Genomic DNA, 228,317 nt, shown 5'->3' with positions numbered 1-228,317 from the left:
AGGCAGACAAGGGTGGAGAAGGGAACAGCCAGCTGGAAGAGCTGAGAAAGTCCACTGCGTTGGGATCGGGAAGGTACAGGTGACACCCCTCCCCCCACCAAGGGGTGGAACCTTTCGCAGAACAGCCATGTAATAAATACTTGACTTGGATTGGTTTCTTTTTCCATTTCTTTCCTAAAAAGGAAACCGGCAGTGTTGTGGGTGGCAGTTTGGCAACATTTATTACCATCTTAACCGCTTAACACTCTGACTCAGCAATACCTATCCGTGTTGTGCATGAGGAAGTAGGAAGAACAATGTTCGATGTTTGCTGATTGTCACTGAAAGCCCCACCGATAGGGAAAGGGTCAAAGGTTCTACAGATTGATGTTGGAATGCTATGCAGGTGTGAAAAAGATTAAAGTGAATTTAAATGTAGGGGGTCCAGAAAGTTCTCCGGGACGTATTGCTGAGTAAGAAAAGTAAGTTCAATATATCAAGTGGTATCCTATTTCCTAAACACAAGACATCGTAGGAAATATTTTTCAGTTACTTTATCTATCTATCTATCTATCTATCTATCATCTGTCTATTTCTCATCTAAATCAGAGGTTGGCTGGGGCGCCTGGGTGGCTCAGTCAGTTAAGCGTCTGACTCTTGGCTTCGGCTCAGGTCATAACGTCATGGTTTTGTGAGTTCGAGCCTTGCATCGGGCTCTGCACTATGAGTGCAGAGATCGCTTGGGATTCTCTCTCTCTCTCTCTGCCTCTCCCCCACTCACGGGGTCTCTGTCTCTCACATAAATAAACTTTAAAATTGTTTAAAGATAAACAAATCAGAGGTTGACAAACTTTTTCTGTACAGTCTCAAATAGTAAATATTTACAGCTTTGAGCATCATACAATGTCTATCCTAAGTCCTCAGCTCCGCCCTGACAGTGTGAAAGCACCATCGATGATGCATAAACCAAGGAGCCAGGCTGTGTGCCAATAAAGCTTTATTTACAAACACAGGCAGTGGATCCCTGACGTCAATAAATAGTGCACGTTTTTAGAAAAGGACACACCACAAAACTGTGAGGGGTCCATCTGGAAGGGGAAGTGAGAAGGAAGGTGATGGTCAAGGGAAGTGTTACCCTCATGTTCGAATTTTTTCCACCTTGCATAATTAAAATCGTTTTAATCCGAAAAGAAAATAGTGTTTGAAAAATAGCTTTTGGTAGCCTTTTCTCCCTTCCTGGTTATAAGGTAATGATTATTGAAAATGTAAAAAAGTAACCAGGAAGCAAAAGTTGCCCATCATCTCACCAGCTCGAGCAGAATTTTTTTTTTTAAGTTTATTTATTTCTTTTTAGTAATCTCTACACCCAACGTGGGGCTTGAACTCAGGACTCTGAGATCAATAGTTGTGTGCTCTTCTGACAGAGCCAGCCAGGGGCCTCTCAAGCAGAGTTTCTTTTTAAATTTTTTTTTTTTCAACGTTTATTTATTTTTGGGACAGAGAGAGACAGAGCATGAATGGGGGAGGGGCAGAGAGAGAGGGAGACACAGAATCGGAAACAGGCTCCGGGCTCTGAGCCATCAGCCCAGAGCCCGACGCGGGGCTCGAACTCACGGACCGCGTGATCGTGACCTGGCTGAAGTCGGACGCTTAACCGACTGCGCCACCCAGGCGCCCCAAGCAGAGTTTCTTAAAGCGTTTATTTCAATCATGCAACAGATACTTCCAGAGCACTCACTGCGAGCAAGGGTTGGGAGATGGGGACAGAGCAGTAAACGAAGCAGAGTCCTCGCCCTCGAAAGGCTGATGTTGTGCAGTCAGAGACAGAGAATGAATAACAAACACAACAAATTAGTAAATGATATAATATGTTGGAAGGTCAAAAGTGCTGTGGGAAACAAAAACAGGAGAGCAGGTGAAGGAGATCGGGGTCACCCGGGGGCTGGTATGATATTAAACGGAATAGTCAGAGAAGCCCTCATTGCCAAGGTGACATTTAAGCAAATCCTTGAATGAATAGAGGGAGCAGACCATGGGGATTCTGGGAGGGAGGTAGCTCGTGCAAAGGTCCTGAGGTAGGAGCAGGCCAGGTGTGTTCAAGGAACAGCCAGAAGGTATGGATGGAGCACAGTGAGTGAGGGGTGGAGGGTGGAAGGTGAGGTCAAGGAGGGGACATATGCGGGGGCAGGGGGGAGCATACCCTGCTGGGACTTGTGGTCATGGTGAGAACTTCCTTTTTATTCAGAATGAAATGGGAACCACAGGAGGGCTCTGAGGAGAGAAGGGACATGAGCTGACATGGGGGAACAGGCTGACGGAGGCAAGGAGCTGAAGCAGGGAGACCAGAGAGGAGGTGACCCCAGTAGTCCAGACAGGAGACGATGGTGGGTTAATTAGACCAGAGTGGTGGCAGCAAGGGGTCGGATTCTGGAATCTTTTTAGAAGGTCAAGCTGGCAGTGTTTGCGGGTGGCCCGGATGTAGGAGGTAAGGAAAAAGAGGAATCAAGGATGAAGCCAAGTGCTGTGCTGTGTGATCTAGAACCACCTGCCTCGAGATCACCTGGGAACTTGTAAAAATGCAGATTCCCAGGCCCCACCCGGGTCCACTCAGCTGGGACCTCTGGGGTGGGGCCCGGGAACCCGCCTTCTGAGCGAGCTGCCCCGGTGAAGACTGGAGACCGTCGACCCCAAAGTAACCACGATGGGCTCCCCTGGGGGTGGGTCTACTCAGGAACAGAATAGGGGTAGGTGAGAGGCTCCCCGTTCCCCAGCTGCGTGGCCTGGAGGGACCCCTTAAATTCTCCTAGCCGTGATTTCTTCATCCGTGAAATGGGGCCATCGACGGAGTCTGCCTCGTAGGGCTGACTTGTGATCCGAATGAGCTCATGTGTATAAAATATTTACACCAGAGCCAGCGCATAAAAGCTCCCCATAAAGGACAGCTATAATTAGCAGCCTCTTCCAAAGAGGATAAATACTCGGTAAAGGACCAAACTGATCATAAATAAGCCGCGATTTCCAGCAGACGCGAGAACGCCTGGCCCCATGTCGGGGAGTACAGGGACAAGAGGCAAATCAGGACCCAGTCCTGGCCCTCCGGAGCCCCCAGCCTCGTGGGCGAGGCGGTGCCAGCCCCAGACAGGCATGACTCACGGGTGTCAGAGTACGAAAGAGGAGGGCAGAGCTAGGGGGGCCCCAGAGTGGGAGCCCGAGATCCTGGAAGGGGTGTCTCTGATTTGCCAGTGAATACATGAGTTCTAGGCAGATAAGGGGGGCCGCAGAAGGGTGCTGTGGACGTTCGGAAAGGTAGGAGGTGCCTAGAATATTCCCGCGAGTGCGATGAGCTTAAAAGGCATCGGAGCCGTGTGGTCAAGTGTGTGAACTTTTGAGTCAGACTGCCCGAGTTCAAATCCTAGCTCTGCCCCTTTCTAGCTGTGTTACCAGGGGCGACTTTCTTCACCTCTCTGTGCCGAACTGCCGACCCTGTACTGGTTCTCCATGGGTGCATAACAGGTCACCCCCAAACAGAGAACACTTGATGACTTAAAACCACACACATTTATGATCTCATAGTTTCTGGAAGTCAGGAAACACCAACAATTTTTTTTAAGTTTATTTCTTTATTTTGAGAGACAGAAAGAGAGCATGAGCAGGAGAGGGGCAGAGAGAGAGAGGGAGAGAGAGAATCCCAAGCAGGTTCTGCACTGACAGTGCAAGGGGCTTGATCTCACGAACTGTGAGATCATGACCGGGGCTTAAATCAAGAGAGGGACGCTCAACCGACTGAGCCACCCAGGCACCCCAAGCATCTGACTCTTGATCTCAGCTCAGGTCTTGATCTTGGGGTCGTGAGTTCACTCCCCACGTTGGGCTCCATGCTAGTCGTGCAGCCTACTTGAAAGGAAAGGAAAAAAAAGTGGCTTTACTTCGAAACGAAAATAATGTTTTAAAAATAGCTGTGGTGACCCTCTCCTTCAGGACTCCCGCAAAGCCATAATTGAAGTGTTCCTGGGAATGTGGTCTCATCTTGTGGCTCAGCTGGAAAGGGTCAGCGTCTGAGCTCACTCTCATGCTTGTCCACAGGATTCAGTTTCTTGCAGGCTGTTGGCTAGAGGCCGACTTCACTTCCTTTGCCACATGACCTTAAATGTGGCAGCTTGCTTTATCAAGACCACCACGAGAGTCAGCTAGTGAGACAGAAGTCCCCGTCTTTTTATAACCTCATCGTGAAAGTGATATCCCATCACTTTGGCTGTATTCTACTCATTAGAGAAGTTTCTCTCATTTGTAAGCAACAGAATCTGACTCTAGATGCTCGTTGGGAGTTAAATGATACAACATATACGTACAAGAGGGAACTTGGGATGCCTAGGATACAATGGGTATCGTAAGAAATATTAACAGTTATTATCTGGCCAGCCAGGAGGAGTCAGAGAAGTCTTCTCAGAGGAGGGAACTTCTGAGTTGGGTTTTGAAGTATGAGTAGGAGCTCACCAAGTGCTAAAAGTCATACATCCATTCATCTTCTTAGTCAACAACCTTCTGCTGAAGCATCCTGTGTTCCAGGTCCTGTGCTGGGGGATCCCAGGGACCCAATGAGTCTGACCCTGACCTTTGTGAAGCTACCGGTATCAGGGATGCTAGTCAGACCCAAGACTTGTCCTCTAAAGGAATCAGCTGACAGATTGTTCCAATCTAGTGCAATCAGAACATCAATATGAGGGTGAGGACATGGTGGCCGGACATAGGATGGGGGTGGAGGGAGACCAGGGAGCCTTTTAATACACCCAGCACAGATTGGAACTTGGGAAGTTGGCCTGGAGTTCTTGGGGTGGAGAGATGGAGAGAGGGTATAACAAACAGAAGGTACAGCACGTGCAAAGGTACGGGGGCACGAAAGACCATTTATCCATCCATTCATTTGTCCATCTGTCCATTCATTCATCTTTCGATCTGTTTATGCATTAATTGATTCTTCTGTCCATGTGCCCACTTATATATTTATTTAGTATATATACACTCCATTCATTCACTTATCCCTCCATTCAAACAGTCATCCATTTCCTCACCAGCCATTTATTTATCCACTCCTTCAATTATTTATTTATTCCATCAGTTCCACATCCATCCATTCATTAATTTACTCATAGTACTGTCTTATCATCCTCCTACTCCACATGTCCCCTCCTCAAGAGGATTCCCCTGATCCCTTTCTAAAATAACAAAGGGATTTTAGAACTCCCTGCCCTCTCTTCCGTCCTTTACTTTTTCTTTTTTTCATGAAATTTACAAATTTTTTTTAACATTTTTATTTATTTTTGAGAGACAGAGCATGAGCGGGAGAGGAGCAGAGAGAGGGAGAGACACAGAATCCGAAGCGGGCTCCAGGCTCCGAGCTGTCAGCACAGGGCCCGATGTGGGGCTCGAACCCACGAACCATGAGATCATGACCTGAGCTGAAGTCGGACACGTAACCAACTGAGCCACTTAGATGCCCCTCTTTTTCTTTTTTTTTAAAGATGCAATTCTTTTTTTTCTTAATTAATTAATTAATTTCGAGAGAGAGAGAGGTTGAGAGAGAGAGAGAGAGAGACAGCATGAGCAGGGGAAGGGCAGAGAGAGAGGAAAGAGAGAATCCAAAGCAGGCTCCACACTGTCAGCACAGCGCCTGATGCGAGGCTCGATCTCACAAACCATGAGATCATGACCTGAGCTGAAATCAAGTCCATTGCTTAACTGACTGAGCTGCCCAGGTTCCTCTCTGCTTTTTTCTTCACGGCACTTACCCCGATTTGTCAATGTGCTCTATAATTATGTGTTCACTTGTTCAGTCTATCACCAGGGCATATTCATTTCTTCAGCGAGAATTTGCTGAGTATCTACTGTGTGCCAGGCTCTTTTATAAGCACTGGGAACACAGCAGGGGATAAGACAGACAAAAATTCCCACCAGCACGGAGCTGCCATTCCAGTTGGGGGCATCAGACAATGATGAATGTAATAAGTAAATCACTGGCACGTTGGAGGATGCTGAGTGCTGTGGTTCAACAAAACAAAACAAAACAAAACAAAACAAAACAAAACAAAACAAAAACAAAAACAAAAGGTGAGCAGGTGAGGGGCAGCAGGAGTCCAGGAGACAAGGCGCTCAGAAAAGCCCTTATGGAAAAGGTGATATCTGAACACAGACTAGAAAAAGATGAGGCAGTCAAAGGGTTATCTAGGGGAAGAGCATTATAGTAGCGAGAATGGCATGTGCAAAGGTCCTGGGGCACGGCTGAGTCTGGTATATTTGAGAAGCGTCAAGGAGGCCAGCACAGCTAGAGCAGAGAAGTGGGGAGATGCCAGGAAATGAGGTCGGAGAGGGGACAAAGCGGGCCAGAGGGTGTAGGGGCCTGTGGGACCCCATGAAGACTTTGCTTTAACTGAGTGAGACTGGTGCCGGGGGTGGACTCTGAGCAGAGGAAGGATAGGATCTCACTTAGGTGTGAGCAGTTTCCCTCCACCTGCGTGTAGGAGTAGATGAATATCTCAGTTCTGTGAGGGCTGGGATTATGTCTCTGTAACCTCCACCCCTTCAGCTTCCAGAACAGGGGTCTGCAGACTATGGCCCACAGGTCAAACCCTCCCACCTCCTGTCTACGGAAACAAAGTTTTAGGGAAACACAGCCACACATATAATTTACATACAATCCATGGCTGTTTACCTGCTCCAAGGGCAAGCAGAGTTTGTACAGCAGAGGCCATGTGGCCCTGGGAGCTGAAAGTATTTACTGCCTGGCCCTGTCCAGAAAATGTTTGCTGACCCCTTGTTCAGAACAGGCCCGACACGTAGTAGGCACTCAATAAATATTTGTTGTCACAGAACTGAACCCTTCACTTATCTGGCTGCCAGCTTGCTCTTGTCTTGGAGCCAGTTCCAGCCCTGAGTCACATGCGAGAAAAGAACAGCCTGGCAACCAAAAATAAAATACTAGAATCATTCAGCTCTTTACCACAGAGAGACAACGCGCAGGAAGGATTACAGTCGGGACCCGCAGTGAAATTTAACATGCTCTTTGTCCCTGTCTTTGTCTCTGTTAAGACTCGGGATGCCTTCAGCCCCGCCAGGCGTGGGAGCTGCTCCCCTAACTTTTTTTTCTGGTTCAGTCAGTAGAGCATGTGACTCTTGATCTCAGGGTTGTGAGTTCGAGCCCCACGTTGGCTGTAGAGATTTAAACATAAAATCTAAAAAAAAAAAAAAAAAAAAAAAAAAAAAAAGAATCCTCCCAGAATCTCTTCCACAGAGCAGCCCCTGCCTGGTTCTCCTGTCTCCTCTCCTCTCAGCTCCAACATTTTATTTTTGTATACGAACTTGGCTCCCCGATGGCTTTGATCCCACACCTGTGCTGCCCGTGCCTCAGATTCTGCATAACAAGGTCATTAGGAGTTAAGAATAATGAGGTCTGTGCTAGCTCGAGGGAATCCCTCTCTGCCTCTGGGGGCTCAGAATGCTCCCCCATTCCCGTCTCCTTTCTCCCTGATACATCCATCCCGATAGTCCGTCCACCCCGATTTTCTGAGTTCCCTCTCTGTTACAGCTTATGCTGTACCCACAGAGGAGTCAGACCTGGCCCCTGACAGCTTTGGGCTCACAACTTAATGGGGACGATTCCCGTGCCTGGGGTGAAGAGATGGGTGGATGGTGGAGATGCCTTGACCGCCAAGAGAATGAGTTTGGGGCTTTATCCTGAGGACCTTCGGTAGCCGACTTGGGATAGAGGACCGATGGAGGGCTTTGAACTGGTTTCCCGGGTCTCAGTCACTCTCTGGTGGTTTCATGTAGTGATCCACATTCCCTGCTTTGGAGGCAGACTGCCTGGGTTCAAATCTGGGCTCTGATGCTTTCTAGCTGTGCAAACTTGGGCAGCTTTCTCTCAGTGTCCTCATCTGTAAAATGGGCAAGACTCATAAAGGGGATAGCACCGTGCCTGGAAAACAGTAAGTGCTAGATATCTTACCCCAACGATTAAAGTGCTTAGCACAGTCATCCGTCTCATAGAACACCCTCAGCAAAAGGAAGCTCAATATCACCCGTCATCGATATCATCAGTTACCCCATAGATTGGGCAGAAGTAATGACGTCTCCTGCTTCCCCCTGGGTGGGAATGATGACATCACCAGTTGCCAAGTAGATTTAACCCTAGCCGGCACTGATGACATCACCAGTTACCAGGTAGAGTGTGGCTAGAAGGGGGGCGTGCCAGAGCCTTCTTTCCTGTTTGAGTTTCTGTTGTGTCCTAGTTCACACGCTCTTCCCTGGTGCCCTCAAGGACATGGGATTTCATGGGCTTTAGCCTTAGTTTTCTATCAGTCCAATGAGGATAATAAAAGTATCCATTTTACAGAATTGTTGAGAGAATCCAATGAGTTAATACACACAAAGGGCGCAATGTCTGGCATACAGTTGGCACTCAATAAATAGCAGCTCGTGTTATATATATATTTTTAAGTTTATCCATTTATTTTGAGAGGGGGAGAACAAGCATGAGTGGGGGAGAGGCAGGGAGAGAGGAGAGAGTGAGATTCCCAAGCAGGCCCCACACTGCCAGTGCTGAGTCCCATCCGGGGCTTGAACTCACAAACTGTGAGATCACAACCTGAACTGAAGTCGGATGCTTGACCGCCTGAGCCGCCTGGGCACCCCCAGCTCCCGTTATCTTCACTGCAGGAGGCTTTCATGGAGAACACTTTGGTCGGAGTAACAGGGGTCTCAGCTCTGTCTTGGTTAGCCGCACAGACTCAGGGGTCTGATCTCCTGCAGTCTAAGCCCAGATCTGCCACCGGGAGCAGCCAGGGGACCCTAGGCATGTTGCTGGCCTGTGCAGTGGGGTAATGACAGTGCTAACCTCCCAGGACCTGGATGAGGATGCACTGAGATAACGGTGGGCACATTCCCAGCACGCAATCAGGCCTTAGACATGTGAGCTGTATTATCATTTCGGGGCCCTCGGAAAAGTCCTTCCCTCCCTGGAATTCAATTTCTCTGTCTGCAAAGAGTAGTCAGTGAACACAGCAATGTCAAAGCTTCTTGCCCACGAGGGCTCGCCTTGCTGGGCAAACGCAGTGGGAGACGGACGCTTGCACCTGTTTCTGCCCCCAACCCAACTCCATCTCTCTCCTCCTGTGTCTTTGTTCCCCATCTCTTACCTCTCAACCTTTCCCTTTCTCTGGCTTCTTTCCCTTGTGGTAGACTTTCTCTAGCTGCGTTGTTTCTCTCCTGCATGCTATCAGAAGGGTTTGTAGGGCAAAAGATCACAACTCTCATAATAATCATTGTTTATTCAGCCTTTCCCTGATGTCTGGTCCACAGTAAGCTCTTTGCACGCATTAACTCATTCATATAATACAAGGATTTGTTACTATTGACTCAACAGAAACTCACTGAGTGCCTACTGTGTGCCTGGCCCTGACGATCCAGCACTGAACAAAACAAAGATCCTTGCCCTCTCGGGACCTATATTCTAGTGACGAGACAAGATGATAAATAGATAAGCACATAAATACTTCCAGCGCTTCGAGGAAAAACAAAGCAAGGTCAGGGGAGAGAGTGATGAGGGGGATCAGTTTACACAGAATGGTCAGGACAGGCCTTCCAGAGCAGATGACATTGGAGGAGAGCTGGCAATAGGAGAGGCAGACAGCCATGCAGAATCTGGGGGAAAAGAGTTCCTGATGGAAGACACGGCAAATGCAAAGGCCCTGAGGCAGGACCACGCATAAGGAGTGTGTATAGAATTGAGGAACACCCAGGAGGCCAGTGCCACCGGAGAGGAGTGACAGGGAGAGGAAAGGGAGATGAGATCAGACAGAGCCCCAGGGAACACATCACCCAGTGAGCCACGGTGAGAACAGCTTTTACTTTGAGATGGAGCCACGAAGCACACGTTTCTGAGCAGAGGAGGGGTGCCGTCTGAATAGAGCTCGACAGGATCCCATTGGCAGTAGTTTGTGTGTGTGTGCGCGTGTGTGTGATTGGGGGGGGGTGGTGGGCAAGAGCAGAGGCAGGGAGACATCATCCCATTTTACAGATGCAGAAATCAGGAACTTCAAAAAAAAAAAAAAAAAAGCTGGCAACAGGGCCGAGCCCACACAGCTGTTGAACAGCGGAGCCAGGCTGACTGGTGCTTGGATCATAAGCAGGCCCCTGCTGCCACCCTAGCTGCTCACTCCTCCTGGAGTCTCAGTGCACCCCTGTGAAATGGGGACACTGCTCAAAAACCAATGGTCCAGGGCTCTCCCGCAACAGGCTGCCTTCAGTCGCGGGCTCCACCTTGTGGGTTCGCCGGGCCTTTGCTTTGTGACCTTGGGAACTCACCTGCCTCTCCCTGAGCCTCAGTTTTCCCATCTGTAAATTGGGAAGCATTAACCACCATTTGGCTGTAGCATGGTGATTAATTAAGAACACAAGTGCTGGGGACGTCTGGGTGGCTCCCTCTCTTGGTTTCCGCTCACCTCACGATCTCATTGTTCCTGAGTTCGAGCCTGGCATCCGGGTCTGCGCCGATAGCGGGAGCCTGCTTGGGATTCTCTCTCTCCCTCTCTCTTTGCCCCTCTCCCACTCGTTCTTTCTCTCTCACTCTCTGTCTCTCTCAAAATAAATACACATTCAAAAAAAAAAAAAAAAGAACACAAGTTCTGGAGTCAGATTTGGCGGGATCAGAGTCCTTGCTCTGCCACTTGCCAGCTGCACGACTTTCGGCAATTAACACCCTCTTTCTAAGCTTGGGTTTACCTCATCTGGAAGATGAAGATCTTAATTCCAAGCAGTAGTTGTAAGGATTAAATGAGATCATGCAGGTAAAGCGCTTAGCACAGCTCCTGGCATACATCGGACACTCAATAAATGATCGTTATTATTCCTGACGGTATCGCCCACACCTCCCTGGTGGGTGAGAGCCTGGGAGAGTGCCTGGTACGCGGTGGGGATTCGACAACAGTGAATTCTCTCTCCTGTCTCTCCTGCCCGCCGGCTCCCGGGGGACCCAGGCATTCCGGCCTCCAGCCGCCAACCCCCCCTACGCCAACTCTCACAAAGGCCCCCATTCATGCAGCGCGTACAAAGCGGCGCATTCACCCGTATCCCTTGGGCCTCCCGCCCCCAGCCGCCCCCCACAGATCGCCATTGGTCGCCTTCCCTGCCCGTCAGGCCTGGGGTCCTGCCCACGACCGCGCCGCCTGGCTCCGCACTCCGGCGCCCTTCTTTTCCCACGGCTGGCACACTCCGACAACTTCTGATTGGCCCGGTCAGCCAGCCGCTCCTCTTGATTGGCGGGAGCGTCCCCTACGGGCGGGGCCGTAGCTTGTCGCAGCGGGCGCCGATTGGCCCCAGCTGCGCTCGTGTGGGCGGGGCTTTCCTGGCGGGCCCGCCCCTCTTTCTCCCCAGGCCGAAGCCTCGGACGGCCCTGGAAGCCGGTGAGTGCCCGGGGCCCGCTGCCCGCCGGAGGCGGCGGAGCGGGGCTGGGCCCGGGGAGGCTGGAGCCTAGGGGCTTCGGATACGGGCCCCGAAGGCGGTGCGGGCGGCGGGGGAGAGGCGGTGACGCGGCCACTCACCTTGGGCGCGCAGCGGGACGGTGGCGGGGGGGGGGGGGGCGGGGGGGCGGGGCGGGGAGTCTACACTCCCCCCGCCCCCAACTCGAGTTCCTACTATGTGTAAGGCCGGGTCTGGGTCCTCGCTGGAGGCTCCAGGCCTATTCCGCAGGAGGGGAAACTGAGGCTCGCTTAGGGACCTTGGACGCTCTAATACCTGAGTCATCGCCTTCACTCCTCCGCCCCCAGATGACAGTGTCTCTGTTTTCACGTGTAAAATCTGCGGACCAGAGGCAGGGGTCATGACTGGCAGAGGCAGAGGGGTCGGGAAAGACATATTTGAGCACTTATGATGTACTTGGACGCTTTTATTTTTTACAACTAAAAAATTATAGTAACTCGAGATGGGTTATATTGTACCCATTTTACAGGGAGGGAAAACTGAAGCTGGACAGAGGCGGTGATTGCACGGAGAAGGTTTAAGAATAACACTTTGGAGGCCAGCTGTGTGCCGGGCCCCTTAACCTTTTTAATCTCATAGTAGTCCCCTAAGGAAGGCTGTGGTCCCTATGGCGTAGATGGGGAAGCAGGTTCAAGAGATTTCACCAACGAGGAGGAAGACATTGATCTCTGACAGTACCCACTACCCGTTCTCTCCAAATCCCTCTTGAGAAAGAAAGAAAACGGGTGAGCTTGAGTCCCAACTCTCCCTCTGTGTGACTGTGTGACCTTCCTCGCGTTACTTCCCTTCTCCGTGCCTCGATTTCCCCATTGGACAAATGAGGATCCTGAACGTCCCTATTGTATTTTTTTTTTAATTTTTAAAATGTTATTTATTTATTTTGAGAGAGACAGTGCAAGTGGGGGAGGGGCAGAGAGATAAGGAGGCACAGAATCCGAAGCAGGTTCCAGGCTCCAAGCTGTCAGCATAGAGCCCAACGCGGGGCTTGAACTCACAAACCGTGAGATCATGCATGACCGGAGCCAAAGTCAGACGCTTAACCGACTGAGCCACCCAGGCGCCCCGCTATCGTATTGGTTTTTGAGGTCATTCTATGAATTAAAACTCGGAGAGATGTTCTGAGAGCAGAAAAACACTGGCGCAGAGTAGATGCGCTTGCCACTATTGAGTCCTCCTTTCGCCGACGAGAAGAAAGGAGCTCCGGAGGCCGGAGTAACACCGTGGTCTTCTTCCATACACCTAGTCCTCTCTGTGGATTGTGTTGTCCGGGGTTGGGGAAACTGAGCCTCAGAAAGATTAAATGTTGTCGTGAGGCACTGCTTGATTAAACACTGGGCCGGGGGCATTTTCTCCCACATCATCTTATTTCATTGGCCACAATTCACAGAGAGGAAAGCGGAGGTCCAGGTAGCTTGAGCGGGATTCGAACCGCGGAGGCTTCTCCGCCCCACCGGCCCTTGACTTTTGCCGGCCAGGAGGAGGAGGGGCGCATGGTGCCGCCGCCGCGGCCGCCGCCGCCCACCTGGCAACAATCTCATCTCCGCCTCCTCTTCCCTCCCACCTCCCCCCGCCCATCGCCCCCCCCCCCCCCCGGGTGAAAGGCCCTGCAGCCCCAGGACCCGCCCCCTTCCCAGCCGGGCAGGTGCTGGGTGACATCAGAGCCGGGCTCCCTCCCGGTGACGCGACGTGGCCCCGCCCCGCGCTGGACCGCGGAGGTAGTTGCACCTGAGAGCTCAAGCGGCCTGGGGATTCCCGTGCCCCCTCCCCATCTTCCTGATTCCCGCACCGGCCCCGCACCGGCCGGCGGCCCCAGGTAGCCCAGAGGACCCGGGGGTTGAAGGGGCGGCCACAAGGGCGCTTGGGTCTCGGGGAAATGGGGGTTGGGCGCTCGGATTCCTGGATCAGAGGAGGGGAGTTGGGAGCCAGGAATCCCGGGTCTGAGTGAGGACAGCACTGGGAACTGGACTCCTAGATTCATGAGGGAGAAAGGCACTGGGGCCAGGAACACTGAGTCTGGGGACCTGGACTCCTAGTCTTAAGGAAGGAGGGGCCTGGGGGCTCGGATTCCTGGGTCTGAGGGGGGAGCTGCTGGGGCCCAGACTCCTGGGTCTGTGGGAGGAGGGGGCTGGGAGTCCGGACTCCTGGGTCTGGGGGAGGAAGGGGCTGGGGGCCCGGACCCCTGGGTCTGAGGGAGGAGGGGGCTGGGGGCCCGGACCCCTGGGTCTGAGGGAGGAGGGCTGGGGGCCCGGATTTCCGGGTCTGGCAATGAGGGTACTCCAAAACTATCACTAGGCTGAGGTCAGAGGGCTGGATGCCAAGGGCCCAGCCCCTGCCCCAGGGGCGGATACCTGGCTCCTTTTCCTTTTCCAGCCCAGCAGTCTTTGCCCCTCCCAGGGCAGGTGAAAGCACCTGCCTTGGTGACAGTAATGAGCCCTGGCAAAGGTGTTCCTGCCGGCTCACGAGGGCGGGGCTGCCGGAGGGGCTCGGCCATTCTGAGCCAAGGCCTGCCGGCATTCCTCACCGGGGCTGTTGTCGGGGCTCAGAATTTGGATGTCCCATCATCCTCACCTCTAGCCTGGCTGCAGTGAGGTGAGGGGCCCCCGGGCTCATGGGTCCCAGGGAGGAGGGACTGGGGGCCCAGACTCCTGGCTGTAGGGGGGGGAGGCCTAGGACTGGAGGATTACAAAAACTCCCAAACTTTTCCTGGTCAAAGGTCGCAGATGGGAGGGAGCAGTGGGTGGGTGGGGTAGGGTGAAGGTAGGGGCAAAGTCCCAGGGATGGGACTTGGCTCGGGTGGATCAGGGCCTCACTGGAGGCCTGGGATTAGCCTTGGCAATTGGGGGGTCTGTGGCGTGGAGTGTGGTAGAACCCTGCTGCTTGACTGTGGGGACCCTTGGTTTGAGGCCTGAGAGCATCAGGCCCGAGGAGTGTGTGGGGGGGTCTGGGTGATGGGGCGCCCAGGTGGCTCAGTTGGTGGAGCTTCCGACTCCTGATTTGGGCTCAGGTCATGATCCCAGGGTCGTGGGATTGAGTCCCGTGTTGAGCTCCATGCTGAGCATGGCTTTAAGATTCTCTCTCTCCCTCTGCCCCTCTTCCCCACTCTTGCAATCTTTCTCTCTCTCTCTAAAAAAAAAAAAAAAAAAAAAAAAAGGAATTGGGCATTTGGAGGGACTTCTCCAGGGGAATGTTGGAGGTGGGGGGCCTGATGGGCAGAGGCAGAAACACTGAGATGGGGAGACAAATGCTCGCGAATTCCGGTGACTGGAGTGGCGGGGCAGTGATGCGGGCGTTTGAGGTGGCGGCAGAGAAGAGGCAGACGTCTTCAGGGACAGGGAGGGTGTTTTTCCCGACTGGTGCTTAGACCGCCCTGGAATTGCTGTGGTCTATTCACCGCTGATCTGTGTGCCCTTTGAGGGCAGGGAGGGGTCTAGCACGTTCTGGCTCACCCAGTGTCTTCACCACGGCTCATCGGCTCATGGCTCACACTGGCTGCAGAAGCTCCTTAAGGCAGGGCCCCATGGGAAGCATCTCTGGGTCCCCAGACAGCCTCAGGGAATGTTGAGTGAATGGAGAAGTGAATGAATGGGGCCTCTCTCCCCATCCTAAAGAAAAGGAAGCCGGGTTGCCAGGAAGCAGGGCACGGATTACTAAAGCATGAGATTTGAGTCTGTTCTGCAGTTGTGGGGTAGACCATAGGTGGTTGGGGAACTTGCGTGACAGAAATCAGATTGACACTTTCCTAGGGCTTACACCTAAGAGGTTGATGTCCTCATCATGACCCGGTCTGGCCCTCTTGGTCCCCCTTGTTACCTCCCCTACTGCCTTCTCCCCCCTGTTTACTCAGCTCCAGCCACACTGGCTTCTTACAATGCCATAGACACACAGGCACACTCCTGCCTCAGGGCCTTTGCATTGGCTCTTCTCCCAGCCTGGAATGCTTTACCTCTTGACATTCCCATGGCTCATCCCTTCATCTCCCTCAGGTCTTTATTCAAATACCACATCAGAGAAGCCTTCCCTGGGCAATTAAAACTGCAGCACCCCTCAATCCTCACATCTCCTGTTTCCTGCTTTATTTTTCTCCTTGACACTTATCACATTTAACATACTATATAATTTACTTATTTATCTTTTTATCTGCCTCCTGGGATTAGAGCAGCCCTATCCCATAGAAATACAATACAGGCCAAATATATAATTTAGTATTTTCTAGTTGCCACATTAAAAATGAAAAAAAAAAAAAAAAAACCAAAAACACACCAACTGGGGGTCACCTGGGTGGCTCAGTCGATTGAGTGTCTGACTCTTGATTTCAGCTCAGGTCATCATCCCAGGGTTGTGGGATCGAGCCCCGCATCAGGCTCTGCGCTGGGCATGAAGCCTGCTTAAGATTCTCTCTCCCTTTCTCTCCCCTGCGCACTCTCTCTTTTTCTCTAAAAACAAAAAAGCCTTTTGAGTTTTTGAGGAAACCCTCAAAAGGAACAAATGACATTAATGATGTATTTATTTAACCGAGTGTATTCAAAATAATTGTCATTGCAGTATAGCAGTCATCAAATATAAGAAATACTAACGATTATTTTGTGGTGCCACATCTTGGAAATCCGCCGTGCGTCTTGTACTTAGGACCCTATCTCAGTTTGGATTCTCCATTTTAAGTGCCCAGGAGGCGAGCCCAGTGGCTCCCACACTGGACAGACAGCACAGGGCTGGAAGGTAGAGGTGTTATTAATGTGGGCAGAATCCTTTGCTAAGGCTTTGAATGGTGCCTGGCTCAGCCAGGCTTGTTAGATAATTATTAAATGAATGAATGGAATTAGTAAAGGAGATCTGTGGGCCCATTTTGCAGATGTGTAAAAAGAGGTCGGGCGAAGAAAGGCAGTGGGGACGGCCTGGGGGCGGGGGCAGCCCGGGCTGGGGATGGAGCCCCACCTGACTCCACTCTCTTCTCTCCCCTGCAGACCATGGCCGCGGTGACCTTGTCCGTGCCTGGGCGGAAGGCGGCCCCCAGGCCCAGCCCCGTGCCAGAGGCCGCCCAGCCGTACCTGTTCACGCCCCGTGGGCCGGGCGTGGGTGGCGGGCCCGGGGGCGCGGGCACCTCGCCGCAGGTGGAGTGGACGGCGCGGCGCCTGGTGTGGGTGCCTTCGGAGCTGCACGGGTTCGAGGCGGCGGCGCTGCGGGACGAGGGCGAGGAGGAGGCCGAGGTGGAGCTGGCGGAGAGCGGGCGGCGGCTGCGGCTGCCGCGGGACCAGATCCAGCGCATGAACCCGCCCAAGTTCAGCAAGGCGGAGGACATGGCCGAGCTCACGTGTCTCAACGAGGCCTCGGTGCTGCACAACCTCCGGGAGCGATACTACTCCGGCCTCATCTACGTGAGTGGCCTCCTGCGGGGAGGGCAGTGCTGGGGGGGGGGGGGGGGGCGGCGGAGGAGCTGGGTGTCAGCACCCGACTGGACTCGACTGACGCTGGGCGATTTCTAATGCGCATCCCGCGCGGTTGCCAAATTCCGGTTTACTGGGCCAGCGGAACTGCCTCCGACCCCATTGGGGGTGGCCTGGAATATTATACAGTACATGCCCCGCACTTTACTGTTTTCCTCAAGTGTAAAAAAAAATTCCGATTTCGCAAATATAACACGTCCAGAGGATTTTGAGAAAGGGATGTGGGTCTGTAATAATAATGGGTAACAACCCCCGCGTATGGAAATGGAAACCGGCAGGTCAGGCTCTGCGCTAACCGCCTTCCATGTGTTGATTCACTCCTTCTCACTTCGCACAGAGGAGAGGCTATTATTAAGCCCCTTTTATCTAAAAGGAAACTGAGGCCCCGGAGAGATTTAATAACAGTAAAAGCTGACATTTGTTAAGCATGTACTAGGCACTCTTCCGTGTATTGTCTCCATACACTTTCACAATTATAAAGCATGTTGTCTCCGTTTTACAGATGAAAAAACAAACACACACTGAGGCACAGAAAGGTCAAGTCCCTTGACCAAGGTCACCCAGTTAGACATGGCAGACCTGGGTAGTCTGGCTCCAGGCTCCATCCCTTTGCTCTGGTGCCTCTTAAGATAAAGATAATACGAGGGCGTCTGGGTGGCTCAGTCGGTTAAGCATCCGACTCAGTTTTAGCTCAGGTCATGATCTCACAGTTCATGAGTTCACGTCCCACATGGGGCTCTGTGCGAACAGCACAGAGCCTACTTGGGATTCTCTCTCTCTCTGCCCCTCCCCTGCTTGCGCTGTCTCTCTCTCTCTCTCTCTCTCTCTCTCTCTCTCTCTCTCTCTCTCAGGAATAAATAAATAAACTTGAGGAAAAAAGATACAAATGGTGTTGATGATAGTGAGGTTGACTATGGAGCATTTCCTACCTCCCATGATTTCGTCTTCACAGCAGATAGGAAGAGTAGGGCAGTGGTTCTCAAGCCTGTCTTTGCCTTAGAATCACGTGGGGAATTTTTTGAAAATATAGCACCTGAGCCCCGTCCCCCGTGTAAATCAGCCTTTCTGGGGCTGTGACAAGGCCGTTGGTCTCTTTAATAAGCTTCCAGGGTGGTTCTAATGGGCAGTCAGAGCGTTATTAGAGCAAACAGGATTAAAGAGATTGACAAAGAATGTCGACAATAATAACGAAAAATAATAATAATGGTGGCTAGCAAATATTTACTGAGCACTTACCATGTGCCAAGTGCTGTTCTAAGTGCTGACTGGGTTATCAGTGCACCCCTGGGTGGGGGACTGTTGCTATCACCTGATGTTCAGGAATGTCAAGTGACTTGGGTCCTGGGTCACCTAGATAGGAAGGAGTCAGGTCGGGATTTGAACCCAGGCAGCTGGCCCCAGAGTGGTATTCCAAACATCTGCTTACAGGACTGTGGTCTCACCGCCTTGGTGTGCACCCCCCCCAAGAAAAATCATTAAATTCCTAGCTAACACCTCGAAAGGAACAGTGCTGGTTTTATATTAAAAACAACAAAACTTTTTTTTATTTTTTTTTTTACATTTATTTATTTTTAAGGACAGAGACAAAGCGCCAGCAGGGGAGGGGCAGAGAGAGAGGGAGACCCAGAATCTGATGCAGGTTCTAGGTTCTGAGCTGTCAGCACAGAGCCCGACGTGGGGCTCAAACCCACGAACCGTGAGATCATGACCTGATCTGAAGTTGGACACTCAACCGACTGAGCCATCCAGATGCCCCCAAAAACAAAACTTTAAGGAGAGTGATAAAAGGACATTGATATCGGAGTGACATATATCAAAATATTATAAACATTAATATTCGTATATAAATACTATACTATAATATTATAATATATATTTAGTATAGATATTATATATTGTAAATAAATAAAGAGGCCCCAATATCCACCCTGTTAAAGGTCACAAAGCACAAGATCAGAGGTGTTTGGTTTTTTTTAATTTTTTTTAATGTTTATTTATTTTTGAGACGGAGGGAGACAGAGCATGAATGGGGGAGGGTCAGAGAGAGGGAGACACAGAATCCGAAACAGGCTCCAGGCTCTGAGCTGTCAGCACAGAGCCTGGCGCGGGGCTCGAACCCACGGACCGTGAGATCATGACCTGAGCTGAAGTTGGATGCTTAACCGACTGAGCCACCCAGGCGCTCCAAGATCAGAGTATTTTTATGAAGTCAGACTCCCGTTTAGGAAGGAGGGAACCGAGGCTGTGAGAGCCAGTGGCCGGCTCAGGCCCCTCCACTTGTGGTGACGGGCACGGGCTTTGAATCGAGGGCTGTCTGACCCTGGATGGCGTTGGCATCTTCTCCAGGCCGCACTGGCCCCTGCTGAGTCCTCCCTTGCTCTCGCAAGCCCTGGGAAAGAGACCTCTGCTCTGGATCTCACAAATGGAAGTGACATGGAAGATTCCAGAAGACTAGACAGGAAGCTAATTGGGCCTTAATAATAATCATTAGCACTTAGCGAATGCCTGCTTTCCCTGTTCTAAACTTTCTGATGTGATCTTGCTGACCCGCCCCCCGGCTCCCCTGCCCAGGGCTGCAAGGTAGGAATTAGCAACTATTCCCACATCTTGGAGAGGAGAGGCCATTGGCCCGGCAGTAGTTAGCAGCTAACATATTGCGCCCGCACAGGGCGCCCGGGCCCTTGCTGTGCCCCACTCGTGCAACATGAACCTGTGGATGGTTCCCAGCAGCCGTATGTGGATAGTGCTGTTCCTGTCCTCGTGTGATGAGAAAGTGAGACCCAGAAAGCTCCAGGCGCTTGCTCAGGGGGCCAGCCAGAAGATGCTAGAGGTGTCATCAGGCTGCACCCGTCCTGCCTTCGGCCCCCGCTTTGTAAATATTTGCTTAGCGGCTGACCGGTGATGGGGAAGGTGGTGTCGCCCGGTGGAGCGTGAGGTGTCTGGGGCGCCAGAAACCTGGTTTCGGCCACTAATAACGTTATTTGGCTTTGAGTCGCTGAGGGTCTCAGTCCCTTTGCTGGGATGCTTCGGGCGGGAAGGGAACCCACGTGTGGGGAGCACACGCTGTGCTCCCTGCTCCTTGAGGCACCGAGGCGGTTCACTCCGAATCTTTCTAGGTGGTGGGGGCGCCCCGGTGGCTCAGTCGGTTAAGCGTCTGACTCTTGGTTTCGGCTCAGGTCACGATCTCACGGTTCGTGAGTTCGAGCCCCGCATCAGAACCTGCTTGCGGTTCTCCCCGTGTCTGTCTGTCTGTCTCTCTTTCTCCCTGCCCCTCCCCCACTGGGGTGGTTCTCCCCGTGTCTGTCTGTCTGTCTCTCTTTCTCCCTGCCCCTCCCCCACTGGGGTGCGCGCTCTCTCTCTCTCTCTCTCAAAATAAATAAATAACCATTAGACAATAAAAACAAGAATCGTTCTAGGTGGTGAGGGTTAAAAGCCCCATTTCCCAGGCCTGGGAACTGAGGCTCACAGAGGGCAAATCTCTCCGATGTGCCAGCCACATGCAGCTGGAAACCCGGGATGACTCGGCTTCCGAAGTCTGAGCGAGCTCCCAGCTCCCAGGCGGGATGGGTAACATGAGAGTCTCGGACCTGCGTTGGGAGTGCCTTTTATGGGCCCCGCCTTGGGCCAGCTGGTTTTTATTCATTATCTCCCTTAATCCCCACAGCCTCTGTAATGAGGTGGGGAGGAGACCGAGACTGGGGAGAGAGACCGGGGGCGGGGGGGTGGGGTGGGGGGGGGTGGTAGTTGCTGGGCTGGTCCGCTTCAGAACCCCGAGGGCTGGGGCCGTGGGGCTCCAGACCCTTCTGCCGGGCGTCCCCAGCTCTGCATGCCCCAGCCTCTGCCCTTTGCTCCCTGGCCTTGGCAGACAACTTGGGTTGCCACGGGGTGGAGGGGTGTCGCCCGGGCAACGAGGTGTGGCTGGCAGGAGGGGGCTGCGGTGAGCCGATGGGTGGCGTGGGGAGGGGGTTCCTCTGCCAGCCGGGAGTGGGGGCCGGGGCGCCAGGAGCCATGAGATACCCTCCCAGGGAATGTGGTCCGGCCGCCCCGCCCTCTGCTGCGAACAGGGGAGCTCAAGGCAGGGAGGGCAGACACCCAGCAAACCGGTTGTTCTGCTCCCGGCCCGGCCACCCACCCTCCCACCATTAAAAGGTTGGCACCGGGGAGCTGGGCCAGCCTGTGGTGGCCACACCCTGAGAAGCTCGAGCTGTCTGAGCTTAAAGCAGTCCTTGTACCAGCCAGCTAAGTAGCTGGCTAGCTGGCTGAGTAGCCGAGCGGCTTAATAGTTAACTAGCCGGGGCCCCGAGCAGCTAACTGTCTGGCTAATTTTGTGGGCAACTCCGGCTAGCTTCGCCGGCTAGCTCTCTGGGTCGGTCTAGCTAGGTGGCCAGGCAGCTCTCTGGCCATCCTGTCGCCTCTCTGTGCCCTCAGTGCCTCCCGTCTACCAGATGCTCTGTGTGAGCTGGAAAAGCTCTTAACCCGTTAACGGGGCCCTGAACCCCAGGCCCCCACGGGTGTGACGACGAATTCGGGGCGTCCGTAAACTTGGACGCAAGAAAAATCGCAGCTTTATTTCCTTGCACCTTGAAACCTGACGCTTAGCATTTCCAAACCCCGATGGGAGTGTACCTCAAAGGCTGTCGCGTACGAGGCCCTGTGAGTCTGTTTTCAGTAGAAACCGCAGACTTGTCCCTGTCCTGTTTCAGCTGCAGAGACTGTGATGGCTTCTGAGGCTGTTTTATGCCCGTGCGCACAAAGACATCCAAATTATTCCTCTTTTGCCTCTTTCAGTGCAAACAGCACTCACCTTGTTTTCTTTATTCGATAATGTTTTGGAGAGAATTCTCCATCTGTACACCGAGAGCGTCCTAGGAGTCCATTGAAAGAACACGCATGCTGGGTCAGCTGGACGCACCTGCAGCTCTTGATCTCGGGATCATGGGTGTGAGCCCCAAGTCGGGGGTAGAGATGACTTAAATAAGTTAGTTAAAAAAAAAAAAAAAAAAGAACATGAAGGCAGGTCGTTTTCAGTCTCCCGCCATTATATAGGGTGGTGCAGGTGAGCTGGCACGTGGTCGCTTTCTGTGTGTGTGCGTCCAGGCGGTGATGGGCTGTGAGCCAAGTCTGGCTGGCTGTAAAGGCCACACTCTCTCTCACGGTGAATCGTCCATATAGCACTTTTGTGCCATTTGGAAAGATCCTCTTCTGCCATCGGCCTGAAAGTCTTTGTAACAAAAGTTCGAATCTACGTTCTCCTGGTGTGAATGGCAACCCCTCTGATGTATATCCTCGTGCAGTGCACAACGTGCCCAACCGCACATGGCAGTCCCATGCTGCCCTCTGGGCCTCAGGCAGGCAGCTGAAGCCCTCTCCTTTCTTGCCCATTGCAGACGTACTCTGGCCTTTTCTGTGTGGTCATCAATCCATACAAGCAACTTCCCATCTATACGGAGGCCATTGTGGAGATGTACCGGGGCAAGAAGCGCCATGAAGTACCACCCCACGTGTATGCGGTGACAGAGGGGGCCTACCGAAGCATGCTGCAGGGTGAGTGTGGGGCTGGGACTGCTGGACATGTCTTTCCAAGGGGGACTGGTCTGGGGGTCAGAATAAGATGACAGGTTAAGAATTTCAGACTCTGTGAGGCTTCTTTGTGGGGCAGGAGGAAACACAAATGGAGGGCTCAGCGGGCAAGTTCTGGTCCTACCAGACAGGCCCCCTTTTTATTTGTCTCTGTGTTCGCTCACCCAGGCCGCAACATTTCCTCTTGAGACAGTGGTTCTTGGTGTTCATTCATTCAACACTTATGTCATGGACATGATCTGCGTTGCCATGGAATTAATGCCAGTCCCATAGATGATGGGCAACATGGGGTTGCTGTGTACAGCTGGTCAGGTTGCACAAAGATGTCCAGGCAGGGGCACAGGGGTGACTCGGTTAAGCGTCTGACTTCGGCTCAGGTCATGATCTCATGGTTCACGAGTTCTGAGCCTGCTTCGGATCCTGTGTCTCCCCCTCTCTCTCTGTCCCTCCCCTGCTTATGCTCTGTCTCTCTCTTTTTCAAAAGTAAGTAAGACATTTACAAAATTTTTAAAAAGTTTTTAATGTTTTATTTATTTTTGAGAGAGCGAGAGAAAGCACGAGCAGGGGAGGGGCAGAGAGAGAGGAGGACACAGAATCTGAGGCAGGCTCCAGGTTCCGAGACATCAGCACAGAGCCCGATGCGGGACTCGAACTTATGAGCTGTGAGATTGTGACCTGAGCCGAAGTGGGATGCTTAATTGACTGAGCCACCCAGGCACCCCTAGAAAATATATATATTTAAAAAAAATTTTTTTTAATGTTTATTCATTTTTGAGACAGAGAGAGACAGAGCATGAATGGGGGAAGGTCAGAGAGAGAGAGGGAGACACAGAATCTGAAACAGGCTCCAGGCTCTGAGCTGTCAGCACAGAGCCCGACGCGGGGCTCGAACTCACATACCGCGAGATCGTGACCTGAGCCGAAATCGGACGCCCAACCGACTGAGCCACCCAGGCGCCCCTAGAAAATATTTTTGAAAATGAAAAAAAAAAGATGTTCAGGCAAAATTACATAATTCACGTGTCTTAAACGTAACGTAACCATTATGTATTTATTGTAAGTTTATTTGAATAACTATTTGGTTTATATAAAGCACATTCACTATTTTAAAATGTACGTCTTACTGACGTATAATAGTATGCAGCAGGATATTTATATGGTACCTATATACTTACATCATTTATATCCTTATATCGCTTGTGTATCTTATATCATTTATTACATGCCATTGTTCTATCGTGTGTTATAATACCGCATTTATATTATATAACGCAGTGGTTCTCGGAGTGTGGTGCCCTCACCACCAGCATCAGCATCACCTGGGCACTTGTCAGACCTGCCAACTTGGGCCCCACTCCAGACCTGCTAAGGCAGAGAAACTCTCGGGGTGAGGCTCAGCGGTCAGTGTTGGCACAAGATTCCTGGGCTCCTTCCGGGGATTCTGATGCTGGAGCCAAGACTGAGACCCACTGGTGTAATATCCGATATATCACACGCCTGCATTATGCGATAGAACGCATCCGTATGCGATGTTCTTGTATTCACATTATAAATTTCTATGTAATCATCGGGAGCGCTGATTGCCTTTCGTTATGTCACCTAATTTGTTCTACGTTTCTTTTTAAAATAATTTTTAGCCACTATTACATATTAGTTATTACGTCTCGGGAATAAATCAACGTACAATAAAGTAAGGCTGAGTGGCTACTCTGTGCTAGGCACCTTTCGTGAATCAACAGGTTTAAATCTCACAGCAACCCCATGACGTAGGTGTGCTCATTATCCCTGCTTTCCAGATGGGGAAACTGAGGCACAGCGGTGCGGTCATTGCCTACAGTCCAGTGGTGGGTGGGTGTCTGGGATGGGACTTGAACTGAGGGCCCCCAACCTCCGCCTCCCTGTAAGTCACGCTGTGTGTCGCATCCTCCTCCTGGGCTGGGTGCTGTGGGTGTTAACGTGTGACCCGCCTGGGTTCCGATGCCGCACCCCAGCTCAGCCCCTTGCTTGCTGTGTGACCCTGGCAGAGTGGCTCCCTGTCTCTGAATCTCAGTTTCCTCACCTGTAAAATGGAGACGATAAACCTCAGCTGAATAGAACGTGGTTCACTCAACAAACTACAATTCGTGCTGGGTGTGTGAGAGTCAAAGACGTGAGAGTGAGATCCTGGGCCCCAGGGCTCAGCCCTGGACACAAAACAGGCCGCAAAGCAGCACTCTATACCAGCTAGTATGTAGAAACTTTTTGGACGTTCTCTCTGAGTTCTGACTACAGCCCTGTGATGTCAGGGCAGATTTGAGCCCCGTCTTTGAGATGGGGAAACTGAGGCACAGAGCACCTCGGAGTTACTAGGCAGAGAGGAGGCTGGGCCTTGAACCCACGTCCGTATGGCTGCCAAACCAGGCTGAATGCAGCTCTCCCTCTGGCTTAAAACCACGTAGAAGCCTCCTGTCCTGCTTAAAAACCATCCAGATCTTTTTTTTTTTTTTTTAAGTTTATTTATCTATTTTGAGAAAGGGAGTGAGTGTGAGCAGGGGAAGGGCAGAGAGAGAGAGAGAAAGAAAGAGAGAATAAATCCCAAGCAGACCCCACACTGTCAGCGTGGAGTCTGACGTGGGGCTCAAACTCATGAACTGTGAGATTATGACCTGAGCTGAAACCCAAGAGTCGGATGCCTAACCGACTGAGCCACCCAGGCGCCACCCCCCATTCAGAGCCTATAACCATGGCCTCCAAACCCTTCTACACCTATCTCCAGCTGTGTCCTGTCCCCCAGCCTCACTGGCCTCCTTTCTGTCTCTCAGACATCTCCAGCTTGGTCCCACCACAGGGCCTTTGCACTGGCTGTGTCCTCTGCCTGGAATGCTCTTGCCCTACTTCCTCGTCCTGTAGGGCTGAGCTGAAACACCACCTCTTCGGGGAAGCCTTCCTGGCTCTCTACCCCTCAGTCACTTCTTCGCACCAGGGTTTCTTATTCCTCACCCTATTGGCATTTGGGGCTGGATGATTCCTTACATAGGGGCGTCTCATGCATTGTAGGGTGCTTGACAGGATTCCCGGTTGTGACAATCAAGGATGTCTGCGGGCATTACTAACCAGTCAGATCACCTTCGGTTTTACTTTATGTGCTTCTTGTCCCCACTCAAGCAGAAGCTCTGTGAGGGGGCAGGGACCTTGCCAGTTCCCACTGTCGTAGGCGGCTGGCACTCAGTAGGTAGTCAGTGCACGTTTCTTGAAGGGTTGTGTCAGACGCAGGGTGAGCGCTGGAGGAGTCGCTGCTGTGTTGTGGCCTGTTGGATATCAAAGGCACACACAGGGGCTCAAATTGAAGTTTGTTGAAGGAATGACATTCTTTCCGGTTGGAGTTCATTGGCTCCCTTTTATAGGTCAGGAAACTGAGGCTGAGGGAGGGATAGCTACTTTGCCAGCATCACATAGCAAGCAAGAGGCTGAGTTGGGCTGGGGTATTAGAATCCAGGAGTGTCACACACCAAAGCCCTTCTTGGGGGCGGGGTGCCTGGGTGGCTGAGTCGGTTGGGCATCCGGCTTCCGCTCAGGTCATGATTTTGCAGTCCCTGGGTTCGAGCCCCACGTCGGGCTCTGTGCTGACGGCTAAGAGCCCGGAGCCTGCTTCGGATTCTGTGTCTCCCTCTCTCCCTGCCCCTCCCCTGCTTGCTCTCTCTCTCTCTCTCTCTCTCTCTCAAAAATAAATAAACATTAAAAAAAAATTTTTTTAAACCCTTTTTGGGGGCAAAAGGCTTCCTTACCCCCTTTGAAAAGGGTTTGGTATAAGGGACCAAAGTCTCACCAGAGAGACCCTTCAGGTGACCTGTCCCCCTCTGTCTCTTCCAGATCGTGAAGATCAGTCCATTCTCTGCACGTGAGTAATCCTGGAGGACTTCCTGGAGGAGGCAGGGTCCTGGCTGGGTGTGGCTCTGCTTGGAATGGGCAGGTCTTACCTGGTACCACGGTCCACCCTTTTGCTTCCCCCTTGTGTTCTCCCCCATAGTGGGGAGTCCGGGGCTGGGAAGACAGAAAACACCAAGAAGGTCATCCAGTACCTCGCCCACGTGGCATCGTCCCCAAAGGGCAGGAAGGAGCCAGGCGTACCGGTGAGTTACCTGCCTTGGGACCCGCTCTGGACCCTGCCACCAGCAGTGCCCCCTCCATCCCAGGCTCTGCTTTCCCCATGATCTCCTGCCTCCCGTGTGGAGGGCCACGGCTGTGAGCCTTCAACCGGCTGCCCGTGCTGCCTGCGCGCCTGCTGTGTGCCTGGAAACGGAAATTCGAGGGCCGGTTCTTGACCCCCCTTAGCTCTTGGAATGGCACCCAGCACGTGGTAGGCGCTGACGGTCTTGAGCACCTACTGCGTGTCAGGCCTGATCTGAGCACCTGCAGTCCTCAGTGTACTTCAGCAGGGAGCGTCTACGTAGTGCCCGTCTCTCTTCTTAACGTTAACCCAACGCTCCAGTGAGTGGGTGTCGTTTTCCTGAGTGAAAGAGGAGGAACCGAGGGCGAGGCTGGGGTGCCTTGGTCGTCGGAGGTCACGCTCCCAGGAAGGGGCTGGAGAGGATTCGAACCCGGGCCACCCGACCCCACGTGCCCAGTTTCGCAGCCCCTCACATTTCTCCCCACCCTGCCCGCCACCCGGGACCTCCGGTTCACCTGTGTGTCTGTCCACGTTCCATGTGCCGCGTCCCGGTCTGTGTCCTGGTCCGTGTCTCGTGTCCCGTGGCTTCCTCAGGCTGCCATCACCGTGTCTTATGTGAGTAGCCGGGAGTCGCCTCAAGTCCTGCCCTCGTGCCCCGCCCCCCGGGTCAGCCCCACCCATGTCCTCCCGGCAGACAGGTCCAGGGCATCGCCGGCCACCGGGGAGCCGTGCTCCTGTTTCTGTGTGCCTGCCGGGCCGTGTGCCGTCACTTAATGCAGCCCCACTGTGTACATGCGGGGCTCCCCACTGCTGTTGTGGGGCACACACCGGGTTCCATGCTACTGTGTGGTATGGCCCTACCATGGCCCACGCAGCTTGTTGATGTCAAAATTCTTTCGAATGTTCAGAGTCAGACCTGAGTGGTAGAGGGGACCTACCGCCTCTTGAATGCCTACTATCTGCCAGACTTTGAAGCACGTCATATTGATAGTACAGATCTTTTTTTCTTTTTTAAAAAAATTCTTATTTATTTATTTATTTAAAAAAATTTTTTTTAACATTTATTTATTTTTGAGACAGAGAGAGACAGAGCATGAACGGGGGAGGGGCAGAGAGAGAGGGAGACACAGAATCGGAAACAGGCTCCAGGCTCTGAGCGGTCAGCACAGAGCCCGACGTGGGGCTCGAACTCACGGACTATGAGATCATGACCTGAGCCGAAGTCGGACGCTTAACCGGCGCCCCAAAAAATTCTTATTTATTTATTTTGAGAGAGAGTGAGTGCGGGATGGGCAGAGAGAGAGGAAGAGAGAGCCTCCCAAGCAGGCTCCTTGCTGTTAGCACACAGCCTGATGCGGGGCTCGAACTCATGAAAACCATAAGACCATGACCTGGGCTGAAACCGAGTCGGATGCTTATCCGACTGAACCAACCGGGTGCCCCTAGATTTTTTTTTTTTTAATTTTTAATGTTTGTTTATTTTTGAGAGACAGAGAGAGACAGAGCACGAGTAGGGGAGGGGCAGAGAGAGAGGGAGACAGAGAATCCGAAGCAGGCTCCAGGCTCCGAGCTGTCAGCACAGAGCCCGATGTGGGGCTCGAACTCCGGAACTTCGAGGTCATGACCTGAGCCAAAGTCAGACGCTTAACCGACTGAGCCCCTCAGGCGTCCCTCTCAAGGGATCACGTTGTGATCTGCAGCTGGCTTTTGTTATGTTTTGTGATGTTTCCACTTCTCCTTGTATCTTGGAGTTTCTCCCTGTTCCCTTAACAATCGGGAAAGCAGGCCCCACCCAGCCAGTTGCAGCACAGACCCCTCCCCCACAGCTGGGCCAGCCCCCCCCCCCCCAGGCGGTCCTCACTGACCTGCTGTCTCCCATGCCCGCAGGGTGAGCTGGAGCGCCAGCTTCTTCAGGCCAACCCCATCCTAGAGGCCTTCGGCAATGCCAAGACAGTGAAGAATGACAACTCTTCCCGATTTGTGAGTGCCTGGGGCGGGGGGTGGGGGGAAGGGAGGCCGCAAGTTGGCTGCACGGTCAGTGAGATGGGAGGTAGGAGTGTAGGGGGTGGTAAAGGGGAAAGGAAGATGGTGTAGACTGGCTGAGGGAGGAGGGTGCCGGGAACTAGACTCCTAGGTCTGAGGGAGGAGCCAGGGACTGGACTGCTGGGTCTGAGGGAGGAGGGGGCTGGGGCAGGACTCCTGGGTCTGAGGGAGGAGGGGCTGGGGGCCTGGACTCCAAGGTCTGAGGGAGGAGGGGCTGGGGGTCAGGACTCCAGGGTCTGAGGGAGGAGGGGCTGGGGGTCAGGACTCCAGGGTCTGAGGGAGGAGGGGGCTGGGGCAGGACTCCTGGGTCTGAGGGAAGAGGGGGCTGGGGGCAGGACTTCTGGGTCTGAGGGAGGAGGGGCTGAGGGCCTGGACCCCTGGGTCTGGGGGAGGGGCTCGGGCCAGGACTCCTGGGTCTGAGGGAGGAGGGCCTGGGGGTCAGGACTCCAGGGTCTGAGGAAGGAGGGGCTGGGGGTCAGGACTCCGGGGTCTGAGGGAGGAGGGGGCTGGGGGCCTGGATTCCTGGGTCTGAGGGAGGAGGGGGCTGGGGCCTGAGGAAAGCAGCCAAAGGGGCCTGGACCTTAGCTTCCCCAGGGACCCCCTGGTTGGGACCTCATGATTGGGATGGGGCTCAGGAGGAGAGAGAAAGAAAGTTGAGATGCCGCCCTAGTTCTGGGAGGGGTGAGTGTGGGTTAGGGGTGCTGTTCAGGTCCTCAGGGGGGGCAGGAGGACCCTCAGCTAACTCCCAACCCCTTCCTTCCCAGGGCAAATTCATCCGCATCAACTTTGATGTGGCCGGGTACATCGTGGGCGCCAACATCGAGACCTGTATCCTCTCGTAGCCCCCGAGGGGCACCTGGCGGCCGGGGAGGGTGGCCCTTGGGATCTCCCTTCTTGCAGGAAACAGGTGTTCACACACACTGGGAAGCCTGGCTCCTCGCTGCTCAGAAACGGTGCCTCAGTTTCCCCCTCTGTGAAAGAGAAAGGAACCTTGGGTAGGCGTAGGTGCAGCGCCTCCCCGTGGAGGGAGGAAGGCAGGGGCGGTGGGGTGGCCGCGGCTTTACCGCAGAGAGAGGACACAGGGCACAGCCAGCGAAGGGAGAAGGTGCTTGGGGCAAGTGTGGGGGGGACCAGGGCAGAGTCTCCTCCCCGTGGAGTCACACATGACGCACAAGATGCGACAACGCATGTGAGGTGTCGCTCAAACAGAGGAGCTCCAGGAGTGCAGCATTTAAGAGGAGGGGCAAAGAAATCACAACGACCTGGGTTCACATTCTGGCTCTGCCACTTTGAGCCGTGGGACCTACGGTATGTTTTTTGACCGCTCTGTGCCTCAGTTTCCCCCTGTGTGCACAGGGAAGGATCATAGACCCTGCCCTCGAAGGGTTGTAGGACGATGGGGGTCAAATTGGTAGCATGGCACCCACCACATGGTAAGCATTCCAGAACGAGCTGCCATCGTTCGGAGTTAATGATGGGAATAAATTAGCAATGTCCTTACGGGAGTTACTGGGAGCTTCCTGGGGCTTTTGGCCTCGGGTCCCCTGGAACTACCGGCACCTGCAGCCCACACTGCTCCTCAGCATCGAGGCTCCTGCTTACGCAGGTTCTTAGAGTGCCCGGCTCTTCCTGCCCCATCCATCCCGCCATCTCGTACCTCCTCTGACCCCGTGGCTCCTGGTGGGGGGTGGGGGGAGGAGAAGGACATTTGTCTTCTCTGCCCACCTCCAGATACGAACTTTCTTTGTCCGCACTCCCCTTCTAGTTCTAGCTGCCCCCTCTGGGCAGATCTCTAGTGCATGGCTGCCTCTGCCTCGGGGCCAATGACCACTGTGGGTTGATGTTCATGGGGGGTGAGGTGGGGGGGGGTGCCACCCCCAGGCCAATCAGCAATCAGGTGGGTCTCAGGCTCAACCTGACCCCTCAGCCCTAGCGTCACCATGACCAGAATTTTTTTTTTAAGTTTATTTACTTCTTTTGAGAGAGACAGAGACAGCGCAAGTCGGGGAGGGGCAGAGAGAGAGAGGGGGAGAGAGAGAGTCCCAAGCAGGCTCCACGCCGTCAGCACAGAGCCCAATGCGGGGCTCGAACCCGTGCAACCATGAGATCATGACCTGAGCCGAAACCCAAGAGTTGGACGCTTAACCGACCGAGCCACCCAGGCGCCCCGAGCATGACCAAAATTTCTGGAGGGTTGCTCCTCTGAGAGCTCACCCTATGAGATCCCAGCTCCTCTCTCTGTATCCATACCAGCCAGATATGGCTATCATCCCACTTAACACAAAAGGAAACCGAGGCTTGGGGTGCGTGCTCCCCCAAGCCTACCCTGCCTCGGGGCATCCCTTCCCCGGATCATCTCCTTCTTACCTGAGCAGGTTAGCGACCCCGGGCTTTTGGTCAATGGTTTGCAGCTGACCTTGGTCAGGGCTCCCCAGGGTAGGTCTTATGTGACTGCCGTCCCTCGAAATAGGTGCTTCGCGGCCCATGAGCGTGAGGCGCAGAGGGGCAAACACGTTATCAGGTGTTTGATTTTACTTTAGGGCGGCTTGCCAGTTTTTAGTGTGTGAACGTGCCATGTGACTTTCCTGGAAGGGAGGCGCCGATGGCCCCCCGTATCTGTACGGGGAAACTGAGGCTGGCAGGGAAACAACGGACAGAGAGGTTCTTGGTCGCGGTTAACTACATGCCAGGCACCGCTCTGGGTGTTGGACGCACGCGCACGACAACGCACCTGCCCTCGCAGCGGCTCATTCCTGCGTGTTGCGTCCCCCCTGTTGCACAGATGAGGAAACTAAGGCGCGGTGTTTGAGTGACGGCCCTGAGGCCACTCTTCCAGTTAGTGGCAAGGACGCTGGCCTGGGCTGTGAACAGCTCCACGGTTTCACAGGAGAGCGGTGGGGAGCGGCGTGGGTCGAGGGCACTGTGTGGGCTCGCCTCCCCGCCCGTCACCACCCTTTCCCTGTGGCACTTGACTCCCAGCCGCCCAGACCTACTGGAGAAGTCGAGGGCCATCCGCCAAGCCAAGGACGAGTGCAGCTTCCACATCTTCTACCAGCTGCTGGGAGGCGCAGGAGAGCAGCTCAAGGGTCAGTGCAGGGGCTCACGGGGCGTGAGAGGGAGCCCCGGGTGGGCGTCTGGCTTCCCTGGGCCCCCGGAGGAGGAAACGGGAGGTGCTAGAATTTGCCAGGCACCTGCTTGAGGTCAGGCTCCTGCTGGGCGGTGGATACGGGTCCCCTCTATGCCGCCTCCTGCCTGAGCTCCCCCCTGTCTCCTCTTTGCTCCTCCCACGCTCTGGCTGAAGAAAGTCCGGGGCTCCCATTTACAGTGGTCCCCACCGTCCCGAGGCTCCTTCTCAGGCTGGCTCCTTCGCCCGTAGCCTTGGCTGCCTCCTGCCCCCCCCCCCGCCCCCGGTCAGGCTCCAGGACCCACGTGCCTTCTGCTGCCAGCCCCACTGTCCCACGGCTTCCGCTAACTCAGGCCCCCGCGGCCTCATTGCTTCTGCAGCCCCTGCCTGCCCTGGGCAGTTACGGGACTGGACAGTCTCTCCGGAAGGAGGGAAGACGAAAGGGTCTGATGTGTGCTAAGCGTGCACTCCACCGTGAGGGAAGGGTCCTCACTCGTGGGACAGGAGGAGACTGAGGTCCCCGGTGGGGAAGCGACGCTTGCCCCGGGGGTGGCCATTGGGAGGTGAGTCTGACTCCACAGCTCGCCCCTGACCTTAGGCCTCCACTCATGATACCCTGCAGCTGACCTCCTCCTGGAGCCTTGCTCCCACTACCGCTTCCTGACCAACGGGTCGTCGTCCCCTCCCGGCCAGGAGCGGGAACTCTTCCACGAGACTCTGGAGTCGCTGAGGGTCCTGGGATTCACCCCGGAGGAAATCACCTGTGAGTGAGCCCCAAACCCCGGCTGCAGGTGGGGCTGGGGCGCCGCATGGGCAGGCGGGGAACCTGGACAGTCAGTCCCGGTTTGGGAAAAAGAACCAGGGGCGGGGGGGCGGAAGCTGGAGGAGGGAGGAAGTGTAGCTTTAAGGAGGGGATCGGGAAGGGGACATGGCGACGGTAGCCCCTGAGCAAAGGCCTGAAGAGCTGAGAGAGTGAGGACCGGTGTTCCCAGGGTGTTAACCCCAAAAATAAAACTGTTGGCTCAGTTGCTAACAAAATGGATTGATTTGGGAACAGCAGAGAACCGTAACTGAGGACAAGCAAGCTACGGCAAAACCACAGACCCGCCTGAGTTGCTGGGGCGGCCAATTTCTTTTTCTTTTCTTTTCTTTTCTTTTTTTTAATGTTTATTTGTTTGGGGAGAGAGAGAGAGAGAGAGACAGCGAATGAGCAGGGAAGGGGCAGAGAGAGAATCCCAAGCTTGAGAGCGCAGAGCCCGATGCGGGGCTCCATCTCATGCGCCATGAGATCATGACCTGAGGTGAAATCCAGAGTCAGAGGCTCGACCGCTCGACCGACTGAGCCACCCAGGCACCCCGAGGTACTGTATTTGTTTGCTAGGGCTGTTGTGACAAAGCACAACCCGAGCGCCTTAAACAGCGGAAGCCGCTGGTCTCCTGGTTCTGGAGGCCAGTAGTCCGAGATCGAGATGATGGCAGGGCCGCCTGGTCCTGGGAGGATCTGTTTGTTCACTGCCTCCCTCCCAGATTCTGGTGGTTTCCTGGCAGTCTTCGGTGTTCCTTGGCACATAGGAACATCACCCGATCTCTGCCTTCATCATCACGTGGCTTCTGCCCGTGTGCACATCTGTGTGTTCAGATTCCCCCGTTTATAAAGACACCTGTCGTGTTGGATCAGGGGCCACCCTGCCCCACTGCGATCTCATCTGGACTTTAATTATATCCGCTTGAGTCAGTACCCGTATAAGGTCACCTTCTGAGAGGTCCTGGGGGTTAGGACATCAGCATATCTGTTTGTAGGGGAACAGGCACGATTCAGCCCATAAGTGCATATAGGTGGACCTCAGTCCTTCTGCGACTGCCTGACTTTTCATTGTTCGTGTGAACTTTGAGGTCTAGGGTTGAGTGGAGGGGCCGCGTCCCTTTCTCCTCTGGCCTCCAGCGCTGCGGGAGGCCCAGGGAGCTATTGTTGGCTCCAGGGCCAGCTTGCCTGTCTACCCAGGCTGCAAACTGGCCGGCCTCCTGGGGCGTATTGACACAGGGTCTCAGGCCTTCCCTGCTGGATTTCCCAACCTTGGTTGTGTAACTTCCTCCGCCTGCCTGAGAGTCGCCCGGGCAGCTGGCAAACAAATTCAGACGGCAGCCACAGGGGGGCCTGGCCTCTGACACAGGTTGCCTCAAGTAACCCTGGGAGCAGCCGCCCTGCTGTGCCCTGGGTATGGGCAATTCTTTTCCTTTATTTTTTATTTATTTATTTATTTTTTAACTTTTAAAAAATGTATTTATTTATTTGGAGAGAGGGAGAGAGAGGAAGAGAGAGAGAATCCCAAGCAGCTTCCACACTATCAGTACAGAGGCTGACGTGGGGCTCGAACTCACGAACCGTGAGATCATGCCCAGAGCTGGAATCAAGAGTCAGACGCTTAACTGACTGTGCCACCGAGGTGCCCCCGATTTTTGCAATTCAGAAAAACAAAAAACTCTTGAAGTGCCGTAGGCACGTGGTGACATAATCTGAATGTGCCAAAGGTCGCGGTGAGGAAACCCACGTCTCCTGAGGTGCCCTGAACCCTAGATTCCCTCCCACTGTTCAGCTTCCTGCATCCCCTTCAAGAAATATTTTAGACATCTACGAAAAGACACATGTTACTTTTCTATAAAAGGAGGCATTTCCTAGCCCCCGGGCTGATGTTCAGCCGTACTAGGTACAAAAATGTTAAGATATTTCTCTACTGCATTTTTTAAAGTTTATATATTTATTTATTTAGAGAGAGTGGGCGGGAGGGGGCGCAGAGGGAGAAGGAGAGAGAAAATCCCAAGCAGGCTCCTGGCGGTCAGTGCGCAGAGCCCAATCTGGGGTTCGATCCCACGAACCGTGAGATCATGATCTGAGCCGAGTTGAAGAGTCAGGCGCTTAACGGGCTGAGCCCCCCAGCCAGTTTAAATGCCCCGCTGCTGCATTTAAAAGTTCCTCTGTAGTTGCTGCCGCAGGGGGACCACATCTCCTTGACCTTCTGCCCAGGACCATCCCAGATACAGCAACAAACAGGTGAAAGGCACCTGGCACACCGGGGGTGGTGGCATTGCGGTTAAGGACTCAACTCATCTCCCCTCTGCTAATGTGCTTTGTGCCCCACTTTTCCCAGCAGACAGTATATTTTAGCAATAATTCTGGTTTTGTATGTATAGGTAGACTTCGTTGTGAGTTGGGGGGTGCTGCATGAAGTTTCGTTGTTTAAATGGACTAGGATTCTTTAAAAAAACATTTTTTTTAACGTTTATTTATTTTTGAGACAGAGAGAGACAGAGCATGAACAGGGGAGGGGCAGAGAGAGAGGGAGACACAGAATTGGAAGCAGGCTCCAGGCTCTGAGCTGTCAGCCCAGAGCCCGACGCGGGGCTTGAACTCACGGACCGCGAGATTGTGACCTGAGTCGAAATCAGAGGCTTAACCGACTGAGCCACCCAGGCGCCCCCCGACATTTTTATCTTTTTATTATGGGCACCGCATCCGATAATCAACCATCCACTTGTGGTTTTTTGGGTTTCCCCTCGAACCCCCCCCTACTCCCCACCCCCACCTCCTCTCTGAGTGTTTTTTCTTTTTTCTTTTTTTTAAATTTATTTTTGAGACAGAGAGAGACAGCGCATGAGCAGGGGAGGGGCAGAGAGAGGGGGAGACACAGAATCCGAAGGAGGCTCCAGGTTCTACGCTGTCAGCCCAGAGCCCGACGCGGGGCTCGAACTCACGGACGGCGAGATCGTGACCTGAGTCGAAGTCGGCCGCTTAACCGACTGAGCCACCGAGGCGCCCCGAGTGTTTTTTCAATTGTGGAGAATCCACTTCATCGCCGCCCAGAAGGTGGCGCTAGTTTCCATCTCCACCCACGGTGTCCCCAGAGTGCTGTGTCCCTGGGTGCGTGCCAGCAACCGCTGTCGTAAGCTTTTGGGCTTTCGCTGGTGTGGCAGTCGGATGGGGTCTCGTCGTCGTTTTCTTTAGGGTTTTATTGACAAGGAGTGGAGTCAGCCAGTCACCTTTTCGTAGACTCCTTCTGACAGAAGAGGTGACCGAGGTCCAGGGAGGTGGGGTGCCTTCCCTGGGACTCATCCCAGTGGACGAGGAGGTGGTGGGACCTGGGTCGGACCCCACAGCCAGCCCGCGATCTGGTTTTAGGGAGGCGGGTGGGCGCCTCTGGGAAGCTTTCCGGACCATCTCTGGGAAGGTGGTCGCCAGTGGGAAGCCCGGGGCGGAGAGCACTGGGGACCAGTCCAGGCAGGCACCATGAATGACACTTCCAGTGGTTGAGCAGAGAACCTGGCACTTGGGTCCTGGCTCCTGTGAGCAGGACTGGGCGTCACCGGTCCCACGCCCCTGCCCCCGCTGGCCTGGGCTTCCTTGCCATCGGCTGGTCCGAGGTCACCAGCAAGAGCTAACTGCCAACTTCTCGGGTGTCAGATTCACCCGGGCGCTTGGCCCCGGTGCAAGTTCCTAAGTCAACTGTCAGAGGCCATTTTAAAGGCCACTTCGGGGGACTTAAGTCCGGGCTGGGTCCGGGCTGATGTTAAGGAATGAATGATCATTCAGTTTTTAGGTGATGATGCTATTGTGGGTCCATAAGGGAGATGTCCTGGTTTATTTCTCTTCTGGGAGGTGCGCCGCTGTCCCCAGGGGAGACTCCGAGAACTGCCAAGGCTCTGGGCTGTCCCCCGACTGCCCAGTGCCCCCGGACCCCAGGCAGGCAGAACCAGAGATCTCTGAACCCAGCTCCTCTCACTGCCCAGCTTGGGAAACTGAGGCCCACGAGGTCACCCAGCTTGTCCAAGGGCACACTGCAAACTCCCACATCCAGTAACGTATCCCCCACTAGTTAACTTTTTGCCATTTATTCATTAATAGAGTGAGTCATCCAGCCGCGAAGGGGTTTGTGGGACAGTCGTCTGTAGGCACTGGGCGAAACTCACAGTGGCCAAGACAGAACAAGCCCCTGACCCATGGAATGCTCAGACCTAGAAGCGTCCGTTTACACAAACGGATTAGAGTTGAGCCCGTGGAGGGGGGAAGGGTGACCAATAGAAGGTGCATGGAGCAGGGACCACACGTCACAGGGTTCCATCACGGTCGGGGGAGGGTCAGGGCAGCCTCTGGAGGAGACAGCCCTCGGCTGAGCACTGATGACCTGGCAGGAGTTAACCAGGCATAGATGGTAGCGTCTGAGGCAAAGCCCTGGCGGCAAGGAAGAGTGTTGGAGGAACCGAAAGGGGGCTGGGTGGCTGCTTGGAGTAAGTGAGGGGACCCTGGGGCCGGAGGAGCTGTGAGGGTCAGGGACAGGGTGCCAAAAACCCTGATAAGAGGTTAGATTGAATCCCAGACGTAGTGTGGACCACGGAAGGAATTCCTGGAAACAGGCAAGCTTAAGTTCATTCATGAAAGCATTTATAGAGCACTAACTATATGCAGACTGCACGCTCAAGAGATGAGGAAGGAACAGGTATTTTCCATAGGGATTATGATCTCAGTGGGGATGGAGAAAAATCAGTATTTGTTGCACACCCTGTTGTGCCCTGCAAACTATATCAAAACCTGTTTTTTTAACTTATTTTTATTCTTAATGGATGTTACATTAGTTTCAGATACACAGCGTATGGATTTGACAGTTCTTTCATTAGTCAGTGTTCACCACAAGTGTAGTCAACGTCTGCCTTTGGTTTTCTTTGAGAGAGAATTCATGTAACCGTGAAATTCATCATTGTGAAATGCACAATTCAGCAGTTTCTAGTGCACGTAGATTCCTGTGCCGCAAGGTGTTTAATTCCCGACACCAAATCCTTTTCTGAAATGTTTATTCATTTATTTTGAGAGAGAGAGAGAGAGAGAGAGAGAGAGAGAATCCCAAGCAGAGTCCACACTCTTCAGGCAGAGCCTGAAGTCAGGGCTCGAACTCACCAACCGTGAAATCATGACCTGAGCTGAAATCAAGAGCCCGAGGCTTAACCGACTGAACCACCCAGGTGCCCAACATACAGCTTTTATAGTAGTAACTCTCTGGAGGTGCCTAGTTGGCTCAGTCGGCTGGGCGTCCGACTTCAGCTCAGGTCATGATCTCACAGTCTCTGAGTTCGAGCCCCACGTCGTGCTCTGGGCTGACAGCTCAGAGCCTGGCGCCTGCTTCGGATTCTGTGTCTCCCTCTCTCTGCCCCTCCCCCGCTCACCCCCCCCAAAAGTAAATAGATGTTAACAACAAATTTTATAGTAGTAACTCTCTGTAGACTCTCCTGTCTTAAACAGCCAGGGCTCCGAGGAGATCAAAGCCTGCCATTTGGACACTCTCGGTTACAAAGGAGACGCCCTGGCTTGGCCACCCCTGAGCCCCTGACCTGGAACACTGAACAGCATGTTCTATATATTCTGCTTGATGGGCTTAGAGATGGCTCTCTATAGTCTCAAGACAGGGGCTAACCCGGGCGTGCAGGGTATACTTGTACTAACCAGCCTTCCAGCACGTGCCTTACAACGTGGTACCTCTGACCCCCTGTATTAGCTTCCCATGACCAGTCACCAATGACCACAAACAGTGGCTTAAATCAACACACCCTTATTCTCTTATAATGCCTGAGGCCGGAAGTCCAAAGCCAGTCTCATGGGACTAAAATCGAGCTCTGGGCAGGGCTGGTTCCTTCTGAAGGCTCACCAGGAACATCCGTTTTCTTGTCTTTCCCGGGTTCGAAACACATCACTCTAACCTTTGCTCATGTGGTCTTCTCCCTCTGCCTCCCTCTTTTTTTTTTTTTTTTAAGTTTATTTATTTTGAGGGGAGGATGGGCAGAGGAGAGAGGGAGACAGAATCCCAAGCAGGCTCCTCCCAGCTCAAAGCCCGATGTGGGGCTTGAACCCATGAACTCATGACCTGAGTCAAAATCAAGAGTCGGACACTTAACCAACTGAGCCACCCAGGCGCCTCTGTCTTACAAGGATCTACAGTGAGAGTCTACCTGGGAAATCCAGAATAAATCTCCTATCTTGACTTTTTTTTTTTTAAATTTAATTTATTTTGAGAAAGAGAGCGCGAGTGAACAAGGGAGGGCCAGAGAGAGAGGGAGAGAGAGAGAATCCCAAGCAGGCTTCACGATGTCAGCAAAGAGCCCGACGCAGGGCTTGAACTCACAAACTGAGAGGGGCGCCTGGGTGGCACAGTCGGTTGAGCGTCCGACTTCAGCCAGGTCACGATCTCGAGGTCCGTGAGTTCGAGCCCCGTGTCGGGCTCTGGGTTGATGGCTCAGAGCCTGGAGCCTGTTTCCGATTCTGTGTCTCCCTCTCTCTCTGCCCCTCCCCCGTTCATGCTCTGTCTCTCTCTGTCCCAAAAATAAACGTTGAACTCACAAACTGAGAGATCATGACCTGAGCCGAAATCAAAAGCAGGACACTTAACTGACTGAGCCACCCAGACGTGTCCCCGTTTTGACATTTTTAATTTAATCACACCAGTGAAGGCCATTGTGCTCTACAAGGTAACATTCACAGATGCCAGGAATTCGGATGTGGCTCCTGGGTGGCTCAGTCGGTTAAGCATCTGACTCTTGATTTTGGCTCAGATCATGATCTCACGGTTTGGGGCGTTCGAGCCCCTCTTTGAGCTCTGTGCTGACAGCATGGAGCCTGCTTGGGATTCTTTCTCCCCCTCTCTCTGCCTCTCCCTCTCTCTCTCTCTCTCTCTCTCTCTCTCTCTCTCTCAAAGTAAATACATAAACATTAAAAAAAAAAAAGTCGCACACTCCACCGACTGAGCCAGCCAGGCACCCCTCAAAAATTTTTTAGGTTACACACACACAGGTGCACGCACACGCACAGGCACGCCCATCCACACACATTTCCCCGGATCACATGTGTCTAGGACATTTCACTCTCCGTCCATCTGGAACTATTCCTTCTTTATCGTTGGTGACCTTGAGACTTTTGAAGATTACAGACCAGTTGTTTTGTCTCAACTCGGCGTGTTTCCTTGCGATTAGATTCAGGTTACGGGTTTTTGGCAGGAGTATCCCAGGAGGGTGCTCCTCCCTTCCCCCTCCACCACCCTCTTTTTCTAAATAATCAGCGTAGAAGCAGACAGAGAAACCAAAAAAAAAAAAAAAAAAAAAGTGCCCGGAGCCTAAGCATCCAGTCCGGGGGCTTTCTGCAAGCGAATGCGTGCATAACTGGCACCTGGAAGGTCCCTCGTGCCCCTCCCCGTCACCAGACCCCCCCCCCACCCCCCCCCCCATGTGATCATTATTCTGGCATCTAACAGCTTACTTGTTCCTGCATTTGGGTGCAAACAGACCCATACGGTGCGTGTGCTTTCGTGTCTGTCTTCTTCCGCTTAACCACGTGACAGTGAAGTTTGCCCATGTTCAGCGAGTGGCCAGGAAGGGGCTTCTGAGAGGCCAGCTCCACGGGCGCATCCCCTCCGTAAACGCTGGCCAGCTGGAAGGGGATGATTTGTGCGCTTTTCTGTATGCGGGCCACGTGTACGTGCTTCCATGCAAATTTTATGTTGGAAGAAGGCGGCAAAGAGGAAACGCAGCCGTTAGGGATGCGGACCCTGGTGTCAGACTGTCCCAAGTTTGCGTCTCCCCTCCGCTGCTGGTGAGCTCCAGTTGGTCGCCTGACTGTGCCTTGGTTTCCCCATGTGTGAAGGGGTTTTATTTTACTCACAGGTAAAATGTTATTGGAGGACCTGCCTCGCGGAGTTAAGAAGGTTAAGTGAGTTCATTTGGGAGTGTTTGGGACAGGACCTGGCATGGAGGGGGTGGAGAGAAATCGACGTCCATTTGAGCCCGGAAATCGCGAAAACCGTTCTGGAAGGCGTGGTTGATGGGGAAGCTGGGCGCTTGCGCGGATCTGTAGCGTCGCCATAAAAGCGGCGGGTACAGGTCCAAGTCAGTCCCGTGTTCATGGGTTTTCCGGTCCCACTCAAGGGCTGCGTGCAGCTTTGCTGTCGCAGATGAGAGGGCTCCCAAATCTTGATAAAATTCTGAACAAAACCCGACCACAGCGTCTCCTGGGATTTCATCGTGGCTCCGTTCCTGGAAAATCTACCGCGTGTCAAAACCAAACACGAAACACTTGTGTTTATGCATAAACCAGGTCGGGTTGCTCAGATCATTACAAACCATTCTGTCATGGGCAAAAATGTCCACGGGGACGCTTAGGAGTCACGCGGTCTGTGGGCAGTGCTTTGTGCCACAGAAGGGCGTCTTCACCCGGGTCCCCACCCGCCTGGGCCCTGTGGTATCCAGACGCACCCCGCAAGTGGCCCCGTGGCCTCGGTCTTTATGCCCGCCACCCCCTGGGAGTTCCTGCGATGTACTCTAGGGGGCAGCACTCACCACGAGCGAAATTTCTGGCAGCTCTGTGCTGACAAGGGGGTGGGGGACAGTGCATCCTCTTTTGCAGGTTTTGCATTTGCGACTTTGCCTACTCGCTAAATTTAACCATACCCCCCCCCCCCCCCGAACCAGTACTCCTGGTGCTTCTGGGAACGTTGCGTCTTTCACACAGGGGTGGAAAGTTGGAGTTGCCCACGCACACACGGGGCAGGGGTTCCGCGACGCAGTGCTCTGCCGCCTCGTCTCGGCTCCACCGTAAACCCGTGTCCTTTTCGCCGGCTACTGAGTGCCACGTGTTTCACCGTTTTGCGCTTTGCTGGTTGATGGTTTCACTGTCTAAAGTGCCCCCCACGCATCGGGCTTAATGCGGGCTGGCATCCCCACGTGCAAGACGGCTGTAGTGTTTCTCACAGAGAAAACACATACATTAGATGAGCCTTCTTCCGGCTCCCATTAGAGAGGTGTTGGCCGTGAGCTTGATGTGAACGAAGCAACATTATATAGGTAAGGTATCTTTCGGACAGAAACACGCATAAAATGAGGTGATGTAAGGGCTCCTGAGTGGCTCAGTTGGTTAAGCATCAGACTTTGGCTCAGCTCATGATCTCGCAGTCTGTGAGTTCGTGCTCGGCAACCGGCTCTGTGCTGACAGCTTGGAGCCTGGAGCCTGCCTCAGATTCTGTGTCTCCCTCTCTCTCTGCTCCTACCCCACTCGTGCTCTCTCAAAAATAAACAAACATTAAAAGAAAAAAAGAGGGGCGCCTGGGTGGCTCAGTCGGTTAAGCGTCCGACTTCAGCTCAGGTCACGATCTCGCGGTCCGTGAGTTCGAGCCCCGCGTGGCTCAGAGCCTAGAGCCTGGTTCTCATTCTGTGTCTCCCTCTCTCTCTGCCCCTTCCCCATTCATGCTCTGTCTCTCTCTGTCTCAAAAAATAAACGTTAAAAAAAAAAAAAAAGAATTCATTTATCCACTCATGTTTTAAGAGCTTCCCAGTGTCACCAGTGGATTTTAAGCTGAGGAATAGTGGTGTAATTTTGACATAGGGTTTTAAAGCTGGATTTCCTTTTTTTTTTTTTTTAATGTTTATTTATTTTAAGAGTGAGAGGGAATGCACATGCATGCGAGCAGGGGAAGGGCAGAGAGAGAGGGAGAGAGAAAATCCCAAGCACACTCCTTGCTCTCAGCGCAGAGCCCGACTCGGGACATGATCTCGTGAACCACGAGATCATGACCTGAGCCAAAATCAAGAGTCAGACGCTTAATGGACTGAGCCACCCAGGCGCCCCATTAAAACTGGATTTCTAAGGGGCTAGTTAAGAGCACGCATCAGAGTGCACGCACACGAATGCCCTCTCTGCCCCTTAGCCATGCTGCGGATGGTCTCGGCTGTTCTCCAGTTTGGCAACATCGTCCTGAAGAGAGAACGGAACAATGATCAAGCCTCCATGCCTGACAACACAGGTAACCCCACCTGACCCGCTGCCCACGCGGGGTCCTTGTGTCCCTCTGTTCCCCCGGACAGAGCAGCCCCCCCCCCCACTCCCTGCTCCCCAGCAGGGCATGCCTCCAAGCTGTGCTGATCCTTTACCAAGATATCATCGTCCACTCTGTTCCTCATTGTAAAAGGTGTGACCTCTGCCAAAGCTTTGAATAACACCAGTGTGCCTGAGATTCCCCGCCCCCCCCCCCCCCCCCCCCCCCGCCCGTCATCCTGGCCCCTCTGACAAAACTGCCCTTAGCATTGGGCTTATCTCCTCTTGGCCTCTGTGCTTTGCATATATACTTTAGTTTTTGCTTTTCAGAAGCAGAATTATAACTGATATTCCTTTTTTTTTTTTAATTTTTTTTCAACGTTTATTTATTTATTTTTGGGACAGAGAGAGACAGAGCATGAACGGGGGGCGGGGGGGCAGAGAGAGAGAGGGAGACACAGAGACACAGAATCGGAAGCAGGCTCCAGGCTCTGAGCCATCAGCCCAGAGCCTGACGCGGGGCTCGAACTCATGGACCGCGAGATCGTGACCTGGCTGAAGTCGGACGCTTAACCGACTGCGCCACCCAGGCGCCCCGATATTCCTTTTTTTTAATCAAAATGGAAATAGTTCTGCTTCTTTATTATCATGAAATAATACAAGCTGGATGGGGGGGGGATCAGGCAATACAGAAAAGTATAAAAGCAGGGGAATTACCACTGTCCTACTCCTGAGCGGTAATTCACTGCAACATTTTTGGGCATTCCTCTCTGGGCTTTGTCCTTTTTTTTTGTTTTTATTTATTTAAAATATTTTTTTAATGTTTATTTTTGAGAGAGAGAGAGAACAGGGGAGGGGCAGAGAGAGAAAGAGAGAGAGAGAGAGGAGACACAGAATCCGAAGCAGGCTCCAGGCTCTGAGCTGTCAGCACAGAGCCCAATGCGGGGCTTGAACTCAGGAACTGAGAGATCATGACCTGAACCAAAATCAAGCTTCGGCTGCTTAACCGACTGAGCTACCCAGGCGCCCCACGCCCGGGATTATTTATCCCATGTCGGGGTCCCAGAGAGAGAATCGTTGGGCCAGAGGAACATACACACTTTTAGGACGTGTGATACCTCTGGTGGGAGAGGCCGGGCCCCTTGTCTGTGCTCAGCGGCCGCTGCCGCTTCCTAAGGCTGATCAGACCCCCTGTCCCTCCCGCCCTCAGCCGCACAGAAGCTGTGCCGCCTCCTGGGACTAGGGGTGACGGATTTCTCCCGCGCCCTGCTCACCCCCCGCATCAAAGTCGGCCGAGACTATGTGCAGAAAGCGCAGACCAAGGAACAGGTGGGCGGGGCGCCGGGGGGCGGGGCGCCGGGGGGCGGGGCGCCAGGGTCCTGGAGCTTTCAGCCGCTTATGCTGGGTTTTTCTTGCACTCAAAACTTTTGCTGAGTGTTCGCTCTGTTACCGTCTCTACTTCTGGTGCTGGGAATAAAAGTAGTAATGGAAACAGACCATGCCTTTGTGGAGCTCAGGCTGAAGTAGGAAACATCATTAAAAAAAAATGCATAAACGGTGGGGCCTCCTATGAAGGAGGGGGTTTGGGGGGTCAGGGAAGTCCTCTATGAAGAGATGATGTTTGCGTTGAGACCGAGATGGTTCAAGGCAGAGGGAACAGCATGTGTAAAGGCCCTGGGGCTGGAACAGGCTTGGCGAATTGAGAACATGAAGGAGGTCAGTGAGGCTAGATAGCCAGGGCCAGGGAGGCAGAAGCTGCAGTCGGAGGGGTTGGAAGGGGACGGATCACACAGGGTGTTAGGGGCCACGGTAAGGAGGTGAGTTTTATTCAGAGCGCAGCGGGCCAGTGAGGGTTTAAGCCAGGGAGTGACTTGATTCGGTTCATCTTTTATGAAGACCCCCTTGTCTACTGCATGGAGAATTGGACCCAGGGGGCATGGGTGGGAGCAGGGGGACATGAGGAGGTTGCTGTCAGAGTTCAGGCGAGCGATGGGGGTGGGGGGATGGGAAGTGGGGCAAAGCGAGCCCATGTTAGAAGTTTCCAGAATCCAGCTTTTGGGCAGAGGCCTCTGCCTGTCCCCAGGCTGGGAACTCGAATGAAGTACAGTTGTGAAGACATAGAGAGGGACATGAGGGCCAGAGATCGGAGCTCCCGCCGACCCAGGTTCCATCTCAGCTGAGGTCCTGTCGTTAGTACCATTTTACAGATGAAGAAACTGAGGCACAGAGAGGTTTATTCACATGCTTGAGGCCACACAGCTTCTAAGGGGCAGAGCCAGGATTCAAACCCGGGTTGTCGGCCTCCAGAGTCCACCTTCTGAACTCTCACAATGCTGTCGAAATTGGTTCAGGGGTTGGGGGGGGCGGGTTGATGACCTCACGCGCCCCCAAGCGGTTCACAGTGCCTGGCGCAGCGTGGGGGTCTGTACCGGTCGGTGTCATCGATTAACGTCATCGTTCTCGATGAACCGCCAGGGGGCCCGTCCACGTCAGTGTCTCCTTGCTGGCCCTGGGCTTGTTCTGGGGCCGTGGAAGGGGGACCAGGCCCTCACATGCACCCCGCCCCACAGGCCGACTTCGCGCTGGAGGCCCTGGCCAAGGCCACCTATGAGCGCCTCTTCCGCTGGCTGGTCTTGCGCCTCAACCGTGCCCTGGACCGCAGTCCCCGCCAGGGCGCCTCCTTCCTCGGCATCCTGGACATCGCCGGCTTCGAGATCTTCCAGGTCTGCACCTGGGGCCAGGCTGGGGCCAGAGGGCTCCGTCACTCCGGCCCTGTCCCCCTCTCTTTGTGTCCCTGTCCCCCTCTCTCTGGGTGTCTTTCCACCAATCCTGGACCATCCCCCCCCCCGTCTCTTTCCTCCTCCCTGTCTCTGTCTCCTCCCTTTCTCTTTTCTCTGTGCCCCCCCGTCTTTGTCCTCCCCGTGTCTCTGTCCCCCTATCTCTGTTCCCTTACCCATCTCTGTCCCCCTCCTCATCTCTGTTCCCCAGTCTCTGTCCCCTCTGTCGGTATCCCCATTTCTGTCCCCCCATCTCTGTCCCACCCCCCGTCTCTGTCTCCCCCCATCTGTGTCCTCCCCCCCCAACTCTGTCCTCCTTGTCTTTGTACCCCCCATCTCTGTCCCCTCACCCCTGTCCCCCCATCCCTGTCCTCCCTGACTCTGTACCCCCGTCTCTGTCCCCCCATCCCTGTCCCCCATCTCTGTCTCCCATTCCTGTCCCCCCATCCCTGTCCCCCCATCCCTGTCCCCCCATCCTTGTCCTCCTTGTCTTTGTACCCCCGTCTCTGTCCCCCATCCTTATCCCCCATCCCTGTCCCCCATCTTTGTCCTCCCATCCCTGTCCCCATCCCTGTCCCCCCTTCCCTGTCCCCCATCCCTGTTCCCATCCCTGTCCCCCAGCCCTGCCCCCCCACCCTGTCCCCTCTCTCACTGGTCCCTTATCTTCCGCAGCTGAACTCCTTCGAGCAGCTGTGCATCAACTACACCAACGAGAAGCTGCAGCAGCTCTTTAACCACACGATGTTCGTGCTGGAGCAGGAGGAGTACCAGCGCGAGGGCATCCCCTGGACCTTCCTGGACTTCGGCCTCGACCTGCAGCCCTGCATCGACCTCATCGAGCGGCCGGTGAGCCTCAGGGCCCACCCGCCACCGCGTCCACCGCCGGGAGACACCACCCCCCCCTGCCCGCCCCCGTCCGGCTCCTGCCCCACTGGGCCTCAGGCCTCTCCCTCAGTTAAGGACTCGCAGGCGCGCGGCCGCCGCGGGCCCCGCTTCCGCCCAGGCTCTGATCGACAGCCGTTCTCGCGTTTGGCTTCTGTCCCCGTGCCCCTCACAAGAGCTACGAGTTAGCAGCAGCCTAAGTGTCCAGCATTCGGGGATCTGACGTCCTCTTCCCCTCCTGTGGACGGCTAGGCTAACCCCCCTGGACTCCTGGCCCTGCTGGACGAAGAGTGCTGGTTCCCGAAGGCCACGGACAAGTCCTTCGTCGAGAAGGTGGCACAGGAGCAAGGAGGCCACCCCAAGTTCCAGCGGCCGAGGAACTTGCGGGACCAGGCCGACTTCAGTGTCCTGCACTATGCGGGCAAGGTTGGAGGCGGGGCGAGCCGTGAGGCTCGTGGGCGGGAGCGGGGACCACCAGGCTGCAGACCCGGGAGAGGGCAGGGGGGAGAATGTGGGGGAAGGGGGGAGGGCAGGGGGGAGAGAGGGCAGGGGGGAGAGGGCAGGGGGGAGAGAGGGCAGGGGGGAGAGAGGGCAGCGGGGAGAGAGGGCAGGGGGGGAGCAGGAACTGCCTGATGTCCTGACAGGGGCCAGGAAAACCCCAGGAGGACTGAGGACTCTGATGTAGGCAGCAATAGCTTCCTCAGGGCGCCTGGGTGGCTCCGTCGGTTAAGCGTCCGACTTCGGCTCAGGTCATGATCTCGCGGTCCGTGAGTTCGAGCCCCGCGTCGGGCTCTGTGCTGACGGCTCAGAGCCTGGGGCCTGCTTCGGATTCTGTGTCTCCCTCTCTCTCTGCCCCTCCCCCTCTTGCACTCTGTCTCTGTCTCTGTCTCTCTCTCAAAAACAAACATAAGAAAAAAGAAAAGCTTCCTCAAGGAGGGGCTATTTACGATAGGTTTGGAGGGGTGGGTCCGAGTTCACTGAGAGGAGAATGACAGCATTTTATCCTCTCATCCGGCAAAGGTGTGCCTTCTGTGCTCAGCCCTGTGCCGAGCAAAGCTGGGGCCCCAGGGTGGACAGGGTCTCTGTCCTCACACAGCTCCTGCTCTGGGCGAGAGACAAGTACAGGCCGTTAGGGGGTAAGGCGGGGGTGGGGGGGTGTTTAGTGGGGGCCGCGTAGGGCGGTGTGAAAGCCCAGCCGAGGAACGCCGGGGGGCATTTCACAGAAGAGAGGCAGGCGTGATTGGAAATTGAAATCGAGGGTCCACAAACATTTTCTGTAAGTAGTTTTGGCTTTGTGGGCCAGTCTCGGCCACAGCCGCTCAGTTCTGCCATTGTAGTGTGAAAGACACAGCGGGTGATGCATAAATGGATGCATAAATGAAGGCTGTATTCCAACAAAACCTTATTTACAAAAACGCGGCAGCCTGGATTTGGCCTGCGGGCCGTAGTTTGCCAATCCCTGGCCGAAATGACGAGAAACGGGGGGTGCCTGGGTGGCTCAGTCAGTTGAGCGTCTGACTCTTGATTTTGGCTCTGGTTGTGATCCCAGGATCATGAGATCAAGGCCCATGTCTGGCTCCGTGCTGAGTGTGGAGCCTGCTTAAGATTCTCTCTCTCTCTCTCTCTCTCTCTCTCTCTCTCTCTCTCTCTCTTTCCCCCTCTCTCCCTTTCCCCCCCCCCCCTCTCCTTCTATCCCTCTCCTGCTCCAAGCTGTCAGCACAGAGCCGGTTGCCGAGCACGAACTCACAGACTGCGAGATCATGAGCTGAGCCAAAGTCTGATGCTTAACCAACTGAGCCACTCAGGAGCCCTTACATCACCTCATTTTATGCGTGTTTTTGTCTCTAAAGTAAAAGCAAAAAATTTAAGGGGAGCCTGGGTGGCTCAGTCGGTTAAGCGTCAGACTTTGGCTCAGGTCATGATCTCAGAGTTCGTGGGTTCGAACAGATGAGGGAAGTGAAGGGAGAGGGGCCATGCAGGTGGAGGGTGCAGTTCTGGGCACAGACACTAGGTGGCACTGACGCTCTCTCATCTGTGGAGAGCCCTGGAGCTGGAGGTCTCCAGGGTTTCTGGGAGGGTCCTTGGGAAACTGGGAGAGCTGGTGAACCTGCGGGCTCACCACCTTCCTCTGCGTGACTTCGTCCAGGTGGACTACAAGGCCAATGAGTGGCTGATGAAAAACATGGACCCTCTGAACGACAACGTCGCAGCCCTGCTTCACCAGAGCACAGACCGGCTAACGGCAGAGATCTGGAAAGATGGTGAGGACCGTCATTTCCCCAGGCCCTGTCCCCGGAGCTCGGTGCATCCCTCTTCCCAGCCCACAGGGTGCACACCTTTGTTCTAGAGGCTAAGTTCTGAACGTGACTTATCTGCTCAGACGGAGAAGTGAGGCAGGCAGGCCAGACGGTCTGACAGTAGCATTTCCAATCGGTGACTCGTTGATTGAATGATTGGCTGACTGCTACAAGCCAGCCTCATGCTCAGTGATAAAACACTCCTCCTTAACCAGAAACAGACGAGGATGCCCGTGGTCGCCACTGCTCTGAAACACGGTTTTGGCAATACTAGCCTATGCAATCAGACTGGAAAAAGAAATAACTGTATGAATATTGTAAAGGAAGAGAGAAAGTCATTCATTGTAGATGGCCTGTGATCCCTAAGGAAAAAAAAATCAGATTTGACTGAAAATTAATTCATCACAACAAGGAAACTCAGCAGGGTGGTGTTTTACAGATTAGTCACCTTTTAGGCTTTGCTTTCTGCACTCTAACAAAGTTCCCTTCAGGGCCCCAGGGAAGAACAATGGACTGAGATGTAGATTTTGCAAAGCTTTCCTGCTCCAACAAGGCCCCTGTAGATTTGGTCATCAGTCTTTTTGGAATGACCCTTCTGGGAGGCACGGGCAGAAAAAGTGTGAGACCCCATACCTTTAAGCCAAGCCTTGTTTGCCACTTCCCCTCCTTAGAGGAGACATGATTTTCACAACCGACAAAACCAGCATCCTGGTTTTTTCCCCCCGATTCAAGATGTCCAGGGTCTGTCCGTTTGCTGACGCCTTTTACTGAAATGAAAAGCAAAGTTGTAATTGCTAGCCCACGCAATTAGACAAGAGAACAAAATAAGCAAGATGAATGGTTCCCAAATGGACTCACAGAACTAGAAGAGTGTGAGGTGCCTTGATGTTATGAGGTGATTTTAGACAGAGGAATTTGAGGTTTGTGTCTTCTGTGGTTTGTACAAGAGGGATTGAAAAGTAGTGCTTGATGTTCACTAACAGAACCAGATTCTGCTATGAGAATCATCTCCTCAGAAAATCCCCACCACACACACACTTCTTTAATATCTGTGTCCCCTTTATGGACACATCATGCCCCACCCCCACCCCCACCGTGATCCCTCACATACCCCATCTCATATGAGCCTGGCTCTCCAGGGATTCCAAGAGAGAAGCGGAAGCTGTGTCCTTGTCTCCAACCCGGTACAGTGTTCCTTCCTCCACAACTCTCCTGAACAAAGCAGGTCAGAGCAGCCCAGATTCAAGGAGCTGCAAGTCACAGGAGGGACAGAGAACTGGGGCCCTTGTGCATCAATCTCTACTATGGCTGTCCTGAGCCCAGAGTTGGGTGCCCAGGATCCTGGGAGCCCAGGGGAAAAGCTCTCCTCAGAGAGACCAATGCAACAAGCTAGGAAGGAGCATTGAGTTAGTCCTTGAGCTTCCTGGCAGCCAGGGCAAAAAGGGATACCTAATAAAGCAGATACAGATTTAACCTCTAGGGAAAGAGATTTTTTATCTCCTTGGCATTGAATTCCCACAAAGGACGGTCATCCTTCCGGTCATCTTGATGCCCTCAACGGGTAGACACAAACGTGAACAGGACAGTCGCCCTAGCTTTAAAAGTTCATGGCCAACATTCAAGTTTTTCCTCCCGCTTTGCCCTGTGCTGTTGACTAATAATGCTCTTTTTCTCTTGCCACCTTCTCTCCCTCCTCCCTCCTGTTGCTGTTCCCATTGCATCTCCCACCCCTCATCACTCTGCCTCCCCCCTCCATCTGCCCTCACCCCCCAGAACACGGGGGCTTCCAGCAATTCCCTTTCCTTGGCTCCTTCCCACCGTCACCCCCAGGATCTTCAGGGAGGCGCAGCTCTGCCATTTCTCCGTCAGGGGGTGGGTGTTGCTGTGCACCGACGGGTGAGATTTGCCGGATGAAGAGGGTGGGCCTGTTGGACCGGGTACCTGACTTTGAACATCTGTCCCCTCTCCTCCGTGCGGGGGACTCTCGCTCTCCTTCCTTGTCGCCTCCCTCAGCAGTTTCCAGACTCTTTGTAGCCACGTGACGCCTTCTAATTAAACCGCATGTATAAAAGTACAAGCCTCTTGGTAACACCAGCTGGCATTTACTGAGCATGTACTACGTGCTGTGTGCTGTGCAGAGCCTGTTTACAGTTACTAACGCCTAGAACCCTCTGAACAGGGGCGCCTGGATGACTCAGTAGGTTAAGCGCCTACTCTTGATTTCGGTTCAGGTCATGGTCTCACGGTTTCGTGAATTCAAGCTCCATGCCGGGCTCCGTGCTGACAGTGTGGACCCTGCTTGGGATTCCCTCTCTGTCTCTCTCTCTCTGTCTCTGTCTCTGTCTCTCTCTCTCTCTCTCTCCCTCCTCCCCCACTCACACTGTCTGTCTCTCTGAAAGTTAATAAATAAACTTAAAAAAAAAAAAAGGATCCTCCGAACAAGCCAACGAGGCAGGTGTTAGTGCTATTATTCCCATCATACAGATGAGAAAGCACAGAGAGGTTAAGACACATGCCTGAGGTCACACAGACAGTAAAGGACAGAGCTGGGATTTGAACCCAAGACATCCCAGGGCCTCTGCTCTTATCTGTGCTGTAAGAACTTAATTACCATTTTGATAACAGTTGGGAGCATGGCGGTGAGAGGGAACGTTGAACCTGGGGAGGAAAAGGCCATAGGTGAGCCCCCACTTGTGCACCAAGCCCTGCCCTAAGCGAAGATTATCTGGTTGACCCCTGATGACCCTCATTACTGAGGACTGCAGGACATCAGAGTCTGCCCCCGCCGCAGGTCCCTGAGAAAGGAGGTGTGACTTCAAACAGAATTCGAGGGGCACATGGGTGACTCAGTCGGCTAAGCATCCGACTTTGGCTCAGGCCATGATCTCGCGGTCCCTGGGTTCAGGCCCCGCGTTGGGCTCTGTGCTGACAGCTCAGAGCCTGGCGCCTGCTTCGGATTCTGGGTCTCCCTCTCTCTCTGTCCATGCCCCACTCACTCTCTCTCTCTCTCTCTCAAAAATAAAAATAAAAATAAACATTAAAAAACCCCACAGAATTCAAGATGAAGGAGTGGGGATTTCTCACTAGCTGAAGTGACGCCACCAGATGACAAAAGAGAGAAGAGTCACCATGAAATCAGGCCTTTTTGGAAAAATGGTTCATGCGGAGGCAGTCCGTGTGCTTTTAAATATCGCACAGAAAAGCCGGGCTTTATTACGTCCTCAGTGGGACATCATGTTGAGTCCCTAAAACTGCGGCCATGCTGAGTGCGCTGTTTCCCTCTCTGTGCCTCGGTTTCCTCGCCTGTAAAATGGGAACGATTCTTACAGGCTTATAAATGAGAAGGCATATATAAAGCGCTTCGAGTGGGCCTGGCAGAGGACGTGCCAAGTAAGTATATGCCGTTGTCATGACCACTTTTTGATAAGGAACAGTGGAGATCGTTCCTCGAGAAGAAGAGCGGTCAGAGGCCAGGTTTCCAGTGGACTCTCGCTGCCTGGGTTCGAATCCTAGATCTGCACTTTTTCAGCTGTGTGACCTTAGGCACAGACTTCCACCTTTCTGAGTTTACGCATCAGTCCAATGGGACTGCAAATACCTACCTTACCGGTGTTTCATATGTAAAGTGCCAGGTCCTATAAATGACAAGACCCTTGAACTTTGACTTAAAACAGTGCACCTAAAACTGACCCCTGACCCGCTTCTTTCTCTACATCTGTTTCCTTTCCCCGTAGTGGAGGGCATCGTGGGGCTGGAGCAGGTGAGCAGCCTTGGGGATGGCCCACCCGGCGGCCGCCCCCGCCGGGGCATGTTCCGAACAGTGGGACAGCTCTACAAGGAGTCCCTGAGCCGCCTCATGGCCACACTCAGCAACACCAACCCCAGCTTCGTCCGCTGTATCATCCCCAACCATGAGAAGAGGGTGAGTGACCGGCCTGGGGACGGGGCGGGGGCAGCGCTGGCATTGGGTAAAGGCGAGGCCACTGAACCCGGTTGGAGCCATGTCTGGTCCCAGGCTCGCCTACGACTGGCTGTGTGACCTTGAGCAAATTCCTTTCTCTCCCAGGCTCAGTGCTCTGTTAGGAAAATTCATTCTTCAGTGGGACTTAAATTTTATTGAGCACCTACTAAGTGCAGGGTATTGGGGATACTGGAGAGAGAAAAGCGCAGCCAACCCCTATTCTCACAATCTAATGGGGAGCCCAGACACTCGACTGACCACTCACGATAAATGGCCAGTTGAATTTGTAGGGGAAGTAAGTATCACCTAAGGTGAAGTCAGGGAAGTCTCCCTGGAGGAGGTGGTGACTGAGATGGGATGAGCTTGTGCAAAAGCCCGGTGGGAGGTTGAGGCATGAAAGGTACAAGGGATGGAAAGCAGGCTGTTGGGGCTGGGGGCGTCACGGAGGTGTGGGGAGACCATGCCTGGCTTCGTAGGCCACCCAAAGGTTTTCTTGTTAGGAAAATCAGGGAAGGGGCCCTGCAGGGAAGGGTCAACATGAGTGGAAAACGAGAACACAAAATGAGGGGTGCCTGGGGGGCTCAGTTGGTAAAGCATCCAGCTTCGGCTCAGGTCAGGATCTCGTGGTTCGTGAGTTCAGGCCCCGCATCCGGCTCTACACTGACAGGGCAGAGGCTGCTTGGGATTCTCTCTCTCCCTCTCTCTCTACCCCTGTCCTGCTCTCACTCTCTCTCTCTCTATCAAAATAAATAAGTAAACTTAAAAAAAAAAAAAAAAAGAACACAAATGAGGTTCCGTCCTCAGAAACTAGGAACTGTAGTTACTGTGTGTGTGTGTGTGTGTGTGTGTGTGTGTGTGTATCTCCTGTCTGCAAATACTGTTATTTTATCGAATCTAAGACACATTTATTTCTCACACTTTAGCATCTCTGAAATTGGGCATGTGGTTTCCAATCAGTAGCCTGGCAGAGGTTAATTGATAGGAGTTTTTCTTTCTTGGTGGTGTAACAGCGTGTTTGGCGATTGAAGGTGGCTTATATTTGGTGAAATACATAGTACATAGAGTCACCCATTTCTCCGAGGGGACCTGGTTCTTTTTAGTGAATGGTGCTTAGAGTCTACGATGTGGGTGCTAGGTGGGGCTTCTGGGTGGCTCAGCTGGTTAACTGTCTGACTTCAGCTCAGATCATGATCTCTCCGTTTGTGAGTTCGAGCCCCATGTCAGGCTCTGCAGTGACATCTCAGAGCCTGGAGCCTACTTTGGATTCGGTCTCTCTCTCTCTCCTTCCCCCCACTTGTGCTCTCTCCATCAAAAGTAAATAAATACACATTAAATGAAAAAAAAAAACAAAAAGATGTGGGTGCTAGGTATACTCAGCCGTATCAGGGTGCTTCCAGAACCTCTCAGCAAATAGCTGTGTATATACACACAAATGCATATACATGCATACACACACGTAAACGCATGTACTCACATATATATATACACACATAAAAATTTTTTTAAGTGTTTATTTTCTGAGACAGAGCAGCAGAGGGGCAGAGAGAGAGGGAGACACAGAATCCAAAGCAGGCTCCAGGCTCTGAGCCGTCAGCACAGAACCCAACGCGGGGCTCGAACTACGGACTGAGAGATCAGGACCTGAGCTGAAGTTGGACGCTTAAGGGACTGAGCCACCCACGTGCCCCTTCATGTTTATTCTTGAGAGAGAGAGAGAGAAGGGAGACACAGAATCCAAGGCAGGCTCCAGGCTCTGAGCTGTCAGCACGCAAGTCGGACACAACCGACTGAGTCACCCAGGCGCCCCGATACACGCACATTTTTTTAAGTAAACTCTGCCCCCAACGTGGGGCTCGAACTCATGACGCCAAGATCAACAGTTGCACGTTCCGCCAACTGAGCCCACCAGGCACCCCTGGATATAAACATTTACATCTATATTTACTTATATAAGTATCCTTACATATGGAACTCTGAGTTCACACCAGTATGTCACGTTCTAGTTCAACATCACAGAGTTCAGGGTCACTTTTTCCTCATGCAAATTTGTACCTGTGTGTGTGTGTGTGTGTGTGTGTGTGTGTGTGTGTGTGAGACAGTGAGAAATTGGGTTCCTACAAAATACTGTATATTTACGTGTTTTCTCGGTCCCTTTTAATGTAATCCACCTCCCCCCCTCCAGCCTGCCAAATAGTTTGTCAAAGGAGGGGCTGGAGGGAGGCACGAAGAGAACAAAATATTAATGTGAGACCGTCCACTATATCATTTTCAACTCACCGGTCTTTCCAGCTATTTCCTTGGGGCTGTTTTGATGGTGAGACAGTCAACTGAGATGGCTTAAGCACACATGAGGGTGTATAAACTACCTAATTGAAATCCCAAGGTTGGGTTCAGTGACAGCTGGATCCAGGTGCTCCAACCGTGATGTCAGGGATTTTTCCCTTGCTTGGCTCTGCGTGGTCTTCACTCTGAAGCAATCTCATTCTCTTTCTTTCTTTCTCTTACTCCCCTCAGGACGGCAAGGCAGCCCCCAGTGGCTCCAAACTTTTGTTCTCCTAGTTCAGCAACCCTGGAGGAGAAAGAGAGTCTCTTGTCCCGTGGCCTCATGGGTCCAAGATGGGTCTTGCGCTCACTCCTGAGCCGCTCACTGTGATTGATCAGCCCTGGGTCACATGACCGTGCCCGGAGCCAGGGTGGGCTAGCCCTAGCCAGTCATGGACCGAGAGCAGCAGAGGAGACAAAGCTCTCTCCCACGGGAGTGCAGCCTATTGCCAAGGAATAGGGGACACGTAGTAATAAAGAGAAAACTGCCTTTTTCCAGAACGTAAGCAATCTGAGGGCAGAGGCTTTTACCTCCTTTTTCACTGTTGAGTCCCCAGTGCCTAGAGCAGTGCTTGGCGCACAGTGGATATTCAATAAATGTTTGACGGATGCACAAATATTAGATATATAGGCTGCTTAGATGGCCCTAGAAAAAGATCCAGAATGACGATTCTTTTTTTTTTTTTTTAATTTTTTTCCCAACGTTTTTTTATTTATTTTTGGGACAGAGAGAGACAGAGCATGAACGGGGGAGGGGCAGAGAGAGAGGGAGACACAGAATCGGAAACAGGCTCCAGGCTCCGAGCCATCAGCCCAGAGCCCGACGCGGGGCTCGAACTCACGGACCGTGAGATCGTGACCTGGCTGAAGTCGGACGCTTAACCGACTGCGCCACCCAGGCACCCCCAGAATGACGATTCTTATGGTTTAATTCTTAACCCCACCCCCACCCCCACCCCAGAGATCCAGATTCTACCCTGTGCTGTAGCCAGGATATTCGTTTTTTTTATTTTTTATTTTTTTGGCGATTTTTTTTTGTAAGCTTCCCAGAGAGTGCCAGCGTATAGCCAGAGTTGAGAACAGCTGATCTAGAAGGTTCTATAAAAAACTGGGGACTCTGTGGCTCGCTCTGGGGGCCTGGGCAAAGCAAGGCAAGAGTTCTCTTTTAGAATGTAGAGTTTGGGGGTTCCCCGGGTGGCTCAGTCGGTTGAGCGTCTGACTCTTGCTTTCAACAAGAATGATCCTGCGGTTGTGGGATCAAGCCCCACGTCGGGCTCCGTGCTGAGTGTGGAGCCCGCCTGGGATTCTCTCTCTGTCTCCCTCTGCCCCTCTCCCCTGCTCACTTGCGCTCTCTCTCAGAAACAAAGAAATAAAAAATAAAAATAGAATGTAGAGTTCGAATTTTCAAATGGTTTAGATTTTCCTAGAAGCGATTAAAAAAAAGGAAAGAAAAAGCAACAAAAGTTAGCTACCCCCAAATAATGATGTAAGGGTTTTTTTTTTAATGTTTATTTATTTTGAGGGGGAGGGGCATGGAGAGAGAGAGAGAGAGAGATTGATTGAGATTGGGAGAGAGAATCCCAGGCAGGGCCTGCCCTGTCGTCTCAGAGCCCAGGTGGGGTTGGATCCCAGGAACCATGAGACCATGAGTGGAAATCAAAGTGCGGGATGCTCAACCGACTGTGCCCCTGATGGATGGGTTTTATTCAACTCATCGCCTTCCGGGGAGGCCGTCCGACTATGCTCCGGGCAAATTCACCCTTCCCCGCCCGCCCTCCGGGCTGCTCTTTTCTCCTTAGCACTTAACGTTTTATTTTTCCCCCATGCTGAGTAGGGATTGATTTCTTGACCTCATTTATCTTCGGCCTCTCCCGCTGGTCGCTGGTCGAGACCCGCCCCCGCCCCCCCCCCCCCCCCCCCGCCCCCGCCCCGGGCAGGCATTTCTAAACCGGCACTCGTAGGTGCTCAGTACATTCTACGTTGAACCATATGAAATCGCCAACCGTTTCCGAGCCGGCGTCGTGGGGGGCGGCCCCCCCCCCCCCCCCCCCCCCCGTCCCCTGACGGCTGCGGGCCCGCGAGTGGCGCCCCCGTGTGGCCGCGCCGCCGACGCCGCGTGTCCGTGTCCGCTCTCCGCAGGCCGGGAAGCTGGAGCCTCGGCTGGTGCTGGACCAGCTGCGCTGCAATGGGGTCCTGGAGGGCATCCGCATCTGCCGCCAGGGCTTCCCCAACCGCATCCTCTTCCAGGAGTTCCGGCAGCGGTGAGTGCGATGGGGTGACGGTGGGGCTGGGTTCGGGTCTGGAGGCCACCGTGTCTGCACCCACATCCCCCCTACCGGCTACTTCTGAGCCTGGGGACTCTGGGCAAGTTCCTCTGGTTCCTGTTCTCAGTTTTCTCCTCCGTGGAATGGGAGAGCAGTACCCCCCCCCACCAGTGCCTTCCCTAAAAGCATAGAGCCTTATGTTAAGTTGCAATCTTTATGATACGTTTCCATGTTGCCATCGGCGTGCGGCAATCTGCATTTCTTTACAAATGCAATAGAATGGGACAGAACAGAAAATATTGGCGTGTAAGAAGCCAGTAATCCAGGTGCGCCTGGGTGGCCCAGTCCGTTATGCGTCAGATTCTTCTTGATTTCCCCTCAGGTCATGATCTCAGGACTGGTGACATCCAGCCCTGAGGGAGGCTCTGTGCTGACACGGCAGAGCCTGCCTCAGATTCTCTCTGCCTCCCTCCCTCCCCTGCCCCTTGTCTACCCCTCTCCCCAGCTCACGCCCTCTCTCTTTCTCTAAAAAAAAAATACAGTAAATATTGTAACATAAATTACACTTCACACAAGCTGTATACAGCAGCACCATTACAAAGAGCAGAATGTGAGGCTTCTCCACAATTTAAAATTATCCAGTAGCGATATTTCTAATAATAAAAAGAAACAGGTGGGGAGCCTGGGTGGCTCAGTCGGTTAAGCGTCCGACTTCAGCTCAGGTCACGATCTCGCGGTCCGTGAGTTTGAGTTCGAGCCCCGCGTCGGGCTCTGGGCTGATGGCTCAGAGCCTGGAGCCTGCTTCCGATTCTGTGTCTCCCTCTCTCTCTGCCCCTCCCCCGTTCATACTCTGTCTCTCTCTCTGTCTCAAAAATAAACGTTAAAAAAAATTAAAAAAAAAAAGAAACAGGTGAAATTAATGTTACCAAGATATTTTATTTAGTCCCGTTACATCTAAGGCACTAGATAATTTTAACATGAATCAATATAAAAACGTGGTAGTGAAATACTGTGCATTCTTTTTTTTTTCTACCAAATCTGCGAAATACGGAGTGTGCCTTAAGTTCGGATGCTCTGAAATGTAGTCCTAGCAAAACAGTGAAGTTGCATTTAACAGAAAAATATTTTACGCCGCTTTGGCTTTTTTTTTTTTTTTTAATTATAATTTGTTTTGAGAGAGAGAGTGCGTGCAAGCAGGCGAAGGCCAGAGAGAGGAAGAGCCAGAATCCCAAGCAGCTTCCGCAGCGTCAGCGCCCAGCCGGGTCTAGAGCTCAGGAACCATGAGATCGTGACCTGAGCCAAAACCAAGAGGTGGACAACCAACTGAGCCCCCCCCCCCCCCCCCCCCCCCCCCCGGGCGCTCCTACACTGCTTCAGTTTTCAAATTTAAATTCCACTTAAATACAGTGAAACCCCACCCCCCCCACCCCCCCACCCCCACCCCCGTTCCTCAGGGTGCCTGCGTGGCTCAGCGGGTTAAGCATCTGACCCTTGGTTTCGGTTCAGGTCATGACCTCACCGTCGTGAGATCGAGCTCCCCGTTGGGCTCCACGCAGCGTGGAGCCTGCTTGGGATTCTCTCTCTCCCTGTCTTTCTGCCCCTCCCCTGCTTTCTCTGTCTCAAAAAATAAACTTAAAAAAAAAAAAAAAAAATATATATATATATATATATATATATATATATATGACATTATGTCCATGATATTCGTTTATGTGTATACATATTGTATATATAATGTGTATTTTTTTTTTTTTATGAAATATTGAGATCCAGGGAAGGGCACAGCAGGGGAAAGGCTCTGAAGACAGACATGAATGTGTTTATGAAACGTATCCTGCTTTATTCTCAGTTGCTAAGTTCCCACTTAGAAGTTGGGAAGACCGTGCAGTAGGGCACTTAGCTCAGGGCCTGACAAACAATACATATTCCAAAGCACCAAGCTGTTTGTTATTCGCAGTCGCCCGGGGAGATCCGCTGGCCGGGCGGTGAAACCCTCCCGATCAGCACTTGGCGGATGTCCACCAGGTGGCGCTCTTACTGCCAGTGCTGTCGGTGGTAACGCCCTCCGCCCCGTGGGCGCTGCTCTGTAAATGTTGTAATGTTGGCTTTTCTTACTGTCCCTGTTGTTATCGCTGTCGGTCCCTCCGAGCCCAGCCCCGAGCCATGGCGGGAGTTCATTGACACCTGGCTGTACCCCCCCCCCCCCGCAGGTACGAGATCCTGACGCCCAATGCCATCCCCAAGGGCTTTATGGATGGGAAACAGGCCTGCGAGAAGATGGTGAGTGCGGGGTGTTGCCTGGGGGTGCAGGTGTGGATGTGTGCACGTGCGGGGTCCCAGGTGGTGGAAGAGGGGGTCCGGGACCTCCCCCCATCGCCCCTCCTCTTTGTCACCCCTCACAGATCCAGGCCCTAGAACTGGACCCCAACCTCTACCGTGTGGGACAGAGCAAGATCTTCTTCCGGGCAGGGGTCCTGGCCCAGCTGGAAGAGGAACGGGACCTGAAGGTCACAGACATCATCGTGTCCTTTCAGGCAGCTGCCCGGGGTTACCTAGCTCGCAGGTAGGGCACCACGCCATCTCCCGGGGCAGGGAGGGGTTGACCAGACGGCTCCAGGTGTCGGGGCCTCCAACAGGGCAGAAGGGCTGAGAAACAAAGAGGGATAGAGTCACCAGATGCCCGGGCTTTTCGGTTCTGCAGTCCCTGAGGGCCCCGACAGGCCAGGTCCAGTACAGAGCGGTGCTCGGGACACGGAGAAGATCTAGGCTTGGCCATAGGGTGACCGACCAGCCTCCTTTGCCCGAGACTGGAGGTTCCCCAGGATGCGTGATTTTCAGTGCAAAAACAAAGCAAGCCCCGGGTGAACCGGGTCACGGCGGTCACCCTACTGGCCAGTGCCTCGGGGGACCCCAGTCTGGAGTGGGGGAGACCTACCAGGGCACAGAGCGTCACAGTCTGGAGTGGGATGCGCTTCGACGGGGGTCATACAAGTGCCGTGTGCAGACTCAGCTGTACACCAGGATGCCTCCGGGTCACCCTGGATGACCAGGCAGGTGAATGAGGACGGGAAAGGTGCTCCAGGCAGGAGCGACAGCTTGTGCAGAGACCCAGTGACATGAGAGCGTGATGTGTTTCAGGAGCGCAAAAAGTTTGCAGGAGTCTCCTTCCCCCTTGAAACGGCCCAGAGGGAGGATCAGACAATAAGGGACTCCCCAGACACCAGGCTGTGGGGCGGGGGGCTTGCCCAGGGATGCTGGGGAGCCGTGGGAGGGCTAGGAAGAGAGAAGGGATGGGTAAGCTCTGGGTGTCGAAAGATCTCTCGGGAGGCATTTTGGGGATGGGCTGGAGGCGAGAGATTGGAGGCTGGGAGGTTGGGGGAAGGGTCCAGGTGGGGGAAGAGGAGGCCTGTCTGTGCAGACGGAGAGGCGGGGACAGAGGAGAGAGAGTCAAGGGCAGAAGGACCGACAAACTGTACACAGATCTGCCAATGAGAGAACGGTGCTTGCATACAGTAGGCACTTAATAATGGTTGACTAACGGGGACGCCAGGGTGGCTCAGTCGGTTACGCATCTGACTTTTGATTTCGGCTCAGGTTATGATCTCGCGGCTTCGTGAGTTCAAGCCCCTCACTAGGCTCTGCGTTGGCAGCGTGGAGCCTGCTCGGGATTCTCTCCCTCCCTCTGTCTGCCCCTCCCTCAAAATAAATTTTAAAACATTTATTTTTTTATGCTGTCTCTGTCTCAAAGTAAATTTAAAAAACTAATGAATAATGGTTGACTAATTGAAGGGAGCTTTGCTCTCTTGCTAAGGGGGCGGGCCTGGAGGGGCCGAGCTTTCACTCTCCCACTTGGCCATCTCCCCACCCAGAGCCTTCCAGAAGCGGCAGCAGCAGCAGAGTGCCCTGAGGGTCATGCAGCGGAACTGTGCGGCTTACCTCAAGCTGAGACACTGGCAGTGGTGGCGGCTCTTCATCAAGGTGAGGGCACCTGGGGAAGTGGCCTGAGCAGCAAGGAGACAGGACCGTGGGGCCAAGCCTGCTTGGGCAAGTGGCCTTCTATGTTTGGGCCTCGGCTTTCTGTATCTGTGAAATGGGATCCATCGGCCCAACCTTTGTTAGCCAGGATTCTTTGGGTGGCAGGTGACCAAAAACAAAAAAATCTGACTCACACCAGCAGAGAGAAAAGATTCAGGACAGCTTCAGGATCCAGGGCTGAGTTGGGGGGTCCCGAAGGCTCCCCGGCCCAGAATGAGTGATTCACTGGAAGGACTCACAGGACTTAGAGAAGCTATTTATTACACATATGGTTCCGGTTTATTACTGTGAAAGGAAAGAGATTAAAGTCAGCAAAGGGAAAAGGTGCACAGAACAGAGCTCAGGAGAGACCAGGCACAAGCTTCCAGTTGTCCTCTGTGGACAGTGCTTAATTCTTCCAGAAACAACGTGTGACACACATATGGGCTGTTGCCGACCAGGAAAGCTCTCCCGAGCCTCAGTGTCCGGGGTTGAGATTGGGGGGGGGGGGGGGGGGGCGGTGAGTCTCATAGGCATGGCTGACCCTCCGTGTGGTTGACCTTAGTTACCCAGTCTCCAGCCCCTCCAGAGGTCAAGTTTATACCATGTGGCCCAAGACCCCCAGGTAACAAAGTCACTCTTATCAGTCAGAATATTCCAAGAGCTTGGAGATTCTCTTCCAGGAGCCAGGCAGGGGCCAGTCCTTTCAAACTCTTGCGCAGGGTTTGGACAACCCAGGCCTGCTGAGCCAACCCTTTATTGCACAAGGGCCCGAATAAAGATGTCAGGTATGTGACATCCTGTGCCTCCCAGTTGGCTTTTCCTCCATGATGATCTCCTGCAGACTTTTCCACGTGGGGGCCACCAGCAGATTGAGACTTGTCCCCCAACCAGCTAGGCCACCGTGGTCCTTTCTTACCGCAGATCTCCAGAGTTTGACTCGCCCTTGGATGGCTGGAGTCATGTGACCACCCCAGAACTCACCACTACACATCAGCCTGATTGGGATTCTCTCTCTCTCTCTCTCTCTCTCTCTCTCTCTCTCTCTCTCTCCCCCTCTCTCTCCCTTCCTCTGTGCCCCTCCCCTGCTTGTGCTCTCTCTCTCTCTCTCTCAAAAATAAATAAATAGGGGTGCCTGGGTGGCTCGGTTGGTTAAACGTCTGACTTTGGCTCCAGGTCATGATCTCACAGCTCGTGGGTTCGAGCCCCATGTTGGGCTCTGTGCTGATGGCTCAGAGCCTGGAGCCCTCTTCGGATTCTGTGTCTCCCTCTCTCTCTCTCTGCCCCTCCCCTGCTCTCTCTTTGTCTCTCACTCTCTCTCAAAAAATGAATAAACATTTTAAAAATTTAAAAATGAATAAGCATTAAAAAAAAGAAAATGATTTTTAAAAATTATGAGTATAAAATTACAGCCGCGATAAATGCCATGGGTTAGGACAGAAAAGAATATGATACACTAAAGAACCAGGTAGAGTGGAGAAGAACCAGCTACAAAGCAGTGGGACAGAAATGATCAGAGTGGGGGCGCCTGGGTGGCTCTGCCCCTTAAGAGGCCGACTCTTGATCTTGGCTCAGGTCATGATCTCGCAGTTCGTGAGTTCGAGGCCAGCATTGGGCTAGGCACTGTCAGTGCGGAGCCTGCTTGGGACTCTCCCTCCCTCTCTGTCCCTCCTCCACTTGTGCTCTCTCTCTCTCAGAATAAATAAACTTCATAATAAAAAAAAGAAATGATCGGAGTGGCTCCCACTAACAAGGAGGAGGGCGGTTCTGTGAACCTGTCATTCAGTCGTTCATGTGTGGGTGGCACCTGTCCTGCCCCCCCCCGGATCACACAGTGTCAAGCGCATCTCTCACCCTGGACCTGGGACTCGGAACACACTTTGGGAAACGTTGCGCTACAGACCAGCAGCCCCCGATGTCTCTTGTACCCCAGGGTTGGTTCAGCAGAGAAGGGGACCCGTGTAGCGCTGCTTGCCTGGGGGGGAGGGGGGCCCTGACTGTTCTAGGCGCTTCACAAGCAATAGCTCATACACCCATTGCAAAGACCCTGTGAGGCAGGGGCTCTTATCATCCCCGATAGCAGAGGACACTGTTGTGCCTGCCTGAGGCCACACAGCTGGCGGGTGGCAGAGCCGCCCCTGGAACCCGGAAGCGGGCCCTGCTTGCTCGTTTGGGGGCTAGTGGAGCAGCCATTTGCCTCCCCTCCCCCCAGGTGAAGCCGCTGCTGCAGGTGACGCGGCAGGATGAGGTGCTGCAGGCACGGGCCCAGGAGCTCCAGAAGGTGCAGGAGCTGCAGCAGCAGAGCGCCCGCGAGGTGGGCGAGCTCCAGGGCCGCCTGGCACAGGTAAGGGGCGGGGCCGCGGGTGGAGCCAGGGCCTGGGGGCGGGGCCGCGGGTGGAGCCAGGGCCTGGGGGCGGGGCTCCCAGCTGAGCCGCGGAGGGCTGTGGGGTGAGGGTGGGGGCAGAGCTGAATGGAAACCGTCGGGGTGCTGTTGGGCTGTGATGTGCAGGAGGCAGGGCCCTGGGGTGCAGCCGGGGTATGGGGTGGGGGACTGGCTCTTGCGGAACCCGGATGCTCAGGGGGCCTGGCTCCAGCGTCGGGGCAGGGCAGGGGCCGGCCTTGGGGCAGGGCTAGGGTGTGCAGGCGGCCAACTTTTCATGGTTTCCAGCTTTTCTGGTGGCTTCTAAGTAATGGTGAAGTGAACCCCTTCTTGAGTGTTCTGCTGTTTGCTTTTGCTGAATTATTTCCTTTGGTTCAATTTCTAGGCGTAGGAGTGTTAAATGAAATGTGAGATGGTAGAAAGGCCTCTCTGGGCCTATTTGGAAGGTGGACTGGAGAGGGAGAGACTGGAGGCAGGGAGGCTGGGGAGGAGGCTGGGGAGAGAGTCCACTGGGAGAGGATAAGTAAGGCCTAAGCTTGTGGGGCCGCGGGGCCAGAGAGGAGGGGGCAGGGCAGAGAGAGTCCTGGGACAGTGGGTACAGGGCTGGGGACGGATGGGCTGTGAGGAGGTGAAGGAGAGGGCAGCCCCCGGGGGTCTGACCTGGTGACCCCGGGGGGGATGGAGGTCATCCCCAGATGGGGACCTGGAGGAAGGCCCTCCAGGCATCAAAGAGCAAAGCAGGGGTGCCTGGGTGGCTCAGTTGATTAAGCCTCTGATTCTTGGTTTCGGCTCAGGTCATGATCTCACGGTTCGTGAGTTCGAGCCCCACATTGGGCTCTGCGCTGTCAGCGCAGAGCTTGCTTGAGATCCTCTCTCTCCCTCTCACTCTGCCCCTCCCCTGCTCGTTCTCTCTCTCTCTCTCTGTCTCTCTCTCTCAAAATAAATAAACTTAAAAAAAAAAAAGAGCAAAGCGAATCAGGAGGCAGGAGGGACCCGGTGCTCCCCCGAGACTGTCCTGGGAGCAGTGCCTGCTGAGTGCTGACCTCCCACCCTGCCCGCAGCTGGAAGAGGAGCGCACCCGCCTAGCAGAGCAACTGCGGGCAGAGGCAGAGCTGTGTGCCGAGGCCGAGGAGACGCGCGGGCGGCTGGCAGCCCGCAAGCAGGAGCTGGAGCTGGTGGTGTCGGAGCTGGAGGCCCGCGTGGGTGAGGAGGAGGAGTGCAGCCGCCAGCTGCAAACCGAGAAGAAGAGACTGCAGCAGCATATACAGGTCGGCCTCTGCGTGCCCACGGGTCGCCCCTCCCCGTGCCCGTCTGTCTACCCTGGCAACCTTGGCTTGTGCAAACCCCTGTCTCTTTGGGCCATGAATTTGCAGAAAAGTCGACTCAAAGTGGCTTAAGCAAAAAAAAAAAAGAAAAAGAAAAAGAAAAATTCTCTCTTTTTTTTTTTGGTTCCAATAATGGGAGACTCCAGAATGCATAAGCTTCAGGCATGGCTGGATCCAGCTGCTATCCTTTGAACTCTTTCTCTGTCCCTCTCCTGGGTCATTTTGTCTCTAGGCTGCTGCATTCCCAGGCTGGCTGCCCTGTCATTGTTCCCCTTCAAAACCCAGTGTGTGTTTTACACTTATGGTACCTTTGGATTCGGATGCTAAGTTTTCACTGGCAGTGAAACTTCACCTGCGTTTATGTTTTATGACTTCTTCGTTTGAAAAGGTGGATTTAGGTACCCGAGTTATTCCGTACTTAAAATTTTTTCCCAGTGATTTCACCGAGTGTCTGCTTTTAAATTTAAACGAAATAACATTTAAATAAGCTGGTAAAGGTAGTTCCTCAGTCATACTGACCACATTTCAGGAGACTCGGGACAGATAAGACAGCGGTTTATTAAATACAGCCTGCGGGAGGCAGACACCGCACCCCCAGAGAGCCACACAGGAGTTGGACTCAGGCATAGAATGAATAGGCCACGGCCGTGGGAGGCAGGCTGTGTCGTAACGAGAGGTTGAGGTGACCTCTGGTTCCTGCAGGGGGATGTGATTGGCTTGTTTGAATAATTAGTCCACCAAGAGGGCACAAGCCAGCGCTGTGCCTGGGTCCCCGTGATACGGAGGGTTATGGGGCCAGGGGAGGGTGGGTGGGCGGAAGACGTGTGGTTAGACCATTATGGGTCCTTCCAAGACCAGATAGCGAGGCAGCCCATAATACTGAACCCTTTTATAAAAAGCGGAGGTTTCATGGACATACGGTGTAATATTAGCTTCAGGTGTAGGACATGGTGAGTCAGTATTCACGTATGTTGCAAAGCGATCACCATCTAGTTAATATCCGGGACCTTACATAGTAACAAAAATTTTTTTTCCAGTGTGAGAACTTTTTAAAAAAATTTTTATTTAGTTTTGAAGGAGAGAGGGATGGAGTGTGAGTGGGGGAGGGGCAGAGACACAGAACCTGAAGCAGGCCCCAGGGTCTGAGCTGTCAGCACGGAACCTAACACGGGGCTCGAACTCACGCGCTGTGAGATCGTGGCCTGAGTGGAAGTCAGATGCTTAACTGATTGAGCCACCCCTAGGTGCCCCTCTGTTGTGAAAACTTTTAAGACCTAGTATTTTAGGGGCACCTGGGCGGCTCAGTCAGTTAAGCATCCGACTTCCACTCAGGTCACGATCTCACGGTTTGTGAGTTCGAGCCCCACGTCGGGCTCTGGGCTGACAGCGCAGAGCCCCCTTCGGATCCTCTGTCCCCCTCTCTCTCTGGCGCTCATGCTGTCTGTCAAAAATAAGCAAACATTAAAAAAAAGATCTACTATCTTAGCAAGTCTCAAATACACAATACAGTACCATGAACCACAGTCACGCTGTATGTTACATCCCTAGAACTTATTTACTTTATAACTAGAAGTTCGTACCTTTTGACCCCCTTCATTGGCTCTTCCTCCCCCAGACTCCGCCCTCAGCAACCACCCACTTTTTCTGTGTATCCGTGAGCTCAGTTTTTGTTCCTGTTTTTTAGATCCACATATGAATGAGATCGTATGGTGGTCTCTCTCTCTCTGACTTACGTTACTTAGCGTAATGCCCTTGACATCCATCCATGCTGTCCCACAACCTTAATTTCCGGTCTCATACCTCACGTTGCCACATGTGCCTGGGCGGTGCCACGGGGGACAGGGCCTATCTCTAGGATATGTTCATTATGTTTCTGGTTTATAGTCTTCATGCACACACAAGAACGTGATTTCCAGGGGCACCTGGGTGGCTCAGTCAGTTAAGCGTCTGACTCTCGGTTTCCGCTCCACTCATGACCTTGCGGTTCGCGAGTTCGAGCCCCGCATCAGGCTCTGCCCTGGCAGCTCGAAGTCTGCTCGAGATTCTCTCTCTCTCTCTGCTCTTCCCCCACTCGTCTCTGTCTCTCTCAAAAATAAATAAAAAAGGAAGAAGAAGAATGTGATTTCCATAAGGACAAAGATTTCTCATCTACCCTCGGTGCCTAGAACGGTGCCTCGCTCACACCGGGTACTCCGTGAAGGCTCAGGGCTCACGGATGAAAACGGGAAGACCAGTAGAGGCTTGATCCTTCCCAGCCTCGCCCAGAGTGTGGACCTGTCTGAGTCACGAGCCCTAGGGGCTTGGGACCGTCCCCTCCACTCTAGCCGTCACATCACACCCTAACCCCTGGGTCCTGATCTCTCCTCCCCACGCCCCCTCCAGGAGCTGGAGAACCACCTTGAGGCAGAGGAAGGGGCGCGGCAGAAGCTGCAGCTGGAGAAAGTGACCACGGAGGCCAAGCTGAAGAAATTTGAGGAAGATCTGGTACTCTTAGAAGATCAGAATGCCAAGCTGAGCAAGGTCAGTGGCCTGTGAGCCCCCAAGGGCAGAAGGTGGTGGGTGCACTGGGGGTGCGTGGGTCTCTCTCTCTGTCTTCCCTACCTCTAGGGGCACTCCGGCTCGCAGTCTCAGCCGTGTCTCCCTTTGACCCTTTCTCTTCATACCTTCGCCCAAGCAGGTATTTATTGAGCAACTACTGTGTGTCATTATCTATCGCTGATAGATCGTAAGTCCCCCCACCCCCAGAGCCACGTGACTGAAGACAAGCACCATTTCATTACATCCCATCCTTCTGTGGGTCAGCCGTGGCTCTCTTAGGCAGTCACTGTGATGTGGCTGGGTGTGGACATCTGGTGTCTCGATGCTCCTTTGTGTGGCTTCTGTCCCCACAGGAGAGCCTGAATTTCTTAAAAAAAAAATTTTCTTTAACGTTTATTCATTTTTGAGAGACAGAGACAGAGCGTGAGGGAGGGAGGGGCAGAGAGAGGGAGACACGGAATCCGAAGCAGGCTGCAGGCTCCGAGCTGTCAGCACAGAGCCCGACGTGGGGCTCGAATGCACAAACTGAGATCTTGACCTGAGCCAAAGTCGGACGTTCAACTGACAGAGCCACTCAGGCGCCCCGAGCCCGGATTTCTTAACTGACAGCTCAGGGCTCTGAGGAGGGGAAGCAGAAGCCTCCAGGCCCTGTAGGAGGCTCTGGAACTGACAGAGCACCACTTACGCTGAATTCTATAGATCAGGGGTTGGCCTGGCAAATACTGTCCGTAAAAGGCCAGACAGCAACTATTTCACACTCTGGAGGCCTCTGTGTTTCTGTCACAAGCACTCACTTCTGCCGTTGTAGCGTGAAAGCAGCCACAGATCGTACGTAGTCCAACAAGCGTGACTGTGTCCCAATAAAACTTTATTTACAAAAACAGGTGGTGGGCCAGATTTGTTTGACCTGCACACTGTGGTTTGCAGACCGCTGAACTTAAAGCCCTCATAGGCTCAGCCCAGATTCACTGGGTTTAAATTAGACTCTGTCCCTGGGTGGGGACGTGGCGAAGAATCAGCAGCCACCTTTAACCCGTCACAGCGAGGACAAGGCTAGGCTAGGCACAGGGTATATGGCAATGGCATTGAACAAACTAGAAAACCATTCATGTCCTCACAGGGAGATGGGGGAAAGGGATGCTAGATGAGTCACCACAGGGAATAAATATAATCACATATTGTGCACAGTTATGAACTGTTAGGGACGCCTGCGGTTACTCTCAGTCCATTAAGCATCTGACTTCAGCTCAGGTCATGATCTCACAGTTGGTGAGTTCGAGCCCCACGTCGGGCTCTGTGCTGTCAGCGCAGAGCCCCTCTTCAGATCCTGTGTCCCCCCCCCCCTCTCTATTCCTACCCCGCTTGCTCTCTCTCTCTCTCTCTTAAAAATAAATAAACATTAAAAAAACTGTTAGAAAAGAAGACTATGAAGGTCCCTCCACTGTTCTAGGGGTAGTCAGGGAAGCCTTCCTCGACGCAATGAAGCCTGAGATGAGAGGTCAAAGACGCACAGGGGTTTTCTGGAACGTTCCTTTGGTGCAATGGCTATTCTATTCTCCTCTGTTCTATTTCTTTCTTTTAAGTTTTTTAATGTTTATTTAATTTTGAGAGAGAGAGAGAGAGAGTGCGAGCAGGGGAGGGACAGAGAGAGAGTGAGACACAGAATCTGAAGCAGGCTCCAGACTCCGAGCCGTCAGCCCAGAGCCCGATGCGGGGCTCGAACCCACGAACAGCGAGATCATGACCTGAGCCGAAGTCGGGCGCTCAACCAACTGAGCCAGCCAGGCGCCCCTCTATTTCTTTTTAAGGGTAGTGCGAACACAGTGCATTGGTTTCCAGAGCCACTCACGGTTTGAAAAGTGCTTCTCAAATGCTAACGTGTGCAGGAATCCCATGGAAAGCTTGTTAAAATGCAGATTCTGATCCCGTGGGTCTGGGGTACAGCCTGACATGCAGCATTTCCAAAAAGCTCCCGTTCGGTGCCGATGCCGCTGGCCCACAAACCATACTCTGAGCCGTATGGATCCAGGAGGCACTGGAGTGCGCCCGCCCTGCAAGGGTGTTCGCGCAGTGTTGTTTACAATCGCAAAAACGAATTGGAAGGAACCTCAGTGCCCACGAGTGGGGAGGCGGGTCAATGAACGCCTGGGGTGCATGGAACCATGGCGTCTACCTAGTGGTTACTGGGTGTGAATCGGTGGGCTGGTCTGCGGACCCAAGAGAGATGGGAGAGGAGGGAAGGGTTTGGGAGCAGAAGGCTCAGGGAAGGGTGGAGATGAGCGTGGAGGGGGGCTGTCCTGACCGCCCCCACACTCCCCACGTCCCTCAGGAGCGGAGGCTGCTGGAGGAGCGTCTGGCCGAGTTCTCGTCGCAGGCGGCAGAGGAGGAGGAGAAGATCAAGAGCCTCAATAAGCTTCGACTCAAATACGAGGCCACGATTGCGGACATGGAGGGTGAGCGCCACCCCCCGGGGAAGCCAGGGGAGCCTGCGGGGGGGGGGGGGGGCTGTGCGGCTCGCGGCCCGGGGTGGTGGTAGGGACGTTGGGGGAGCCTGCTGCGTTATGGGGGGCGGGGTGGATGTTGGGTGAGTCTCCTGCGCTATAGAGCCTCAGCGGTCCCATCTGTTAAATGGGGGTCAGGAAAGATGGCTCGAGACAGATTGGGTGCCTTCCCAGCTCTTAGGTTATTTCTGTCACTCTGGATGGCCATTCTCTTGCTCTCTCCCTGGCGTCTTGGGTCACCCTCTCTCTCTGACCGTCCCACCGTTTCAGACACACGGTGGGCTCTCCGCCCCTTGCTATGGACTCAGTCACAGAAGCAGAAGGGACAGGGTGCAGGAGGAGGCTGCGGAGGCAGAGAGGGGAGGACAGGGCAGAGACAGGCACTGAGCAGGAGCAGGGCAGTCACTTGGGGGTCACTTGAGGAGAGGACGGCACCTGGGGGTCCGGCCCAGGGTCCGGGAAGCTGGAAAGAGGGGGGCGCAGAGGGAGATGCCTTGCGGTGGCTTTCCCCCCACCCTGGCCAGTGCCGGGGGCGGGGCCGCGGGTCTCGGGGAGCCGCCGGGCGCTGGGGGCTGGCGCTCCGGTGCATGACCCCCCACTCCCGCCCCCAGACCGCCTGCGGAAGGAGGAGAAGGGCCGCCAGGAGTTGGAGAAGCTGAAGCGGCGGCTGGACGGGGAGAGCTCGGAGCTGCAGGAGCAGATGGCCGACCAGCAGCAGCGCGCGGAGGAGCTGCGGGCCCAGCTGGGCCGCAAGGAAGTGGAACTGCAGGCCGCCCTGGCCAGGTGCGGGGGGGCGGGACGCGCGCGGGGCTCCCCAGGGAGCCTCCACCCGCGCCCTCGGAGCCTCAGTGTCCCCTCCTGTAAACTGGACCTGGCGAGAGCCCCAAGGCCGCCTGGTTAAGGAGAGGGCGGACCGAGGCCCCGCCGGTCTAGTAACTTGCCCCGGTCCGGGCGCGAAACAGGATCAGCCGTGATCCGACAAGTGCCGTGGCCGCGAGAGGAATCGCATTATTAGAATCACGGGCATTCGCAATCAGGGAGCACCTACTGTGCGCCAGATTCCGTGCTCGGTATTTGCGAATGCCTTTTCCCCGCTGTGCTTCACGCCGTCGCAGAGCCCTTGGTTATCGGTGCAGCTCAGGGTCAGAGACGTTAAAACGTGGGGAAAAGCGTGTGTCTCACCATCAGCGATGCGAGAGGTTGTGTGCGTGGTTAAGAGCGCGCAGCGTTGTCTGGCCCCCGGGTTCACGCCCGGGCCCCGCCCACTTCTGCCCGCCTGACCTCGCTCCTGGGGCATCGCCTCCCTGGCCTCGGTTTCTTCGTCGGTAGAATGGGTGAGATTGCAGGAGGTGCCTGGGTGACTCAGTCGGTTGTGTCAGACTCTTGATTTCAGCTCAGGTCATGATCTTACATCTCGTGAGTTCAAGTCCTGTGTGGGGCTCTGCGCCGACAGCTCGGAGCCTGCTTGGGATTCTCTCTCTCTCCCTCTCTCTGTTCCTCCCCCACGCATGCTCTCTCTCGCTAAATTAAAACCAAAAAAAAAATTATTTTTAAATGGGAGTGATTTCTTCTAAGGTTAGTGTGGGGATTAAATAAGAAAGCGCTGATAAAACGCTGGGCGTCCCCTAAGCCCTCTGCTAACGCGGGTGTGTCTGTTACTGTTTCTCCTTATTTTTTTATTTTTTATTTTTTTCAACATTTATTTATTTTTGGGACAGAGAGAGACAGAGCATGAACGGGGGAGGGGCAGAGAGAGAGGGAGACACAGAATCAGAAACAAGCTCCAGGCTCTGAGCCATCAGCCCAGAGCCCGATGCGGGGCTCGAACTCACGGACCGCGAGATCGTGACCTGGCTGAAGTCGGACGCTTAACCGACTGCGCCACCCAGGAGCCCCTACTGTTTCTCCTTATTTTATTCACCCATTATCATTATGTTTTCTTTTTTTTTAATTGAGGGCAATTTTACGTAACCATTTTATTTTTTGTAAAGATTTTATTTAAAAACTTTTTAAAAATGTTTATTCATCTTTGAGAGAGAGAGAGAGAGAGACAGAGTGTGAGTAGGTAAAGGGCAGAGAAAGACGGAGACACAGAACCTGAAGCAGGCTCCAGGATCCGAGCTGTCAGCACAGAGCCCAATGCGGTGCGCAAACTCATGAACCGTGAGATCATGACCTGAGCCGAAGTCAGATGCTCAATGGACTGAGCCACCCAGACGCTCCTAAAAGATTTTATTTTTAGACAATCTCCACACCCGCTGTGGGGCTCTAACTCATGACCCCGAGATCAAGAGTCACATGCTCCTCAGACTGAGCCAGCCCGGTGCCCCCATAACAAGACCATTTTGAAGTGTACCATTCAGTGGCGTTTGTGGGTTCACACTGTGGTGCAGCCATCACCTCTGTATTGTTCCAGAACATGTTCATTCCCCCAGAAGGAAGCCCAGTACCCGTCAGGCAGTCCCGGCCCGTGACTCCCTCCTGCAGACCCCGCACCAGTCTGCTTCCTGTTCACATGGGACTTGCCTGTTCCTGATAGTTCACATAAGAGGAAACACACAACATGTAGCCTTTTGTGCTCTTATGATTATTTTTATTGCCATCCTCCCAGCAGCTCCGTGAAGTGGGGTGTCGTGTCCTCTTACGGACCAGGAGCCTGCAGCTCAGAGAGGTTGTCACTTAACCAGGGCAGGTGGCCGAGCAGGGGATACAAACCCTGGGCTGCATGACTCCATGTGTAATTTTTCTTTCTTTCCTTCTTTCTTTCTTTCTTTCTTTCTTTCTTTCTTTCTTTCTTTCTTTCTTTCTTTCTTTCTTTCTTTCTGAGAGGGAGAGAGAGAGGGCGCCAGTGAGCTAGAGAGAGAGAGAGAGAGAGAGAGAGAAAGAAAGAAAGAATCCCATGAGGGGCAGAGAGAGGAAGAGAGGGGGAGAGAAGTGGGGCTCAAGCTCACCCCATGTGGGACTCGAACTCACAAAACCATGACATCATGACCTGAGCCAAAGTCAGATGCTTCACGAGGGAGCCCCCCAGGTGCCCCATGAGCAATTTCACCCGCAGTCCATGCTGCCCCTCCATTCGGCTTCTCTTTTCAAAAGGCCGTGTCTCATGGGGGCCATGAGGCAGGCTGCTGGGGTCAGCTCTGCCACTCGCTGACCGTGTGACCTGGGCAAGTATTTTCCCACTCTGTACCTCAGTTTCCTCATTCGGTGTGGTCATTAAATGAGACGATAAAGCAAAGGGTCATATGTGGCAGGAGCTCGGTAAGCGTCCCTGTGGTTACTCGTGGTGTCATTCCCATTGTACAGCTGAGAAAACCGAGGCTCTGAGTACTGAGCATGTGCCCAAGGGCTGAGCTGGGATTTCACCCCGGGATGGGCCGCCCCCAAATCCACACCAAGCCTCCCCGCCCCCAGAAATCATCCCTGCCCTCTGCCTGTCCCCGTACCAACTCCGTGGCCCCTGTCCACCCCCAGGGCGGAGGAGGAAGGCGGGGCCCGGGCCCAGCTGCTCAAATCCCTGCGGGAGGCGCAAGCAGGGCTGGCCGAGGCCCAGGAGGACCTGGAGACCGAGCGGGCGGCCAGGGCCAAGGCAGAGAAGCAGCGCAGGGACCTGGGCGAGGAGCTGGAGGCGCTACGGAGCGAGCTGGAGGACACGCTGGATTCCACCAACGCGCAGCAGGAGCTCCGGTGAGGCCGGGCTGCCCTGCGGGTGGCACAGCCCGGGTCTCTGAGGGGCAGGGGCGGGGCGAGGGGCGGTGGGGAGAAGGACTTGGGGCGCGAACCCTCCATGGACGCAAAGGTTTAGCCATTCACCAGTTGATTATGGAACATCAGCTCTGCCGCTAGTCTGGGCCAAGCTGGGGGAAGGAGATGAGTCAGACACGGGAGTTTGCCAGGAACTGCCCGGCAGATTCTGGCAAAGGGACCCAATCCAGGACAAAATGTGCACTAAGGGAGCAGCACAGGGCATTGTGGGTGGAAAGAGAAAGCCCCTAAACCGTGTCTGTGGAGGAAGTCCAGGAAGACTTCCTTTGAGAAAGGGCCTTTTGGGTAGGGTTTTGAAGGATGCGCAGGAGTTCGCCCTCAAAGCCACACTCCTCCCACGGTTCCCGCCCAGACCCCTTAGGGAATGTAGAGTGAGGTCCTCCTCCTTGAAGGGAAACAATCAAAGGAGGCACACCCAGCTGTCAAGAGGACTCCTCCAAAGGCCCTGCCTCTCTTCTGAAATGCTGTTCCCTGTTCGCCTCCTTCAATGCAAGGTCCAAGAGGGAGCAGGAGGTGACGGAGTTGAAGAAGGCTCTGGAGGAGGAGACGCGTGTTCACGAAGTGGCGGTGCAGGAGCTGAGACAGCGCCACGGCCAGGCCCTGGGAGAGCTGGCCGAACAGCTGGAACAGGCCCGGAGGGTGGGTTGGGACAGGAAAGGAGGCTTCTGAGGGGCTGGGGGAGGGGAAGCCAGGAGCAGAGGAGGGGCTTCCTGGTTCTAGGCCGGCTCGTGTTTCCTGTGTCCATTTTGCTCTCGTTTCGTTTCATTCGGCAAACGTGGAGCAAATACCATGTTCTGGGGGTGGTCCTGGGGACCCCGTAGTGGATCAGACTGCTCTCTGTGGTGGAGCTCACATGTTAGCGGGAGAGGCAAAGACTGAACAATATCGACACATTCATGATATGTACTGGGGGAAACATACATCTGAGTGGAAAACCGAAGGAGGTGGGGGGTGAGCCATCCGGCGCCACAGGGAAGCATGTTCCAGGCCGCCGGAACAGCCAGTGCAAAGGCCCTGGGGCAGGAAGGTGTTTGGGGATTTAAGGACCAGTGAGGCGTTCCAGGCAGAGGGATCAGCTAGCGCCAAGACCCTGAAGCAGGAGTTTGCCCGGTGGAGGGAGGAAGCATAAATCTTTGCCGGTCTCTCTCCCTTGCCAGAGCAAAGGTACATGGGAGAAGACCCGGATGGCCCTGGAGGCCGAGGTGTCTGAGCTACGGGCAGAGCTGAGCAGCCTGCAGACCTCGCGTCAGGAGGGCGAGCAGCGGAGGCGCCGCCTGGAGTCCCAGCTGCAGGAGGTGCAGGGCCGGGCCGGCGACGGGGAGCGGGCGCGAGCAGAGGCTACAGAGAAGCTGCAGCGAGCCCAGGTGAGGAGCGGGGCAGCCGGGCCACCTCTCTGGGCTTCAGTTTGCTCCACGGCAGCCCTGTCGTCCCTTCCAACTCCTCCAACACAGTCACGCATGAGTAGGTAGTGTTTGGTGAGCAAATACTCTGTACCGAATATCCTGTGTATTTCACCAAATCTTCCCAACTTCTCCTTTGAAGGAAGTGCTAATGTGGTTCCCAGTTTACACACAAGGAAACCGAGGCCCAGGGAGGTGAAGCTGATTGTCCAAGACCCCCCCCCCCAGAGCCTAAAGTCAAACCCAGGCATGCCTGAGCCTGTACCTCTTAACCCTACCATGACTCCCACCCTCCTAGAAGCCGTAAACAATCCGTATTCTGGTTGGAAAAGCCCAGTGTGAACGCGTGGAACTGTGTGGGGACAATATCACGCTGTGACTGTTCAAAGAAATGCAGCCCTTTTAAAAAATGTTTACTTATTTTTGAGAGAGAGAGAGAGAGCACAAGCGGGGGAGGGAAAGAGAGAGAGGGAGACACAGAATCTGAAACAGGCTCCAGGCTCCAGGCTCCGAGCTGTCAGCAGAGAGCCCAATGGACGCGGGGCTTGAACCCATGAACTGCGAGATCACGACCTGAGCTGAAGTCGGACACTCAACCGGCGGAGCCACTCAGGCGCCCCAAGAAATGCGGACTTTTAAATTTTAATCTTACTATGCTTTTTAACTAAATGACCGATACTTTTGCGGTACTGAGAATATACAAAGAAGCAAAGAACGAAGGGAAGAGCGAATGGTAATTGTCCAACTCCTCCAGGGGAAAACATCATTACAGTTTTTAGTGTCCAAGTTAAAAGTAGTGCGTTGGGGTCAGGGTAAAAAATTAAGCTGCTATCACAAAGGCATCCCGGAATCCATCAGCTTAAATAAAAGGCATGTGTCTTTCCCTCTCGAGAAGGAGACTCAGGGCGGGCAGTGGAGGCCAGCAGGATACTATGCTCCACGAGGTCAGCCCAGATCCCGGTTCCTTAGTTTGTCGATTTGATGACCCCTGAGAGCATTGTCGTCTTCAGAGTCGGATCTGGGTTATGGGCACATCTGGGATCCTGCTTAGGAAGCAGGAAAGAGAGGAAGTGACAAAATGTGCAGCCATCACTCTGCTTGTATTCCATTGGCCATAACACAATCTGAGCCACCCAGGCACCCCGAATATTTTTTTTTTAATTTTTTTTGACGTTTTATTTATTTTTGAGACAGAGAGAGATAGAGCATGAACGGGGGAGGGGCAGAGGGAGAGGGAGACACAGAATCGGAAACAGGCTCCAGGCTCTGAGCCATCAGCCCGACGCAGGGCTCGAACTCACGGACCGCGAGATCGTGACCTGAGCCGAAGTCGGACGCTCAACCGACTGAGCCACCCAGGCGCCCCCCCGAATATTTTTTTAAGTAATCTCTACACCCAGTGTGGGACTTGAACTCACAACCCCAAGATCGAGTCGCGTGCTCCACCGACTGAGCTAGCCGGGTTTTTCATCACCCTCCAAAAGGAATACTATATTCTGCAGCTACCATCCCCCAGTTCCCCCCACCTCCCCCCCCCCCCCCCCCCCCCCCCCCCCCCCCCCCCCCCCCCCCCCCCCCCCCCCCCCCCCCCCCCCCCCGCCGCCAAACACAACCCTGTTCCCCTTTCTGTCTCTTTAAATTCCCTGCCCTGGGCGTTTCGTATCGGTGGAATCATACGATGTTTGTCCTTTGGGGTCTGGCGTCTTTCACCCAGCGTAATGTTCTCAAGGTTCACCCGTGCCGTAGCGCGTTATCAGCGCTTTGTTCCTTTGTACTTCGTTCCTTCCATCGTACGAAGACGCTCCATTTCGTTCCCCTGTGCTTCAGCCAGTGGACATTTGGGTTGTGTCCACGTTTCGGGCCACGGCGATTGGTGCCGCCCAGAACATTCCCTACGCGATTTGCAGAGAACTACATTTCCCGTTCTCGTGGGCACATGCCTAGGAGTGGAATTGTCGTGTAACCGTTTGAGGAGCCGCCAGGCTGTTTTCCACAGCAGCTGCCCCACTTGACGTCCCCGCCAGCCCAGGGTGGCAGGGATGTGAGGGCGAGGAGCGGCTGGGGCCACCGGCTGGAAGCCGCCACTGGAAGGTGCCCCTTCCCCGCAGGCTGAACTGGAGAACGTGTCTGGGGCCCTGAGTGAGGCCGAGTCCAGAGCCATCCGGCTGAGCAAGGAGCTGAGCAGCACGGAGGCCCAGCTTCACGATGCCCAGGTGAGCCAGCACCCCCCCCGCCGCCCCCACGCCCAGCCCCCGACGCCTCCCCACCGCCGCCCTCACCTGACCTCTGCTCTGCCCTCCGTGTGCAGGAGCTGCTGCAAGAGGAGACCAGGGCGAAGCTGGCCTTGGGGTCCCGGGTGCGAGGCCTGGAGGCCGAGGTGGCGGGGCTGCGGGAGCAGCTGGACGAGGAAGCCGTCGCCAGGGAGCGGGCGGGCCGGGAGCTGCAGACCGCCCAGGCCCAGGTGAGAGTCCCGGAGGGAGACCTGGGGGGGGCTGCCACACCCCCGGCGGCCCCCCTCCTCATCCCTGACCCTCCCGCAGCCCTCAAAGTGTCGGTGCAGAGCCCATCCGACTCCGTCTCACCCCTGCTCTGTGTCCGCACAGCCCTGGCCCTGCTCGGGCCTCGTCCTCTGACACCTGGATCCTCATCTGAGCCTCCCTGCAGGCCTCCCCGCCTCCAGTTTCTCCCCTTCCAGCACATCCTCCACGCGGTCTTTCTGCCACAGAGCTGCCCCCTGCTTCTGCCCTGATGACAGCACCCCTGGGATACAGCCCGCGCCCCTCAACCCCGCGTTTTCTGGGTTCACGTCTCACCTCCTTCCCCATCTCACACGACAAACCCTTTTCACTCTTCAGGGCTTAACGGCAGCCTCTCCTGTGGTGGGAAGTCCCTCACCGCCCCCACTCGGAGCTCCCGTGCCCTTTTTCCTCCTCGTCCCCATTCCAGTCACCTCCGGCTGCAACTTTCTCTGCCCATGGGTTCCGCGTGCTCCTTGAAAGGGGGACCCTGTGGGAATTCGATCTCGCTCTTCAGCATAGGCCAACATGTGGGAGCCTGACGTATGGGAGGCCTGGAGACAGGCCCTTGAATGAATGAGTGATGAATGCGTGCCTGTAACTATCCTTCAACTGGCATACTCCTCTGCATACTTCGGGACCCATCTCAGATGCCCCCGCCTCCAGGAAGTCTCTCTGGAATGTTCTAAGCAAATTCTAAATGCCTCCTGTGGACTCCCATGCCTGTTCTACCGTAGCCTCCACCACCCTGACCCTGACGCTCAGTCTCCCCCATCAGAGTGGGGGTTCCCCAGGGCAGAATCCAAGTCTGATTCATCTTCTGGGTCCCCGTGGGAGTAATTTTAATCCCCTAGAGAAGCTGAGGTTCACAGAACTCACCACCTCAACCCTCCTCCAAGGCAGAAGAGCCCAGGGCGGGGAGTCTTTTCCCTCTTCAGGCCTCAGTCTCCTCGTCCGGGGAATGGGGCACTACCTCGGTGGCAGTCATGACTGTCACCCACTCCTCCTCCCCCCCCCCCCCGCCCCCTCCCCGCAGCTCTCGGAGTGGCGGCGCCGCCAGGAGGAGGAAGCTGGGGCGCTGGAGGCCGGCGAGGAGGCGCGGCGGCGGGCCGCGCGGGAGGCCGAGGCCCTGACCCAGCGCCTGGCGGAAAAGACGGAGGCGGCGGAGCGGCTGGAGCGGGGCCGTCGCCGGCTGCAGCAGGAGCTGGACGACGCCACCGTGGACCTGGAACAACAGCGGCAGCTCGTGAGCACGCTGGAGAAGAAGCAGCGCAAGTTCGACCAGGTGGGGCACCGCAGGTTGCCCGGTGGGGAGTCGGGATGCTCTTTCACGCTTCCACGGTCATGGTCATTGCGTGGAACTGGGAATACGCGCTGTCACAGCTCAGCTGTGAACTCGGGGAGGGGGGGGTGCTCAGGCAGGATGCTTCTTTCTTCTTTTTTTTTTTTTAATTAAAAAAAAATGTTTATTTATTTTTGAGAGAGACTGCACGAGCAAGGCTGGGGGGGGGGGCAGAAATAGGGAGACAGAATCCGCAGCAAGCCCCAGGCTCCGAGCTGTCAGCACAGAACCCGACTTGGGGCTTGAACTCGTGAATTGCGAGATCATGACCTGAGGCGAGGTCCGAGGCTCAACCGACTGAGCCACCCAGGCGCCCCAGGATGCTTCTTTCTTCTAAATCTCTGGAAAATAGGACTCCCATCCATCCAGATTTATGTCTCTTGTCCCAAAATAATTGTTGGTAGTACCCACTTTTATTCGCCAGGATATCCTGAAGGTGCACCGGAGGGTACGTACGAGGAATAAATAAAATAACCCATCTTGCTTCTCCTCCTGACTCCCTGTGTACCCTCATTTTGGCCTCAGTTTGCCCATCTAGCTGGGGATCATATTAAGCATCTGACACTCTGAGAGGGAAATGAAAATCACAGAAGCCCGGGGCATTAAGGTCAGGCACCCCTGAGGTTCCCACCCCAGCTCAGCCCCTTCTGGCTGTGTAGCTTCTGCACATTGCCCCACCTCTCTGTGCTTCATCTAGAAAATGTGCTTCATTCTTTTACAAAACTTCGTTTTTTGCAAGATATTTATTTCACGGGCTCTTGAATTCGAGGTAAATGGTTTATTCTTTCAGCACTCTGAAGAGGTCATTCCATTATCTGTGGCTTCCATTGTTTCAGATGAAAAGTTAGCAAATTTTTTTTTTTTTTAAACCTGTGTCTTTGTAGGGAATATGATGTTTTTCTAGCTCGTTTAATTTTCTTCTCTTTATCTTTGATTCTTACTTTGGCTATGATATATCCGGCTGTGGGTTTTTGTATTTATTTAGCTTCGGCTGTGGGTTTGTGTTTTTGTGAAGTGTGGAATTTTCGGCCATTATTTCTTTAATATTTTTCTGCCCCGTTCTCTCTTTCCTCTTCTTCTCAGACTCCAAATGCATCTATTTTTGACTGCTTAATACTTTACCATTGAGGGGCGCCTGGGTGGCTCAGTCACTTAAGCGTCTGACTTTGGCTCAGGTCATGATCTCCCCGTTCGTGAGTTTGAGCCCTGCATCCGGCTCTGTGCTGACAGCTCAGAACCTGGAGCCTGCTTCAGATTCTGTGTGTGTGTCTCTCTGTCCCTCCCCTGCTCACACTCTGTCTCTCTCTCTTTCAAAAATAAATAAAATGTTAAAAAAAAAAATACTGTACCATTGATTATCCAGGGTCTATTTTCTTGTTTCTCCTAGAATTTTATATAAAATCTTTTCATATAAATCTTTTTTTTTTGATTGGCTTCTTTCACTCAGAATTATTTTGAGATTTATCCATGTTTTGGCATGGATTAATATTTCATTCCTCAGGGTACCTGGCTGGCTCAGTTGGTGGAGCATGTGACTCTTGATCTCCGGGTGGAGAGTTCAAGCCCCACGTTGGGCATAGAGATTATTAATTTAAAAACATTTTTTAAAGATTTTCTTAAATGTTTATTTATTTTTGAGAGAGAGACAGAGACAGAGAGAGAGAACAGGCAGGGGAAAGGCAGAGAGAAAGGGAGACAGAGAATCTCAAGCAGGCTCCGTGCTGCTAGCCCAGAGCCTGATGCGGCGCTCCAACTTACAGGTCATGAGATCATGATCTGAAATGAAACCAAGAGTCAAATGTTTAACTGACTGAGGCACCCAGGCACCCCACCCCCCAATTTTTTTTAATAATAATTTTTCCTTTTTTTTTTTTTACTGCTGAGTATTATTCCTGCATAAACCACATTTTGAAAACCATTAACCTATTGATGAACATTTAAGATGTTTCTAGCTTTTGACTATTACGAATAAAACCTTAGTCTTTCTTGGAGTGCCTGGGTGGCTCAGTCCGACTCTTGATTTCAGCTCGGGTCATGATCTTGGGGTCATGGGATTGAGCCCCACACTAGGCTCTGCACTGTGAAGCCTGCTTAAGATTTTCTTTCTCTCCCTCTGCCCCTCTGCCCCTCTCCACTGCTCACACCCTCTCTGAAAAATAAAAATAAAATAACAATAATAATATTAAAAAAAAAAAAACTTAATCTTTCTAATAGGATGTAATGGTGTGAATTCATGATTCCCTAATGAGCACCAACACTGGATATCTTTCATGTGCTTTTTTGGCATGCAAACTCTTTGGTGAAGTGTCTGTTCGAATCTTTTGCCCATTTTTTTTTGTTGGGTTGTTTCTTTTGTTTTGGGGGGGCATTGTTTCTTTTCTTATTGAATTGTGAAAGTTCTTATGTATGGTGAATCCAAGTTCTTTACCAGATATATTGTTTTGCAACTATTTTCATCCAATCTGTGGCTTATCTTTTTGCTTTCAAAGAGTTTTTCAAAGAGTAACCGTTTGGAATTTTGATGAAGTCCAATCTATTAACTTGTCATTTGTGGACCATGCTTTTTAATATTGTGTCTGAGGAAATATTGCATGACCCAAGGTCACAGAGGTTGCCTGTATTTTTTTCCAGAGGTTTTCTCCTTTTTGGTTTTATATGTAGGTCTCTGATCCAGATTGAGTTAATTTGTTTATATGGTGCTGTCATGGCTCCAGACTAATTTTTTATACATGGCTATCAAATTGTTCGAGCATTATTTGATGAAAAGGCTTTTTTAAAAAAACATTTTTTTTAAATGTCTATTTATTTTTGAGAGAGACAGAGACAGAATGTAAGTGGGTTAGGGGCAGAGAGAGAGGGAGACACAGAATCCGAAGCAGGCTCCAGGCTCTGAGCTGTCAGCACAGAGCCCGACGTGGGGCTCGAACTCACGAGCTGTGAGATCATGACCTGAGCCAAAGTCAGACGCTCAACTGACTGAGCCACCCAGGCGCCCCCTGAAAAGACTCTCTTTATGACTTGTTTTTATGTATATATTAAAAATCAGGTAGTGTCAGCTCTCTGGTTTTTAAAAAAATTTTGTTAATGTTTATTTATTTTGGAGAGAGACAGAGTCAGAGACAGAGCGTAATTGGGGGAGGGAGAGAGAGAGAGACACCCACCCAGAATCTGAAGCAGGCTCCAGGCTCTGAGCTGTCAGCATACAGCCTGACTTGGGGCTTGAACTCACGAACCGCAAGATCATGACCTGAGCCGAATCCGGACACTTAACTGACTGAGCCACCCAGGCGCCCTTCCAATCTTTTCTTCTTTTTCAAAGTTGTTTTATTTCTTCTAGGTCCTTCACATTTCCACATGTATTTTAGAATCTGTGTGTCAGTTTCTACACACAGAAGAAAAATCCTCCTGGTTTGGGAGTGTGTTCAATCTATAGATGGATCTGGGAAGAACTGACGTCCTAATAACGCTGAGTTTTCTGGCCCAGGAACGTGGTCCATGTGTCCATTTGTTTAGGTTTCCTTTCCTTCAGGAATGTTTTCTGTGTTCATCTTTTACATCTTTTGTCGGATTTATTTCCAAGCATTTTGTATTGTTGATGCTATCTTCAGTGGTTCCGTTTTTATTTCAGTTTCTGATTGCCAGTGCATAGAGATACAATAGATTTTGATATATTGATCTTGCAATCCTATAATTTATTCACTGAACTCACATATGAGGGAGAGTAGATTTTTTTTTTATAGGTTCCATTGGGTTTTCTACATTGGTGACTGTATTTTCTATGAATGAAGACAGTTTCACTTCTTCCTTTCCTTTTTTTTCCTCTTCCTGCGGGACTCAACAAACATACCAGTGCACTCGACTGCTTGACGCTCCCACACAGGTCATTAAAGCCCGGTTAATTTGTTTATGATCTTTTTTGCTTTTTCTTTTTTTCTCTATCAAGGTCATTTCTATTAACCTGGTTTTTTTTTTTTTTTTTTTTTTTTAATGCTTATTTATTTTTGAGAGTGAGAGAAAGAAAGAGCAGGGAAGGGGCGGGGGGCGGGGGGACAGATGATCTGAAGTGGGCTCTGTGCTGACAGCAGAGAGCCTGATTCGGGGCTCGAACTCACCGGCCATGAGATCGTGACCTGAGCCAAGGTCAGATGCTTAACCAGCTGAGCCACCCAGGTGCCCCTAGATCGACCTGTTTTCAAGTTTACTGGTTCTTCTGATGTGTCCAGTCTGCTCTTAGTTTCCTCCAATGACTTGCTGATTTCAGATATGATATTTTTCAGTCCTGGCCCTTCTAATTGGGTCTGTTTTACTTTCAAATCCCTCCTGAAAAAGCTGTGGGTCTGTACACACTGTGTCCATCCGGTCCTGACATTTACTAAATGTAGTTAAAGTCCTCGTGCGATGATCCCAGGGTGGAGGTCATCCGTTGGTCTGTTTCCACAGACTGATTTTTCCCTTGACTCTGAGCCCTGTTCTCTTCCCTTTTGGCAGATCTTGCGATTTTTCTTGTTGCTAATTTCTGTGTCTTAAAACAAAACAAAACAAAAAACAAAAAACAGCAAAGGCTGAAGTACATTGTAAAAAATGACGTACCTGCTCTCTGTTACGACCACCCCAGGAGGAAGAAACACCCTTTCGTCTGGTGGGTTTCTAGAGTGAGGGGCTCGTCAGTTTGATCCACTCAGGACCTGGGCACAGCTGCAACTTTAATCCCTCTACCTCCCTCTTGTGTCTCTGCCTCTGTCTGTCCGTCTGTCTCTCTTTCTCTCTGGCCCTGGCTGCTCCCTCCTCCCCGTCCGCTTGTACACTCCTTTCAGCTAATCTATTTCCTCCACCCCATCTCCCTCCACCCGGAAGCTCCTGGCAGAGGAGAAGGCGGCCGTACTGCGGGCGGTGGAGGAGCGTGAGCGGGTCGAGGCAGAGGGCCGGGAGCGCGAGGCTCGGACCCTGTCCCTGACCCGGGCCCTGGAGGAGGAGCAGGAGGCGCGGGAGGAGCTGGAGCGGCAGAACCGGGCCCTGCGGGCGGAGATGGAAGCCCTGCTGAGCAGCAAGGATGACGTTGGCAAGAACGTGAGTTGGGGGGGAGCCAGGGGGGGCCCGCTCCCCAAGACACACATGTGGGCGGCGCACGCACTCCTCACGTTGGGAGACGCACACACACGTGTGTGCTCTCACGCGTGGGACATGGGGAGAACCAGCCGTCAGAGTCACGTGTTCATGCCCAGCGCAGAGTGGGAGGAGAGCCGATCCCCAAACAGGCGCTCACGGAACACACGCTGAGGGCGCCCTGGTGGCTCAGTCGTTAGGCGTCCGCTTCGGCTCAGGGCCTGATCTCACACAGTTTGTGAGTTCGAGTCCCATATCGGGTGAGCTCCTGCCCCTCGCTCACTTGTGCTCTCTACCCCCCCCCCCCACACACCCCCGCAAAAAATACACAGAGTGTGAGGGGAATCTTCCACCAGACACCTGTGTTGGTACATACACGCAGGAAGTAAGGAAGCCACCCTGCCCCCCACTGAGCACATACAGGCTCCCCACCCTCCCCAGGCCTCTGTCTTCCTCCCTGGCTCACAGGCCAGTGAGGAGTCCCCTACGCCTGTCCCCCAGTCCCCGCTCACCCAGCCAGTGTCCCAGCCTTCCGAAAACTCCGCCACGCCCCTCACCCCATCCTTCCTTAAGTTTGCCCAGTAAATGTATTCACCGAAGGGCACCTGGGTGGCTCAGTCCGTTGAGTGTCTGACTTCGGCTCAGGGCGTGATCTCACGGATCGCGAGTTCAAGCCCCGCATCGGGCTGTCTGCCATCAGTGCAGAACGCGCTTCAGATCCCCTGCTCCCCGCCCCCCGCCCCTCTCCCACTCATGCTCTCTCCCTGAAAAAATAAACCAAGTAAATAAAACATTTTTTTTTAATTAAATACATAAATAAATATTTTTATGGAGTGGCCGCAAGGCCAGGTCCAGGGACACCAGCCACCATGACTGCTGATGGGAGGCACCGGACAGAATACGCACTTCAGTGAGGCTGGACCCAGGCGCTCCCGACGTCCTTCCTTATTGCCAAACAACGTCCTCTCGTGGGCACATCAGATAAAGGCTTTATCTTCTCCACACGCTCCAGGGATGATCTGGAGAGAACTGCCAGGCCTGGGGAGAACCCCTCATCCCGCGACCTACCCTTGGCCTGTAGCCCCGGGGAGACTAGAGCCAAAACTCCAGCTCCTACTGGAACTACTAAGGTCTCTACTTCCGGAAAACTGTCAAGTTATTTGTGGCGCCTCCAGATGCCTACTTTGTGGGAAATAGGGTGTTGACAGGAGAAAGTTTAATTCCTTCCAGCAAGCAAAGCTGATTGGCAGGTGCCTGGTAGGAGGGGAAACCAGCTGGCCTCTTCCAAGGAAGGAGACCCGGTCACTGATGAGAATTTCCAAGCGGGTCATTGGGCAGTGGGGACATGCAGATATTGTCCCTGTCCTGTGGAGTTCACAGTCCAGTGTGGGGGCGAGCATTGCACAAAAAGAGACATCAGCTCATGTTAAATGACCGTTGTAACTAAGGCTGAGTCGAGGAAGGGCTCGGGGCCAGGAGTGTGGATAACAGGCCCTGACAGGTCAAGGGACGCTTCTCTGAGGCGGTGACGGTTAAAAGAGAGGGATGGGGCGGGGGTGGGAGTGGGGGAGGATCTGAGAATTCATAAGCCCGGATCTGCCCTCACAGGGTGTTTGGGATTTGAATTTACAACTCGCCAGAAGCTCTGGGAACCTCACCACCCCCCCCACACACACACACCCCTCCCCCCCACCCCGCCCAAGCTGAGAAAAACATCTCAGTAGACGGGATGGTGGTCTCCTGGGAGTCTGGCATAAATGAACACTTCCCTCCGGAGCTACATGCCTTCAACCCATGACCGCACAGGATCCCCGAAGACGAACCCCGAGTGAAGTGAGCTCACGATGCAAAATCACAAAACCCGTGAGGAAATAACCCACTGTGAGTGAGAGCCGACCTAACACACACTTGAACTGGACTCTCACGGGCTTCAGATAACACAGCTTGCAATCAGGTTATTCGTGAAATGTTTTAGGACGATTCAGATTGAGGCACATCGTGAGCTAGGTGTCAGGGAGATGGTGAGTGAACGAGCAAACTGAGAAGTGCACGTGGACCCGCTGTCTCCCCCTTATCCGTCGAAGCTTCCCTCACTCCGCCCTGGGCTAGATCTAGCGTCCTGGCCTCCCCTTCCCTGGTGCCGCAGGTGCCCAGAGCTCACCCTCCCGTCCCCACCAGGTGCATGAGATGGAGCGAGCCCGCCGGGTGGCAGAACAGACCGTCAGCGACCTGCGAACGCAGGTGACGGAGCTGGAGGATGAACTGACGGCGGCCGAGGACGCCAAGCTGCGCCTGGAAGTGACCGTGCAGGCTCTCAAGGCCCAGCACGAACGTGACCTGCAGGGCCGTGACGAGGTTGGCGAGGAGAGGCGGCGGCAGCTGGCCAAGCAGGTACAATTGGTCAGGCTGGGGCTGGAGGCTGCCTGGTGCCCGCAGGCAAGAGGGGCCGAAAGTCACACTCAGCTACCTGTCGCTCGGTCATTCCTCCCGGGACCCTCCTGCTCCCCAGCGCATTCACCCACAATAACCCACCAACCCACACATATGTCCCAGTGACCGACGAACCCGATGGGACGTCAACCCCCAAACCATTCACCCAGCCACCTACCACCCCGTCTGCACAGGCCCCCCACCCACACACAGCCTCCCCACCAATCCACCTCCTCTCCACCATCTGCCAAACTGCTCCATTTCCGGCAAATTCCTCTCCCCAGCACCCCCTTCCCTGAGCCTGCCTATGTACTCACGGACCTGCTACACCCCTTCACCCACGACCTTCCTCCCTCATTCATTTACTCATCCCCTCTTCCTGTGGTCTGCGCCGTTCATTCAGGACTCAACCTGTCAAGGGATTTCCTGCGGTCTGTAGCCGGCTCATGCTGCGTGAAGAGCCAGGGGTGGGGGGTGGGAGTGGGGGAGGGGTCAGGGGTGGGGGGTTGCGTGGGAGGGGTGGGAGTTGCAGGTCAACTCTGAGGGTAGAAGGACCCTCTAGACGTGGGCCGGATGGGCTGGAGGGGAGAGATGGGAGCAGAGCTGGGGGGGCAAGGGGTGGGGGGCGGGGTTGCTGGGGGAGGGGATGAGCCCAGAGCTGGGGCCCTGGGGATGGAGAGGAGGGATCCGTCTGGGCTGTAGAGAGGCAGAGGGCAGGGGGAATGGCGCTGGAGGCCTGGGCAGCGGCCGGCAGGTGGACATCCGTGTCACCAGCACGGAGAGGGAGCCCGGGCCTCCTGTCCCCTGAGCCTGCCCCTTCCGGCCTCCCCGCAGCTGAGGGATGCCGAGGTGGAGCGGGACGAGGAGCGCAAGCAGCGCACCCAGGCCGTGGCCGCCCGGAAAAAGCTGGAGGTCGAGCTGGAGGACTTGAAAGCCCAGAACGCGGCCGCCGCGCAGGGCAAGGAGGACGCGGTGAAGCAGCTTCGCAAGATGCAGGTAGGGGTGGGGCTGAAGCCACCTGCGAGCCGGCCCGCTGTCGCTCCGCCCCCTGGGCCCCCACGAGCCGCATCTTTGTAAGCACCCGCGCCCCAAGGGCTCGCTTGCTGCTTTTCATATGTTTTATTTCCTTTACTTAAAATGCTTAGGGTTTAGGTCCAATTTCTTCAGTTTATTTAATTTTTGACATGGAAATGCCGTAGAGTTCCTCCCCTAATGTGAAAGTCATGGCTGGTTGGTTTGGGGGTTTTTTTGTTTGTTTTTTGTTTTTTTAATTCTTTTTTGGCGGACGCCTGGCTGGCTCGGTAGGTAAAACATGCGACTCTGGATTTTGGGGTCGTGAGTTCGAGCCCCACGTTGGGAGTAGAGATTACTTAACTTTTTTTCATTCTTTTTTTTTAATGACAACGGTGTGTCGGTGTACGTCCATCAGTTGTAACATCCCACTCAGACGAGGGAGGCTGATGACCGGATTCCGTGTGTGTGTGTGGGCCAGGGGCTGTGTGGGCAATCTCCGTACCTTCTGCCTAGTGTTGTCCTGAACCTAATACTGCTCTAAAAAAGGAAAGTCTAATGTTTAAAAACTCCCATTTTTTTAAGTGTCCGATAAAGTGGGTGCCGGCCCCATGCAGCTTGGGCATCTAAGATGTGGTAGGACTGAAATCCAAATTACATGCTATATATGTTATTGTGCACATATATATATGTTATGTCATATGTTATATGTTATGATATATATATATGTATATATATATATATGCACAATTTTTATAGTGATTATGAATGGAAATAATAGGGGCGCCTGGGTGGCTCATTTGGTTGAGCCTCCAACTTCGGCTCAGGTCATGATCTCACAGTTCAGGTCATGATATCACAGTTGGTGAGTTTGAGCCGGGCATCAGGCTCTCTGATGTCAACAAGGAGCCTGCTTTGGATCCTGTGTCCCCCTCTCTCTCTTCCTCCCTCTCTCTCTCTATCTCTCAAAATAAATAAATAAACAAACAAACAAACAAACAAACATTTAAAAAATAAAAAATAAATAAAAATAAATAAATAAATAATAAAATAAAATTGAATAAAAAATAATTGAAATAGTTGAAATAAATAATAAAATTAGTAATGTATTAAATTTTGTAAATTTAATAATAATTAATAAGGGACAAATAAATAATTGAAATAAATAGAATAAAAAATAAATTGAAAAAATAAATAAATTGAAGTAAATAATAATATTTTAGATATGTGAGGCTATGTAAAAATATAGTGTTCAACCTAATTTACCTACTTCTTTTTTGCCTTTTTAGTGTGACTATTAGACAAGGTAAAACGATGTATGTCTTCCCACTGGGCAGCCCTGGGCTAGAAAGATCCCTCCCCCAAAAGTAAACCTGCCCAACCGTGTCTTCCCTGAGAGAAAAAGCCTGCAGTGAAAAGCTGCTATTGTGAAACAAGTAATAATATTAATGACAGCGATGAGAATTGTCCTGCTAGTTCCAAGCCCAGTGCTGTCTTCACTGTCCTCTCTGCACAGTAGGTTATTATTTGTATTATTTTTTAATGGCGGTGGACGTTTAGTTTGTGTTTTTTTTTCTTTAAGCGCCATGGAAGAAAGAATTCTTATACTGGCATCTTTACTCACTCTGTGGTGTGGTAGGGTAGCAAAGTGGCTGGAAGTGTAAACCCTGGGGCCATATGGCCCGGGTTCAAGTCCCGACTCTGCCACTTACCACCCTTGGCACGTTGCTGAACCTCTCTGTGCCTCAGTTGCCCCATATGTACACTGGCCAGGAAACGAGTCCCCACCAGCTGGAGTTGTAGGATTAAGGGAGCCAGTGTGTACGTTTAACAGGGCCTGGCCCATGGTAAGCGATCAGGAAGTGTGTGCCACCCTTCTTATCACCGCAGAGTCCAAATACAACACCCATTTCGGGCTTACTTAAATTTTTAAGGTACTATTTTATTTTTGAGAGAGCGAGGGGCAGAGCGCGAGCGGAGGAGGGGCAGAGAGAGAGGGAGACACAGAATCTGAAACAGACGAAACGGACTCCAGGCGCCTAGCTGTCAGCATGGAGCCCAACGCGGGGCTCGAACTCAGAAACCGAGAGATCATGACTTGAGCCAGAGTGGAGGCTTAACCGACTGAGCCACCCAGGCGCCCCTAAGTTGTTACATTTTTAAACTGGAGGTTGCCGAAACCCCAGAGCAGGGGAGGGGACGGCCCCTGGTCACACAGCGAGCCAGGGACTGGCAACGGCCCTGGGCTGCAGGGTTTTATTCGGGGAACTTTAGAGCCCCCGCAGGGCCGAGGCGACGTTAGGGGCTCCCGCAAGAGCCACGACCAGGCGGCGCCCGCTCACTCGCTTCGTTCCGCCCAGGCCCAGATGAAGGAGCTGTGGCGGGAGGTGGAGGAGTCACGCACTTCGCGGGAAGAAATCTTTGCCCAGAACCGGGAGAGTGAGAAGCGCCTCAAGGCGCTGGAGGCGGAGGTGCTGCGGCTGCAGGAGGTGAAGCCGGGATGCGCGTGGCCCTGGGGTGGAGGCGGGGCGGTGAGGGTGGGCGGGGCCAACCGGCTAGGCCTCGTGGGGCTCGTGGGAGCCCTGAGAGGGTTCTGAGCAAAGCGGGCGGCCAGGTCTGCGCTGGTGCCATTAAGGAGATGGACTGCAGGGGGGACGTTGGAGGCAGGAAGTCTGGGGAGAGAGGACAAGGCCAGAGCTGGGACTGTGGAGAACGCGGGGAAGAGATAAAGCAGAGAGAATAGAGGGTCGACGTGGACAGGGCTGTGGGTGAGAAGGGGGCAGGGGAGGTAAGAAGGGACCTGGGGGTCAGGCCTGGTGCCTGGGGGCACCCGGAGGGGGAGCAGGTTGAGGCCGCGCTGAGGGGGAGGGGCCTGGGGACGGGAAGGGAGAGGTGGACAAGGGTCAGGGGCTCAGGAGACAGCTTTTAGGAGGCACCTGCCGGTGCATTGAAGTTCGGTCCAAGCTCGCCCAGGGATGGCATGTTCACGTGCAGCGAAAACAAGTCTGGGAGCCTTGAGGTGTGAGGAGCAGGGAGGCCGGTGCCCAGATAGCACCCCCCCCCCCCTGCTGACCTCCACCCCTCTCTGTCCTCCCAGGAACTGGCCGCCTCAGATCGTGCCCGGCGGCAGGTCCAGCAGGAGCGGGACGAGATGGCAGACGAGGTGGCCAACGGCAGCCTCAGCAAGTGAGTGGCCCACGGTACTGTGGGGCAGGACGCCCTCCTCCTGCCCTCCTGCCCTCTCACCTCCCCCCTCCCGCCCCGCTCCCGTTCTCCCCAGGGCAGCCATTCTGGAGGAGAAGCGGCAGCTGGAGGGGCGCCTGGGGCAAATGGAAGAGGAACTCGAGGAGGAGCAGAGCAACGCAGAGCTGCTGGGCGACCGCTACCGCAAGCTGCTCCTGCAGGTGACACAGCCCTGTCCCCCCGACGGCCCTGGGGCCCCACTGACCCGGGAGCGTCATCCCCAGTCCTTTCATTCGACGCAGAACGGAAAAGGAAATGTCTGGGTTGGGTTTTAGTAGTTGAATAGGAGTTCTCAAGGCGGGTAGGCATCGATGAAGGGCTGGATCCCGAGAGTACTTACGTGGGTCGCTGCACTGCGACCTGGTCGCATCCACTGCGTGGACGTGGGTAAGGTGGCACGTGTGATAATACAAGTATCTTTGGTCCGGGAGGTGGGCGCCCGGGTGGCTCAGTCAGCTGAGCGTCTGACGATTTTGGCTCAGGTCATGATCCCAGGGTCTGGAGTCGAGCCCCCACATCGGGCTCCATGCTGAGCATGGAGCCTTCTTAAGATTCTGTCTCTCACGTGCAGTCTCTCTCTCTCTCTCTCTCTCTCTCTCTCTCTCTCTCTCTCTCTCCCCCCCCAAAAAAAAAAAAAAAGAAAAAAAAAAAAAAAGGAAGTATCTTCAGTCCAGCAGAGAGATGGAGGGAGGGAAGGAGAGAACGCTGCAAGAATCAGAAGAAAGCAGGTGGAAAAAGGGGCATTTGGCTGGGGTTTTAAAGCATAAGTAGGAGCGAGGCAGCTAAGCAGACAGAAGCATATTTCCATTTGTAGATTTATTTATAAATACTGTCTGAGGCTTCTGGAGGCTGAGGTCCTATTCTGGGTGGTGCTGGGGACCTGGGGATGGCTCATTCCAGATCTCTGCCCTTAAGGACATCCTAGTCTGATGGAGGGGACAGACTCTCCCAATACAGAAATACAAATGAAAATGCAGGAAGCACAAGACACTGTGAGGGCTTAGAAGAGAATTCTGACCCCGCCTGGAGGCTGAGGGCTATCAGGGAAGACTTCCTGTTGGAGGAGATGTCTTAAGAGGTCATGCTGGAAGTTAAGAGTTTGCCAGGCAGACAATGGAGGGATGGGATTTCCAAAGAGAGACCTGTGTCTCCATGACTTCGTCAATTTTTTTTAAATGCTTATTTATTTATTTTGAGAGAGGGAGAGAATCTCAAGCAGTCGCCGCACTGTCAGCACAGAGCCCAGCACAGGGCTCAGTCCCACAAACCATGATTTCCTGACCTAAGCTAAAATCAAGAGTAGGACGCTTAACTGACTGAGCCACCCAGGCACCCCGATTATTTCATTGATTTTTTAAATGTTTATTTACTTTATTTATTTATTTATTTATTTATTTAGAATTTAATTTTTTTTAACATTTGTTCATTTTTGAGAGACAGAGACAGAGTGTGAGTGGGGGAGGGGCAGAGAGAGAAGGAGACACAGAATCCGAAACAGGCTCCAGGCTCTGAGCTGTCAGCACAGAGCCCGATGCGGGGCTCGAACCCACGGACTGTGAGATCATGACCTGAGCCGAAGTCGGATGCTTAACTGACTGACCCACCTCGAGCTCCCCTATTTATTTATTTTTGAAAGAGAAAGAGCACGAGCAGGGGAGGGGCAGAGAGAGAGAGAGAGAGAGAGAGAGAGGGAGACACGGAATCTGAAGCAGGCTCCAGGGCTCCAAGCTGTCAGCACAGAGCCCGATACGGGGCTCGAACCCACAGACTGTAAGATCACGCATGACCTGAGCTGAAGTCAGACACTTAACTGACTAAGCCACCAGAGCGCCCCTCATTAATTTTTTTAAAGACATTCTTTTTAAAAAAAACTTTTTTTTAATGTTTATTTATTTTTGAGAGAGACAGAGACAGAATGTGAGTGATTTAGGGGCGGAGAGAGAGGGAGACACAGAATCCAAAGCAGGCTCCAGGCTCCGGCTAGCAGCACAGAGCCTGACGTGGGGCCTGAACCCATGAACTGTGAGATCATGACCTGAGCCGAAGCCGGATGCTTAACCGACTGAGCCACCCAGGCGCCCCATCCCCTCGTTAATTTTTAAAAACACATTTTGAGACTTCTCAGGGGACATGCCCTGACACCGCTGGACATTCAGAGAAGAGCGAGACCCCAGCTTCAGCCCTTGGGGAGCACCTAGACCAGTAGGAGAGGCCGTCATACTCCAGGGTGATGATTTCACTTGTAGCAAAAGCCCAGTCGCAAACAAGGCCCCACACTGTGGTCCCTGGCTACCTCAGACCTTGTCTCTAGCCTTTCCATCCCTGGTTGACTCTGCTCCAGCCACACCAGCCTCCTCACTATTTCTTGACTCTGCCAAGTGTATTCCTACCTCAGGGCCTTTGCACCTGCTTTCCCCCTTCTTCCTGAGAGAAAGCTCTTACCCCAGACCATCCCATGTCTCATTCCCAGTAAGAGCCTTCCCTGACCATACTGTGTGAAACAGCCACCCTCTCACCCGCAATTCCCCTCCATTCTCTCTGCTTTGATCTCCTCCCTTTCCCTTATGACTACCTGAAACTATATTATATATTTACTTGCTTGTATGCTGTCCATCTCCCCAGCAGAATGTAAACACCTCGAGAGTAGGGCCTCTGTCTTTATTTATTTATTTTTTTAATTTTTAAAAAATCTTTATTTTTTGAGAGAGAGAGAGAGAACGTGAGCAGGGGAGGAACAGAGAGAGGAGACACAGAATCCGAAGCAGGCTCCAGACTCTGAGCTGTCAGCACAGAGCCTGATGTGGGGCTTGAACCCACGAACCGTGAGATCATGACCTGAACCAAAGTCGGACGCTCAACCAACTAAGCCACCCAGGCACACCCCCAGCCCACATCGTTGGCTGTTGTTGAAAAGGAGAACTTTATAAAAAATCAGAATAAAACTAGGGCGCCTGGGTGGCTCAGTCGGCTAAGCCTCTGCCTCTTAATTTTGGCTCAGGTCATGATCTCCCGGTTCATGGGATCGAGCCCCACGTCAGGCTCTGCGCTGGCAGTGTGGACGGAGCCTGCTTGAGATTCTCTCTCTCTCTCTCTCTCTCTCTCTCTCTCTCTCTCTCTGTCTCTCTCTCTCTCTCTCTCTCTCTCTCTCTCCGCCCCTCCCCTGTGCATGCTTTCTCTCTCTCTCTAAATAAATAAGCTTTTAACACATTTAAAAAATCAAAATGAAACTTAAAAGACGCCAAAAAAGGGATTTCCAAGAAAATTGCAAATATTGAAGACAGGCAAAGAAGACCCAACGTACGGTACTGAGAGTCCCCAAAGAAGACCCAAGCAGGGAGACAGAGCGAATAACCTAAGACCGTAGTGCGAGAAAGCTTTCCTGAAACGATACAGCGGGAAGCGACATCCGGGAAGAGCACGCTGAGTACCGGAGGACATCGACCCGTCAAGACCGATACTGAGACCGATGCTAGTAAAACTTGCGTGTGTTAGACGCGGCAGAAATCCTTTAGGTGGCTAGGAAAACATGAGCAAGCAATCCACAAGGAAAAGGAAATTCACCGGTCATCAGATTTTGGACAGCAAGACTTAGTGCTGCGAGAAAATGGAAGGACGTAGCTCAGATTCTCAGAGAAAGATGAGGGCACCTGGCGTCGGCGCCCGTCTTTACCTGGCCTCGGCGCCCGTCTTTACCTGGCCTCCGTGTCTTCTGTATGTGTTTGTGACTCCTCTTCTCATGAGGATGCCAGTCGTATTGGGTTTTGGGCCCACCCTCATCTGGCATAACCTTATTTTAATTCAACTCATCGCAGCTCCAAAGGCTCTGTTTTCCAAAGAAGATCACATTCTGGGGGCGCTTGGGCGGCTCATTTGGCTAAGTGTCCAACCTTTGATCTCAGCTCAGGTCTTGATCTCACAGTTGTGTGAGCTCAGACCCTGCGTTGGGCTCTGCGAGAGGCATGGAGCCTGCTTGGGATTCCCTCTCCCTCTCTCTGCTCCTCCCGCACTCGGGCTGTCTCTAACCCTCTCAAAATAAGTCAACTTAAAAAAGGGGGGGGGGCGCCCGGGTGGCTCGGTCGGTTAAGCGTCTGACTCGTTTGCCTTTAGTTAACTTGTAAAGCCGCATATTTGATCAGTTTCTGACTTTCCACATCACCGTTTCATTTTCTGACAAGTTACAAAAAAGAGAGAGCATATGCTAATCACCGTGTTGATGTGTTCCCGTGAGGGCAAAGTGAAATAAGGCATGAATCAGACTGGATCTGACTCATTTCCGTCTCCCCGGTGCAGGACCTCACTCGGAATACGAGCTGAGTAAATAAACGGAAACTATTATTAGGGGCGCGTTTAAAAATTCTCAATGTAGTAGCTACCATTTGTTCAGCTGGCGTTTCTTAAAATGACCCCAGAACATCACCCACATCAGAACCGCCCGAGGTGTTTGTTAAAAATGCAGATTCATGGACCCCACTCCTGATCTGCTCAAGCGGAGTTTTTGGAGGGTGGGACCCTGAAGTCTGCATCTTTTTTTTTTTTTTTTAAACAAGCTCCCCAGATGATCCTGGTGCAAACAAAAGTGTGATAACCCTTGCAATAGACTCTTTCACAATCAGAGGTAGAGTTCATAGCATTGAAACAAGTTTGTGATAGTCTTGTGGACGTGTTAAAATAGCAAAAAAAACTACCCAAAACGTTAAAACCGGGGGTTGGCGCTGCTGTTGGCTGATCCGCCAATCAGGAAAAAGATGTGCTGACATCTATTGTGTATTTAGTAGGTACCAGGCTCTGTGCTATGCACTTAACAGTTGCCGACTCATTTAACTGGGAGGTCCCTGAATTTACCTACCACCTTCTTCCAAGACGCCACCACGATAGTTCTGCTTTTGCCTCTACTACAGGTGGACTCGCTGACTACAGAGTTGTCAGCCGAGCGCAGTTTCTCAGCCAAGGCGGAGAGCGGGCGGCAGCAGCTGGAGCGACAGATCCAAGAGCTCCGGGGGCGCCTGGGTGAGGAGGACGCCGGGGCCCGGGCCCGCCAGAAGATGATCATTGCCGCCCTTGAGTCTAAACTGTCCCAGGCTGAGGAGCAGCTGGAGCAGGAGAGCAGGTAGGTGGGAGGGGAGGGCACGGCTGGAGGGTGATTCCCCACACTCTGGTCGTGAGACGGAGGAGAGCTGCGTTATAAGCACCTGGCTTAGAAACATCCAAAAGGCATCATATTATTTATGCCTGCTGATTTCCCATCTCACTTAGGATGCTTTGGGCTGTAAGTAACTGCACTGCAACTAAGAATGGATTTAAGTGGTGCCTGGGCGGCTCAGTCAGTTGAGCGTCCGACTTCAGCTCAGGTCACGATCGCACAGTTCATGGGTTTGAGCCCCGGGCTCACTGCTGTCAGCGCAGGGCCTGCTTTGCATCCTCTGTTTCCCTCTCTCTCTGCCCCTTCCCCGGTCATCCTCTCTCTCTCTCTCAAAAATAAACAGACGTTTAAAAAAACCAATAAAATATATTGTTAAAAACAAAAGAGTAGGAGTTAAGCAGTAATGTAGCAGTCAGCTCTAGCTGCATAACAAAGAAGCCTAAGCTTTACTGGTTTCAAACAGCTACCATTTATTATTTCTCATGAGCCTTTGGCTGGCTGATAGGTTCCGCTGATCTGAGTGCCGGGGTTTCATTCATGCGTCTTCAGCCAAGTCAGCTAGATGGATTTGCTGGTCTTGGATGAGCTCTCCTATGCCCAAGGCCTTGCCTGGGACAGCGAGGCCGACCCGTCTCTGCTCCAGGTTGGCCCAGGGTCGTTCACATGGCAGAGACAAGGTTCCAAGAGTGAGGGAAAGTGTTAATGCCTTCTTGGGGCCTAGACTCAGAACTGGGCCAGTGTCACTTCTGTTGCATCCCGTTACCATGGCAAGTCACGTGGCCAGCTCAGATTGAAGGGCATGGAGAAATAGATTCTATCTCTTGGCGAGAGAAGCTGTAAAGTTCTGTTGCAAAGGGTGTGGATACAGGAAGAGGTGAGAATTGAGGCCATTTCTGTCCCAGGCAGAGCAGCAGCCCTGGGGACTCATACAGGAGACATCCAGGGCATCTGGAGGAGGGTGACTGGTCCTAGAAGCCTGTGACTTAGGAGAGGGATGGAGAGGCAAGAGCCTTGAATGCCAGGCTGAGGAACTCTGTCCTGGGAAGATGGGGAGCCTTGGGGGCTGTGAGCCAGAGAGAGGGAGGGCCAGTGCTGGGTGTAGAAAGTCCCCCCTGGGGTCAAATTGGGAGCAGACTAGAGAGAGACTGGGAGCTGAGAGGCCAGGGTGGAGGCTGGGTGATGGTCCAGGTGGAAGGAAATGAGGCCTGAGCTGGGGCCGGGGCCATGAGGATGGACACGAGGAGGTGAAACAGCATGAGTGGGGGGCAGAGGAATGGAACTGGGGGCCGATATGCTGTTGTGGGTGTCGGGGGAGAGTACAGGGTTTGGGATAGAGTCCTGGTGCCTGGGGAGAATTGGGGGAACATGTTGCATTCACTGGGGAGCGTGATGAATGTGAGAAGCCTCAGGACAGGCAGTGGGAACTGGCCCCAGACGCTCATGGGAGTTGTTCTTATCCAGGGACTCATGGGAGATGTAGTTTGGGGTCTCTGGGGAAGCCCCTCCCCCATTACATAGATGGAGACACTGAGGCTCAGAGGGTGTCGGTGACCTGCTCAAAGTCACCCCGGGAGCAAGGAGTGGCGGGGGATCTGTAGCTGGAGCCCCCACCCCCACCTCCACATCCCTTTCCACGGCTGGAGCCTCCCGCTCCCCCCACCCTGGGCCTGCCTCTCAGCACATCTGGGGCTGCCCGTCGCTAGGGGCCCCGTCACGCAGACTTCACCCTGGGGGTGATGGTCCACGCGAGAAAGGGCAGATGCGCCGGGGCCACGGGGATGGGGAGTTCGGGAGAGGGAAGGGGCAGGCTTTGGGGGGGGGTTGAGGATGGCTCCGGCGTCTGGCCTGCAGATCTCGGTGGAGCACGGAGAACCCGGAGGAGGAGCGGGACTGGGAGAAGGCGCTGAGCCCAGCGGGGAAGGGCGTGCAGGGTCTGGTGGGAGGCCGACGCCGGGAGGCCTGGAGGCCGGGAGGCCTGGAGGCCGGGAGTGGATCCGGGCTGGAGCCCAGGAGACACATTTAGCAGACAAAAGGCTGTTATTGGGTGTGGAAACCTGGGGCGCAGATGAGCCTGTCCAGGGAAAGCATGTGTGTGTGTGTGGGAAGGGGAGGAGGGCCCCGGGGAGCCAAGAGGGGAGCTCTGGGCTTCCAGAATGTCCCATCGACACTAGGGACGGTGGAGAAGGGAGTTGAGAGAGAAAGGACAGGCTAGGCCAGGTGGGCGAGCACAAGTCTTGAGCTGAGGGCTGGAGGACAGAGAGGAAGGGACGAGACAGTTTGGAGGGGCAATGTGACAGGGTTTGGGTACTGACAGGCTGGGTGTGGGCCAAGGAGAGAAGGGGCGAGGACAGTGCCCCAATCTGACCCGGGGACTGGTGGTCAGTGGGTCAGTTCCCTGAGAGGAGGCTGGGGGGAGGCGCTGTGGGGGATGGAGAATAGAGGCATGGAGACACTTTCAGGAACACCTGGCAGCTTGGTACAAGTTCAGGACGAGATGCCCTGGAGTCGGGAGGCTGGGAGCCATGTCTGGCCTGCGTAGACCGTGGGAGCCACTTGGGGGTGGGGGAGAGGGAAGAGGCCGCTCCAAAAACAGGACGCGGCCACTGGACAAAGTCGAGGGGACCGAAGCCCCCGGGAGCCCCTCTCCTGATTGTCTCCTTCACTCCTCTCTCCAGGGAGCGCATCCTCTCCGGCAAGCTGGTGCGCAGGGCTGAGAAGCGGCTTAAAGAGGTGGTGCTCCAGGTGGAGGAGGAGCGGAGGGTGGCCGACCAGCTCCGGGACCAGGTGAGCCGCTCACGTCTTTGGGGAGCAGTGGGAGGGGGCGGTTTCCACTGACAGAGAAATAGCACGTGTTGTCTGTGGAGGCAGTGAGTTCCCATCACAAGAAATAACGTGCAGGTGCCAGACTGGGACTGAGAGCAGACACCATCCTAGGGCTTGGTGCATCAGCAGAGAGCTGGAATCAGTGACTTTGCCATCTGTAAATTGTGGAATTTTTTTTTTTTTAAGTTTATTTATTTTGAGAGAGAGAGAGACAGAGAGAGAGAGAGACAGAGAGAGAGAGAGAGAATCCCAAGCAGGTCTTGCGCTGTCAGCACAGAGCCTGACTCGGGGCTTGAACTCATGAACCGTGAGATCATGACCCGAGCCAAAGTCAAGAGCCGGACTCTTAACCAACTGAACCACCGAGGCACCTCTGTAAATTGTGGGAATCTAGGAAAAGGTCCTGGTGGGGAGCTGAGACAGCCAGGGAGAAGGAAGAAGTTAAACCCTACCAAGAGGCTAGGCTGGCGCTGAAATAACGTGTAATGTTTATTGAGTTCTTCGTCTTTATTTTTTTTTTAATGTTTATTCATTTTTGAGATACAGAGACAGAGCGCAAGTTGGGGACGAGCAGAGAGAGATAGGGAGACACAGAATCTGAAGCAGGCTCCAGGCTCTGAGCTGTCAGCACAGAGCCTGATGCGAGGCTTGAACTCACGAACCACAAGATCATGACCTGAGCTGAAGTCAGATGCTTAACCAACTGAACCACCCAGGCTCCCCTATTGACTGCTTTCTATGTGACGGGCACTGTGCTACAGACATAACACGTGGTACAATTAGTTCTTATTGGAACCCTAGGTACTACTATTTTCCCTCTCATTCTGGTGAGAAAACTGAGACACAGAAAAGGGAAGTAAATTGTTCAGATTACTTAGCTAGTAAGAGATGGGAGTCTGGGATCAAACCCCAGCAGTCTGGCAGCAGTCTGTGTTCTTAATTAAAAAAAATTTTTTTTAACATTTATTTATTTTTGAGAGACCGAGAGAGGCAGAGCATGAGCAGGGGAGGGGGAGAGAGAGAGAGAGAGAGCGATACAGAATCCGAAGCAGGCTCCAGGCTCCGAGCTGTTTGTTAGCACTGAGCCCGACACGGGGCTCGAACTCGCGAACTGCGAGACCATGACCTGAGCCAAAGTCGGACGCTCAACCGACTGAGCCACCCAGGCGCCCCTGTTCTTAATTATTTATTGAGCAGTGACTGTGCCCCAAGTATTGTGCCACATGTTTTTGTTTTTGTTTTTAAATACATGCTTGCGGTCTCTCACCAGCCCCAATGCACAGGTGAGAAAATGGAAACTTGAAAAGGGGACATACGGGGCGCCTGGGTGGCGCAGTCGGTTAAGCGTCCGACTTCAGCCAGGTCACGATCTCGTGGTCCGTGAGTTCGAGCCCCGCGTCAGGCTCTGGGCTGATGGCTCAGAGCCTGGAGCCTGTTTCCGATTCTGTGTCTCCCTCTCTCTCTGCCCCTCTCCTGTTCATGCTCTGTCTCTCTCTGTCCCAAAAATAAAAACGTTGAAAAAAAAATTTTTTTTAAATAAATAAATAAAAGGGGACATAGTTTCTACCAAAGTCATACAATTAGTAGAGACAGAGCCTGGATCAGATCCCAGATTTGTCAGGCTCTAGATAGAGTCGCTGTGCCCTTAAAAGCTCAGCTGCGTCTTATTTGCCATTCATTCCACAATTATCGGGTATCCACTACTGTACTTGGCATGGGAGATATGGCTGTGAAAGAGGAGAAGGGCCCTGCCCTCACAGAGCTCACATTTGTAGCATAGAAAAATAAAGACACAAACCTATAATTAAGGAAAGATAATTACAGATGTGACAAGGGCTATGAAGAAAAAAGTGAATGAAGAGAGGAGACATGAGGTTTAGGGAATATTCCCTAGATTGGGGGTGGTGGCATGGGGCAGGAAATCCCTTCTAAGGAGGTGACATATGAATTGAGAACTGAGAGGACAGGAAGAGTCAGGCAGAGGGAACAGCAGGTACAAGGGCCCTGGGGTGTGGAAATAAGTTCGGTGAGTTTAGAGTGAAGAGCAGAGCAGTGTGGCTAGAGAGAAGAATGGAGCAGGAAGATTGAGTGATAAGAAATGAGGCCGGGGCACCTGGGTGGTTCAGTTAAGCGTCCAACTTCAGCTCAGGTCATGATCTTACTGTTCCTGAGTTTGAGCCCCAAATCGGGCTCTCTGCTGTCAGGATGGAGCCAACTTCAGATCCTCTCTCTCTCCCTCTCTCTCTGCCCCTTCCCTGCGTGCCCTCTCAAAAACAAATAAACATTTAAAAAAGAAGAAGAAATGAGGCCAGAGGGATTGGTGAGAGGCAGATCATATGTGGCTTCCCCCTGGACAGGGTTTAGGGAGGGTCTTAGTGAAGATGATCTGACCAATGGGTTTATAAGAAGAAGACCCTGCAGGGCCTGGAATGCCAGACTGAAGGCCTGGGACCTTGTCCCAGCACCACTGGGGAGCCATGGGGGCGGGGGGAGGGGGGCTTTGAGCAGGGGAGGGACAGGGTCAGCTCTGGACATAGAAAGACCCCTCTGAGACCACATGGGGGGACAGTCTCACATTTGAAGTTGGGGTAGAGGCTGGCAAGAGGATCTAGAACAAAACGAAGCATGAACAGAAGGCAAGCGCAGGGCAGAGTCGGGGGTGGGGTGGGGCAGGAGGGATGCGGCCCAGAGCCGAGGGAGTGGGTGAGGCCGACACCCGGACTTGACCTGGACCTCTGCTTCCACCAAGGTGGAGAAGGGCAACCTTCGGGTGAAACAGCTAAAGCGACAGCTGGAGGAAGCCGAGGAGGAGGCGTCCCGGGCGCAAGCGGTCCGCCGACGGCTGCAGCACGAGTTGGAAGATGTCACAGAGTCCTCGGAGGCCATGAACCGCGAGTTGAACGCGCTGAGGAACCGGCTCCGGTAGGGTCACCTGCACATGCGCACCGTCACTCCATAAGCCCCGCCCCCATCTCTCTCTGCCCCTCCCCCCCCATTGTATTCTTTCTCCCGTAGCTCCCGCTCACTTTTCCCCTGCTCCCCTCAATTAACCGCCGTCTCTCGGTCTCTCGCCCCCCGCTGCAGACGCGGCCCCCTCACCCTCACCACCCGCAAGGTGCGCCAGGTCTTCCGACTGGAGGAGGGCGTGCCATTGGAGGAGGAGATGGAGGAGGAGGAGGCCGGGTCTGGGCCGCCACCCCCGGAGCCTGACGAGCCCCCGGCGGCGCCCCAGCCCCAGTGACCCCGCCCTGCCCCCAGCTTTGGCCCCTCCCTCCCTGGCCCCTGGTCCCTCGGGGCGCCTGTCCCGGGAACCCAACCTCTGGCTTCTTGCACTTTGAAAATGGTGCCAGCCTTTGGCACTATAGCACTTACCAACCCCATGTGAGGGGGCAGGGACTGAGACCCATGGACCCCTAAACACGGGAGCAGGGGAGCAGGGCAACGTGGAGGAGGGCTTTCGCTTGGAAGGAAATCCGGGAGCAGTTAGCAAGCTGTGGCCCCATAGGGCTCCCCTCCCTCCTTAAGTTGTTAATGATCTTTATAAGCAAGGGAGCATGGCTCCCCTGTCCTCGGAAGCCAGGGTTCCCATTCCCCTCCCCCTCTCTCCCCCCTCTCCCCCTCCTCCTCTCCACTCTCCACTGACCCCGGAACTTCCGAGTGACAGCAGCCGGAGCCCCAGATCTCCACCAACCTTTGACCCTTGCAGAGCAGCGGGAGAAGGGAACCCCCCCATCACCCCCTCTCCTCCCCCATGTGTTCCGCCCCCGCCTTCTGGTTGCTCTTGTGTGATCACAATTAGGTTTGGAGTTTCCTGTGGGGGCTGGAGGAGGCCCCATATCCTCCCAGCCTCCAGGCTCTGGCAGAAATAAACTCCCACCTCAACTGGACCCCCTTGGCGCTGTGTGTGTTCCTTCCGGGGGCTCTCTGATGGGGCGGGGGAGTCACAGGCTTCTTCAGCCTCTGGGACAGCTGTCCAGAACCAGCAGGTGGGGCCGTCAGCTGGTTCTCACAGCTGACAGTGTTGGGAGCCTCCTGTGTACCGGCGTTTCATGTGAAGTAACTCGTTTCAGCCTCCTTCCCGCGTATTGCCTCCATTATACAGATGGGGAAACGGAGGCTGAGCCGTGACGTGCCTTGCTTCAAGCCTCCCAGTGAGTAGCTGACAGAAGGGATGGTGCGCTCTGGCTGACCCTCAAGTCTTTGCAAAGCAGTGACAGAGTGACCGTGGAGCCATCTGTGGAGTAGCGGTCATTTGCGTAGCTGTGCTAAACAGGGAGCTCGCCTCCACCTAGAGCACAACCCCTAGAGGTAGGAATGATTCCTTTGTTTTCCGAAGCCTAGAACAGTGCCTGGCATGTGGTTGGGATTCGTGTATTTGCCGAATGAACAGATCACCCCCTCCTGCCCTTTTAGGGTGGTGGAAACAGCCCAGAGAGGTTGAGAGACTGCCCAGGAACACACAGCTACTGAGAACTTGAACCCACAGTCTGGCTTCAGAGTAGGCAATACGGGGCACGTGGCCCTCAGCCCCTAACCTCTTATTGGAGACCCAGCTCCACTCCTCTCCTAGGGTCTTGCTACTCTCACCTAGGAGCTCATCTAAAACCAGGTGCCGTTCACAGTTTCCAGTTAGGGATGTGGATCCTATTTTACCGTCAAGGAAAAGGCAGGCACTACCCCCCCCCCCCAAGTCACAAGGTGAGAGCAGGTGATCAAGGGGATAGCCGGCCCCCCAAAGTGCACACCCTTGTTACTTTCATATGACCCCTGCTCTTGAGGCCCACACCCTGGCCCAGATCTGGAAACCTTCCCAGGAAACAGGATGCAACTTTTAAATGAAAAGGAAACTTTTATTTCGGTGGGAAGTGAGAGGGCGGGCGGGAAGGGGGCATGACACTTTTTCTTTGGGGAGGGCAGGTGACATGCGGCAGCTTCTGCATTGGGCGGTTCATGCACCCAGGGTGGGCGTGGGGGAGACTTGGGGGAGGGGCCACGCCGACCCCTCCCTCCCTGCCCTGGGGGTGGGCTGAGAAGACCCGCCATTAGCACCAGAGTTGGACGATTTGCAGACCTCCCCTCCCCACACCGACTCCGGACACCCGCCCCCATCCCTGAGAGCGCCCCCTGGCCACTCCTCCCACCTCCCGCCTCGACAGGCCAGGCCCGCCCCGCCCACGTTGGAGTGAGAGACTCTTATTGCTGTGTGTGTGTGATGGGGAGGAGGAGCCGCTGAACTCAGGAAGACCCCCGCCGTTCGTTCCTCCCCAATCGCCCCGCCCCTCGCCCCGTGTCCGTGCGTTCCCGGAGCGCTGGAGGGGCGCGACATGCGTGTGGGGAGCGCGTCATGCAGCGCATGCGTGTAGTTGCAGGCACCCTGGCGGCCGGGGAGAAAAGGGGAGCGGGACTGAGAAGTTGTCCCTTTGGCTCTCTCTTCCTCCCCAAATCCCACACTGTTTGTTTGACTTGGGGTGAAGGACGTGAATCACGTTTTGTAAAGGTTTATGATTGTGATTATTTTTAAAAGCTGAACTAAAAAGCTGGGTACGTGTGGCAGACTGGCGAGCAGGGGGAGACGTTGGGAAGAGGGCTGTACCCTTTGGAAAAGATCCTCACCCCCTTTCCCCGCACCGTTCGGCTTCCGTGAGGGTCAGGGGAGTCTGGGGTCTGGTTTTTTTTTTGTTTGTTTGTTTTTGTTTTTTTTAAAGAAGTTAAACCCTTTGGCAATATAATCAGTCCCCACCCCCATACCCTGGTGTCTGGAGCCCCTAGCCCTTTGCCTCGCCCCACCCCGCTCCCACCAGAACCTGCCCCACCCCTCACCCCTGATTCGCCAGGGTTTAGGGTCCGAGGGAAGGATGGGGGACTCAAAATGCCCCTTGCATAGGAATCGTTGCATCAAGAATCGCGCTCAGTGACACCCCCCAACCCTCGGATGGGTGTGAGGTGGGGGGGGGGGGTTCCTGAGGCCGTGGGAGCAGAGGGAAGGAGGTTGCTAGTTCCGTGGGCCTCCAGCTCCAAAAGGGGAGGGGTCCCCTCTAAGGATTCTGGGACCGGTGTGGTCTCTGGGCTTGGGGGAGGTAGCGCATCCTTGAGCCAGGATGGGGTATGAGAAATGATTTTCCACCCGCGAGCGTGGCAGGACGCGGAATGCCGGGGAAGGGTGGGCTGGGATCCCAGCCCCGGTAAGGTATGTCGTTTCCCGAGCTTCTGCTATTCCAGTGTCCCTTCGCGCGGGCACAGCCTCTGCTTTAAGTGGAAACACTCTACCTTGAATAAACAGTGTCTGGGCCAAGCAGCAGTATCTGGACTTACCGGCTTGTGAACAACATGCCAGGAAAGACAAAACTTCTTAGATTAAGCGTCCTTACACTGCCTAAAACCTTAGCACATCACCAGGGGTACAAATACAACTCTCTGGGAAACACTGATGTCCATGAAGAGGGTCCCTTTTGGGCACCATTTAAGGAAAGGGGCTCTTGGAAGAGGCAGGGCGAGGCATACGAAAGGGGATGCCCAAGGTTGGGGGTGGGGGAGGTCTGGTTCCCTGGAATTGCAGACAGGTTGAGCCTATCTTGGAAATTCTAGTATCAGGAGAACCTGAGGTGGATGTCAGATGTTAGACATTTGGGGATTATCTAGGGGTGGGGGGGAAGGCCTGAGGATTTGGGGGTGTCCAAGAAATGCCCAAGTGTGGGAAGGATCTGGAGCATCCCAAAGGCTGAAAGTGAGCTGAAGGGCTGGGTCAAGTCTTGGAGGTTTGAGCTGTTGGGATGCGGTCCAGGGATTGGGTGGGGTGGGGTGGGGCGGGGGACAGCATCTGTACGCAGAAGTTAAGTCCCAGGACCCGGTGGGGATTTAGGGGATGCGGGGTGCCAGAGTGGGTCTCGGGAACTGTGGGTGCAGGTCTCGTGTCCTGGTAACCTGGAGGGGGCGTTGGGGAATTTTGTGTGCTAGGGCCAGATCATCCCAGAAATTCCGAGATGGGAGGTCTGGGTCCATGCAGCAAGAATAGAGGCGAGCAGACCCCGTGGCGGGGATGGAGAGGGATGAAAGGGTCACGTTCACCAGAGGGATCTTCCTAAAGGCTGAGGGAGAAGCTGTCCACAGGCCACTCCCCAGGTCTCTGCTTTCGCCCTCTGAGCTCAGCTCGTTTGGGGGCCTGGGTGGCTGTTCCTCCTTCCCTCACATTGTTGCTACTGTATTACCCTTTACATCAATGTGATGGGCTGTCCTCCTGGGGCGAACGGTAGGAGGCTAGGAGACCCTCCCGCGGCTGCAAAGCCGGCCGGACCCCCTTGAGGCCCCGCCCCCTTCCCAGACTTCCCCTTCCCTCAATCGCGTGGCATGCAGCCCCTGGCGGCTTATTGCTGAGGTGGAGCTGGAAGGGGGGGAGGAGGGATCCGGGTTGAGGGAGGCATGCAGACTAGCGGAGAGGCGCCCCAAAATGTAAATGGCATAATTTGGACGTATTTACAGGAGTTTATGGGAGCGGGATGTCCTATGGCTCATGGAGACCTGAGAAGGCTTTATTGGGGGGAGAGGAGGGGGGAGAGGTGGGTGGGGGCTGGAGTTTGGCTCCTCCCCCTCCATCCTGGGGACCCAGGTGGGGGTGAGGGGTCCGGGGGTGTCTGCTGGCGTCGTCGTCTCGGTTGCATATTATTAATGACTTTTTGATTTTTAAAAAAAACCCTTTCCCCCACCCCCCACCCCCAGCTCCTTTGACCTTCTTCCCTGTCACCCCCAGTCCCCCCACGGGGGGGAGGGGAGCGTTAGAGGATGGAGGGCAGGGTTGGGGGAGCGCGGCGGGCGGCCCTGGGAGAGCCAGGGGGAGTGGCAAGGGGCGCGAGGCGCAGGGACACCCCGCTCAGGCCCGCGATGCTGCTCAGGCTGCGGGATTTCTCGTAACCTGGGTGGGGGAGGGAGGGGCAGAAACATGGGGAGGAAGCATGGAGGTGGGGGTGCAGGGGGAGGGAGGGTCCAACAGACAGACCCCGAGCCAGGGAAGCAGGGGGAGGAACGGCCAGAAAGGATAGGAGCCGGAGAAAGAGAGAGAGGGACGGGAAGAGGCAAGGAGACAGAAAAAGGGTGGAAGCACAGAGTCCGGGATAGAGACGGCGAGGGAGACAGACGGGATAAGAGACAGACAGTCAGACACCAAGACATAACAAAACAGATGGCAAGAGGCAGAGAGATGGACAGAGGCGGACCAAGGAGATGGAGAGAGAAAAGTGAACAAATCGGACAGTCAGTCGGAATCAAGGAGAAAGGTTCAGACATGGGGAGGGGGGAGAGACTCAGGGTTAGGAGGCAGGGTGGTGCCCACCGAGCCTCCCCCACCCCATCCCCACCGCAGCCCGCCCCTCCCACCTCCCCTCTCCCTACCCCCGTTGGCCCCCTTATCTGAGGCAAAAGGGTTGGGGGGGGGCAGCAAGGCGGATGGTGGGCAGCACGGGCATGGGGAGGGAGCTCGGTGGAATGCATGTGGTGGGAGCAGCCGGTGGGGAGGGCTCGGGAGGGCTCCGGTGGGGGCTGACCTAGCGGTGGAGAAAGGAGGAAAGGCAGGTGGGTGGGGCTGTGAGAGGCAGAAAGGAGCGTGAACTGGCAGTGCCCCCCCCCGTGGGGGGGCGGACCTGAGAGAGGCAAGGCTCACCTGAAGGTTGTGATGAGGTATCTTTAAAGGGTCGTGGAACCTTCTGATGGGAAGGTCTAACAGAGGCCTGAGAGCCAAAAGGGTCTAAGACCGGGGAGTGTGTGTGTGTGTGTGTGTGTGTGTGTGTGTGTGGTTTCTGGAAAGCTCGGGAGGATCTCAGAGTGCTGCCAGTGTCTGGGGGAAGTTCTAGTGTGTTCCCAGTCAGTGCCAAGGGGTCTGTCTGGGCGAGGGGGTCTTGACCAGAGGACAGAGGGCCTGGGGGGCAGGGGTTGGAAGCCCAGTATCTTGGGAACACCCCCTCCCAGCCATTCCCAATTGCTAACCTGGGGGGAAGGGGCAGGGGGGGACCGAGGGTCTTGCGAGGTCTCAGGCGGTGACAAGAGCTGGGGACAGAAATACACAGAGTCACGGCGGGGGGAGGGTGGTCAGGCGGAACCCCCCAACACAGCCTCACTGTTGGGGGGACGGAGAAACGCCGGAATCTCTTCCTCCTCTCTGGTGTTTTCCGGGGGAGGGGAGCAGTGAAATGGGGGCGGCCAAAGACATCAAATATGGAAGGAGCTTCCGGGGTGACTGGGGGGAGGGGTGGGGGGAGGGAAGATGACAGAAGGAAGAGGGGGAGGGCTGGGGAGGAAGGGGAAACAGGTGTTAGGTGTTGGGCTCAGGTGATTCGGGAAGATGGACAAGGGTAGGGTCATGGGACAGGTAGGGGATTGGGGGGGTCCTGGGAGAAAAAGAGGGGGACAACAGGGGACGGTGGGTCACCCAGGAAGGATGGAGAGAGAGGAAGGAGCTTGGAAATGCAGGAGTGGGGAGGGATCCAGGTCGTTGGGGCAGAGGGTTCAGTCAGCCCCATCAGCTCCGGCCATCATTTGAGTTCAATGAATGGATTTTGGCATCAGAGGCAAGAGAAGCAGAGACCCCTCCCCCAACCCACCCAGCCCCCACACCTCCCTCCCTCCCTCCCTCCCTCCCATTTCCAAATACCACCCCCCCTCAATTCCGTGGGGGCCCATCCAGACCTCGTGGTGGGAAACAGGGTGGAAAGGGCCTGGGCGCAAGCAGGGGGAGGGGTGGGTGAAGTGGGAGCAGGGAAAGGGGGGGGATAATGAGATGAAAATGGAGGGTGAATTGGGGAGTTAGGGGGTGGAACGAGAAGGGCCACTGTCCCTTCTGGACTCGGAGCCCAGAGGCCTGGGGTCTCATTCCTGTCTGCTCATGCCCCACCCCCTGAACTTCCGTGAACCAAGGCTGTCCCTGGAGGCCCCACGTCCCACTATAGCACCTCCCTAAGCTGCAGGTAGCGATTCGATTCTTTAAGGATGTGTCTGTGTATTTCTAAAGAAGATTCCACAGAAGTTTGTTGAAGGAATAAGTGATAGATCAAATTCCTTCAGGCAGCTCCCTGTCACCTTTAAGGTCAAATCCAGCCTCTAGCCATGGCCACAAAAACCTCTCATGATCCTTCCCCCCACCCCCACCCCCACCCCAGGCTCTGTCTGGCACCCCTCTCCCCTGAGCTGCTCAGTTCCAGCCACACCTCCCTCCTTGCTACACCTTTAACAAATCAAGCTCATCCCACCTCAGGACCGCAGGACCCTTGCACCTGCTGTTCCGCCGGCTGGCCCTTTTTACCTTTCAGGGTTCACGTCACCTCAAAAAGGCCTTTGCAGACCCCCTTATCTGAAGTGGCCAGAGTAATCATCATGTCCTTTTGTCCATCTGTTGGGTTGCTTTTCTGCTTCCTCTGATCAGGGGGTGGCAAGCTTTTCCTGTAAAGGGCCGATCGCTACATATGTTCGGCTCTGCGGGCCACACGTTCTCCGTGACAACTATTCCACTCTACTGTTGTAGCATGACAGTGGCTGTGCTCCAGTAGAGCTTTATTTACAAAACAGCCTGCTGGCAGGTTTGGCCCAGGGGCCGTAGCGTGCCAATCCGTGCTCTAGAGTGTCAACTGTGATGGCAGAGTCATGCTTTGTGAATCGCCAAAGTTCCAGTGCCTGGAACTGTGCCCTCAGTGATTAGTTGCCGAAGGGAGGAAGGGAGGGAGGAAGGAAGCGAGCTGTGTGTTAGCTAGGGGTGCAGTGAAGATTACAGAATCCTGTTAAATTCCTGGCGTGTGATAAGTGCTTGGTTATGTTTGTTGAATTACTCAGCTACTCTCTGTCTCGCCAGTGCCAGTTCCCAGCCCTGTCCCTCCCGGTCTGTCCCTGATCCCTAACTCCCTCTGCCTTGTCCCTTCCTCTGCATCCCCTCGCACCCTCATCCCAGCCTGCTCCCCGGGCCTCCTGACCTCCAGTCTCCTGTCCATGCCCCACACAGCCCAGGCGCTGACCTGCCCGCCCCCCCCCCCACCAGGGTCCCTAAACAAGGTCCCTAAACAAGGTTCAGCCCAGGCCTGCTTTCCTACCTCACGTCTACCTGCCAGTCCCCAGTCTCCTCCGCACTGTTTGGCCCAGTCCCTGTGGTCACTATGTCCCTTGGGATCACTTCTGCACTTGAGGTCAGGACACCTCCAGACCTCAGTTCCTTCGGGAAGCCTTCCCCGTTACTTTCATCCTGTCCTGGGGAGCGTGCGAGTTCCTCTTACTGCGTGTCCCTGTGGTACCTCCCCTTGCGCATATATCACCCCAAATAGTGGCTTTCTAGGTCAGTGTCTGACTCTCCCAGCAAACTGGGAGCTCCTTGGGCGGTGTGGTGGGGGGGGGGGGGGGGTTCTTCCCTGTTGATTCCCTGTGCCTAGCACCACGCAGGTGACACGCAGGTGACACACAGGTCCTTGGTAAGCGCTGGCCAATTCACAAGCGACTGGACGAGCGGCTGAGTCTTCCCCATCCCATCTTGCACCCCAAAGTGTCCTGGGTGTGTACCCCATTTTCTCAATTGAATAAAAAACCCAGGGAGGGGGGGGAGGCAGGGAGAGAGATGTGAATGGGGGTGAGGATGGGGGTCAGTCGTGAGGGCAGGGGAGGGAGGTCAGGCACACGGTGGGGAGGGTCGGGTTAGTTCTGGGGGGTTAGTGAGGGGCAGGGCAAGTCCTGGGCGGGTGGGTGTGGGGTCAGTGTCGTGGCTGCTGGTTAATTGGATGGAGCTGTTCACAGTGAGGGGACAGGAGTCTCGGTCAGTGGGGGATGCATGTTCTCAGAGGGGTTAGTCAGGAAGAAGGTGGGGATCAAAGGGTGGGGACTACTTACCCCGGGGGGAAGGGGTTCGTCCGCTAGGGGGATATCCAGGCTGCGGCGTTGGCGTTGAGGTCGGGCAAGAAGCTTGGGGGGCCTGGCTTACGCCAGTCTGGGGGGGGCAGTGGGGGAGCACCGGTGGCTGGGGGTGGGGGAAGAGGCCAGAGGGTCCGGGGTGGGGTGGGGGGAAATGGAGATGGAATAAAGACAGGTGAAGGGTCAGTGGTGAGGAAACTTGGGGGGCGGGGGATCTGGGAGGAAGGGAATTTGGGGCCAGGGGATGGGGGAAGGGAAGTCCAGCACCTCCTCCCCCATCTCCCTCCCTCCCCTGAGGGAGGGAGAGAGAGAGAGAGCGAGAGGGAGGGCTCCAGGGGGCCAGTGGAGGGCACCTCACCTTTCCGGATGGAGCCATCAGGGGAAGGAGCGTAGTCGGTGAGGAGGAAGCAGGCTCGGTCCCGGCTATAGCGGCCACGGCTGCCAGGGGTGATGGGGCTCTTGTCTTCCGGGGACATGGCGGGCTGGTCGATGGCTGGGCAGTCCTCGTGGGCAAGCGCAGCTGCTGCAGGGTCCCCATTGGGGCGGGGATCTGCGCCGGAGGGACAGACAGAGACACAAAGGAGAGAGTGAGGTGCAGGAACTCAGGGTGGGGGTGCCATTAGCAAGGAGGGTGCTGGAAGTAGACGACTGAGGGGCAGGGTGTCTCAAGGAAGGGACAGGAGGGGCAGGCCGGAAGCTGGGTGCTGGCGCGTGTGGCTGGTGGGTTTAGGGGACAGGTCACGGGGTGGGGGGAGGTGTTGAGTGCCGGGAAGGACAGCAGGGATGCGGAAGGGCGGTCAGGAGTTGGTGTGGATGGAGGGTGCTGTGTGGCGGGAGGTGTTGCTCGGGCCAGGTGTTGGGTGCTGGGAAGGGCAGGACTGGGTGGGGTGCTGGGCATCTGGAGGGTGGTTGGGAAGCGAGCTGGGTGCCTGGAAGGAGGCTGGGGTAGAGTGCCGGGTGGGCGGTCGGCTGAAGTGAACCGAGTAGGGTGGTACTGGGGTGCGGTGTTGGGTTGGTCGGGTAGATGGGTTGGGGTAGGTTTGGAGGGACGGCTGGGGGGCCTCAGGGGGCTGGGAGGTAGCTGTTTAGGGAGGGTGTTGGGTGCTGGGAAGGGCACAGCGGGGAAGGGTTGGGAAGGTGACAGAGGAGGGAGGGCGGGAGGTGGGGGTCCCCCAGGCTCTGACTTGAGCTATTTTTAATTGGTGTGAAACTGGGTCAGCGGCCGAGGGAGCCAGATGAGGGCCGGGCGGCCCAGCTCCCTTTCTTGACCTACTTAAGTCATGGGGGTGGGGCCCACCGGCTTCTCCCTGCTCAGGACCACAGGACCTTGGCCCCCAACCTTCAGAGACACAGACTCCCCTAGGGGGAGGGACATACCGGGTCAACTTTCTTCTCCCTCATCTCCTTCCCTTCACCTCTTCATTTGGCCTCTCTTGTGCGTCTCTCGGACTGAGCCGGAGCCAAGGGCCCTGGGTCCCGAGTCACTGTCACACGGCCGGCCCGCCCTCTGGGCCTGTCTTCCTGGCCTCTACCTACTTCTTGGTCTTTGAGTCTTGTCTCCTCTCTTGGCCTCGCTGTCATTAGAACCTGAACTCTCTACCACTGGCCCTCCGCCTCTGTCCTCTCTCTCTCTGTCTCTCCTACTCTCGGGGCCAACTGCTTGCTTTCTGTCGCTTTCGGGCTCTTTTCCCCGCATCACCACCGAAGACTCAGACGCCGTGTCTCCGGTCGGCTGGTGATTCACATGTTAGACCGTCTCTGTGCCTGTGCCCGAGTCCCCCCTCCCGGTAGGCCGATCGCTCTGCCTCCCTGGTCCCCCCCAAATGTCCTGGCCGCGAGTCTGGCTCTCCCCCAGACCGTCTCTTTCACACAGAATCCGTCTGTTTCCGTGCCTCTTTGTTGACCTCAGCAGTAGCTGTTCGCTTTTCTCTCTCCCCTCTGTAGTGACCGCCCCCTCTCTTAACCGAAGCAGTGGTCTCCTCCCCCCACCCCCGTCTGCCCCTCATGCACCCCTGCTCACCTGCGCGGTTGATCTCAATTACTTCCTCCTGAGCCAACGGGCAAGGCTCCCCGGGGGCCGGCAGAGGAGGCAGCCCCATGATCCCGAGCCCCCCCGCGCCTCCCCTGAGCAGCCCGGGGTGCGTGTGGGGGCCCGCTGGGTAGGCCCCGGCCACAGTCACCCCCACGGAGGGCGGGGTGATGGGTGGCGGAGGACTGATACCGCCGCTGCCGTGGTGGGGGTGGTGCGGGGGCGGCGGGGGAGGGGGGTCGGGCTTGCAGTAGTTGGGGGAGCCGGGCTGCGGGGGCCGGGGGATGTGTTTGTTCTTCTTCTTGGGCAGCTTCTGTTTGGCCATGGCCAGCGAATAGTACATGCCAAAGTTGTTGACGATGACGGGCACGGGCATGGCGATGGTGAGCACCCCCGCCAGGGCACACAGTGCCCCGACCAGCATCCCCGACCACGTCTTGGGGTACATGTCTCCGTAGCCCAGGGTCGTCATGGTGACCACGGCCCACCAGAAGCCGATGGGGATGTTCTTGAAGTAGGTGTGGTTGGAGCCCAGGATGTCGTCGGGGTCGGCGCCGATGCGCTCCGCGTAGTAGATCATGGTGGCGAAGATGAGCACGCCCAGCGCCAGGAAGATGATGAGCAGCAGGAACTCGTTGGTGCTGGCGCGGAGCGTGTGGCCCAGCACGCGCAGCCCCACAAAATGGCGCGTGAGCTTGAAGATGCGCAGGATTCGGACGAAGCGGACGACCCGCAGGAAGCCCAGCACGTCTTTGGCAGCCTTGGAGCTGAGGCCCGAGAGGCCCACCTCGAGATAGAAGGGCAAGATGGCCACGCAGTCGATGATGTTGAGGCTGCTCTTGAGAAATTCCACCTTGTCCGGGCAGAAGGTGATGCGCATGAGGAACTCGAAGGTGAACCAGACCACGCACACGCCCTCCACGTACGTCAGGAAGGGCTCCGTCTCCACCTCCACGTTGGTGATGTTCTCCGGTGGAGCCCCCGGGATGGGGGAGGCCTGCGTCACCGTCTTGTTGCTGATGTGGATGAAGCCTTCGTGGGTCTCCAGGCAGAAGGTGGTTATGGAGATGAGAATGAAGAAGAGGGAGGCGAAGGCCACATACTGCGAGGCAGGGCAGGAGAGAGAGGGCAAAAGGTGACCCAGGCATCTGGTCAGCCAGCCACCTCTAGGAGACCCTCCCAGTGGCCGCCCCTCCCCAGCCCCACCTCCGGGGAAATCCAGGAGTCCCCACCCCACACCTCCATCACAGCCTGCTCTTCCCTGTAAAGCTTGAAAAGGGGGGAGGGAAAGGATCAGAGGCAGCTCTCCCCGGCTTGGGATAGGAGCTGGCCCCAGCAGTGGTGGCAGACGGGCAACCAACTGTTCTCGCGGAAACGGCCATTTCTGGTCCTTTACTCTGTCTCCCAGACCACTTCCCCACACCCGGTGTCCCATCTGAGGACTCCCCAGCAGGGTCCAAGGATTCTGCGATGGGAGGGGAGTGGCGGGGAGACTAAGATCACTCACCCTCGGGGTATCAGAGGCTTTGGAGCTCAGCTTGGAGCCAAGGGAAGGGGAAGTGGAGAAAGCGGGCAGGGAGGCAGAATCCCAAAACAGTTAACGAAAGTTATGAAAGCCTGCATTTGGAGCCAGCGTTTCCATGGCCTAATTTGGGCAAGGAGATTAAGCTTTCTACACCTCAGGTTTTTCACAGGATTATTGAGGATTACATTAGATGAGTATACAAAAGTCCTGGCTCCAGAAACAGTGCTTGGCCCAGTACCTGGAACTCAGCAAGAAAATGTGAGCTCCTGCTAGGGTATGGAGGCATCAGTTAGTGGGGCGCAAGGTCGATGCCTCAGAGAGAAGCCAGGGTTTAAGGACCTTGGTCACAATGCCCGGGACCCAGAGAAGGGAGAAAGCTGGGCGTCCAGAGAGGACAGCAAAGGGATGGAACCACCGAGGGGTGTTAGGGCCATAAATGGGGGAAGAAGCGAAGGGTCAAGTGTGCAAAAAGAGAAAAGGACAGAGGCAAGGAGGGTTGGAGTTTAAGGCTCTGGAGAGAAAGGGAGGGTCAGGGGCCTGAACGTGGGGGGAGATGGGAGATGGTGGAGCTAGGGCCAGAAAGGTGATGAGGCTTTAGCCAGAAGTCCAGGGGTGGGGGGCACATGGGTCATTTCAAGATGGGGAGGACTCGAGTCCTGCACGCATTGGTGTGGATTTTGAAGAAAACCTTGAGGAGCCGAAGGGGTGCAGGCAAGATCTTAGAGAAGGAAGGGGACGACGAAGCAGGCCCCTGGAGATGACTGTGGGCTTTATCAAACACGCAGAGAGAAGAGTGAGGTTAGTACCTTGGAGAGAGAAGGGGATGGGTGTTAGGGCAAAGAGAGGGCTTTAGTCAGATGCGCAGAGGAGGAGGGCCTGGGTCGCTTGACTTTTAATCAGGGACTCAAGAAGAAAAGGGGGCTCAGGGTCAGACTGAAGAGAGGACCCTAGACTTTGGGGTGGACTGGAGAGCAGCAGGGTCCCTCAGCAACTCCCCTTCCTCCACAGGGCTGAGGGGGCGGGGTCCGGGATTGGGAGGGCTTAACTTTAATCTGAAGTGCAGAGCAGAGAGGCAAGCCAGAGGGTGCCGCAGAAGGGCCCGGGACCTTGAGGTGGGCTGGGGTCAAACTTGGCCCTCTCTGCCCCGCCCCCCTCCTCGGTTCTCCGCAGTGGTTTAAGAGGCCAGAGGCCGCCGCAGAGCGCATGCCCGATGCTCCCCCGCCCCCTCCGAGCCGGGTGCGCGGCGCAGGCTGCGGCACCGCAGTGGGGGCGGGCCGGCCGGGCCAGGGGGCGGGGCGCGCGGCGGCCAGCACCGCGGCCAGCTCCCCCGCCGCAGTGCGCAGCCGCCGCGGCCGAGAGCGGTCTTAACCCCTTAGGGGCCGGAGCAGAGCAAGAGGGGCGCAGCCGCAGTGCCGCCGCTTCACGTCGGGAGACCGAGGGCCAGGAGTTTAACTCTTTCCCTCCCAGGGCAAGGAGGGGAGGGTGGGCACCCGCCGCAGTGCGCAGCTGTAGAGGCTGGACAGCGCCGGGACTGGTTTAACCCCTTGCCCCGAGGTGGTTCAAAAGCAGAAGGGGTAGGAGGGCATGGAGTCCCTGTAAGAAGGAAAGGAGAAATTACGGGGAGGGGAGCGAGGATGAGGTAGGGCCGTACCCTCCACTTTGCATTGGCCTCCGCTCCCAACTCTCTCAAGCGATCTCACTAATAGTCTGGAAAGTGCTTGGCACGCCTACACTCAAGAACCATTTGTGGAGTGAGTGACCACCCCCACCCCCACCCCGTACCTGTCCCGGACCCCTAGTCTCACTTCAGCACCCTTCAATGGGTTCACGAGGGAAGGGCGCCCCAGGCCATGGGGGAGGAAGCCACTCAGAGGCCTGAGGGATCATTTAGGGCCAAGTCCCTTCGGAACCTCTTCCTCCTCACCTACCCCCACCCAACCCCAAATCTCGCCAACTCAGCGCTTCTCAGGACCAAACTTTATGCGGTGCCTCCGGGTTCCCCCCCCCCCTTCGCTCCCTCCCCTGGCGCGAATGCGGCACTGCGGCTCCGCGTCCTTCCCGGCCCAGGACACGGCACGGTGGGGGGAGGGGGCCGGACCGTTCCTCTGGGTGTTTGGGTCCCAGGGAGGCTGGGGGGGGGGGGCGGAGTTGCTCCTCTTTGCCCCTCTTTCCAATCCTCCCCCATTTTGAACTACCCCCCCCCCTCCAACACAGGGAGGAAGTTAGTAGGAGGAAGAGGTTCAAGGGAGAACCAAGGGGGACGGTATCTGGGAAGTTATAGATGTTTAAGGAAAGTTTTGGGGGGAAGATGAAGGGAGCTTTGGGGGAAATCTGGCATTTCAAGGGAGATAAGGCTGGAGTGTGGGCTCTTTGGCTCACTTTGGGGGTAGGGGAGCAGAGGGGCCCAGTCCTGGGCTTTAGATGGTGGGGCAGGGAGCTTGGGAATGGGGGAGTGAGCAGGGCTGGGGTAGGGACCAGTGGAAAGATACCAAGGCAGGGTGGAAAGAAGTGGGAGCTATTTTGAGAAGGAGGTTTGGGGTTGCTAACTTGTGGGGGAGTCCCAAAGACAGGTTCGGTAAAGTTCTGGAGCAGGAGGAAAAGTCAGTTGACTGACTTGGGAAAGGGCCAGGAGGCTCTGGATGGGGGATCCCAGAGATAAAGAGTGGGCTGTGGAAGGGAAAAGAAGCTGGGAGAATCTGTGGCTGAAGAAGGCATATGGGAGCTTCTGGAGAGGAAAGACATACTATGGGGGCTCAAGGCTCTTCTGGAGACACTGAGGAGGAGTGTGAAAGGCTTGGGGGAAGTCTGGAGCTTTATAGGGAAAGTCCTTGGGATGGGAGTTGGCGGGGAGGATGCAGGAAGATATGTGAACACAGAGGACTGGAGGGTCCCAGAAAGGAAGACTCCCCAAGGCTCAGTGTTGCAGTAAGAGGGAGGGGGAAAGTGTCCTAGCCAGAGCAAGTGGTTTGGAGATTCACAGGGGTCTAGGAGGCTCTGAGATGAAGGCGGAGGAGTCCTCTAAGACTTCGGAGGCAGAAATAGGGTTCAAAAATAGCCAGAACACTCAAACTTGGAGAGAGGAGGAGGTGCGGGGAGAGGGGCAAAGGGAGAAAGAATCAGGGAGGTGTTGTAGAACTTGAGGGACTGAGGGCTGGAGAGAGGGCTTCAGAGGAACTGCAGGGGGCAGGGGAAGCCAGGAGCAGTGTTCACAGGGTCTGGGACACTGAAGGCTAAGGAGGGAGGTCTTCGGAGGGTCTGGGGATGGTCCAAGAAACTCAGGGCTGCGGAAGGGTCTTCTGGAGTCTCTGGGGTGGCCAAAAGAGGTGAAAAAGGATTTGCAGGGGCTCAGAAGACTCGGGGCTGGAGAAAAATCTTTTGAGGGTCTCAGAGAAGTCCAGGAAAGGAGGGGTGAGGTTGTTCACAGAAGCCCAGGAAATTCATACTCGGGGAGGAAGTTTCTAAGAGTCTTGGGGAGCCTAGGGAAGCAGGGTGGGGTTTGGAGGGATCTGGAGGATTCTGAAGGTTGCGGAAACGTCTTCTGAGGATCTGGGGATGGTCAGGAGATGGGGGTGTGTTCAGAAAAGTACAGGAGACTCAGGTTTGGGGAAACAGGCTTCTAAGACACTGGGGAGCCCAGAGACCAGGAAGACCAGGAGGGGCTGGGATGGGCCAAGGGATTCTAAGGGTTAGGATGGGGCATTCACAAGAGGCTGGGATCTCCAGGAGAAGGAGGAGGGAGGGGGGCTCCGAGAGCACGCTCACCCTGGCGGCCCGCGACGAGTAGGGGTCCTCGAAGAGCGCCCACACGCGGGGCTGCCAGCGGCGCCACCACGTGCCGCCTGCGCCGCCCGCGCCCCCTGGCGGCCCCCCGGCGCCGCCGCCCGCGTCCTGGAAGCAAAGGCGCTTGAGCTCGCCGCCCGCGCCGTCCAGGCCGCCGCCGCCCGCGCCCGCCTCGTCGTCCAGACCCGCGTCGTGGGCGCCAGCGGCGTTGGCGGCGTTGGCTGCGCCCGCAGGGTCCGGAGCCTCAAAGGAGTCGAGCGCCTCTTCGGCGTCGCGGTGCTGCCGGTAGGTCATCCAGCAGCAGGCCTCCACGTCGGTCTCGTCGATGCCCCAGAAGCCGAGCTCCTCCTCGAAAAGAGGCCCGCACACGTCAGCCGGACAGTGCAGCTTGCCTGTGCGGTAGTAGTTGAGCACGTAGGCGAAGACTCCCGGGTGCCGGTCAAAGAAGAACTCGTCGGCGCCGGGATCGTAGTCGAAGCGCGCCGCCGCCTCCGGCTCCGTCAGGCCGGCCAGCCGCGTCCCCGGCAGGGTGCGCAGCGTCGAGCGGTACGTCTCATGGCGCACGCCGCCCACGTTGATCACGATCTTGCCGCTGTCGCCACCGCCGCCGCCGTGCCGCCCCATGGCCGCCGCCGGCAGCCCGGGGCATGGCTCGGCGCGCCGGCCCCCGGGCCCGCGGGGTGCCGGGGGGCCCGCCGGGGACGCGGCGGAGCCGGGCTGCGCAAACTGCTGTTGCTGCAGCGGCGGCGGTGACGGCGGCGGGGGCAGCGGCGGCGGGGACTCGGGCGGCTGCGGCGGTGGCGCCGGCTGCTGCTTGCTGGCCCCCTGGCGCCCGCGGAAGGACGAGACGCAGACTGAGCTCAGCATTGGACGGGGGGCGGGGCTGAAGGGGCGGGGCGTCGGGGGCGGGGCTGCAGGAGGAGAAGCAGACGTGATTGGGTGGAAGAAGCGACGGGTGGAGGGGGCGGGGCCTCGGTGGGGGCGGAACAGAGCTGATTGGTCTGGGGACGCTAGGGCGGGGCTGAGGCAGGGGGAAGGACAGGGACTCCACACAGCCTAGCTGCTCGGGGCGGGGCTGCAGGTGAAACACACCGATTGGGTCTTTCCGAGAGAAGGGGAGGTCCGAGCGAGGTGCCAAATGGGCAGGACGGGCAGCTAACTGAGGGGATGGGACTAGATATGAGAAAGAGATCTGATTGAACTGAAGAAAGGAGTGGGCGGAGCAGAGGAAGTGGACAAGTCCAAACTACTTAAAGACTTCTGACTGGCATGGGGGAGACGGTCCTGATTGGACAGAGAAAGGATCTAAAGAGCCGGCAACCTGGAGCCTGTGGGGAGGGGCAGATGGAGACAGCCGGGTTGGACCCCTAACTTTGCTTTGTCGGGGCAGGGCGGATCTTAAGAAGAGGCAGGGCCTAGGAAAGTTAGAAACAGTCCTAATTGGGCTGGGTAGTGAGGGGGCGAGACTGAACGAGGGGCGGGAACTGGAAATGAAGAATAGACCGTACTTTCGCGCGAAATGGCACTAGGCTGGACAGAAAGGAGGAATAGGGACTGAGACCCAGTGAGCAGGAGAGGATATAAGCGAGGCCTAGAAACCTGAGAGCGTCTGCCTAGGACTAAGAAAGGGAACGAAGCGAGGAAGGGGTCGGGCCGGGGTTGCAAGCTTGGCCTGGTCAGACAGGGCTGGGCCGGGAAAAGGAGTGTCAGGATGGATGGATGAGACCGAGGAAGGTGGGTGGGATCTACAAATGGTAGAAACCGTCTTGAATGGACTGTGGGAAGACGAGACTAGGGGAGTACTGGGGCTCTAAGAGGCTTGAAAGCAACCAGCCTAGGCGGGGTTGGGGCAGGGCTAAGAGAGTACAGAACGGGTATGGGGACGCTACGGGAAAGGTGAGACCTGCAGAGTACAAAATTACTGGGCTGGATGGAAGAATAGGACCTGGAACGGGGAGTCTGGGCTCAGAGAACCTGGGAGAGCGGCGTGAGGGTCAGCAGGGCTTTGGAGGGCGCTGCAAGAACTTCTAACTGGTGATGTAAAAGGGACCAAGTCTAGATAACAGCGGACTGCAGACTGCAGAACCAAGGGATGGATGAGGACAGGTGAAGAGAGAGCCTTAAGGGCGGCGGAGGGGAGAAACCTAAGCGCCGGGAAACTGGCTAGGCTGAGGAAATAAGCGGGGCCAATGAGAAATAGAGCGGGGCTAGGTGTCCGAAAGTCCCGGCGGGAGCGGAGGGTTGGGGCGGGGCTAGTGGAGGGGCGTGTCCTGCCCCGCCCCCTTGGCTGGCCAGACACCGAGCAGCTGGGCGCAGGCGCTGGAGCGGGGGCCTCAGCTTCTGCCCCGGCTGTGGCGGGAGGAGGCGGTGCCTGCGGGAGCGAAGGGGGCGGGTCAGGGGCTGCGGGCTTTCTCCCGCTGCATTATCCCTGGCCCACCGCCTCCCTCTGCAGGTGCGGCGGCTGGTTCGTATCGCCTACCCACCCGCCCCCGCTCCCGTTTTTGTGTCTCTCGATGTCTTTCTATCCCCTTTCTCTGAGTATTTATTTGTCCCCTCGTCTCTGCCCTCGCCCCGCTGAGACTCTGGACCCTCTTTTCTAAGTCTCTACCCTCCCTCCGGGTCTCTGTCTCATTGTTCTCTGAATCTGTTCCCCTCCTTCTGAGTCTTTACTCCCTTCTCCCTAAGGTTCAGTCTCCTCTCCCCCAACTGTGTCTCCGTCCCCCCACCCCCAGTCTCTTTCTCCTGGTCTCTGTAGCTTATTCTCGGGGATTTGTCTCTCTCTCTCTCTCTGGGCCTCTGCCCCCTCCCGGTCTCTGTCTCTTCTCTTTGTGTCTTTGTCCTCCACTCCCTCTCTGGGGCGCTGTCCTCCTTGCCCTAGGCCCTTGTCTTCCTCTCCCTGGGTCTCTCTCCCTCTTCTTTGTGTCTCTGTCCTCCACTCCCCTCTCCCAGCCTGTACCCCCCACCCCCCGTCTCTATCCATTCATCTGCATCTCTGTCCCCCTTGCTCTTGTTCTCTGACGACCTCTCTGTCAGTATCTTTTTCCTCTCCTCCGTCTCTCTCCCTCCTCTGTAAGTGCCTTTTCCCTTTCTCTCCTTTTTCTCTCTGTCACCCTATGCGGGTCTCTATCCCCACTCCCCGTGCCTCTTTCATCCCCTTATGAGGCTCTGTCTCCACTTCTTTGGGACTTTGTCCCGCTGTCCTTTGGTCTCTGTCCCTCCATCACCCCCTCTAACCCCCATCCTGGCCAGGACCCGAGGCTGCGTCACTGCGGAGAGAGTTGCAGAAGTGGAGCCTGTCCTGCAGACCAAGGAGGTATTTCCTTCACTGCCCCCCCCCCCCCCAGACCTTGGGCGGTACTCAAGCCCCCGATGGGACCCAGGAAGGCAGAGAAAAGACATCAAAACTTCCTACTCTTCTCTACCCTGAATTCTGGTGTATCCCCAGGCAGAAGCAGTGAATCCTGAGGTGAGGGACTGGGCTTAGGTTGAGGCTTGGGTTGAGTGAGCAAGTCACGAGTGGGGGTGGTGGCTGGAGGAGGGGTTGGGTAGGCACTAGGGGTGGGAGTAGGGACTAGGGTAAACACCTAAAAATCAGCTATGCTCCCTTATATCCTCTCCCCTCCCCCCAACTCTACTTTTCTCTTCTGCTTTTGACAGCAGCCAGGCACGGGATCCAGTTACCAAATCAGCGTTTTTGCAGAGGTCAGAAGGTGTGGGAGAAGGTGAGGGCTGTGGGCGAGGGGGCTGCCATAGGGGACGATATGGGATGAGACTCCAGATTAGAAACCATGGGAGCGGGGCGGAGGCCCTGGGGCAAGGAGTAACAGTATAGTCCAGACTCCATCAGGTCCAGGGAAAACTGAATGCCACCACTCCCTCGTGGCCCTCTACAGGACCCACCGGGGTATGTGGGGGATTTGTGAGCCTCGAGTCTATACCCATGGGGTAGGCGACTGGAGGCATAATGTAGGCTCCGGGTATGGGACACCCAGCCCTGCAAACAGACCAGGGGGAAGCGGACTTGATTTGGGGCGATGGACACCAGGAGGCTGTAGACCAATGTCTGTCTTGGTTTCCAGCCCTTTCCCACCCCCCCTCCTTCCCAATCTATCCTTTTCCTGGTCCTCCAGGCACAAAATTCCTGAAAGCTCCAAACTCCCACCTCTGTCATCCTTGGCGCCCCCCTCATCCCCCCTCCCCCATTCTCCAAGGCCCTGGAATTGGGAAAGGGTCTCCCGCTTCCCGACTTCTAGGATCCCAGCCTCGTTCCTCCACCCCCATTCCCATCAGTTATAAATCCAGGAAAGAGGGTCTCCCGAACAGTAAAGCTGAAAATATGGAGACTCTCCGCCTACGATCCTTGGTCCCCCCAGGCCTTCCAAGAACCTTGGCTCCCAAAGCTCGTTATTAAGGAAGAATTTCTCCGCTGTAATCTTTGAGTCCCCATCTCCCGGGTCTCTCGCCTCCAAAACTGGGATTTGGGTCGTTTTACCGCCCCCGGACCCTGTGCCTTCTCCCCCTCCCCCCGTACTCACCCCAAGTCGAGGCGGGGCGGGGATGGGGGAATCCGGGGCTGGCGTTGGGGGAGGGGTGACCCAGCCCCGGCAGCTCAGGGCAGCAAGAAGCTGCGGAGGGGGGGAATGACATCATCGCCGGAGGAGGGACAGCACAGCTCCCCCAACCCGGGGGCTTCAAGCCCCGCCTTTATGGCGGACCCAGGGGTCTCGGAATCCCAAGGGGAGAAAGGAAGAACAGAGGTTGAAGTCTGCGGGAATCATATCCCCTCCCCTTAAAACAAGGGTTGGAAAGCCCTTTACGATTCAGGCACCACCCCCCACTGCCACCTGTCGCTGCCGTCGCGACCTGTCGCCTCCCACGCGTGTTGTGGCTGCGCCCGCCCCCGGCAAGACGAGAACACGGCCTGGAATACAAGGTCCATGAGGCTTCGCGGTGCCGGACGCCTCTGTCTATAGACAGCGTAGGCGAAGGGCCTCCTGGGATTCGTAGTACAAGACCTCCGCACCGGCGGGAGCCCTGCCCTGGAGAAAAGGAGTGATACCTTTCTCCTTCCTTTCTTCCTCAAGTCAGAGAGCTGGACACTAACTTTTCTCTCCAAAAATCACGCGCTTAAAAAAAAGAAAAAAGTGACCCAGGTAGAGTCAATGGTAAGAACGGATTTTTTACGGAGTACCTGGGCCTCGACTACCGCTCGGTGCGCATGCGCCTAACCGAGGCGCCAACCGGAGAACTGCGCCTGCGCAGGCCCACCCCTTCGTGGTCCGGTTTCCCCAAAGCGAGAGCGCGCCAGCCCCACTCGGGCCCCGCTCGTCAGGTTCCCGCGGTCGAAGACGGCTACGTAGGTCCGCAAGAAGACATCGCCGAGAATCCAGAGGGGCCCTGCAGGCGAAGGCATGTCGAGGGCCTGGAAGCCAGACAAGCAGAGGCGGAAACCACCCCGAACAATCTGCAAGGCGACAAAACGGGCCACTGGGTGTCAGGCACACCGAACCCGCCTCTTCCCCGGGAGCCACAGCTTTGCCCCGCCCACTACCCCTGGCACCAGAAATGTTTCTGTGGCCCCTACTCCGTCCCAGTGATGTCTCGTTCCCAGCTCCATCCTCTCAAATCCCATCTTATTGCGTCACTGCCTTGTGACGGCCACCTACCTGGATGACGTAGTCCTGAGCCGTGAGGTTAAACCAGACCCCACCAAGCAGGAAGGAGACGGGGGGCAGCGTGGGGATTGTCTCGCACTGGATGAGGTACTGAGGGAGAGGAGGAACAAGTGGGGCTGAGGGATTCCCGCTCTGCTCAAGATAGGTCTTCACGGTCTTGTGCGGTCAAGTTCTGCTGCCTTCCCTCGCCTCACCCGCTCTTCCTTCGCCCCTAACATAGTTGTTGTCACTTCCTTTAGGCTCCCATTTGATCAAACCCTCTTTTCCTTCATCTACTTGTGGATCAGAAACTACCGGCCCCGAGGCACATGGAGCCCACAGGGTGCATTTAAGTTGTCTTGCACTGTGTCTAAAATGTTTTAAAAATTAGTTACCAACTGTACCCCACGGTGGTGCAGGTGGTATCCTTGGAGTCTGCTGCTGTGCAGCCTTAGGCAAGTTACTTAATCTCTCTGTGCCGCGGTGTCCAATTTGAAGGTGTAGTTGATAGTAATACTTCATAGGTATGTTATGTGGATAATAAGTTAGTTTGGAAGAATGCCTGGACACATAGTAAGTGTTATCACAAACCAGGGGCTTGCTTGCTTGCTTGTTTTTTAAGTGAGCAGCGGGCCAAAGTTTATTATTGAAAATTAGAAAGTTACGAATAATATGGTGGCGCCTGGATGGCTCAGACAGTTAAACATCCGACTCTTGGGTTCAGCTCAGTTCATGATCTCATGGTTCATGGGTTCGAGGCCTGCATCGGGCTGGTGGCACAGAGCCTGCTTGGGATTCTGTCTCTCCCTCTCTCTGCCCTTCCCCAACTCGCAAGCACGCGCATTCTCTCTCAAAACAAATAAAGAAACTTAAAAAAAAAAAAAAACCACAAAACAAAACAGTATGAAAACTCTCTTTACAGAGAGGGGACATTCAAAGGTGAATACCTGTGGCTGTAGGCAAAGGACCTTGTTTTATAAGGTTTTGGTCACCCCCTCCTTCCTTTCCCCCTTGTTCCTTCTTTTCAGTTTCTGCCCTTATTGGCTTGATAACTCTATATACCCAGTCATTCCTTGTTGATTGGCTCGTTTCCTTTGTTTAAGGGGTGGTCTGTGGCCCAAACCAGGAGCTTTCAAATAATGTTTTCAGCTTTCTCCAACAAACCAGGAGATCTGGCTTTCCCCACATGGGAATACTTAGCCAGAGCTGAGTGGCTGAGAGCTGCCCTTTTTATTTTTGTTATGTTTATTTTTATTTTTTGAGAGAGAGAAAAAGAGAGAGAGTGCAAGTGAGTGAGGGTGGAGACAGAGCGAGAGACAGAATCCCACGAGGGACAGAGAGAGAGAGAGAGGGAGGGAGAGAGAGAGAGAGAGAGAGAGAGAGAGAGAGTCTGGCTCACCCTGAAGCTGGGCTCGAGCTCACCCAATGCAGACTCGAACTCCTGAACAGTGAGATCATGACCTGAGCTGAAGTCAAAAAGCTTAATCGACAGCCCCCCGGGCATCCTGAGAGCTGCCCTTTTTAACGTTTATTTATTTTTGGGACAGAGAGAGACAGAGCATGAACGGGGGAGGGGCAGAGAGAGAGGGAGACACAGAATTGGAAACAGGCTCCAGGCTCTGAGCCATCAGCCCAGAGCCCGACGCGGGGCTCGAACTCACGGACCGCAAGATCGTGACCTGGCTGAAGTCGCAGGCTTAACCGACTGCGCCACCCAGGCGCCCCAAGCTGCCCTTTTTAGATTGTTAGAACAGTTGTTCTCCACGTTACCTCAAATCCCACCACCCCCCAAGTACCCAAGAATACAATGTTAGGCCACTGTAACTAACTGCCAGGAAGTCTGTCTTTCTTCAAAACCAATAGTCATTACCTTGTTGGGAAGATAAGGAATAATGGGGACAAGGTTGATTTCCAGTGTATGATCAGAGCATCAGCTTAGAACCTTATGTAGGCTAATGCATTCAACCCTCACAACATACCTAAAACACGAGTATTAGTAACCCTGTTTTAGAAGTTAGGAAACTGAGGCAAAGGAATATTAATGTTTTATTTATGTTTGAGAGAGAGAGAGACAGACAGAGTGTGAGCAGGGGAGGGGCAGAGAGAGAGAGAGAGGGAGACACAATCTCAAGCAGGCTCCAGGCTCTGAGCTGTCGGCACAGAGCCTGACGTGGGGCTCGCACCCACGCTTAACCAACTGAGCCACCCAGGCGCCCTGAGGCAAAGGAATATTAAGTGGCTTGTCCAAGAGAAAACAGTGGCAGAGCTGGGTTCCAACCCGGACAACCCATGCCCATAACCACTCCAATCTACCTGGTTCCCTTGGCTCATTATAAGCCCACATCCTAGGCATTTGATAGACCTCGTGGAAATTTCTACCTGGAAGGACCCGCCCCCTGCCCCCCCCCGCCCCTCCCAAACTGAAGGGCCTGCTGATGAGAAGTGGGTGAGCACCTTTTACGTTCACCGTGCCCCTCCATGCCTGAAGCTTCCTTTGCACAACCTCAGTGAGCCCCCACTCTCCAGGTGCCCCTCCCCTGCCTGCCACCGCTCCTGCCCTGTCTCTACTTCTCCATGTGGATGTTCCCCAAGGCTGCTCCTGAGACCTCCTCTCTCCCAGAGACGGCTGCCCTCCAAGGCTCTGAGTACCATCTGATGGTAAATATTCCTCAGCTTCCTGTGTACCTCCCCCGGATGTCCCCAGGCTCCCGAGGCTTCTCACTCCCATGCAGTCCTGAATCAACCCATATCACCATCTCCAGACTCACGCAGCAGATGCCTAGGAAGTGTCCTTGCTTCCGACCACTGCCCCACAGCCTGTCACTCGTGATGCCCAGTGCCTTCTGCCTTGGGATACCTCTTAACCACCTAATCCCACCCTCGGGCCCGAAGCATCCTGCCCAGTGTGTGCCATCAAAGCCCCACCAGACACTAGGTCCTCACCTCGCCCACCAGCAAGGAGATTCCTCCAATGGCTGTATTCAGGGCCCGGATCTCTTCAGTGGGTCCCGTGATGAGGGATGTGCCCGTGTCCAGGATGGCAGCGCAGCCCTGGGCACAAAGAGTCAGCCCTGTGCCCACCTTCATACTGTGAGGGGGCAAAGGTAGACGTTGGAGCCAGTGTCCTAGGAATCCAGGCCCTCAGCCCCTCCTCCCCCAATCACAGGAGCCCTGGCCCAGCCCCTCCTCCCCCAGACCCAGGAGTCCAGGCCCCCAGCTTCCTCCTCCCTCAGAGCAGGAGTCCAGGCCTCCGGCTCCCTCCTCCCCAGGACAATGGGGATTGGTCTCTGGCCCATTCCTCCCAGACCTAGGAGGCCAGGTCTCTCACCGCCCCATGTGGATCTGCCAGTAGGCGGGGATCGTGACCGGCACGAAGGTGAGGGGTGGGATATAGTGAGCCGGATCAGAGCCCCCCAGGACCAGCTCTCCTCCGTCGGCCGCTTCAGGATCCCTGCAGAGGCAAAGTGCTGTCAGTGTCCTGCCGGCCTGGCAGGGTCAAGGAAGAGAGTTCCTGGGGCTCCTGGGTGGCTCAGTCGGTTGAGATTTCTCATGGTTCGTGGGTTCGAGCCCTGTGTCAGGCTCTGTGCTGACATTGCGGAGCCTGTTTGGGATTGTCTGTCTCCCTTTTCTCTCTGTCCCTCCCCTGGCTTGCACGCGCATGCACTGTGTTCTCTTACTCTCTCTCAAAAATAAATAAATAAACTTGGGGTGCCTGGGTGGCTCAGTCGGTTAAGCGTCCGACTTCAGTCAGGTCATGATCTCAAAGTTCGTGGGTTCAAGCCCCACATCAGGCTCTGTGCTGACAGCTCAGAGCCTGGAGCCTGCTTCGGGTTCTGTGTCTCCCTCTCTCTCTGCCCCCCCCCCCCGCCCCCCCCCCCCCCCGCTAACACTGTCTCTCTCTGTCTCTCAAAAATGAATAAACATTTAAAAAGAAAACCCTTTTTTAATAAATAAATAAATAAACTTAAAAAAAAAAGCAGGGAATTCCTGCCAATGGGAGGTCACCAGTTCTGGGTGGAGTAGTGGGATGTAGGCAGGGTCTAGATGTTGGGACTGGAAGCAAAGCAAAAAAAGGAAAAGGAAATGGGACTTTTCTTGGTGAAGGTCTTTTAGGGTCCTGGGGGGCTTCTGAAGTGGGGACAGGACTTCTTTTTTATTTTTATTTTTAAATTTTTTAATTAATTATTATTTTTTTTTTTTTTTTTGAGAGAGAGAGAGAGAGAGGGAAGCGGGGCTCACCCAGAGTGGGCTCCTGTTTTTTGTTTTTTTTTTACCTGAAGTGGGGCTTGAGCTCATCAGATACGTGGTTCGAACTCACAAACCATGAGATCATGACCTGAGCCAAAGTCAGATACTTAACGACTGAACCACGCAGCAGCCCCCTGGGCTTCTTGATTTGACTGTGGTAGAACTTCTGGGGTGGAATTTGTTACTTACTGGAGCAGGGGAGGGGCAGAGAGCGGGGAGAGAGAATCTTAAGCAGGCGCCCCACCCAGCGGAAGAGCTTGACCTGAGCTGACATCGAGAATTGGACTCTTCACCAACTGAGCCACTGGGGTGGAGTGTACATGGAGCCCTGGGGTTTGCGAATTGGCTCTGGCAGGTGTCACTTGGGCAGAAGTGGGGTGGCTTCCTGGGCACATGGTGAGACTTTCTAAATTGTAGGTCTCAGGGGTCAGAGGTGGCAGACTTCCTGATTTGGCTGAGAAGGGCGGGGATTCCTGGAGGTGTGGAAGGAGAGGACCCCTCCAGAGGTAAGTGGAGCTTCCCGAGTGGGTGGGACCTGCTCAGGCGTAGGATTTTATGACTGTGGGGGATGGACCTCCAGAGGGAAGGTGGGGCCTTCCTGGATGGTGGGTGGGGCTTTCTGAGCGTAAAGTTGAGCTTCCTAAAAGATAGGTGGGACTTCTTCAATTAAAATGGGTAGCTTCGGACTTCCGGAATGTATTCTCAAATGGAATTTGGGCTTTGTGTGCAGGGAAGAGGGAGTTCCTGATTGAGTAGGTAAGGCACGGAGTTTCCTGGTTTGGGTTTGAAACATGAGGCATTTAAAATGACAGTGAGTGCTTGTAGTAGGTCTTAAGGTTGCTCGGTGAGTGGGACTTTTTGATCACGCGTTATTTATATTGGGTAGGTGACTTCCTGAGTGGAAGATGAGACTTCCTTTATTGGACATGGGACTTCTGAAAGCAGACACAACATCTTTCTTGGGGCTAGGACTCATAGGAAGGTAGACCCTCGCCCATTACCTGTTGAGGTAGAAGGAGAAGACAGGCTTATCCAGTAGCCCCTGGTCCACCAGTACATCCAGTGGGGGTCGGACCCCTCCCACGGCCAGAACGGGGAAAGCAAGGCCCAGTATCCCATCGAAGCGGGCAAGAGTGAACACCAGGCTGGGCTCCCACAGAGCCTCTCCAAAAATCACTGATGCATTCATCATTCCTCCAATCTACGGATAGATTCAAATGGGGCAGGTTGCTTCTTGAAGGACATAACCTACATAACCCTGAAATGTTCCAAACCAAGGCATGAATCCCATATGGACACACCTGAAAACAGCCCCCAACCCTCTAGGAAGGATTGCCTCCCCACTTAGGAAGCCCGCCCCTTTAACCAGGAAACCCCGCCCCCTTCATCCATTTCCCCAGGAAGCCCCGCCTCCTAAGCCCCTTCCCTAAGCCAGATCGTCTCAGACAGTGGGATTCTCCCAGCCTCAAGTCTTCCTGGGGCCAGTGGTCACGCACAGTCAGCTTGTCCTCACTCAGGATGCCAGCTAGCCTCCCAGTTCCATACTGAATGGCAAACTTGGTCCCATTGGGTTGGAAGGAGCTGGAGGCCTTGGGGTTGAAACGGTGGTGGAGCCCTAGGTCAGAAGATCAGGGAGGTGTCACTGGAGGAAGGGAGTCTTCCCAGCGGCCTCCTGCCTTTGTGAACTTGTGACCCGTGAGGGCATGTCAGAAGAGAACAGCACCTCAGAAATCCTCGGGAAGCCAAGACCCAGGCCCCACTTCTCCCATCACCCCTGTTCAGTCTCATCCTCCCTCATGAAAGCTCACAGCAGGGCAGGCTGAAGAAGTGGCATCTTATGGACGGGACCCAGAGATTGGAGGAGCCAGTGTCAAAAACGACAGAGAAGTTTTGTGGGGGCGTTCCCAGTCCAATTTCCCCGTAATACTGGACCTGAGGGTAAAACGGAGAGAGGGTGAATGAAGGGTTTGACTTCTTAAGTGGGGAGGAGGGTGAGGACTCTCTGGGGCTGTGACTCACATTCATGTAGTTAGAGAGAGGTATGACTGTGGGCTTGTCTCCAGGGGAGGGGGCCCCCAAAGCGGGGGCCGCTGCTGGCTTCCCCCATCCCCTCAGTGGGTTCAGAGTCCTGTGTCCAGTGTGCACTCGGCGGAGAGGGATCCTGTGGGGGAGGATACTGACACTTAGGAAATTACTCTTCCTGGAGACCCTCCATAAAGGAATCTCCCAAATAGGGTGGAACGACAAAGCAAACGTCTCAATGGTCCTACAACAGCAGCCATTGTCAGAAACCCTGCAATAACAACCTTCCAGGAAACCCAACGGAATACCTATCAAACCATGATGACAAATCTCCCCAAAGACTCTGCAAGAGCGAACCAGCCCACCCCAAACAGACTTTCCCCAAAGTCTTTCAATAAGGGCCATTTCAAAGAACATAACATAAGCCATCCTCGGGAACTCGACACTCACAAAGGCTTTCAAAGACCCCAACATGAAACTAGACTTGGCAAAAAACACTTGCATGCTTCACTTCATGATGTTGGAGACTATTTTCTTCACTGTTGGTGTGGGGGAGACTGTAAGCACCAAATCCCAGTTTCACTCTTTACACTAAAATACATGCCTTGGGGCACCTGGGTGGCTCAGTCGGTTAAGTGTCTGACTTGGGCTCGGATCCTGATCTCGCGGTTCATGAGTTCGAGCCCCAGCGTCGGGCTCTGTGCTGACAGCTTGGAGCCTGGAGCCTGCTTCAGATTCTGTGTCTCCCTCTCTCGCTGCTCCTCCCCCTCTCGTACTCTGTCTCTGTCTCTCTCAAAAATAAATGAACATTAAAAGATCATAATAAAATACGTTGCAGATAATCAAAGATCTAATGTGAAATGTAACATGAGAGCACTAGAGAGAAGTAAAATGTTTACATAACTCTGGGAAGAGTAAGATTTTTCAAATCATGATACCAAGACCAGAAATCATTGGGGAGAGGATTGATGAATGTAACTCTAAAATTTTAAACCTTTGTACTCCCTTCCCCAACACACAAAGCTGTTTAAAAAGTTTTTTAAAAATCTAAGGGAAATAATCACAGGTTGTATGTCAAAGAATTAATATATCTAATATGCAAAGAGCTTTTACAAGCAAATAAGAATAAGATAAACAACCCGGTGTTGGAAGACAATTCCCTCATGGTTCTCTCACATTTCTGCAGACAGACTGACTGCCTTTGTCAAGGATTTCATTTAGTGAACAGTCTTGGGGGAGAAACAGTGTCTCCCTCTGGGCCAAAGAGCACGCAGGTTTATGATCCATTGTAAAAGGTCCAGGTTCCCTAAATTTGGGGTTCCCCTCCTGTAATGCACCCCACTGCATGTGCAGATCTCAGCCAGCTCTCTTCATCTTGCCTTGTGGGAACTGGGGATCAGAGAACTGATACTCTGGCTACTACTGTTGCCAAGAGCAATAACCTGTCCTTGTCTCTGACCCAGGGGTCTTGTGTCTTCTACAAGCAGCTACAAAACTGTGGCAAGCTAACATTACAGTTCTTGACATTTGCCAGGATAATAAGCAAAGGACACAAACAGGTAATTTGCAGAAGTACAAACAGCTTCTAAACAAATAACATCTTTTTATGTTAGATGTCCAACCCCAATAGTTGTCAAAAGAATACAAATGATGAGAGTCAGAAAACTTTTTTCGCCCTGTAGATTGGCAAAGACCTAAGAATACTCACCGTTGACTAGGGGCTATCGATTGATACCAACTTTCTGGAGGATGATTTGCCAGATGTGTATCATTGGGCTTAAAATTGTACACACCTTTTTTGGGGGGTAGGGGCAGAGAGAGAGAGAGATGGGGACAAAGGACCCAAGGCGAGCTCCATGATGACAGCAGCTGACAGCAGTGAGCCCGAGGTGGGGCTCAAACTCACAAACTGAGAGATCACGACAGGAGAGGAAGTCAGACGTTCAACCCACTGAGCCCTTACACGCCTTTTAACCCAACTTCATTTCAGCTCAATGAGTTTCATCCACAGGAGATCACTGGACAGGTGCACAAAGCTGTGTCTGTGAGGATGTGTCTAATTTTGAAGACGGGACCGGCTAGCTAGGACTTGGCTCTGCAGAATGGAATTCCCCCAACCGCTAAAAAGGAGGAGGTAGCTCTCTGTGCCAGTGATTCTCAAACTTTAAGTTTTTTGGTAAAGATTTTGCCTGCCACCAGCCTCTGTTGCAACTGCTCGGCTCCGTCTGTATAGCACAAAATCAGCCCTAGACAACGTGGCTGGGTTTTGTTAAACTTCGTTCGCAAAAAAACAGGCGGCAGGTTGAATTTGGCCCTAGGTTGAGAGTTTGCCAGCCCCTGCCCCAGAGCTGAGATTCAGAACTTGTAGTTTCTAATGAATTAGGTCTGAGATGGAGCCTGAAGGTTTGCATTTCTAACAAGTTCCTGGGTCCTGCGGATGCTGTTGGCCCTGAAACAACTCTGAAGAGAATCACTGCCCTTTGTGCTGGGGAAATGGCCGTGATCTATTAGGTTCAAGAAGCAGGTTAGCAAACATCACGTGCAGGGATATTCACGTACCTGCCTAAAATCACTCCTTGGAGCCCTGCCCCCTCACTCACTTCTTTGCCACCCCCCACCCCACCCCCACCGTGACTCAATCTTCGAGAGGCTCAAGAACGTCAAGTGGGGGAAATGTTTCCTGGAAGAGGACCCCTCCCTGCCCCCCGCCCCGGTTCCAGGGGATGGGAGAAGAGAGGAGAAGTAAGAGATTGGGGTGGGAGGCACCAGAGGCTAGGTGAGTGAGGGATCCCTGGGGTCCCCCAAACTGGGCTTCTTGAGACCTAAGCAGTCTGGGAGATGTGAAGCTGGGGGAGTCACAGTTCTGAGTCTCCAAGATCTGTTGGGTTGGGGGTCAGGGGAGTTGCATGTCTGGAAACCCCAGTACCAGATCATCAGAGCTCAGGGTGGGATCTCCCAAAAAGTTGTCTGGAGAGGGGAGGGAAGGAGGAGTCCCCAGTTGAGGGTCTCAGGATTGGAGGACCTTGGACCGAAAGGGCTGTCTGTCCTCTTAGGACACATCGGGGTAGAAGCCCCCCACCCTGGGCGAGAGCCCAATTTGGAGGTCTGGGAACCCAAGAGATAGAAGTCACGGGCCCTGGGGTGCCAGCTTTGGGAGTCACTGAACTTGGGGGCCCCAGTCTTGAAGGGCAAAAGGGGAGAGTCCATCCCAGGTTCGGGGTAGGGGGTCCCCAGTACCGGATCAGCGAGGCGCTGGCGGGCTCCACAGTCAGCAGCAGCAGCCACCACAGCAGCAGCGTCGGTAGCGGAGACATCTCTGGGGACCCGAGGGTTGACCCATCCGTTTCCTTTCCTCAGAGACTCCGCCCTGTTCACCGCCCACCTCCGGGTTTCTGAGGTGACCCGGGAGGTGAAGTCTCTCTGTGGGTGAGGGGGGACAGGAGCGGGAAGCGGGTGGTGTATTTTGAGGGACGTGTGGAGTATTTTTGTAGGGACACCAGAAATGTCAACTTGTGTCACTGGTCGCCTCACTCCCGACTTCAGCGAGGGGACAGGGACGGTCTCCCGCGGCCCCCACCCCACTTCTAATCCTGTAGCTGCTGTTGCTTTGTTTACCACTTTCACTTCACTTTTCTGAGACTCATTAACCACAAGGTTTCCTTGGGCAAGTGCAGGGATGGGCGGATGTTGCGAAGGATCTGGGGGAAGGGAGAGAGGGTCAGACTAGAGGAGCTCCTTCCCGTGGTAACTGGGCAAAGAGCATAAAAATATTTGACAATGTCTCTCTGGGTCTCATTGTGCCCCTTTTTTCATTGACTAAGTTTCTCAAATATTAAATGGGCATCCGAACGTCTAGTTAAAATGCAGATTCCTGGGCACCATGCTCAGAGATTCTGGTTCCCAAGGCCTGAGATAGAGCCCAAGAATCTGCATTCTTTTTTTTTCTTTTTTTTAATATATGAAATTTATTGTCAAATTAGTTTCCATACAACACCCAGTGCTCATCCCAAGAATCTGCATTCTTAAACAAACGCACTGATCATGGAGCTACAAACATTTCTGAGAAACAATTTGAGGTCTTTGGTTTTCTAGCTTAGATTTACATGTCAATAATCAGCTTGTCATTTTTTTTATTTAAACATTTTTTTAAAGTTGGGCACCTGGATGGCTCAGTCGGTTAAGTGTCCGACTTCGGTTCAGGTCATGACCTTGCAGTCCATGAGTTCGAGCCCCGCGTTGGGCTCTGTGCTGACAGCTCAGAGCCTGGAGCCTGCTTCACATTCTGTGTCTCCCTCTCTCTCTGTCCCTCCTCTGCTCAAAAATAAACAAACATTTATTTATCTAATACATAATTTATTATTTATTCCCTCAATAATAAATAAACATGAAAAAAATTAATGTTCTCTCAAAAATAAACATTAAAAAAATAAAAAAAAATTTTAAGTTTGTTTATTTTTGAGACAGAGAGAGAGTGCACAAGTGAGCGGACGAGGGGCATAGAAAGAGGGAGAGAAAGAATCCCAAGCAAGCTCCGCATCATCAGCGCAGAGCCCAGTGCTGGGCTCGAACTCACGAACCTGTGAGATCATGACCTGAGCTGAAACGAAAAGTCTGACACTCAACCCACTGAGCCACCCGGTGCCCCTGCCCTTTTCTAATATTAAAACAATGCTACAGTAATCTTCTGCATATGTATTTTTCTGTGCGAGTGGAGGAGGGCCAGAGAGAGAGGGAGACACAGAATCCAGGCTCCAGGCTCCCAGCTGTCAGCACAGAGCCCGACGCGGGGCTCGAACTCCTGAACCGCGCCATCATGACCTGAGCTGAAGTCAGGCCCTCAACTGACTGAGCCCCCCAGGCGCCCCGACGATTTCTCGTTTTTAAAAATAATCTTTACATGCAACATGGGGAAACTCATGTCCCCAAGATCAAGAGTCACACGTTGTCCCTGCATTACGATTCCTCGAACCATAATTACTCCAGCCATGAGCAGATGTAAGCTGTAGATCTGGATATATGTTGCTTAGTTACTCCCCAGAGAACTTGTGATGATGTAGGCTTCCAACTGCAGGGGCGATAATAACCCCAATTTCCCCACAGCCTCACCAAAGCTACATGGAATCGGATAGATAAAGAAAAAAAAAAAAAGCTCTTCCATTGTCTTGAAACATCCTGTCCCCTGGGGCGTCTGGGTGGCTCAGTCTGTTGAGCTTCCATCCGGCTTCAACTCAGGTCTTGGTCTCTTGGTCTGTGAGTTCAAGCCCCACCCCCCCCCAACCACCCCCCCATCGGTCTCCATGCTGACACATCAGAGCCTGGAGCCTGCTTTGGATTCTGGGTCTCCCTCTCTCTCTGCCCCTCCCCTGCTCATACTCTCCCTCTCTCTCTCTCCCCCCCGCCTCTCAGAAATAAACATTTAAAAAAAAATAAAAAATAAATCAAAGCGGCATTATTCACGATAGCCCTAAACTGGAAACAACCAGTATGTTCGTGAGCTTGAGAATAGACATACTGTGGAAGGTATCCATTCAGTGGCTCACTACTCAGCAATAAGAAGGAATGAACTGATAAGTTATGCAATGATACGGGTAATTTTTTAAAATAAACTTTGTGTCTTTATTTTTTTTTTTAGTAATCTCCACGCCCAACGTGGGGCTCAGACTTACAACCCAGAGATCAAGAGTCATGTGCTCTTCTGACTGAGCCAGCCAGGCGCCCCCAGGACATGGGTAATTCTCAGAGACCTAATGATAAGTGAAAGAACAGAGTGCCTAGTATGGACTGAATGTCTGTGTCCTCCTTCCAATTCAGTGTTGAAAACGAACCCCCAGGGGCGCCTGGGTGGCGCATTCGGTTAAGCGTCCGACTTCAGCCAGGTCACGATCTCGCGGTCCGGGAGTTCGAGCCCCGCGTCAGGCTCTGGGCTGATGGCTCAGAGCCCGGAGCCTGTTTCTGATTCTGTGTCTCCCTCTCTCTCTGCCCCTCCCCCGTTCATGCTCTGTCTCCCTCTGTCCCAAAAATAAATTAAAAAAAAAAAAAAAAAAAAAAACGAACCCCCAGTGTAAAGGTATTTAGAGGTGGGGGTTTGGGGAGGTGATTCAATCAGGAAGGTGGAGCCCTCCAGAATGGGATTCATACCCTTTGAAAATTGACCATAGAGAGCTCCTCCGCCCCTCCAACCCTTGTGTGGACACGGTGAAAAGGCTATTAACCAGGAAGCAGACCCGATCTGTCAGTGCCTTGATCCGTGGGCTTCCCAGCCTCCAGAACCATGAGAAATAAATATCTATGATTATTAGCTACCCCATCTACAGTATTTTGAGACCAAACAGGCCAAAACACGCGATTCCATTCATATTATGTTCAAGAACAGGCAAAACCAACCTCAACTTAGAAGTTGGGATAGTGGTGATCCTTCGCGAAGGGTATTGACTGGGAGGGGGCACGTGGGAGCCTTGAGGGATGCTAGAGATGTTCTCTACCTCAATCTGAGTGGGCATTCCATGGGTGAATACATCAGTAAAAATTCATTGAGCTGTACGTTTAAGATTTTGTATTTCACCTTGGGTAGGTTTACTTTATATGTTTTTAAAAGTTTATTTATTTATTCTGAGAGAGAGAACAAGCTGGGGAGGGACAGAGAGAGAAGGGGACAGAGGATCCGAAGTGGGCTCTGCGCTGATAGCAGAAAGCCCAAAGTGGGGCTCGAACTCATGAGCTGTGAAATCATGCCCTTAGCCGAAGTCAGACACTTAACTGACTGAGCCACTCAGGCGCCCCTAGGTAGGTTTACTTTAGGGAAGTTTTACCTCAGAAGAAAAGTTAAAAAGAAATATAGAAACGCATTCCAGAAAAAACAGGGCAATGCTTACAGTATCATAACACCGTAAATGCTATCCTCATTTGCAAGGACTGGAAAGACACAGAGAAAAGCAGACTCGGGAGCGTGTACTAGTTAGCTAATGCTGTGTAACAAGTCACCCCCGGACTAAATGGTTTAAAACAGAAATACACATTTATTATTTTTCATGGTGTCTGGGTTAGAAGTTTGAAAGCAGCCTGGCCATGCGGTTCTGGATCACGGGGTTGCGGACAGATGTCAGCTGAGGTGGCCATCGTGCAAAGCCTTCACTAAAGCTAAAGAATCTGCTTTCAAGATGGTTGGGGCCCCCAACTCTTGAACTTGGGTTTCTGTTAGAGAGCTGTAGCAAGAAAGTCCCATAGGTGGAGCCTAGAGGAAAGGAATCTTCACGGATGGAGCTATGAAGTGGGAGAGGTGGGGAGCTCGGGCAGAGGAGTGAGCCCAACACACGCAGGATTCGGGAAGTATGCTCAACAGCACCGTGAGGACGTGCTGGCGTTTGGTGAAGGGGAATCCTTGAAGGTCAACGGCTCAAAGGTTGCACAAACAGTGATGCAAGAGAGAGGAGGAAACATTGCAAGAGGGAAAGTTTTGAGTACGGGAAGGAGAAAGGATCCGGTGCCTAAGTGGGGGGGTGGGGGAGGCCTCTTACATGCTGTCCCAACACGGTCATGGGCAGGGCAGCCGTTCACCTGTACCTCTGCAAGTGAGCTCGTGGTGTCCCTGGGGTAAACGCACGGAAGTCTTCTTCTGGTGGCTTCTATTTTTTTCTGCCAAAGAAGAAGTGAGAATGAAGAGGGGGAGGGGTGCCGGAGATTTTGAGAGAGAAGGTGAGAACACGCTTTCTTAGAGATTAGAGAAGGGAACTGCAGAGGCCCTGCAGATTGGTTCTGAATGTCCACTGGAGGCTTGCCCTCACATAGCTGAAGTGTGTCCACTCACAAGCTCAGCTGGGGGGAGCAGGCACAGGAAAGGCAAAGTCCATTTTTAACCAGCGTTGGGGTTTTGCCAGGCAAGTAGGACTGAGGGAGAAAGAGCAAGGACGTTCAAGTAATGTGTACAAGGACCTGACTGCGCTGGGCCACAGAATCCAAGGAAGGAAGAGAGGACGTGAGAGGAAGTGAGGCAAAGAGAAGAGAAGATCAAAGGATCAGGGGTACCAATGGCATCCCAGAATTGAAAGGCACTTTATGACTTGGCCCCTCTCTGACATCTTCTCTCCTCTATCCCCCTTGATCGTTCAGCCTAGCCACATTGGCCTCCTTGTTGTTTCTCAGAGAAACCCAGACATGCTCCTGCCTCAGGGCCTTTGCACAGGCTGTTCCACCCAAGTGTCTTGCCTCCAAAAAACCCTAATCAGCCTCTCTCCTTTAAATATTTTCTTGAGGGGCGCCTGGGTGGCTCAGTCGGTTGAGCGGCCGACTCCGGCTCAGGTCACGATCTCGCACTCCGTGAGTTCGAGCCCCACGTCGGGCTGTGTGCTGACAGCTCGGAGCCTGGAGCCTGTTTCGGGTTCTGTGTCTCCCTCTCTCTGACCCTCCCCCGTTCATGCTCTGTCTCTCTCTGTCTCAAAAATAAATAAACGTTAAAAAAATAATTAAAAAAAATATTTTCTTGAATATCACCTTCTTAGTGAAGTCTTCCCTGACCACCCAATTCAATACGGCAACCATCCCCTCCCCAAATCTCCAATCTCCTTTACCCTGACCTATTTTTTCCCATAGCACTCAACCTCTTTGAACATTTAATTAACTCTAAGATGTCATCAGGTGTAAGTCACGTGCATCTTAGAATCAGTGATACTGCCTGTTTCCCCATTATAATCTTATTTCCACGAGGGCAGGGATCTTGGTTTATTTCATTCGTCACCACGTCCCCAGCACCTAGGACAGTGCCTGGTATCTAGCAAATGCTCAGCAAGTATTTTCAACAACCTACTTTGAGCACAGTTGCTTTAGGGAATTTCCTTGACCCAGAAGACGGAGCATCAGTTTCTCTAAGATAAGTCTTACCACGTCTCCCCCTCATCTATTTTAGCAGCTGGAATATTCCATCTCGATCCCTCAGAATCCCCTCACCCAGATGTCCTGTCCCAATTCTTGCTTGCTCTGGGGTTAAGGGATTTCTGAAAGATCCTGCTGCAAATTCCCAAATGGCCACACGGCGGTGCTGTGGGCCTGTTTTCCCGGCCAAGATCACCTCGGTTCGCCCCCGCCCCCCCCGCCCCTCCCCCCCCACCAACCTTCCGCCCTTCCTTCCTTTTTTTTTTTTTTTTTTTTAAGCATCCTAGCGCCTGATTTATTCACTCTATAAACCACACGCCCGAAACCTGGAAATGTAAAGCCTTGTGATTATCCTCTATTTGGTATGGGGGAAAACATTTCTGATCAGTCTCTTTTACGTGAATTCCGATAATACAGTTTCATTTGTTTTTTCACATCAATTTCAACGTACATTTTCTGAAAGTCTTAAAAACTTAGCGTATGTGGTATAAAAATGGTTGACTCTACACACGACATTTTTACGTTAACAACAATATTTAATGAACTGTTTTTGGTAATTATGAAGAACCAGTCTCTTCGTTCAGCTGAATTTGCTGCAATCCAATAGGCTTTTTAAAAATGTTTTTAAGTAATCTCTACACCCAACGTGGGGCTCAAACTCACAACCCTGAGATCCAGTTGTGTACTCTTCCAACTGAGCCAGCCAGGTGCCCCTGCCCCCAACAAGTATTTGGTTAAGCACCTTCCCCAAGGAAGCAACCAAAAAAAAAATATATCTGTATCATCTATATCTATACCTATGTTTATCTAAATATATATATATATATATATGTATATATGTATAGTTTTTTCTTGCACCCTGTCCCCCCACCTCACTCAGCTCCAGCCACCCTGATGTACTTGCTGATGTACCATGATTTTTTTTTTAATATGCCAAAATTATTCCTACCTTGTCTTATTGATAACTTTATTAAGACTTGGCCACAATTTTGGAAAAAATTGTATCACCCACGGCAATGTTGCCTGAGGCATTTGAGCTGATGATCCAGCCCTCCTCTGTTAGACTGCTCTGTTGCTTTTACATTTTCAGTAATTCTGTCTTCTGAAGTAAGATCTGACTGCCATATTGTGTCTCTTGTGCACCTGTGTTGAAGTAGGTATCGCTTTATTACAAATTAGCTTCCAGGAGTGCCTGGGTGGCTTAGTCGGTTGGGCGTCCAACTACAGCTCAGGTCATGATCTTGTGGTCTGTGAGTTCGAGCCCCGCATCAGACTCTGTGCTGACAGCTCAGAGCCTGGAGCCTGCTTCGGATTCTGTGTCTCCCTCTCTCTCTCTGCCCCTTCCCTGCTTGCTTTCTGTCTGTCTCTCTCTCAAAAATAATAAACATTAAAAAATTTTTTTAAAAAACAAATTAGCTTCCATTTATACATCTTTTGTGTTGCAGTTGGTGAGGTAAATGATATTTCATTGCTGGGGACACAGTTCAGCTATATTGTTTTTGGATTTCATTTCAGAATAGTAAAAGAATTACACATTACAAATTACCTGTGATAAAAAGAAATAGAACTAGCCATCAGGGAGGTACAAATTAAAACCACAGTGAAGGGGCATCTGGTTGGCTCAGTTGGTTAAGTGTCCAACTTCGGCTCAGGCCATGGTCTCATTGTGAATTCAAGCCCTGCATCAGGCTCTGCTAGGGATTCTCTCTCTCTCTCTCTCTCTCTCTCTCTCTCTCTCTCTCTCTCTCCCCCGCCCCCTCACTCTTTCTCTCTCTCTCAAAATAAACTTAAAAAAATAAAGAAAGAAAAAACATAGTTCTGGCATACTAGGATCCTTGTTTGAACCTGGCCTGGTTCATGCTTTTTACCTGATTTAATCATAATGACAATCCAATGAACTCTTGTTGGTCTCAGTTTAAAATTCTTTTAATGCTTATTTATTTTTGAGAGAAAGAGCAAGAACGGGGTAGGGGCAGAGAGAGAGGGAGACACAGAATCTGACCCAGGCTCCTGGCTCTGAGCTGTCAGCACAGAGCTAGACCCGGGGCTCCAACTCACCAACCATGAGATCATGACCTGAGCCAAAGTTGGGCGCTTAACCAAATGAGCCACTCAGGTGCCCCTAGTTGGTCCCAGTTTAGAAGAGGAAACTGAGCAATGGGGAGGGTAAATAGCTTGGCTCAACATCACACAGCCAGGAAGTGAGAGACAATAGATAGTTCAGCCCTTTCCCTGGAACCCCATGTCCATGTAATCACACCTTTTATTGGTAACATACTCAAATTCCACAGCTTCAAGATCATGTGGGAATGGACAAAACAAAGTGTAAAAGAGCATGGTTCATACATTCCAGTTTCCTGAAAATGGATGTATGATCAATATAGATCAGATTATCGAGGGAAGACTTTGGAACGATTCCTTCTACCTATTCAATTACTGTGAGTTTTCTTTAAAAGCTGTTATTTTTCTCTTCTTGGTATGAGAAGGCTATGCCTTTTTTTTTTTTTTAATTCCTATCAACAAGTGTATTTTTTAAACATATTTTTCCTGGATCTAGGTTTGTAATTAAATTTATTTAAAACCAATAAGCAGCGCGCCTCCAAAATCAGAAAACTTGTTCAATAACCAAAAAATGACAAACATGCTTCAAATCGGCTGTGTGCGAAAAGGAGCTATAGGCTGGGAAATTTATGCCGAGCCAATCCTTGGCCGCACACACCGAGGGGCGCTGGGATGACTTAAAGCCGCCCCGTGGGGGCCGGAAGGTTTGGGACTGACCACGCCCCCCTCGCCGGCCCTGCGTTTGATCGAGCTGGTCCGGAACTCTTCTGTCTGGCTCCGGCGGAGCTACCCCGGAGGGTAAACTTCCGGTGACCGTACGACTTCCGTGCGGGGCAGCCGATTTGGCTAGTCCTAGGCGGACCGGAAGTCCGTCACTCCAGACTACCCGCCCCTTTCCTAAAGTGACGCACGGCGGGGTTGCCGGAAGAAGTGGCGAAGTTACTTTTGAGGGGATCCGAGAAGCGGCGGCGTGCCAGGGGCTACGGAGGAGGAGGAAGAGAAGCAGAGCAAGGGGACCGAGGCAGGTGCACTAGAGTATGGGAAGATGCGGGAGGCGTCCCGGGCCCGGGGCTTCCCGGCGTTCTCCGCGCTGCCCCCGCTCAGCCCCTTTCTCTCCTTCCCCCGCCCTCCCTTCCGTAGCTCGCGCTGTCTCCGGCTGTTTCCAGGGCAACGGGAGTAAGAGACCCCCGCGAGAGGCGGCCCACGGGACCCTCGCGCGCAGCCATGAGCCCCGCCCCCCACTGGTGTTCGGAGAGGGGCGGGACCTGGAGCGAGGTATGGGGGCGGAGCGTGATGGGAGGAGGTGGAGGCGGGGCAGGATGGGAGGGGATGGGGCCGGACCTGGAGGGAGGGGTACCGATGGGGCGGGGCAAAGTGGCGGGGCGGGGCATTGTGGATAGAGTGAGGGTGCAAGCTACAAGGGTCGGGCGGGACCTAGAAGGAAAAGATGGGGAGGAGGTGGGGTCAGAATGGGAGTTGGGGGTGCTTCTTCAGCAGAGGTGGGGAGTAAGAGGAGGCAGGGTGAACTTGGTGGGAAGGGGGAAGTTAGGGCGGAGCACGATTGAAGCAGAAAGGGCAGTACCTGAAGAGGGAGTGGGCAGGATCCGGAGTGGGTGGAGCCTACACGAGGGGCGGGGTCTAAGTGAGGGCAGGGCTTGAGACCCAGCCGGAAGATCTGGAGCAATCGTGGGTGGGGTCTGTCAGAATCGGAGGAGAGGTTTTACAGGGCGGCAGGGGCCTGGGGTGGGGTCTGTGTGCAGTAAAGGAGGAGTCTGGAGAGATGGAAGAAAGTGGTGCATCCTTGGAGACCTGGGGCTGGCCTAACCTGACCCTACCTGGCCCGACAAGGTTCTCAGTCCCCCTATATTCTGCAGGTTGCTCCGTGACTCCACCATGTCCACTCCCACCACCAGTTCCCGGGACACCCCCTTGCCTGGTGAGCGACCCCTTTCCCAGCCCAGTCCCTCTCCCATTGCACACTTGGCAGGAGAAACTCACTGTGCTTCCCTCTCCCAGGAAATGGCCCGCCTCAACCCAGCGCACCCTCTTCTTCACCAGCTATAAAGGAGGAGGGTCCTGAACTGTGGCCTGTGGGTCCAGACCCCGATGTCCCAGGCGATGACTGGGCCCGTTCAGCCTGCAGCGAGGGTGAGATGGGGCCCAGGGACAGGGGCTCGGGATGGATATGGGGGGCCTTGAGGGGAGATCTAGGAAGGGAGAAAGATAAAAAATCAGAATGGGAGGCCCCAGTTTCTTGTTGATTTTTTTTCTTCCGCTTCTTCTTGTCACTTCTTTTTTTCCTTCACTTTGCCTGTGAGTGTATTTTTTTCCTGCTTGACATCTTTTGTTATTTGTTCTTTGGGGTTCACACATCTTTCCTTCTGAATTGCCGTCTCCCTGGTCACCCCCTATACACTGGCTCTTTGTGTCTTCTGTGTCGTGGGGATGGCCCTCTGGCTGCTGTTTCTTTTGGGGGCTCTGTCTGTTTCATGGCTTCTCTCCGCCCACCCCAGTCGTCCCAGACCCGGCAGAGGAACCGGAGCGCAAGCGAAAGAAGGGCCCGGCTCCAAAGATGCTGGGCCACGAGCTGTGCCGCGTGTGCGGGGACAAGGCCTCCGGCTTCCACTACAACGTGCTCAGCTGCGAAGGCTGCAAGGGCTTCTTCCGGCGCAGCGTGGTCCGAGGCGGGGCCAGGCGCTACGCCTGCCGGGGCGGCGGAACCTGCCAGATGGACGCCTTCATGCGGCGCAAGTGCCAGCAGTGCCGGCTTCGCAAATGCAAGGAGGCCGGGATGAGAGAGCAGTGTGAGTGCTGGGGAGGGCGCCGTGCTCGCCTGGCCCGTGCCCAGCTCTGGGGCCACCGCTGAGGCCTCTGTGTCCCGAATAGGCGTCCTGTCAGAAGAACAGATCCGAAAGAAGAAGATTCGGAAGCAGCAGCAGCAGCAGCAGCAGCAGCAACAGTCACCTGTGGGGCCTTCGGGTGGCAGCAGCTCAGCCTCTGGGCCTGGGGCTTCCCCTGGAGGGTCTGACGGAGGTGGCCAGGGCTCCGGGGAAGGCGAGGGTGTCCAGTTAACAGCCGCTCAGGAACTAATGATCCAGCAGTTGGTGGCGGCTCAGCTGCAGTGCAACAAACGCTCCTTCTCCGACCAGCCCAAAGTCACGGTACTGCCCCTCCCGCAGCCTTGAAGGGTGATGAGGCCAGTTGGGGGAAAGCCATCAGGGCTGCAGCCCAGGGCATGGGGAGGGAACAAGGTTCCAGAGGGCGGGGCCTTGGAGAGGAGGGTCTCCTAGGGCGCATTCTCCTAGGGGCCTCGGGCTCATTGGAGGAATCTGTGAATAACCTTGACCCCCCTTGGCCCTAGCCCTGGCCCCTGGGCGCGGACCCCCAGTCCCGTGATGCACGCCAGCAGCGTTTCGCCCACTTCACGGAATTAGCCATCATCTCAGTCCAGGAGATTGTGGATTTTGCCAAACAGGTGCCTGGCTTCCTGCAGCTGGGCCGCGAGGACCAGATTGCCCTCCTGAAGGCATCTACCATTGAGGTAACGGGCAGCCTTCCCATCCTCAACATGGCCCTTCATTCCTGCCCACAGGGAACCCCAGGGATAAGCCTCAGAACAGATGTTGGGGGAATAGGGATGAGCAAGACCCCTCTGGTGGTTGCCCTCGTGGGGACGATATCCTACAGGGGGACGTCGAAATACTAAACAGAGAGTCAGAGCCTCCCATGAGCCAAGGAGAGAGAGGAAACGGGTTGAGGCTGAGAAAAATTGAGGATTGGCTGGGAGGACGCACTCTAAAGAATGTGCTGAAAAGGCCATTCAGAAGAGTTGACATTTAAACCAAAGCAACAGTAACAAATAAGTATTGAGTTACTAGTGGACCCCAGGCTCCATTCCAAGTCCTGGATAGGTCGCAGTGAACAAAACATGCCTGTCCCCATGCCCTGCAACCACCTGGGGAGAGTATCCTGGGAGGAGGGCGCTGTGGGCGTTGAACCTGGAGGAGGGAGAGCTTGGAGTGTCGGGCGTGCTGACTGCAGGCCGGGGTGACTGAGGGAACGTGCTTGGGGGCAGAGGGGTGAGAGGTGATTCTGGCAAGATTAGGTCCCCCCACGGGCCAAGAGAGGAGAGACCAGTGGCTGCCAGGTCACAGGGACTCGTGGCGCCCCTGCCTCCTCCTCTCCCTGCTGCCCACAGATCATGCTGCTAGAGACAGCTAGACGCTACAACCACGAGACAGAGTGCATCACTTTCCTGAAAGACTTCACCTACAGCAAGGATGACTTCCACCGCGCAGGTGTGGTGGGGAGAGGGCTGGGGGGGTGCAGGGCCGTTGCCCCTGGGGAGAGGGCTGGGAGGGTGCAGGGCCAGTGCCCCTGCCGGGCCTCTACTGGTGGCAGACCTCAGGCCATCTCGCTCTTGTCTGAGCCTCTATTTTTTTACCTCCAAAGTGGAGTGAGCCAGCCTCAAAATGAGATGAAAATGTATTTATTGAGTGCTGAGTCTGTCCGCTGGGATGCAGTGCGGGATGAGACAGAGGGGTGTGTGCTCTCACAACGGGGCATTTTGATAGGAATTAAGAAAAGACACTCCCTCCTTCCCAAACCTGGTGTCACTGGAGGGAGGCCGGATCTCAGTTCATTGTGAAGTACGCAATCTACGCAACTGTACGCGGTAGGTCTCTGCCATCCAAGAGCACTTACCTGGGGATGTGACCTAGGCAGTGGGCTTCTGGAGGAAGTGCATATGAACTGAGGCCTGAGGGGTGAGATGTATTGCCTAGGAAAAGGAAATTGGGGGGTAACAATGCCCACCAGGGAACCCCATGTACCATAAAAGCCTTGTTCTCCCTCAGGCTCGGGCTTCACTCTGTGAGTCCAACTCTCCCCCATCATCTCTTCCCGGGGCACCTCTGTATTTTCCTAACCCCATATTCTTCCTTTCCTCTAGCCGCTGGCCCTCCCAGTCCCCTTTGAATATGAGTGTGGCGGGGGAGCACTGAACGGGGAGAATGTTTCTGGCAGTGGGCTCAGCACATACAAAGGCCCTGAGGTGGGGGAAGAGCTGGATGGTGTTAGGGAACTACAAGGAGGTGCAGGCATCTGGAACACAGGGAGATGAGGCTGGAGAGGAGGTTCGGGTCCTACCGCTTCCCCCCATCCTCTGCCATTGTCCTCCAGTGCCTCTCCCTGGAACACTGTCGGGACCCCTCACTGGGTTCTCCCAAGTGTGTCTGTTCATACAGCGGTCGGAAGGGTCGTATTCATAGTTAGCTCACGTCCCTCCTCTTGCTCGCTACCCCTGCATGGCTCCCGTCTCACTGGGAGAAAAGCCAGAGTCCTTGCCATTTTTCACAGGCTCCGAGGGGCCTCTCCACCCCCAGCTCCCTTTGTTCACCCTCCTCCAGCCACACTGGTCTCCTCCCTCTTACTTGAACCCACCAAACATGCTCCCGCCTCAGGCTTTTGCAGTTGCTCAGCCAACATGGGCGACCACCTCCTCCTGGTTTGCATGGGACCTTTGTGGTGTCAACATTTGGAAGCCTCAAGGCCCAGAAAGCTGCCCAGTCCTGGGAAAAACAGACAGGTGGTGCCCACCTGGAACACTCAAAACGTCCCCGTGACTCATCCCCTCCCCTCCTGGTGGTTTCTCAAAGGTCACCCTACCGTGTGGCCTTCCTACAGCGTCACCCTACACACCGGCCACCTTGTCTAAGATGTTGATTTGATTTTCGATGCCCCGATTACCTTTCCTTGTGTTACCTTGATCCAGGTCACAGACCGGATGGTTTAGTTACACGTTTGTCTGTTGTGTTCCCTCAACCCCCAAGTGCAAGTTCCGCAGGAGGGGAGGCTGTGTCTTCTAAACAGCTCTGCCCCGGGGCCTGCCACACAGTAGGTGCTCAACAGAGTCTGAAAAACAAATGAATGAACTACTCCTGGGGATGAGTTCAGGCCTTACTCCGTGAACATTGGAAGCCACCACAGGGGTGACGCAGTGTGACCTAGGTTTAAAAATCTTTCTTTTTCGTTAGGAGAGAACCGGGGAGGTCGGGAAGGAGGTGAAGGCAGTGATGAGGTAGCAGGAACTACTGAATAAATGTTCACATTCATTACTCATCCCTTTATTCAGGCAGGGGTTAGGGTGCACTTCCCCCGTGCCAGCCACTCGGATGGGGACACAGCTGAACAGAAATGACCAGAAGGCTAGCATTGCTGCCGTGTCCCTCACCCCGCTGATAGCGTCAGGGACCCGGGCTGGGGCCAGTTCGGGGCTGGGGGAGCTCATCCGGCCCCGCCTCCCGCCCCCCCAGGCCTGCAGGTGGAGTTCATCAACCCCATCTTCGAGTTCTCCCGGGCCATGCGGCGGCTGGGCCTGGACGACGCGGAGTACGCCCTCCTCATCGCCATCAACATCTTCTCTGCTGACCGGCCCAACGTGCAGGAGCCGAGCCGCGTGGAGGCCCTACAGCAGCCGTACGTGGAGGCCCTGCTCTCCTATACGCGCATCAAAAGGCCGCAGGTACGGGAGCCCACCCCTCCCAGGGCCCTGGCGGGGACAGGCAGTCCAGGCCCCACGTGGGGGCCGCCGCGGGCTGAGGTCTTGCCTCCTCATCAGAGCCAGGCCCTGTCTGTTGCCCCCACTGCCCGGCTCCTCTGGCAGCGCCCTGAGCCCTGGCCGGTGTCCTCTTGGCCAAGTCTGTCCTCAGGCCTCTGTCCCGTGACCAAGGAGCCAGGCCCAGTGTAGGCATAGGGGCGGGGCTCCCCACACTCTGCCCCTGCCTACACCGGTGGTCCGGTTGGGCTGACCAGAGCCCACCTCCCTCCTGTCCCCCCCCCCACCTCCCCGCAGGACCAGCTGCGCTTCCCCCGGATGCTGATGAAGCTTGTGAGCCTGCGCACGCTGAGCTCTGTGCACTCAGAGCAGGTCTTTGCCCTGCGGCTCCAAGACAAGAAACTGCCGCCTCTGCTGTCTGAGATCTGGGATGTCCACGAGTGAGGGGCCTGGCCGCCCTGCCCCACAGCCCTGTACCCTCCAACGCATGGACGTTGTCGCCCCTTCCTCCTCCTGGAGTGGGAAGGAGCCGGGCCTGGGGTCCCATCTTGTGGCTTATAGCACAAGCCCTGGCGCCACCAGCCCTCAGCCCTCGGGTGAGCCCCCATTAGGGTCCAGGAGGCTCCCTCCCTGCCCACTGAGTCTTCCTGGGAGGGCTGGGTGGGTCCTAGATCCCAGCCTCTGACCCTCCTAGCACTACCGGCTGCCCTCCCCACCCAGCTTACACCTCAAGCTCACTGCGCAGTGCACCTTGAACAGAGGGAGTGGGGGCCCCATGGCTCTCCCTGACAGCCTGAGAAACCGCAGGCCCCCTCCCTCTGTTCCTTTTATTTAATAAAAACTAAAAAAAGACAAAAACAGGAAAATAAAGTATGAATAGAAACCTGCCCTGAGCCAGAGTGAGTTCAAGATGTGTGGGGGATGGGATCAGCCACCTGAACCTTGTGTTGCTAAGCTGGTGGAGGGTTCAGGGTGATGTGACTGAGTGTGGGGGTGGGGGAGGAAGTGGGGTGTCCAGGAGAGGCTGACGGCCTTGGGGTCATCTTCCTGTACTAGGTGAGTTGGAGATTGCCGAAGGACAAAGAACACTTAAGTGGATGAAGGGTCAGGCTCTCAGTACCCAAATGTTTCCTGAAGCCACTGGGCAGTGTGCTGGCCGTTCTGGGGATGCAGATGATGTTCACGTAACGTGTGTGAGGGGCACTTACTATGTGGCAAACACAATTTTAGGCACTGGAAACACCAGAGAACAAGATAAAGCCCCTCCTGGGAGGTGGCTACCAGTCAGGGCTGGCAAAGGGGGGATGGATGGGGCCAGCTAGCATGGAAGGGAATAGGGGCTTTAATGCAGGCAGCACGTGGCAGCATGGGAGCCCAGAAGTAGAAGGCAGGCAAGTCCTCACACAGGATATCATGTCCCAGGGGGGAACCTAAACCATGACAAGGGGGCTGGGCCCCCAAATTGAGGGGAGGGCGTATGCCAGGTCTGGGAGGTGGGAGAGTCTGGTGATTTCAGAGTAAGGACGGGCTGTGGACATCTCTTAGTCCCTCCTTCTCCTGTGCCAGGCTCCCAAGGGGTCTCAGAAGTGAGCTGGGTGGACAGTCCTGGCCAAGAGTGAAGGGGGTGTTGCTTGGAGGGATGGGCTGGGTACTGAAAGGTGTGGTTTTTCTTTCGAGCAGCTGGGGGTAAGGTGGGGAAGTGACTAGTTACGAGGAGAAGTCCTGTTGCAAGCAGTGTGCCCGGCGCCCCCACGTGTGCCCGCCCTGCGCTAAGTCTAGTTCACAGGTAGGGAAACCGAGGCATGAGACAGAGCTGACCGGACCTCCCCTACACGGGGAGGGCAGACGTCAGGTCTTCCGCCAGCGGAAAGAAGGGCCGTGCGCAAATTGTCCTCTCGCCTTGGCCTTCCGCAGAAAGCAGGCCCGCGAGCCGAGGATACGCGCGATGCCCCCGCGGGCGGGGAGCCGGAGCCGGGAGGACAGCGGGGCCGGCCGCGCCGCCGCGCCGCCGCGCGCAACGAAAGCCGGAATCCGCCGAGCTGCCGTCGGAGGGGGCGTGGCTTAGGAGCAGGCCCCCTCTCTCAAGGCGGGGCGGGGTTTGGCGAGAATATATGGAAAGTGTGAAGAGGCAACATCCTAAATTGGACGGACGGGGCGTGGCCTAGTCCCAGTTGAAAGGAGGGGCGTGGCTCGAAGGCTTGTCGGGGCGTGGTCTCGCCCTACTTGGGCGGGAGGGGCGTGGCCCAGGGCGGCGCGCGGCGGCTGTGAGCCTGCGCGCGCCGGAGTCAGGGGTCACAGCGACGTAGGCTGTGGCGGGAAACGTTGTTTGAAGCGGGTGAGTGAGGGGAGAAGGGGGCTTGAAGGGACTCGACTTGGCAGAGAAGGAAGGTGGAAGAGTCGGGCATGTAGGCCTGAGAGAAGGGTTGCGAAGGGGAGCGTGGAGGCGGGAGGGCGCGCGGTAGAGGGGCGAGGGCCAGTGGTTCTGGGCGCGTGCGCGGGGGCGCGCAGGAAGATGATTGGGGCTGGGGGGCCCCTCGGGATGCGGCGGGCTCTTGTGCTGGGCGCCTTGCCCCTGGGGTGAGCTGGGAGATGTACCCTGGAGGATCTTTGGGGCGACGGGATCCCGGACGCAGTGGAAGACTGAATTGGTGCACGTGGTGGCATGCTGATATGCTTTATTCTCTAAATATTGAATACCCCGTGCCAGGCACTGTTCTAGAAGCAGAGGCTACAGCCCGAACAAGTCAGAGAAAGTCGTTGGCTCAGGAGAAGACAGACAGTAGACAAGTGATAAGTAATAACGATAAAGCAACGCTTTCAGGGTTTGATACCTTATCCGAAGTGACCTAAAACAGGGTAGCCTGTTTCTTTAGCTGGAATAATCAAAAATCCTCTCTCTGGGGAAGTGACATTTGACAGAGCAGTCAGCCATGCAAAGAAAGATTTGGACAGGGGGACCATCAGGTGCAAAGGCCCTGAGGTGGGAAGGGATTTGGCTCCTATTCCAGGTTCCACAGGGAGCCATGGGAGGTTTTGAGCGTCAGAGCAACATGACCCACCCTGCGCTTTGAAAAAGTCCCTGGGTGCTGATTGAAGATGGGATTGTGGTGGGAACAGGAATGCAAGGAGGAAGACCAGTTAGGAGGCAAGTGGGGACATTGGCTCAGACCACAGTGCTGTCAGCCTCAGGTTGTCTTCGGGGTTTGAGCTAGCAGGACGCGGGGGTGTAAGGAAGAACTCAGGCGGCTGGGGTATGTGGTTTGGCTGGTTGGAGAGAGAAGGCGGAGGCAGAACGGATTCGGGGTGCCACTCTGAGGTGGCAGTGAGTGGGCAAGGTTTAGAGAGAGGCAGGTTGATGATGTCACCTTCTCAGCTTTATAGCCCCACCCAGGCCAGGTTACCTGTCTACCCCCAGCCCTGGCTGCACTTCACCACCCAGGCCTCCTGTCCCGTAGAGACGCTCCTTTCCCACTGAAGGCCTTTGCCACGTTGTTCCTTCTCCTGCGATGCTTTTTCTTCTCTCTTCGGTCCCTTTCACTCAGCCGCTCTCAAGAACAGGCACTTTCCTGGGCACTGGGAAGCCAGTTATAATTCAGTTTGGTTGGGGAGAGGACAGGAGATCTCAATCCAGCAGAGTGCTCTGAGCCAAAACGAGGCAGCACTAGTCTTTGGGAAGCGAGAGAAGCTCCAGGGACTTGGGAAATACTTGGGTCGGTGGCACTCGAGAGGAGTCTAGACTGCCGCACCTTGAAGTGACCTGCGTTCCGGACACCGCGTGAGTGATGCTGGGACCCTAACTTGAGTGAGACCCTGACCCCTGTTTTTTGTTTTTTGTTTTAAGTTCTTAAATTTATTTTGAGAGAGGGAAAGAGAACGTCAAGCAAGCTCTGCGCTGTCAGTACAGAGCCCAACGCAGGGCTTAAACTCACCAACCACGAGATCATGATCTGAGGCTTTTTTTTCTTTTTTTTTTTTTTATTTTAAGATTTTTATTTTTAAGTAATCTCGGTACCCAATGTGGGGGCTCAAACTCACAACCCCGAGATAAAAAGTCACATGCTCCACCGACTGAGCCAGCTGGGCCCCCAGTGAGGCCTGTTTAAAAAAAAATTTTTTTTTTTCCAACGTTTATTTATTTTTGGGACAGAGAGAGACAGAGCATGAACGGGGGAGGGGCAGAGAGAGAGGGAGACACAGAATCGGAAACAGGCTCCAGGCTCTGAGCCATCAGCCCAGAGCCTGACGCGGGGCTCGAACTCGCAGACCGCGAGATCGTGACCTGGCTGAAGTCGGACGCTTAACCGACTGCGCCACCTAGGCGCCCCCAAAAATGTTTTTTTTAATGTTTATTTATTTTTGAGAGAGAGAGACAGAGCGCAAGTGGGGGAGGGGCAGAGAGAGAGGGAGACAGAATCCGAAGCAGGCTCCAGGCTCGGAGCTGTCAGCACATCAGCACAGAGCCCAGCGTGGGGCTCGAACTCATGAACCACGAGATCATGACCTGAGCTGAAGTCAGATGCTCAACCGACGGAGCCACCCAGGCGCCCCGGTTTATCTTACTGTCCGTCCCCGCAATGCCGAATGAAAACTCTGTGAGAGCAGGGATTCTGTCTTGTCTCCTGCTCTGTCTCATGCGCCCTGAAGAGTGCCTGGGACAGAGGGTGAAGATGGAAGGAACTCACAGAATCTTCACAGAATCTCCTGAGGCAGGTGCTGTTCCCCTCCGACGCAATGACTAGAACCAAGGCCCAGAGAGGTGAAGCTGTCTCCCCAGGGTGTCACAGCTAGCTTGGAGGGTTCAGAGGCTCATCCCAGAGCCCCGTTCTGAGCCAGCACCGCAGACTGCCGGCCTCCAGGGTGTCTGGCGAGGTACGGGGGTGAACTCTCTACCCAGCGAAGGAGACAGACTGGGGACAGATTCCTCTGCTGGCTCGCCCCTGCGCCCTGGCTCACGCACCTAGCGAGGGAAAGGTTAAATAATTGCAAAAGTGCCTGTTCCGTCTGCCCCCTCCCCAGAAAACGACCTGCTTTTCGTGCTTTGGCCTCATCCCTCCTCTGGGCCTCCCTGACTCTCACTCCCCTTGTCGCAGGCCAGGGACCATCTGGGCCTGTGTCTGACTCCCCCGCCAGACGGGAACCCCTTGAGGTCTGCTGCTTCTCTGCGTCCTCAGCATTGCCCGGCACGGGCTTTGGGAAGTGCGTGCTGGGTGAGACTGCCCCCCTGCTTTTCTCAGCCACCTGACTCCTCTGTCCGCAGAGACCCAGCTCCAGTTCAGCTCTTCCAGGAGAGTCGGCGGCCCCCCGGGGCGCCCCAGGCAGCTGGTCCTACTTCCCTTACTGTACAGGTGCACCCAACCCAGAACTGCTTCAGAATGTGAGCCCCCCAAAAACAGGGGTCAGAGGGCACCTGAGTGGCCTAGTCGGTTAAGCGTCTGACTCTGGATTTTGGCTCAGGTCTTGATCACACAGTTTTGTGAGTTTGAGCCCCATGTCGTGCTCTGCACTGGCAGCGCAGAGCCTCCTTGAGATTCTCTCTCTCTCTCTCTCTCTCTCTCTCTCTCTCTCTCTCTGCCTGTGCTCACATGCTGTCTCTGTCTCTCAAAATAAATCTTAAAAAAATTTTTTTAATAAATTAAAGTTAAAAAAAAATAAACAGGCCTCGCTGAGAAGGTGACATTTAAGCAAAAACCTAAAGGAGGGGAAGGAGGAAGCCATGGGGACATCTGGGGAAGAGTAGGGCAGTGGGAACAGCTTGTGCAAAGGTCCTGAGGTAGGACCAAGCCTGGCACGTTCAGGGAAGAGAGAGGAGACAAGTGACTGGAGCCAAGTGCACAAGGGGGAGAGGGCAGGAGATAGTGTCTAAAAGGGAAGGGGGTGATTGCGCAGGGTCTGTGGGCTAGCCGGAGGACTTTGCTTTAGCTCTGCATGAGATGGGACCCAGGGGCCACTTCCGAGGGGAGGAGGGATGGGATGATCTGGCATATTCGTAGGGGATCTCTCTGGTTACTGTGCGAAGAGTACACTGAGGGCTCCTCATTCATTCAACACATCGTTCTCCAGCACCTGCTGTGCACCAGGCTCTGTTGTAGACACCCTCAAATGCTTCAGTGACAGGGCAGACCAGATCCCTGCTGGCGCTGGGCTCAGGTTCCAGCAGGGGGAGACAGACACAAAGCAGTGCACAAAATAATGCTGCCAACAACCTCTGAGAACCAGAGGGGCAAGGCTGGGAGCCCAGCGGGGGCTGGGAAGTGCTGAGACTCGGTCCAGTGGCAGTAGAGCCTATGGGACTGACAGGTGTGTTCTGAGGGGAAGGGAGAAGCTGGGGTGACTCCGAGGTGGTTGGTCTGGTGGGAGTTGCCTCTTCCCGAACTGGGGGAGGCTGTGGGATGCAAGGAGCAGGTCGGGGCAGGGGAAGGCGAGGGGCCCGGCTTTGGAGTGTGAGATGCCTGAAGAGACACGTGCTCAGTGAGCAGCTGGGTTGGGCAGGCTGGGGCCTGGGGGGCGGTCTGGGCTGGAGACAGGAAGGGCAGATGTGATCATCGGCATAGAGGTGGCAGTGAAAGCCGTCAGATAGAGATGGGACGAGAACCCCGAAGGAGGGAGTGTCACAGAAACCAGCGGGCACTCAGCGTTGTCTGTTTGCCAGTGAAGGGTCGAGAAAAGGAGAGGGCCCCGTGTTTCCCCAGCTCCTGTCCTGTGCCAGGACACACTGGGGCCTCTTTCCTTCTAATCCTTCCTTGCCTATGATGGGGAACTAGCATAGGAACCTCGATTTTGCTCCCGGAGTCCCCTTCCCTCCCACCGCACCCTCCTGGCCACAGCCCGCTGACCTGGGGAGCCACACTGCCCCCCTCCCGCCTCCCTCTGCCAGGCCAGGGCTGGCCACTGCCCCTCTGCCCCACCCAGGCCTCCCCCCCCCGGCAGGTCCGAACTCCGTCTCTCTGGCTGCCTGTATGGCTGGAGCAAAGGCCTCCAGGCTTTTTCCTTCCTGTGGGATAAGCCACTCGTAGGCACAAAAGGAGAGGCCATACAGGGCCTCCGTCCCCGTTCAAAGTGTGTGTGTGCCCGGTCCCAGCAGCGCTATCCACGATAGGCCAAAGGTACAGACGCCGCCAATGTGCACTGAGCGACGAACGGATCAACACAACGTGACGCAGCCACACAGTGAGGCAATATTTGGGCGTAAGAGGGAATGAAGGGCTGACACCTTCTGCATCCCGGTGAACCCGGAAAACACTATCCTAAGTGAAAGAAGCCAGACACTGAGGGACACATATTGGAAGGGTCCGTGAATAGGAAAGGCCCAGAATAGGCAAATCCAGAGACAGACAAAGTTGGTTAGTTGGGAAAGTGGGGTGGGGGTGGGCTGAGTTGAGGGGTGATGGCCAAAGGGGTGTGGGGATTCATTTTGGGGTGATGAAAAGGCTCTAAAGTTGACTGTGGTGATGGTCACACAGCTATGAATATACTAAAAGCCATCAAACTATACACTTGAAATGTGTGGGTCACATGGTGTGTGAATTCTATCTCAATAAAACTGTCCCGGAATGGCTGGGTTGGCCGGTCGGTTAAGGGTCTGACTCTTGATTTCTGCTCAGGTCACGATCTCGTGGTTTGTGAGTTTTAGCCCTGAGTTGGGCTCCGTGCTGAAGGCGCGGAGCCTGCTTGGGATTCTCTCTCTCTGCCCCTCCCCTGCTCATGCTCTCTCTCAAAATAAATAAGTAAAACTTGGAGCTCCTGGGTGACTCGGTTAAGTGTCCGACTTTGGCTCGGGTCGTGATCTCACGGTTCGTGGGTTCAAGCCCCACATCAGGCTCTGTGCTGACAGCTCAGAGCTTAGAGTCTGCTTCATATTCTGTGTCTCCTCTCTCTCCCTGCCCCTCCCCACTCACACTCTGTCTCTCTCTCTCTCTGAAAAATAAATAAACATTAAAAAATTAAGTAAATAAGTAAAATAAATAAATAAGCATAAAGCTGTCCCATCTTGTCCCTCCCCCCCCCCCCGGGAAGCCAGTGTTACCAGTTTATTACCTATCTTTCCAGAATTATGCATTAAAAACAAACATGCTTTTACATATTCTCCCACACACCTTGTAAAAATGTTATTTTTAAAATTTTACATATTTTCCCCCAACTTTTTTTTTTGGTAAGTAATCTCCACACCCAATATGGGGCTTGAACTCACAACCTTGAGATCAAGAGTCACATGCTCCACCAACTTTTGTTCTGAAAAGGCACCCCTCTAACTTTTGTTCTGAAAAATTGCAAGGCTGCATAGAAGTTGCGTGACAGGGGCCCTGGGGGACTCAGTCGGTTGGACGTCCGACGTCAGCTCAGGTCATGATTTTGCTGCTCGTGGGTTCGAGCCCCGCCCTCGGGTTCTGTGCTGACAGCTCTGAGCCTGGAACCTGCTTCCAATTCTGTCTCCCTCTCTCTCTCTTTCCCCCTTCCCCCACCATGCTCTGTCTTTCTCAAAAATAAATAAACATGAAAATTAAAAAAAAGTTGCATGACAGATACAACAAAGCCCTGTGTACCCTTTGCCTGGACTCACCAGCTGTTAACCTGCTGCATCATTTGCTTTATCTGGATGCACATACACTTTTTTCTTTCTTTCTTTCTTTCTATTTATTTATTTATTTATTTATTTTAAGTTTATTTATTTATTTTGTGAGGGAGAGAGAGAATCCCAAGCAGGCTTGATGCTCACTGTGGAGCCTGATGAGGGGCTCAATCTCATGACCTGAGTCGAAATCAAGTCGGACGCTAAACCGACTGAGCCTCCCAGGTGCCCCATGTTTTCTTTTTTGGCTGAACTATTCGTAAGTTATAGTCATCATGGTACCTGACCTCCAAAAACTCTAGCAGAACAGTGACATCCTACAGAACTGTGGTTTAATCATAATCAGACCATTTAACCCGCGGCAATACTGTTACCTCATAGACAGTCCTTATTCAGTTTGTCCAGTTTCCTGGTAACATTCTGCGTAGCTATTTTCTTTCTAATTAATTTTTTTATGTTTTTTATTATTTTTGAGAGAGAGAGAGAGACAGCGTGAGCAGGGGAGGGGCAGAGAAAGAGAGACCTGGAATCCGAAGCAGGCGCCAGGCTCTGAAATGTCAGCACAGAGCCCGACACAGGGCTCTAACTCACGAACTGTTAGACCATGACCTGAGCTGAAGTCGGACACTTTGCCGACTGAGCCACCCAGGCGCCCGTGCATAGCTATTTTTGAGATATATATATATGTATTTTAAGTAGGCTTCATGCCTAGCACAGAGCCCAGTGTGAGGCTTGAACTCACAATCCTGAGATCAAGACCTGAGCTGAGATAAAGAGTCAGATGTTTAACCAACTGAGCCACCTAGGTGGCCCTGCTATTTTTAATTTTTTTTAGTGTGTTTTTATTCATTAGAGAGAGCACGTGCATGTGCGCACGAGTGGGAAAGGGGCAGAGAGAGCGGAACAGAGGATCTGAAGCAGGCTCCACTCTGATACCAGTGAGACTCCACTCGAACTCACAGACTCTGAGGTCAGGACCTGAGCCGAAGTCAGATGTTCAACTGACTGAGCCACCCAAGTGCCTCTGTTTTTTATTTTTTAATATAAGATCTGATCTGGGGTCATGTTACATTTAGTTGCCAGGACTGTGCAGTCTCTCCTTCAATTTAAAAGTTTCCTGGCTTTCCAGCCCCCACCCTTCCATGCCATTGACATTTTTGAAGATTCCAGACTGGTAATTTTTGCAGGCCAGTCCTTACTTTGGCTTGATTGTTTCCTAATGCAAAGAATCAGGGCAAACTTTTTTTAGACATTTTTTTTCCTAATACAAAAAGATAGCAATCTAAGTACACCGTTCTGCATGTTGGTTTCTCTAACAATGGGTCTTTGAGAGCCCTCCACATGAATGCATAGAGAGCTTCCTCATTCCTTTATACAGCTGCATAATATTCCATGGAACAGTCTTCATATAATTTATTTAAACAGTCCCCCAGGGGAGGACATTTAGGTGGTTTCCAGTCTTTTGCCATTGCAAACAATGCTGCCGGAAATAACCTTGTAAATGCAGTTTCTCATATGTGATAGTATATCTATAGCACAAACCCCTAGGTGGGGAAATGGGGCCTTCCAACTTTTATGTTTTAATGGAGGTGGAATTTACATATAGTGAAATTCACAGGTTCTCAAGTGGACAGTTGTGGGTAAGGTACATTTTTGTCAGCCCAGAAAATTCCCTCATGCCCCTTCTCAGTCAGCCTCTCCCTCCTGGTAAGCAACCACTAGCCTAATTTCTAGCACCATAGATTAATCTATTCTAGAACTGTGTAGGGGTGCCTATGTGGCTCAGTCGGTTAGGCATCCCACTCTGGATTTCAGCTCAGGTCATGATCTCACGGTTTGTGGGTTCAAGTCCCACATTGGGCTCTGCACTGACAGCGTGGAGGCTGCTTGGGATTCTGTCTCCCTCTCTCTCTGCCCCTCCCCCATGTGCACCTGTACACACACTCTCCCTCTCAAAAATAAACATTTTAAAAAACAAGTTAAAAAAAAAACTTTGTGTAAATGGCACCACACCATATATACTCTCTCATTTTCAATTGAGGTGAAATTAACCATTTTAAAGCGTAGAGTTCAGTGGCATTTAGTACGTTCACAATATTGTACATCTACCACCTCTGTCTACTTCCAGAACATTTTCATCCCCCCCAAAAGGAAGACCCCATACCCCTTAGCAGTCACTCCCCATTCCTGCAATGCATACTTGTGTGTCTGCCTTCTTTATTTAAAAAAAAAATTTTTTTTAATGTTTGTTTATTTTTGAGAGAGAGAGAGAGAGTGCGAGCAGGGGAGGGGCAGAGAGAGAGGGAGACAGAATCTGAAGCAGGCTCTAGGCTCCCAGCTGTCCGCACAGAGCCCGACGTGGGGCTCGAACTCACGAGCAGTGAGATCATGACCTGAGCTGAAGTCGGACACTTAACCACCTGAGCCTCCCAGGCGCCCCTATGCATCTGGCTGCTTCTGTGCAGCATATTTTTGAGGTTCATCCATCCATTGTGTCACTCAGTAGCTGCCTCCTGTCTGATGCTGAGACGTATTCCATTGTATACCATCCTGAACATTTGCCAACAGCACATCCCCAGTCAGTTGAGATTTTTCTGTGCTCTATTTGTTAAGGTCCGGGCTAAGCTGCTGGAACAGAGACCCCACGGCACGGTGGCCCGGGCAAGATACAAGTGTATTTCTCCACATAACTGCCCTCAAGTAGGCATTTCTGCCCCAGAAGCTTGTCAAGGGAACTGGGTTCCTTACATCTTGTAGCTCTGCGTTCTCTGGGGTGTTGTCCTTGACCCCGTGGTCAAGGTTGGCTCACCCCCACTGTATCCATGCTCTAGCCATAGAGAAGGGAGAGGAGGCTAGAAGCAAGCTTCCTTTTAAGGCTGTCCCAGTCATTCCTTCCATGAGATAACTCAGTAAAGTGACCATCCCTAGCAGTGCATGCTGGGAAATGTAGTCTCTGGCTGGGTTGCCTGCAGCAGCTCAGAGGCAAGGGGTCAGCTGCAAAAGGACGAAGGAGAGACTGGATCTGGGGTTTGGGTGGGGTTACGGGATCCAGAGGTGTTCACTTGAACTCAGGGCAGCTGACCTGTGCCCTTCCTGCCCTCCCTCCCAACTGAGTCTGGGGTCTGCCTTAGGTTCCTATACTCTGTCTAGGCCTGGATGCTGGGAGACATAAACTTTTAAAAAAACTTCTTTCTTTTTTTTAATCTTAAACTGATGGGAAGATCCAAAGAATAATACAAAGAGCATATACCCTTTACCCAGATCCACGTTTTAACATTTTCCCTTACTTGTTTTATGATTTGTATGTACATAAGCTTTCTTTTTCTCCTGTCTCTACACACATGTGCCACCTAAAACAAATTTTTTAATAGCTTGCATACATCATGGTTATTTTCCCGTTAATAGTTGAGTTTTTATTTATTTATTTATTTATTTTGAGAGAGATAGACTGTGCAAGTGGGGGAGGGGCAGAGAGAGAGAGAGAGAGAGAGAGAGAGAGAGAATCCCAACCAGACTCCCACCTGCCAGCACAGAGCCTGATGTGGGGCTCAAAATCATGAAACCTTGAGATTATGACCTGAGCCGAAACCAAGAGTCGGATGCTTAACTGACTGAGCCACCCAGGCACCCTGAGTGTGCATTTTCTTAGAATATTCTCTTACCGAACCATAGTGAAGTTGCCAACCTAAAGAGGCTTAACTTGAATACAATCTTCTGTCGAACTTACTAGAAGATGTGTACTTTTGTATCAATATATCTTGTCAAAATACGCTCCAAAATGATTTTTTATATGTTGCAATTAAGAAAACATATAAATGGGGCGCCTGGGTGGCTCAGTTGGTTAAGCATCTGACTTCGGCTCAGGTCATGTTCTCGCGGTCCGTGAGTTGGAGCCCCGCGTCAGGCTCTGTGCTGACAGCTCAGCCTGGAGCCTGCTTCAGATTCTGTGTCTCCCTCTCTCTCTGTCCCTTCCCTGCTCACACACACACACTCTCTCTGTCTCTCTCTCACGTGCGTGCGCACTCTCAACAATAAATAGTAAACTTGTTTTTAAAACATCAAGTTTATTTAAAAAAAACCTATAAACATGTATATTGCAGCCTCTATTTGGTTTTTTGTTTGTGTTTACTACATTAGATCCTAGATTACAAGGGGAATATTATAAAGGGCATTTGGGGGCATTGTTAGAGAAACTGGAAAATGGACTCTTTATGTTGTGATTGGATTGTTAAATGTCCTGGATTTGATCACTGCACCTTGCTGGGTATAGAGAATGTCTTTGGGACGCCTGGCTGGTTCAGTCAGTACGGTGTGTGACTTTTGATCCCAGGGTTGTGGGTTCAAGCCCCACTTGGGGCATGGAGCCTACTAAGAAAAAGAGAGAATGTCTTTGTCCTTCAGCAACACATTGTAAAGTACACAGGGGTCGAGGGGCATAATATCTAACTAACATATCTACCTGATGCACAACTCACTCAACTGACTCAGAAAAAGTAAATCATTTGATGATGTGTGCATATTACCTTGTTACGTATGGAGGAGGTAATGAAGCAAATGTGGCGTCAAGCTGACACTTGGGGAATCTGGGTGAAGGGTGTGCAGGTGTGGAAATTTGAACTTATTCCAAAATTAAAAGGGCTCCGTTTCTGTTTTGTTTTTAAGGGGGAGGGAAGCCTCTGAAGTATTTTGAGCTGGGAAGGGACCAGATCAGATTTGTGACTGGCCTGAAGAGGTGCTTCCCGGCCGCTTGTCGAATGAAGGCCCGGGCAGGCAGGGTGACAGGCGGGTGTGGACATCAGAGAGAGAGGTTTATGAAAGGAAGGGATGTGCTAAGGACCAGGTGTGTGAGTGTGAGTGTGGAGGCCCTGCAGACCGGGTGACAAGGGGTTGGCCAGGGGCAAGCAGACAGCAGAAAGGATGTGGAGGGTTTGAGCACGTGAGGAGAGGGTTACACCGAGGTGGGGAGTGGGCTGTAATCATAGTAACTGAGAGTATTTGACACGTGGAATGTGCCACCACCCCGTGAGCCTGCGGGTAGAGGGTCGTGTTACTCTTGAGGCACTCTGGAGAATGGAAAAAAGGCTCACAGTCACGGTTGGTACACGGGGGGTTCAGGAGGAAGACAGGAACCTTCTCCGAGCCGTGACTTGCCCCACAGGATGGATGGCAAGCGGCGGCCGGGCCCGGGCCCTGGGGTGCCCCCCAAGCGGGCCCGTGGGGGCCTCTGGGATGAGGATGAGCCGTCTCAGCCATCCCAGTTCGAGGAGGAGCTGGCGCTGATGGAGGAGATGGAGGCAGAGCACAGGCTGCGGGAACAGGAGGAGGAGTTGCTGCAGCCGGCCCTGGAGGGAGCCGCGGACGGTGAGACCCACGGCGGGAACCCCCTGCCCCCCCCCCTTGCCTGTGAACCGTGTCGGCCACGAGGCTCACCTGTAACCTCTGACTTCTGGCCCACTTTGAGCTCCGTGAAGTGCCGACCTCTGACCTCACACCAGTATGACTGCCGCCTTTGTTGTCTGCAGCTCCAATTCTGACCTTCACCCTTGACCCCATGACCTCTCCCGAGTTTCCAGCCAGACCCAGAGCCCCGCCTCCACCTGACTTTCTCTGCACATCAGGGGCCACCTGAGAGATCACGGGCTGGGTTGGGCGGGCCCGTTACTTACTTCTGGGGGAGGACCACCATTCCATGTAGCCTGCCTCCCTCCCCCAACCCAGGACAGTTCTCCCCAACGGCCATAGATGCCCGCTGGCTTCGCCCCTCCCCGCCCTCCCTGGATCCCCAGAAGGAACCCCTCATCTTCCAGCAGTTGGAGATCGACCATTACGTGGGTGAGCTTGGTGGTCAGGCCTGGTGGGTGGGAGGAGGGGCCCAGGGCTCCTGGGGTGCAGGCTGGGCCGGGTCAGCACCTCTGGCTTTGAGAGAAGAGATGGACACGGACAGTCCCCGTCCAGGTGGCCAGGGCTAGGAGAGGGAGGGACAGGGCTGTGGGTGCCCGAAGGGGCAGCAAGAGGGAAAGTGGCGGTGCAGGTGTCCAGCGGGGCTTCCTGGAGGTGGGGACTGTCTTCCAACTGAGGCCTGAAGGTAAGAGCCGGCTCCTTGCCGAGGAGGGAGGCGTGCAGTTCGACCTCCGTCCGTCCATCCAGTGTCCATCAGGAACAGCCAAGCATCTGTATTGAGCCAGGCCCTATTCCTGTCAGACCAGGTCCCTGCTCTCAGAGGCTCACCTTCTAGAAGGATAGGCATAATAAAAAAGGAAATGGAGCCTCAGGTGGCCATGAGGGTTATGGCGGAACATAAAGGAGGGTAGGGGTGCCAGACTGTGCATCTTGGAGGTCTGGGAAAGCCTCTCTGAGGAGGCAACAAGGAGCCACGGGGCTGTCTGGGAAAGAGGGGCTCTGGGCAGAGGGTCCTGAGCAGGCAGCAGGTCTGGAACGTTTGAGGAACAGCGAGATCAGTGTGGTAGGAACAAGGAGCGAGGGGAGGGGGGAGGGGTGGCACATGAGATCCTGCCCGCCGAGGCAAGGACTTCGGGGCTCCATTCTGAGCAGGCTGGAAAAGTCTTTGGAGAGACCCAACCCCAACTCACAGGTTAGAAGGCTCCCCGGTAAGAGAGGGAAGGGACAAGTTACAGGCGGGGAGGAAACAGTGCGTTCCCCGGATCTGAGCAAGAACTCGCGCTGCGAAAATATAAGAAGCATTCAGATCTCAACAGCGAGAAGACAGTCCAGTCCAAAAGTGGACCAAACACCCGGGTAGACAATTCACTGGAGGATACGCAGGCGGGAATAAGCTCAGTGTCATTGGCTGTCAGGGAAACGTAAATGACAGCCATACTGAGACCTGACAACCTATCAGGAGAGCTAAAAGAAAGCCCAGCGACACGAACGATCATCGATAAGGATGCAGAGCCACCGGAAAGCTTGTTTGTGCCCCGCTGGTGGGAACGCTGTGTGTTGCTGCCCCTGTGGGAAACAGTCTGGAAGTTTCCTAGAGTTCAACCTACTCTTCCCCCGCCCCCAGCTTTATTAAGATACAAGAGTTAAATCTGCTTTTTCCATAGGATCAGGCAATTCCAGATATTTCCCCTGAAGGAATGAGAGCCAGGAGACTGTGATTCCGTTTATACGGATAGACTGAAAAAAACAAAATTAAGGGCACCTGGGTGGCTCAGCTGGTTAAGCTTCTGACTCTTGATTTTGGCTAAGGTCATGGCCTCACGGTTTGAAGGACCGAGCCCCACATCTACACTGATGATGTGGAGCCCGTTTGGGATTTTCTCTCTCCTTCTCCTGCCCCTCCCCTGCTCATGCTTGCAAGCACTCTCTGTCTCAAGATAAATAAATAAGCTTTTTTTTTTTGAGTTGAAAGAAAGACAAAATTAGAATGACGGAGAGTGGACCATCAGTGCCAGCGGGTGTGGTTCCAAAAATGCATCTCGCAGGAGCTGTTTGGAGTGATGGAGCGGTTTTGTACCCTGATTTTGATAGTGGTTACGTGAATCTGTATAAAATATGTGTTAAAGCTCCTAACTGCACACACAACGTCGATTTTACTTTTGTTTTTAAATACTTATTTTTGAGAGAGAGTGCGCGCGCACGTGAGCGGGAGAGGGGCAGAAAGAGAGCAAGAGAATCCCAAGAAGCGCAAAGCCCAACACAGGGCTCAAACTCACCAACCATGAGATCATGATGTGAGCCGAAGTTGGGCACTCAAATGACTGAGCCACCCAGGCACCCCTCAGTTTTACTTTTCAAAAGAAAATATTTTTTGCAAAAAGAGGGCAGGGGGCTCCTTCTAGCTATAGGAGGTAGACCAAGATGAAAAGGAGACCAGTGGGGAGGCGCTCAAAGCCGAGTGGACAGCGTGGAAGGCCAGTGTGGGCAGAGGCACCCGGTGCTGCGGGAATCGGGGCTGTGTTCCCAGCAAAGGAGAAGCCTGGGGAGGCAAACCTTTGAGGAATACGGTAGCCTCTGCCTCATCCTGTGAACCCTCCACCCCCAGGCCTGGCGCAGCCCCTGCCTGGAGCAGCCCCGCCACCCCCCGGCTCCGTCCCTGTCCTCCGTGCCTTCGGAGTCACTGATGAGGGCGTGTCCGTCTGCTGCCACATCCACGGCTTTGCTCCCTACTTCTATACCCCGGCGCCCCCTGGTGAGTGGCCCTGACCCACAAGACCCCCGCCCCAGCCCTCCGGAGTCCCCCTGCACTTCTGACCAGCTCTCCCCACCCCCCCAGGTTTTGGGCGCGAGCACCTGGGCGACCTGCAGCGGGAGCTGAATGCTGCCATCAGCAGGGACCAGCGCGGAGGGAAGGAGCTCGCGGGGCCGGCCGTGCTATCTGTGGAGCTGTGCTCCCGGGAGAGTGAGTGCCCCGCCCCCGGGTCCAGCAGGCAGGGCTCCCTCCGGGCCGGTGCCAGCCTCGTCTGTCCGCAGGCATGTTCGGGTACCATGGGCACGGCCCCTCCCCGTTTCTGCGCATCACCCTGGCGCTGCCGCGCCTCCTGGCCCCCGCCCGCCGCCTCCTGGAGCAGGGCATCCGTGTGCCGGGCCTGGGTACCCCCAGCTTCGCGCCCTACGAGACCAATGTGGACTTTGAGATCCGGTACGGCCCCTGCCTCGCCTCTCCAACCTCCACCCCCGCTTCCGCCCCCGCCCCCACCCCGCTAGTCAGCTTCTGCCTCCTGCTCTTCATCCCCTGTCCAGGTTCATGGTGGACACAGACATCGTCGGCTGCAACTGGTTGGAACTCCCAGCAGGGAAATACCTCCTGAGGCTGGAGGGGAAGGTGCGGGGCTCACCGGGGGCAGGGGCACAGAGCCGGGCCCCTGCAGCCACTGACGTGCCCCACCCCTACAGGCCACGCATTGTCAGCTGGAGGCGGACGTGCGGTGGTCTGACGTGGTCAGTCACCCGCCAGAAGGGGAGTGGCAGCGAATTGCGCCCCTGCGCGTGCTCAGCTTTGACATCGAGTGTGCTGGCCGCAAAGGTCTGTCTCTGGGTCTCGGGGCTCCTCCCTCCCTCCCTTTAGACGTGTGACATTCCAGTCTTGCCCCACGAGCCCCCATACTTCTTGAGCTCGCTGAAGAAGGAGTGAACATGAAAATGGACAGTTATCGTAGGATTCTCACTTGGAGGATGGTGGAGAATGACAGGGCAGGTCAGACAGGTGGGCAGGAAGGCCTTAGGAGCGATGTGGCAGGCCTTGTGAAGAGGGACAAGAGGGGGTGTATGGGTGGGGAGAACCTCTGCCCCCCCCCCCTCCACAGAGAATAGGAAGTGCAAAGGCCCTGGGGCAGGACCCAGTCTGTGAGGGGCAGGGAGAGGGCCAGAAGAAGAAGGCATAGGGGAACAGCGTGGGTCATGCGAGGGCTGTAGGCAGTGGGGTTAGGAATCGACAGGCTGGGGAGATTTGGATGTGCAGCTCCCCTGATGTGTCACAGAGGAAAAGAAGAAGTTCGGTCCCCTGCATCCCCCTCCTTCCTCGCTGCGCAGGCATTTTCCCGGAGCCTGAGCGGGACCCCGTGATCCAGATCTGCTCACTGGGCCTGCGCTGGGGTGAGCCGGAGCCCTTCCTACGCCTGGCGCTCACCCTGCGGCCCTGCGCCCCTATCCTGGGCGCCAAAGTGCAGAGCTACGAGCGGGAGGAGGAGCTGTTGCAGGTGGCTCTCATTCCATGTCCCTTTATGTCCTCAGAACCCCCCACCCAGCCTCCACATCCCAGGTGCAAGGCCATGTCCTCTGCATGCTGAGACGCCAAGTCCACGGGTTCAGATCCCTTTGCTTTGGTGGGGGAGGGGGTGTGTGAACATTTCCCGTCTGGGTCCTGTGTTATTTTCAGAAGCACCTGCCCGATCTTACTGCAACGGGCAAGAGGGCTCCAGGCTCGCTCTTGGGGACTTCTGGAATGTTCCAATAGCGGGGAGGATCCATGCTAGGGGGACGATCAGGATGACAACCAGGGTGGTCCTGTGTGCTCCCACCCCACAGGCGTGGTCGACCTTCATTCGCATCATGGACCCCGATGTGATCACCGGCTACAACATCCAGAACTTTGACCTTCCATACCTCATCTCCCGGGCCCAGACCCTCAAGGTAGGGCAGGAAGGTTAGGGAGGCTTGCCTTTAGATGCGCCACTGGGGGCCGAAGGGGTGGGTGGCCGCCCTGTTCCTCCTTGCTGCTTTTCCCTTGTGGCTCTGTCCCCCTTGGGCGGTCTGGCTTGCTCTGCGTCCCTGCAGCCCACCGCCCCCAGTGGCTCCAGGGACATCACCGAAAAGCCAGCTCTGGCCCCATCCCTGCCCTGCTCGAAGTCCAGAAGGTTATTTGGCTTTTGCAGAGGCAAGGAGAGCATTTATGGTTAAATAGGGAAAGGCCTGTGTGTTGGAAGGGCAGACGGAAGCGTGCGTGGGGATAGTGTCTTGTCTTCTAGACTTTAAAATATGTCAGCCAAAAATAAGGAGAAGGGGGATTCCTTGAAATGTATGCCAAAACCTTGACGCTTGTTGAACCTGGGAGTCACCGTACGGCGCGTGCTAATTTGCTAGGGCTCCCTGAACAGTACCGCAGGCTTGTGTCTTCTTGCAGGCTGGAACTCAGAAGTCCAAGATCAAGGCCTCACAGGCTTGGTTCCTTCCGAGGCCTCTCCTAGCCTCTGGTGGTCTCAGACATACCTGGGGTGTCGGAGCCGGGCTCCCCGATTCTTCAGCTTGTCTTCTAATTTGGGCAAATCTCTGCCCAAATTTCCTCTTTTTCTAAGGACGCTGTGGTCTTGGGTCAGGGCCAACCCTGATGATCTCAACTTGATTGCCTGTAGAGACCCTATTTCCAAAGAGGTTACGTTCTGAGGTGTGGAGGTTAGGACTTCAACATCTGGGATTGATGTTGACAACAATTCAACTCACAACAGTGGTTATGTTGTATCGTTTCCTCCTTTTCCTTATGTTTGGCCAGTTTCGTGATGAAAAATAAAAATCACGTTTGGGGCGCCTGGCTGCCTCTGTCGGTAGAGTGTGCAACTTGATTTCAGGGTCGTGAGTTCAAGCCCCATATTGGGCATGGAGCGTACTTAAAAAAAATACAATAAAATGGTATTTTAAAAATCATGTTGGGGTGCCCGGATGGCTCAGTTGGTTAAGCATTTGACTCTTGATTTCGGCTCAGGTCGTGATCTCACGGTTCGTGACTTTGAGCCCCACATCCAGCTCTGTGCTGACAGTGCGGAGCCTGCTTGGGATTCTCTCTCTCTCCCTCTCTCTCTCTGCTCTTCCCCAGCTTGTGCTCTCTCTCCCTCGTTCTCTCTCAAAATAATTAAACTTAAAAACTTATTTATTTTTTTATTTATTTTTTATTATGAAATTTATTGTCAAATTGGTTTCCATACAACACCCAGTGCTCATCCCTAAAGGTGCCCTCCTCAGTACCCGTCACCCACCCTCCCCTCCCCCCCACCCCCCATCAACCCTCAGTTCTCAGTTTTTAAGAGTCTCTTATGCTTTGGCTCCCTCCCTCTCTAACCATTTTTTTTCTCCCCCTCCCCCATGGTCTTCTGTTAAGTTTCTCAGGATCCACATAGGAGTGAAAACATATGGAATCTGTCCTTCTCTGTATGACTTACTTCACTTAGCATAACGCTCTCCAGTTCCATCCACGTTGCTACAAAAGGCCATATTTCATTCTTTCTCATTGCCACGTAGTATTCCATTGTGTATATAAACCACAATTTCTTTATCCATTCATAACTTGATGGACATTTAGCCTCTTCCCATAGTTTGGCTATTGTTGAAAGTGCTGCTATAAACATTGGGGTACAAGTGCCCCTATGCATCAGCACTCCTGTATCCCTTGGGTAAATTCCTAGCAGTGCTATTGCTGGGTCATAGGGTAGGTCTAGTTTTAATTTTTTGACGAACCTCCACACTGTTTTCCAGAGTGGCTGCACCAGTTTGCATTCCCACCAACAGTGCAAGAGGGTTCCCGTTTCTCCACGTCCTCTCCAGCATCTATAGTCTCCTGATTTGTTCATTTTGGCCACTCTGACTGGCGTGAGGTGATATCCGAGTGTGGTTTTGATTTGTATTTCCCTGATGAGGAGCGACGTTGAGCATCTTTTCATGTGCCTGTTGGCCATCTGGATGTTTTCTTTAGAGAAGTGTCTATTCATGTTTTCTGCCCATTTCTTCACTGGATTATTTGTTTTTCGGGTGTGGAGTTTGGTGAGTTCTTTATAGATAATTTTGGATACTAGCCCTTTGTCCAATATGCCATTTGCAAATATCTTTTCCCATTCCGTTGGTTGCCTTTTAGTTTTGTTGATTCCTTTGCGGTGCAGAAGATTTTACCTTCATGAGGTCCCAATAGTTCACTTTTGCTTTTAATTCCCTTGCCTTTGGGGATGTGTCAAGTAAGCAACTGCTGTGGCTGAGGTCAGAGAGGTTTTTTCCTGCTTTCTCCTCTAGGGTTTTGATGGTTTCCTGTCTCACATTCAGGTCCTTTATCCATTTTGAGTTTGTTTTTGTGAATAAAAATATATGTATTTTAAAAAATTGTGGGGCGCCTGGGTGGCTCAGTCAGTTAAGCTTACGACTTCGGCTCAGTTCATGATCTCGGTTCGTGGGTTCAAACCCCGTGTCGGGCTCTGTGCTGACAGCTCAGAACCAGGACCCTGCTTCGGATTCTGTGTCTTCCTCTCTCTCTGCCCCTCCCCTGCTCGTGCTCTCTCTCTCTCTCTCTCTCTCTGTGTCTCTCTCAAAAGTAAATAAACGTTAAAAATAATTTTTTAAAATTGTGTTTATGGCCCCCAAGAGTTCCGGGAAGGAGTCCATCCCTCTCAGTCTGGCATTTATACGTGGAGACACTGCTCCCCTGTCCTCTGCACCCCTGCCCTGCTACTTCTCCAGCTCAGGCCTCCCCTTTCTACCCTGTCCCTCTCATGCCACCTCCTGTCCTGGCCTCAGACCCAGCTCTCTGTGCTGCCCCCTGCTATGCGCCCACCTAATTGTCCCCCAGCCCCCTCCCCCCACTCAGTTCAGCATCGCCCCCAAATCTGTTCTTCCTCTGCTGCCCATCTGGGTGCAGCACCCCAGCCACTGAGCACCATGCCTGCCCCCCTCAGCCCTGCAGCCGTCCTGACCTCCTGTCTCCCTGCAGTCCATGCCTACCCACCCCCGGAGCGTCTTTCTGCATCAGAGCTCCACCTGCTTCCGCCCGCTCAGCCCCAGCTCCCAGCAGGAAGAGGGTGGCGTCGCGGGTGTCGTGGTGGTGGCTCATGTGGTCTGCATTCCTTTGGCACGGCCCCAGAGGTCCCGGATCCGGGCCGGCCGGTGCCCACTGCAGCCTCCGCCCCTCCCTGGTGCTGTGTCCCCAGGTGGAGTCGTTCCCCTTCCTGGGCCGCGTGTCTGGCCTCCGCTCCACCATCCGGGACTCGTCCTTCCAGTCCAAGCAGACCGGCCGGCGGGACAGCAAGGTGGTCAGCATGGTGGGCCGCGTGCAGATGGACATGCTGCAGGTGCGCGCGCGGGGCCGGGAGGGTGCCCACCCTCGTGGGGCTGCTGCCCGGGCCCTGGGCCCACCCTGCGCCCCCGCTCCCCCTCCCCACTGCAGGTGTTACTGCGAGAGTATAAGCTCCGCTCCTACACGCTCAACGCCGTGAGCTTCCACTTCCTGGGCGAGCAGAAAGAGGACGTCCAGCACAGCATCATCACTGACCTGCAGGTGCCTTTCCTGCGACCTCTGACCCCCCTCCCGCCTGCCCTGACCTCACACCTCCGCTCCCTGCCCCCGACCTCTGATCTTACTCTTCCGTCTAATTCTCTGACCCCAGCAGCCCACCTTCCTGACCTTGGGCTGCGATCTCCCAGCTGTTCTCTCACCTTAACCTCTTGCCTCTGATCTGTGACCTCACTTGGCAGATGTGACTCCTCATGTAACCTCTGGCACTGTGACCTTATTCCCTTGTCCTGCCCCCGCCTCTAGCCCACACTCGCCCATCAGACTGCTCCCTTTTCCTCTGACCCCGCAACTCCCCGACCCCCAGCTCTGCCCACTCCGCACCCAGACCCTCGCCCTCTCCCTGACCCCTGAGCCCTCACGGCTGCCCCCCCACCCCCTGATGCCCTCCATGCCTGTCCCCAGAACGGGAACGACCAGACACGCCGCCGCCTGGCCGTGTACTGCCTCAAGGACGCCTTCCTGCCCCTGCGGCTGCTGGAGCGGCTCATGGTGCTGGTGAACGCCATGGAGATGGCGCGCGTCACCGGCGTGCCCCTTGGCTATCTGCTCACCCGCGGCCAGCAGGTCAAGGTCGTGTCCCAGCTGCTGCGGCAGGTCAGTGGGCGGAGCTGAGGGTGGGCATCCCAGTGCTCTGGCAAGTCCCCGCTCCCAGCCTCCGGTCACTTGGTCACTCAGTCACTCGCTGTGGCTTCTGGGCCACGACCCCTGACGCGCTGCCCCACCTGGGCCTGCCTCCATTTTCCACCTTCTCCCCTCCCAGGCCATGCGTGAGGGGCTGCTGATGCCCGTGGTAAAGACAGAAGGTGTCGAGGACTACACGGGAGCCACAGTCATCGAGCCCCTCAAAGGGTATGACCCCGTGTCTGGGTGGGGGTGGCTCGGGGCTTCCGGCCCTGACTCTTCCCCTCCCCCCCGTCCCCCTCCCCCCCAGGTACTACGATGTCCCCATCGCCACACTAGACTTCTCCTCTCTGTACCCGTCCATCATGATGGCCCACAACCTGTGCTACACCACACTCCTGCGGCCCGGGGCCGCCCAGAAACTGGGGTATGGCACCTTTTTCATCTTGGGGACCCCAGGCCCGGGACCCAGATGGGAAAGGGAGTGGAAGAGAGACTTGAGAGGTGGGGAGAGCCTGAGGGGGTCTCGAGGGGAGGAGGTGGGGAGGCTGGGCATCACCCCCCGGCGTCCTCCGCCTCAGCCTGACAGAGGATCAGTTCATCAAGACGCCCACAGGGGATGAGTTTGTGAAGACGTCAGTGCGGAAGGGCCTCTTGCCCCAGATCCTGGAGAACCTTCTCAGCGCCCGGAAGAGGTGGGTTCTTGAGCGCCCCACCCACCCCTTCTCAGAGCTCAAACTTGCTCAGGCTCCTCACCAGTCTGTCTCTCGTGGGTCACCCCAGGGTTGCCGCGCCACACATTAACTGCCACGGTGTATGAATTAGAACAAGACATCCCTCCAGATGGCTCCCCTTTGCCCCCTCTGCTGGACACCTCTGTGTAGTACACAGCCTGCACAACTGTACACGGCACCCATTTCTAGAAAGGCACCTTGACCAGTGCCCAGGCCAGGGCCTCTTATCTTTCCCTGAGATATGGGACGCTGCCTCAGTGGCCTGTGCTTCCTCTCTCTCCAGGGCCAAGGCTGAGCTGGCCAAAGAGACAGACCCCCTGCGTCGGCAGGTGTTGGATGGGCGGCAGCTGGCGCTCAAAGTGAGCGCCAACTCTGTATACGGCTTCACTGGTGCCCAGGTGGGCAAGCTGCCGTGCCTGGAGATCTCACAGGTGAGTGCCCAGTTCCCACGGTGGAAGGTGGGGGGCACATAGCCCCTCCCTGGGAGAACCAGGGCTCCGTGTGGTAGAGCCCAGGCTGCCCCAACTTGCCAGCTTTCGGGAGAGGGGATGCGTGAGTGTTTGGTTCATTCATTTTTGAACAAATGCTCGCCGAACGTCCTGTGTGGGTCCAGCAGGTGGCAAAACGGATGAGAGTTCCTGCTCTCGTGTGGTGCGCAACCTCGTGGTCACGCAGATGGTGACAGCAGCAGATATGGGAAGGCAGTTGGTGCCAAGGGCTCTGCAGACAGATGAAGCAGTGGCAGGGGCGTAGGGGTGGTGAGCAGAGGCTTTGTTCATTGCTCATTCATTTAATCTCTCATAGTCCACCTGAAGACCCCACCCACCTCTCCCCTGGTCCCCATGAGGGTGGGGGAGTGGAGAGCAGGTCCCCTGCCTCCACATGAGAGGATGGGGCCATGTGTCTGCTCATGGGGGCTGGGGTGGTGCCCAATAGCACAGCCAGCCCCTGACGCTTGACTTGCCGTGTGTGCTCCGTCACTGAAGGAGCAGGTGCGCGGATACGTCTTCCTGCCCCGGGTGTGAAGATGCTTGGTCAGTGCTCTGCTCTGAGAGGGAACATGGGCAGAAAAGCCCACCACCTCACCTCCCAGCTGTGTTCTCGGCCTGTTCACCGGACGCAGCTCTGCTGCTCGGACAGAAAAACATCCACGGTCAGACCACAGAGGGTCTGAGTCCGAGGTTCTGCCAAGCTGGGATCAGGGCCTCAGCTCCTGGCGTAAGAGAGCCTTAGAAGGGCCTTCCTGCCCAGCCCCTTCCCCTGGAGTTTGGGTCTCAGCACATTCCAGGCTTGGTTACTTCCAGCCCCAGGAAGCTCCCTCTGTATGTAGGCGTTATATCGTTCCTCACGTGGCTCTGGAGGGAAGGCTTGGAAGAATTGCCAGTGGCGGGGCTTTTTGGTGGGAGAGGCCTATGCACACACCCACTCATCTTCAGTTCAGGGGCCCCCAAGACCACCCTCACCTCAAGTGATCTGCTAGAAGGACTCCAGGAACTCAGAAAAGCTGTCCTACTCACAGTTATGACTTAATACAATTAAAGGATAGAGATTAAAATCAGCCAGGGGAAAAGGCATGGAACTTGCAATTTGTCTCCACCAGTGGAGTCATGCAGACAGTGTTTATTTCTCCCGGCGTTGATGTGTGACAACATGCATGGAGTGTTGCCAACTAGGGAAGTTCACTGAGCCTCAGTGTCCTGGGTTTTTACTGGGGGCTGGTCACGTAGGCATGGAGCATCTGTGTGACCGACCTTCGTTACTCAGTCTCCAGCCCCTGCAGAGAGGTCAGGCTGCTAGCGTGTGGCCCGAGGCCTCACCATGAGTCACACTGTCAGCACAGTCCAAGGTCCTAGGTGAACAAAGACACTCTTTTAGGCAGGACATTCCAAGGGCTTCAGGTTCCCTCCCAGGAGCCAGCCAAGAGCCAGGGCTCTTTCTGGGCAAGTTTCCTCCTATAGTGCATCCCACCCATATTGCTCTCATTGGCCTTTCATAAGTCTCTGTGGGCCTCCCCCAGGCTCCCTGGTAGAGAGAGGTGGGTGTTTGGCTGTCAGACTCCAGCCCCGAAGCAGAGGCCAGGCCAGGAGGACTTGGCTTTGCTTCCCTTGGGGCTTCTTCATCAGGGCCACCGCTTCCTGGTCATGTCCCTCTGTCTTTTCCCTCTTCATCCTTCCCTGTGTTTCTTTGCCTTTTTCCTTATTGCTGTCTCTCAGGCTTACAGGGGCAGGGAGATCAAACAAACAAACAAAATACTGAATCATTCCAGAAAAGGATGAAGGAAAGAAAAAGGAACATAGAACAGGTGAAACAAGCAGAAAGCATATAGTAAAGTGGTGAACATTTAAGCCCAGATATGTTCAGTAATTATACTAAATGTAAGTCACGTAAATGCTCCAGTTAAAATACAGAGATCTTCTGACTGGATCCAAACAAACAAAAGCAAAAGAGTCACACCCATCTCTCCTTGGTGTGTACCCCGGGCATTTTTTTTTTTTCTAAAATTTTTTAATGTTTTTATTTATTTTTGAGACAGAGAGAGACAGAGCATGAGCAGGGGAGGGCAGAGAGAAAGGGAGACACAGAATCTGAAGCAGGCTGCAGGCTCTGAGCTGTCAGCACAGAGTCCAACGCGGGGCTCAAACTCACGGACTGCGAGATCATGACCTGAGCTGAAGTCAGATGCTTAACCGACTGAGCCACCCAGTCGCCCCGCCCCGGGCATTTTTTAATGTTTATTTATTTTTGAGAGAGAGAGAGGGAGACACAGAATCCAAAGCAGACTCCAGGCTCTGAGCTATCAGCACAGAGCTTGACATGGGGCTCATGAGCTATGAGATGATGATCTGCACTGCAGTCTGAAGCTCAACCTTCAGTTGAAGGCTCCCCTTCGGTTCCCTTATTTGTAAAGTAGGATTGTTGGAAAGTTTCTCCATGAGCCTGGCACATCCCCCCTACTCTGAGGGGGCATTTGACAGTATGTAGGGTCATTTCTGGTTGCCCAAGGATTTGGGGGTTGCACTGTTGGCTTTCGGGGTGGGGGCCGGGAATGTCAGTGATCCTGCACCATGGAGAACTGCCTGCAATGTTACCACATGTCACAGCACCTCCATGGCAGGAAACAGCGTGCTGATGGCCTCTTCTGGCTTCAGCCTTTCTCACCTTAAATTTTTTTTTTTTTTCAACGTTTATTTATTTTTGGGACAGAGAGAGACAGAGCATGAACGGGGGAGGGGCAGAGAGAGAAGGAGACACAGAATCGGAAACAGGCTCCAGGCTCTGAGCCATCAGCCCAGAGCCTGACGCGGGGCTCGAACTCACGGACTGTGAGATCGTGACCTGGCTGAAGTCGGACGCTTAACCGACTGCGCCACCCAGGCGCCCCTCAGCCTTTCTCATCTTTGCAGACCTTCCTCCTCTGTGCCTAGAGCTCTGGGCTAGCGACCCAGTTCTTTCCAACAGATGGTTGAAAAGGAGCTTAGTGGCCGCGTTTTGTAGATTTGGGCATCAAGGCCCAGAGGGGCAGAGTGACTCACCCAAGCCCACACCCCCAGGAAGTAGCGGAAGTGGCACCCTGAGCCCAGGACTCCTGGGTCCTCACTGCGTGGTTCTCTCCCTGACAGAGCGTTACCGGCTTTGGGCGCCAGATGATTGAGAAAACAAAGCAGTTGGTGGAGTCCAAGTACACGGTGGAGAATGGCTATGGCACCAGTGCCAAGGTCAGAGGCTGCCCCTCCCACTGCCCAGAGATGGGGCTGGGTCAGGGGAGTTGCGGGGGCTTGGCCCCCATCTCTCCATGCCTCCCAGTCATATACGTCCCTCCCCAGGTGGTGTATGGTGACACTGACTCAGTCATGTGCCGATTTGGTGTCTCTTCTGTGGCCGAGGCAATGGCCCTGGGGCGGGAGGCTGCAGACTGGGTGTCAGGCCACTTCCCCCCGCCTATCCGGCTCGAGTTTGAAAAGGTAAGTGGGAGCCCCCCTCAGGGCTGGAGTGGCCAGATGGGTCTCGCAAGTTTCAGAGGGTCTCTGATTCTCAGCGCCTGCATTCGTGTGCGGTTCCCCTCACATCTGCAGATGTCAGCATCTGGAGCCCCCAGTGGCCCTCGGGGGCTCTCCATCTTGGGGGTGCCCTGATCTGGGTACTCTGAGTATCCCATGCTTCACATTCTGTAGGTCCCGGTTTGGGGGTATTTGGGGGCCTGGATTCTCCTGAGTTTGGAAGCTTAAAGCCTTGGGCTTTGTGATGCAGGATAGTGTCTGTTTTTTTGGAAACTTTTGTCAGTCTTGGAGCGCCTCTGGTTTTGGGTGTGGGGGCTGCCTTGGGTGGTGGGAACCCCGACCGGGGTGAATCCTGCATCAGGGCACCATTGGCCGGTGCTGCTTGGCTCCCAGCAGGAAATCAGGCTTGGGGTCTGGGGACTCCAGGGTTCAAACTTGGAGTCAGGTCTTGGGTACACCTGCTCTCAAATTTAGAGCCTCCCCAATTTGGGCCTCCCTGCCTCAGGGCTCCCTCCTGGGCCTTAGTCTCAGCTCCTTGGGGTGGAGGGAGGTGCTGCCTTGTACCCCTGTCTGCCTCAGGTCTGTCCCAGATCCAGATTTGGGGCCCTCCGGGCTTCACCTCATGACTGGGTCTTGTTTTAGGGGCTTTCTCTAGTTTTCAGATTTGAGATCCCTGGAATGCTGAGGTGTGCCCAGGCTCAGGCACGGGGGTCTTGAGATCTTGGGATCCATCTGTCCCAGGGCCCCAATCCTGTATCACGTGGACCAGCCCTGTGTGTCCCAGTTTCTGAGGGAAGTCTCAGGAGTCAGGAGGTCTTGAGGGTCTCAGCCACGGGTCCCTCCCTAGGTCTACTTTCCCTACCTGCTCATCAGCAAGAAGCGGTACGCTGGCCTGCTTTTCTCCTCCCGGCCGGACGCTCACGACCGCATGGACTGCAAGGGTCTGGAGGCCGTGCGTCGGGACAACTGCCCCCTCGTGGCCAACCTCGTCACCGCCTCCCTGCGCCGCCTGCTCATCGACCGGTGGGTGGGAACCTCCCCTCAGCCCCGGAGGCCATGCCCCAGCCCCTCTCCCTCAGACCCAGGAGCCCCCAGCCCCCTCCTCCCCTGGGGACACAGGTGTCAGGCCCAGCTTGTCCTCCGTGGTGGAACGGTGGAAAGAATGTGGGGTTGGACAGCTGTGGGTCTAGGCCCCGCCTCTGCCACTTTGCAGCCTGTGGCCTGGCTGGGTCCCTCCCCGCCTTGGGCCTCATCCCCGAGAGCACACTCTGGCCCTCAGCAGCCACTGGTGACCTCCCCATCCCGGCCCTGCAGAGACCCCGCGGGTGCCGTGGCCCACGCACAGGACGTCATCTCAGACCTGCTGTGTAACCGCATTGACATCTCCCAGCTTGTCATCACCAAGGAGCTGACCCGCGCGGCCTCTGACTACACCGGCAAGCAGGCCCATGTGGAACTGGCCGAGAGGTCCGCCCAGTGGGAGGGGTGCAGGGCTGTCCAGAAATAGCCCCCTCCTGCCAGCTGGGCACCACTTCCTACAGCCCTGTCCGCCCCCGCCATCCCACCTGCCCTCACCCGCCCCGCCGCCCCGGTCTCCCCGCAGGATGAGGAAGCGGGACCCCGGGAGCGCGCCCAGCTTGGGCGACCGTGTCCCCTACGTGATCATCGGCGCTGCCAAGGGCGTGGCTGCCTACATGAAGTCCGAGGTCAGGCCCACCTGGGCTGCCCGCTCCGCCCAGCTCCCCTCTGCTCTCACTTCTGCTTTCCAAGCCCTGCGGGGAGGGTGTTTCCCTCTGTGGGCCCCACAGGGTCCTGAGAACCGCCCCCAGCACACCCCTGGGAGTTGGCTCCCTGATGCCTTTCTCCCAGGCCTCCCGTGCCCTCTGGAGGGCCCCCCCCCAATAGTCTGACCCCTCCCTTGCTCCCCCTGCAGAAGAAGACCCAGCCTCACCATGCACATCACGTCTCTCCGTCTCTCTCTTTGCGTGTCTGCTTGGTCCTTGCTCTCCAGCCCATAATTCTCTTGGATTCCTGTCCTTCCCCCTCCTACCCCAATGTCCAGTGACCTCTGATCCCCACAACCCCTTCCTCAGTCCCCAGTTCCTGTCCTGCCTCCTCATATCTTGGCTTCTAGCTTTCACTTCCAGCTGCTGTCCACCTTGGCACACCCCCTAAGCTGTGAACTCTGACCCTTGCTTGGGGTCCTGAGGACCCCCACCTGTGGACCCCAGCATGCACCACAGCTCATGGCCAGAGGACCCTTCACAATCTCCGGTGCCATCCCAGACCCGTGTCCCACCTCGTTGCGGCGCCCCGGAGGGTGACCGCCCCCAGGGACTCCCCCACACCACTGCCCACACCCACAACCGGGGGACCCACCAGCCCATTGGCTCCCAGTGCCCGTCACCACGCTGCCTGCTGTTGAGCACAGCCCCTGGCCCCCGGGTGTGACCCCGCCTGGCCGCTCTGCTTGCAGGACCCCCTCTTTGTGCTAGAGCACAGCCTGCCCATCGACACGCAGTACTACCTGGAACAACAGCTCGCCAAGCCCCTCCTGCGCATCTTCGAGCCCATCCTGGGCGAGGGCCGCGCTGAGGCTGTGCTGCTGAGTACTGAGGGGGCATGCCTGGGGAGGGGGGAGGGCACCGGGGGTCACAGAGGGCACCGGGGCCCACTGCCTGCCCTCGCCTGCAGGGGGTGACCACACGCGCTGCAAGACGGTGCTCACGGGCAAGGTGGGCGGCCTTCTGGCGTTTGCCAAACGCCACAGCTGCTGCATCGGATGCCGCACTGTCCTCAGTCACCAGGGTGAGCACCGGCCCCCCCCCGCCCAGACCCCAGCCCCAGGCCCCCATGCTCCACCGGGCTCTGCCCTCGCCCAGGTCCCTGGCACCTGCCGTCCAGGCTGGCGGTGCCACCCTGGATAGGCCTGGGCCCCTGGGTGGGGGCTCCCATTTACAGGCACCCCCTCGAGGGTCCCGGGCCCCCCGCCCCGGGAGTTCCCCGGGGAGTTTTCCCCCCCGCACACTTGCTCCCTTGTTCTCTTGTCTCCGGGGACTTTCAGAAGCCGGGATGGGCAGCGGGTGGGGAAGGGGCAGGGATAGGGCAGCCCGGGGGCCCTGGCTCTGCCCCAGCTCCCCTGTGCTGACCCACCCCCTCCCCCAGGGGCCGTGTGCAAGTTCTGCCAGCCTCGGGAGTCGGAGCTGTATCAGAAGGAGGTGAGGGTTTGCGTGCGGACAGGGGGAAGGGAGGAGGGGTCCGCTGGGCCAGGGCCACCCTGCGGTGCTCTCGTCCCCAGGTGTCGCACCTGAATGCCCTGGAGGAGCGCTTCTCGCGCCTGTGGACACAGTGCCAGCGCTGTCAGGGCAGCCTGCATGAGGACGTCATCTGCACCAGGTACAGAGGCCTGGCGGGCCCGCCACCCCCGCTCTGTCCTGCCCGGGCCCCTCCCAGCTCCCAAGGCCTGTGGACCTGACCCCAGGGTCCCGGGAGGCACCCTTCACCCCTCTGCCGCCACCACCATGGCTGACCCTCAGTGTCCTGGCCTGCAAAACAGGCCCGTGCTCATCCCAGCCTTAGTTGGGCCGGGGGTTGCTGCTCAGGGGGCAGGGCTGGGCACCTGGTATCTGCCCAGGAAACGGCCGTAGTTCTCTCTGCTACTCTCGTACACACACGCGCGAGCGCGCACACACACACACACACACACACACACACACACACAACGGTCCTGGCCCCCTCCCCCAGGGCGGGCCAGGCTTTCCCCAGGGAACAGGTGGGCGGGGCGGGTTCCCACGCCAGGTGACAGGTGATATACGGCTGGTGGCCCAGCGCCCCTGCGGGCTCCCGCTGTTAGGGCTCCCCCCATGCCCGCTGAGCAAACAGCCTGCCCCTGGAAGGAGGGTTGGGTGGGCAGCGGGTGGGGGGGGGTCAAAGTCCTGGGAACAGCCCCCACCCCATCGCCGGGCCGGGCAGACGCCCTGATCGTGACCCTGACCCCGCCCCCGCCCACAGCCGGGACTGCCCCATCTTCTACATGCGCAAGAAGGTGCGCAAGGACCTGGAGGACCAGGAGCAGCTTCTGAGACGCTTTGGCCCTCCTGGCCCTGAGGCTTGGTGACCTCTGACCTCGGCAGGCTTCCCACCAGGGCCTTGGGGGGCCGGATTGGTGGAAAATTAATAAAGTTCAGGCCTCTTGTTTCCTGGTGTTTTGTGGTCTCCGGTGCACAAGGTCCGCTGTCATGAACCCTGGTCCGGAGGGGTCATTTCCACTCAGCCGGAGCCCCTGACCCCCAGGAGGCCCCCCACTGACTCCTCCCCTTCCCTCCAAGAACCCCTGGGCTCCCGGCACTGCTGCCAGCCCCACAAAAGCCAGTCCTGCCTCAGTCTCCCCCTGGGACCCTCCCTCAAGGGCCTGAGTGAACATCTAACCACACATCCTCTGCCTGGACCGCCCCGCCCTCCAGGTGCTGACCTGTTTCCTCCAGGCCTGGGGCAGCCCCTGGAACGGAAGCTCCCACTGCCCGGCATGACCCAGGGGACCCCCCCCCCCACCATGTCACACACCCACGATCTTTCCACCTCAGGGTCCTCGCAGGCTCTGGGCCTGGATTTTCCTCAGAATCCTCTCTCCCCACATTCACATCCACTCCTCAGAGTCCCGGCAACCCCACCTCGCCTTCAGACCCCATCAGTGCCTGAGCCTGTCGCTCAGTGTCATACGCCCCCCCCCCCCCCCCCCCGGCTGGTTCCTGAGTTCAGAGCCGTCCCCCGCCCTTTTACTGACCTCAGGAACACTTGGCTTCTCTACTTTCTTAGGATCCCCCCAAATCCAGCTCCTCTCCCATCCACCCTTGGGCTCAGCCCCCCATTCCCACCCCAACCGTGGGGATCCCCAAATCCAGATGGCCCCTGGGCCTGCCCTCTCTACCACGTGACCAAGGGGTTGTGCAATCCAGCCCCCTCCCCTGACCCTCCCCGAGGGGATTTTCGAGGAGGGCTGTGTTCTGTGCAGGCCTGGCCGGCACCCCTGCCCCCCCACAAGGGGCTGGGCCAAGGTATAAATAGGGGTGGTGGCTGCAGCAGGCAGCAAACCCAGCCGGCTCCACCATGCTCGCCCTGGAGGCTGCACAGTAAGTGTGGGGGGCCCTAAAGGAAGGAGTCCCCTGCACTTGGGACTCTGCCCCAGGGGGCAGGTGGGTGGGAGGGAGGGGGTCCACACTGCCTCTTGCCCCTCCTAGATCTCTTGTTCTCCCCTAGCCCCGCTTCCTTCCTCCATCCTATCCCTGTCTCTCTCGGACCTCGGAAATCTTTCCTCGGAATGCTCGCCTGTCTCCCCTCCCACCGACGGCCTCTCCCAGGTGGCTCCCCAGGTCTGTCCGCACCCCCGGCCCCCACCAGGCCTCGCTGTACCCCTGGCTTGCTCACTGTTGCCCGCTCTGCCTCTTGCCGTCTTTTTTTTCCCCTGGGGCTCTATTCTCTGCCTCTCGCTCCCTCTCTGTCTCTGTCTCCGTGTCTTTGTCTCGGTCTCTTTCCAGGTCTTCCTCTGTCTGTCTGTCTGTCTTCTTTCCTACTGTCTCCCCGTCTGTCCCCCAACCCCATCTGTCTATCCCTGGGGCTCATAACCACTTCCTGCATCCATGAATGTCTCTCTCCACACCTTCCTCCCTTCCCGCCTCTCCCATCTCCTTCCCATCTCTTCCCAGAGGCTCTCCGGCTCTCCTCTGGTCCAAGGTGGACCCATTTCACCGACTCCCTGATGGAGGCCCCCTCCCTGCCCCCACCTGGGCACTGACGCCCACAGCGGCTCTCCAGGGACTTTCTCTCCTTCACTTTCCCTGCCCCCAACCAGCCTCTGTCTATGCAAATCCCAGGGGAGGGGGGACATTTGCCTGCTCCCCCCCACCCCCCACTTCCTGCCCCGCTTGAGTGTGGTGGGGCTGGTCTCACACAAGGACACACAGCAGAAGAGCTGTGGTGGTCACAGCTGCAGCCTCCCCCTCCCACCGCACGGGCTCCCAACCACTTGGGAGATTCAGGTGGCCGAAGGCACCCCTGACATGCCCTTGTGTGTCTTCCCCTCCAGGCAGGACGGGCCACACTTCAGCTGTCTGGTGAGTTGGGGCCCTGGGGATCAGGGAGGGTGGGGGACCCAGATGGCCCACCTTGACCTCCCTGCCTCAGTTTCCCCTTCCACTCCTTCCTGTCACTCTGTCTTTCTGACTCTCCCTCCATATCTCCACCTCACTTGCCCCCTCCCTGCCCCATATGTTCCACAGAAGTTTTCCTGGTGTCTCTTTCCAGCTCTCAGGCCCTTGGCATGGCAAGGGATGGTGGTCTCTGTGTCCCTGTTACGTATTTATTTTGAGGCAGGGGGAGGGGGGGAGAGGGGCAGAGAGAGAGAGGGAGAGAATCCCAAGCAGGCTCACGAACCGTGAGATCAGCACCTGAGCTAAAATCAAGAGTTGGACACTTAACCAACTGAGCCACCCAGGCACCCCAGTTTTTGCTTTTTTTTTTTTTTTTTTTAACAAAAATCGAGGTATAACACACAAGCTGGTAAAGTGACAAATCTTGGGTACAGCCCAATGAGGTTTTACATCATGCACACACCTGTGTAACAGCTAACCAGAGCAAGATATAGAACATTTCCGTCCTTCTGGAAGATTCCCAACCAACAACCCCCTCCCCTGGATATTTTTCAACACAGATTAGTTGATTAGTTTTGTCTGTTTTCAAGTTGTATATGAAATACATCATGTAGGATGTCCCTTTTGGGGTCCGGCTTCCTTCATCAACATTTCAGTGTGTGTCAGGCATTGTTTTTGTTGTTGTTGTTTTAAGTAAACTCTACCCCCAACGTGGGGCTTGAACTCATGACCCTAGAGCAAGTGTCCCATGCTCTAATGGTCTATTGACTTAGCCAGCCGGGTGCCCCAACACTGGGTCTTTTTCCTTGCTGTATAGTACTCTGCTGGCCCCCCCTCCCCCCCCCCCCACACCTGTTCATCCATTCTCCTGTCCGTGGCACTTGGGCTGTTTCTCACTGGGAGCTATTTGAAAAGCTGCTCTGATTGTTCTTGAACAAGGCTATTGGGTGGACGTACGTTTTCAGTCCCCTGGGGGGAATACCTAGGCGTGAGACTGCTGCTACCTTGGGATGGCGTGTGTCCAGCTTTGGTCTTTACTCTCGTTGCTAAAGCAACACATGATTCTTGGGATGGATCAGAGTGATACGGAGGTGGATAAAAGAACCGTCAGACTTTCTTTGCCTCTGTAAAAAACACTTCCGGCCCTGGGACAGGCAAGCCTGGGGGAATTCTTCCACACTTGCCCCAGGTGTTGGGGTTCCTGGGAGCCCACAGTCTTTAGAGGGTGCTGACAGTTGTGTGCCTCTCTGAGACCCCGCGTCTCTGTGTTTCTGTGGGTCTCTGCCTGTATCTTTCCTTCTGTGTGTGGTGTTTGTGTCATTCTGTGTGTTCCTGCTGTGTGCTTCTGTTCCCTCTTCCGGCATCTCTGCATGTCTCTCTCTGCCCCTGTCTCTGGTGCCTGGTCTCTGTGTCTCTTGTGTTCTTCTTTCTCTGTGTCTCTTTCTCTCCTTCTCCCAGCCTCTTCCTTCCTCTCCCCCGTCCCTGTCAGAATCTTCCCGCTGGCCCAGAATGGGGGTTGGGGGCTCCCCGAAGGCTGGGATGACCCCTCTTCTTCCCCCCGACCCCCTCAGTACCCAGATGGCGTCTTCTACGACCTGGACAGCTGCAAGCACCCCAGCTACCCTGACTCAGAGGGGGCTTCTGGTGAGTGGCCCTGGCCTAGCCAACCCCCTGACCTGGACCTTGGGCCCAATTCACAGATGGGGGAGCTGAGTCCCAGGGGAGGATGTCACCTAGTTCGGCAGGACAAGGTTAGCCCAGGTCTCCAGGCCTCCTCCCCTTCCTTTTCTCACCCAGCCTCTTGCTCATGCAAATTCTGGGGTCCGAGATTTGCATGGCCCACAATGGCCCCTCTGTGCAGGGGGCTTCGAGTGGGAGGGGCTGAGGCCAGACTTGGCTTCTGACTCAGTGCCCTCCCCCAGACTCCCTGTGGGGCTGGGACCTCAGTCCAGCTGTCCCAGCCGCCTCGTATGAAGCCTTCAACCCAGCTGTGGCCAACTTCGGCCACCCCCAGGGAGTCCAGCTCTGTTACGGACCCTCGACCTACAGCCCCATGGGGAGCCTCGACCCGGCCCCCAGCCTAGAGGCCCCAGGGCCCAGCTTCCCAGCGTACCCCACGGAGGAATTCACCAGCCAGGTGAGGGGCAGGGACACAATTAACATCACCATCATTTGATTGAGGTTTAGCAGGTGCCGAGCAGTATGTGAAGACCTCTAACAAGCCTCTGAGGTTAAGTGCCATTATCACTCCCCTGCACAGACCAGCCAACAGAGGCACGGGCTCTGACCGAGGGGCGGCGTAGAGTGCCATTCTCAGCGTTGGGCACGCTTTCTTGGAGGCGGCCCGGGCATCCCTTGGCCATGCCTTGGAGATCTGAACCGAGGCCGGAGTGCAGGCCGTCAAGAGGGTGTGGGGGGAGGGGGGGACACAGTGGGGACCCACGAGGAGAAAGCTGAGGGAAGACAGCAGAGGGAGGGAGGGAAGGGGGCCCCTGGACTGCAGGTGACCCTGACCTTTTGCAGACCGTGGGCCCCCCGGCATATGCCCCCTACCCCAGCCCTGTGCTGTCGGAGGAGGAGGATCTCCTGCTGGATAGTCCCACCCTGGAGGTTTCAGACAGCGAGTCGGACGAGGCCCTCATGGCTGGCCCCGAGGGGAGGGGATCTGAGGCAGGTATGTAGGAGCAAGTGGGGTTGGGGGGGCTCCGGACACAGATGGGGGAGGGAGCTAAAGGAAGCATGGCTTGGCTTCCCAAGCGCTTACTACGTCCTCCAGCGTTGAGGGCCGTTCCCGGGTCCACCCTTGGCTGTCTGTGTGGCCCTGGGCAAATGACTCTACCTCTCTTTGCCTCGGTTTCCTATCTACAATGGGGATGGCAGGAAGTGTTTCTTCCTGGGGGTCGGGGAGATTAAGTGGGATAACCCAGGTGAGTGAGAGCAGCTCTTGGCACAGAGTGAGCAATCAGTAAGACTTCACCCTTATGATTGACACAATAGCAACAGAAATAATCATATCAACACCCGGCTATTCGGCCCCTGCTTCCGCCCAGGCGCCTGACGTGCATTATGCTCAACTCCTGGGAAATTAGGATCTTAGTTACTCTCCCTATCTGGGTCTCAGTTTCCCTTCTGTAAAATGGGCAGCAGCGGCAGCGGGCCCAACTCCTAGTGTTACAGTGATTAAATGAGCTCACAGCACTAAGTGCTTCACAAAGGTTTGTAAAAGTAAAACACACACACACACACACACACACACACACACACACACACACACGAACGGTTCATTTATAGCTGAGGAGGCTCCAGCTCAGAGAGAGGTAAAGTCACCACCTCAAGGTCACTGCTGGGAAATAGCAGACCAGACCTGGGGTTCTTGTACCCAGTGCCCTGCTATGAACCACCCCCCGTCTCCAGCTTGTGGAGCCCTTGCTGCTTGTAGGAGCCCCAGAGTCAGACCCCCTGGTCTCTTCCAGGATCCCAGTCCCTCAGGGGCCCAGAAACGGCTAGGTGAATTCAAACCCACTCCGGATCTCTTCGCCACCAGTCAGCTCCCTGTTTATATAACCCTTTGAGGAGCGCTGTCAGCCCATTTCACAGATTCACCTATAGGAGGGACAGAGCAAAGCAACAGCTTCAGGGGTAACAGCTTCAGGGAGGAGAGCAGGTTGCCTGGGGTGGGCGGGGACGCCGCACTGGAGGCAGGCAGACGCCAGCCACCTCCGTCGCCCCAGTTCTCCTGGCCTGGAGACTGAGGCTTGTTGGGGCTCGGGTTGAGGCGGGGGTTTGAACTGGGGTGGGTGTGGGGGCGGGGCCCAAGGGATACCTCCCCTAACGCACCCCCCCAAACCCCCCCGGCTCCCGCCCCCCCCAACAGGGGCCCGCAAGAAGCTCCGCCTGTACCAGTTCCTGCTGGGGCTCCTGACGCGCGGAGACATGCGCCACTGCGTGTGGTGGGTGGAGCCGGGCGCCGGGGTCTTCCAATTCTCCTCCAAGCACAAGGAGCTCCTGGCGCGCCGCTGGGGCCAGCAGAAGGGCAACCGCAAGCGCATGACCTACCAGAAGCTGGCGCGCGCCCTACGCAACTACGCCAAGACCGGCGAGATCCGCAAGGTCAAGCGCAAGCTCACCTACCAGTTTGACAGTGCGCTGCTGCCGGCCGCCCGCCGGGCTTGAGCCCAGTGGGGGCTGTCAGGGGCTCCACGCCTGTGTCACGTTGGCGTCCCCACACCCTAGGTCACGGCACCTGTGGATTCCCCACACTGGGGGGAGGGGGGCTGCTATAATCCCTAAGCCCTGCCCAGGGCCCCTCTGGGACACCACCCCTCCCCCATCGTGTCTGGGGCCCCTCTGGGATTTCCTTGTCATGTCTAGGATCCCCAGGATCCTCATGTCTGGGTTATGCGACACATAGAGGACCATACTGTGTGTCTGTGTGGAGGGGAGGGGCAGGACAGTGCTTCCAGATTCCCAAGAGCTTCTCTGGGATCCCCTTGTGGTGTCTGAGATCCTCCAACCAAGCCTGGGACCCCTCTGAGCTCCCTTGTGTGTCTGAGATCCCTTAATCTCATCTGGGAAGGGAGAGCCCACGGATGGTCACACAGGAAGGGGGGTGCCTTGTCGAGGGTCTCTCTGGGATCCCTTTCTCATGCCTGAGTCCCTCTTGTCAGATCTGAGATCTCCTACTTAGGTCTGGGGGCCTTGCGGAAACCCTTCATCAAGTCTCAGATCTCTATGCCCATCTGTGACTCTCTTGTCCTACCAGTCCCCCTAAATGATGACCTTTGTCATCTTGCAATCTCCTAATTCTCTGGAATCGCCGTACTGTCACTTCCTTGTGTCTGGAATTCTCTAATCACATCGAGGGTGCCTCTGGGATCCTTTGGTCATGTCTAAAAACATCCTGGTCAGGCTTAGAGGGGACCTCAGTGGGCCTTGTCTTGTCCAGGCCGCCTCTGGGATACCCTTATCTATCTGGGATCCTGCAATCACATCTGGGGGCCTCCCTGGGATTCTCCATCTGCTATGCCCCTTTGGGGACCCCACCAGCAGACCTGAGTTCTCACAGGGACCCTTCCCTTCCTGGGATGCCCTCTGGAGGACCAGGCTAGGGAGCATTCTGGCCACTCAACTGATTTCTGGGTGATCTTGGCAGCCCTCCCCATGTCATCTCTAACCAGAGGTCACGAGTTGGTACCCCACCCCCACCCTTCCAGCTCCCTTTGGGGCAGATCAGATCTCTGGTGGTGGTTTCTGTAGTTCACTGTGAGGGAGATTTTGCCTGATCCTTCACTAAAACTTTGCACAACGCGGCAACAGGCAACAGCGGGCTGCTTTGCGGTGCAGAGAGGCTGGAGGAGGGTGGCAGCCACTCCTAATGGGGCTTCTGTTCCCCAGTTGGCCCCAGTCCCTGCCACCCCGGGCTGTCATACCCCAGTGGCTTTTCTCAGTCACCTGTTGGCCCCCAACCATTTGCATTTTGACCCCTGGTGTGAACCCAAGGAGGTGTGAAGCTTGGGTGCACTGTGGGAGCTCTGATTGGAACCCTCCGGGGGTGCCACAGACCGTGGGCTAGGACGTCAGAGTCCCAGGTCCTGGAGGCTTCGCGGCTGGGGGAAATCTAGGGTGAAAGACTTGCTGCTTCTGGGCCTCAGTTTGTCCCTTGTGTGAAAGGGGAGAGAAGGAGGAAGATAGAAAAAGTCCCTTGCAGTCATGCTGAGCCTTTGATACATCTTCTGGAAATCCACCCCACCACCCATTCATTCACTGACATCCAGGAGGAGGAGGACAAAGGAGCTTCAAGGACCCAGAGAGGGAAGAGGTCCCTATGGGGCACACAGCTGCTGGTAGCAGGGCCCAGGCTGGGACCTGCCCTCAAAAGGACAGCACCCCCCACTCCTGGAACGGGGGCAGGGTGGGAGGGGAGTGCTAGGGACAGAATGTCCCCAGGGCCTCCTCCTGCAAATGAGGTACCTTTTGCAAAGACTATTATCTACCACCCCCAAAATGTGGAATAAAATAAAATTTAAAAAAATCAAGGTAGACAGACCTCCTAGGACCCTTTGTTAAGGACAGCAATGCTGTCTGTCCGCCTAGGCCTGCTGACCTTCAGAGCCGCTGTGGCAGCGAGGTGGAAGATGAGAAGAGATGGAAAAGGCAGTGAGAGCCGGACCAGGCTGAGCTTTGAAGGCCGCGATAAAGGGCTTGAGACGCAGGCGCTGGTGGTTCGGTTCAATTTTTGTCTCCCTCTCACTCTCTCTTTCTTTCTTTTTTCTTTTTCTTATATATATATATATATATATATATATATATATATATATATATATATATATATTTGTAAGTAATCTGTACCCCTAACGTGGGGCTCGAACTAACAATCTCCAAATCAAGAGTCGCATGTTCTTCCGACTGAACCAGCCAGGCGCCCCTGTCTCCCTCTCTTTTTGACGATTGGAGTTCTCCCTGCGTCCCTTTCCATCGAGGTCTCTGTCTCCCCGTCTGAATTTATGTCCTCCTTCTCTGTGTCTCTGCCCACCTCTCACTGGATACAGCCCTGCGGCAGGCAGGGCAGGGCTGGAGACTCCTGGGGACAGCGACCCCCCCTGTGGCTCCCGGCTCTACACCACCTAGCTGGGCCCGCAGAGCGGTGTGGTAGTCTGCCTGGGAACGCGTGACGTCACATGGAGGCTGTCTCCGGTTGGCTTGGCGCTCCCTGGAGGCGGGGCAGTTTCCGGCATGCCGGGGCTTTTGGAAAAGGGGGGAGGGGAGAGATGGACAGGAAGAAAATCGGGAGCGACTCGTCTTCCCTCGAACCTGCTCTCTCACCGAGTTACCTCCCCTCCCGTCCTCCGTCTTAACTCCAATCCCCACACCCTTCTCCCTCTCACACCTCTCCTTCCTCTCCATAACACCTGCCCCTCAAAGACCCTCGCCTCCCCCAATCCTCTCCTCCTTGCCTCCTTCACCTCCCCCCATCCGGCGTCCAGCCACACCACCCCCATTCTGAAAGCCACAGGTCCCCCTGCCGGGAAGGGCGCCAACGTCCGGGCAGCCCTCCAGGGCCTTCCCGGTCTCCCCACCCACCCCGCTGGGGGCACTCGCCCCCTCCCCCGCGTCCGGTGCCCGCCGCGCCCGCTCCGGGAACCGCAGCCGGCCGGGCGCGGTCCCAGGGGGGGCAGCAGACAGTCCCGGGTCCCAGGTGGCCGCGGCCCCAGGCCTTGGGATGTGCTCTCGCCCAGAGGCGGGACTCCAGAGTCCCCAAGCCTCAGTGCCCTCCCTGCGGGCACGGAGACCTCCCCCCACCCCCCGCAGCCGTCCTGCCTACGCTGGGAAACCGGACCCTCCCTCCCAGCTCCGGTTTCCCGAAAACGCCTGACTTGCAGATACTAAGAATGGCTTTCTAGACCTTCTTATCCCCTTTGCCCCCATGGCGGAGTTCTGGCTCCAAGCCCTCACCCATTTTAGACCCCAGCCCCTTCCTCTCCCGCCTCCTAGGACTCAGGAGGGCAGGGCCTCATCCTCCTCCATTTTTCTGGAGCCAAGAATCTGAGCCCCAGACACAGAAGTCCAGGCCCCCGGGCCCTCCTCCGTCAGACTTGGGAGTCCTCGCCTCCAGCACCCTCATCCTGGGACCCAGGTGTCTGAACCTCAGCCCCCTCCACTGCCCCGGTACCGGTTCCTGGCATTCAGCCATCCCTCCAGGTCCAGATGTCATTTCTCACCCTTTAGAACACGCAGAAGGAATGTGGGGCAGCAGGGGAGGGTGGGGAGGGGAGTCTGATGCCTCCCGGAGGCTCCTGGGAGTCTCTGGACTCCTTAAAGGGCTCCCCCTGGGGGCCCACCTGTCCTCCTTAGGGCCCTGAGGGACAAAGCTGTGGTCAGAGGAGCGAGAAGAGGTCTGCCGACATGCCTGAGGCGAAACCAGGTGGCTTTCAGAACTGCCCCCCCCTATGTGGAGATGAGGTCCTCTTTTCTGAATGGGGACTAAGGGTTCCTCTCTTTGTAGGTGTGGGAGAATGGGATTATCTTCTCCGTGTGGGAGGGGTTCCCTTCCTTGTGTGGGTGGGGGTGCCTTTCCCTGTGCAGTGAGGGTGTTCCTTTCTCTGTGGGGATTTGGGGGGCGGATCTCTGGGTACAGATGGAGAGTCTCTGAATTTGAGTGCTTTTTCTCCATAGGGATGGGAGTGCTATGTATGTAGACTTGGGGAGTCTTTGCATGGTGACGGGGGTCCTCTACATTTGGGGATGGGTTCCTCTCCATGGGGACCGGCGCCGCTTCTCTGAGTGAGGACTGAGTCCTTTCTCTGCAGGGGAAAGAAGTCCTTGTATGTGTAGAGATTAGGGGTTCCTGTCTGCGTGATGAGGAGAGCTCTGGTCTGTACAAGGGGACAAGACAAGGAGGGGACCTCCTTTCTATAGGAATCGGGGCTTCGCCATGAAGGAGTTAGGGGGCTTTCTCCATACAGGGGCCAGAGGCCCTACGTGCAGTTGGGGGCCCTTCTTTGAATGGCACTGGGGGCATTTGTTTACACGGAAATGAGGCTTTCTCTGTATGACGAAGTGAACCGAAGAGAAGAGATGCAAGCCCCCAGAGGGGACCCTCCTCCTGGGGTGCCCAGACCGCTGGCACCAGGCCCACCTGGCTGTTGAGTGGGGGTCCAGCCCTTCACTGCAGCTAGCCAGGAGCCAGCAGGCAGGGGCGGGCGGAAGATGCTGTGGTCAGCACAGGTGTCCAGTTTCCAGCCCAGGGGAAGAGCTAATTATACCCCCAGGACCCGAAAGGTCAGGGCCTGGTGGCCCGGGTGGATGGGACATGGCCTGCCTGGGGCAAGGGGAAACCTGATCGTTGAGACTCTCAGTTTACACCTGGAAGGGCTGGACTTCTGGGTCTGAGGGAGGAGGGGCCTGGGGGCCTGGACTCCTGGGTTCTGGAAGAAGAGGGCACCGAGCTCTTGCTCAACTGTGAACATCTTTTACCTCACAGCGGCCAAAAAGGCCCCCAAAGGCAAAGACGAGGCCAAACCAGCCCCGAAGGAAGCGGCCCCTAAGGAGGCGCCTGCACAGCCCCCCAAAGGTGAGACGATGCTCCTTTGGGGTCAGCAGAACGTGGCTCTTCATCCCCCAGGCTCCCCTTGCCCCTCAGCGCCCACCCTGCCCTCTCTCCTTTAGCCCTACCTCCAGAGGTAACCCACCCTCCCCTGCTCACAGCCCTCTGTGGCTCCCCAGTGCCCCCAGGTCAGAGCCCAGCCCCCTCAGCCTGGCCCTCGAGCCCCCAGCAACTGGCCGATTCTACTGAGTCTTGTCCAGCCCTGGATCCCACGGTCCGTCTTCACACCTCTCCTACCCCAAGCCCCATTCAAACAATCCAGTCTACCACCCTGCAATTCACAGATGGGGAAACTGAGGCCCAAAGGGGGACACGTGGTCTTTCCCACGTCAGGAAAAGCTACTTTGCCCTGTGGTCTTTGGCATCCGAGCAGAGGGTCCCTCGGACTCTGAGCCCTGCCCCTTAAGTGCCCTGCCGCCCCTTCCTCAGCCTGCCTCAGACCCCCTAATCCTGTCTCCTGAGCAGAAGCCCCACCTGAGGACCAGTCTCCCACTGCTGAGGAGCCCACTGGCCTTTTCCTGAAGAAGCCGGACTCTGTGTCGGTGGAGAATGGTGAGAGGGTCTGAGGAAGGAGGGGCTGGGGACCAGGGCTCCCGGGGTCTGAGGGAGGATGGGGCGGTGGGCCTAGACCTACGGGGCTGAGGGAGTAGGGCCTGGGGGCCTGGACTCCCAGGTCTGAGGGAGGAGGGGCTGGGGCTCCCAACTTCACAGTCCTGTCTGTAGAGTCTCATGGTTTCCGTCTGGCCACCCCCCCCCCCCCCCCCGCCAGGAAAAGACGCAGTGATCGTGGCCAAGGTGAACGGGAAGGAGCTCCCAGGGAAACCAGCCATCAAGTGGTTCAAGGGAAAGTGGCTGGAACTGGGCAGCAAGAGCGGGGCCCGATTCTCTTTCAAGGAGTCCCACGACTCTGCCAGCAATGTGAGGACCCCGTGGGGGCGTGAGGGCACGTGGGCGAGGGGTGGAGGTTGTGCGGCCCCCGATTCTCAGAAGGCGTGTGGCCTGAGGCCTGGAGCCCCCGTAGGTGGCAAATGGGACTTTGAGGGATGGCGATTGTGCGGGGCAGGAGGAGACGATGTGTGGGTTAGGGCAGGTGCGCTTGGGCACAGTGTGTGCATTTCCAGGAAGGTCTCAGGGGTCAGGGGTGTGGGTCCCCTAGGGACCAAGCTTGTCCAGGCATGGGAAGGGACAGCTGGTCCCTCCTGTGGGGCCAGGGTGAGGCCCCGGAGACGGAGTAGTGAGGTGGGCTCTTGCGGGGGGTGGGGAGGCTGCTGGGGAGACACATGCACCCACACCTCTGGCCCCGGCCCCCAGGTGTACACCGTGGAGCTGCACATTGGGAAGGTGGTACTGGGGGACCGCGGGAATTACCGCCTTGAGGTCAAAGCCAAGGATGTCTGCGACAGCTGTGCCTTCAACATCGATGTGGAGGGTGCGCTGGTGGGGGGTGGGGGGGAGCAAAGGGTCGGGCCGGGGTGGGGGTTTCGGCCTGGTGTAGGAGAGCATGTAGATGTGGGGGTACGATTCAGGGGAGGAGGAAGCAGATGCAGGGGTCAGGGCCTTCAGCACTGGGGAGACACGAGGAGGTGTGTGGGCTTGGGGGTGAGAGGGTTCAGGTTTTGGGTCCCCATGTGAACGCTTAGAAGGTGACTTGAGTATGTTCTAGGGTCACGGTGCACAGGCTTGAGAAGGTAGCGATACGGGCTTGGAAAGTGAGGTTGAAGGTGAGGGTGTACAAGCTTAGCCCCCAGATTTGGGGGCATATGTGTGGGCCCCTGAGGGTGTACGCGCTCCGGGGTCTACAGCCCAGGGTGTATGGGGCTTAGATATGGAGGATGCAGGGAATGAGGTTGCCCAGGCCTGGGAGAAGAGCATGCTGGCCTGGGCGTGTGGGGGTACAGGCTGCTGAGTGTGTGGTGCGTGGCAGCTAGGGAACGAGGTGTCCAGGCCCAAGGGAGAGAGTGCGCTGATCCAAGAAAGGGGGCCTGGGAGGAGGTTGTGCAGGCCGGAGGGGCGCTCTTGGTCTTAGACCAGGCCTTGCATCCAACTCACCTTCTGCTCCCCGATCTCCTCCCCCCAGTGCCCCGTCAGGATACCTTTGGGCAAGGTCTAGAAAGCTTCAAGCGTTCGTAAGTGATCCTGGAGCCTGGGAAGAGGTGGGGAGAGGGGGGTCTCCTTGGGAGGGGAAGCTGCGGGGGAAGGGAGGATCGGGGAAGGCAAGGAGTGGGGGCCCAGGGTGGGCCTGAGGGCACAGGACCTCAGTGGGGTTCACGCACGCTCTCAATGCCACAGGGGTGAAGGGAAGTCAGACGATGGGGGTGAGCTGGATTTCAGCGGCCTGTTGAAGAAGAGGTGAGCCCACCCCACGTGGCATAGAGAGGGGAGATGGGGACTCACGAAGGAGAAGGATGGTGGGTGAGGTTCCACTGCCATCTCTGGACTCCCTGTGCCCCCCTCTGCCACCTCGTCCATCTACCCATCCCCCAGCCACCCAGCCGTCCGTCCATCCGCCTACGCACCTGTCCACCATTCGCCTACACCCGTACTTACACCCACTCAACAGTCTGCCCACCGATTCACCTGCCTACCCGCCCTTTAATCCATCGTCCTCACATCCACTTTCCTGTTCACTTAGGCTGCAGTTCACCTACGCATTCACCTGTTCACCTCGCCAAACACCCATCCATCCACTGGTCCAGCCACCCATTCACCAATCTCATCCATCCATCCCACCAGCTACCTTCGTATCCATTGACTAATCCATCCATCCCCTTACCTGCCCATCTGTCCATTCATCTACTCACGCAGCCACTCGTCTACCCACCGTCTTCCCACATGTCCCTCCACCCATCTGCCATTAGCCTGCCAGCCACCTGTTCATTAGCCCATCCGTTCGTCCTTCCCCCGCCCAGGTCCCCCGCTCATCTCTCCTCTCTTTGTTCCCTTCCCTTCCTTCCTTCTTTCCAGAGATCTCCTCACTTTCTCACTCAGCAAACATCTTCTGAGGCCTCCTGTCTACCTGGGCTGAGATCAGGGGACAGAGAGAAGTTTGACTGGGTCCCTCACGTTGAGTCACTGATTGATATGGGAAGATGGGTCTGGTCCAACAGACGTGGACACAGACCAAGACTGTTTAGTGTGATCAGAGAGAGGGTTCCGTAGGGGCCTTGCGAGAACCCAGAGTGAGGGCAACTCATTGCCTGGGAAGGCCAGGAGTGCCTCACAGAGGAGGGAAACTTTGGCAGTAGTCCGAAGAGGAGTCCGTCAGGAAGAGAAAGTAGGGAGGGGTCATCCGGGCAGGGAAACATTCTGTGCAAAGGCTAGGGGGCAGGAGGGGGCCCAGAAGGTTCAGGAAAAGGCAAGTAGTGTGGTTGGGTGGTTGTGGGGGTGGTGAGGGCATGGTGGGTGGGGTCGTGATCGCCAGGCTGAGCTGCTAGGACTTCCTCCTGAGGGCAGTGGGGACCCATGGAATAATTGTGAACAAAAAAAGTGTGGCATCTGATGTGGAAATTAGGAATATCCTCCTGGAGTCATGTGGGGAACAGGCTGGAGGGGAAGAGGCAGGATGGAGGCCAGGAGGCCAGGGAGGAGTCTGAGTCGATGGGCCAGGTGGGAGAGGATAAGGGACACCAGGCCGAGAGAGAGAGAGAGAGAGAGAGAGAGAGAGAGAGAGAGAGGCACAGCGAGTGGGTGGAGAAGGTGGAGGGAGCGCCTCACCTCCTCCCCCACCTGGGGGCCCTGCCTGCTCTCCCCACCCTCAGGGAGGTGGTTGAGGAGGAGAAGAAAAAGAAGAAAGATGATGATGACCTAGGCATCCCACCTGAGATTTGGGAGCTCCTGAAAGGGGCAAAGAAGAGTGAGTACGAGAAGATCGCCTTCCAGTATGGCATCACGGACCTCCGGGGCATGCTGAAGCGGCTCAAGAAGGCCAAGGTCGAGGTCAAGAAGAGTGCAGGTCAGCACTGCTCTGAGGAGAGATGGGCCCTAACTGTAGGGACCCCAGCATCATGGGTATTGGATGTTTGGGCTCTGGACCTCTCTCTTGAAGGTCCCAATCTCAGAAGTAATAGAGCTCTGTTCTCAGGCACCTCTAAGTTCATGGGAGGCTTCCTGACCTTGACCTTGGAGAGCCTGTGGTCTGGGGAGGGAGGCCTGGTATCTCTGGGGACAACCAGGGCAGTGAGAACCTCTGAGCCCCATGCCCCCTGCATCCCTCAATCTCCAGCCTTCACGAAGAAGCTGGATCCAGCGTACCAAGTGGACAAGGGCAACAAGATCAAGTTGGTGGTGGAGATCAGTGACCCAGACCTTCCCCTTAAGTGGTTCAAGAACGGCCAGGAGATCAAACCAAGTAGCAAGTATGTGTTGGGGGACAGTCGCTTGCAGGGGTGGGCACTGGAAGAGCTGAGTCCCAGAGAGCGCCCACAAATAAGGCTGGCCACTGTTAACCCAGAAAGGGCGCCCCCTCATCCATATGAAAAGAGCAAATACCTCAATAGAAAAATTGACAAAGGAGGGGCGCCTGGCAGGCTCAGTCGGCCCAGCGCATGACTCTTGATCTTGGAGTTGTGAGTTCGAGCCCCACGTTGGGTGTAGAGATTACTTTAAAAAAAAAATCTCTTGGGGCGCCTGGGTGGCTCAGTCGGTTAAACGTCCGACTTCGGCTCAGGTCGTGATCTCACAGCTCGTGAGTTCGAGCCCCGCCTCAGGCTCTGTGCCGACAGCTCGGAGGCTGGAGCCTGCTTCGGATTCTGGGTCTCCCTCTCTCTCTACACCTCCTCTGCTCATGCTCTGTCTCTCTCTGTCTCAAAAATAAATAAACCTTAAAAAAAAGATTTAAAAAAATCTCTAAAAAAAATTTGACAAAGGTAATAAAAACAGAAGTTTGGTTGCGAAGAAACCCAAATGGCTAGCATGCCATGGAGTACACATTCAACCTTGCAAATGACAGCAACAACAATAAAGGAAGTAATGCAAATAAATAACAGTCTTTCTGCTGTCCAAATGGGCAAAGACTTTACAAAGTGATAAAACCCAGTGCTGGAGATGACACGGGGAAATGGGTACACAGATGCTGCTGGTGGGAATGGCACTTGCTGAATCTCTGAAAGGGCAATGTATTAAAAACCTTCCAGATTGTGCAATTCTAAGGGTGCCTGGCTGGCTCAGTCAGTGAGGCGCTTGACTCTCGATCTTGGGGTTGTGAGTTCAAGCCCCACATTGGGTGCAGAGGTTACTTTATTTTTAAATAAAGCGTTTATTTATTCATTTTGAGAGGGAGAGGGAGAGAGAGAGAGAGCGAGCAAGCACAGGGAAGGGGCAGAGAGAGGGAGGGAGAATTCCAAGCAGGCTCAACGTTGTCAGCGCAGAGCCCAACATGGGGCTTGATCTCACAAACCGTGAGATCATGACCTGCGCCAACAATCAAGATTCGGAGGCTTAACCGACTGAGCCACCAGGTGTCCCAAGATTACTTAACAAAAAAAAAATCCAGATTGCACAATTCAAGGTATTGATCCTAAGTGAATTATGGTTATGCATAGTTGGTCACAAGGATGTTCACTACAGCATTTGCGACTGTAGCAAGAAATGGAAAACCAAAATGTACAATTCCTTACTAGAGTGCTGTGCAGTCACTGAAAAGAGATTCTAAAATATATACTAACACAGGAGCCTGATCAAGATTAGCGTATGGGAAGAAGCATGGTCCCATTTCTGCTTCCTAAAATGTTGATACACGTACGTATAGTTAAGAGATTGGAAAGACAGAGGCTGCCGTGTGGGCAACAGTTATCTCTTGGGTGGGTCCTATTTTTAGTTTTTCCTTGGCTGTTTTTTTAAAGTTATTATTTGAGTAAGCTTTATACCCAACATGGGGTTCAGACTCATGAACCCCCGCGCCCCCACCAAGATCAAGAGTTACAAGTTCCTCTGACTGAGCCAGCCAGGCATCCCGGCTGTGTTTTCAAAGATTCCCATCAACAAGACACAAAGTGAAGTTAGTTAAGGTCCAGCTTCAGTTGCTGTAACTGAGGCCCTAAGATACATCACTGTAAATGAGAGAGGAATGTACTTCTAGCTGATCGAGGCTGGTGGGTTTGCTCTCAGAGATTTTCTAGGGACTCAGGTTCCACATGTTTGGCCACACCGTTTCTTGTGGCATTGTCCTCCTCTGCGTGATTGAAGCTGGGTCATGGGTACATCTGTGTCTGGCAGACAGGAAAGGGGAAGGAGAGAAGTCCAGAGCAAGCAACTCAGAGGTGGAGATGACCTAGCAGGTTTGCACCTCGTACCCACTTGCATTCCATTGGCCCAAGCTCAGTGGGGCCCCGGCTCAGCTGCAAAGGAGGCTGGGAAATGTAGTTCTCTAGGCGGGTAGCTGTGCGTCACTGCTAAATGGAAGGGGAGGATGGATATGGGGGGGGGGAGGGTGCCCAGTTAGGATTTCCGCTGTGGTTATTTAAATACTAGAAATTGGGGCGCCTCTGTGGTTCAGTCGGCTAAGCACCTGACTTCAGCTCAGGTCATGATCTCATGGTTCATGAGTTCGAGTCCCACATTGGGTGAGCTCAAGCCCTGTTTCAGGTGAGCTCGTGCCCTGCTTTGGGTGAGCCCCGCTTTTCTTTCTTTATGTCTGTCTGTCTGTCTGTTTGTCTCTCTCTCTGCCCCTGATGGGATTCTCTCTGCCCTCACTCACTTGCGCGCTCTCTCTCTCAAAACTAACTAAATAAACACATACACACTAGAAACTGGATCATCTGTCCTTCTCGCACACAATTTGGCTCTGAGAGGGAGTGACGAACTTGCCCCGAGAACTTGCCCTGAGATCTGGCCTGGGTAGATCTACCCTGGGGCGGGGATCTCCTCCAGGCTCTAGGCTGACGTAAGATTTTTGCACCAGGTACGTGTTTGAGAACGTTGGTAAGAAGCGAATTCTCACCATCAACAAGTGCACGTTGGCAGACGATGCTGCTTATGAGGTCGCTGTCAAAGATGAGAAGTGTTTCACTGAGCTCTTCGTCAAAGGCAAGGCTGAGATCTGGGCCTGAGCTTAGGGAGTGGGGCTCTGAAGGGCGTCCCGAAACTACTGACCTCCTGTTCCCCCGTGCCTCACAGAGCCTCCAGTCCTGATTGTCACACCACTCGAGGACCAGCAGGTGTTTGTGGGCGACCGGGTGGAAATGTCAGTGGAGGTGTCAGAAGATGGCGCCCAGGTCATGTGGTAGGTGACTCTTGATCCTTGAGCTCCATACCGGTGCCCACTGCTTCTTTGCCTCAGCTCTGATGTTTATGACCCCTCTTGGGGATTCTGGAGGTTTAACAGTCACCAGGAGACCTCAGCCTTTCCCTGTAAATCCTGACCTCTTTCTAGAACTTCTGACCTCCACCCATCTCATCTTCTTCCAGGTCCTTTTCCTGATCCGTGCTATTTCAGATTCATTTATTCATCCATTCAACCAATCATCCATCCTTTGGTCTGTCCACTCCTGTATCCATCACCCATCCATCCATCCATCCATCCACCCACACTTGACCCATCTATCCCATTGGTACATCCATCCATCCATCCATCCATCCATCCATGACCTACCTATCCCATTGGTTCATCCATCCATCCACCCTTGACCCATCTATCTCATTGATTCATCCATCCGTCCACCCTAGACCCATCTATCTCATTGGTTCATCCATCCATCCATCCATGACCCACCTATCCCATTGGTTCATCCATCCATCCACCCTTGACCCATCTATCCCATTGGTTCATCCATCCATCCACCCTTGACCCATCTATCCCATTGGTTCATCCATCCATCCATCCATCCATCCATCCATCCATCCACTCTCTCACCCATCTCCTCATCCATTCACTCATCCAACAAATATTTATTGAGCACCTGTTACATGATGGCACTCTTCTGTATATTGGAGATATAATGGGGAGAAAATATATCAGCATGGTGCCTGCCCTCACGGACTTTAGAATCTGGTAAACTTCCAGGGTGCATGTGCGGGAGACAGAGACATGCATTAGCCAAGTCATCACATGAATAAATATAAAAGTTCTATTTTGACAGGTGTTTCCAAGGAGCACAAACTGATGCTGTAACCACTTTTTAATAGGAAGGAGGGACTCCAGAGGTCAGGGAAGCCTTCCTAGAAAAGGTGACGGGGGAGCTGAGATTTGAATGATGAGTAGGTAGAAGAGAAGTAGGAGGGGAGAAGTTTCCCAGGCAGGGAAGTACCATTTACAGAGGCCACACCATTTGACGTCTTTCTGTGATGTCATCCTCTTTGCTCCGATATCTCCCAGTGACCTTCTTGTGTCCCTTGACCTCCCACCGGGAACTTAAGGCATCTCCCTGTGGCCTGTGACTTCCTGTGACCCATCATTCCACCTGTGACCCATCTATTCAAGATGTTTCTGCCACCCTTAATCTCTCCCCCCTCCCGGCCCCTCCCTTCCCCCCCGACCTCTGCTCAGGACTGTCTGTCCGGCCCTTGGCTCCCCCTCTGATATCCAACCCAGGGCTGTGCGGGTGCCTCACTTCTCCCCTACACGTCCCCCCTGCCTAGGATGAAAGACGGCGTGGAATTGACACGGGAGGATTCCTTCAAGGCTCGATACCGCTTCAAGAAGGATGGGAAGCGTCACATTCTCATCTACTCGGAAGTGGCCTTGGAGGATGGGGGTCGCTACCAGGTCATGACCAATGGCGGCCAGTGTGAGGCCGAGCTCATTGTGGAAGGTACGGGGCCTCCAGGTGGGGCGGGGCCCCCTGCTCCTGCTTCTCCTCACAGCTCAAAGTCGCTCAGGCCCCGGGGCGCCTGGCGGGCTCAGTTGGAAGGGCCAGAGTGGGATTCTTGACCTCAGGGTCATGAGTTCAAGCCCCATGTTGGGCATAGAGATTACTTAAATAAATAAATAAACTTAAAAAACATTGTTCAGGCCCCAAATCTTGCAGTTGTCCTTGACTCCTCTCTGGGCCTCCCACCTCGCATGTAATTCAGCGAGTCCTGGCAGCTCCACCCTCAAAGGATATCCGAGATCTGACCCCTTTTCCCCATTGCCCTCACCTGGCCCAGGTCTTCTCCACCCCTCATGCCTGGACTATTGCAGTAGCCACTGGGTGCTCTGTTTCCACAGCTGCCCTCCTCCCCACTGACACTCACACCAGCCAGAGGGATCCTTGTAAAATCCAAGCCTAATAGTGAAAGCTGAATCCACCCTGTCATCTAGGGCCTGGGTCAGTTTCCTGTTATATAAGGTGTCACCATCTCTACCGGGGGAGGCTGGGTGAAGGGAAACAGGAATGTGCACTGTTTTTGCAAAACGCTTAGGAGTCTATAATAACTTAAGTATTAAAAAAAAAAAACCCAAGTTATTTATTTTTAAGTTTATTTATTTTGAGAGGGCGTGCATAAGAGAGAGCATGAGTGGGGGAGGGGCAGAGAGGGAGGGAGAGAATCCCAAGCAGGCTCTGCACTGACAGTGGGGCTTGAACTCACAAACCGTGAGATCGTGACCTGAGCCCAAATCGAGAGTCAAACGCTCAACAGACCGAGCCCCCCAGGCACCCCCCCCGAAACCAAGTTATTTATGGGCCAAATAAATTATGGTATGTCCACACGTAGCCATAAAAAGGGACAGTGTAAAATTTACTGATAAGGAAGGATTTCCAAGCTACGGTGTTATTTGGTGAAAAAGCAAATGTGTTACTATTTGCCTGGAGGAGAGGAGGGAACGGAGGGAGGGAGGAGAGAAAGAAAATGTGTATATGTATTTGCTTTTATAGCCATAGACTAAATGGGTGGTGCCTTTGGAGAAGGGCTGATTGGAGATGGGTAAGTGGGAGATTTCCCCTACTGTATCTAAATCTATTTCCTTTATTTTTATACCATGTAAATGCATCATTTTATTTATTTATTTATTTGTTTGTTTGTTTGTTTGTTTGAGAGAGAGATAGCTAGAGTCTGTGCATGGAGGAGGGGCAGAGAGAGGGGGCGGACAGAGGATCCAAAACAGGCTCTGTGCTGACAATGGAGAGCCCGATGGAGGGCTCGAACTCACGAACCGTGAGATCATGACCGGAGCCCAAATCAGGCACTTAACTGACTGAACTGCCCAGGCGCCCTGCAGCATTTTATTGAAAAAATAAAAATTCGGGGCACCTGGGTGGCTTAGTCAGTGAAGTGTCCTCCGATTCTTGGTTTGGGCTCAGGTCATGATCTCACGGTTCGTAGGTTTGAGCCCTGCATCTGGCTCTGCACTGACAGTGTGGAGTCTGCTTGGGATTCTCTCTCTGTCTCTGTCTCTGCCTCTGTCTCTCTCTCTCTCTGCCCCTCCCTGGCTTGCTCTCTCTCTCTCTCTGTTTGTCAAAAAATAAATAAATAAATAAATAAATAAACAAACAAACAAACAAACAAACATAAACTAATTTTTAAATAAAAAATTTTAAAAACTGTAAGTCAGATCCCCGCCATCTTCCCAGCACTCCCTAGTGGCTCTTGACTTGCGTGATTTAACAGAGTCATTTCTGGGGTCCCCAAGGACTATGACCTGGCCCCGTCTGCCCCCGCCCGTCTCATCTCCTGCCACGTCTGCCTTGCTCATTGCACACTGGCCTGTTTGCCGTTTCCCACACCAACAAGCCTGTTCTGCCCAACAGGGCCTTGGTACATGCTGCTCCCTCCCCCTGGGGGACTCTTCTGCATTTTCCTATGGACTCCTACCTGCCTTTCCTCAGGCCTCAAAACTCCCTCTTGTTGTGCATTTACGTGTTTCCCTGTTTGCCGACTGTCTCCCCACTAGAACATGAGCTCCACAAGGCCCCTGGATGTTTCTGGGTTGTTCACAGCTGTATCCCCAGTGCCTGGAACAGCGCTTGGCACACAGTGAGTGCTTGCAAATATTTGTCGGCTGACTGGAGTTTTGATAGCCCCATGTCCTTCTCTCCCTGTCCAGAGAAACAGCTGGAGGTCCTACAGGACATCGCAGATCTGACGGTGAAGGCCTCAGAACAGGCCGTGTTTAAGTGCGAGGTGTCTGATGAGAAGGTGACAGGCAAGTGGTACAAGAATGGGATCGAGGTGCGACCCAGCAAGAGGATCACCATCTCCCACGTGGGGAGGTGCGGAGTAGACTGTGGGGGTGGCCGGGGGTGGGGCAGGGTGGGGCATATGCATCAGTTAGCTATCGCTGCATAACAACCATCCCCATACCTAGTGGTTTAAGAGAGAAAGATGTATTTAATCATGAGTCCACAGGTTGGTTCGGGGCTGCCTGATGTAGGATGGCCTTTCTCATGCCTCTGTGGTCAGCTGAATGTCTGTTGGGCCGATCTTCCTGGGCTCCATCGGGACCTCAGCCAGGACACCTGGGCTGCCTCTGCCCTGGTCCACGTGACATCTCATCCCCTAGTAGGCTAGTCCTGGCGTTTTCATGTGGCAGAAGCAGGCATCCCCAGAGACGGCAGAAGCAAATAAGGCCTCCGTGGCTTGCACTGGGAACTTTCCCAGGGTCACCTCTGCCATATTCTCTCAGGCAAAGGAAGCCACAGGCCGCAAGGCTTCATCTCAAGGGGCGTGCACACAGGGAGGGGAAAGCCTGTGGCCATATTTGCAAACGGGTGACTACAAAGGCGGGGGACACATCTCGCTAGAGAAACCAGGGGCTGGAATTCAACAGGCGGCGCAGGGATACCTGAGGTAACATGTGCTAACATTCGCAGGATGCAGAGCGCCCCCGTGATGCCGGTAGAAGGGCCCAAACACAGTTGCTCCCAAACGCAGCTGTGCGTCACCTTTCCCGACAACAGCTCTTGGCAGGATGTAGGCTTTCGCCGGGTTCTGTGCAGGGACCCCGGTCTGCTGCCGTGTCAATAATTCATTAAAATTTTTTTTTTATGTTTATTTATTTTTGAGAGAGACAGAGCGCAAGCAGGGGAGGGGCAGAGGGACGGGGAGACATAGGATCCGAAGCGGGCTCCAGGCTCCGAGCTGTCAGCACAGGGCCTGACGCGGGGCTCGAACTCACGAACCACGAGATCATGACCTGAGCCGGAGTCGGGCACTTAACCGACTGAGCTACCCAGGCGCCCCTGGGGGGCGTCAATAATTATGAGAAGGAATCCCAGCGCTTACAGGGCACTTATTATGTGCCAGGGAGATTTTTAAATGCTTTCAATAACCTCGGTGTGGATTGTTATCATTACATCTGCTTCACAGATGAAGAAAACCGGCACAGGGAGCTTAGGCAACTTGCCCAAGGTCACACGGTTAATAAGTGGCAAAACTGAGATTTGAACCCACATGATAGCATTCCAAAACCCAGGATAAAAATGGTGGGCATAGCCACGTAGACTGCGTTGAAGAGAGTGTTTCTTGGGGAGCCTGGCTGGCTCAGTTGGAAGAGCGTGTAACTCTTGATCTCGGGGTTGTGAGTTTGAGTCCCACGTTGGGTGTAGGGATTACTTAAGTAAGTAAATAAACTTATAAAAAAAAGAGGGTGTTTCTCCACGGTGGCCCCCAGGGTGACCCTCCCCTGCCTTGTCCCCCGCCCAAACCTCTTAGAGTCCACAAGCTGGTGATCGATGACGTCCGCCCTGAGGATGAGGGGGACTACACATTCGTGCCCGATGGCTATGCCCTGTCCCTCTCGGCCAAGCTCAACTTCCTGGGTGAGGATGCCCCTCTATTTTCCCCGGGGAGAAGGCACAGCACCCACCTTCCCGGACCCCAGGGCCCGGACGCCCTCCTTCAGGATTAGGTTCCCCTAATGTACATTAGGGGTGACAGCAGGCATCTGCTGACCTCACGGGTGGAGTCAGATGGGACGATGGAGGGAGAGAGCACGGATGTGTCCATCTCAGTCATGGGCCTGAACCCCTCCCCACACCCCTGGGTCCCTGGGTGATGCCAGACCTTCCCCTCAGCCTCTGGGGTGGGATAAGGGGCCCACTGGATGTAGAGCTAAATGTGCCATCTTCTGTGTCCTCCAGAAATCAAGGTGGAGTATGTACCCAAGCAAGGTAAGGACCAGGGGCTGCTGTGGCAAGCTGGGGACGGAGGAGGGCGCTGGGGGTCCCGGACTCCTGGGTCTGAGGGAGGAGGGGGCTGGGGTCCCGGACTCCTGGGTCTGAGGGAGGAGGGGGCTGGGAGCCTGGACTCCTGGGTCTGAGGGAAGAGGGGCTGGGGGCCACCACTTTTGGGTCTGAGGGAGGGGGGCGCTGGGGTCCCGGGCTCCTGGGTCTGAGGGTGGAGGGCGCTGGGGCCCCGGACTCCTGGGCCTGAGGGAGGAGGGTGCTGGGGCCCCGGATTCCTGGGTCTGAGGGAGGAGGGCGCTGGGGCCCCGGACTCCTGGGTCTGAGGGAGGAGGGCGCTGGGGCCCCGGACTCCTGGGTCTGAGGGAGGAGGGCGCTGGGGGCCTGGATTCCCGGGTTTCTCTGGCTGTTGGAACCAGCTGTTAGGGAACGCAGCTTGCCTTGGCGGGGATCGAGATGACCCCACTACCCATTGCTAGGTTCCCCAATATCTCTTCTCTGCCACTAGAGCCACCAAAGATCCACCTGGACTGCTCGGGAAAGACCTCAGAGAATTCGATTGTGGTTGTGGCCGGAAACAAGCTGAGGCTCGACGTGTCCATCACTGGGGAGCCTCGTCCTGTCGCCACCTGGCTGAAGGAGGATGAGGTATGGTGGGGCTTCCCCCATGCCCTGACTTCTTCTCCCTCTCAGCGCTGCTGGGCAACTTTAGGCAAGTCACTTTCCCTCTCTGAGCTACAGTTTCATTGTTTGTAAAATGAGAATGATGACCCTTCTTCAGAGGGTTGTTTTGAAGACTGAAGATTATATTTGTCCATCACGTGGACAATGCCTGCCACGTGCTGGGTGCTCCCTCCCTCCGTCAATCCATCCATCCATTAATCCATTAATCAATCAGTCAGTCAGCCAACCAACCCAGCCATCCATCAACTTAACCACCCACCCATCTTTCCATTCATAAACTAATTGATTACTTAATCCGTCCCGGCCATTGACTCATCCAGTAATGAATTCATTTCTCCGTTTCTCCATCAATCAGTCCAGTTAGCCACCCATCTGTCCAACAAATATTTTTATCTTGTATGTTCCAGGCCCTGAGACAGTTCGGTTTCTCTTGTCTCCTCTGGGCTTGAGCGTCCTGTTCCGTAAAATGCGTCGACTCAGCCCCACCTTCGTTCATTCCTTCAGTCAGCGAACACCCCCTGGGGTTTCCCCTGTGCGGGGCTCTGTGCATAGCACTGGGGATGCAGCCGTGAGTCACGTACAGCCCCTGCCTTCCAGGAGCTTCGCTCCTGGAGGGGGGCAGACACGTGCCCCAACAGTCACAGTCCAGGGTGACCAGGGCTGAGATAAAGGGAGGTACTAGAAACTCTGAGAATTCTGGAGGAGGGGGTAGGGCCATCACTTTCAGCTAGGGGCTTCCAAGATCGCTTCCCAGAAGGGGGGGAGCAAGGCCATCTCGCGGCTGTGTCCAGGTATTCACGGCCCCCGAGGGCAGGATCCACATCGAGACTCAGCCAGACTCCAGCAGCTTCGTGATCGAGAGTGCCGATCGGGCGGACGAGGGCCGCTACACCATCAAGGTCACCAACCCCGTGGGCGAGGATGTGGCCTCCATCTTCTTGCGGGTTGTGGGTGAGCAGAGGGAGTGAGCTGGGGTTGGGGGGGGAGGGTTCCCTGAGGCCCTGAGGCTCCCCCTGACCATTCTGCCTCCCTTAGATGTCCCGGACCCCCCAGAGGCTGTGCGTGTCACCTCAGTTGGCGAGGATTGGGCCATCCTTGTCTGGGAGCCACCCAAGTATGACGGGGGGCAGCCAATCACTGGTGAGTGCCGTTGTGCCAGAGTCTCCATGACCTCTGACCTCTCCTACCCCCTCCACCCCCCGACGGTCCCTTGGCCCATGAGAGTTCTTAGCATCCTCAGTGATCTCCTTCTGAGACCTGTTTTCCGTCTTTCACGGCTTACAATTCTTTTGGTTTCTTTCCTATCATTCTTTGCTCCCCACCAACCTGGGGAGCTTCACTTTGGCCAACAGCCTGGGGTTTTCTGTGACCCCTGACTCCTGATTCATGACTGGTGACCCTTCCTGACCCCAGTCCCATGACTGGTGACTTTGGACTGCTCTGTGACCCTGGTATCAACCCAAGGTTCACGTGACCTTCCGACATGACCCTCACTGCTCCCACTGACCAGCGACCCCATAGCCTCCCCCTGAGCACCCACTCCTCTCTGCTTGGGGGTCGTCCAGGGTACCTCCTGGAGCGGAAGAAGAAGGGCTCTCAGCGCTGGATGAAGCTGAACTTTGAGGTCTTTACCGAGACGACCTACGAGTCCACCAAGATGATCGAGGGCATTCTCTACGAGATGCGGGTCTTTGCCGTCAACGCCATTGGGGTTTCCCAGCCCAGCATGAACACCAAGCCCTTCATGCCCATTGGTGACGCTCCCCTGCACCCTCACCAAGCGCCCGTCCACCCCCAACCCCTGCCCTGCCTGTCACTCACCTCTGGCCCTACCCCTTGCCTTTGATCGTCCAGCCCCACCCACCCTCCTGACCTCCTACCGACCCAGCACATTAGTCTGTGCTAGGCTCTGCTCTTGCCCGAATACCTCACTGACCTCCGACCTCCCACACTAACACTTATCCCCACTCCTGGACACCGCATTGTCCCTTGATACCTCGTTTTACTGGCTCACTGATCTCTGGCCCACCATATTGACCCCTTTCCTGATCGGTGACTCCAGCTCTAGTCCCTACCCCTCCCTGTGACCACTGACCCCTCGTTGACCTCCACCTCCCCTTTCCTTGGATGCTCACAGCGCCCACGAGCGAGCCCCAGCACCTGACGGTGGAAGACGTGACAGACACCACCACCACCCTCAAGTGGAGGCCCCCAGATAGGATTGGGGCCGGCGGCATCGATGGGTACCTGGTGGAGTACTGCCTGGAGGGCTGTGAGTGGCCCCATCAGGCCTGGGGGCGGGGCGCGGCGGCTCCCGCAGAGCCCTGGCGGGTGTCCGGTCCGGGGGACTGCAAATGGGGCAGTGCAGGGAGAGCTCTCCGGTGGGGTGGGGAGCCCTGGTCCTGCGTCTGTACTGTACTTCCAGGAATCCCTGCATGGGATGGCTCAAGCCAGGCCCCTGTTGACCAGCTCGTCCTCTCTCCCTCCCTCTCTCCCTCCCATCCTCCTTCCTCCTTCCCCTGTACCCATCTTCCATCTGCAATAGCTCTTCGTCCATCTGTCTGTCCTCCCTGTACTTACTACTGCCTGGATTCCTTCTTCCTCTCATTCATCCATCCATCCACCCATCCATCCGTCTGTCTGTCCTTCCTTCCTCCCTCCTACCCTCCCTCCCTCCCTCTCGTTATGTCTCCCTCCCTCCCTTCTTTCTTTCCTTCTTTCCATCCATTTGCCCAGCCAGTCATCCATCCACCCGTCTCTCTATCCATCTGAAAACCTTTTAGATCATCCAACTGTCCGTCCTGTAACATGTTTTTCACCCATATATTTATCTCTTCACCATCTTTCTTTTCTCTTCCCTCCCTCCCTTCCTCCTTCCTTTCCTTCTTTCCATCCATCCATTTCCCTGTGTGACCATCTAACCATCTACTGTCTCCATCTTTCTGTGCATCCGTCCATCCGTCCCCATCCATCCATCCATCCATCCATCCGTCCATCCATCTTTCCACACATCCAACTCTCCATTCTCCCCTGAACAAACACGTATCGATCACCGACGCCATGCCAGCCCAGTGCCACGGCTATGGGGATACCTCCAACGTGGTCATCTCACTGGGAAGACAGGCACGATCATCTCGACATCGTAGCCCAGGCCTTAAAGTCAAACAGACGTGGGTTCCAATCCTGCCCCTACACTTTCTAACTGTCTGAGCGTGGGCAAGTCTCTGAGCCTCAGTCTCTTCATCTAAAAATGGGCGAAGACAGTTCCTTCCTAGACAGGGTACAGTGATGACTGCATCCGGTAATGCATGTAAATGATGGATGGTTGGACTCTTGTCAGCTTCTTCCCTCTTTGTCTTTAAAGCGCTCTTTACCCCACTCCCGCCCTTGCCTACCCCTCTCAGATCCGTGTCAGTACCACCCTGATGTTTCAGGACCCACTCTTGTTAGAGTTCATTCACCCTGGTGATTGTCGGTCTGACCCACGTTGGCTCACCCAATTGGCCATAGACCCAAGATGGAATCTAAAGGGGGAGGAAATCCAAGGAGCTGTCCCTAACCGCCCCCCATCCCCTACTCCTCTGAGCCTTGATTTCTCCCATCTCTAAAATGGGGATAACATAGGACAGAGGCAGAAATTAACGAGCTAACTAACACCTACGACCACCCTTCGTACCTGGTCATAATAAGTGCTTCATCAGTGTCAGATGCTGCTGTTCACTGCGTGGTCCCAAGGCACGGGAAGGGATGACCCGCGGGGCTTCTAGGAAGTTTCCCCAGCATTGCTTCTCTTTTGCAGCCGAGGACTGGGTCCCCGCTAACACGGAGCCCGTGGAGCGCTGCGGCTTCACGGTCAAGAATCTCCCCACAGGAGCGAAAATCCTGTTCCGGGTGGTGGCGGTCAACATCGCGGGGCGCAGCCAGCCGGCCACCCTGTTTCAGCCGGTCACCATCCGGGAGATTGCAGGTGAGTGACTGACTGACCCCACCCTCCTGTAAAGACCAAGTTGGTGTCGTCTGGCCGGCCCTTGCCACGTCACCGTCACCGTCACCGTCAGGGCCTCCCCTGAGAACGTCATCGATGCCGTCTCTCTGTCCCTCCCTCGAGTGTCCCCCGGCCTAGCACTGAGCCCCCGTTGCTGTGCCCGTGCCCCCAGAGCCACCCAAGATCCGGCTGCCCCGCCATCTCCGCCAGACTTACGTCCGCAAAGTGGGGAGCAGCTCAACCTCGTCATCCCCTTCCAGGTGCGCCGAGCGGGGGTCAGGCCGGGAGGGGGGAGGTCAGGGGCCAGTGCGAGACCCAGGCCGACCTCTCCGCGCTCCCCCCATCCCCCAGGGAAAGCCGCGGCCGCAGGTGGTGTGGACCAAGGGCGGGGCGCCCGTGGACACCTCCCGCGTGCACGTGCACACCAGCGACTTCGACACCGTGTTCTTCGTGCGCCAGGCGGCGCGCTCGGACTCGGGGGAGTACGAGCTGAGCGTGCAGATCGAGAACATGAAGGACACGGCCACCATCCGCATCCGGGTCGTGGGTGCGCCGCCGCCGGCTGGGGCAGGGGGAGGCGCTGTGGCCCCGGAGGAGGGAAGAGGGTGCGAGGCGGGGAGGGGGCGAAAAGGCGGGGCCGTGGGAGCGGGGAAAGGCCTGCCAGAATCCGGGGACCAGGTGAGGCGGCAGAGGTGGGGAGAGAAGGGGAGAAGAGGTGAGGGGCTGGACTTTTCAGGGGCGTCTGGGCTGCCGTCTAACAACCACCCCCCCCCCCCCTTGCAGAAAAGGCAGGGCCCCCGGAGAACGTGATGGTGAAGGAGGTGTGGGGCACCAACGCGCTGGTGGAGTGGCAGCCGCCCAGAGACAATGGGAACAGTGAGATCACGGGCTATTTTGTGCAGAAGGCCGACAAGAAAACCATGGTGAGAGAGCAGAGGGGCCCGGGGTGCGGTGGGCAAGCGGGGGAGGCAGCCTGGCGCGATCGACAAGGCGGATGCTGGGGAAACCGAGGCTCAGAGAGATTGAGAGAATGGGCTGGCGTGGGGTGGGGGGTGGGGGGTGGAGGCGGGGAGCCTTTTGGCTGAAATACCGGGACAGGTTGTTGTTTCCTTTCTTTCCTTTTTTCTTTTTTTAATGTTCATTCATTTTTGAGAGAGAGAGAGAGGAGGGGAGGGGCAGAGAGCGACGCAGAGCAGGCTCCAGGCTCTGAGCTGTTGGCACAGCGCCCGACCCAGGGCTCCAACCCATGAGCCCTGAGATCGTGACCTGAGCGGAAGTCCAAGGCTTAGTCGACCGAGCCGCTCAGGTGCCCCAGCGTGAACCATTTTAAAGCGTTGAGTACATTCCCACTGTTGTGTCACCGCCACATCTAGTTCCAAGAGTTCCCCGAGGAGACCTAGCACGCATTAAGCAGGCATCCCCAAACCCTGTCACCCAGCCCCGGGCCACCACTAATCTGCTTCCTGTTTTAATGGACTTGTCAATTCTGGGCATTTCCTACAGACGGGACTGTACGACATGTAGCCTTCGGGGTCCGGCTTTTTTGACTCGGCGCAACGTTTTCCAGGTTCACACGCAATCGTAGCGCGTGTGTCCGCGCTTCGCTCCTTCTTGTGGCCGAGTGACATTCCGTGGTTTGGATCTACCACGTTTTCCGTGTCCATCCATCCGCCGATGGACCGCTGGGCCGTTGCCCCCTTTGGGTCCTTGTGAACAGCGCTGCTGGGAATGGCCGGTTATCTCAGCGGGACGCACCCTTAAATGCGCTGTCCTCACCCCCGGCCCTTCTTGTGTCCCTGTGTCCCTGCCTCCCACCAGGAGTGGTTCACCGTCTACGAGCACAACCGGCACACCTCCTGTACCGTGTCTGACCTCATCGTGGGCAACGAGTATTACTTCCGCGTCTATAGCGAGAATGTCTGTGGGCTCAGTGACTCGCCCGGCGTCTCCAAGAACACGGCCCGGATCCTCAAGACGGGTACCGCCGCCCCCCTTCCGTGGGGTCCGGTCTCCTCTCTCGGCTGCGCTTCTACCTTGACTCCTCCTCCCCCACCGCCAGACCCGGTGACAGTAGAGAGGCAGTCGGTGGGGGGGGGGGGGGGACAGTCTAGATTGGTCACCTTACAGGTTCACCTCCCTTTCCCCAGGTCTCACCTTCAGACCGTTTGAGTACAAGGAGCATGACTTCCGAACACCTCCCAAGTTCCTGACGCCTCTACCAGACCGCGTGGTCGTGGCTGGTTACTCTGCGGCTCTCAACTGTGCGGTCAGAGGTCACCCAAAGGTGCGTGTGTGTGTGTGTGTGTGTGTGTGTGTGAGAGAGAGAGAGACCCTAGGGGGAAATTCTCACCCAGACGTAAGCACACCAGCTCCTTTCTCTCTCCTCCGTGCATGGGATATGCTCGCCTTTTTTTATGCCGTTATTATTTTTTTTTTAATTTTTTAACATTTATTTTTGAGAGAGAGACAGACCATAAATGGGGGAGGGGTAGAGAGAGAGGGAGACACAGAATCTAAGACAGGCTCCGGGCTCCGAGCTGTCAGCCCAGAGCCCGACATGGGGCTCGAACCCATGAACCGGGAGATCATGACCTGAGCCGAAGTCGGACGCTGAACCGACCGAGCCACCCAGACGCCCCTATGCTGTTATTTTTTTAATGTTTATTTCTTTTTTATTATTTAAAATCTTTTCTTTATTTTTTGAGAGAGAGCAGGGGAGGAGCAGAGAGCAAGGGGGAGGGAGAGAATCCCAAGCAGGCTCTGCACCGTCGGCGTGGAGCTCAGACTCACAAACTGTGAGATCATGACCTGATCTGAAATCAAGCATTGAACGCTTAACTGACTGAGCCACCCAGGTGCCCTGTATTTTTTTTTAATTTTATTTCAATCCAAGTTAGTTAACATATAGTGTAATAATGATTTCAGGAAAACTTATTCATCACTTACGTACAACAGCCAGTGCTCATCCCAACACACGCCCCCCCCTTGAACCCATCACCATCTAGCCCATCCCCCACCCACCTCGCCTCCAGCAACCTGTTCTCTGTTTTTAAGAGTCTCTTATGGTTTGCCCGCCTCTTTTTATCTTACTTTTCCTTCCCTTCCCCTGTGTTCATCTGTTTTGTTTCTTAAATTCCCCGTATGAGTGAAATCACATGGTATTTGTCTTTCTCTGACGGACTTATTTCGCTTAGCGTTCCATTCTGGTTCCATCCACGTTGTTGCAAATGGCCAGATTTCATTCTTTTTGGTCACCGAGTAATACTCCATTGTGTATATAAACCACATCTTTATCCATTCGTCAACGGACATTTGGGCTCTTCCGATAATTTGGCTGTTGTTGATAGCGCTGCTGTAAACATTGGGGTGCGTGTGGGGATATGCTCCCTTTTAACCCACTTCCTGCCTCTCTCCCTTTTGATCAGAGTCCAAGTCTCAGGTCATCACACTCCGGCTTCCCTTGGAAACAGAAACAAAACTTTGGTGGGAGTCAGGGGGAGGTCTGAACCTCTGGACTCCCTGCCATCTCCCTGCCCTGTCCGGTTTCCCGACTGCTGTTGGGATGTGGACACTCACAACCTTGAGCTCTAGGGAGTCACCTAGACCGGGGGCTGGCTGACGGTGGCTTGCGGGCCACACCCGCTCGTCACCGGTTTCTCTAAATAAAATGTTACCGGGACACGGCTGTGCGCTGTCTGTGGCCGCAGAGATCATGGTGCCCGCAGAGCCTGAAGTACTGACCTCCTGGCCCCTTACAGATGAAGTCTGCCAACTTCTGGTCTCACTCCGAGTCTTTCGCTTCAGCCCCTGCAGGCATGTCATGGACTCATGAGTTCACCTTCTCCATCGCCCCGCTTTATTCGCTAACTCCACTCATTCATTCATTCCGCTCATTTATTCACCTACCAATCCATTCATTTACTCGGTTCATTTATTCACTCCGTTTGCTTATTCACATCGCTCACCCATTCGGTCTGTTTATTCTTTCAACGCACATTTTCAGAGGCTGTGTGCTAGGGAATTGGACAAGAAGTTCCTGGGTCTTGGGGGGAGACCGACATGAATCCAAAGTCATGCAAACGGCTAAAGAACTATAAAGGGCAGCAGGCGTGGCGGAGAAGTGCAGGTAGTTGCGAGTGGAAAGCCGGTGTTCCTGCCGCGGCCTAGGGGCCGGAAGGGACGTGGGAGCTGAGACCTGAAAAGTTAGCAGGCGCTGACTGGGTGCAAGAGGAGGGAAGAACAATACTGGAAGAGGGAACGGCCAGCGCCAAGGTCCTGCGGTGGCCTGTCTGGTCTGTGTCAGGAACAGCGAGGAGGCCAGAGTGAATGGAGCAGGGGGCAGGGAGAGGCTGGAGGTGAGGGCAGAAGAGTAGTGGGGCCACGTCGTGTAGCGTCCTGTGGGCCGCGACTAAGAGGGAGCTCTGCCTCCCGCCAAAGAGGAGACTGAGGGTCCGAGAGGAGAGACGACTAGTTCCAGGTCATCCAGTCAAAATCCGAAGCCCACTTTGCCATCACCCTGGGACCTTCTCTAAGCTGGCCTCTTCCCCCGCTCCGCTCCACAGCCGAAGGTGGTCTGGATGAAGAACAAGATGGAAATCCGCGAAGACCCCAAGTTCCTGATGACCAACCACCAGGGAGTCCTGACGCTGAACATCCGCCGCCCGTCCCCCTTCGACGCGGGGACTTACTCCTGTAGGGCTGTCAACGAGCTGGGGGAGGCCCTGGCCGAGTGCAAGCTGGAAGTCCGAGGTGAGCCCCCTGCCCGCCCGGCCCTCATTCACGCTCCCAAGCGGCACCCGGAGGCCCCGCGCTGAGCCGTGTGAGATCGCAGCTGAGTCGGCCCCGGGCCACTGGCCGTGTGACTGGGGATCTGCACTCAGGCCCCACAAGAGCGATGCAGGGTGAACGTGCCAGACTGGACGGAGCACAGGGCACTGTAGGGGTGGAGGCGGGGAGCACCTGACCCAGCCGGGGCAGTCGTCTGAGGGTTTCCCAAAGTTGCTGAAGGACAGAGAAATGAACGAGGTGGGGAAGAGCTAGCAGACTGTCACCAAGGACCTGAGGCCCGGGCCTCTGTGGGGAGCTGTGCGGGCGAGAGTCAGAAACAGCCCGGGTACTGGCAGAGGACCGGGAGCTGTGGGTGTCCAGAAAAACGCCTCTCCTCTCCAAGCTCTGTCCCTCCTGCCCCTCCTCCCCACCCCACAGCCCCAGCTCCATTCACCCCTTCCTCTGGAATTCTTGCTCAGCCTCCTCCCTGGCCTCCCGGCCTCCCATCTCTCCCTCCAGCCCAGTTCCCACAGGGCCCTAGCGGGCACTCTATCCAGGGTTGGTCTGCCCCGCCCCTTGCTCGGGGCCCTCCTCAGCGGCCCCTCAGCGCCTCAGCCTGGTGTCCATGGTCCTGTACCTGTTCCCCCATGCGCCTCTCTGGCCTCACATAACCCTAGTTTCCTCAGTACTGTTCCAGCCACACCAAGCTGTTGGCAGTTAGATGGACTGGCCGTGCTTTCTCTTGTTCCTGGGATTTTGCGCATGCTGTTCCCTCTAGCTGGAACGCTCTTCCTTGCCTCCTCTGCCTTGAGTTCCAGCCCATCAAACATCTGCCAGTCAAGGCTCCCTGGAGAGGCTGCTACCCAAGTCCCTCAGATGTGGCTGATGTTAATACAGGCTCCCAGGGTCCCTCCCCAGTTGTGACTCCCCCTGGCCCTGATGACAGCCCAGCAGACAGGAGTGGCTGCAGACCTTTAACAAGGGCTCAGCGACACCCCCCCTGCAGGACCTTCCTGGCTGTCATTCTGAAACACTGCTTTTCCAGACTCACCCAGTTTCTGATGTTTTGCTGTCCCCTTTATGAATTATTGAGTCAGCTCGGCAATATCCCTGCTTTACGATTTCCATGACGACTTGTCACCAGCAGCTGCTTAGAAATCCCTGATCAGAACATTCCAGTTTGGGGTTCAGAGCTATAGTAACCACAGGCACGGTGACACTGGTTTGATGCTCCCCCTGGTGGCCAAGCCAGGCCAGCAGGAAAAGGGGCCTGGGGGTGGGCGCCTGCATTCGGGAAACCCAGCCCTCCTTGCCCACTCTTTTCTCGTTTTCCCACAGTGCCACAGTGAGACCCTCTCTTTGACCTGTCAAGATTATTGGCTGCTGAGTCCTAATGGACCTCCCTGAATGCCGTTTCCCTTCCCAGAATTACCACTGAGGAGATAATAGTCTTGTCTACAACCTGCACGTGTCTGTCCTTCTTGAATCCGTAGCCCTGCCTCCCTCTTCCTGTAGGGGGTGAGTCGCCTGGGGGTGGGTGACCGGGACACCAGGTTGGAATGGCAACCGTGATGAGGCAGCCCTGATGAGGCTGCCATCTTGGAACGGCTACTTCAGGGCCGCCAGCATGTTACTATGGCAATTACAAGTCACAGGTGGATCAAGACCCCCGTGGAGGCGGCCCCCTCAGACTAGCTGCTGGGGGGCGGGGGGGAGTGGGGAGGCAGGCTGGCCCTGCAGTGGCAGCTACAGTGAGTTAAAGAGGAACCAAAGGCCAGATGGGGAAGGCTACTCTGGCGAGGTAGCCATGACGGACGGAATGGTGGGCACTAGGTCTCGAGGTGGCCCCAGGAGCCACACGCCGAGCCGAGCACCGTGCTGAGGCAGCCATACTGGAAAAGCTACTCTGTAAGGCAGCCACATTGGATCGGTGACGATGGCAAAACTGTTCATGACCTGGTTGTTGGTTCTTAAGTGGCCGATCTTTATTAACTTTAATAATTCATCTTTCTGGCCCTGATGTAGGGTACTTTGATCTCTGGTCCTTTGGTAACCTCAAAACCTAGTGGAGGAATCAGAGTCCCCAGAGTTCAGAGGTCTGTGGGTCAAGTCTGGCTTCCATGGCTTGAAGCTGGGTATGAGAGAGAGAGAGTGTCTCAGAGGCCTTGACCTGCGGATGTACCGGCAGTTTGGGGTGGGTGGGTGGGTGGGGGGCTCGGTGCTTATCTGGAAGGTGGGGGGAGTGGGGTGTCTCCAGAGGAAGAGACCCCACGGGTTTCAATGCCCCCTTCTTCAAGGACGGGGGCCCTTCCCCTCCCCCTGGCCTTACAGGGAACTGGGCATCCAGCCTGGCCCACCCCAGCCCTTCAGGGCCCAGGTGTTCCGTCCCATATTCCACCGCAGCAGGTCAAGGGGAGAGACGCTGGGGGCTGGGGTGCCCGATTAGGAAACTATGTAGCCAAGGGGCTCCTGGACCCAAGGCCCTGCAGACCCTGCCCTGCCTTGAGAACCTGCGGTCTCTGCACCCAGATTTCATGCCCTTTCAGGACTCAGGAGTCTGGGCCTTCCTGCCACTCTCAACACAGGCATCCAGGCCCCCAGGTCCCCCCTCACACTCAGGAGCCTAGGTCCCCAGCCTGTCCTTCAGACTAGTCCAAATTACCCGGCTGCCTCCTCCCTCCGACCCGAAACCCAGCCCCAGTCCCGCCCACCCCCTGCCCCTCCCCCGCACCGCCTCCCGCTCTATCAGCTCCTCCTCGTCGTCGTCGTCGTCTTCCTCCTCCTCGCCTTCCTCTAGCGTCGGGTACTCCTGCGTGAAGGGCACGGCTCCCTGGGCCGAATGGAAGCGCAGGCGGTAGAGCAGCCGCACCCACTGGCCGAACTCGCGGTCTCGGGTCTCGGGTGGGGCCCGCAGCTGCAGGTAGAAGGCGCGACCTGTGCGGAACTTGACCTTGAGTTGCCAGCGGCTTTCGTCGTGGACGAAGAGCTGGACAAACTGCAGGGGGAACAGCCTGGGAGGGAGGAAGGGGCGACCTCAGGTGCCGACCCTCCCTGGCTCACAGCCTTGCGGTCCCGGGCGCCTACAGGGTCGGGGCCGCCCACCCCAGCGCCCCCCTCTCCGCCCAGAAAGAGGCCTTTTTCATTTTCTCTGCCTTTCGACTTTTATCCACCCCCAAAGCACCTTTGTGTCTCCCGCTGGTCCTTCTAACAGACAGCTGCCCTCTTGAAACTCCCCGTTGGATGTGAGAATGACAACGGACACATAACAGGTCCATCAACCACATTCCTGACCTTCTCCCCAACCCCAACCTGCTCCCCTTCGTCTTCCCCACCTTAACTACATCCTCCCATTTGCTCGGTCAGAAATCATGGAGTTGCCCCTCGCCCAACTTTCGCTCTCACATCCTCATCCAATCCTGCCACCAAATCCTGGCGGCTCCACCGTTCAAACGTATCCCCGAACCCACCACTTCTAACTCCTTCCGCGACCAGCGGGCCCCGTCACCCGATTCTCCCGCCTGGGCCGCGGGCTCAGCCTTCGCCGCGCTCTGTCGCACGCGGCCGCCAGAGGGCGCCCATCAGCACCTGAGTGTCACGTCCCTCCCGTGGCTCGGTGAAAAGGCCAAGTCCTCACCTTGACCACCAGGCCCCCCGCAGGATCTGTCGCCTCTGTTCCCTCTCTGCTCACTCCCCTCGCTCACTCAGCCCCAGCAACAGCCCTGCTCCTACCTCCCCCTGCCACCCCGTTGGCTTGGCCCCTTAATCTCTCTCCTGTCTTTCTCAAAAGCACCTTCTCAGGGAGAAGATCTGTTTACAACCTGAGGCTTCTGTGCGGCCATGTCCGCCCTTGCAGACCTCCTTATCCCCTACCCCCTCTGATACGTCCGCACAGACCTCACCCCACTGATTCTGTCTGCCTTCCCGGTAGGAGGTGAGTTTGAAGGCAGAGACGTTGGTTCCATTTTTTTCACAGCTGCTCCCCATTCCCCCCATCCCCTGCCCCCGCCCTTCCACCAGCTCACATCCGTGGTAGGTGCTCAATGGATGCTTGTTGAGAAGGTGGATAATTTGGCCCAGGTCACACCTCAGGGATTTGAACCCAAGTCTTCTCTGTGTTCTTAACCACCACACTGGGTAGCCACACCCCCCACTCTGGCCCCGCCATGCTACCTCTAGGAACCTATCTTACAGACACCCTCACAACCGTGCGCCTGGATGCCCTCTGCAGACCACACTGGCTGTAACCCCCAGACACCAGCCGCAACATCAGTGTCCCTCAGTAGGCGGCCCGATCTGTTACTACATTCCCCAAGTGGAAGAATAACAGTTATGTTTACAAGGTGCTCACCCTGGGCCAAGGGCTGTCCCAAGCACTTCATGGCCCTTTACTCAGCGTATCCCCTGACAGCCCTGCAAGGTGGGCTCTCCTCTTATCCCCATGTTCCAGATGGGGAAACCGAGGCACAGACAAGTAGGGCACTTGGCCAGAGACAGTGGGAAAGAGGTGACTGGCGAAGAGGCCAGGATATGAACCCAGGGAGGCAGGCATTCATTTGAGGACATTCCCTGCCATACGGTAACAGCACTAGATGCAAGTGGGGTGTAAGGGGGCAGAGCATTTACTCGTGTGTGTCCAGAAAAGGGCCTGCTGGTTGCGCTTCCGTTGACATGAAATGAATATTGATACGGGGCTGGTGGGGGAGGGCACAGCGTGCAAAAGCGGCATGTGGCACGCACCTGCGGGTTTTTAAAGGAGGGGTGAGCACCGAGGGGTGCTTGTCAAGACTGGCCCACGACAGGTTAGAAGTGAGGGACTAGGGGCTGACTGAGTCTCGATGCTTCATTCTCAGAGCAAGCTCGGTGTTTTTATCCTGATGGTGTGTTTATTTGGGGGGGGTGTTGAAGGAGATGATGGGGGTCCAAGCACCCCTCGGCACCATCCTAAGTTCCCCCCACTGCGGGTCATGCCTCAGCGAGCAGTGAGGTTCATTGGTGGGATGCACAGCACTGAGAAGGAGCAAGAATATGCCCCGCGCTCCGTAAGGCGTCAGCACGCTGCTGTGTGTTCTCAGCTTCTACGGGGGGGGGGGGGGGAGGGGGATAAATAAAGGCTGCAGGGAGCCTCCATTTAGTGTAGGTCAGAATCTGATTCTACCACCAAGTGGGCTGCAGATTTTTTTTTAGATATCAGAATTGTAGATAAAGGACTGTGGACTCGTGTGTGTGTGTGTGTGTGTGTGTGTGTGTGTGTCCCCTTTCTCTCTCCCTTCCTTCCCTCCCTCCCTTTCTTTCGTTAACTGTTGAGATGTGGTCAAAAAAGTGAAAGCCATTGGCACATGGTTTCTGTAAATATACTACATGTATGGAAGAGTTTTGTTATTTGCAGCCGGAGTTGGAGGCAGGATCCGAGGATAGGAGAAAGGTGTTATTTTGTGCTGTGTATGTTTTGTACTTTGGAGTGTGTTTGCGTTACTTTTTCAATGAAAAAAGAAAGACCTGAAGGGGTGGTGCTTAGTGTGGCACTGGAGCCCAAGAATCATGAGGTCATTGGGGCACGCAGGTGGCTCAGTCGGTTAAGTGGCCGACTCTTGATTTTGGCTCAGGTCATGATCTCACGACTTGTGAGATCGAGCTCCATGTCAGGCCTGCTTGGGATTCTCTCCCTCTCTCTTTGCCCCTCCCCTGCTTGTTCTCTCTCTCTCAGAATAAAGAAACATGAAAAGAAAAAGAATCATGAGGTCGGTAATGATGAGGAGGCCAGAGATTCCAATCCCAACCAACCCCTGACTCACTGTGGGTCTCTGAGCCTCAAAGGATGGGGTTAAGGGGCCCCATCATATTAAGAGTAGGCCAGAGATGAGATTATGTGCATGGCCTAGGGGGCACCTGGCATGCGGTAGGCACAACATAAACGGTTATTCTTCTGATCCTTGCCAGCGTGGGGCTGAGGGCTGTCCCTCTCATGTCCCTCTATCTCTGATTTCCGGTCCCTGTGTATCACCCTGCCCTTGTTCTCCTGAGTGTATGGCCACCCACAGAGGACTGGCAGCCATCCAAGACGCCTCGCCCTGGGAGTCATCTGTGTGACAGGAGGTGCTGCAGGGGGCCCAGGATGCCCAGAACTGGGGAAGGCGGAGGTCCAGTCTGGGATGGGGACAGTCACCCAAAGAGCTGCAGGCGTCCGTTATCCTTGGCAGGGCCGGCCAGCAGCAACAGGTCTGGGAGTTCCAGGGCTGGACTGGAGGCTGCCACCCCCATGGTGACCTTGTTGGCGACTTCTCCTAACCGGGTCACCTGGGGCCAGGGGTTAGAGGTTAGAAGCCAGATAGATGGAAGGTAGGATTGGTGGGGTTAAGGGTCATGAACCAAGTCTATTAAACACCAAGTCCGGGGTCAGATATCCCGGGGTCAGAGGTCAAGAGTCATCCGGGTGTTAAGTCAGGGAAACTGAACCAAGGGAATCAGAGGCCAGGGTTCATAAAGAAGCTAAAGGTCTAGAGGTCTGGGGGGTGGGGTTGGTCCGGAATTCCAGGAGATAAATGTTATGGGAGCGTGGTCGGAAGTAGGCAGAGCAGGGGCTCCTGAAGTCAGGAGGTCAGGCCTCAAGCCCAGGCTCGGTGTCAGGGGTTCTGGGGCTCCACACCTGCACAAAGTTGCTCTCAAAGACGGGGAAGTCTCGCAGCTGATCGAACTCGCCGCTCAGGAGGTGGCGCTGCAGCCGTCCGGGCCGGCCCGTGGGAAAGGCTGGAACCAGGGGGCATCCTAGATGGGCGAAGTTCGGGGGTCTAGTCCAGGAGGCTGGGCCTGGGCCCCCCATCTGGTAGGGCCCAGGGAAGCCGCGCTCTGAGGGTAGGGGAATCGGGGCTATCAGTCTGCGCGTCGCCGGCCCCCTCCCTCACGGGGTTCCCTCACCTGGTCCAACCCTGCCAGGCCCGGCTCCGCCTCTCACCTGTCATCCCACCTGCTCCACCCGGGGCCGGGTTAGTCTGGTGCCCCCTCATCATCGCAACGCCCCGCCCCATGAGGAGAGCGAAGGCAGGTGCCTGCGGAGAAAACGGACGGGTGGGGCCGCGGACTCTATCACGTCACAACGCGGCGGACCCGGCTTGAACTCACCAAAGAGACGCCCGTTTGTGACGTCATTATAGGGGGCGGTGCCTAGAGACCGGGGAGGTGCCTAGATCTGGGCATGGCGGCGGCCACTCTGTGACGTCAGACGCCCGTGGCGGGCGCTAGTGCGCAGGCGCAAGGAACTGGCGCAGGCGCATGGGAGGCGTGCTCTGAGGCGCCGGGCTCACTCCAGCCCCTGGCCTGGTGGGAAGGGGTGAAAATGGCGGCGGCCGGCGCTGTGGCTACTCGGCTGCTCCTGCTCCTGCTGATGGCGGCAGCAGCCCCCAGCCGCGCGCGGGGCAGCGGCTGCCGGTCCGGGACCGCTCTGCGGGGGGTGAGTGCTCATTAACTCTGACGGGGAGCGGGGCTGACGGAAATCCTGGGTCTCGGGTGTTTACATCGGGTAAGGTGGGAACGAGGCATTGCAGGGCCAGGAGAGAGGAAGAGGTGAAAGTGAGAGTATAGTTAGGAAGGCTCTAGCTCGTGAGCATACACGAGTGGGCGGGCCTCGGATGGACTCTTGGTGCCTGGACTTTGGGTGGTTTGAAAACGAGGATACGCCGTTGGGGCCAGAACCTCAAGTTAACGCTCAACAACACTAGGGATCCGCAGTCTTAAATATGCAGGAGGAGGTGTGGCTCGGGTGGAATCTTGGCGAATCAGACATAGGGGCGGCTAAAACGAAACCGTTAGAAGGGCTCTGGAGTGATTGGACCGGAGTTCTGTTCCTGCATATGCATGAGAAGGGCGGGATCTTGAGTTCCAGGATTAAAATCTGGACACGGGTTTACGAAGGTGTGAGGGCTGCGTAGGTGCAAGGGCGTAAGGTGGGGGATGCGAGGTAGGAGACATTTGAATTTAGAGGAATGGATGGCGTGGAATTTTTTTTTTTAAGTTTATTTCGAAAGAGAGAGACAACGAGCACGGGAGGTGCAGAGAGAGAGGAGACAGAAGATCTGAAGCGAGCTATCAGCGCCAGCCGGATGTGGGGCTGGAACTCACAAACCAGGAGATCGGGACCCGAGCTGAAGCCCTAGGGCTTAATCCCCTGAGCCAGCCAGGCACCCCCCCAGAAGGCGTGGTCTCTTGTCTGTACTTGATGAGGGTCGGAATTCCGGAGGCATGGTGGCTCTTGTGGCTGTTAAAGGCAAAAAAGGGGCCACTTGAATATTAGGTTGGGAAGGAAGCGCAGGTATCCTTTAACTCATGAATGTTTATGATGCTAGGTGTGAAAGTGACCTGGAGATAGATGCCTTAGAAGCAAGGTTACGCTTGTTTGCAGGCTCTAGTTTTCTGGGGACGGTCCAGATCATGAATTTTCATGAAAGGGGCGGTTCCCAGTGGAATCGTGGGCAAGTGTCAATGTTTGGAAAAGAGTATGAAAATAAGGTTCCTTCCTCAGCCTGCATCTGTCCCGGGGTCCGTGGTCTTGCCCTGCTGAGGGCTCTGATTGTCCTCACCGGGAGACCTCTCTCTCACCTGCAGGCGGGGGCAGAAGGTCGAGAGGGTGAGGGCTGTGGCACCGTGGGGCTGCTGCTGGAGCACTCATTTGAGATCGGTGAGTCTAACAACGTTCCTTGTCTCGGCACTTACCTGGTGCCCGGTGAAGTCAACAGCATGGGTCTGGTGCCACCCAGTGTGAGACATGCCATCCATTTACTACTGGCTTTGCCCCTAGGAGTGTGTTTGGGTTATTCTGGGGGAGATTGGGGCAGGGAGGGCACGAGAGAGTAAGAACTCTACCTTTGGATACTCCCTCACCTGTAAAATAAATCCTAGTTTCAGAAAGGCCAGTGCAGCAGTAATAACCTCAGAGCAGACTTTTCAGACCAGTCACCTTGTGCCCTGCATTCTGGCTAGATGTTCTGCATGTATTCACTCAAAAGTGCTCTCAGCAGTCATGCAACGCGGCGGGTGTTAGGGATAGGCCCGTTTTCCAGAAGGGGAAACTGAGGTTCAAAGGGGCATCGCATAAGGTCCTTTTGTAAGTGAATGGCAGAGCCAGGACCTGCTCTACAGCCCAGCTTAAACTACTGGGATTCAGGCATTCAGATTCCCAGAGCACAGATGTCAGTGCGGCCCGGAGGTCTGAGGTCCCAAACTCTGGAACACTTGTTTGAAACACTGAAGCTGGGACCCTCTGTACACCTCCTGACTCGGTCCCTGGCATCTGCCCGGAAAAGCCCCACGGATTCCGACATGGCCTAATGGTTGGAAGCCCCTCTATTTTATAGTGAAAGAACTGAGGCTCAGAGAGATCAGGTGACTGCCCGGCAAGGCAGAGGCAGGGCTTAGGAGCTGTTGTGTTCAGACGTCTGCTGTGGACTGCCCTGTGAGATAGGAGAGCAGGACTTGGTGGGGGGTGTCCCCACGTGGCAGGTGGGAAGATGGGGGCGGGGCGCTCAGGAGGGAGAAGCAACCTGGTCACTGGGAGGATTGAAGGTTGAAGCGGTCGCTAAGCCCTGACTCCCCACAGATGACAGTGCCCACTTTCGGAAGCGGGGCTCACTGCTCTGGAACCAGCAGGATGGCACTTTGTCCCTGTCACAGCGGCAGCTCAATGAGGAGGAGCGGGGCCGGCTCCGGGTGAGGAGGGGACCTGGGGCTCTGCTGGGATATGGGGGACGTGTGCCTTGGAGCACGAGACACGTGCTGCAGGGCCTCTGCCCGGACCATTCCTTGTACCCAGTACATCCTCTTCCCCCAAGTTTAATATAGTTAGCTCCTCTCGCCTTTCCAGATTCAACCAAGACGCTTTGCAGTCAGCTAGGAGATTTGCTTGGGAGGAGAAAGAGATTCCTGTAAGAACCGAAGGTTAACGCAAGAATGTGATTTCTGCCGTAGCCTGCTCCATGGCCTCCTCGAGGGCCGGGCTCCTTCCAGACCTGGCTCAGTCCTCCCTAGAGATGGGGCAGGGAGGTGCAGCAGGCCAGAGAAAGAGAAGAGGGTGGGGGTGAGGGGGCAGAGGGAACAGCCGTCTTTTAGGGAAAGCTCACAAAAGCTGCCACAGTCCGCTTCCATTCTGTCCCTTTGGCCAGGTGCAGTTGCAAGGGAGGCTGGGGACGGCAGGTTTCATTCTGGGCAGGCACGTGCCCTCCCTGTGGGAGATGGTGCACCGCCGCCAGCCTTCCTGTATGGCGCCCACGTGATTCTTTGTCACAGCTGCCTCCCAAGAGACTTTCTTGCTCGTGCGGTTGGGGAGTCCACATAAGGGGTGGGCCAAGGTGCAGCTGGATCCAGGTGTGGGAAGAGTGTCCTTGGGACTCACTCCATCAGTGGGCTGGGCTCTACTCCCCTTGACGTGGTTTCTCCCCCAGGTGGAGCGCCCAGTGGCTCCTGGCCTCACCCACCAGCAGGGCCACCCCACTGGGACGAGTCCTGGGTCAGGGATTGGGGAGTGCTGGCTGAGCGAGACTGGAGAAGGGTCCCCCGGGCCCAATGGCAGTCCAGGCCTGGCTGGGGCCAGGCGCTGTCCCTCTCACTGCCACCCTCCTCTGCCCTGCAGGATGTGGCGGCCTTGAATGGCTTATACCGTGTCCGGGTCCCTCAGCGCCCTGGGGCCCCTGATGGCCCAGAAGCCGGTGGCTACGTCTCCTCCTTTGTCCCCGCGGTGAGTCAGTGATGAGGACCATCCTCGCTCCTCCCACTTGCCCCAGCCTGGCTTCCACCATTTGTTGCCCCAGCGTTTATGGACGGGGAAGACTCAGGCCTGGCCTTGCTCTCAAGGGTCTCCTGGGCTGGAGGGGGACAGTCCAGGTGGTGGGCGCTTTGATGGGGCAGCACAGGGCCCAATAGGGAAGTTGTCACGCTTGGGCTTGTGCCCGAGGGTGGAGGGAACCACGAAGGGTTTTGAAAGATCTTTCTGGGCCCCGTGAGAGGGGCTGGAGGCTCGGGGGTCTTGGCGCGGGCAAGGTCTGGTGGCGACCCTCCCCTCCCTGCCCCCCCTAGTGCTCCCTGGTGGAGTCGCACCTGTCGGACCAGCTGACGCTGCACGTGGATGTGGCTGGCAACGTGGTGGGTGTGTCGGTGGTGACACACCCCGGGGGCTGCAGGGGCCACGAAGTAGAAGATGTGGATCTGGAGCTGTTTAACACTTCTGTGCAGCTACAGCCACCAGCCACCGCCCCAGGGTGAGGACGGCAGGGTGTGGGTGCCCCAGGGTACAGTTGCTCCAGGATGTGGGTGCCCCAGTGTGCGAGTGGTCCAGGGTCCCGGTGCTCTAGGATATGGTGCTCCAGGATGTGGGTGCCCCACAGTGTGGGTACCCCAGGGTGCGGGTGCTCCGGGGTGTGGGTGCTCCAGGATGTGGTGCCCCAGGGTGTGGGTGCCCCAGGGTGCGGGTGCTCCAGGGTGTGGGTGCCCCAGGGTGTGGGTGCGCAGGGTACTGGTGCAGGGCACGGCATGGACAGCATTGTCTCCGTTCTTCTGCCGCCTTTGCTGCCGGTGTCCTTGTTGGCTGAGCCCAGCCCCTTACCCTGTCTCCTCCTTGGCCCGCCCCTAGTCCTGAGACAGCTGCCTTCATTGAGCGCCTGGAGATGGAACAGGCCCAGAAGGCCAAGAACCCCCAGGAACAGAAGTCCTTTTTCGCCAAATATGTGAGTGGAGCTCTGCCTGCCCCTCTCCCTCCCATCCTGAGTCCCCCTCTGCCCTTCTCTCCCCTGTGGCCCTTGGCCTGTTCCTCATTCTCCAGGCCTCCTGTGCGCGGGGCTTGCTTGTCGCCTCTGGGCATGTCCCCCTGGCACCTGGGCTGAGCCCAAGGCCCGGACGGACCAGGTGAGGACCGTGGAACCGTGCGCCCTGCCTCTGCCTGTGTCTGCTCGTGGCAGCGGTCACGGGACATCCGGTCTCCGCAGATGGGCCGGCCCAGAGCCGGGCAGTGCTGGGAAGCAGGGATGGCCCCTCAAGCTGGGGGCAGGTGCGGTCCTGGTCTTGAGCAGAGAGAGGCCCGTCTGCAGGAAGTGCAGTGCGGAGGGCTGTGGCCAGGCCGGGGTCTGTTCTGGGAGGAGCCTGGGACGAGGCCTGAGCGGGGCCGGTGTTAACAGGGTGGGAGGCAGGGATTTCAGTGGAATGGGAAGATTGGGAAAAGAGAAGGTGGGTGCTGGGACGCCAGCGGCTTTGCGAAGGGGCACTTCGGGGAGGCAGGGCTATGGGTGTTGGCGTGCAGGAGGCTGGTCTGGAGCTGGAGAGGGACCCGGCTTGTGCTGCCGGGCTGGGGCGGGTGGGAGGAACTGGGGGCACCGAGGGCGGAAGGCTCGTCCCACAAGGCCAGGGCGGGGGACGGCGGAGGCCACTGTGGGTGGGGATGCCAAGCCCTACCGCCCTGAATGGGGTGCCAGTGGGGGGGCCTCCGCTAGTTTGCCAGTAGGTCCTGACCTCAGGGCAGCCTGACAGCTGAACTGCGGGGAAACTGAGGCACAGAGAGGCCGAGGGCCCGCTGCCCCAGCTCTGCTCTCCCCAGTGGCCACAGGACCCCATGGCCACCCCTAGCCCTGACCTGTACCCCCTCCCTCCCCAGTGGCACCTCATCCTCGGGGGGGCCGTGTTGCTCACAGCCCTGCGTCCTGCCGCCCCGGGGCCCACGCCGCCGCCGCAGGAGGCCTGAGTGAGGACTGAGCCCCCTCCCGCCTCCACCCTCCCTGCACCCCACCTGCCCTCCCCCAACCTGTAGTGATGTAGGGGACCCGGGCCCCCTTCCCTCACGTGGCCTCCCCTCACGCCGGCGCCCCCACCTTCCCTGCCCTGGGGGAACGCTGCTCATATTCAATTCTCTTGTTTCTGTGTTTCTGTCTGTCTGTCTGTCATCCTTTCTGGCCCACAGTGGATGTACATCATTCCCGTCGTCCTGTTCCTCATGATGTCAGGAGCGCCGGATGCCGGGGGCCAGGGAGGGGGCGGTGGCGGGGGTGGTGGTGGGGGCAGTGGCCGCTGAGGGGCCTGTCAGCACCCTGGCCCTCTGTCATCCAGGCAACTCCCTTCTTGCCCAGAGTGCCCGTGTCCTTGGTTGTCTGAAGAAGGATTTGCCAGCCCATCCCGTGTCCGTCCCGCGAGGATGGGAGGACGTCCCCTCCCCAGGAGTCCTTTCCCTCTGGTCCTTGCTGTTTCTGCGGCTGGAGGCTACCTCCTGGTGCACTCCGCCTTCCCCTGTGGCCCCTCTGCAGCCGCAAAGGCTTCCCGTGCCCACAGCGTGGAGCTTGAGCTTCTGGGCCAGCTCTGACCTTGTGTTTGTCCCCCCCATTTCCGCCCTGAGCCTCACAGTTTGGGAACATGCCGAGTTCTCTCCAGCCTCTGTGCCTTGGTTCGTAGTCTTCTCGTCCTGCCTGTCCCAGGCCGGGCTAGATGGTCCCCCTAACTTGTCTGACACTGGATTGGGCCATGTGCTTCCCACCTGTCTGCCCTGAGGGGCCTGGCGCAGATCAGGTGTGGGCTGGCCAGGGGTCCCCCCCCCCCACCCAGGCTCCGTTCCTCCCAGCAGCCCCGCCTTGGGATCCTTCCCCGGCCTTTATCTGCCCATGGCCATGAGCAGTTTAGGCTGCGTTGTCAGGATGCCAGGCCTTCGGAAGCTTTGGGGCATGAAGAAATTATGTTAGAAGTGAAAACAAAACTAATACTTAGTGGAGTCGAGGGCCGGATGATGTAAATAGAACCTGTTTCCCTGTCCGGAATGTCTTCCCTGTCTGCGCACTGGGAGGCCACTGCCTGGCTTTGCTATTGATCACCCCCTCCCTTTGTCTATTTAAAAACATTCAAAAGTATATTGAAATACATCAGAGTAAAAAACAACTCAGCAGCCGAATGCAACCGTCGATTTGGTTCCAAGGAAATCCCAGTGCCCAGGCTTTGCTGAATTTCCGCCGTTCACTGTACGTTATTATTCAGAAACACACACGAATGGCTCGCGGGGCCGCCGTAATGGCTGTGCAACGCTCCACGGTGTCGTATGGCTGTTGATTAAACTGTTCCCCAAATGTTCCACATGTAGCTTCCTGCTCAGTGTGGTTAATAAATAGCAGTGTTATCCAGGCCCTCTTTGGTGAGTTTGAATTCTTTTCCTGGGGACTCAGAACTAAAAGTGGAACCTCTACGGCAGATCGGAGACACTTTTATGAAAAGGGGACGCACTCGTGTGGCTCTACTGGCGAAACGACATAAAAGGGGTGTGGTGGGCGGTTGTTCCCCCCAAATGCTCTTTTTAAAAAAGATTTTTTTTTAATGTTTATTTATGTTTGAGAGAGAGCAGGGGTAGGGGCAGAGAGAGATGTTTATTTAAAAACACTAAAAAAATGTCTGACGACAGAGAGCCCAATGTGGGGCTCAGACTCACGAGCCACGAGGTCATGGCCTGAGCTGAGGTCTGATGCTTAACCGACTGAGCTACCCAGGTGCCCCTTTTGTGGCTTTTAATATATAAAAAAATTTTTTTTAATGTACGTTTATTTTTGAGAGAGAGAGCATGAGTGGGGGAAGGGCAGAGAGAGAGAGAGGGAGACACAGAATCCGAAGCAGGCTCTGGGCTCTGAGCTGTCAGCACAGAGCCCAATGCGGGGCTCAAACTCACAAACCGTGAGATCGTGACCTGAGCCAAAGTCGGCGCTTAACCGATGGAACCACCCAGGCGCCCTTGTGGCTTTTAATACATAGGGCAGTGTCCCCGAGTTATTCTAACTTGGCATTTCTTTCTCCACCAGCATGTGCCAGCATGTCTCATGTTTCTCCGGTCTATGTTTCATATGACCTCTAAGATTGCCCTGGTAGTGTTGACTGGTGCTTTCTTGGACAGGGTTCAGACTCCGAGTTCTTAACCCTTTGTCTCATTTGCAGGTGCATTCTTGCCCCAGGCATTTGTTGGACCATTTTGTAATTTGTAAAAATGTTTTACTTATTTTTGAGAGAGAGACAGGGTACGAGCAGGAGCAGGGCAGAGAGAGAAGGAGACACAGAGTCTGAAGCAGGCTGCAGGCTCTGAGCTGTCAGCACAGAGCCAGACGTGGGACTCGAACTTGTGAACCGTGAGATAATGCCTGAGCCGAAGTCGGATGCTTAGCCGACTGAGCCACTCAGGCGCCCCCATTTTGTAACTTTTTAGTGGATTGAGATTGAGATCTTCATCAATCTGATTACTTTCTTTTTCTCTAGGGGTTTTTGATCGCTCTGGAGCCAGCAGAGTTAATCTGTGGTATATTCCAGTCAACGTCTGAGCTAGTTTAGGCTCCTTGGGGTTCTGTCCACATTAAACTTGCCTAATTCTTGCTTGTCCCCGGAGAGTTCATTTACTGTTTCATTTTATCAGGGTACCCGGGATAGAGCCCAGAACTCAAAAGATACCACAGGATCCAAAAGCAAAGGGCCTTGCGCTCACCCCAGCCTGGTACCCGTTCCCCTTCCTGGGGGGCCGCCCGCATTTTCGGTCTCCTGTGCACCGCTTTGGAGATAAAACTCTAACCACGCAAATGTGTATGTAAATCGTCTTACAAAAAGTGCGTGGCTCTAGTTTTTTTCCTCCCCTTGAAACCAGAGA

At 55.0% G+C, this 228,317-nt stretch overlaps 9 protein-coding genes across 20 annotated transcripts; 6 read left to right on the top strand and 3 right to left on the bottom strand.

Moving 5' to 3' along the window:
- Window positions 1-11,387: 11,387 nt before the first annotated feature.
- On the top strand, window positions 11,388-102,601 carry MYH14 (myosin heavy chain 14). Of its 7 annotated transcripts, none has more exons than XM_043598447.1 (43): window positions 11,388-11,432; window positions 16,470-16,880; window positions 22,337-22,493; window positions 26,379-26,406; window positions 26,536-26,638; window positions 27,271-27,291; window positions 28,564-28,656; window positions 29,484-29,547; window positions 31,707-31,805; window positions 32,466-32,606; window positions 42,574-42,669; window positions 43,891-44,009; window positions 45,251-45,403; window positions 46,130-46,303; window positions 46,592-46,765; window positions 48,486-48,600; window positions 50,410-50,508; window positions 52,371-52,558; window positions 57,059-57,180; window positions 59,394-59,463; window positions 59,586-59,746; window positions 61,053-61,161; window positions 63,410-63,541; window positions 64,639-64,845; window positions 67,285-67,422; window positions 69,770-69,893; window positions 70,553-70,724; window positions 73,416-73,628; window positions 74,201-74,345; window positions 74,864-75,070; window positions 77,215-77,319; window positions 77,415-77,567; window positions 78,659-78,907; window positions 83,819-84,031; window positions 86,246-86,458; window positions 87,332-87,493; window positions 89,869-89,997; window positions 90,606-90,694; window positions 90,789-90,912; window positions 95,650-95,858; window positions 98,567-98,675; window positions 101,464-101,636; window positions 101,799-102,601. In XM_043598447.1, exons 2-43 carry the CDS (start codon window positions 16,473-16,475, stop codon window positions 101,953-101,955), a joined length of 6,117 nt encoding a protein of 2,038 aa, XP_043454382.1. In that variant the 5' UTR covers window positions 11,388-11,432; window positions 16,470-16,472; the 3' UTR covers window positions 101,956-102,601. The 7 variants fall into 7 exon arrangements, with proteins under 7 accessions (XP_043454382.1, XP_043454381.1, XP_043454380.1 ...); XM_043598446.1 differs by lacking the exon at window positions 11,388-11,432 and adding an exon at window positions 11,661-12,233; XM_043598445.1 differs by lacking the exon at window positions 11,388-11,432 and adding an exon at window positions 13,184-13,321.
- A 1,796-nt stretch (window positions 102,602-104,397) lies between these two features.
- Window positions 104,398-119,610, bottom strand: KCNC3 (potassium voltage-gated channel subfamily C member 3). The gene is given in 6 exon segments (XM_043598453.1): window positions 104,398-106,620; window positions 110,562-110,667; window positions 110,669-110,688; window positions 110,941-111,132; window positions 112,603-113,713; window positions 117,899-119,610. Coding segments are annotated over 6 exon segments (2,451 nt in total). The 5' UTR covers window positions 118,784-119,610; the 3' UTR covers window positions 104,398-106,483.
- Window positions 119,611-123,070: 3,460 nt separating this feature from the next.
- On the bottom strand, window positions 123,071-133,184 carry NAPSA (napsin A aspartic peptidase). The gene is made up of 9 exons (XM_043598454.1): window positions 133,078-133,184; window positions 129,838-129,979; window positions 129,627-129,750; window positions 129,315-129,433; window positions 128,820-129,019; window positions 126,899-127,021; window positions 126,514-126,658; window positions 123,583-123,681; window positions 123,071-123,380 (listed from the first exon to the last, which is right to left on the bottom strand). The coding sequence occupies exons 1-9, from the start codon at window positions 133,152-133,154 to the stop codon at window positions 123,141-123,143; spliced, it is 1,269 nt and encodes a 422-aa protein (XP_043454389.1). The 5' UTR covers window positions 133,155-133,184; the 3' UTR covers window positions 123,071-123,140.
- An 8,309-nt stretch (window positions 133,185-141,493) lies between these two features.
- NR1H2 (nuclear receptor subfamily 1 group H member 2) lies at window positions 141,494-148,209 on the top strand. Of its 2 annotated transcripts, none has more exons than XM_043598443.1 (10): window positions 141,494-141,787; window positions 141,907-142,041; window positions 142,641-142,702; window positions 142,783-142,914; window positions 143,280-143,570; window positions 143,653-143,927; window positions 144,128-144,307; window positions 144,965-145,064; window positions 147,081-147,289; window positions 147,620-148,209. In XM_043598443.1, the coding sequence occupies exons 3-10, from the start codon at window positions 142,660-142,662 to the stop codon at window positions 147,764-147,766; spliced, it is 1,377 nt and encodes a 458-aa protein (XP_043454378.1). In that variant the 5' UTR covers window positions 141,494-141,787; window positions 141,907-142,041; window positions 142,641-142,659; the 3' UTR covers window positions 147,767-148,209. The 2 variants fall into 2 exon arrangements, with proteins under 2 accessions (XP_043454378.1, XP_043454379.1); XM_043598444.1 differs by having other exon boundaries at window positions 141,494-141,791.
- A 1,340-nt stretch (window positions 148,210-149,549) lies between these two features.
- On the top strand, window positions 149,550-179,164 carry POLD1 (DNA polymerase delta 1, catalytic subunit). The gene is made up of 27 exons (XM_043598438.1): window positions 149,550-149,657; window positions 161,047-161,249; window positions 161,607-161,720; window positions 163,894-164,040; window positions 164,125-164,250; window positions 164,322-164,490; window positions 164,592-164,673; window positions 164,745-164,874; window positions 165,381-165,547; window positions 165,876-165,980; window positions 169,250-169,390; window positions 169,486-169,596; window positions 170,017-170,208; window positions 170,375-170,463; window positions 170,546-170,662; window positions 170,817-170,930; window positions 171,253-171,400; window positions 174,590-174,685; window positions 174,794-174,931; window positions 175,815-175,990; window positions 176,282-176,434; window positions 176,571-176,673; window positions 177,444-177,576; window positions 177,662-177,775; window positions 178,133-178,185; window positions 178,266-178,363; window positions 178,979-179,164. The coding sequence occupies exons 2-27, from the start codon at window positions 161,048-161,050 to the stop codon at window positions 179,082-179,084; spliced, it is 3,324 nt and encodes a 1,107-aa protein (XP_043454373.1). The 5' UTR covers window positions 149,550-149,657; window position 161,047; the 3' UTR covers window positions 179,085-179,164.
- Window positions 179,165-179,998: 834 nt separating this feature from the next.
- Window positions 179,999-187,134, top strand: SPIB (Spi-B transcription factor). 3 transcript variants are annotated; one of them, XM_043598440.1, is made up of 6 exons: window positions 179,999-180,096; window positions 181,050-181,077; window positions 182,685-182,757; window positions 183,036-183,250; window positions 183,637-183,787; window positions 184,988-187,134. In XM_043598440.1, exons 1-6 carry the CDS (start codon window positions 180,074-180,076, stop codon window positions 185,284-185,286), a joined length of 789 nt encoding a protein of 262 aa, XP_043454375.1. In that variant the 5' UTR covers window positions 179,999-180,073; the 3' UTR covers window positions 185,287-187,134. The 3 variants fall into 3 exon arrangements, with proteins under 3 accessions (XP_043454375.1, XP_043454374.1, XP_043454376.1); XM_043598439.1 differs by lacking the exon at window positions 179,999-180,096 and having other exon boundaries at window positions 180,190-181,077; XM_043598441.1 differs by lacking the exons at window positions 179,999-180,096; window positions 181,050-181,077; window positions 183,036-183,250 and having other exon boundaries at window positions 182,692-182,757.
- Window positions 187,135-188,904: 1,770 nt separating this feature from the next.
- MYBPC2 (myosin binding protein C2) lies at window positions 188,905-214,153 on the top strand. The gene is given in 29 exon segments (XM_043598432.1): window positions 188,905-189,034; window positions 190,094-190,183; window positions 190,682-190,768; window positions 190,986-191,134; window positions 191,528-191,645; window positions 192,294-192,342; window positions 192,506-192,565; window positions 193,975-194,168; window positions 194,439-194,571; window positions 197,115-197,239; window positions 197,330-197,435; window positions 198,791-198,963; window positions 201,180-201,345; window positions 202,787-202,893; window positions 203,215-203,244; window positions 203,765-203,904; window positions 204,732-204,891; window positions 204,976-205,080; window positions 205,506-205,694; window positions 206,078-206,212; window positions 207,740-207,907; window positions 208,098-208,148; window positions 208,151-208,185; window positions 208,277-208,472; window positions 208,709-208,848; window positions 209,744-209,903; window positions 210,073-210,209; window positions 212,488-212,674; window positions 214,031-214,153. Coding segments are annotated over 29 exon segments (3,420 nt in total). The 5' UTR covers window positions 188,905-189,015; the 3' UTR covers window positions 214,042-214,153.
- A 502-nt stretch (window positions 214,154-214,655) lies between these two features.
- On the bottom strand, window positions 214,656-219,909 carry FAM71E1 (family with sequence similarity 71 member E1). 2 transcript variants are annotated; one of them, XM_043598437.1, is made up of 5 exons: window positions 219,642-219,909; window positions 219,336-219,454; window positions 218,856-218,986; window positions 215,424-215,703; window positions 214,656-214,823 (listed from the first exon to the last, which is right to left on the bottom strand). In XM_043598437.1, exons 1-5 carry the CDS (start codon window positions 219,712-219,714, stop codon window positions 214,767-214,769), a joined length of 660 nt encoding a protein of 219 aa, XP_043454372.1. In that variant the 5' UTR covers window positions 219,715-219,909; the 3' UTR covers window positions 214,656-214,766. The 2 variants fall into 2 exon arrangements, with proteins under 2 accessions (XP_043454372.1, XP_043454371.1); XM_043598436.1 differs by having other exon boundaries at window positions 219,336-219,535; window positions 219,642-219,840.
- Window positions 219,910-219,952: 43 nt separating this feature from the next.
- On the top strand, window positions 219,953-226,824 carry EMC10 (ER membrane protein complex subunit 10). Of its 2 annotated transcripts, XM_043598435.1 has the most exons (8): window positions 219,958-220,136; window positions 221,288-221,360; window positions 222,279-222,388; window positions 223,308-223,412; window positions 223,751-223,932; window positions 224,304-224,397; window positions 225,318-225,404; window positions 225,621-225,712. In XM_043598435.1, the coding sequence occupies exons 1-7, from the start codon at window positions 220,023-220,025 to the stop codon at window positions 225,402-225,404; spliced, it is 765 nt and encodes a 254-aa protein (XP_043454370.1). In that variant the 5' UTR covers window positions 219,958-220,022; the 3' UTR covers window positions 225,621-225,712. The 2 variants fall into 2 exon arrangements, with proteins under 2 accessions (XP_043454369.1, XP_043454370.1); XM_043598434.1 differs by lacking the exon at window positions 225,318-225,404 and having other exon boundaries at window positions 219,953-220,136; window positions 225,621-226,824.
- The last annotated feature ends 1,493 nt before the right edge of the window (window positions 226,825-228,317 follow it).

This window comes from Prionailurus bengalensis, chromosome E2 (genome assembly GCF_016509475.1).
Source record: "Prionailurus bengalensis isolate Pbe53 chromosome E2, Fcat_Pben_1.1_paternal_pri, whole genome shotgun sequence".
Taxonomy (NCBI): Eukaryota; Metazoa; Chordata; class Mammalia; order Carnivora; family Felidae; genus Prionailurus; species Prionailurus bengalensis.
The sequence above is the reverse complement of the archived record's forward strand: the minus strand, read 5'-3'. Positions and strand labels throughout refer to the sequence as shown.

What these genes read in the sequence shown, in the direction of transcription:
- POLD1 (XM_043598438.1), top strand. Translation starts at nt 161,048, where the DNA reads ATGGATGGCAAGCGGCGGCCGGGCCCGGGCCCTGGGGTGCCCCCCAAG. An exon ending in GGAGATCGACCATTACGTGG is followed by an intron (nt 161,721 to 163,893) that starts GTGAGCTTGGTG and finishes CTCCACCCCCAG; the next exon opens with GCCTGGCGCAGCCCCTGCCT. An exon ending in CACTGTCCTCAGTCACCAGG is followed by an intron (nt 177,776 to 178,132) that starts GTGAGCACCGGC and finishes CCCCTCCCCCAG; the next exon opens with GGGCCGTGTGCAAGTTCTGC.
- MYH14 (XM_043598447.1), top strand. Translation starts at nt 16,473, where the DNA reads ATGGCCGCGGTGACCTTGTCCGTGCCTGGGCGGAAGGCGGCCCCCAGG. An exon ending in GATCAGTCCATTCTCTGCAC is followed by an intron (nt 26,407 to 26,535) that starts GTGAGTAATCCT and finishes TCTCCCCCATAG; the next exon opens with TGGGGAGTCCGGGGCTGGGA. An exon ending in TTCCAGGAGTTCCGGCAGCG is followed by an intron (nt 57,181 to 59,393) that starts GTGAGTGCGATG and finishes CCCCCCCCGCAG; the next exon opens with GTACGAGATCCTGACGCCCA.
- SPIB (XM_043598439.1), top strand. Translation starts at nt 181,024, where the DNA reads ATGCCCTTGTGTGTCTTCCCCTCCAGGCAGGACGGGCCACACTTCAGC. An exon ending in GGCCACACTTCAGCTGTCTG is followed by an intron (nt 181,078 to 182,684) that starts GTGAGTTGGGGC and finishes CGACCCCCTCAG; the next exon opens with TACCCAGATGGCGTCTTCTA. An exon ending in GGGGAGGGGATCTGAGGCAG is followed by an intron (nt 183,788 to 184,987) that starts GTATGTAGGAGC and finishes CCCCCCCAACAG; the next exon opens with GGGCCCGCAAGAAGCTCCGC.
- EMC10 (XM_043598434.1), top strand. Translation starts at nt 220,023, where the DNA reads ATGGCGGCGGCCGGCGCTGTGGCTACTCGGCTGCTCCTGCTCCTGCTG. An exon ending in AGGAGCGGGGCCGGCTCCGG is followed by an intron (nt 222,389 to 223,307) that starts GTGAGGAGGGGA and finishes TCTGCCCTGCAG; the next exon opens with GATGTGGCGGCCTTGAATGG. An exon ending in AGTCCTTTTTCGCCAAATAT is followed by an intron (nt 224,398 to 225,620) that starts GTGAGTGGAGCT and finishes TCTGGCCCACAG; the next exon opens with TGGATGTACATCATTCCCGT.
- FAM71E1 (XM_043598436.1), bottom strand. Translation starts at nt 219,714, where the DNA reads ATGGGGCGGGGCGTTGCGATGATGAGGGGGCACCAGACTAACCCGGCC. An exon ending in TGGAGCAGGTGGGATGACAG is followed by an intron (nt 219,536 to 219,641) that starts GTGAGAGGCGGA and finishes CCCTACCCTCAG; the next exon opens with AGCGCGGCTTCCCTGGGCCC. An exon ending in AGCTGATAGAGCGGGAGGCG is followed by an intron (nt 214,824 to 215,423) that starts GTGCGGGGGAGG and finishes TCTCATACCCAG; the next exon opens with CTTCAAGCCATGGAAGCCAG.
- NR1H2 (XM_043598443.1), top strand. Translation starts at nt 142,660, where the DNA reads ATGTCCACTCCCACCACCAGTTCCCGGGACACCCCCTTGCCTG. An exon ending in TGAAGGCATCTACCATTGAG is followed by an intron (nt 144,308 to 144,964) that starts GTAACGGGCAGC and finishes TGCTGCCCACAG; the next exon opens with ATCATGCTGCTAGAGACAGC. An exon ending in GGATGACTTCCACCGCGCAG is followed by an intron (nt 145,065 to 147,080) that starts GTGTGGTGGGGA and finishes CCGCCCCCCCAG; the next exon opens with GCCTGCAGGTGGAGTTCATC.
- NAPSA (XM_043598454.1), bottom strand. Translation starts at nt 133,154, where the DNA reads ATGTCTCCGCTACCGACGCTGCTGCTGTGGTGGCTGCTGCTGCTGACT. An exon ending in TGGCAGATCCACATGGGGCG is followed by an intron (nt 126,659 to 126,898) that starts GTGAGAGACCTG and finishes GCCCCCTCACAG; the next exon opens with TATGAAGGTGGGCACAGGGC. An exon ending in CTCAGGACTACGTCATCCAG is followed by an intron (nt 123,381 to 123,582) that starts GTAGGTGGCCGT and finishes GTCGCCTTGCAG; the next exon opens with ATTGTTCGGGGTGGTTTCCG.